Raw genomic sequence first — 288,358 nt, forward strand, 5'->3', positions numbered from 1 at the left:
TTCAATTTCGATAGTTCACACAGCTGAGGTGCATTCAACACAGGTACACATAGATAAAAAGCCTTTTAAAAAGTTGATTGCACTATACGTAACTGTTAACTCAATTATACCATGTGCTAAAGGTTAATCTCAAATGGGACACTGGCAAGGGGTGTCCTCCCCAGCCTGAACACTAGAAAAGTCTAGACTCTCTTGACCCCCCCTCCCACCCATGAATTACGCCAACTGTGCTGCTTGTACACTAGCTGCATACTAGCGTACGGCATGTTGAATAATAAATATAAATATTTATTAGATGCTTGGGTGATGATTGAGACTTCAGGAGTCGTTAGGAACATGCATCTGCTTCAAAAACACCAATAGCAACCCTAAGCTATATAGCATTTTTTTCTGCTCCGGAGACACTTAAGGCTGCTCTAAAGTTCCATTTTTTCTGCTTCAGAATCTGCTCCTAAAAGCAAAATGTCGCTTATATCACTGCCTTACTCAGATTCAGATCAAGCCTTAAGTAAGAGTCGGATCTACTACTCGTAAACAATATTTTGGTGAGCGTGAGTACGAGTGAGTCTGGTTGAAAGAAATTTTTGTGAGCCTTAGTCTGAGTGAGCCCTAGTGCAAAATATATTTCATGAGTGTGTCTCGGCAAGCTCCACAAGTTTTGCTTACCTATGCATGCCAATACGGCTTTATTGTACTCATTACGTTCTACTGACTCCACTGAAATATTTGGTATTCATTTTATTTCAAAACACACCTGCATTAACGTGAACTCTGGGTGCACTGCCAGCTGCTTGGACCTCTCGCTGCACTCTTGAACTGCCATTGTGGCTTGAATGAGGGGAGGGCGTGGGGGCACTACTTCTATGAATACATATATGCCCTTCAACTTTGAGCCTTTCTTTGACAATCGCAGAATGCCTCGCACAATGTCCAAACCATCAATGCCAGCTTAAAGAGCTGGATGGTCTTCATGCCTGAAGGCAATGTTGAAACCTTCAGAAATGAAATTTCGACCATCTGGGGTTCTTCAACTAGTACCTAAACCTAAATACACAGGCCTCAAATATTTGGTTGATCAATAAATGGGCTCAAATGTCATTTATTCAGTGATAGATTCGACGAATACACGGCAAAAAAAATCAAAAGTAGGTTGCCGAAGTGTATAATCATCATCAGCAGCCTTACTACGCCCACTGCAGGGCAAAGGCTTCTTTGATCTAATTGATCCGCCAATCAACCCGTTCTTGTGCTTTCTGCTGCCACGCTATATATGCGAACTTTTTAATCTTATTGCCCCACCTAAGTTTCTCTCTCCCCTTCGTGCCTTCTCTAGGAATCCAGTAAGATACCCTTAATGACCAGCGGTTATCCTGCCTAAGCTCTATGTGTCCAGCCCAAGTCCGTTTCTTATTCTTCATTTCAACTACGGTATCCCTAACCCCTGTTTGTTCCCTGACCCACACTCTCAGAAAAAAGGTTGGTATATTCATCAAGTACTAGCCCATTACTTGTCACAGAATCCACTAACCACCTAGTAAATGAGTATGAGAACTCATAGGAGCGGATCACGAGAACACATGCACAAATAAATCTTCAAGACTTCAACATAGCAGAATTCTACTGTAGCAGCAGCTTGAAGGCTACATATACCCCTGCTTTGGGACTGCACACCGCGTACTGGTTAGTGGTCACAGAGTTTATTAGATAATTGTCATTTTTTATGCATCGTCATGTCCTCTTTTATTTACTTATGTGTGTGCCATTACGTAGCACGAAACTTCTATTCCAAGGTAGTCAATAAAATTAGAGCTTGCCTAAATGTTGCTTAGGATGTCACCATTATGGCAAAATATACTGCGGAATCTACGAAAGATCTGGCAACGTAGGTGGCTTAGCAGTTGTTTAGTTAAAAACACTAAGAAACGCTTCCTGGTTAGTAACGGTTAAAGTTACTAGCTGTACTAGCTGGTGGCTAGTAAAAGTATGCGGCGAAGGTAGTAAACTACTCCGGAAACTAGTAAACACACGCATTTACTAACTGACTACTAATTTTTTTCTAAAAGTGCACTCTGCCCTCTTCTTGTCTCTTAAGTTTACACCTATCATTTTCCTTTCTATCGCTTGCTGCATTATCCTCAATTTAAGCTGAACCCTCTTACAGTAAGCCTCCAGGTTTCTGCTCTGTAGGTAAGTACTGGCAAGATACAGCTGTTATATACCTTCCTCTTGAGGGATAGTGGCAGATTACCATTCATGGCTTGAGAATTCTTGCTGAATGTGATATGCTTCATCCTTATTATTCTAGTTATTTCACTCTCGTGGTTTGGCTCCACGGTTACTACCTGTCCTAAGTAGACATATTTTTTTACAACTTCCATCATCTCTCCACCTATCGCAAACCGCTGTTTTTTTGCCTAGACTATTGCACACTACTTTAGTTACATGCATATAAATTTTCAGACCTACTCTTCTGCTTTTTGTGTCCAGTTCAGTAATGAGCTGTAATTCATCCCCTGAGTTACCCATCAAGGCAATGTCATCAGGGAATTGCAGGTTACTAAGATACTCTCCATTAACTCTTATCCCTAACTCTTCCCAATCTAGCGCCCTGAAAACCGCCTGTAAACAAGCGGTAAATAGCATTGGAGAAATAGTGTCTTCCTTCCTCACATCCTTCTTTGTGGGGATTTTGTTGCTTTCTTTATGGAGAACTATGGTGGCAGTTGATACTCTGTACATTTCTTCCACGATGTTTATATATGCTTCGTCGATCCCCTGATTCCGCAGTGCCTGTATTACTGCTGATGGCTCGACTGAGTCAAACGCCTTCTCGTAGTCAATGAAAGCTATGTATAGAAGTTGGTTGCATTCCGTGCATTTCTCTATTATCTGATTGACAGTATAAGTATGGTCTATTGTGGAGTAGCCTGAGCGACTGTTTGGTTCTTTGGTTGATTGAACTCTGATGGTGCCCTAATTTTATTACTTATTATTTTTATTAATAGTTTGTAGAGAACAGACAGCAAGCTGATCGGCTTGTAATTTTCCAAGTCATTGACGTCGCCTTTCTTATAAATTAAAATGATGTTGGCATTCTTCCAAGATTCTAGTACCCTTCCCATCAAGAGACATTTCGTATATAAGGTGGCCAGTTTTTCTAACCCAATTTGTCTGCCATGTTTCAGCCGGTCCATTGTTACCTTATCCTCACCAGAGGCTTTGCCTTCTTGCATTCCTAATAGGGCTTTCCTTACTTCCCCTGTCATTACTGGTAGAATGTGGAACCTTTCAGAGTTTCTGGGTTATTATATTGATTCTTACGATATCATGATGATTATTTTGGCTTCTGTACAGCTCTCTGTAGAACTGCTTTGCCATCTCAACTATCCCATCTATATTGGCTATGGCATTGCATGCCTTCCTTGTCCCTTAATGCATACTTTCAATTTTTGCCAATGCTCAAGTTTGCCTTCACAGCTTTTAGGCTTCTGCCACTTTTTACAGCCTGCTAATTCTATCCATGTTATATCTCCTGATGTTGGCTACCTTGCGCCTATTGAATTCTAAAGTTCCACAATTATGCTCTACATTATAGGTTGCATTTGAGGCTTTTATGGTTTGTCGTCTCTTAATGAGATTTTTTGTCTCCTGGGATAGTTTGCCAGTGTCCTGTCTAGTGACTGTACTTCCGACTTCCATTGCACACTCTTTAGTGATACTAGTAAGATTATCGTTAATTGTGTCAATGCTAACGTTGGTTATCTAGTTTAGTGCCTCGAATCGATTCGGAAGTGAAACTCTGAATTCCTGTATTTTTCCTCTCACTGCCAGTTCATTAATTGCCCTCTTGCGTATCAGTTTATGCCTTCGCTTTTTGTAGCGTTAGCTACATTGGCCTCGCTGAGCCAATGTCGCGTGGCACTGGTCTGCGCATGCGCAATGATACTCCGCTGCCGCCGCGCGCGGCTCGCCGCCGGTGTGCGCGCAATTTGATGCGCTGCGCAGACGATCAGTGGTGTCACGCACCGGAGCCAGCACCTCCCTCGCACTCGGCCGCTGCCGCGCGCGACTCGCCGCCGCCGGTGTACGCTTTCCAGAGGAGTGCCGTCATAGCCTTGGTAAACATGTGGACGCCGACGCGCGCGCCTTCCCTGTACAGTCGCCATCTGACACTGCGCTGGAGGCGCAGCGTCTCTGACTGGCGTTTGCCACTGTGGTATAGCCATGGAGAAGGAGAGTGCAAATGCTGCAACGGTGCAGTAGAGCGGAGAAGCTTAACTCATCGGTTCCCGAAGTAGTTGCCCGGCAAAATAAATATACATGTTATAACTATCAGTTAAAGCGCACGAAAAACAGGCAGGAAGAGAGGACAAGAGCTTTCTCGCAACTAAACTGTTTATTAGAAAGGGCAGAATATATATACAGGCAATTGAAAAACACGACGCATGCGTGTGCAAGCAAAAAAGTACATCCGTGGCACGTCGAGAACACATGGTAAAAAAAAGACAGATTATCTCGGAACATAATCTAGAAAAACAAACTCTTTATCGTGCAGCAAAACCGAAGGCTGGCTGACGCATTGTTCCCCTCTTTTTCTTATGTGAAAAGCTTCTGTCAACTCACGAGTTAATTTATTTTTATACCGAAAAACCACTTCAGTATCCTGAAAAAGAGGATAACAACCACACTCTCTGCAATGAGCCGCGAGATGCGATGCACCGAAAGATGTCAAAGAAGAATCGCGCTCTCTGAGACGAACATTGACACATCTTCCCGACTGACCGATATACACTTTACCACAGCTAAAAGGAGTCATGTAAACAACGCCCATTACGCAGTCCACGAACTTTTTGCTGTGTTTCATGCGACATTGCGGAAACTCTCTGCGCATGCGTGAACAAATAGCCAAAGGCAAACTACAGTCTGAGAAAAGCACATCGACTTTATATCTATTAGCTAGTTGCTTAAGTTCATGTGAAGTCTTATGAAGGTAAGGAATCACTGATATCCTCCTACCTTTTCTACTCTCTTCACGACGCCCCGAGTGGTTCCCTTCAAATTTAAGTTTCTTAATCATGTTGTTACAAACGGACGTGATGACATCATTGGGATACCCTGCTTGTACTAGTTTCTTTACTTGACTATGAAAGCTCATTTACATTCTGTGTTGACAGGACTTTTTTAGAGCAAAACCCAAACTCGTAGTAACGATACCTCTCTTCACCAGCTTAGAGTGGCTCGACCTGTAAATGAGTATAGGCTTTACGGATCTGGGACAATAATACCAGCAAACATGCTGGGGTTCGAAGACCAAGTTAGGATCAAGAAATTGCAGTTGATTTAGATGCGGCAATTCAAAAGAAAAGTGTAGTTTCTTGCCTGTTTCTTTAAAAATCTTGAAAATATTCACAACATCTCGCATAAAATCTGAGGACGTAGTGAACACAAGAAAATCGTCTACGTATCTGAATACGTGAGCCGGGAGTCCTGAAAAATGATTTTGAAGTGCTACATCAATTTTTCCGAGAAAAAGTTCGCTTAATATTGGAGCTACTGAAGAGCCTATGCATATCCCTGATCTCTGGACAAAAAGATTGCCACTCCAAGCCATAAATGTTGACTTCGGGTAGAAGCTAAGTAACTCTAGAAAACTGAATATAGAAGTTCCACACTTCAGGCTAAAAGACAATTCATCATTATCTTGCACGATGCAGCTTTGAACACTTGCCTTCAGCTCATCTTGAGGTATCGAATAGTACAAGTCCTCAATGTCTATACTGAAAGCCCTACATTTGCTAGAACTATCGGTGCTCAGAAACTGTACCACCTCTTCGGAATTACTGACACGATAAAGATCCGGGATAGCAAGAGTTTCTAAACAGCTTTGCAGGTATCTCGAAGCAACACTTTGCCACGTGTCTCTTTCGGACACAATCGCTCTGAAAGGCATTCCTGCAGCTTGTGTGTTTTGACCGAAAAAAATATATCAAGTTCAGATCGCTTAGCAGATTTGACCTCAGAAGCTAACCACTCAAAATTCATGTCAGAGAGCAAAGAACAAGCATTTTTCTTTACTTTTGAACTCTTGCAATTTGCAGGCACAAAGTTCTTGTCGAGTGCTTTCACGGCCCTCTCCGAAAAGGTTCCCTCATCCATAACAACAAAGAAACCTTCCTTGTCAGCTACAAGAAGTTGTAGTTTGTTATCTGCCAAAAACTTAAGGAAAAAACATAAGAAAAAGAGGGGAACAATGTGTCAGCCAGCCTTCGGTTTTGCTGCGCGATAAAGAGTTTGTTTTTCTAGATTATGTTCCGAGATAATCTGTCTTCTTTTACCATGTGTTCTCGATGTGCCACGGATGTACTTTTTTGCCTGCACACGCATGCGTCGTGTTTTTCAATTGCCTGTATATATATTCTGCCCTTTCTAATAAACAGTTTAGTTGCGAGAAAGCGCTTGTCCTCTCTTCCTGTCTGTTTTTCGTGCGCTTTAACTGATAGTTATACGATGCATATCCAACTAGCCCAACTTTCGATTCTGTTGAAATATACATGTGCCACATAATACGTATACCGTGCGTGTGTCATTGAACAGCTGTAGCTAGGCATGATATCTGGAAAGCTAAGAATAATCAGCTGAACCTTTGCTAACGCTACGTATATCCTGGCATAGCTGAGCTAAGGAACGGCCATTTTTTTATATCTAGCTGAATACAAGCTGCTACCATTCTGTGGTCACTGCATCGGATCTTGCCAACTACTTCTACATGTTGTATAATGCCAGAGTGTGCACACAGAATAGTCTATTTCATTTTTAGTTTCACTGTTAGTACTTCACCACGGCTATTTACGATAAGCCTGTTTTCAGATGAAGGTAAGATCCATAAATCATTATGTTTTGTAAGTTTTACTAATAACGCCCCTCTGGCATTTCTAGAGCCGATGCCATATTTTTTCACTGCATGGTCTCCAGCCTGTTTCTTGCCTACTTTGTCATTAAAGTCGTCCATTGGAATAGTATATTTTGTCTTTACTTCAGTAATGGCTGACTCGACGTGTTCATAGAAGCGTTCAACCGAATAATCATCATGGCTCGATGTAGGCGCGTAGGCCTCTACCATTTTCATATTGTACCTTTCGTTAAACCTAATTATGATATTTTCCACCCTCTAACTGATGCCATAGTATTCCTATATGTCGCCAGCGATATTATTGTGTATAAGAAACCCCACCCCTAGTTCTGTCAACTAATCTACGGTTGCGTAGGAGGTGTTCGTTCTTCAGCTCTGTAAAAGCCTCACTTGTCCTCCTAACTTCGCTGAGTCCTATTAGATTCCATTTAACAACTTATAATTCCTCGAATAGCACAGCAAGTCTAGCCTCACTAGATAGCATTCTAGCGATGAACTTAGCCAAGTTCAGATTCCAGTTGCGGTCTGTCTGGACCCCGAGATGCTTAGCATCCTCCACTGCATCACAGGTCTAACCGCCACCTTGGACAGTTGTTTCGCAGCTGCTGGGGACGGAGGGCCAAGGGTTGATCAGCCTTGCCTCCTATGAACACGCACCGCGTCCTGAAAATCCAAGGGCCCTTGTTCAACACGCTACCAATAAATTTTATCCAGCTTTTTAACTAGCACGTTTAATCTTCATATATACATAACTTCCAATTTTGCGTCCGCCATGACCACGCACATACGTCTCTGTCGCGTGTGTTTTCATCGTTTGGCTTGCCCGTATGGCTATGGAAAATCGTGCAGGACATTGTCCTGCTTACGTTGATGAACTTGTCGGGCCAACACGGGCCAGATACAGGGATAAAAATAGCCCTGTGTGGCGGCGTGGATCCGTACGAGCTGCGGGTTGGTGCTCAAGCCGCCTGCTTCCGATGGTCCTCCACGTCGGCATTATAAATTACTTAAGTACTGTCGACGAATTACGTTTCGCTTGATCAGATGAAAGCGTACAAGTCGCTAGACTCTCACAATTATTTCACTAGCAGATGGGTCCGGTACATGACAGCCAAGAAGTTGTCTTCTCAGCGTGTCGTCGTGCTTAGTCAGGTGAGTTTTAGTGCGCTCCGAATTTCACAGCCGCGACGAAAACGCTGAAATAACCACATAATGATGCACAAATCTGAGCGAAATTGAAGTTTCAAATCGTGTGGGCTGCACGGCGATATCGCCGAGTGGGGATGCGGGACACGAAATGTCAAAGCCTGATAAAAATTTGTGGTGGCTGGGGAACACGGATTTTTCGTGCCGGCTGCATCCGCGTCCATGGCGTCGCAAGCATTGGGTGAAACAGCTTCGCATGAGTTGCCTACACCAGCATTCATCGCCTCCCGTATTTTACGGCATTCAAATCGGCGTTCAACCGTGCAGAACCATAGCCCTATAATGTGTTCGGTGCCCAGTCAGGGTTCGTGTCATCAATAAGGTTAGCGGGCCTTCCTGAAAAGCAAAGCGCGTTTTCTGTGTTCAATGTGGTGCATCACCCTTCGACAAAAATTTACTTCGCGCTAATTGACGAACCAATCCGCGGGGATTCACTGAGCAAAAATCTGAGGAGATCCGGAACATAACTTACCCCTGTTAAGATGTCACGCCCGCATACACGAAAGTTGTTTAGTGCCTTGATGTCCTGATTGATGCGTGCACGCCATGTCCTCCTTCCCCTCTTGGCCAGCTCTTTTGTGTGGTCGCACTGGTGTTTGACCATCCTGGGAAAGCAAAACATTCCCACGTAGAGTTCATCCCGGTGCGATTTGCACTTGCTTCGCGCAAAATACTGCACAAATCGTCGTTGCAACGTACCGCGTTTACGAGATGGGAGTGCAGCAAAGCTTGACTTGGTGTAGTCTGCTGCTATGTGTTCGACCATGGCGGTGCATACCGCGATCATATCCAAGATTTACGTAGTGTGACGTAGATGCAAGTTATATCATATTGTGCTGACACAGCAAGGGGAAGCGCTGTAGCGTCCCCGTCGTCGAGTGTGGTCGACGCGGCATGATCAGCTGTGCGAAAGAGCTCCCTTCTTCTGAGAGCACGATCTGTTAGAGGAAGCGCACCGCATTCTGCGACTCTTTCCGGTTTCCCCAGAAAACTCGTCATTGTGCGTAGTCGACAAAGCACGCACAGCTGCGGAAATATTCCGTGCTTCGGGGACAGTAGTCTGATGAATAAACTATAAAACGCGTCGCACAAAAAATTCAGTTTGTTGGTACGCGTGAGTGGCGTAGAGACAAAGCGTGTTGCTGAGACATTATTATTGTTTGTTCAACTCGGGGACTGGTTCTCCTTTCCTCTCTCTCTCCGCGCCTTTGTTGGTGGTGCAGAGGGAAGAAAAGAAATGTTGGTTTGAATGGATGGACGCTATGAGCGTCCCCTTTATAGCAGGGTGGTGACATGTGTGCCACCTCACACACACAAAAAAACTAAAAGAAATCTTTCGTTTTATGTTGGCCTAGTGTTTCATCTACTTCGATGAAATCGATCTTAATATAAAAGAAAAAGATAAGTTTGTGTTCCATCTCTCTGCCTTTTCAAGTAGAATGACCTCATTTTCTCACTATTTCTGTCCTCTCCACTTTTCCAGTTGCCACATATACTCTAACCGTCTCTAATACTTGCTTCTATCGTGTACGTGTTCAGCTTTCCATGTTTGTTCCAGAAGCCCAAAGCCTCATGTAGGCTTGTGCCAACATGTATACCTGGGTGGATATCGCCGCATTCAATCAGAGCATGTTCCATCGTTCCCTTAACTCCCCCACAGTATGTGCATCGTTTTTCTTCTTCATAAGGCAACCTGACCTCGCTTCGAATAGTAAAGCGCTTCCCCTTGAATTACCATAAAAACTCTCATTTCCGATGGAGGCGGAAATGTTGTAGGCCCGTGTGCTCAGATTTGGGTGCACGTTAAAGATCCCCAGGTGGTCTAAATTTCCGGAGCCATCCACTACGGCGTCTCTCATAATCACATAGTGGTTTTGGGACGTTAAACCCCACATATCAATCAATACCATAAAAACTCTCCCGCTTTATTTTGTTCTTGCCCTTTCAGTAGTTACTGAGAGCCGTTTTCTTTTCCATCGCTGTGATTCAATAAATACTCTCGGACTCTCTGACTTCTCACTTAATGCTCCTTGTCGCCATGTCGCCCACACTGCCAGCCGTATATTCACTGGCGAGCCTTGTACGTAGTTCCTTTTCTCCACTTTGTGCCCACGCTCTTCATATACAAATACCTGAACATTCTCTGCCCGTCTACTCTCCTTCATTTTTTTAAGCCACTCTTTAAATCCCATTTCGCTATGAGCTTCCCTTACTTAAAAGCCTGTCCATCCCATATCACCCTTTACAGCCTCATACGTCTTACTTTGATTTACATCCATTCCTGATTGCACCTCTGACTTTATGCACACCACTGAGTTCCCAAATCTAGGCCCTGGAACCATTGCACCTTTCCACAGACTTCAAATCACTTTGTACCTGTTGTATCCCCATAACGCTCGGCGCTTCATAATTGCAGCATTGCTCTCTTTGCTGCGGATGTTTTTTACCTGTACCTACGTATATATCTCTCTCATTTACCCATTCTCCGAAGAACTTGTACTCGATTACTTTCGGTATTTCTTGGCCCTGTATTGAGACCTTCTGGTCTTCATGATCATTTAATACCATCAATCCACATTTTGCTGCACTAAATCCTAGTCCTATAGAGCCCCGCCTTCCCTTCCGCATATATCTGCCAGCTGCTGTATATTGTCGTGACTGCCCGCAAATAGGACAATATCGTCTGCATAAAATAGTCCCGGAAGCTTCTGCTCAACCATCGCGCCAGCCTGTTTGTGTGACAGATTAAACCCAACGTTGCTACCTTCAAGTGCTTTTTCCATCTTCGCCATGTACATCATGAATAACAGCGGGGATAAAAGACATTCCTGTCTTATCTCTTTGTTAATTTCAACGCTGTCAATGCTACTTATTCCTTCGCATTTGATGCAAACTGTATTTTCTCTGCATATTTATCTCAAAAGCTGTATACAGTCGTCACCTATGCGTATATTTTCTTCAATATATCCCACAAAATTTCCCGATCAACCGTTGCCATACGCCTCAGTGATGTTCAGATAAGCTACGTATATAATGGCCTGTTTTCTATTCATTGATATTTCTATACACTTACTAAAATACGAGCAGGTTATCAGCTAACCGCCTGTCGATTCGGAATCCATTCCGAAGTCCCCCCAAAATATCATATTGCTCTGCCCACGTTTCAATCTTTAATTTTGCTGCCTGCATCACCAACCTGTATAGCACAGATGTAATGGATAGCGGTCTGTACGAGTGAATGTTGTCCTTTTCTCTCTTGCCTTTATAGGTTAGGTTCTTTCTACTTTTCCGCAAATTTTCTGGTATTTCCTTCTCCTGTAAGTACTTCTCTACGGGTTTCAGCAGTGCGTTTTAGTGCTAAGTCCTAGGTAATTCATGAGGTGTACGGGAACCGCATCTAATCCCGGAGTAGTGCGCTTAGCAATTTTTCCTTCGGCCTTCTTCCAACTGAAATTCTCAAGTGCTGTCTCTTCTGCCTTTTCCTCGGTTGCTCTCTTTTTCAGACTTTTACTCACCGATGAAGTCCCCTGGGCGACCTTTTTAAACGAACCTGCTGTTAGCTTTCGGATATAACATAGTGCTTCGTGCCCTTTAAATTTCCTCCTTCACCTGCCATATGTTGCTACATTGTGACAGACTTCTCACCTAGTGCTTTTAGGTGGCTCTAAAATATTCTAGGCACGGATTTCTTCTTTTCGCGAATCTTTGTCATCCAGCGTTCACTTTCACCTTTAATTTTTGCCTCGACCAATTTCTGCGCAACAGTTTTTTTTTCTCTAAATATATTTCCCATATTTGACTTTATCCTGTGGCCGCTTTTCCCTTTTTGCCTGTATGTGCTCCTGTGATGCCTCACGTCGTTTTTCGATGGCTTCCAGGATTTCCCTGTTCCATCAAATTTTTGGCTTTATCTTTCCTTTCCAGCAAATAGTTTGTGATTCCATGGTCTGTGAGTTTGTGATGTCCAACGAATAGGGGGATTGCCATGTCCTGCAACACGCTGGCAACGCTACCTGCTGTGCCATAGTTTTACAGTCCACTGCAGTACCCCCACCCCCCACCCTAGTGAGAGCACGTCCGAAATAAAACACAAGAGAGCGGCCACTGGCTACAGAGGTGACACGGCGCACCTGACCGTCTTTCACTGCGTGTGTGGCGAAATTCAGTCTCTTCGGGAATTCCCGTGTCCATCACTCCCATTTGTGTGGGAGGTAGGTGACGCTGTTGTGGAGGTTTCATGTGGATAAGTGAAAGTTGCTGTCGTGAACCGGTTGATTTTCATGTGCGCTACAGCTCAACTATATCCAGTGACACAACTTCTTGGCCGCCGCGCCTTTCAATGATAATCGTCTTCTTCCATAGCGGATGACTTTGAAGTGTCCATCGTACGATGCTTGTAGTGGTCTTCATACTGCATCGTTACGCAAAAAGACGTGGGTACACGACTCGAGTTTGCTGCTTATATATGTTCTTTCTGCGGGCTTTCATGGAAATGTAGGTTGAACTTTCATCATGATGTAACGTAAGTGGGATGCATAGTCACCAGCAGGAATGTGTGTTTGTTGCCGGTCAGGTGTAAGTGAACTCACTAAGCAGACGCAAGGTTGTGCCGTAGACAAGTTCTGCAGTGCTGCATCCGACGTCCGCTTTGAATGCGGTGCTTATGCCCCTGAGTACGATGGGCAGTGCTTCAACCCAAGAGTGTTTTTCGCTTGCCATGAGTGCGGCCTTCAACTGCCGGTGAAATCTCTAAACCACTCCGTTACACATCTGATGGCAAGCCGTCGTTTTGAACCGCAATGTACCGATGAGCTACGCCTGACTGGTGAATAACGCGGACTCGAATTGGCTTCCTCGGTCAGTTGTTATGAATGATATCACGCCGAAGTGACAGAACCAGTGGCTAACGAAAGCACGAACAACAGTTTTGGCTGTGATGTGAGGAAAGGGAATAGCCTCTGCTAAACGCGTGAAACGATCCACACAAGTTCACAAGCACAAATTGGCCCTGACAGATTGGCAACGGCCCGAAGATTTCGGCGTGTACATGGTCGAATCAAGCATCTGACCCGGGAAACGTCTCCAACGGTTTCACGGTGTGGCGCTGTACCTTAAAGCGCTGGCACGGGAGACACTCACAAATTCACTGTCGAAAATCATGGTCTATGCCGGGCCATAAAAAACGTGCTGTGAGGAGCTCTTTCGTAGCCCGGATTCTAGGGTGTGTCATCTCGTGTAGCAATGTAAATATCTTGCGACAGAGGTGCGCGGGCACAAATGGTCGTGGCTTGCCCGTAGACGTGTCGAAGCACAGGCCAGTACCTGGCGAGGGGAACTACTGCAGGTTTAGTGACGTCGACGTTATTTGTAGGCGGTGCAATTTGTCATCGTGTTAGGCAGCAACCAATTTGTTGAAGTCTGTTTCTGTAAGCGACGTTGTGGCGCAAACTGGGCTACGCGAAATTGCATCGGTGGCAGTGTTGTCGACTTCTTTGATGTGGCAGATGCCTGTAGTAAATTCAGTTATTGTCACGGGCTAAGTAGATGCCTGAGGATGACGACGACGAAGTGCTGAACATGACCATGCTCGGACTGCAGCAGCGTTGTACGCATTATCTCGCCAGTATATTCGCCAGTACGCATTTGCTCGCCAGTGTATACTTTATTCCCCGCAACATTATTGGTGGAAGGTGCGGGGTACCACTCGCTATACAGCCCAACGAGCTAGATCTTCGCAGTGGACGGCGTATTGCAGCTACCACGATGACTGACCAGGCTACTCAATGTCAACAAGATCCGTCAGCCCCGCAGCCGATCGTTGTGGTACAACCTCATGACCAAGGCCCATTCAACGGCACAAGTAGCATCGACGCGTCGATGACTGGCTGGTTCTATATGAGCGCGTCAGCAGCAGCAACCATTGGGATCCGACGCTTATGTTGGCGAACATCATCTTCTACTTGCATGGCACGGCAAAACTCTGGTACGAGACACATCAAGAAGAGTTGACTAGCTGGGACGTCTGTAAGCAGAAATCGCGCTATCTATTTGGGAAACCCATCGGACGTCAAGTAGCCGCAAAGAAAGAGCTTACGACTCGTGCCCATACATCCACAGAGCCGTACATCGCGTACATCCAGGACGTGTTGGCTTTGTGCCGCAGGGTCGACAAGGACATGCTCGACGAGGACAAAGTCGGACACATCCTGAAAGGAATTGCCGATGACGCCTTCAATTTTCTCCTGTGCAAGGACTGCTCGACAGTGGAGTCGGTCATCGAAGCATGTCGTCGTTTCGAACAGGCAAAAAGTAGGCGCATAGTTCACCGATTTGACCGCCTTCCCAACACGGCGGCTACGTCATCTTGCGAAAATTTGCCCACACTACATCAACCACCAGCGCCAGAAAACGTCACCAGAATAGTCCGTCGGGAACTAGAGGCTATGGCTCTCGCTATGTCTAGCGTCAGCGCGCCAGGACTCAACCTCGATACTGTTTCAATGATACAGACCGTGGTTCGCTAAGAGATCGCGAATATGGGCATTTCGCCACCTCATCAAAATGCCCCTGCTACTTCCAGCTCGGTTCCAGTCGTTGCGGCTACCACTCCGAACCACACGTTCGCGCCACGACGAAACCCAGCTGAATGGCGCACTCATGATGATCGGCCCATATGTTTCACGTGCCATCGGATAGGACACATCGCTCGCCATTGCCGCAGCCGTTGGACCTCATCACCTTGACCGAGCTTCTATGATTGGCGGCCTCGCTCTGAACGTACCCCTTATGCCCCGTCCTACCGTGCTGAGACAGGTGCAGAGCATAATCCACAACGTCGGACCAGCCGCTCGCCATCGCCCGTGCGTCGTAAGTCCCGCTCGCCCCAACCCCGCTGTTCTCGGTCTCCCTATGACAGTCGCTCGGAAAACTAGCCGGTGCAGCCCCCGGAGGTGATGCTGCATACACGACTCGGACTGCAAATCCTCTGATTACTCCCGACCAGCGGTGCAACCTTCTTACAATTTTGGTTGATGGTTTACCTGTAACTGTTCTTATTGATACCGGTGCACAAATATCTGTGATGAGCTCAGACCTCCGCCACCGCCTCCAAAAAGTTCTAACGCCTGCGATTGCATTTACCGTTCGTACAGCGGATGGGAGTACTCCTGCTGTGCTTGTAATGTGCACTGCGGGATTAACGATTTCTGAGCATCAAACTTCAGTTCTGTTCGCTGTACTAAAAAATTGCCCTCATCACCTCATCCTTGGACTCGACTTTCTGACTTCACACGCTGCGCTCATTGACTGTTCCAAAGGTCTTCTTCGGCTCGAACTACCATCCTTCTCAGAGACCGTCTCTACCAGCCCACCTGGTCTACGCTCTGTCGATTTCCTCAGACTTCCGCCACAAGCCGCAGTTCAAGTCCAACTCTCACCATATCCTCCAGTAACCGATGGTGATTATGTTGCTGCTCCAATTTCTGACGTGGCCATGACACGCAATGTTGCACTCCCCAACATGGTGGTTACCGTTAAGGACAACCGAACTTCATTTCCCGTCCTCAATTTCGGCTTCTCAGCGCAAGTTATTCCTCACGGCATGTTACTTGCGCATCTGACACCACTGGTCGACCACACAGTTTCCGCCCTAACCACCGATTCGCCACCCAACTTTTCATCAACGTCGCTCTCGTCACGTTCCTGTTCCGACCTTTTCAAGCCAATGCTATCTGACAAGCTCACCTCTGAACAAGTCTCTGCTTTCTGCCGCGTGCTTGCTTCTTATCAGGACATCTTTGACTTCGGCGACCGTAATTTGGGCCAGACATCCGTGGTAACCCATCGCATCGACACCGGTGACGCTCGACCCATTCGCCGACGACCCTACCGTGTGTCAGCCCCGGAGCGTGCAATTATACAACGAGAAGTCAATAAAATGCTTGATAAGGGCATAATCGAACCCTCATCTAGTCCCTTTGTCCTCACCCGTTGTACTTGTTAAAAAGAAGGACAATAGCGGGAGATTCTGTGTTGATTACCGCCATCTCAACCATATTACCAAGAAAGATGTCTATCCCCTACCGCGCATAGATGATGCACTCGATTGCTTGCACGGTGCCAAATATTTCTCTTCAATAGACCTTCGCTCAGGCTACTGGCAGATCGCTGTGGACGACAAAGACAGAGAGAAGACAGCCTTCGTGACTCCTGATGGACTTTATCAGTTCAAGATGATGCCTTTTGAATTATGCAATGCCCCCGCGACATTTGACTGCATGATGGACTCTATCCTTCGAGGCATGAAGTGGACCATCTGCCTCTGCTATCTTGACGACGTTATTGTTTTTCTACTACTTTCGACGACCATCTTACCCGTCTGTTCACAGTGCTTGATGTTTTTCGTCGTGCCAACTTGCAACTTAACTCGTCCAAATGCCGCTTTGGGCAACGCCAAATCTGCGTACTCAGCCATCTTGTTAACGCTGCGGGCGTTCAACTAGACCCAGCGAAAGTCCGAGAAGTTCGCGACTTCCCCACACTCCGCTCAGCCAAGGACGTCCGAAGTTTTCTGGGACTGTGCTCCTATTTCCGTCGTTTTGTCGAGAAGTTTGCTGAAGTAGCCCGTCCTCTAACCTGCCTCCTCAAAACGGATGTCGCATTCACCTGGGGCCAACAGCAAGCAAACGCCTTCTCGTCGCTCGTTGACATTCTCACCAATCCACCAGTCCTAGCACACTTCGACCCATCTGCCACCACGGAGCTTCGTAATGACGCCAGTGGCCACGGCATAGGCGCAGTGCTGGCACAGCGGCAACAAGGCATGTACCGTGTCGTCGCGTATGCAAGCCGACTGTTGTCGCGCTCGGAACAAAATTATGCCATCACAGAACGCGAGTGCTTAGCTCTCGTCTGGGCCATTGCAAAATTCCGACCGTACCTGTATGGCCAACCATTCTCAGTTATTACGGACCACCATGCGCTTTGCTGGCTCTCCTCACTTAAAGACCCTACGGGACGCCTTGGTCGCTGGGCGCTGCGCTTACAAGAGCACACTTTTTCCGTATCCTATAAATTCGGACAGCTTCAAAAGGATGCCGACTGCTTGTCCCGTTACCCAGTCGATCCCCCTGACACGAGGGAAGATGAACAAGAGGCCCTCGTTCTTTCAGTTACCGACTTCACCGACATAGCTGCTGAACAACGCCGCGACCCCTCTTTGCGTGCTATTATCAATGGTCTGCACTCTCCCCACCCTGACCACTCCTTACAACTGTTCGTTCTTCACAACGACATCTTGCACCGCTACAACGCCCGTCCTGATGGTGCTGAGCTTTTACTCGTTGTTCCTGTGCATCTTCGCTCAGACGTTTTAGCCCAGCTGCATGATGCCCCCTCCGCTGGACACCTTGGGGTGTCACGCACGTATGACCGCATTCGCCGCCGATTCTTTTGGCCTGGCCTCCACCGTTCTGTGCGACAGTACGTTGCGGCATGCGACCTCTGCCAGCGCCGCAAGACACCTGCTCTGAGACCTGCTGGTACCCTCCAGCCCATTGAAGTACCAGATGAGCCATTTTTCCGAGTCGGCCTCGATCTTCTAGGACCTTTTCCCGTGTCGGCCACCGGTAATAAGTGGATTGCTATTGCTACCGACTACGCAACGTGGTATGCCGTTACACGCGCCATCCCCACCAGCTGCGCTACTGATGTAGCCGATTTCCTTCTTCATGACATCATTCTGCGTCATGGTGCTCCTCGTCAGTTGATCACCGACCGCGGCAGCTGTTTTCTATCTAAAGTAGTCGACGAACTCCTGCGATGCTGCTCTACCCACCACAAGTTCACTACAGCGTACCAGCCGCAAACCAACGGCCTCACGGAACGCCTCAACCATACCCTGACGAATATGTTAGCGATGTACGTCTCCAAGGATCACAAAGATTGGGACATCCACTTACCTTTCGTTACCTTCGCATACAACAGTTCACGTCATGATACAGCTGGATTTTCACCTTTTTATTTACTGTTTGGTTATGACCCGCCTTTGCCCATGGACACCATGCTCCAATCTGACGCCTCCTCATCGACTGCTTATGCTCATGATGCCCTGGCCCGAGCTGACATCGCCCGCCAAGTCGCCCGAGATCGTTTATGTGCCTCGCAGCTTAACCAAAAGAGTGCTTACGATCGCCGCCACCGCGACGTACAGTACTCTCCGGGGTCACTCGTCTTGCTGTGGTTACCATCACGTCGTGTTGGTCTCTGCGAAAAACTGATGTCCCGTTACGTTGGCCCCTACCGCGTCATACGCAAAGTCACCAGCGTGACCTATGAGATAGCTCCACTCCATACTACGTCAGTACCAGCTTCAGTTCCGACCGATATAGTGCACGTCTCACGGCTTAAACCATACTACTCACGCCTCGAGAATTGATCGCACCGGGACGGTGCTTCTGCCGCCGGCGGGTAATGTCACGGGCTAAGTAGATGCCTGAGGATGACGACGACGAAGTGCTGAACGTGACCGTGCTCGGACTGCAGCAGCGTTGTACGCATTAGCTCGCCAGTATATTCGCCAGTACGCCTTTGCTCGCCAGTGTATACTTTATTCCCCGTAACAATATGTATGACATCTGCCGCATTTCACAGGTAGTATGGGGGGTGCCCCCCTCATTACTCGGTGACCCCAAGGCATACACGAGAGGTTTGTGGTCCGTTAGGACAAAGAACTCGGTACCTTCCAAGTGATGCCAGAAGTGCCGGACTGTCGCGTAGACGGCCAAGAGTTCGCGTGCGAAGGTGCTGTACCTCTGTTCGGGGGCCGTCAGTTTCCAGTAAAAAAAAGTGATTGGTCGCCATACTCCTCTGATGCAGTGTTGAAGTGTGGCACCCACAGCTGCGTCTGATGCGTTGGCCATGACGCACTGTGGAACTTCCGCTTGCGGGTAAGTGAGCAGCGCGGCGTCGGCGCAAGACGTCTCTTGATCTCCTGAAAGGCCACTTGGGCCCCCTCCGTCCAGTGGAGCTCCTTAGTGGCCCCTTCGCGTGTCGATAGCAGGAGGTGAAGATTCTTAAGAATAATATAGTTGCACACTGGGTTATGAAACGACTGAAGTAGTTCACGAGACCAAGGAATTCACGGAGCTTACGTTTTGTGTTGGGTCGTGGGAACTGTTTGACTACCTTAACCTTGTCTGGATGAGGTTTTAATTACACAGTTTGAGATAACGTGACCAAAAAACGCCAGGTCATGCACCTCAAACTCAGACTTGTCCGTGTTCACCAGTATTCCATGCTCTGCCAGGTGCCAAAACAAAGATCGCAGATGCCCCTTACGCTCATCTAGTAAGCTGCTTGCGATGAGTAGATCGTCGAGGTATGCATGACAAAAGTCGAGACCACCAAAAGCACCGTTAATAAAGCACTGGAGTGTCTGTCCGGAGTTTCGCAAGCTGAACGGCATGCGGATGAACTCAAACAGGCTGAATGGTGTTTTTATCACTGTCTTCTATGTCTTCTGGGGATATGGGAATACGATAGTCGGCCCGTACGAGATAGATCTTGTAGAAAAGTGTCGCACCATGCAGGTTGGCCTTGACATCGCAATATGTGGTAATTAATAACGGTCTGGCACGGTTGCTTGGTTGAGGGCTCAATAATCGCCACAGGGCCGCCAGTCTCCTGATGTAGACTTTGACACCATGTGTAGTGGGGATGAACAAGGTCTAGCGGATGGGCGGATTATGCCGAGCTCGAGCACGTGGTCGAACTCCTGTCGGGCTGCTTTAATCTTCTGGAGGGACAGGTGGCGTAGACGTGCGTAAACTGGGGGTGCTTTGGTGGAAATGTGGTGAAAGACATTGTGCTTGACGACACCGCCAGCCCGTGGCGGCCACGTACGATAGCCGTAAACTCGCGTACGATAGCCGTAAAACGGGCCGTTCCCAGTGGTATTACTAGCGTATAGGGCTGAGAGGTAGATGCTTAGATGGCTTTCCGCACAATTCTGCTTGCGAGCTAAGGGATCATGTATGTATACACCGGTTGCGTACATCAACAAGCAGTCCAACGTGACGTAACACGTCCGCTCCGAGGATAGCTATTTTTTACGTCGGCAACCACAAATATCTACCTGAATTTCCTTTTGAAGCCCAGATATAGTGATAGAGGGTCGGGCCCGTACGTCGGTACGTACGGGCCCGACAGCTTGCAACGGCGACGAGCTCGGACTTTCACGATTGGCTGGCGACGCCGGCAGCACGCCCACTTGTGCCCTAGTGCCGAAGAGGAAGCGGGTGCCTTTCTCGCGATCAGCAGGAAGAAGACAGAGGGCGACCTTCCTCTGAGCCTGCGGCACCTTTCACCCTCAGTGCTGGCTCGGTGCGTTTCCCGATTTATAGCGCGGTGGCACACAGTTCCTTGCAATGTCACCGAACTTACCGTAATACCAGCACAGCTGTCGCTGTTGTTCTGCAGCGTGTTGCTTGACTTCCGCTTGACTGTAGTGCCGCGACGGTGTAGGGAACCAGTTCCCCTTTCCTCTCCTTTCCGCACCTTTGTGCGCGGTGCAAAGAAAGACAAAGGAATGTCGATGTAGATGGATCAATATGGCTGTACCCTTTAGATCGGGCAGCGGCTAACGCCACCTAGCCGTAATGCTTAGTGAACAAAAACTTGACTTATCTTTTTTCTTTAAATAGTGAAGTTAAGGACTGGTAATTCACAGTGAAGTATTTCATTTTCACTCGTGCCTTGAATTTATCCACCAATAAGATAACCTCCTTATAGTTATTTGCACCCGCTTAAAGTCTTTTTTGGCCCTCTCTGTCCTTAAACCCCCGTGCTTTGAAAAAGTCTGCGCCATCCTCCTGAACTTTACAGTGAACCCCTTTACGGAACATTGTCAAGTGTCTGGCAGTTTCTTCCGCCTCTCCACACGCACTGCATACTGTGTCTACCCCTTCGTATTTGGTTCGATAAGTCATGGTTCGAAGTACTCCCATCGTGACCTCAAATAGAAGAGAACTACCCCGAGAATTATCATAGATCATTTCCTTGGTGATTTCCTGCTTAAAAGTTCAATTGATCTATAGTGGCGACTTCTTAATAAATCTTATTCTCCACATGTCGGTCTGCGCTTCTTTCGCCTTTTTACCCGATAGTTATTTTTGGTTTGGCCCCTGCTGTTTTTCAAGTGTTTACCCATCAATTTTATGGTTCGCTTCTTCCATTTTGTATTGACATTCCTCATGTACCAGTAACTGAAAACGTTCCTAGCCCAACGCTCCTCCCCCATTCCTCTCAATCACTTCTCAAACTTTATCTAGCGGCTAGCTCCCCTGCCCTCGAATAATATGTCCATCACATTTCACCTTGCACTCTCTGATTTGGTGTATTCCCGTGAGCTCCTAAAGCAAGCCTACCTTTTCCACGTTGCTTAATTTCTAATCTTGCTTGAACCTCTGATCTTATGCACAAGACCGAATTTTCGAACGTCAGACCAAGAACCATGACCCCTTTTCGAATTTTTCTCACAACATAATACCGATTGTAATTCCTCAGTGCCCTATGTTTTATCACTGCTGCATTCCTGTTACCTTTAGCCGTTACATATATTTCGTGTTCCCTTAGGTACTCAACCCCATTGCTTATCCGTATGCCCAGATATTTTTTTTATTTATCCGTTATCTCTAGTGTGATGTGACTTCTGTGTCCTAAGCTCACTACCTTCATTATCATTAAAAATCATGACTGCTGATTTTTCTTTACTGAATCTGAAATCTAAACTATCTCTCCTATTACCGCAGATGTCTATCAATTCCTGCAAACCTTCCTTGTTGTCGACCATTAGCACTATACCATCTGCGTACATCAATGCTGGTAGTGCCTGTTCAATGAGTTATCCTTGTTTGACGAAAGAGAGGCTGAAGCCAAGTCCACTCTCCTCTAATTTGGCCTCTAATCCTTGTAGTTACATCATGAATAACAAGGGGGACAGAGGACACCCCTGCCTAAGCCCCCGTTTTATTTCTGTGGGCTTGGATACCTGTTTTTCCCATTTTATAACTACCTTGTTACTTTTATAGATATCCTTTAAAAGATTAGCGACTCAATTTTCCACACCTAGTGTGTCCAGCATTTCCCACAAATCATCCTAAACCACGCTATCGTACGCTCCCTTGATATCCAAAAATGCTAGCCACAGGGGCCTATGTTCCTTTTCTGCTATCTCGATGCACTGCGTCAATGAGAACAGATTGTCTTCCAACCTCCTGTTTCCAAAACCTATTCTTGAGTTCCCCCAGTACCCCCTCATTTTCTATCCATGCTTGCAGTCTTCCCTTTATAATCGGCATCACCAGCCTGTAAACCACTGATGTCACTGTTATAGAACGGTAGTTGTTTATGTCAGCTTCTCCCCCATTTCCTTTATGGATTATGCTCATGCATGACCGGATTCAACTATGTCAGCTTTCCCCCCCTTTCCTTTATAGATCATGCTCATGCACAGCCGGACACAACTCTCTCCTTCGTGTGGAGTCCGGCCGTGGCCCATGCTGCTAAGTTTCCTTCTATCAGGGACTTCACCATCGATTATTGTTTTGCTTGCGGCTTCTCTCAAAGTCTGTTTAGATTTGGGACTCAATTCCTTTATCAGAATAATTGGGATGCCGTCAGGGCCTGTTTATGTATTACAAGGAGCCCTCTTCTCAGCCCTTTCTCACTATCGTTAAAATGGAACCACAGCGCCACTTCATATATCCTTGTATATTAAGGTGCATGAGGCACTTTCTTGTTGAAAATTTTCTGTGATCTTTGTTCTTATATATTCAATTGCTTCACCCCCTTCTAGCCTAACACCTTGAGCGGTAGTTATAAACCTCTGCTTTAGGCTTGCCTCATTTCTTAGGGATTTTAGATCGTTCCAAAATTTTGCAGCTGCCTTTTTATTCTTTTTATGTACTTCTTCTGCCAGCCACTGAGCCCCCTTTCTTCTAATATTTTCATTGATCTGAAGAGATGCTTCCCTTCTACCGCTTAGAAAGATGTCCCACTTTCTTTCAACATCATCTGCCAGTTCACCCCTCTGTTTAACTTGTCTGTGTTCCCTAGAGGATTCCTGACGTTTTACTAAGGCTCTCTTAAGTTTCTCATCCCACAGACCTCTGGGTTGGCGTCTTGTTTTCCGGGGTGACTTCTCACGTGCCTTAGCAAGCTCTAGCTCAAACAGTCTAATATGTCCACACTGTTTTATTATCATCAGTGATTACTTTCTCATTTCGTTTAGTAGCTATTTCTATTCGAATTTCTGAATAAACATTCTCCTGTAGTTGCTCATCTTGTCTCCTTCCCACTTTCACTGCTCTTCCAAAACGTAGCTTGCTACGTTTGTGATGACTACCAAGACTTCTGGAGCCACATTCATATAGGTGCATTCCCTTGAGTCTATCATACATCATATGTGACATCAGTGCATAATCTATCGTCGACTGCAGCCTTCCTACTTACCATGTTATCTGCACTTCACACTTCTAAGTACTGTTGCAAATGATCAAATCTTGTCTTTCACACATATCCATGATCATTTTGCCTGATGGGTCAGTATACTCTTCTATATCTTCTATGTGCGCATTCATATTTCCTAGTATATTTATCTCGCGCTCTCCTCCTAATTCCTGAATGTCAGTTATTATGCATTCCACCATTGTCTGGTTTTAATCTTCGGCCTTTGCTCCCATCCACAAGTACACCAAACCAAGGAGTGTCATCTGCCCAGCTACTTTCCCTTTTAACCATAGATGTTCCATGCATCCTTGCTTGATTTTTGCCAACACATAGTTTATGTATTAATGCACCGATCCCAACCCCCTTTTCTGCCGAACGTTTCCATTGCAATATTCCCATACGTAGTCCTGATTGCGAGGTGGTGGCTTCACGTCTCGACGATGTGTCTCCACAACCCCATATATCATGAGCTCCTCCTGCCTTAACTGCTCATCTATCTCTTCTCATTTTAACCTATTCTTGCCACCCTGCATGTTAATATACACCATGTCTGATTTAGCTCGGCCCTTGTGCTTACGTCAATTTCTTCTCCCGCGGACCTCATGTAGCTTGAATATTGGTGCCCCTTAGGAAACGTCTTTTGCTACACTGTTCACCTCAGGGCTCTAGGTCCCTCTAAAAAAAAGCTGTGGCTTCACGACCCATTCTATTACCAGCCCTCCTGTCCGTCGCACCACTGTAATGAATGCCATCTCGTGCGAAGGGGCGAGCACCGGGCTCGTACACATCATGGTTCACCTCCATTACGCTCTATCCTAGCGGCCGGCTCATACCCCTTATGAGACAGCATCCACTACCCTCCTTTTAATCCCACAAGACTGCCCCCACATCTCTGGGACTGTGCATATGGTCACATGCACACTCCCAGACGCCTCTCGAAGTTTACGCATCCCAACCTCCAATTGTCTCTGAAGGTTCTGACTCTAGCCCTTCAACACATCATTGAGAGCAGCATGAATAATGACATTTTCGCCCTTCATTGTCCTCTACAACCTCCTGAGCTTTGGCCAGTGCATCCACCATGCGCTTCCTTGTATTGGTCTCCATTCTCACTCTCCGGTCAGGCTGAGCGAGCTCACAATTAGAATTGGGACAGAAATGTTGATTTGATATGTGGGGTTTAACGTCCCAAAACCACTATATGATTATGAGAGACGCCGTAGTGGAGGGCTCCGGAAATTTCGACCACCTGGGGTTCTTTAACGTGCACCCAAATCTGAGCACACGGGCCTACAACATTTCCGCCTCCATCGGAAATGCAGCCGCCGCAGCCGGGATTCGAACCCGCGACCTGCGGGTCCGCAGCCGAGTACCTTAGCCACTAGACCACCACGGCGGGGCTGGGACAGAAATGTGGTACTCTGATATATTTCATTTTAATTTGTTAACACTCCATATCTAATCTAACCATCCGATATACGGGCTCTGTTTTCAAATGTTTATGTTTAGCTAATTAACTTGGTTCACTAGATGAGCTGCAAGCTCATATTAAGAAAGAAGGGGGCATTTATAATGCGCCTCTAAATACTGTGTGTCGAACTTCGAGAATTCAAGCTGGAATAATGTTACACGCACATAAAACCATATATTCTGTGCCTTAATAGTAGGTACATCATTGCACCACTTTTCGTTTCGACAGTTCAGGGAATCATACATTTTTATAACAGTTTTCTAATACACAGTGTTTCCCATCTCTAACTTGCCTTAATAAGGCTAACCTGTGGTGATAAGAATAAAAAAAACACACGAACATATTCACCCGTAAGGTATAAAAGTGAATATGGATGTCTGCAGCTGTGCAACACATAGCCGCAGCCAGCAGCCGAGTGGCCGTGCCGCCAGACAGGGTTGATACGTTCTACAACACTTTCAGAAACGAAACATTCGTTTACTTGTAAGGATGCGTGCGTGCAAACTCATAACTAGCAACATTCGTGAACGAATTTAGGTTTGTTAAGGCGATGCCAGCACAAATTGCATTTACTCGAGAGCAAAAAGCTGCAAAGCTTTGCGCTTGCAATGCGCGCAATGAGGAGCGGCCCAAGTGGCCAAGTAATGGCGACCGCTCTGCAGACAAGTGCAGACGACGCACTTGTCTGCACTCTAAACGGAGCGGAGGCGAACGCGAACGAGCGCATCGATCACTCTCGTAGCGGCGAGCTTGGTCGCTTTTGCTTTGCGGGAACGACAGGCCACTGTGAAATGTCCTTTCTTTCGGCAATTATTGCACAGGGACGCACGAACTGGACCTTCTGAACGAGGATGCGATAAACGCCCGCAGAAAGAACAAGTAGCTGTACCGTCGCCTGAGCTTCCGTCTTGAGCGGCGCGTTTCGTTGTTTGGAATCAGGACGCCGCGGCGCTTTGTGAGCTTTGGTTGCGTCTTGTTCGACTGGCATAAGTCCTTCGGCAATTTTTTTGCAGCTTTTTTTCTTTTCTGGGCGTCTTCCCACTGGCGCGCCTGGGTCCAAGCTTCCTTTAGTGACAACTTAATTATGGCATAACTGCTCCGAGCATAGTTTCATACAATAATACCTTGAGGGGAATCTGGCGCTAGTGTCTACGTGGGCTCCTTCAGCGGTGCGTGTATCCCCACGGAAATGATGGGAAGTACAGGCTTGGGATCTGCTTTGGATGAATTGCGTTCTTCGTATTTGTGACGCTTGTTTGCCGAGTGTAAAACAAAGGGGTATAAAGTTATAATAACAGTACAGTATTACGTGACACACACTTAACGTTTCGTCTGCTATGATGGCAGGTGCGTGTGTTCATAAGGTAGGCTGGGACTCTGCCTCAAACGTTGATTGATTGATTGATTGATTGATTGATTGATTGATTGATATGTGTGGTTCAACGTCCCAAAACCACCATATGATTATGAGAGACGCCGTAGTGGAGGGCTCCGGAAATTTCGACCACCTGGGGTTCTTTAACGTCCACCCAAATCTCAGCACACGGGCCTACAACATTTCCGCCTCCATCGGAAATGCAGCCGCCGCAGCCGGGATTCGATCCCGCGACCTGCGGATCAGCAGCCGAGTACCTTAGCCACTAGACCACCGCGGCGGGGCACTCTGCCCCAAACGTACCTCTCGTTTTGTTGTGAAGTCAAGTCAAAGGAACGTGACAGTGTGTCCACTTTGTCTCACCTTCGTTTTGCACTCGTTTCGAATGAATGAGTCTAGGCAAGGCGCGCTCTTGAAAAAAAAACAAACTTAAACTTGATGGAATATCTTGCACTGGCGTGAGACGCTACATCAATGCGCAGCGGTGAGTGGACGACGCTTCGTTGAAGCCATAAAGTATGACTCGTAAAGCTCCAACGTCGCAGCAAATCAAAAGACGTAGTGGTCTTCAGCCTCTTCGACCAACAAAGGCACTGCTTCAGCGTTTTTCACCACACCCCACTATACTACGCTGCGCAAATAATGAAACCGAACCTGTAGAAAAAGATCTGTAGGCAGTTCGCTAGCTAACAGTATCCAATCCGAAGTCTGTACTTCCCATAAACCCCATAGGGGTACACGCTCGCAGCGCCAGATTCCTGTCTAAGAGAGGAATCTGGCACTGTTATTATTATTTCTGCATTGTATGAAACTCTATGGCTCCGAGAGACGAGATTATCCGAGGCCAGCCACGAACCGGTCACGCACGAGACCCTTTTAGACCTGAGCAGACGGGTAGTTTGAACGCTTCACAAGTCGGCATAATTCTGCATAGTAGGCGTCCACACTTTCGCCTGGTTCCTGAGTGCGCTTGTGAAAGCCAGAAGACTCGTAGAGCTGGTTGGCTAAATGCACGAAGTGCTTGGTAAAAGGCTTAACGGTGGTCTCGAAAGAAAGGAGCTCGTCCGCAGAAAGCGAGAAAGTGCCGAGCAGACCCTATCGCAAAAACCAGTGGCACTGACCCAAGGCCATACCTGATTACTGGACCAGTGTCCAGTGTGGCGCTGACACTGGAACATGCAGTGCCCCGCTGCACGAAGCTCGCTGGCGCTGCACACTGGGACAACAATTATCGGCCAAAATCTGGCTTTTAAATTGTGTTTAGAATTCGTGGTCATGCGCACATCGTAATTAAGGCTGAAACACGCACGCAGTGAAAAAATGGAAAAAAAAATAAAAAAAACTGAGTGAGCCGAAGACGAACCTATTATTTTAACACATCACGTATTCTGAGCCAAACACACTGCCCACTACTCCACACCAGAAACACGGAAGTGACTTTATTTTTCTTCATCTTAAAAGTAATTCAGGTACCCAAAATTTTGAACTTTTTGTTTACATACGCAGTGTTTCATCTCTTCGTGCTCGCGCCAAACTTGCGATTGTTAGCTCATTCTTTGCGGGTTGCCTTGGATCACATCCATCTGGCACGATTTGCCGCAAAGCTTGTTAGCGTATACCTGCAGATGTGTTACGGCAATCGTAGTGACTCGCTATGTGGTTAGTCATACCTATGTATAAAACAGCGTTCATCTGAACTGCTCACTGAGCACTGTAGATTTCGCCCCTCGATAGTTTGGAAGTATTTTTTGTCCTCCTTGTTTACATTCCGCGAACGACAGCCGCAGCAGTTCACTCTAGCCGAAACGACCACAGGGCTTAGGGTCGTACTTCTTGTGCCACGGTTGCTGTGAAGATCGTAGATATTCAGTTAGAAAGAGTCTAATAATTGTTAAATTGTAGTTTTGATCACAACTGACCCATGAATGGTCATATTTTCACCTTCGATTACACAAATCGGAAGCTAAAAACACCAAGATCAGGCATTGCAGTGGATAACTGCTGCCGGGGATATGTGGCTTTCTACGGTACGAGCCGCAACGACTCACTGCTAGAGTAGGTTGGTCTTGATTATCAGACTGATACTATAGTGTCATTTTGTGTTGCGAATTCTCAGTTCTATCGATGCTGTTTCTGAAATACATTGACAAAACTCAATCAAACTTTAAGGAAAGCACACCCTCGCCAAGAGGGGCATCCATGGCTGCGCTGGAACTTTTTTTCCCGAAATTCTTGCATGCCCTGCCTTTGCCCCCCCCCCCCCCCCCAACCTCCAGGAGCAAGCTTGGGTAAAACACAACACATAAGTTTTGTGCTCCCTGCCCCCCTGCAGGAACAAAGTTGTCGTTTGTCCCCCCTCCCAGCCAAATCCTGGCAGTGTCTCTGACCCACGCGATCAACATATGAATGCTTTAGCGTACTCGGATCCATTGCCTAAGGAAACTGAAGCTATGTGTAGCACATAGATGGGAATAGCATCATCTTCAGTCAATTTTACGCTCGACATGTCGCGATTCCATATGAAGTCTTACAGAAAGTGCGCTGAACGCGCCTATTTTCTGCCGATGCGCCGATAAGATTATCAGTGTACTGTAAACACTGTACAGTATGACCAGTGCCTTCCAGCGCGCTTTAAGACACATGCCTACGCTGTACAGTGTGGCCCAGTGCATTTCAGCGTGCTGGGCGACACTGGCCACGCTGTACAGTGTGTCTCAGTGCCTCGCAGCGCGCTGTAGTACCCTGGGACACACTGTACAGCGTTTCCAGCGTCACCCAGTGCGCTGAAACGCACTGGGGGATACTGGAAACACTGTTTTTTTCGATAGGAGAGGACGACTTTCATGGCCCATGAAGTACACAACAGTGAGCGAACCAAGACTTCGACAGAAGCGTGGCAGACTCCGAAGGCCACTGCGTCCCAGTTTTTCACGTTGGCCAAGATGCATCGTTGGTGACGTGGAACGCGTCTGGTTGCCGAAGAGAAATTCTGAGCAGCTTCCTTTCGGGATTCTGTTGCTCGTCAGCCATGCTTTCGTCCGCTTCCTCGGTCAGGAGAACTACTTGGCCACTTCTGACACCATGTTGCGTTTTGAAGGTTGACTGAGACGCGTTGGAGCCTGACACACAAGAGACATGACCGCACTCGTGAGCGTCACAGTACCACTGAACGCCTGGCACGCCAATCCCAGTCCCCGACGCGGGAGGCGCCTCTGAACAGCCCACTTAACATAGGTGACACCCCTCGAGCTTGCAGCCCTGTACGGGGCTTTATCCGCAAAACTAAAATGGTGTTTTTTTTCGTTTAGAAAAGTGATTCCCTCCCCCTCTATTCTAGAAAAATGTCAAAGGTGAAACCGTGCGAAGTCACAAATTTTGTCGCCGATGAGAACGAGTGCAAGTGCGCTGCTCTGATTCGATGGTTTTCTTTCCTCGGTGTTTGTAAACAAACTGGCTCGTGCCGAACGGCCTACCCCAGCAGACTTCCGGTGCGCCACTTCCGGTAATGCTTCTTCAATGATCCCGGCGGTGTTTTCGTGGTGTGTTCGAGTTTGCTGCTCTATTATTTCTGGCGCATTCCTTAGGATGTATTTGGTGCCACGTCTAGCGGCCACATGAGGGGCTCGATGAAGTGCATGGCAGGTGCAGGTGCGGCCACTGCTGTAGGTAACACGGCTCACGTGGCCGACGGGCGCTGCGCAAAATATCCGCCGCGGCGTTCCGATGAGCGCAGCCCGCTCCTCCGTGTTAGCTCTGGCAGGGGCCGCGCCCTGCAGAAGCTTGTCAGCGAACTTAATTGGGCCAGTTGGTTCTGCGTGTCGATGTGAATGCGCTTTGAAGACGCGGACAGAGAATTGACAGCGCACACCTGTGTTTTCCCTTTTCGCGTCTTCAAAGCACACCCACATCGTCGACATGCAGGAGAAGAGTTGCCGGTCCATAGTGAAGTTGTCCAATTCAGCTTTTCGACTAGAACTGGAAACTTTCCTTCTGTCAAGCCCCGGACACGTTTGTGTTTTCGTCTAAGCACACAACCTCAAGATGAAACGCTTATTTTTGCGCCTGTGTCACGCCGGGCACTCTTTATATAGATATCATTGGCGTTCGGAATTGCTCGCGATCCGAAATGTTCATGTGACCGAGAAAATATAAAATGTACTGGTTATGTGATGGCATCAACTGAGACTTGGTCACGTGAACTATTATGGTTTACTCACGAGTAAGCTATTCATGAATCAAACTTTCAAGTTGAACCCACCTAAGCCATGTTTAAACCGAAAGATAAATGAGCTAGAATGCAGCAATATTAATAAGCGGCAGAAAGACAGACGATGAGTCATTTGCTCGCACAGATGAGTGCCCGCTCGCCGGCGTCGCTTTGAAAAAAAGTCAAATGCCACGACAACGGAACGTGGACACCACGACGTACACAGTGCGGAGATTCATGATAAGCATGGCTACTTTGTGTCCCGCGTTGTTTCAAACCGTACGCATCGTTATTATCGTTCAAACTATACGAGAAACACCTTTGCGATACATTTTCAGTGTTCGCTTTCACGTTTTGTTACCCATTCCACGCGTTAGTACACGTATCTACCACGAGTGGGACACGACAGTGACTGATGTGTTCTCGGTAACCGGAACCTTCGACTAATCTAAAGTCTGAGTATCGTCTTTTTGCCATTAGTGTGCACTGAGCTTTAGATTGCCTTTAATTAAGTGGGAAGAACAAGCCTACAGGCTCTTAACGGGTTTCTCTAGTGAACGAAACATAACGTTTTGACTAGCATATAAAATATTTCAGGCTTGCAGACTGCATCCTGGCTTGACAAAGCTGTGCCCGAGTCGCGAGCGCTTCATCGGAATAACTTTATCCGCATAAAATATCGGAACACAAGCAGCCGCGGCCAACAACAAAGGCTGAAACCACGCAAGAACAGCCTAAACCGGATGTTTCCTGGGGTGGTTTTCTGGGGAACGCACAATGTTGCCAGACGACCGGCAGGCTTTTGCGAAACCGCGCGCGCGCAACAATTATTACTCATTCCTTGGTTGCTCGACACGTGCACTGAAAGCACGCAAATAATCATGCTCACCGAACAACGTATGCGCATGCTGTTAATATGCATCTATATTACTGGAGTAGGCGGGAGAAGGGATGCTTCCTGAAATTTTCAAATTTATTAACGCAAATCCGCCACAGTGGTCTAGTGGCTAAGGCACTCGGCTGCTGACACGCAGGTCACGGGGTCGTATATCCGCCGCGGCGGCCGCATTTTCGATGGAGGTGAAAATAATTGAGGCCTGTGTGCTCGGATTTAGGTGCACGGTTAAAGAATCTGAGGTAGTCGAAATGTTCGGAACGTTGCACTACGGTGTCTCTTATGATCATATGGTGGTTTTGGGACGGTGAACTCCAACTATTATTATTATTATTATTATAATTATTATTATTATTATTATTATTACATACAAGCGCACCCGTAAAAACACTCGCATGAACACATGAAGTCTCTTTATACACCACCCTCCACCCCGAAAGAACTTTGTCTGTGCTATTGAACTAATGGATGCGTCTCTGCGTACAGATGCGTTGGTTGCGGGCTGCGTTCTATACACAACTACGCAGTAAAACAAACTGTCTCGATGCATCCGCAGTGCAAGAGGTATATTGATTGATTTGTGGGGTTTAACGTCCCGAAACCACCATATGATTATGAGAGGCGCCGTAGTGGAGGGCTCCGGAAATTTCGACCACCTGGGGTTCTTTAACGTGCACCCAAATCTGAGCACACGGGCCTACAACATTTCCAACCCCATCGGAAATGCAGCCGCCGCAGCCGGGATTCGAACCCGCGACCTGCGGGTCAGCTGCAAGAGGTATAGGTAATCAAGAATGCAGTTCGCTTATTAAAAATATATATGCCTCTTTTATCAGGGTTTCTTGCGTACTGCTTCTGCGTTGGTCGGTGTCAGCTGTAAAGCGCAGTTACATATTTCACAATCTTCAGGATCGACCCTCTCTTGTCAGCACACACACCTGCTGACGGTGTCCCGGTGCGATATAATAAATGGTATGATTCCGCAAAAATAGGCGTGGCGATGGAACGCCGAGACGATAATGTGTTTCCATTTCGACACGTACACGTGGGCTCTTCTATGCATCTTGACGAGCGTCGCGTGCGGCAAATGTTCACGCATGCATTGCTTAACGTAAATGGCAAAGAGTTGAGCCTGTCAAATATATATAATTTCCTTCTCATGTTTAACGTACATCAAGAGGGACGTGTGGATTTCACGGAAGCCAACGTTTGGTACGATCCGCTCCACTCCGATTTTCAAGGTCAGGCCACCAGCGAGATGGGCCGCACAGAATAGTATTCGAAGGCTGAAATAATCAGCGCGCTTCTACAGGCCGACGTTGGAATGTTTTCACTCATTTGGCAAACGAGCGCTGAATAATTGAGACACATTCATGCAACAAGGTGTTTATTCTACAAGAATGTTTCATGTGTATTGCAGCACCGGTACATCAGTCATCGAAGTTTACTTATTTGGCCATCATTCATCTGCTCCAGATCTTGAGGAGTATTCGTACAGTTGCTTTGCGTGCACTCTGACAATGCTGTGTGACGGCGTAGTCTTGCAATGAATTAAGCAGCGCGTACGTATGTCGCATCTAAAAAAAAAGGGGGAACTAAGAACCCAGAACAATAAAGAACTATGTTCCTAAGTCTACAATTAAAATGAAAACGTAATATTCGAGATGATTTATATAAAAGTATATGAGCATGTTCACACTATGTCGTGACGTATATAAAAATAATTATTTCTGGGAGGAGGTTCATCGGTTCATATCTTCAATATGTGTATTAGATCTATGTGGCATAAAAGTAGCTGCACGCACTAATTCGGATGGGCAAGTGACTGTGCCATAGCGCAATCATGAATAGCCTCTCAGAGACCTGACCTGTCAACGTACGCACACATGGCGGATTCTAAGAGTCCTGTTTAGCGATCTCTTGAAGGCATTGCGCTAAGTGAGCAGCCAGCGTAACACCGAAACTTCTCTCACACTCTGCGGCTATTATGGAGCATAAGACAGAGCATACCGACTGAGGCCATGCCTTGTCTTTCATGTCCACAGCAGCCTTGATGTATGTACTTATTGGGTGTCGCGGCCCTTACGCGCAGTGCGTCTCTGTGAAGTAAGTGCTGGTGCATGTGTGATACATCGCCACGAAACGGGAGGTCGGGAACAGCGCTGTGTTTCAGGCATCCATCTTCTTGATGAGAGCCCTGACGAGCTTCTCGAGGTCCTTCTTGCGTTTCTGGCCGGTTTCGAGGACCTCTTCGTGATTGGCCACTTGCTGGGTGTCGTAGTTGCTTACGCACACGTTGCTGATAAGAGACAGGCCGAATACTCGGAGGCCACAGTGTCTTGCCACGATGACCTCGTGTGCCGTACTCATGCCTGCGACAGTAAAGCAACAAGCAAATGTAGCCTGTCTGCACATTGTTTTCTGCGGCACACTCTTCAGAGACCTCAAAAAAAGAAAAAGCTGGCGGTGAAGTTGTGACCTCCTAGCCTCGAGATTCAAGGATGCCATAGGCTCTGTGCCTCGACTATTTACCGTTTACCAATAACTTAACAAGTTCATCATTTGTACGCGTGCGCATTTACTTGTGGAGTTATAGAATAAACCGTATCACACTCTGTGCATCGTCACCTAAAACATAAAAAAAACAGCCGAGAAGCTTTCACAGCATTCAGACACAAAATTGTGCCTAGCAGTAACACGTATCCGTGGTTTACCCACCGAATCCCGCTCGGAATGGAAATAGAAACAAGTAAGTTTGTTAGTACATACAGATTGTCTCTGTTCACAGTTACAAAGGCTCTCAGATCCTCGGGAACACCTTCAAAGGCTTGTGCGGAATTCGGGAGATCAACTAAACAGATTACACGGTTTTGTTTACTCATTTTTTAAAAGAAATTCTTTTTATAAAAGAAGTAACATAAACCAGCAGTCAAGCTAGTTCAAATGTGTTGGTATTAACAAAGGCAAAAAGCTTCAGGACCAAAACTGAAGGTGAGTACAACACTGTAAAATTCACAAAATGATAACCGGCTGGGTCAGCCTTCCAAATCCAACATTTCAGAGTAGGTTGATTCAAAAGTCAGCAATAGGTTGATTGAAAAGATATCAATAAACAATTTAAGTGCAAAAGTGAAGAGAAGTAACATATTTCTTGTAGACGTTTCTTCAGACACCAGGCCCGTATTCGTAACCCCTCCTTTTTTTCTTGAATAATAAAAGACCGTCAACTTCCGTGGCAATGGTGTAGTTATCCCATCGATCACGGCCACCAGTAAAGGGCACCCGAGCTTCGTATACACAAGCAAATTTCATTTCATTTACACTTTTGTTATTATTTTCGTTATTATTTTTAGTTTACTGTTCAATCATAGGCACTGCCGCTCACTTTTTTGCAAGCACTCTAAAGTAACTCAAGGCCGGAGAATCACCTTTAATATATGGGTGTCGTGTACCAGATAATTTTGCTTCTTGAGGTAAAATGCTGAATTCATATTGGATTGAACACTAATGAGTCATACCGTCCAAGAGGAACCAGCATCGACCCCAAATATCATCTGATCGCACCAGATATAAATACAACTCGCTTTTTATGAGCATCTCGAAGGAAATTCCTCCCGAGTGTACATGTCAAGCTTTCGATTCTCATTCAATGCATTCACATCACCACTGGTGATGGTCAATTTTAAAGGCAGTTTACTGAAATATGCGATAGCGCTTTGATTTCGTTCTGCCGATTGACGTCGAGATCAACGATCTCATCATCAAAGAAATTGTGCTTTGGGTATCTGACGTACATAGCAGTGACTTACCACAAGCGTCGGCACCGAGCACACGGAGCATATTTATCTCGGCAACTGACTCGAAGTTTGGTCCTCCAAGCATACAATAAACACCTTCACGGAGGAAAGGCCACAGTGAAAGCTCTTCGTTGGCAATTTTCTTCGCCATTTCCCTAAGGTCTCTGTCATAGGCATTGCTCATGGCCGGAAAGCGAGGTCCCCACCTAGGCAGGAAGAAATATGCGAAAGAAAACTTGCCCGTGACCTAACTGTGAAGTGCCGCATCTACAAGCATAAATGGCGACGTGCACTTTTGTTACATAATATCAAGACGAACCTATGATGAAAGGATTACCGTATAATCGAGCTTTACTGCACGAAGCAATCTTATAAGCGGTGAAAGAACTAATGCATTACAGTTAGTTCTTACACTGCCCCATAGAGAGCACTAGGGGTTTTTGCATACAGACAGCAATTCGTAGAAATTGAGGAGGCGTGTCATATGTACAGCTCAAATTAATAATAAAAAAAGAGAAACCCGAGAGATTCAGTACTTGGTTCATATTGGGGAGAAACTTTTATAACGGCGCGGAAAAGCAATGACAACGTTAAATCTCCTGGCGCACGCACATTTCGAACCGTTCAAGTACTATGATATATTTTCCCAATAAAACTTGCTCGCAAGTCACTGCCCGTCTTGCGTTTCACCACGCTCTGGCCACAGTTCTCCCAATGTGGTATGTTAGCACATATATAGTATCACGCTATTCAGGGCGCGCGTTCGATTCACGGCTACAGTGTCCTCATTTATATAGGAGCGAAATTCTCGTACTCTCCACTGCACAAATACTTTCTCAAATAACATTCACCTTTCGTCGTTGCGACCTTTCAGAGGGTTGTCGCCGCCAAGGCCAGGGAAGTTTATGTGATCCCGAATGATCATGATATCACCAGCCTTGAAATTTGGGTTCACCCCACCAGCAGCATTGGTGACAATAAGAGTCTTTACTCCAAGCAACTTCATCAACCTTACTGGCATAGCACACTGAAAAATGAAAGAAACACAAGATGTACCATGTAAACAGCACAATTACAATGGAAGCTATAGTTATTGAAAGAACTGGGTAGTTTATTTCTATGCTAAGGTGTGCAGCAATTCTTCATGTACTGCAACTGCAAAATACCACAAATATTGCGGCATCTTAAGGGCCAATCAATTGACTCGGACTTTTTTTTTTACACCTCCCAAATAAGCAGGCTGATTCGAAGGCTGAGGTCATCACATTCTGTGTTTATCACAGCACGCCGATGTTCCTGCAGGAGAGAAGGCTGGCAGATACGCAGGCCCAGCTCTGGGACGCTCCCGTGCTCCTTCTGCGTGACGGAGACGGCCACGCGCGTTTAATCTCCGCTTTAGCAGCGACCGTCAGAACGCTCTCGCACACACTTTCACTCGCGCGTAGAACGTGCAGTGGGATGAACATAGGACAAAAACGAAGTAGATGGAAAGAGCACACACTATCATCTGGCAATATTCATTCAATGGCTGCATATATACTCCCCCTCTATTTCCTTAATAGATATATAAAAAGTGCATGTTTAAGCAACCACCAAATGAATAAAGCCAGTTGATATTTTGTGTTCTTTCCGTCGTCTGTTTTGTTTTTTTGTGCAACAAACTCTCACAATGACCACGCACAAGCGGTCATTTTGAGAGTTTTTGGCGACGCGATACTACGGCTACTGATTCAGGAAGTCACCAAAATTGACACTGCAGTCTGACGTCGCGCTAGTGTCAAGTGATGATCTTTGCATACGGGACATTTGTATACTGAATAAAAAAGTACACAACGGTATCTATGAACACAAACGTAGTTTCCCAAAACTTTGCAAGCGACAAATCTGCGTGAGGACAATGTGGGGGATTTGTAACCGCAAACGTCTTGTTCGGGGACTCTTTAGGAAGTCCCTAAACACGCTGTAAATATAATAAGCGGAATGGAGCGCCAGGAAGGTTCGTGGCGCAATACGAGGCCGATGCGCTCTTCGGGGAGGCGGGTACGAGTTGAACCTTGGAAATTCCTCGTATTGTTGGATAACGATGGTTTTAGTTTACACTCACTCATCTTGTAATGTCACTTTTTCACGAAGCGGATATTATATGACATCAGGTGCACATGGTCATGTATACAATAAATTGTGCACATAATATTGATTTGAAGAGTTTGATACGGCTTAATGCACTGCTACTGATAACATCATCTTGTGTACCTTCCATAGTGGGTAACCTTCGTAAGGATGAAATCGTCCTTGCATACAAATGACCGTCTTTCCTTCTAGGTTGCCGAAAACGAGCTTTCCGCTGTGGCCAGGAACTGAAAAGAGAGAGGGAAAAACCATAGTGGTGTAATGGTCACTATAGTGACGTTTATCTACGTCAGGGTTGCCGTTGGTGGCTACAAATTAGCGCTAAATTGCTTACTTTACAAAATCGTCTGATGGCGAAAATTCTGGGTTGGCTCCATGGCTACTTTTAGAATTCGTATTTTTATTTGGTGCATCTAGTAGACATTTATCTCATGAGATGCCGACAAAAACATTGTTTCTTTTTCTGCTGAGTAAGCCGATGAACGCGCATGTTGTCGAAGAGTTTGTGCTCAAATTGTTAAGGAAAACCTTGTGGAGGAGGGTAACTACCCACAAAAGTCGCTGCTTAGAAAGATGCGTCTGCAGTGCCTGTACAGTCAGCATGAGTTTCCTTCCTAAAGTGTTCGTATATGATGGATTCCTCTGCCGTTCCATTCAGTATGTGGAAAGGAAATCGAAATAGAAAGAAAACAAAGCGCTGGCACTTGTGACAGTATTAAAGCGCTTCGAATTCGTTTGATATACAATGTTTCGAAGTAAGGGCACCTCTATAGATGCAATTTCAAAATCAAGACATGCTGAAAGCAATCACCTCTGGTCGAAAGTGCGATACGCGCATTTCAGCTGCAAATGGCAATGATAAATCTTTCTGCTGTGCATCACAGATAATTAACTTGTCAACACTAACGCGATGAGTGGCGAAGGATCACGGTGTACCGGATGTTGTACATATGCTAGTTTTTATTTTGTTGTTTAACGAGAAAGCGTTATTTAGCTAGCTTGGTGGAAATGGCTCTGATCGGGCATCCGCAAAATCCGTGTCCGGAAATTACGTAATCTCTCCCACCAGAACTGATCTACGCCAGTGCCAACAACTGCCATAGCAACCACTTGCAGCCGCGATGGCTCCTCTAGCCGTGGATTTTCAGAGGGGTATATCCCCGCATCGGCAGGGGAAGCCCAGACTCGAAGGAAGCGAGCCATTGTCCGCCTTATCAGTTAGTTTTCAACTTCTGTAGACGCAGTGTCGCAACAGCATGCGTAGCTGTACTGAGTGTGATGTCGACGTTGTTGGCCTATCATCGACATCGGCAGAAGACTCGTCGACGAAGCGTTCCCTTGACGAGAGGCATTCCCAGGGGAAGCACGTGCATGCTGTATGCACCCAAGCCACAAATATATGATAGCTGCTGGGAAAGGCGGACACGAGAAGTTTGCTCGACAAATTAACGTTCTGAGTGTCATATTTGTAAATGATTGTGCGAGACACTTACATGCTTGATGAACTCGTCAATGAACTGGTTGGAAAGCCGTGGCAAGTAGAAAATGCAAGGAATTGAGCTAGTTGGTCTGGTTCATTATATTCCAGCGAGACAAAAACGAAAAAAAAAAAAAACTAGGGCTCACATACGACATTGGACAGCGCTGAACATCAACAAATTCAGCAAATGTGTTACTTGAATAAAAAAGGACGAAGGCGAATGCATTAGCGTGCCGTCTATCCCCGTCCATGACAGTGAATTAGCACTTCTGGACATTGCATGAGCAGCCAAAGGCCTGACGCGTGGGAACTATTTGAAATCTTTTAAGTTTGTAGTTTCTGCAAGCATCTATACCGCAGTTAACTATGAGCATGTGCGCAGGTTGGCCTTTATGTACAAACATATCCCTTGAATAAAAAATTTCATTTGATTGGCACCGCTTTGTTTAGTCGTATGTGTTCCTTAGCTTTTTTTCCTGGGTCTTGTCAAGCTGTAACATAATGGACGTAGAGGAAGACGCTCACAGAGAAATAATCATAGCATAGCCGCAATTCTCGCTGGTATCCGGGCCCGTCGCACTCGGCAAGAGCGAAAGCTTTATATCCAACGAACCGAAAATTCCACAACACACTTCTCTCGCACTACCTCACACTTTAAACAGAAATTGGCAACACCACCTTGCAAGAGGCCTGCCTTACGACCACTTACCCGGGCAGAAACGTTTCGTGTTCTCATCTCGAAAGAATATGCTTAGGGATTCTCTGCAACAATTTTTTTGTTACTATTACACTCTCGTATACTCTCGGTTCTGTCCGAAGTGGCCACCTCCACTTCGGACAGAACATTCGCACGTGTGCTTCCTATATGGAGCAACTTCAGAGGCCTCACAGCCACGCATTACGGAACTCTAATGGTTTTTTTCATTAATGTCACGAATTTCATTATAAGCGTCCGCTCTTGACACGGTGACTTAACCTCGCATACCAAGGCCTGCCAGCTTCCTTTTTTCTTTCCGCCCGGCTATCACACTCATCCGACTCGGAGATCAGCGACGGCACGAATGACGCCACTTCCAACAGGCCTTCCTTATCTCTAGCCGGCGCCCATCACCCCGTACTTATCAGGAGGGACTGGCGAAACGAGACGCTCGGGTGGAGAGTAGGGCCCCTCGAAGTGGCAGACGAAGTCAAGGTCGGAAAAACACCTACGCGCTTGCGGCCGCTTGAACCGGCTCTCCTCCGCTACTGCAGGGGGCTGGCGTAAATGGCCATCTAGTTCAGTCCCGTCGTAATAGAGAACTAGTCGAGCTGATATCTTCGGCCCGATCTCTCAGGGTCAGCCTTTATAATAGAAGCACGAACTGAGTATTTAAATTAGGTACAGAACTGCCAGGATATATATCAAAAAAACGTAGACGTTAGTATAGAACCTTTGTCTGTTTATTCCCCAAGTATTGCAGTAAGTCGGAAATGAAGCACTCCGGAGAAGCTTTGAAAACCGTTGCGCAGTTCGGACGCTGCTTGCAGAACACCAATATGAACATTACTTCCTCAACTACTTGGACATTCCTTCCTTCCCAGGCTGCTACAAATGCGGCGGTTACTGCTTCGGCAGGCACCACCAAGTTCCTTCCAGGCCGCTGAACACTCACAAGGCGCAGCACCGCAGTGGCCGCCAACGAGATATATATGGCGGTCACTACTCTGGAGCCTCGATGATCCCGAGGCTGAAGCCATTGGCACTCGTCTTCTCGGATGTTACATTCTAAGCGTCGGATGCCGCGATGTAGATTAGTTAGTAGGCCTCCGGAATACCTGTCACCCTCTCCTTTTCTGTCCTATTCATTCAACAAGCATTCACTGCAGCCTTCCAAGAGCAAAAAAAAAAGGGAATGCAAACAGTGAACAGCAACAACGACCTTTCGCTTTTAATAATAGGCGCTTATGGTTATACTGCGGTCCTTTTGTTACGCGGCAGCTCAGAATTTTATTTTTCCTTTTCTTGATATCCTTGAAGGTTATCAAGCCAACTTTGCTGCTCCTTCTACAGCAACAGCAGCAGCTGCCGCTGTCGCCGTTCTCATTACTCGTAGTCCGGCACGTCAAGCTTAATCATAAATGTCGCGTCACGTTTAATAGGAACGCCATCAATTTTTTTGGTTCTTGGATGCTCTGCGAGAAGTTGTTCGTGATGAGTAAACATTCATGATGTTGCCAAACGTATATCACTCCGCTGATAAAGATGCATCAGACGGAGACATGGGTGTTGCAGGGGGGGGGGGGGGGGGGGGTGCGAAAAGGGCACTGAACAACCCCACCCCGCACTCCCCCCATCGCAACACGGTTTGCACTCCCGCAAAAAAAAAAAATCCTGCCGACGCCCATAGAAGGAGGTGTGAGCTTGTCACACGTGGCAGAGGACACATTAGTAAGGTATATTATAAGACCAGAGAAGGGTGTAGTGTAATGTACAAGCGAAGTGTACCAACCTGTGCTAACGGGAAGATCTGGAATGTCCTTGTATTGAAACTCCTTACTGCCTCCGATGAGGTCAGCCAGGGAGCCCAAGCCAGAGCCGCATATGATTCCTATCGTTGGTCGGTGCTCGGTCTTGCTCAACAAAAAGGGAACTACCCCACCCCGTCCTCCCCCATCGCAACACGGTTTGCACTCCCACAAAAACAAAAAAAAACAAAAAAAAACAATCCTGCCGACACCCATAGAAGGAGGTGTGATCTTGTCACACGTGGCAGAGGACACATTAGCGAGGTATATTATAAGACTAGAGAAGGGTGTAGGGTAATGTACAAGCGAAGTGTACCAACCTGTGCTAACGGGAAAATCTGGAATGTCCTTGTAATGAAACTCCTTACTGCCTCCGATGAGGTCAGCCAGGGAGCCCAAGCCAGAGCCGCATATGATTCCTATCGTTGGGCGGTGCTCGGTCTTGCTCAGCAGGAAGTTAGCGATACTTTCGATGTGCTCATACGAGTACCTGCACAAAGCAACAAGGGCCCGTACTTGATCTACATCGAAGTGCGACAATTATTTCGCGTACGTACCAAAAGCGCAGATCCTTTTGATATGCTAGTCAGTAAAAATGATCAAGCGTCGAGACATGCACACAAAACTATACACATTCACTGAGAACATGCCTTATTTCGAACCATGGCGTGTAAGTACTATTTAGAATATATGTATGGTATTTAATTGCACATTGCCAAGAATTAAGAGGCAAAGACAAACTATAACTACTAAGAAAAGAATCAAGAAAGGGCGTTGCACTGGTCATAACTCAATAAATATTCACAATACAGCAATGACGACACAAACACACACAAATTGATGTCACGTAGCCAAACCGACGCGGTGGAGTATTATTCAGCATAGGCTGTACTGCATGAATCAGCAAAAACGGCACCCTATAATGTGTCGAGATTTTGTGTTTCAATATTCTGAAAGTGCCGCGAAGATTTAGCGACTGATTTGTTTTACGTCGTTACGAAGGAATAACTGTAACATCATGAGTCATATGCCTCCAGCATGCCCTAAGCAATCAGGCCAGAGTCATTAAAAGTCATTTCTTACTGTTCGTCCTTGGAAGAGCTCATGGCTGAGTTGTGTCGACCGAAACCGTTGGATGACGACTGCGCAGCTCGAAAAAGTGAGCCCGAATAGATAGGACGCGTTTTTATGTACCTCGCGCCGACGGATGATAATACGCTGCATTTTAACAGCTTAACTGCCACCGGCGTAGGAGCACACCATAAATACGAGTCTCAGGTCTACGTGAACCACACAAAGCTCATTTTCGACGCCAAACTGCCCTTTCAGGCTTCGGAGGTGTGTTATAACGTTGACTCAGCGTCAGCGGTAGGACGTACCACATCCTTCACCAGTGCCCCGTAAATCTTTGAAAACGATAAGGATACCGCAGAAGTGCCCTTTTGGTGCTCTCGTCTCTTGTGCTGTGGCCCCTGAGCGTAACATTGAAGCAGGATCTTCATGAGAGACTAGTACTGATTGTGTGCCTTTTTTTTTATGCAAAAGACCTTAAATTATGTTACAGCCTCTTGACGCATTTGTACTACTTCTATTTTGTTCTGTCGACAGTGCTTTCATGCATGCACGATCCACTCGTTGTATTACTATAAACATATATAATAATTATATTATATGTTGTTCGATAATGATGAGGCCAGTATATATATATATATATATATATATATATATATATATATATATATATATATATATATATGTATATATATATATATATATATATATATATATATATATATATATATATATATATATATATATATATGGGATATGGCACAAGGATAAATATATTTCCCAACAGTTTCGGGAGGGGTCCCCCTTCATCAGGGGATGAGTTATATATATATATATATATATATATATATATATATATATATATATATATATATATATATATATATATATATAAGAGAGAGAAGTGTATACCTAAGGGCTCGTATTTCTGTGTTTTAACACAATATTATTGAGATATAACAGACAGTAATGCCAAGGAATGTACAGGGGAAGTTATTAGAACCAATGGAATGTAAATAAGAAGAAAGAAGAAAAGTGGATGAAAAAATTACCAGCTGTTCACAGCTGGTAATTTTTTCATCCACTTTTTTTTCTTCTTATTTACATTCCATTGGTTCTAATAACTTCCCCTGTACATTCCTTGGCATTACTGTCTGTTATATCTCATATATATATATATATATATATATATATATATATATATATATATATATATATATATATATATATATATATATATATATATATATATGAGAAATCAGTTCAATAATTATGCAGTCGAAAAAGAAGAGAAACACGGAACGCAATTTCCACTAACGTTTCAGCAGGAAGAGCCTGCCTTCGTCGACTTTGACAAAGGCAGGCCCTCCTGCCCCGAAACTTTTTTAAAGAATGCATTTCGTATGTTTGTCGCCTGCTTCTTTGAATATATATATATATATATATATATATATATATATATGTGTGTGTGTGTGTGTAACGCTATGAGGAATGGCAGACGTGGCCCGGCTCATACTCCATGTTTATTCTACTGTCACTTCTTCCTCCTCTACTTCTACCAACCATCACTTCATACGTCACACGATTCCCCCTCCCCCCGAAAGAAAGCGTGGATTACGAACAATAAAATGTAAACAAGGAGAGGTTAAAAAGTCACAAATGTCAAAGTTCACATTCGGTTCTGTGCTCGAGGGAATTTCCGTAAACTTTCAGACTTCAGGGGAGAGTGCAGCAGTCCGGTTAACGCAGGAGATCTGGTGGGCGAGGCTGGTGGTTGCGTCCTGGATAACACAAAAATGCTTTGGACGTAGAGATAAGGGTAATCACAGCTGGCATTCTTGTGAAGAACGAACGAGGTTCGAACATCTTGCAGAATCGACAGTTCCAATATTGTAGGCATCGAATTCCTCGTCGTGGGTGATACACAGGCCGTGCAAGCAGCTTGCGTGAGCGTTGATCGAGGTTGATGGGCTGCTGCCTGTGTTCCGGCCGGGTACAAAGGGTGCTTTTGTGGCTTTTCTGGCTTTTGGAGATTTTTTTATAGCGATGTCGCACATGTTTTAATCGAAGGCGCATTTTCAATCTCTGGTGGAGAATGTATACACAACGATGGGCCTTTTCGCATTGTTCTTTGAGCCTTAAGAGTGGTTTCGATGGAGTTTTCTTTCGTCGCTGACAATGTTGAAGTACACGTTGACGTTGTAGTTTCTTGGTTTCGTCGACTTGCGTGTGGTGTGACATTGATCGTGGTGTGCCAGCATTCTTAGCAAGTCCTCCACAGGCTTCTACAACGCCAACCAATGCAGCTGTCTCTGGCGCAAGACAATGTGAGAGGTTTTGTGCACTTGAATCTTCTGTATTTATAAACCGCTCATTGTTGGTGGTTGCCTGAATAGTCCTTGTGTCATCAGAAGTCGCACCTGCGCTTTTGTTTTCAGTGTTGGCGGTGAGGTTGTATGCTGGATTGCCATCGTGTCGATCTTGTGATTGATGAACACTAGACGCTTCTACGAAATACTTTTCTTCACAAGGTGCTGATTGTGAATGCTTCTGTCTTTGTGGAACTGCTGAGCTGAATACCAAGTCAGTTTTCAAAGTACGCATGTGCCACGAAGTATTGAATTCATCTGGGTCATCAACAGTGGATTGCATTCTTTTATGCAGCGGAGAGTTGAGCACTGGCGATATTTGCTCGGATGAGGAGACAGGCGGAAGGTTGGAAAAACGACCGCGTGGTCTTTCCATAAGCATGTGGCTAACTTCACCTGACGGGAATTGTAAATTCATGCTGTGTGCTCGAATGCTTGAAGGCTGCTTATGACTGCGATGACTGAGTTCGAATGCACTGCGAGTGTGTGTTCTAATCGAATCTTCATTAGAGTCTTGAAACCAGATGATCATTTCTTCTTTTATCTTTTGCCAAGACTCGTCGTTGTCGAATATGTGGGTGAGGTAAAATTTAAAAGCCTCACCAGTGACGTAGTCGGTAAAGTTGGTGACCATCTCCCGTTCCGGCCACGATGCAGCGGTAGCGTGGAGCTCGAACAGGTCGAACCAGTCCTGTACAGGTCCATCGTCCGCTGCTCCGGTGTACTTGGGGATGGGAAGGTCGGTCGATGATTCCGTCATGATGCTCGTCGATGTGTACTGCTAGAAGCTGGTTTGGTAGTTCACTTATGGTCAGGGTGTCTTGCGGAGAACCTTGTCGATGATATGCGACTGATGAAAGGGCTGCCAGGTCTTCATCCTGTCGACTTGTGTAACGCTATGAGGAATGGCAGACGTGGCCCGGCTCATACTCCATGTTTATTCTACTGTCACTTCTTCCTCCTCTACTTCTACCAACCATCACTTCATACGTCACACATATATGGGAAAGAAGTGTATCCCTAAGGGCTCGTTTTTACGTGTTTTGACACAATATTAATGACATCTAACAGACAATAATGCCAAGGATTGTATAGAGAAAGTTATTAGAACCAATGTAATTTAAATAAGAAGAAAGAAATGTGGGTGAAAAATTGACTTGCCTTGAGCAGGAATCGAACCTACAACCTTCGAATAACGCCATCGATGCTCTACCGTAATAGCTCAGTGGTAGAGCATCGAACGCGATATTCGAAGGTCGTATGTTCGATTCCTGCCCATGGCAAGTTATTTTTTCACCCACATTTCTTTCTTATTTAAATTACATTGGCTTTAGTAACTTCCCTATACATTCTTTGGCATTATTGTCTGTTAGATCTCTTTATCTATCTATCTATATATATATATATATATATATATATATATATATATATAGTTGCGACCGGGGTTTGCAGCACTGGAGATCTGGGATCAAGATGTCGAAGGTCTCATTGTCGTCGTTCTGTTCTCGCGTTATAACTATCGTCATGTCATACGAACTAGCCCAAGCTGCCACACTTCGTAGAGAGGGTTTATTTACATCATATACATGGCACGGGCTCTCTGGCCCGAAGCTCTACATAGAAAAAGGCTGTCTATTGAACAAGCTCCGTGAGCCACACTAAGCAGCCCACAAGGTCTGAATATACAGTCTCGTCTCCCCAGATCCCTACATCGGGGAATAGGTTCATACGACACTGTCCAATAACATGTCCCGCAGCACACACGAGTGTCATTATGCCGGTACCACCCCCAACAAAGACACATACACAAACAAAACACGTGTATGGTCCCGGCGATGATGCATCCTCCGGCGAATCTTGCTTCGAGCGAGCGGGGTGAAACGTGTTTGTCATCTCACCGCTCGCGCCGACCACCCAAGCTTTGTCGAACGGCAATCGTGGTCTAGGCGCCTCCGAAAGGCCATACCTGCACATCTGGTACTGATTTGAGCGTCGGCGGCTCGTCAGAGACGCACTGCGTGGTGGTCTGACGTCCGTAATCGGCGGAAGCTCGGCAATGTGGCTTTTACCCGTGCACGAAGACGCCACGTGTCGCATCTGTGCGCGGACCTGAAGGACAGCGGTGCTCTGTAGAGTGATTTCAGACACGCAGTGCCCAGCACATGAACACAGTAGGGCGTCTTGGCGCTGCTCCTTATCTCCACAAAACGAGGCGGCTGCCTTTCTTCCGTTCTGGCGGCCGCAGCAAAAGGGTGGCCCGCCAAACGCAACAATCTATATATTAATAAGATCTAACAGACAAGCATGCCAAGGAAAGTATTGGGGAAGTTATTAGACCGAATGGTAATGTAAATGTGTAGAAAGAAAAGTGGGTGAAAAGATAACTTTCCGTGGTCAGGAACCGAACCTGCGAACTTCGAATAACGCCCAATGAAGTGGCTGAGGGGATAGCAGCCGTGGTAGCTCAGTGGTAGAGCATCGAAAGCGTTATTCGAAGGTCGCAAGTTCGGTTCCTGCCCAACGCAAGTTATCTTTTCACCCCCTTTTATGCCTATACCTCGTGATGTAGTACGGTTCTCGCCATAAATTGTGTCCTTGTTTAGGGTCATTTTGCATGTGTAGAGCCGCACGACCACGTTCGAGCCATTTTCATCATCGAAACGCCTCGCTCAACATAAGACTTCCGATCAAGCGTAAATATAACACGCATAAAGAAAACGCCATGACGACAACGGCGGATTAACATTGGAGCTGACGTCCGCGCTTTCTTTCACCATCTGCGGTTCTGGGGCGAATCCAATCGGCTTGCACTATATCCGAATGTTTTCTTCACGATGTCCGGTTGCGGTGAATCCTTCTATAGGCAGCCAGAAGCCGAAACCCAACAAAATGTGTGTGTGAGTACAATGAGTGGGGTGGGGTTTACAAAGGAAGCTCCATTTTAATACGAAATGTAAGAGCTACAGTAGATACGACTGCAAAATATATTGCGTTTGGGTACAGTCATAAAGCTGTGGCGAAGCTACGCATCCTAATATAAAACGAGCAAAAACGCGCCTGTGGATCGTGCCGGACGGTCGGCACATCACGCGGAGGAAAAGGAAAATGAAAATGGGGCGCCGCCTTATCTCGCTCAGACCGTGAACAACAAGATGTGGGGGTACTCTCCAGATTTCAGGGACACAATCTCTACGAGGAGTCTGTTGCGCCCCTCCAGATCTGTGTAAATCTCGAGGAGCGCGAACAATCGCCATTGGAAGCCCGGCGTTTTTATCGCCTCCGCACACACGCTCCCATTTAGCTAATAGAGTGACACGCGCCATTCCTGTCAATAAATGCGCGTGCACTGTACTATACGTTTGCCGCAAAAGGCTCCCCTCTACGATGTAGAACTGTTGTTTCAAGATAAAATGCGCCTTGTAGACAGAGCCAGTCGTGTACACTGCACCTGAAGAAGCTAATCGAGAAGCCACTTATACGGTATCGCTACGTAGCGATGCTGAGTCATCCTTTTCAGGTTTCCACACGATGTGTATCCGATACAGGATGTTGCTTTTTAATGTTTGCAGCACTGCGACTTAATGTTTATTTTGGGGTACTTAAGGTATGATAGTTGTTGGGCTTCATTAATAATACTATTAGTAATCGTTGGGGTTTCACGTCCCACCTTATTATTAAGAGAGACGCCGTAGTGGAGGATTCCGGAAATGTTGATCACCTGCTCTGACGTGCACCATAAACGTGTACGTACACGAGCCTCAAGCATTTACGCCTTTATAGAAAATGTGGCCACCGTGGCCGGGATAATTGTTGGGTTTTGACGTCCCAAAACCACCATATGATTATGAGAGACGCTGTAGTGGAGGGCTCCGGAAATTTCGACCACCCGAGGTTCTTTAACGTGCACCCAAATCTGAGCACACGGGCCTACAACATTTCCGCCTCCATCGGAAATGCGGCCGCCATGACAGGTACTGAAGTTGTCGAGAAAGGAGCGCTGTCAATGGGGCGAGTGTGTATACGGTTGGTATGGATTTAAAACGCTTGTGTTCGTGTGATCAATACTATTTTCGTCTGCTTTGTCGCGCCACTCTAGATACATGTTGAGGAAGGCCAGTATAAGTTGGCTGAGCAACTTTCGAAAAAAAAAAAAAACAAATCTCGGTCGTGAAGGCTTTTCTCTTTATTTGCGTTCGACATTAAGGTGTGTTTTCACAATAAGTTTTTTTCGAATACCGTTTTAAACTACATATGCAAGGTCTGTAAAAAAAGGAAAACGAAAGCAATCCTGTCGAGCTTTTGACCACCTTCTTATTGTGACGACTGCTTTTCGGTTTCACCACAGTAGACCAAACAAGTTGGTACAGAGCAAGCCTGTCATTATTGTGTTCTGATGCAAATGCTCTGGTCGTAGCATGAAACTGTACCTCACTGCGATCTGAAATTCCGTATTTTATGCTTTATGCCTGCAGTATGGGTACTCAGTGGCGTCAAAATAGGAGTCAGCGACCAGCAGCAGCGTTAAGTGACAGAAATGTTGTTGCAGGCAAGTTGTCGCATGAATAGTCAAACGCGTGAAATTCGAAGTCTGGGTTGCCATTTTTCATTGTTCTAATAGTTGCACCAGAGCCAACTCACTGCGGTGCGAGTATATATATATATATGTATATATATATATATATATATATATATTAATATATATGTATATATATATTAATGAGATCTAACAGACAATATTGCCAAGAAAAGTGTGGGGGAAGTTATTAGACGACAAAATTCTAATGTAAATATGGAGAAAAAAAAGAAAAGTGCGTGAAAAGACCCAGGGTGAACGTATGTAAGCAAGCAGCAGAGGGCGGCGATCTTTTCACCCACTTTTCTTTTTTCACATTTTGCATTACAATGAGTCTAATAACTTCCCCTATACATTCCTTGGCAATATTGTCTGTTAAATCTCATTATATATATATATATATATATATATATATATATATATATATATATATATATATATATATATATATATATATATATATATATATATATATATATATATTCCCACCTGCTTCCCACCTGCTTCCCACCTGCTATATTCCCACCTGCTTCCCACCTGCTTCGGGAAGTACGGATGATGTCGGAGCTGCGGTTTCAATAAATAGAAGTCTATCATCAGGCGAAAGGCAAATCATACAGGACCTCATAAGAGACTTCTCAGAGTGTTTCTCCACCTCGTCAAAAGTACGTCGCACGCAGATCGTTAAACACCGAATAATAACTGACGAGCAAACAAGACCTGTTCATCAAAACCCGTACAGAGTTTCACCCAAAGAACGAGAGGTCATAAAGGGTCAAGTGCAAGAGATGCTGGAGGATGATGTCATCCAACCATCCAACAGTCCGTGGGCATCGCCAGTAGTGCTTGTGAGGAAAAAGGACAACACGTTGAGATTCTGCGTTGACTACCGGAAACTGAACAGCGTGACCAAGCGCGACGTATACCCCTTGCCACGTATCGATGATACATTAGATCGCCTACGGCATGCCAGATATTTCTCGTCATTAGATTTAAAAAGCGGGTATTGGCAAATTGAAGTGGATGAAAGAGACCGCGAAAAGACGGCTTTCGTAACTCCGGACGGCTTGTACGAATTTAAAGCACTCCCATTCGGCCTTTGTTGTGCGCCGGCGACATTCCAGCGCATGATGGACAGTGTTCTATCGGGTCTCAAATGGCAGTCATGTTTAGTATACTTGGACGATGTTGTGGTATTTTCTGCAACCTTTGAACAGCATATAGAACGACTACGTTCAGTGCTTCACGCCATCCAGTCGGCCGGCTTGACTATTAAACCGGAAAAGTGTCAGTTTGGATATGAAAAGCTTCGTTTTCTCGGTCATGTGATCAGCGCTGAAGGTGTTGGCCCGGATCCGGACAAAACTGCGGCCGTTGCGCGATTCCCCAAGCCGAGAGACAAGAAGGAGGTGCGTCGATTTCTGGGCTTGTGCGCTTACTACAGACGATTTATAGAAAATTTCTCGAAAATTGCTGAACCTCTGACCAGACTCACAAAAGAGGAAGAATCATTCGTTTGGCATAAGGAACAAGAGAGAGCTTTCGAGGAACTAAAGAACCGTTTACAAGCCCCACCGATCCTCGCACATTTTGATGAAACTGCGGACACGGAAGTCCATACAGACGCAAGTAATCTTGGTCTCGGCGCGGTATTAGCTCAATGGCAAAATGGAGAAGAGAAAGTCATAGCCTATGCCAGTCGCACCCTGTCAAAAGCTGAAAAGAACTATTCTGCAACGGAAAAAGAGTGCTTGGCAGTTATATGGGCGATTAGCAAGTTCAGGCCATATCTCTACGGCAGGCCGTTCCGCGCCGTCAGCGACCACCATTCACTTTGCTGGCTGGCGAGCTTAAAAGACCCGTCGGGACGACTTGCGAGATGGAGCCTCAGGCTCCAAGAATACGATATTACAGTTGTATATAGGTCGGGAAGAAAACACAGCGATGCTGATTGCTTATCACGCTCGCCACTGGACTCTACCTCTTCGGAAGAGGACGACTTTCCGTTCCTTTGTGTTGTGAAGGCTTCAGACATCGCCGAGCAGCAACGATCCGACACAGAACTGCTCCCATTGATAAAATTCCTCGAAGGGCACGACTCCCAAGTTCCACGTGTATTTAGGAGAACATTATCGTCGTTCTGCCTCCGTGGTAATGTACTCTACAAAAGGAACTTCAAAAGCAACAAAGAAAAGTTCTTACTCGTTGTGCCGCAAGTCATGAGACGTGAAATATTACAAGCTTGCCATGATGAACCGTGCTCGGGTCACTTAGGTGTCAGCCGGACATTCGCCAGAATTCATCTGAAATATTACTGGCCCAAGCTGTTAGCATCGGTACAGCATTATGTGAAGACATGCCGCGAATGTCAAAGGCGCAAAACACCACCTCTGAAAACTGCCGGCCTGCTCCAGCCCATAGACCCACCTGAGACTCCTTTTCAGCAAATTGGAATGGATCTTCTCGGGCCGTTTCCAATGTCATCCTCAGGAAAGAGGTGGATTATTGTCGCAACCGACTATTTAACGCGGTACGCAGAAACTGGCTGCCTGGAACGAGGAACGGCTGCGGAAGTTGCCAAGTTCTTCGTTCACAACATAGTTCTGCGACATGGCGCCCCGATGGTAGTTATCACCGATCGCGGAACAGCATTCACATCGGAGTTGATGCAGTGCCTGATGAATATGACTAATACCACTCATAGAAAAAGTACTGCGTATCATCCCCAAACGAACGGGTTGACGGAACGCCTAAACCGCACCATAGCGGATATGTTGTCGATGTACGTGGACATAGAGCATAAGACGTGGGACGAAATCCTACCTTATGCAACGTTCGCCTACAATACGGCAGTACAGGAGACCACCCCGCACCTCCACCAGAATGTCACGTATTGCAAGAGGGTGACACAAACAATAGCTTTATTAAAGGGCGAACTTGTGCCCAGAAAAATAGGTAAATAACTGAGTCCGCTAAAGCGTTCCACACTAGCGTCTCTCTCGAACACCTTTTTCCACAACCCGTCGATCAGGCCACCGTCGCGAGCCCAAGCACGAGGAGCAATGACTCGCGTTGCTACAGCGCGCGCAGGTGCGCTACGTTGTAGACGCTTGCATAGCGTCTCGCTGGTTCTCCTGGTAGTTGTAGACGCTTGCATAGCGTCGCGCTGGTTCTCCTGGTAGAAGGCAGTCTCTGCGGCATTATATATATATATTGCAATGAAGCACATGAATACTATTTGAGAATGCAGAGGGTACTTGTCAGGCCGAAAAGAAAATGACATTCCATTGGCTCAGCGCATAGGAGGAATCCGCCATTACGACGCCAATTGTCTACGGCTATTCTGCTGCATAAACAAGTGTTGCTTCTAAACGTCTTGTTTGTATTTCATAATCCTGCAACTTCGAAACCGTACGTTGCCTCCACTTGCTACGATTTCCAGGGACGAATACAAGCAGGCTGTCACATCGTTTCCAACTGCTCCGACTCCTGACTGTTCCGACCGCTTTAAGCTACGCGACCGGCCTACCTTCAATGGGTGTCACAAATGAGCGCTCATTAAATCGTGCGTCTCAAATTTCTAACGGCTACGTAAACATGAGGCGCCGTTCGGACGATACAAAAGCTGGCGAAATGAAGAAACACGCATCAAAAAACACCGCGCGCGCGCCTCCTCCGTGTCCCTCAAAAGCACCGGCGTCACGCCGACCAACCTCCTCGGATGTAACACCAGCAAACTCTAGAAACATCTCGAAGGAAAGGGGCGTGGTGCTGCAGAGTTTCGTCGTGGGACGCGGACCCTGCGAAACGGATGTCATTTTTTCACCCAGCTTTGGCTATGCGGTGCACCGATGAAAAACCGAAACTTCGAGAACCCAGGGTAAACGTATGTAAGCAAGCAGCGGAGGGCGGCGATCAGGAGATGAAGTGCGAGTTTTCCCCCAGCGTGGGAAGGCTTGTCCTACAGTGACAAATTAGGGGAGCCATTCTCGCGGTGTCCAATTCGTGGACATGTCTAATTCGCCAAAGCGCGTTCAGTTACGCAAAAAAAAAAAAAACGGCAGGCCTGCACGGAAGGCGCCGCACAGTCACAGCGAAAGCTAGAAAAGCGGCCTTTCAGAGCCTTTAAAAAAAACCCATTGGGTAATTACGTCAAGCACACATGTTTGATACTCACTAGGGCATTCATAATAAATGTTTTGAGTAGTAGGCTGACATTCGCTATGCGACGTTTCGTCATTCTTCTGAGAAGCGTAGTATCCGTTAAACACTTGCAAGGAATTTTGTGTCAATTGTTCATGCAGTGGCTGACGACGATGATGAGGAATTATGGCTGAAGTGGGTATGCGCCACAGTTAATAGTTGAGCAAGAACAAAATAATGCAATGGGTTGGAACATTGGACGGCCCACTCGTTACGCTATTCGCATTGTGCGATGACTCTTTGTTCTTTCGCTGTTTTAAAACGCTTTATAAGTCGTACTAAGGCAATAGTTTTCCCGACATGAAGCCTGCCTAAGGCAAGTTTGCCAACAAGTCACAAGCACCGGCGTAGCTGAGTGGTAGAATACTGGGCGGGCACGCAGTGAACCCGGCCTCGAGCACCACTATGTCATTAGTGCTAGGTTTTTTCTTTTTTCTAATTTCTCACGATGTGGTGGCGGACACTGGCGGCGGCGGACAACTGCGCATGACCCCAGTTGTGATCTCATAACAACTTTCGCGTAAAAAGGCTAGTCGGGGCGTCATGGCACGCTTGACCACGTCGGCCCACCGAACCCGCCAGCAAATTCTCAGCGTGGATGAAATGTAGACTTACAGGTAATCAAAGTGGATGATTGGGCCAGTTGGCGATACATGATCTAAGTGTACTACGCGTAAGAAAACACGGACGAGAAAAAGAAAAGTCCTGCGCTTGTTCTTGTCTTTTTCCCATCCGTGTTTTCTACGGCGTAGTACACTTGGATTAAGTCAACTGACGACGCGAGAGTTTCCTGGAAGAGAAACACCGGACACAGCAGAACGACAACCTATGCTGGGTATTGCGTCAGTGTTTCCTTGAAGAGAAGCATTCAAGTTTTGTTCTAAGAACTTTAGACTGAATACGTTTGACGAACATTTTAGTCTATAAGCGGCTTAGATAATACATTAAATTGCATTGGTAGCGCGTGTTTTTTGTGCGCGTTGTTTTGCATGCATTGAAGCACGTTGTGAGTGGTGTCGTATTGTATTTGATAACTGCCGAGTGTGCGCGTTTGTGTGTTATTTGTTCTGCCTTATATGAGAATAATTTTTGGTTTTGTTATCAACTCTCGGGTCCGCCTCGTTCTCTAGACCACAACCGGCATTCGCTGACGCGCCAAAAGAGCCAACACTAAATTGTCCGCGGTTTCATAGTGTATTGGCCGATACGTCAACACTTGGAATTAGCCCGACGATTACCTGCCTTTTAACGGGACTAGTGACAGTGGGACTGACGACAAGGACGTGGAAGACTGGCTTGACGAGTATACGACCAGCTGAGCAACCACAACAAATGGGACGATGCACGCAAGCTAACCGTCGTCTTTATTTAACCAACGTCGCCAGCCTGTGGTATAGCAATCACGAGAGGGACCTTCCCACCTGGTTAGCCTTCTGAACGGCATTCGCGGATTTTTTCGGCCGCCCAGCGCTTCGGAAGCTACGTGCTGAATAATGCTTGCGCGCTCGAGCCCAGCACAGTGGCCTAAACTACACCAGCTACATCGAAGATGTGATCAAGCTTTGCCGGCGTGTCAATCCGGCTACAATGGAAGCCGAGAAGATCAAGCACATCTTGAAAGGTGTTACTTACGACGCATTTCAGATGTTTGTCGCCAAAAGCCCCCAAACGGTAGCAGACGTAATACAACTTTGTGAAAGCTACGATGAGCTCTGGAAACATCGTGAGTCTGCTCATCGTGCCAGTGCGCCATGTGCTACGATATCCGCTTTAATGTCGGCTGGTATTTCGGACGACCATTGTTTTTCGCTTTTTGAGGTCAAGCAGTTTGTACGCGAAGAGGTCGCGCGACAGCTGTCTCTTGTGCCATATACTTTTGAAGGTGCACCATCTACTTTGCCGACGTGCACCAATACAGCGAATCGTTCGGGAGCAGGTATTCGAGTTGCTACCCGCAGGCAATGTGCCAGCTGACTGTTCCGCTGGCGTATGCCAAAGCACTAACCACACCATGACATTTGACTCTCGCGACAACTATACGTCCCCGCACGCCCATATGCCGCACCACCTGAACCTGTGCATCAAGCTGCCCGTCCGTTCTCCCGACCAACACCCCAATTTCAGAACCCATGCATTGACACACTCCGTAAAACCGCCCCATATGTTTTGCTTGTGGTTTTGCTGGTCACGTAGCGCACTTTTGCCGATGGCGTGAGTTTCTCATACGTGACGGCGTGCGGTCAAACGCTTACGACTTCCCACCGAGACCTCAGGCTGCATCTGGCCCGACTGACGCCACGGACGCCATTACAATTCGCCACAACTTCAAGCGCCAGTCACCTTCCCTTCAGCGCCATTCTCTTTTCCCTATGCGACGACGCCCTCCCCCCAGCCTTGAGGTAAACTTTAGACACCGCCGTTCCGGAGGCAAGAACTGTGCAGCTTTCGAAATCTACATGACGTCGTATCTCGCTGTCTCCATCGTAGGTGTACCTGTTTTAGCACTGGTCGACACTGGTGCCACAGTGCCTGTTATGAATAAGCAACTTTGCCGTAGACTCAGAAAAGTAACGACGCCTCTGTACGACTTTGTTTTGATCAGTGCGAGTCGCTGCGTGCTTTCGCTGCGTGAACGGCACGCGTTGTTATTGCAGACCTAATTTATGCCGTTGAGTTTGTGGTGCTGCCAAGGTGTTCCCGTGACATTACACTTGGCTGGGAGTTCCTCTCCAATCAACATGCTGTCATCGATTGGGCCCGGGTCAAAGTTGAGTTCTCGCCGTTATGTGGCTCTGCTGCCGTCGACTCGCCACATTCAGCTGCAGAAATTTTTGTTGCCACCGACACATCAATACCCGCTTTCTCATTTGCGCTAGAACCACTTTCTTGTGACGTCTTCACTGACTCGACTGTTATTTTTATGCCGTCTGAAACTACTGTGTACCGCAAGTGCTTCCCGATCGCGCTCTTCTCACCATTCCTGATGGATCAGGTGCAATTCATTTCTAATCCGTTTCCCTCGCCTTTCGTATTACTGCGTGGAGAGTGCCTAGGCCTTGGCGATGACGTTGATTCCTTGTGTCCACATGTTGTTCCTCATCACTCGACATCAATTCCTACTGACGCCATTGATTGCTCGGCATTATAGTCTGAACCATCATTCACCGATGCACTTTCTCGCTGCATTGATCTCAACCTTACGGCCCAGCTGCGCGTGGAAATCATTGCTTTCCTCGAAATCTTCCGCACAAGCTTTGACTATACGAGCAACCAACTTTGGGCCATGCCTCAACAAGTTTCTCATCAAATTGACACTGGCATTCACGCACCGTTACGTCAGCGTCCATATCGCGGGTCGGCGCCTGAGCGTCGTATCATCGCCGAACAAGTTGATGACATGCCGAAACGTGGCAATATTGAGCCCTCTTATAGCCCGTAGTCCGCCCCAGTTGTTCTAGCAAAAAAAAATGATGGATCAATAGGATTGATTTTGCGTCAGCTACCACCCATTGAATTAGATCAGCCGCAAATATGTTTACAAGCTACTTCGCATAGAAGACGCCATCGACTGCTTACAAGGAGCCCTGTTCTCGTCGCTAGACCTTCGCTCCGGTTATTAGCAGGTTCCGATGGCTGAGGATGACCGCTCCAAAACAGCTTTTGCTACCCCTGATGGCTTATGTCCGTTCAACGTTATGCCGTTCGACCTATGCAATACACCTGCCACTTTCGAACGCATGATTGACAACATCCTCCGTGGACTCAAATGACAGACATGCCTGTGCTACTTTCACGACATTGTGATATTTTCATGTGACGTTTGAACACATCTTCAGCGTCTCGATACAGTGTTCACTTGCCTCAGCTCTGCCAGCCTACAGCTCAACTTAAAGAAGAGCTGCTCTGCCGCTCGGCAACTTCTCATTTTGGGCTATACCGTCTTTAGTGATGGCGTTCTTACGGATAAGACAAAACTGCGTGCAGTTGTCGAGTTCCCTAAGCCGAATACATTGAAATAACTTCACAGCTTCCTCGGCATATCTCGTATTTTTATCGTTTTATTCGGAACTTTGCCTGCATCATATCGCCTTTGACTAAACTTCTCAGCTGCAACCAGGATCTTTCCGGGTGGTCACCGGCATGTGATGAGTCCTGCATTCGCCACACTCCATCGCCTTCTTACATCTCCTCCAATCCTGCGACATTTTTATCTACTTGCCTCAGCTGTAATCCACACGGACGCTAGTGGTGTCAGTCTCGCTACTGTGCTCACCCAACGTAAACCCGGATTTGATGAATACGTCGTCTCCTATGCCAGTCATGCCAATTCATCAAAGCGGAAGCCAACTATTCAGTTACAGAAAAAGAGTGCTCGATCCCGACCGCAGCAGTCGCATTTCTATGGAGGCGAAATGGCAAGATGCTCGTGTACTGTGCGACGTTAGTGCACGTAAAAGCACACCAGATGGTCAAAATTTCCGGAGCCCTCCACTACAACGTCTCTAATTATCATACCATGGTTTTGGGACGTAAAACCCGGCATATTATTATTATATCCACTCTGATTACACGTTGCTCGTAAAACATGCTTGTTGTGGCCGCGGCAGTATCGGATCTCATAGTGTATTACTGCTGGTATCACGGTACTGTGCACTGCACTCGGTGAACCGCATGAGTCAGACTACAGCTCTCAGCACATAATTTTTTTCCGAGTGATGATCGATGTAATTCAATAACATTTGTTGGCAGGTAAACATTGGCGAAGCATTGATTCTAAGGGTTACAGCACATACACGTACTGGAAAAAAAAAGAAAAGACAGAACAAGCAGAGACAGAACAGAGTGGTAACTTTCAAATAACAGTTTTTTAATGAAGGCAGCTTGAGGAGATCCCACCAGTTTTATCACAAGCGCCATAACGTCACCTTCTTCCACGACACCTAGAGATGATCTCCCTGGGATGTGATATAAGCTCACGCTCTCCTTTGAAAGCAAGATGGCTCGTTCTAGCGATCTGTTTGACAAGAGATGATTTCTTGCTGTTCGGTAGAACAGGGTGACGTAATGAAGGGTACAAGATTGTTGGAAGTGGCATTTTTTTCTTCGTTTCTTCTTCACTTGGTGATATTTTATCTTATATTCAAATGGTCCGCGTAGAAAGATACAAGCTACAGAGCAGGAAGGTAAGACGATTTAACGTAATCAATTACATCAATTACTCTAACAGTTACCTTTGCCGGACAGTAATTGGTTACTGCAATTCATAACATTTATTATGATAATTGTAATTGTAGTCGGCAGCTTTTTTTTGGTTACATGTTGAAGTATGGTTTCGGTTACATACGTATGGTTATCTGGCCAAAACAATTCAGAATACACAGGTAAATAATTAAAATGGTAAAACACCCGTGCGTGCGTTAGATTTAGGGGCATGGTAAAAAACCGAGCAAAAGAAAGTTAATCTGGAATTTCCCATTGTGGCACGCATCACAATCGTGTTGTTCTTTGTCACGTAAAAGCACATAAATAATCATTAAAAGGAAGGATATGTTGTGCGAGCCATAGCGACAGCTCAAAATGGTATTTTGCACACCTATGATTCAGAATTCGCGATGTTGTATTTGATAAATATTACGAGTATTTTTCCTCAGTTCGTTTTCACCCGAAGAATGCGTTTTTTAAACGTACTTTTGAATGAAATTTGCCGTTTTTTTTTTTGGACAACTCACTGACTCTAGAGCATCGTTTAAAATTTTTCTTCGGTGAATCCTTAGTTCACTAATAATATTCCTATTGAGACGTACACCACAAGGCAGCAGATCATTCCCTTACACCAGTGGTCTCAAACACGCGACTGGTGGATTCACATGAAATAAAGTTTTGCGACTTTGCTAAATAGTATCAGCATAATTTTTTTCGCATATTGCAATTCATAGCGCTTTGTCGGGGTAAGTGACAGAGACGAGACTCGCCTCACGCATTCTTTTTTTTTTTAACTCATAGGCACCGCATGCGGTCACTGAGTTGAAACACCACCTTGGAACTAAAACACTCCAGAATGGGCGCCCAAGTTTCGAGTCATTCTGAAAACCAGTATCGATATGTTTTTCGAAACCTGACGTCAGCTCCGCTTCAGAAGGGACCATACAGGATATGGCAAACGTGTTACTTCAATTGACATTTTGTTCACACTCTCTCCATCCCCATCGCCCCACGATCCCGCCATTTTTAGTGTGCCGGCCCTTGTGGGAATAAATGTTGCGACTGTGGCCCGCTAACTGGGGCAAGTTTGGTGCTCTTGACCTAAACGCTATATAGTTTTGATTGGCTGATATGTAGGGTTTAATGTCCCTATATGATTATGACAGACGCCGTAGTGGAGGGCTCCGGAAATTTCGACTCCCTGGGGTTCTTTAACGCGCACCAAAATCTGAGCACACGGGCCTACAGCATTTGCGCCTCCACAGAAAATGCAGCCGTCGGAGCCGGGATTTAATCCCGCGACCTGCGGGTCAGCAGCCGAGTACCTTAGGCACTAGACCACTGTGGCGGGGCAACACTATATAGTTGAATTCAGGAGACATATAAAACAGTGTTTCAGAGAAGCCAGCCCGGAGGGCCTAGTGGTTATGGTGCTCGACTGCTGACCCGAAGGTCGTGGTATCGAATCCCGGCCGCATTCACTGCGTTTTCGATGGAGGCCAAAATGCTGGAGGCCCGAGTAATCACATGCTTAAGGGCATGGTAAAGAACCCCAGGTGGTCGGCGTCTACTACGGCGTTCCTCATAGTCATATCGTAGTTTGGGACGTTAAGCGTTTACAGTTATTATTATTATTATTATTATTATTATTATTATTATTATTATTATTATTATTATTATTATTATTATTATTAAAAATCAGCCCAGCAGAGGTGATCTTACCATGACGGAAATAACAAAAAAAATGCGATATCACTGTGCAGAAAAAAAAATCGGCAGATCCCACGTACCTAAAGGAATCGACGTTATGTGGAGGGAAGGTGACAGTGTTGCAATTTTTCTTTTGAGCAACAAGTCATGAAATAACGCTAAATATATGTGCAAGCGTGGTAGGCACAGACATATGCTGAAGAGTTGCAGATGTTTATATAACCAGTTGTTTACACTTGCGCAACGATGCCAACTGGAACATGCGTATTAGCAACACCAGAAGCTGATATGAAGCGATGATGCTCCCGAGGATGATGGCCCTGGACACTGCTACATTAATCAACTTCAGCGCATGGCAACTAGCCCCGATTGACGTTAACCCTATGTGACGGCTGTATCAGAGAACTACATAGGGAATGTTTATAAAATTGGGTAGGCAGCACTTCAACCACTATTGACGTTTCACGAAGATTAGGGTATATTTGAAAAGTAGTTCCGAGACCTGGCGTAGCAATGTCATAAAATGCTTCATGGCCCCGCAGTATGCTTGGGTTCGATTCCAGCTGAGACCCTGACATTTATTCTTTGCATTCGTCAGGTCGACGCTATACTGATGTCGGGTATTTCTGAACGCTAGCACGTTAAGATTGCCTATCTGTGTTCTCGTCATTCCTGGGTATAGATACTAAGTGTCAATCATCTGTGGCACATACCCGCATACTAGCGGCAAATAACCACCCATCGGTATGTGCCACTGTCTGGTGGGAAGTGTTTGACGACGTACGCGACGGGATTGTGACATTATTTATGTCTTGACCAGCGCGCCATATTCGTCAAACCATCTTACCCTCTCATGCTAGTTTTGGTTCCCGCCAAGTTAAGGGAGTGACCACGAGAGCACCCAAACGTAAGTGGATAGATAGATAGATAGATAGATAGATAGATAGATAGATAGATAGATAGATAGATAGATAGATAGATAGATAGATAGATAGATAGATAGATAGATAGATAGATAGATAGATAGATAGATAGATAGATAGATAGATAGATAGATAGATAGATAGATAGATAGATAGATAGATACGCTCAAAGTCACCGAAGTTCGCTAAAAATGCTTCGCATTTAATAATGAGAGCATCTGATATCCCACCACAGAAAACGTGATTGAACTTTAGTTATGGCCTCATGCGGGCCCACTCGATCATAAAACACCGCGGGACAGGCGAGCTCGCTGCGGCGATCCGGTGGGCATGCCACGGCCATCCACTGAACCATACTTGTGCCGGCACAGTGACGCGCGTCGCTTTGTATCGTCTGCCGCAATGTTTTGGCGCGCCGGTTGGCTCAAAGGCTCAAAGGCATCAAAGGCATCAAATCACAGCATGTTCTACACTAACTAAAGGCCAGCTCGCCGCGAAGATAGTATGCTATAGTGCACTCTAAGCAAAGTTCACTTCAGCGCTGTGCAACGCAGACATCGGTGTCCTAAGCAATGTAGAGGTACGTACATATCAACAATCACTGCGCCAGCGCAAGCTTACATCCATGCGGTGGCCATGTTGGCTGTACGCTGATGCTCCGCCAAGCCCACTGCCTGCTTCCAATACAAAGGTGCACGCTGATTGATTGATATGTGGAGTTTATCGTCCGAAAACCACCTTATGATTATGAGAGACGCCGTAGTGGAGGGCTCCGGAAATTTTGATCACCTGGGGTTGTTTAACGTACACCCAAATCTGAGCACACGGGCCTACAGCATTTCCCCTCCATCGGAAATGCAGCCGCCGCAGCCGGGATTTGATCCAGCGACCTGCGGGTCAGCAGCAGCCAAGTACCTTAGCCACCAGACCACCGCGGCGGGGCTAAAGGTGCACGCTATAACGAACAGTAAACTGATTATAAACACGACACAGCGTTACCATTAGTGAATTTGCTTGCTTGTATCGTCAACTTCAGTCGCTACAGCGTGAAGAACGAAGTCTTTTCTGTCATACCAGGCATCCCGCACCTCAATTCCTCGTTTTAGTCACCGAGTCCAGAAGATGGATGCAAATTATTAAATAAAACTAACATTGCTTGAGCTGCCCGGGCATGCGCGGGACCTCGAACGCCCGACGCTCCATGCATGAAGCGCGAGTACGCGGCCCACAGGCATAGGTCGGCAAAACTGGTAGAGCTCGCTCAGACTCGCCCATGAAAATATTTTGCGCTCAAGACTCTCTCAAACTCACACTCACGGAATTTTTTCTGAGCCGGACTTACTGAGACTCACACTCACCAACACATTACTTACCCGGAGTCGCGGACTCTCAGACTCAGGCTCATGACTCGATCTGAGTCTGAGTGAGTGCGAGTGAGTCAACTCATGAGTCCGTTAGCCCAGAATCATCCTTGTCGACCAATAGGCCAATGCTTTTTGACATCAATGTATCACGCAATCAGTGCTCTTCATTGCGACTTTTGAGATAGTGCCTTCGAAATCGAGTTACGGGTGGTTGCAAACCAGAAAGGCCTTTTTTTTTCAAGAGATGAAAACATAAGAAATATTAACGAAGAACTTCCTTGGAAGAGTTGGTGGGGGGGGGGGGGGTATAGGTGCTCTCCAATGTAATTCACGCCTCTGATCAATACATATTGAAATAGTGTATGAAAGTCACTTTTTTTAGAATACGTGCGAGTAGAACTGAGTATAAACGTGAATCCAGGTAAGGCTGATAGTAATGCTGAAGATCAGTAGACAGGTGCACGTGAATGAATGTCTTAATTAGCTGCCTGGTAAACTTGGCTCACTGACTATATTTTGTAAGCACTGAAACCCGGGAAACAGGTTGGACACCTTTCTTTCTTATTTTTTTGTGTTGAGGTTTTTATTATTGTCAGATCTCTCACTCTGACCCCATGTCTCTGGAGTCGCATGCCAGTGCATCTTAAACAATATTTCGTGCCTCGGACATGGTATAAACACCGTGAGAATCTGACGGACAAATGCAGCACAATTAAGATAACTGTGTGTCTATGTCTATGAACCATGCAATTACGCCAGAGCTGTTACGGACGATGCAGCTCGGTCGCCGGATTAACTTTCACCACGCCACAGTTCCCCCCCCCCCCCCCATCTCTCCTCACACACACCGGGAACGGTTAATTACGTATTTGCATGTTTTTTTTAATTATACGTTCATTCGCCATACCCGCTATAGTGAGGCGCTCGTCTGCCGACTCACAGGTCATGGGTGGAGGCGGAAATGTTCTAGGCCCGTGTGCTCGGACTTGGGTGCACGTTGAAGAACCCCAGGTGGTCGAAATTTCCGGAGCCCTCCACTACGGCGTCTCTCATAATTATATGGTGGTTTTGGGACGTTAAACCCCACATATCAATCATCAATCATCACGGGTCATGGGATCGAACCCCGGCGGCAGCGGCCGCATTTTTGGTGGCGGCGAAAATGCTTGAGCCCTGTGTGCTTAGATTTGGGTGCACGTTAAAGAACCCCAGGTGGTCGAAATTTCCGCAGCCCTACACTACGGCGTCTCTCATAATCATATGGTGATTTTGGGACGTTAAACCCCACATATCAATCATCAATCATCACGGGTCATGGGATCGAACCCCGGCGGCAGCGGCCGCATTTTTGGTGGCGGCGAAAATGATTGAGCCCTGTGTGCTTAGATTTGGGTGCACGTTAAAGAACCCCAGGTGGTCGAAATTTCCGCAGCCCTACACTACGGCGTCTCTCATAATTATATGGTGATTTTGGGACGTTAAACCCCACATATCAATCATCAATCATCACGGGTCATGGGATCGAACCCCGGTGGCAGCGGCCGCATTTTTGGTGGCGGCGAAAATGCTTGAGCCCTGTGTGCTTAGATTTGGGTGCACGTTAAAGAACCCCAGGTGGTCGAAATTTCCGCAGCCCTACACTACGGCGTCTCTCATAATCATATGGTGATTTCGGACGCTAAACCCCAGCAATTATCTGAACATTCACTCGCGTATGTGGCAGTAAACCAACATTAAAGCTGAGTCAACGGGGTGGCTTGAAATACTTGCTCTTATTGTGTACGTTCGGCGCACTTGTCGATAGCGTGAGTAACGCAGCCTCTGTGAAACACCACTACTGGGAACTAGACCGTTGCCATATAGCAGTGGCGTTGCCTCCCCCCCCCCCCAAAAAAAAAAAGAAAATACGCTCCTGCTATATAGCCGCCAAGCAAGTTTTGGTCGATCAGTTTCGAATGGTCTAGCGAGGCGCATAAGCATATATAGGCTTCCAACGTGGGCTTTAGTACGTCACCGCAGCGAGGTACATTGACGGATTTTATGGGCCTTTGGTTTTCTCTTTTCAACGCGTTCTTGATATTTGTCGCTTTTACTAACCCCGACGTTTCATGCCGTGCGTGACCAGTCGCTCTAAATTAACAAGATACCTGCCCCCCTCTTCCCTCTTGCCAACTTTATTTTTATTCTGTTCGCAACAGCAACGATCGTCGCGATGCCGAGGTTCACGGGAGATAACTACCATAAAATGCCACGACTGATAACTCGACTGTGATAACGAAAACATCGACAGAAACTTCATGAGAGAGGCCGAATCAAAGCATCCTCAGGGCACGCCGTCGCTGACTCTGACCTTGAACTATAAGACTGGTTTCCCCGCTTTCCTTCTCGTCTGTCGCCAGCGCGATATTCTTTTTCTTTGTGCGTTAGTATGTGTTTCGTTGTTTCACAAAGACTCCGCTTCTTATTCGGTTTTTTTTTTTCCTGCGTGTGTGTAGGTAATGTCAATGTGTGGAATGTCGTTCCACCTGGCAAGCCGGCCTCTTCTGACCTAATTATTTTTTAAATTTTCAGTTGCTGTTCGAAAACATTAAAACGCGCATAGCAGTGAATTAAATGGAACGGTGCTGCTGCATCATGAAACTTTAATGGGCTTAAAGATGAGAAAAGTCACAGTTTTGCCGCGAGGGCGAAGCAATGAATGCGAGAGCAGGAAATCGCAATGTCACACGAAGAGCGAGAATCACCTCGATACTTGCAATGCACAGCTGAAGCACAAAGAAGGACACTCAAAAAGAAAGCACAGGTATACACAGGACAAGCGTGAACTAACAACTGTCTTTGTGTTAGAGCAACGCGTTGCAAGTATCCGTAATGTAGAACCCGACGCCCTGATGCATTTTCCGCGACCGCTCTGCGTCTCCTGCTGCATGCTGGCGTCTAACGCAAGATGCGCCCGGTGTTCTCTATCTCTCTCTAAGTTTTTTCGTTCCACATCACAAGCGGGAACAAAAAGGAGCCATTCTTTCGTCCGCGTGTCAAGGGCAGCTTTAAAATTGAATGAAAACGTAGGAGTATTGCGTGGTAGAAAACACGCCCAAGCTTATCCGAGATCTGCGAGCCGCCAGTGGTTAATGTTGAATATAAATAGCCCACCTTTATTACCCCACCGCACGCATGGTGCGTGGTTGAATAGTCTAACACTGCGCAGCATATATAGCGAGGAGGATTCGCTGGTTTGCGGTATATATGTATATATATATATATATATATATATATATATATATATATATATATATATATATATATATATATATATATATATATATATATATATATATATATATATATATTATAGTGAAATGTAACAGACAATAATGCCAAGTAATGTATAGGGGAAGGTATTAGAACAAATGTAATGTAAATAAGAAGAAAGAAAAGTGGCTGAAAAAATAACCAGCCGTGAGCAGGAATCGAACATACGACCTTCGAATAACGCGTTCTATGCTCTGCGTTCAAGGCTCTGCGAACGCGTAATTCGAAGGTCGTATGTTCGATTCCTGCTGACGGCTGGTTATTTTTTCACCCACTCTTCTTTCTTCTTATTTACATTACATTTGTTCTAATAACTTCCCCTATACATTAAATTAAATACCGCAACATTCACGTGATAATGGCATGTCACACATTCAAAATGTGCTACCTTTGTAGAAACGGTATACAGTTCTCCATAGACTTGGAAGATGATTAACGTAAGATTTCCTTCGATCTTATAATGTGACTGTGAAAGTGGCTCTAGGTATATCGCTCTGTCCTGAGATGAGGACGAAGCTCACACACACACTTTATTAGCCTTTCATGGGCATTCGTAGACATTTCACGACTCTAACGAACGCATGCAGCATTGCTTTACATCATAAGCGAAATATAAAATATTTTAGCCCACACATGCGCTAAAGTAGCGCTTCGTTGCATTTCGTGGCATGATATGCGAGCGCCTCAACATGCCACAAAGTGCTACCACGCCACATAGAAAAAAGATAGGACGAAGAAATGAAAACTTGGTTTAGAAGAGAAACCAGATCTGTTAACGACTGCAGGGTTGTGTGACTGCTGTCTGATATAACAATGCAGGCTACAAACTACAGAATCACCGATTCAGTGCCAATCGCATTTGGGTCAAGGGTAACAAAGAAACAAAAGAGCTCCTCACATCTGGCACCAAGCTGACAACACGTTCCGTAGAAGCCGATGACAAGACGCAAGACCGTCGTCGGCCTGTTTGGTTGAATGAGCGGTCGATTAAGGTAGTCCTTGGGGGGCCAATTTTCTCGCTCCTCGAAGCGGCAACTATATGATGCAGGTAACCGGTTTGTGTGGCCGATGCATGCCAGACAAAACTGTTTTGGACTGAAACGGCGAAGTGAGGAGCAAGCACAACTCTCACATGTTACTTCCTCATCTTCCGCCAATACAGACAGGCGGTTTGAAGGCTCAAGAAAGAAAGCTCGAGCAAGTGCCCAAGATATCAATGAGTAAAAGAATTCTTAAAAAAATAGCGATTCATGGCATAAACGTCGTATAGTATACGTAATACTTGTCAGTGAGAGAATTCTTCACGCTGCATCTTATACTTCAGCAAAGTTGTTCGCCTACACTGCAAGCAAAAACTATCCAAGTTTGGGGTTTTTGTAGCTCATGACCTCTGGAAACTCTCTCGCGTTTAACATTACTACCTCGTGTAGGAGTAAAAGATGGTACATGACATAGTTTTACCACCACCTCTTAGTCAAGTAGTAAAAGGATGTTGAAATTCAGTTTTACCACGTAGGGAGTTTTCTATCAAGTGATTTTTTACCTGCGTTTCAGAGTTTATTACCACGTGACTGCAAGGTGCAGCTGCTTCGGCGGCTTTTGCCCCATACCCCCCTTGTGACGCTCTGAGTGAATCCTGAAGGTACGCGAGGACCACAGATGTTTTTTTTTTTTTTTTTTTTTGCATCGCCGTGCCTCAGGACTGACCTCGAGTCAATGCACTTTTACTGGAACTGGGGGCAGCATAAACACAACAAGCGAGAACAGCATAATGTGAACGAAAAGAAAAAACGGGGGGGGGGGGGGGGGGGGCTCTCAAAAAAGAAAGAAAACCTGCTGTGGAAAGTTGTCCTGCACAGTGGGTATGGGCCACGGTTGTCTATAGACAACCGTGGCCCACACCCACTGTGGAGAATCGGTCAATAACCAAGGTACGTAAATTAAACCCATTTCTTTTTATTTTCTGCTTCTTCTTCGTCCTTGCTTTTTTTACTTTAGCGCGAAGGTGTTGAAGCTTAAAGGCACCTGCATCTAGCCGCTTTTGATGACATTTTCAACGTTGGCAGACTGGAATCCTAGCTCACAAAATAGTACACCGGGTAAACGTTCTGCTCGATGAAGATGGATGGTAGGTGATAGTGAATCATAATTTACTCCTGTTGTGCTTTAGTGCGTTTTAAAGCTAGCTAGGTGTCAAGCGCAAATAGCCGCGGCACTTGCTCTTCACATTGATAGGTGACGAGATCAACGCCCGCTAACGGAGCTTTTTAGTGGCTCAGAAAAACGAAATTGAATGATAGCGTCTTCCCGACGTTCAGTGTAAAAACTTCTTAGCCAAAAAGAACACTTTTAATTGCACCAAAGCGTAACCACACGCGCGCTCATAAAACGAAAGAGAATAGCAACTTTTTCGTCTGAGCTACTTGTCGCAATATTTTCCCACGTGTTTCTTCACTAGCGAAACAGCGAGCGTATACAGCTAGATATAATTGTAAATATCCAGGTTATGTCCACGTGTTGAACACGCCGCACGCCCGCGGAAGACGGAGGCGTTCATTTGAGACGTTCTATATAGAGTGTCAACATCCGTTACGCTACGCCGGCACGTGCGCATCGGTCAGCCGGCATGAGCAGGCGATTTGCTGTGTTTTACCGCCGTCCGTAAGCTACCAAGGTCGCGCTGAAGCGAAACACGGTCAGGGCGGGCAAGGAAAAGCGAAACGGGAATAATCAAATTGTCTTACCCCTCGATACTATTCTCCGATGACTGTCCAGGTACCTTGGCCATTTCGGAAGCGGCGCGTTTCGGACGTGGCAGTACGACGAACACACAGCGGCGGATTTTCAGTCGACACGCGGCTTTCCTCGAGCGATTAAGCGGGAGAGGGCTTCAGGGAAAGGGGCGCCGCCTTCTCGGCCAATCACCATGACCAGCGGCGCAGACTGTTGCCTCACAGTGCAACCTCCGCAGCGGCGGCGGCCGCCAGCTTCGGTGCGCTCTCTCCTCCGCTGCTTATGGTCCCGATGACAATAGATTGCCGCTAGTTGGCCAAACCGCGCCACCCAGCGCGATAAAAATGCGTGTGCCTAACCGAGACTCACCTTTCCTTTTCGCTTTCAAGATAATTCCCACTATCGCCGTCTGTGTCAGCGCCGACGTGAGAACGCGCGGAGGCCGGCGCCAATTTCCTGTCGGCGTTTCCCGCCTGAACACGACGATGCTACAAGTGCAGAGAAGGAGCGCCCAACGACGGCACAACACCACCTTTGCGACAAACGTCATTCGCCTCCCCGTTTTTTCTTTTTCTTTTGGTGGTATATGCTGAAATACATAGAAAAGGAGTGTTGGCTGCCTCGCGGCAAGCGTTTCTGATGTAAGAGGTAGAAGTACTATCAGCGTCAAGTGAAACCCGAACAGCGGCAAGCCTTCGCGAGGGTATAGTGCGTGCCGTCCACCTATCACCGTGGACAGGCACGCGTATATGCGCACAGTTGCCGAGCAGGATGCGCGCTCGTGGTGATAGGTGCACGGCACGCACTATACCCTCGCGAAGGCTTGCCGCTGTTCGCTTGACGCTGATAGTGCATCCAGAAACTGTGGCACACACCCGCGCTGGGGGATTAGCCATTGAGTGGGTAGTTCTCACAAAATAATTTAATTTTGTTAGTTTACGTCTTTTAAAATGATAAGAGTAACGAAAGAAAAAAATAAGTATCAGAAATTGACAAATACAAACTGTGGATACAGAAAATGAAGTGAATAATTTCAACAAAAAAGAAAAGCTATTTGAAAACCAGGAATTTAGAAGTAATGATTGTGAATATTTTCATCTTTTTCTTTTTGGAATCTCGTCATAGATAACGCACATTTTGTTCCCCACGATGATCCAAGTGGAACTACACAAAGAACGCGGCAGACAAAGCGAAGTTTTGCTCATAAAAGCAGTTACTTGCATACTGACAAAAACCACAGAAGGTAGAGGCAAAGTGTACCGATGTAGCATTCAAGCTTATAGAAGGTGCAGCTGAAATAGTGCCCTGCGGTAGTGACATATTCGCACTTGCAGAGTGCAGGCCTGGAATTCTACATTCGCCTTTAGACATAAAGAACACTTTCGGACGTACGTTAAACAATTAACCCCAGGTGGTCGAAATTTACGGAGCCCTCCACTACGGCGTCTCTTCCAATCATATGGTGGTTTTGGGACGTAAAAACCCACATATTATGATTAGCAAGATCACTTTCTGCTGCTTCGTGGCTCTTGCTCCCCAGCACGCACCTTTTAGCCTTCGTAGGAGAGGGCGAGCGAGTAGCATGAATTGCCCGTAGGACTTGTGCACGTCCGGAGAAAAATAGAAGGGTAGGTCAGGGGAGAACAAAAGCTTCATAGCTGAATAAGAACAAGAATCAAATCAGAGTCCAAGATATGCGACGAGATATAAAAAGTGTGAAAGCATCGGACTGGGGGACGCGTCAACGAATGGGCCTTGAACGGTGGATAGCGCTGGGTTATCGTTAAAGGCCTGGCCATACGTGGAGGTCGTGGCGGTGGTTAGAAGAGGAAGAAGGCACCTAATTTCTACAGCCCAGTAGGGAGCATGGCGCAGTGCCTAACCATACATACGCGTTGCAGAGTGCCAGCGCTTGGCTTTGACACGGCGCTACCTCCTCTCCCTATGGAGGGAGATGAGAGCGTAGCCTCACGCCCTCTCTCTCTCTCTCTCTGTTCGGAGAGGGCGTGGCGCCGCGTCTAAAGGCGACGCACTGACAACCTGTAACGCGCGCATGTGTTCAGGCCTTAACTTTAGTCCTTTTCTGTTCTTGCGGTGTTTTCGTGCTTCATACGAAAAACGATGAATTGAATCTTAGCTGATGAAGAATAATAATTTCTGGGATTTCACGTGCCAAATCATGATTTGGTGATGAGGCAAGGCACATGGGAGGGCTCCATAAAGTTAGATCATCTGATGTTCTTTATTGTGCCCTGACTCCACATACTACACGGCCCTCTACAGCACTTCACCCGCATCAAAATGTGGGGTAGGGTGACCAAGGCAGTTGTGAATGAGACATGATATATGAAATCCAAGCAGTACAAAATAGTTGGAAATAAATTCAAGAAATCCATTTATAAGAATCGAAAAATAAGAACCAAAATGAAATTCCAGCTGTGCAGGTTGCTGGTATGCGAGGAACAGAAAGGGAAACGCCGAAGCGCCAAGCAAGGATGTTGAGTGCTCTCGTCTATAGTTGCAGCTGCACTTTCCTATCCGCTGAAATGAGATCGACCATACTTTTTCTCACGACAGAGAACGCACGATGCAAGAAACGCATGGTTCACCGGTCGTACGCCCGAATTTGTGTTCTCCGAGTGATCTCGGGCTTTGGGGATGCACGCACCAGGTTCCTTTTCTTGATAATCACGAGTGTCAGTTTCGAAACTGTTCGCTGTGCGTGATGCGCCTGGGCAGCGCACTGACAACATCACTCTGCAACGGCACTGCACAATGGAAAATAAGTTCTTGTTCCTGGTTTGTTCTCTGTTTTCTTCCTTGAGTTCTCCCTTGATTCTATACTCGTGGTTGCTACTAAATACATTGTTACATGCTGCATTTTTTTGTTCCTTGAGAAATAATTTTTTTTTATAATTATGGTTCAAACGCACCTTTTCTTTGCAAGCTCTATGCTGCTTAGAAACTTTATACGGTTCACTTATTTACACAACAAGGTTTTAGCAACACACCATATTTGTGGCGGATGTTACAGGGCGTCTTGCTGAAAATGGAGCGTCTGATATTTGCGCCCAAAATCCAGTTGCGTGAATTCAATCATACGTGGACGCCTTATACCGCAACCGTTAATCCTATAATCTGTGTAAGTGAGACCCATTTAGTGATAGGGGGCGGGGATATCAGCATAAGAAACTTCGAGTGACGGAGAATAAGAGATTGAGTTGGAGTGTATCGATTGACGAGGCGATAGAAGCGAGTCCTAATGGCAGTAGGGAGTGACAATAATATAATGATTGGTGGGGTTGAAAGTCCCAAAACCACGATTTGATTGTGAGAGGCACCGTAGTAGAAGGCTCCGGAAGTTTTGACCATCCACGGTGTCCTTTACCGTGCACCTTAATCTAAGCGCACGGACCTCTAGAGTTTTTGCTTCCATCGAAAGTGTGGCCGCCACGGCCAGACTTTGACGCCGTGGCCAGCATATAAAGAGAATAGGAAGGCAGGGAGGTTAACCAGAAGGTAGTATCCGGTATATGCACGGGGGTTGGGGAATAGGGGGGTTGAAAAAGAAATAAAGAAAAAAAGAAAGAATTAGGGAAACATCGCCAGTTATAGATCCCACGAAGTATAATCGCAGGATACGGAAGTAGATCGCAGGAAGCCTAGTAGCGCTTGTAAGCCTTCTTCTAAAATGTTAAGTCTGGACGATGGTGTAATAGTCTTCTGATAAATGCTGGTCGTCTAACACAGAAACAAAGAGATTGTATCTGTGTGGTTTCATCAGGACAGTCCCGCGGAACATGTCGAATGGTTTCTTTGTCGCCGCAGCGTTCGCAGGTGGTGGTGTCGGCTATCCCTATTCAGAACGCGTTCGCATGTAAGTCACTAAAGGACTCAAGCTGATGCCGAGCGGAAGAAAATGAGTCAAAGTGCACCAAGGTGAATGCGAGCGGGTGAGAGTTTGAGTGGTGAATTCTCGCTCGTGGGAGTATGTCAAGTCAGTGAGATCTGAGAGACAGGTGAATGCGTGCTTATTTTTTTTCTTAATTGGTAAAGCTGCATGTCCAAGTGGCTTAAATATGTGCGTATGATCTTTAAAATATCTTACTATAAACACAAAATGTGTCTGTCCACTGGAAAGCATGTGAATAGGGCAAATTTTTTGCTGTTATGGGGAGAACCAGTGCACTAGCGTCTATATCTGTTCAATGCAGGAATTTGCGAAAAACTGTCAACGTATACTAATTAGTAATGACTGTCCGTTGCTTAGTTGCTCAATACTCGCTCCCTATACTTAGCAGCGCAGGTCAGCAAACCTTGTGAAACTCACACAGACTCACCCATGAATAATATTTTGCGCTTAGGTCTGACTTAAACTCATGAATTTTTTTTCTCAGCCGGACTCACTCGGGCTCATACTCACCAGAATTTTCTTCGACCAGCCTCACTTGGACTCAAACTCGCCAAAATATCACTCCACCCGACTCACTCAATCTCAGACTCAAGGCTTGATATGTGTCTGAGTGAGTGCGAGTGAGTCGACTGATTAGTCCGTTAAACCAGAATTTCTTAGCCAGCTTCGGCGACTTTGAGCGTATCTATCTATCTATCTATCTATCTATCTATCTATCTATCTATCTATCTATCTATCTATCTATCTATCTATCTATCTATCTATCTATCTATCTATCTATCTATCTATCTATCTATCTATCTATCTATCTATCTATCTATCTATCTATCTATCTATCCGCCTACGACTTTCAGCTATCGTGAACTTACTTACAGCCTTGTCCTGTATTTTTTACTGGTGTTGCGCTGTAAGTTCACGATGGATCCTAGCCAACTGGCCCAACTTACCGTCTGACTTTCAGCTACCCTGGCCGTTTCGATGATGGGATCTATACCAAAATGTTTATGGCATAACATGACTGTATGATGGACATAACTGACTAGTCAACATAAAAATCATGACATGCGTATCATGAATGTCATGACTTACGTGTAAGGGTCTTGCTGCTCTTGCGGTGGTGTCGTTCACATGACTTACTGCAAAGCTGGTATGGTATTACATGACTGCATGGAGAACATAAGTGGCAGGCCTTAATGTAGAAATAATGACATGGGTGTCATGTAAGAACATGACTACATTCAACGCTCATGATGCGCTTCCGGATGTTTAGCTAGCTTCATATATAGGGAAGACAGCCTCAAGTTTACGCAGCGCCGTTCACCGCCCCAGCGGTAAGAGGGCAAAGCTCCGGTCGCTCTGACGGGCCGCGCTTGCTGGGTTTTCCCATTGCGTGCACGGAAAACGTGTTCTTTGGGGCGCTTATATCGCCTTTTGCGTGCTATAGGCGGCGCTCCATCATCATCCTGGAAATCAGGCACGCACTGCGGCTGCATTGTAAGCAGCTGCAAGAATTTAAACATGACGAAGACCTGAAATTTGCCCGTCAAGTTCCACCATTTCCAATGCAAGCAGTGCGAAAAGCAAAGGTGTCAAGAGTGTATTGTGGCAGTTTGCCTTTACTCCGCGGTCGCGTTACTCTGAATATTTTTGTCGTGCACAGTACTACAAACTATGAATTAACTGAAAAAAAAAACGTGATGACTGGACTCATAATAAGCAAAAGTGCGTTTAAACTGAAACTACAGCAAATAGAGGACTGTTGTACATTTCGCGATTGGGAACTGGCTTTCCGAGACAACCATTGGTAGGGCGAAAGCGGTGGAGCTTCCTAGCTTAATACTCTCAAAATACCGTACTGTGAGCCCTTCAAATGTTTCATTCAGCTGATGACTGTAGACTTCTCGTCACCGCTCAGTGTAAACAGATTTACGCTGCGGGTTCACGCTGAGCGTATATACGTACAGGTGTTGCAAGCTACACACACCAATAAGTTAGCATGCTGAGGTGTTGCGATGCTATTATCGAAGTCATGAGTTTATTGAGGAAGGAGAGGCGAGACGGCGGCGATGAGCCCATGCCGAGGACACAGCTTTATTTGGGACGCAGGCGGAGTCGCGGCTGCAGCGCCAAGCCAGGCCAGGAGTTAGGCCGTTCTGAATTCCTCGTGGCTCCCGCATCATGTTCTTGTTCTTTTTGCCCTTCCCTTGTGGCTCACTGTGGGGGATCGGCCAATAATTGAGTGGGCACGAGCCACGTGGATCTCTTCTTTAGTGCGGCAGATGGCCAAGACTGGCACGACGCTACAAGTTCAATTCCCGAGCTGCATTTCCACGGAAGCGAAACGCAGTAACAGTGCGCTCAGATTTTGGTGCGAGAATGGCAGAGAGGGCGTTTTGGTGTTGCATATTTCAAGCGTATGCTGGTATGACGCTAAATGTAAACAGAAGTGACCCTCGGTGTGTGTGCACCCTCTGTCCGTTGTCGTGGCGCCTTACACTTCACATAGACTTAGGTGCACAAAAAAAAAGAAACACTTCATGTGGCCGGAATCAATCTGGAGTCCAACACCACGGCGTGCCTCCTATTGATATGATGGTTTCGGCATGTAAAATATTATATCCTTGCATGCGCCTGAGCTGCGGGCGATATACAGCTGCCGCTAATACAACGAGTTGAAAAAAGAGCCAAGGCATATATAAAATTTTCGATGATTTTGCAAACTTTGACGCAGTTATCAGGGGAAAATGTCGGTCTAACTAAAAACATTCTCCATCCTAGTGAGTAATGTATGATATGATGACGACCAAGCCAGCTGTCAAAACGACCAAATCGACATTCTAATCAGTGGGCACCCCCACCGTGGTGGTCTAGTGGCTAAGGTACTCGGCTGCTGACCCGCAGGTCGCGGGTTCAAATCCCGGCTGCAGCGGCTGCATTTCCGATGGAGGCGGAAATGTTGTAGGCCCGTGTGCTCAGATTCGGGTGCACGTTAAAGAACCCCAGGTGGTCTAAATTTCCGGAGCTCTCCACTACGGCGTCTCTCATAATCATATGGTGGTTTTGGGACGTTAAACCCCACAAATCAATCAATCAATCAGTGGGCACGCTGACAGTGGTCAGGCGTGGATACTATCCGAAATTAAACATGCACTGTAAGAAACATGCATGGTCAAAGTGGACATAAAATACCTTTGTTCTTGTGCGCATCTATATACTTTCAAAGGAGCTGCGAAAAAAATCAAAGGTGTCATTGAACTTACGATCCAACCTTGTTAATATCCGATGAAAACCTCGGCAAATGTGAAACTTTAATGAAACTGAACGCTGCGTATTGCAATGGTACCAGTGACTCAACAAAATAGACGTACTTTAGTTTCTTCACATTGACCTCCTAATAAATTTAAAGCCTCGTGACAAACTGGGCACTCAAGCAATCAAAATCCGAACGCTATATGCAAACGCACGCGAAAGCGTGGTGGTGGTTTGCCGACAGCTACGAGAAGACATGACTGCCGCAGCAAATTCGCGTTTCACCGGTAACATACATATAGAATTTAAATCACTTTTAATGTCATAAAAAGGCGGCTGTTCACTATCGACATGCACATAGCACTCGCTCAAAGACATCGTGTTTGACTTGCTTGGTACCGCAAAGGTTCTCAATGATTCGCTCTCGGTTATGATGAGATTCACAATATGAAAAAGTTTTTACAATCTTTTCAAACCCTCGGAACAAGTGACAGGTGACGCTGCACGTGCAGGGTTACCAGACAACAGCGCGTGCAGAGCGCGTGAGCCTGCTGAGACGGCGCAGACAGAAGGCGGAAGCGGGGTACTGAGCGACCGGGATTTTTCTTGAAAGACGGCGAAACGCGCGTGGCACCGCGCCCCCTGGCCGAGGTTGGGAGGCGTTTAACAAATTTGGTATTACGTCACACGAACGGACGACGAAGGTAAACGACACGTCCAAACACGATAATCATGACATGCGTGTCATGTAAGAGATGACTACATGGTACGCTCATGATGCGCTCGTCGCCGTTTTGCTGGCTTCACATATACCAAATTTGGTATTACGTGACGTGAATGGATGACGAAGGTATTTGACTGGTGCAAACATGATAATCGTGGCATGCGTATATTGTAAGAACATGACTATATACCACGCTCATAATGTGCTCGCGGCCGTTTTGCTATAGCGTCACATACTACTAAATTTGGTATTACGTGGCGTAAAAGGACGACAAAGGTAACTGGCACATCCAAACATGATAGTCATGATATGCGTGTCATGTAAAACATGACCACATGCTACGCTCGTAGCGCGCTCGCGGCCATCTCACTAGCTTCACATACACGAAATTTGGTATTACGTGACGTGAATGGACGACGAACACAAATGCCAGGCGCCAACATGATAATCATCACATTGAAGTCATTTAAGGCATAATTGACATGCCTACACTGCTGGGGCTAATATTTCAAACGTTAGTGGTGCCGTCGTTACGCGACTATAAAGAACATACTTGCATCTTATCCAGACACCTGGGTGCGCATAACCTACTTAAATTCAGTGTGTACTACGTTCGTCCACCTCGTAACGCTGTGAAGATTTTGAAGTGGCATATCAACCTTACTCATTCGTGCTTCGTATATCATTGATTCTCACTGTACGTGGAATCTGCCAATTTTCAACTTTACGTCAATGCTCTTTGACGCCAATATCTCACGTGATTGGGGCTGTTCTTGGCACCTTTTGATATGCTTCCTTTGAATAATAATTAGTGGTTGCAAACCACTAAATGTATTTTTTGAAAGAGATGGAAGCGTAAGATAAATTCATTAAAAACGACTCTAGAAAAGTTGGCAGGGGAAATCATAGCACCCCCACCCCGAGCGCAATTCACGCCTCTGTTCATTGATTGATTGATATGTGGGGTTTAACGTCCCAAAACCACCATATGATTATGAGAGGCGCCGTAGTGGAGGGCTCCGGAAATTTCGACCACCTGGGGTTCTTTAGCGTGATCACAAATCATAAAGCACACGGGCCTACAGCATTCCTGCCTCCATCAGAAATGCAGCCGCCGCAGCCGGGATTTGATCTCGCGACGTGCGGGTCAGCAGCCGAGTATACCCTATAGCCACTAGACCACCGCGGCGGGGCACGCCTCTGTTCAATCGATATTGAAATGGTGTATGAACGATATCGCTTTTGAATACGTGTGGGTAAACATGAGTCTAAACGTTGATTCAGATAAAGCTAATAGTAATAATGAAGATGAGTAGGTAGCATCTGGGATAGACTAAACGATGTAGAACACTCTCAGACCCACTCGAGAAATATACCTTGCGCTTTGGACTCACTCGTACTCACACTCACCAAATTTTTCTTTGGCCGGGCTCACTCGGACTCAACTTACCAAAATATAACTGACCCAGACTCACTAAGACTCAGGCTCACGACTTGATGTGAGTCTTAGTGAGACCGAGTGAGTCGGCTCATAAGTGAGTTCTGTGCTTAGCAGACAGGGAGCGAGTGTATAAAGGAGGAAAACTTCTCGTAAACATTTCTCACTTGCATCAGGCGTCCCTCCGTGAGTCATATACGGTCGCCAAGTGGTGTCAATGCTTTTGTGCTGCCGGCGGGCAGAAGCCTATAGTCTGTGCCACGACATGTACGGGGAAGGAAAACCATGCAACGGCAGCTATAATAGGGTGGTTTGCTCGTACGACCGTCGTGACGGTTTATCATTGCTATATTAGACGTTGCTACTTCTTAGCGGAGTGGATTAGGGAACAAACCGGGGTTACGGATATCGTAGTTGAAATCAAGAAGAGTAAATGGACATGGGCCGGGCATATAGGAAGTAGACGGGATAACCACTGGTCATTAAGGGTAACAAACTGGATTTCTAGAGAAGGCAAGCGGGTTAGGGGGAGACGGAAGGTTAGGTGGGCAGATGAGATTAAGAAGTTTGCGGGCATAAATTGGCAGCAGCAAGCACAGGACCAAGTTGACTGGCGGAACATGGGAGAGGCCTTCTTTCTGCAGTGGACGTATTCAGGCAGATGATGATGATGATGACTTCTGAGAATACGCTTGTAAATGACGATTGACACGATGGTGACACGATGACGCGGTGATTCATTAAAGTAACAGTATGTTCGACAAGGACAGTGCAGTGCAAGGCGAGAGAGGATCAGGCATACAAATGAGTCAGCGGACAGAAAAGCGGAGAGGTAGCAGAGCGTCAGAGCTTTCTCGAGTCCTGCAGCGGACGTAGTGAATAAACTGACAACTACGCGGAACGTGTCTCTGTGCTTGAATCAAGTGCTCGTACGGTGAACGTTCCATCAGATGAGCTGAGAGATGATCATCAAAAAATCCAGGCGTGGCTTCACTATCGCCTACACCAAGGGACAGCGAAGCTGAAGAAAAGCCTCAGCGAGAAAACCTCTTCGCTGTTTTACTTGTCTTCCCTCTCGAATTTCCTCGTCACCCTCCTCCTCGATTCCCTTTCCCGTTTTACTCCATTCCTTTTCGGCTCTCTTTATCTATTGCCTTTATCCTAATTAAGATAGCGCTGACACGCAAACACAAACAAATAAACAAGGAACCACTGACACGAGCGCTGACTTCCAGCAGAAATTTTTATTCAACACACACGTATACATAAAAACGCACGTGCCATCGGGAACTGCATGTGTTGTGTGCATATGCATAACGAATATTAAACAAGCTAGAGAATGGGCCAAAGAATGTGCGTGCTTTTTCGCGCCTCCGCTGGCTTGTTTAATTGGGATACTAAAAGCAGGCTAAGAATCGGTACTGGATATAACTAACTTTCTTTGGAAACCTCACGACATTTATTTCATGTCTTTTGTGAAAATGAGTTGCCCAAGCAGCTGACATTTCTTGGTAATTTACGTTGCCGACAACGAACCAGGTAACTTGCGTATACTTGCGCTAGTGAAGTCAGATGCAACTGTTTACGCAGAACCATCCGCTAGCTTTGAGTCATAAAAGCGCACAGATAGTAAACCGTACGTACAAATGGGGCCGGCCGAGCTGTACGAAGAGAAAATGTATTGGCCCTGCAACACTTTTTCAACATTGTAAGAAAACGCTGCTGATCAGTAGTCGAGGCTCTTAAAAACATGCCAGCCAAATATTATAGTGCAGCATGTGGCTGGAATAAAGAATTAATGTTCAAAGTCGGATACAAATCGTTCTCTATTTTGTCGACAAATGATGCCATAAACCAAAATGAACGCACAGTAAGCCCAATATCCGCGGCCACTTATTCGCTAATTTTAGCACCGTGAGCTGCATGCATAGTTACAGTGGCCGTCGCGGTATGTCGGCACGCACTCGCGCGAGCGATCACGCTAAGTGTAAGCTCCGCGTTCGAGAGAAAAAGAAATCAAGTGCTTAAGGTCACGACACGTGCTGTCGAACGGTTGCTTTTTGTCCGCTTGTCATCCTTCTCCCTGCGTAGCTTTCAGCGCACTTGCTGGAACGAAAGGAGAGAGAATGTGCTAGAAGCGTGCGCCACATTCCGGTAACTCTGCTCTTACTTGAAAGATTATAAAAAAAAATGCGCCAGTCGATTCGTCTGGCAATAAGCTAGTTTAACAAAGCCACCCGAAAATTACTTAAACAAAAGTGTTGCAGGGTCATTTTGATAATATTAACTTTTTTGTCAAAACAAATTTCTGATGAATACTTGAGACTAATTTGCGACTGTAATCAAGAGTCGTCACAAATAGCAGCTAGCAACATGCTTTCACAGCTACTAGATCTAGCTGCGCCATAATTGTGCCCTACACTTGTGACTTCAATTTATTGCTTCGAAAAGCCAGATTATTGGTCAGAGCGATGCGCTAATTAGACGCCTTTTAGAGGTACATCTGGTTACCTTGTTTCAATATGTATCTTTTTATATGTTGCGATTGCACATAGCTAACTAGCTGTGCTGCCGAAACTGCATGTTTGATCCCTGCTGAAGGGGCCTTATTTCGATTAGGATGAAATGCAAATATGCTCGTGAGCTAAGATAAAGGTGCATGCATGTTAAAGAAGTTCAAGTGTTCAAATCAATTCCGGAGTCTCCCCCCTCCCCCCCCCCCCCCCCAAAAGTTCTGCAAACTTTTTTTTGTGCAAATCATCTGATCATGGTTACTGCACGTAAAACGCCAGTATGCATGTTTATTATAAATAAGTATGGCTTCAATAAACACTTTATAGACTGTTTCAGAGTAACGTTTCTTTACATTACACGATAAACAGTGTACATTACGCGTATTTGCGTTTAACGTAAGCACACGTAATGTACAATGCTGTATACACTTTTTCGGGACGTTACGGTGCGCTTGTCACACGGCAACGCGACTGTAAAAGATGCCGTTAAAAGGCACGCTATAATCGGTGACTCGTGTAAAACATGTCCAAGCTAAGGCAACGAATTAGCAACCAACCTGTCGTTTCTATGCCGATGGTCGCGGGAATCATCGACGGAAAGAGTAAACATTTATTTAACGATCAAAAGATCGGCTTGGCCTTGCTGCTTCAGGAAAACGTCGTCAGTCCGCCGTGACTTGAGAGCGAGTGGCAGCGACAACCATGCAGCCGAAGCTGGTCGTCTAGGCAGGTGGTCGCCAAGGCTCTCTTGCAAATTACAGTAATGTAAAGATGGATGAAGGCTGACGAATGCAGAGTCGATTGAGAGGTGTCAATTGCAAACACTTACCATGCCGAACGATCACGAAAATAGAGACGCGCTATTTGAGACAAACACTGCAGGTATGCATATAAAGAAAGCGAATGTTAATTTCAACGGTTGCTGGCAGTCGCTGATATCCACGGGAACTAACGCAACAGCGGGAGCCGTGAATGCTACAACATTCACGTACAGTCGAGTGCATAATTTTAGAGACCACGGGAGCACGTGCAGAGGCGCGTCGCTGCGCCTTCTGGCGGCTGCACGGCTCTGTCCGGGAGCGCGTACTGCGCACGCTCGTCCCATATCACCCGGCATGCCTGCCCTTTCGCTCGTTTCAACGGCGCGCATCTCGAAACGATGCGGACGGTGCAAGGTGTCACTTCTGTAGTCGCTGTGAAGACAATGAAAAAAGCCGAGTGCTAATGTGACGACAGCACATCATTTGCGAGTTTCAGCGTGCTGCACATAGTGCACGTTACTCCTAGGCTATCCGCGGCGTGATCACATTTTGAATGTCGAGTTAGGCAATCAATAAGCTCAGCCAGCAGTGTTGACTTTTGCGGTCTCATTCGCCGAACTAACGTAGTAGTACTCGGTCCAAATATCATGTGTCTATAAACATGCATGAAACCACCAAACGTCCAACAGCTGCACTGTGAAAACAAACTCGGTTTATTAAGGATAAATCCTTTATTAAGGCCGCTGCGGTGGTGCAGTGGCTTCGATGCTCAGCTGCTGACCCGAAAAACGCATCTTCAAGTCTAATCGCGCATGCCGTATTTCAATAGAGGAGAGATACTTGAAACTAGTATACTGAGTGGACGTTAGAGAACCCCGAATGAGCAAACATTCCCAAGACGTTACTTCGGTGGAGCTCCATGTAATATCTTTACAATAAAATTTATTTCTCTCTCTATATCGTGGTTCTGTCACGTCGAGAGCCCACACTTATTATTGGAAGGAGTCGGGCCTCAACCCAAGAGTTTCTAGAATTTGAATTTCAGATATTCATCTGTCGTCTTCTACTACTCTAACTATAAACCCCTATTGAAGTCAACCCATTAATTGGATGCATTATAGTAGATTAAAACAAGTAAGCGTGAATTAATGCGGATTGAAACGTGCAAGAGATGTCGAGTCTTTTGATATTTGGGGGTATCTTTCCTGGATAGCAGTTATAGCTATCGTTTTTTTTTTTCTGGTTTTAAGAACAAACTGTTTATTTATCACGTTTCCTGGCTATTCATTCTAGACGCGCGATATTCAGTGGTTTACTGCATACCACTGCACGCGCGATATTCACACCAAGAAATGGAGCTGGCATAACGTCTCCAAAGCAGAGCACAAAATTCTTCACTGCAAGATGAGCATATCACGCAACTCTGTTTGAGAAAAGCTGAGAAACTGCATGTTTTCTGCGCTGCATCAAGGAAGAAAGCGCATTGCATGGCGTGCTCGAGCCATGCTATTACATTAGAGGCATTTTTGCCGCTATATATATTATCGCTCGGGAGTGCACACGAACGCTATGTATATATCGCTGTTGTGTCTTCGCGACTCTATTGTCAATCTGGGCCCAGAAAGGCGAAGAAGTTGATTACAACCAAAGCATTTTGACGGCGCAGGCTATGGTGCAATAATGTTTGTCTCTGACACTTCTGAATCCTCCGCTCGCAGCATCACACCACTGTGTGACTGAGTCTCGTGGTTTGTGAATCTTCTGTTATGAATCCTTCTGTCATGAATTATGAAGCCTAATTTTTCGAAGCAATGACATCGCAGGATTTCATCGGTTCTCTCACCTGTCGAGGCTTATTTTCGGTTTATCTTAATCACTTTTCGTATACAATTCACCGAAACAGGTGTGTGTGTGTGTGTGTGTGTGTGTGTGTGTGTGTGTGTGTGTGTGTGTGTGTGTGTGTGTGTGTGTGTGTGTGTGTGTGTGTGTGTCTGTGTGTGTGTTGGTGAGGGGGACTCGGGAGAGAGAAGCTGATCAGAGATTTATGCCTCCTTATAGCGTACTACAACGCAGCTATATTAAAAAGGTCCTAATGACAACCAATTGAAATCACCGATGAAAAGGTAAAACCTGAAGGATGAAACCTACAAGAAATGGGTATATCTTCTTGTGGCACGTTGCCGCAAGAAGATAAACCTATTCCTTATGGGTGACCGAAGTACCTTAGCGCATGCTGTTGCGTAGAGTGGAGCCAGATCACTACTGCTGCGCTCCAAGCGTTCTTCGCGTGTGATAATCGCACGCGCTCATTAAAGTGCCAAAAGGCATGCGCCAACGCAGCGAGCGCAAGCGAAATACAAGCAAGGAAGCACATATAGGACGCATACAAAGAAACAGAGATGACGGGACAAAGATGATGCTAAAAATCTACAACTTTAATGCTGATAAGTTATACTTAAATATCACGATGTTGACCAATATAATTCGCAAATGGTACACACCCACACCAAAACCAGTGACGTCTTTATAAGAGTGGGTACCAAAAAAGTGTTGCTGCCTCCCTGGCTGTCACACTCCATGTCACGCCCTTGACATCACTTAAGGCACGCAGGTCCTTGTCACTAATACTTACGCCCGTGCCACTGACGCATCAGTTAACCAACTTAACGATTTGGGAAGCATCCAAGCTCCCTGCTTTGGTATAATAATAATAATAATAATAATAATAATAATAATAATAATAATAATAATAATAATAATAATAATAATAATAATAATAATAATAATAATAATAATAATAATAATAATAATAATAATAATAATAATAATAATAATCCAAACATGGAATAATAATAATCCAAACAGGGTGCGCCTTCAACTAACTTCAACAAGAATACACTTGTAAAGTCTGCTTCGTCAGTCGCAGATAGGCGCCATCTTGTGTTTTCTTACTGATAGGCCGTCCTGTTGGACTAATGTAAGCCTTTCCACGGGCGAAGGGCACTTGAGCCACGCAATAACGCAAAAACGCACTGCATTTTTACTGCCTGGTTCACAATCATGATATGGCTGCAATATGCATCGCCGGTGATTTTGGTAGTGACGCGTACGTAACGTACAAAATAATTGCGTTGGTGCACGACCTAGCGTATATAGCTCATGCTGACCGTGTTCGTTCAAAGGGAACTTTAGCTCTGGGCCAGAACGATTTTGCCAAAAGTGCATGTAAACCGTAAAAGTGCGTTTATGAGTAAACCATTAGACCGGTTCCACATAGTGCAAGTCATTTTCAGAAAGGGAACGTTAGAAACAAAAAAAAATGGGTAGATCACACGTAAAGTGGGAATCGTTGACATCCGAAGCACGAATGAGGAAGGTTGAAGTCACATTAAAATCAACACAGCATTACGAGGCGGGCGTAAATTGTGCTGTGCATGACTTTCACGTCATGATCATCATGCTTGCGCCTAGAATTTGTGCTCATCGTCCATTCGCGTCACGTAATACCAAATTTAATATATGTGAAGCTGGCAAAATGGCCGGGAGTGTGCTATGAGCGTAGCATGTAGTCATTTTTACGTGACACTCATGTTTGAACGTGTCATTTACCTTCTTTGTCTATTTACGTCACGCGATGCCAAATTTGGTATATGTGAAGCTAGCGAAACGGCCGTGAGTGCATCATGAGCGTTGTATGTAGTCATGTTTTTAGATGACATGCATATCATGATTATCATGTTTGCACCAGTCATATGCCTTCGTCATCCACTCATGTCACGCAACCCGACATCTGGTATATGTGAAGCTGGTGAAAAGGCCGCGAGTGCATCATGAGCGTGGCATGACACGCATGTCATGATTTCCACGTGAGGGCCTCTTACTTATGCTGCCATGCAGTCATGTCATACCATACAATGCAGTTCAGTGATGTGTCATGTAAACAAAACCACCACAGGAGCTGCAAGACCATGGCATGTAGATCATGACATTCATGACATACATATCATGATTTTCATGTTATGAATAGTCAGTTATGCTCGACATACAGTCATGTTATGCCATACCAATTATGGTATAAATCCCATTATCCAAACGGCTAGGAGAGCTAAAAGTTATAGGGGGCTAAATAGATAGATAGATAGATAGATAGATAGATAGATAGATAGATAGATAGATAGATAGATAGATAGATAAATAGATAGATAGATAGTTAGATAGATAGATAGATAGATAGATAGATAGATAGATAGATAGATAGATAGATAGATAGATAGATAAATAGATAGATAGATAGATAGATAGATAGATAGATAGATAGATAGATAGATAGATAGATAGATAGATAGATAGATAGATAGATAGATAGATAGATAGATAGATAGATAGATAGATAGATAGATAGATAGATAGATAGATAGATAGATAGATAGATAGATAGATAGATAGATAGATAGACACGCTGAATCTCGCTAAAGTTAGCTAAGAAATGCTTCGCATTTAAAACGAGTGGTCATCCTGATCTCGGAATAAAAATTCCATTGGTTATAAGAAGTTGAAAGAAGGCAGTGTACAGCCGCGGCCACGTATGTGTAGAGCATGTCTTTAGAGCGGACTCTGAAGTGGTGTATGAGGAGCATGCGCGGCCTAGTTGTCAGACTGACCACGCCAGATGCCGATACTTCCTCAAGGTTTCGCCATAGAGTAACATAAAAATCAAGAGCGGTCACTATGGCCCAAAAGCGGCCGCGCTACGCAGCTTTACGCCAGCCGTAGGATGGCAGCGCATCGCTCCCTTTTTTCAAGGAAACACGCTTCCTAGTTCTGTACTACAGTACCTTTTCTAGTGCATTATACGTCCGCGTGTCTTTGTGACTGCGATTGTATGGTGTGATATTGTCGGGCAGGATTTGGCATGAATCGAATGCGAGACAATTGCATTACTTCAACGCGATGGCGACGTTGTCACGCTCCGTGTTAATGAATATTTAGGGCTATGAAGAAGTACGTACAGAAGCCGGGAGACACCATAAAAGATATGAGATAACGTGCCCGGCGTGCGTCGTGGTCTTCGCTTGTTTCGTCTGCCTCTCAGCTTGGCTGCTGCTAGGTACGAAAACCATAAATACTTAATTAGGTGTGTATTGAGTTTGTCATTGAAGCCTTAACCTAACATTTTTGGCATTGTGCTGTTTGTCGCAGGGATCTTTTTTGTGCTCTGCACTTCGCGTACTGTTTTTGTTGATTGCTTCACACAAAAGAAAACTGTTTGAAATGCTTCGCAGCACCTTTGCGAGAAGAAAGAAATTTTGGGGGGAGGGGGGGGGGGGAGCTCAAGAAAGTAAGTCGCCGCTCTCGTTGTGAGGTTGTCTTTGTGTCGCCACATGTATTCCGATTCACTGCATAAGTGAGATTTTGTTAAAAGGGCAGCTATGCTCAGTATCGTTATCTGTGCCGTTTGCAAATTGCTTGAAGCTCGAACGAGTGCAATAAGAGAAGTGGTGAATCTAGAAATATGTTTGTTACCTAAATCTAGAACGTAATCTTTGAGTAAACACCCCAATCTCGTTAATGGCTCGGATCACACCTAAACATGCTTTGTTGTTGCTGCGGCAACTGTTTGTGACTTTTTTCGCAAAAGAGCCATGCAAAGTGTGTAGGAGAAAATTAGTGCGAAGGTAATAAAGAAAATATAGCCGACATTTTTTATATCTTTTCGGTTCACGCCGGAATCAAGTGCAGAGGCAACTACTACCGTGTCGCGTTGTTCACTGTATTTGTAGTTGTGTACGTTTATTGCAGTTTTACTCTTCTGTGGTTCTTCTTATATTGTTGCCTATATGTTTATTTCTTGTGTGTAATTAGTAATCATTATATGGCAGCTGTATTTCTGCACCTTACAGTGCAATGAACCTCTCCTTGTGTCTGTGTTTATAAAACATTAACAAAGTGGGCATTTGCATACCGTGAATATCACTTAAAAATAAAACTTTTCGCTCCTCCAATGATTCTCATGTTTTAATATAAATATGTGCATAGACACACATTGGCATCGTGTACGTGCCGCTCTAGCGGTGCAGCTTACCTGAAGCTGATCGATGCATGCAAATGACGCGTTTAAAAAAATGAAAGTATGTTTTCAGAGACGAGCACGCACGTAGAAGTGGTCTCGGAGGCCGTATATTATTCCTAGTGACTACAAAATGGCCTTCGAGATATGCTTGTCTGTGGTCTTCCATCTCTGAGGCTCCGAAAGTTCGCAACGACCGTTTGGAGCACTGCGAACCTGTCCTCTCTTATTCTATGGTTTCGCCCCGCAGAGCAAAAACCGGCTGCTCGCATGGTCTACACAGACATGGCCACGGCTGTACATTTAGTCGAAAAAAAAACGCATCTTGTGCAATAAACGCCAAAAACTGAAAATTCACCGTGCGTGCATTCATGCTGTTATCGCACAACCATAAAAAAAGATAAAGATTGGGGAGTATATATGACTTAGTCGCGTGTTCTCACTTATGTACAAGCTGAGCTCTTTATATGGACATAATCGTCGGCCGGAAAGTGTAAAGAAGTGGCACGTGCGGCTGAGAGAGGAGAAGGGAGCATAAAGCGATGCTGCACTGCACTTTCTGTAGGCGACTCCTGTTCAGGTAGTATTATGCGCTGAGTTAGGCGTCTTTGTAAACCCGCGGTGCATCAGCGGGTTTGGAGAGGCGAACAAACTTGTTTTTGACGTAATAGATGAGCAAGCGTTGACCCCGGGCGCGTCAGCCGACGATTCCCATTACGATGCAAAGCCATACGACGACTCGGCTCAGCGTCCTGGGTGACTGATAGGGCCCCTCGCAAAACACGACTTGCCCCCGAAGCGGGGAAACTAGTTTGGCGTGAGCTGACCTCAGCAGTCTCAGTGGCTTCAGAGTGAGAAAAAAAAGATGGCAAAAAGCACAATTATTGGCTGGTTATGCGTGGCATGACGATAGTTAGGCATGCTTCTTCCCGACAAAGCCACGAAATTCAGAATATTTGCATACCGCATCACTTGCATGCTCAAGAACCTCCTGATGCGGTATACGAAAGAATCCGAATTTTGCGACCGTGTCGAAGGAAGCATGACTAACTATCATCATGTCCCGTATAACGAGTCATTGTGCTTTCTGCGGACAGCAGTGCAATCGCCAAGTAGAGAATACAGTCAATTATGTAATGCGCTATACATAAAAGTTTTCATTTAGAACACCATGAGGGGTCTTCGGTCTCGTCCCTACCCCGCATGGAAGTCTCGGAAAAAGCGAACTGGCATACACAAAACTACATACAGCGTCATAGTCACATATTGCAACCCTAATTTAACTAAATAACCAGCCATACTTGAATTTCCCGATTTCGCTGGAGCATGTTAGCGCGCTATCTATTCATTGAAGTCCATTTTCTCACGCGTTCCATTTGCTACAAAACCACACCGTTGCCGGCAGAAACCTGCAACTTTATGTCGTAGCATATGCGTAATTGTAAAGCTATGTCATTTTTTATTTTAATCGTTTTATAGAGCCCTTTTAATAAGCCATGTCTCTTAGCTGGTCGACATACTGTGTGCTTATACTTCAGGGGCTAACTGCTGGCGAGAGAATTGGTCGTTACGTTTTTATTTTATACCAAATCGACATGAGCGGTGCCCCTTTCTCAATTCTTTCGCATGCGCTGATTGAGGAGCGTCCATTGAGTCAATCCTAACTTCCACAATGAAGTCGATGATCGTACATCTGTATCTTTCTTTCCGAACCAACATAAACGCATATCTTCTTAAACACAAGTTTCTGGACTTTTCCATGCATCAAAATTCAAAATGAAATGTCACTTTTTAAGAAAAAAGGCCTGCCATCGCATTCTACACCGACCAAAAAATTTGAATCGATGACCTGACATAGAAGATACAAAATAAATATTCTAAGCTGTCTTTTTGCGCTATCGAGCAAGCTGAGTTACATTATAACCTTGCACATATCGGGACACAAATATATGCAGTGTCAGTTGGAGAGCAACGTCATGGCACAAGGTTGACATCGAGATTAGTAATCTCATGGTCTTGCTCATCAGAAACATTCTATAAAGTGAGTAATCATGGGCTTTCATTCGTATTTTTAACTGATCAAGAATATTCGACACGTCAATTCCAGCGCTCATTAGCTCTTGTATGCTCTGTTTAAGCGCCAATGCTTTATTTCACATGACTTCATCTTCCCTTCTATATATGACTTGGGTGACTGATATGGTTCAAGTGCCTTTTTGTCACTGTTCACATATTTGTGTGATGTTATGAGTACATCAGCGGTTGCTGCACTGTACTACTGAGCACGATATGTCAACTTAATTTTGCTCTGACTGCGCTCAATGATTTCTTATATACGAAAGGTCGTGTTTAAACATAGTATGAAGCTTCTAAGGGCGCAGTACTACTCCTTAAGCCCGAAACTGTGTGTGGTGTGTTGTGCCTTGTTCTACTTTTGTTTTTCCTTTCTTTAATTACGAGCTATACGATCATAGGCCTAGTCTGGGAACTATGCGCCACAGGTAGGTACTTTTCTTTTTTAGATGTTCGAATAGAGCATCACCTTGTTTCGGGTTCTTTCGAAAAAGTCGTAACGTTTCAGTGTCCGACAATGAGTTTCGCTCCTCGTGCAACATTTAGATGTCCTGAGAAGTGAATCACTTAGTTTTAAATGCGAAGCATTTATTCGGCTAGTAAACATGTAGTTTTTCTCGAGGTGATTCAGTGTCGTTCAAGATCTTTGGTCATTGTAACTCTAAATATGCGAATTTACTTTGCCTTTCGCGCTATGATCGCTTTGGGAACTGAAAGTTAGATACAACATTGTGCTATTGAAACAAAAAAATAAGTTCGTAAGCTAAATAGTAACTTTTCTTTAATGTCTAAGCAAATAGTCCTGACGTTAAAGGCCAAGTTTTCGGGCCCATTCAACTCCGCTCCATCATGGTGTATGCCAAGAGGTTGTCACGCCCAGGTATCGCAAGTCTTCTGCGATCATAATGGGGCAAGCCTATCTTAATCAATCTTAATTTTGACAATTTTCTTTTGCTTTAAGTCTTCATCATTTCCGTGTCACTCAAAGCAACGTGTGCTTCGAATCTATCGAATACGACGCTTCACTTAAGTGAAGCTTGTCACCACCACTTCTTCTTCATTGTCGTATTTAACGTGCTGCAACAACAAATGCCAAAAATGGTAAAAACTAGAATGCGGCAAGCCCTTTGTCACTATTACTACAACGCGCATATCTATTTGCAATGTACAATGTTCAAATTACCGTACAAGCAAAACAAGAAAAAGACACAGGACAAACGCTGTACCCTGACCAGGTACCACCGAGAACCCACCTGTTTGTGTATCAAAAAAAAAATTGTACCTTGGCCTAATTTCCTGTTTTATACAGGCTGCTATCATGAAATGCCGTCACAGAGATATTATTTTTAAACAGGTAAGTGGTTCTCGTGGGTATTGCAGCAACAAGTTGTCATCAGATAGTTGTCATTTCCAGAAGTTGGGGTTCCATATCGGCCATGCATTTGATCAGGAGCCTATATGCCTTTCAGGAGCTCATGCCTATTTCACCACCTGGTATAGTCAGTGCAGCACTGGTCTGTCTCCCACAGCTCTCTCAAGTGTCCTACTGTTTAACCACTTTTTGTGGTGCGACAAAAGGCACCTACCTGGTGGTTTGCCTCTCCTATCGAGATGAGAACACCTATCAACGACCAGACGCCTGATCAGGAAGCATCACCACTCATAGAACAGGCGGAATCAAGGCGGCCCTTGATTTAGATCCGAGTACAGTGCCATTCATAACTTCCACATTAATCACGAATCCGGCTGCTGGTGCCTTATAAGAGACGAGTGTTTAAAGCGAACAAGTTAACGTCATAGCAACCACCCCTGGAGCAAGTTTTATTGGAAAGTGCAATGCGCGCGCGCGCGTGTGTGTGTGTGTGTGCGTTTAGAAGCAAGTTGCTGATTCGTAGGCGTTGAAACGAACGTCTCTTATAGTTCCGAAATAAGAAACAAGATTGCGTTTTTCAATGGTTGGGTTTAAACACTATTACTCACGCAGTTCTCCAACGCTCCGCCCATTAGACCACGGGCGCATGACTATAGGCCGTACCACATAACATCCTCGCTTGCTCTTCAAGCGTGTCACCACGAATGCTTTGACAGACAGGCGCATGTGACCGGAGTTGATTCTTATCATGACAATGTATTGGTAAAAGTGACAATGTGCGCTGTTCCATCTCGCAATAAAAAATAAAATTTTACTCCTGATCAAAATAGCCTCCGCTGTCACGCCCAATAGTTCTTTCATTCGATGTCAAGCATGCCCAACCCCCAAAATATAGTTTCAGCGGGTCAATAAATGCTGTTGTTAAAAGGCTGATTTCTGCGAAACCAAGTCATTACGATGTGTCGCTGCATTGTTTGCGTGGCTATCAGATTAATAAACGAAAACGGTCATCGCGGTCCTGTATCAGACATTTTAAGCACCTTGACTTCACTATATTTTTCACTCTGAATGTGTAGTGGCGAATTTTCAATATTTTAAGCGCTAGATTATTATTATTATTATTATTATTATTATTATTATTATTATTATTATTATTATTATTATTATTATTATTATTATTATTATTATTATTATTATTATTATTATTTGGCCATTGTGACCTGTATGATAACTCTGTCATGATGCCGCATGTGTTCAAAATTCACTATGCTCGCCCCATAAGAAGGAGTAACTTATTTTCCCTTAGGTTCTTTCGATCTTTTGATGTTTTTTTTGTGTGACAAAACAACGAGAAAAATAAAAAAAAGAGCGAGAAGTAAAACGTTGAGTGCAGAATAAGCGAAAACGAATGCATTGCAGTAAAGCCGTTCGACTCACAATAAAATTAAAAGACGGTGCGCTTCTCGTCATGTGCACCACTAGGCTTGCGATAAAAACAACGTTGTGTTCCAGTCATCTGTTTAGAAAAACACATGGGCATCCCAGTTACTTTTGCACCATAACGCTGTTTTACACGCTGAAGCAGTAAATTAACCGGAACGCCCATCCATTTCGTCGCACTTTGTGAATGATGACCTCGAAACTGGTGTCAGCTTGAAAATTTGAACAGAATGAAATACGCCTAGCGAACTCGTTTACTGCACTTAGAAAATTGAATTAGTACCATGCAATGAATAATTACAATGTTCATTGTTGGATCTTATAGCCAATAAGTACCAGCCTTTATGATACTAAAGTTTATGGACGTCGACCACACCCATTAGTCCACTTTGAAAGAATTTTTTTTTTACTCAGAAAATCGCGTTTAAGAATGGCTATAGTATTACATAAAACATATGGTATATTTGCCAGGCGCTCACGACAAAAATAATAAATAAATGTGTGCGCGAAGATGCCGAGTCGTACGCGAATCTGCACATGTTTTGACAAAACTAACGAATACGCTTCGCTAATGCCAATATCAAGGTCAAGGCACTTTTCTTTGTAAAAGTGATGATTCAGCCAGTAAGCATGGTCTGAGCGTATAACTGCAGCAGTTCTAGATAGATATGTGGGGTTTAACGTCCCAAAACCACTATTTGATTATGAGAGACGCCGTAGTGGAGGGCTCCGGAAATTTCGACCACCTGGGGTTCTTTAACGTGCACCCAAATCTGAGCAGACGGGCCTACAACATTTCCGCCTCCATCGGAAATGCAGCCGCCGCAGCCGGGATTTGAACCCGCGACCTGCGGGTCAGCAGCCGAGTACCTTAGCCACTAGACCACCACGGCGGGGCAACTGCAGCAGTTCTAAAAGATGAGGCTCTTTTTGTTTTCCTTTTTCATTTATTGACGGGTTATATTGTCCCACCGTGACTAACAAAATGAATTGAATGTCATTAACTCAGTTATGAACTGGCGAAGCTGCGTGAGAAATCAACACGGTCTGTTTCTCTGCGAGAATCACATCGATAGCGCTGAGAACCTATCAAGTGTATTTTCTGGCAAGGACACAATAACCACGAGAAGCGAACCGAGGCAGTTGAGATCTCTGACGCATCTTTATCAAGTTGCCCTCTCGAGCTGACTTAGTCCCGCCCTTTTCCAAGCGAAAAGGGTCTCCGCTGACGCGTCAGGAGCCAGACATGAGCACACACCCCTGCAGGAACTTGAGCCTTTGATAAGTAGATGTGGTACGATGCTCAGCTGTGCTGATAATGCGGTCGCCGCTTATCGGTGCCAGTACTCCCGTCCCCACTGGTCCTGTCCTCAATAAACGCTATCCAGACGCCGTAATCGGATCGACAATGACGACTGCGGTTCCGCGCTGGGCGATAGCGAGAGATAGGGACCGGCATCGTTTACGCGCGTCGCACTCAGAACGACACCTTGGAACGTGTCACCGCCTATGGCCCGCGTGCCTTCGTTTGTGCCCGTCTGCGAGCCAAGTGTCCGCGAATACGTAGCGAAATGTGTGAAGGTCGCGGTAGAAAACACTTGACATGTCTCCTCAGGGACAACCGTACTTTCCTGGTATCGTATCGTGTGGGACATTATTTCTTTTGCTTTTTCGATGAGTTCCAGGACCTTGTGCGCCTCACCACCTCACAAACGTCTCCAAACAAGAAGGTGCAGTTTTGTTATTCAATGGGTGATTGCGGTTCAGGTATACAGCACACCTGCATGAAGGAAAAACGAGTCAGATACAAACATCACCCGACGTATCCACCTACGAATACGTGAATTCCTGCATATTGTCAAAACTAACTGATAAGATTTTTTGTGTATCTAAGAGACCAGTTTTATCTGATACCGAGGGCGCCTTCCTATTAATTTCTATTCCATAACGTGTACGAACACGTAAAACATAATCTTTTTTTTTGCATTCCTCGGCCGTCACGATAGAGTAGGAATCCTCTCAACTACATAACGTCGTCGTGTGCTGCGGTGGGGTTGCACTCGACATGAAACAGAAGTACATACACGTATATTCTGTTCCTGTTATGGTGGCTGGGATGCAGCTCGCACCTCCCACACTGCGTCGCTGAAGGCACCACAGTGCTGTCCTGGCTTTTACTGATTCATTCATTTTGAATATATATATATATATATATATATATATATATATATATATATATATATATATATATATATATATATATATATATATATATATATATATATATACATATATATATATATATATATATGCATAGCGTGTGTCATCGGTGGCCCACAGCACATTTAACAACGACACAAACATCAGGTTGCCAATTTCATTGATCCTGGGAACATAATGCGGCCGCCGCGGCTGCAACTGCATCTCGCGACCTGCGGGTCGGCAGTCGGTTACCACAACCACAAGACCGCCACGGCGGGTTAATGAGCTTATGTATAAAGTGAAGTATAAGCTTGTATAGAATTCAGCCTTTTATAGAAACCTTTATTCACATTTTCTTTGTTTGCCGTAACAGCACGTGCCCACATCCGTACGAAAGGACTCGTATCAGTCTCTCGATAACATAATTTGGTAGATATGTGGTGTTTAACGTCCCAAAACCACCATATGATTGTGAGAGACGCCGCAGAGGAGGGCTTCGGAAATTTCGACCACCTGGGGTTCTTTAACGTGCACCCAAATCTGAGCACACGGGCCTACAACATTTCCGCCTCCCTCGGAAATGCAGCCGCCGCAGCCGGGATTTGATCCCGCGACTTGCGGGTCAGCAGCCGAGTACCTTAGCCACTAGACCACAGCGGCGGGGCTCTCGGTAACATCGTACTGCGATTTAATTACAGTGGTGATATATTCCACCCGATCAACAGACATACAGCGTCACTCTTCCGTTTTGATGCCACTGACGCTCGGACAATGGAAACTCTCGGTTGGTATGGAGTACACAAAAGGCCATTCGTAATTTCCACATTACTCCTGCATTGGCCGTCATTTCTATCATTTCTCATTCGTGTCAGTTTTCGTCACTTCTTCTGATGTCCTTGTGTCATCGTCATCGCAGGAATAGGCAGCTTGATTCGATAGATAAGAGAAAAGTGGAAACTGAATTCGGTCAGTGGGAAACACGTTCCTGCATGAACCGGTGAATACGAGAGGCCTACGTAGTTTGTGCAAGGTGTCGCATTATCCTTACACTAGGTTACGGAAGTTTGCTAAAAGAAGCCTGTGAAAAAATATTTCTTCAGGTAAAAAATTGCGTTGAGTAATCCGCGCATGTATTTTGGTGTGCGCGTAGAGTATGCTAGTGATATATAATATGTATATTCCTCACTCGGTAAAATTTCAACATGCGCTAAGTGAAAGGAACATCAAAAACATCTAGTATGAAAATGCAATATCATAACTGCTTTTCATTATAAATACTGTACCTCATTCGTTATTGCAAAATGTACTAAAGGCGTGGTACAAACGAGCGATACTGGCGCTCACGGTTAAAGACAAAGTGAGGGCACCATGTGAATGCTGTTGCGACCGGCCTTTGCAGGCAACGCCACGTGTCGCCTTTCCGCGCTGGCCCCAACGACAGCCGTGCTCCGTCGAGTAATTGCAACCATGCACCGCTCAGTAGATGAAAAACAGCGAGCGCTTTCGCGCTGCTCCTAATCTCCACAAATTGCGGCGGCCGCCTTTCTTCCGTCCCGGCGGCCGTGGCAAAGAGTGGCTCGCCGAACGCAACAATACAAATAAATATGTGTTTATAATAAGTAATAGTAGCACGTGGAACATCGTTATTAGGAAGCGAGATCATTTTTGTTAGCATGGACGTCAAATGAATGTATTGTTAAATAACGCGACTCATGGGGGAAGTAAAGGAATCGATTCACTGCACGAATAAACGTTCAGCATGAGATTGCCAGACTTCATACTTCCACGGCGTGGCTATTGTAAGCAGAAGACTCCGGTTGCGTCTTCGACTGGAGTGTACCACTAAGACCGATAAAATCACTTGCTGTAGTACTGACGGCATCGGCGACTTTTTCCGCAGCAACATGGGCTGAAAGTACATCGGGTTCGTAGTAACTCGTAAATTCTTCCCGTCCAGGAGCATTATCTCCGTAGAGCACAGGTGGATCCGATTGTGGGTCGGCTATCTCGGTTTCGTCCTCGTCCTCTGGCAAGGGAACTGGTCCCGTTTCGGGGGGTTCCGGCTTTTTCTCAGGCTTGGGCAAAGTTGGAGGTTTCGGCGCGGAAGGAGGCCTAGGCACTGTTTCGGGGGGCTCCGGCTTTCTCTCAGGCTTGGGCAGAGTTGGAGGTTTGGGTACGGAAGGAGGCCTAGGCACTTTTTCGGGGGGCTCTGGCTTTCTCTCGGGCTTGGGCAAAGTTGGAGGTTTCGGCACGGAAGGAGGCCTAGGCACTGTTTCGGGGGCTTCCGGCTTTCTCTCAGGCTTGGGTAGAGTTGGGGGTTTTGGCACGGAAGGAGGACCAGGCACTCTTTCGGGGGGCTCCGGCTTTCTCTCAGGCTTGGGTGGGGTTGGCGGTTTCGGCACGGAAGGAGGCCTAGGCACTGGCTTCGGCAGAGTCGGAGGTTTCGGTAAGGAAGGAGGCCTAGGCACTGGCTTCGGCACTGGCAGTGGTTTGGGAACCGGCAATGGTTGCGGCGGTGGTCTGACTGTCGGTGGTCGCGGCTGCTTTCTCGGGGGCGGCACGGGTCGCTTTGGGGTCGCTGGTGTGACGGGAGGAGAAGGCGTCGGTAACGGCGACTTTGGTGGCTGCCGGGGAGGTGAAGGCACCTTAGGAGGAAACTGAGGCTTCCGAGTAGGTGGCAGCTCAGGCTTCGGAAGACTTGGCGGCTTCGGAGACGGAGAGGGCGACGGAAGCGTCCCGGGGCGACCAGGTAGGGGAGGCAGAGGCGGGTAACCGGGAGGAGGTGGTGGAAGTGGAGGAAGATATAGCAATGGTACGAAGGATGTTGGACTGTGGTATATCTCAAACTGGTATCTGGCGTTGTCAAAGCCAAGGACCGGGTGCCTTTGTATCACATAGGGCACAGACAGAGAAAATGGTGGCATAGGGTGGTAAGATAAAGGCACGTGGAAAGGTGTGGCGAAAGGTCCATATACGGGGCTCGGTATGAGCACGAGTGATTCGTGCGTTGGTGTTCCAGTTGAAAAAGGCAGAAAATCTACAGGGTGGTAATTAGGCCCTGTATCGAGAGGCGTGCTCCCTGATGCTTGTAGCACGGCAGAGCTCGGGATCAGGAGCTTCGGTGGCGCGGCTGTTATATCGACGCTGACATGTCTTGTGTTCGCCTAGAACCACGAAATGAAGAAAATGTAATAAACAGGTAGAACGCAATAAAAAGTGCCACAGAAGAGTGGTAAGGGAAAACAAACAGTGTACCTTGTTAACGGTACTGAACAAAACCAAAGTAGCTCTGTTAAGTATTGGATTGTATGTTGCGTACTTGAGAAACCGGGGGACACTGGCATTTAGTTGCAAAGCACCCCCCCTCCCTCCATATTTACTTCCATGCTGCAACTACTGCTATCGTCACCAAAGTGCATATTACTCTTGTAATATAATGTAGCGTTCGTTACTTTTTAAACAGGTCACGCAGAGGCTCTTCCCGGTGTCAATCATTAAACAACATCCTTATAGTAATGCTTCTTTCAAGCGCAATTAATAGGAAAATACACATGTTGGAAAGCATTGGAAATGGTGGGTCAAGTTAAACAAGAATTCTCTAAGATAATTGAAACTTTGATTTTTATTTCATCACAAAACGCTCATCTCTTTATAGTTTAAAAATGATCTCATTATTCAATACTAATTCAACAACATATACCATACGATGCGTTACACTTTGTGTCTTTAAACTTTAGGAAAATAAAAGCAGCAAGAGAAAAGTGTAGAAGTGCATTAAAATCCAGTTAGGATAGCTATACTCATGCATTGATAGATAACTGCCTATTTGCAGCAAAACAAGTATATTTTTTCTCTTCGTACTCTTAAAAAGTCTGCCTCATCTAATGCACTATAATCGACGGTTATTTATGTGTCAGTACCCAGCATATAGAAACCTGGATGTATGGAACAAACAAACAGTACATTCTAAAGGTCAGGCGCTTTTCTTTGCCAAATTATTCGGGATACTCTGTAATAATGGCAAATTTCAATAGCGGGTCAGGGATTTTCTTTCTATCAATGTGGGATTATACATGACACCGGCAGGTTTAACACTTCATACCCATGAGATGCTTCTCAAATGACCAGGAGCGCGTCTTGCGCCGTCCTTGCCATCCACTCGTGTAGCGCCAGCAGGAAGCGGTTCTGCAGCAGGTCCCACGCCTATTACCAGGCCTACCAATAGGAGCTGCAGTTAAGACGTACGATAGGATTATTAAACAGCCGTGCGAAGCACTCGCATCCGCTTTTACTTTCCACGTCTGTGCGACGCACGCAGCTTGCTTTTGGTGCATCGAACATTGCCCAACGCCTCAGCACATGAGCGTGCGTGTATGCTTATTTAGTGTGCCTGAGCTTGCCAACGCATCCGTATTAACGCTCTGGTGTTATATAGCTCGACCTCGATGTCGTCGGCAGAGAGGAAAAGAGGTGTGAGGTTATGCTCAATGCGTTATAAGTTCCGTTTTACTAGCTCTACGCTTGTGAAGCTGTTCAAAATTAGGCCAAACCTTCTAACACTTCATGCTCAGGATCAAAGCAATGAGGAAAAAGTCAAGGAAGGGTGCACGTTAAAGAACCCCAGGTGGTCGAAATTTCCGGAGCCCTCCACTATGGTGTCTCTCATATTCATATGGTGGTTTTGGGAGTTAAACCCCACAAATCAATCAAAAGTCAAGGAAAGCGTTTTAGTTTGAAGCACGCCTAATGCAAAGATCACGTCAGACACTATTTAGTGGATAGGTCACTTCCTATCGCGCATTGTTGGAGTCTTCTTGAAGAAGGAGGAAGGGAAAGAGAGGGAAATGCAAGTATATTGGCCAGTGCATACGTACCAGCTTGCTATGCAGCGTTGTGAATAAAGATAAAAGTAATGAAAACTGATAGGGGCAGAAACAGGCGTAGCAGGAAGAAAAACGCCAGGCCTGCGTGGAAGGCGCAGCACAGTCACAGCGAGAGCTAGAAGAGCGGCCTTTCAGAGCCTTTTATACATAGGCGTATCAGCCTGAGGGGGGGGGGGGGGCAAGGGCGCTCTACTGAGGAAAGTTAAGGGCTGAGCCCCCTCCCCCCCCCCCTCACACTTTCGGCAGTAGTCACTCTTAGCTGCACGATGGGGAAACTAACAAGAAAGGCAATGTTTCTCATCACAACAGTAATCACTCAGTTATGTTCTTACGGGAGAATGACAGTGTTACGAGGCTATGCTACAGCATAGTAAAATTTTGCCAACGTCACCGCTGTAATGATTTTTTCTTGTAGGCTCTTTGTGGAGCGGGTCGCCTATGCGACGCTTTCGCGTCTTGTGCTGTAGTATTGCAGAGGAGGCAAGCACTGAACAGGGCCCCTACGTTATTACACCACCACTTGTTCAAGCTTTTCTTCTGCTGTGACTTGTTGATGCAGTTACGAGTGGGAACGAGCAAACTTTTTAAAGACCAGTCAAACCATTTTCTTCCTCTAGAAAATGATTTTCTTCGAAAAAGACATGTCATTACCGCTGTTCTGTCGAAGCTGTTGCGAGCCGATGAGTGTGACGAATCGTTTTTGATGTTCAAGTTTTTCCGTACTGAAACGCCGAAAATTGTTTCCGCTTTAGACTCTCATAAACCTCATCAGCCTTGCTTACGGTAATTTGAAGCCATAGCGGTAGCTTGTAAAGTGGTCATGAATATAGCAGTGTACTTGATCTCAGTAGGAAGCTCAGCTTTAAAGCTTGCCCCAAAACTTGACCCCACCGGACCAGGGAGAAGGTGAAGGACCGTGGTTTTTAGCACTATATAGGCTTAGTTCAGAGTCGGGCTAGTTGGTTTTCACTCAACTTTTGTTGTCTTTTACACCTCAAAATACATCTCGGGCAGTAAGCAAACGCACACGTGCGGCGCTGCTTATTTCTCTCTATTCCTCTTTCTCTCAGCAAGTATGAGCGCACAGAAATGTATCCGTGCACAAACTATTAAACACCGTTATGCTGCAAGTGGAAATATTTTATTATGCTCATAATCTATCTCGCCAGCTGCTATAAGCAGCCGCTGCTTATGTGATTGGCAGCTAGCCTACTTGAATTTCATTTAAAAGGAGATGCTATCCGGCTTCATGACGCCATGTAACTAGCAGGCGATTTTGTGGCACACAGAAAATTTAAAATGCCGATGGACCAATGGCAAACGATATGCCGTATCTAAAACAATTTATTCTTCTATTTTTTTACGTGGTCGTTCATAAGAGGTCATTACGCAATGGATCATTTTCGCGTCATTTGTTGCCATCGCGTAACAAGCTGGTGCTGTGTGCATGACAAAGACTGTTTACGCAAATCACAGACATCTAACGACCATTTTGAAAGGAAGCAACGAGGGATAGTTAAACGTTATAATCACCTTAATTTTGTTTCTTCAAACGAATTTTTTTGTTTACATCGTTTGTATTGGCGTGTTTATGCAGGTGCCTGGGGGCCCCTTAAAAAATGCTAATACAAATACAATAAGTGTAAACATTGTAGTACGCCCCTTACACCACAAATTATACATTTTGAAAAAAAAAGGTTAAGTTCATAATATCAAGTGAATAACAGTTATATAAAAATAGTAATATTAATAATAATTGCGCGCTCTAAAAACAGCGTTCAGAATATTAGCTAACGGGGCAAATTATAATGCACACAAGCCTGAATATATGCAAAAAAGTGTATACTTTATAAATATGAAAAAATATAACAGCAATCATTCGTTGAAAAATCATGGCTGATTCCCCTGTCATGGGAATCGGTATGCAACACGAAAATATACGCGCGTTACAGAGGTAATTGAATTTTTATTGCGCATTGATAAAAGAGGGTTTTGTCACCATGTGCTGAATCAACCTTTCAGATGTCAAGTTCCTGCCGCAAACGTCACGCACTGGGTTAAAAAACAAAAGTCACTATTTCGCCGTAATGACGAAGCAAGGAGTGTGATAGTAACGAATTGAACTGTTACACATTTATGCGAAGTAAGAATAGCAGCTCACTTCTTTAGAAAACGTGGCCGCTCCAGTGACCGAAGTGACCGTCAGGCTGTCTAGGGTGTCAATGAAAACGCTACAATGAGAGCACGGCACGTTCATTGGTATGAACTTGCTGCTTATTAGTATCCAAAACTTTTAATGCTCGACCGCACTCACCACCAATGTCTTTTGCAAACTGATGCTGAGTTAAGAAAGAAAAAATATCGAAGAGAGACACTGTGTATTATACAGCTCTCTTTCAACGCATACATATAGTATATCTTTAGGTGCTTATAAAACCATCAATCAGATATCTATTTTTTTCCTTCCTGCAAATATTCAATTGTATTTCTTATATATCACCACTCTTTTCTTACCTCAATCTCTTACAATCAGACATATATCAAGACTCGAAGCATCTCCAAATTGACAGTTCATACAGAATTTGTGAGGCGGAAAAGGCAAAAGCTGATGCAGCGCAGTGAGAGTTAACTTAAAGGAATTACAAATCTCGCGGTATCTGACGCAATATCTACGTTTTTCAGTGGCTGCAGTGGTCTGCGGTTTGCCACGGTCCGATTGGCTTTGCCTGTGCACGTCTATACACTTTAACAGGGCGCTTGATTGGGCTGGTTGGTGCTGCATGGTAGACGAAGAAAGTGCTTAACAGCGCAAACGACAGGAGGGGATAGAAGTGACGAGACCAGCGCTCTGTTCTCGTCTCTTCTATCCCCTCCTGTCGTTTGCGCTGTTAAGCACTTTCTACGTCTATATACGCCACCTGCATATGAATGAGTCCACGGCTCTCCTCCCGCTCTTTGCGAAACCATGGAAGCGCAGGCGAGTTTGAAAGCGAGCGGGGGGTAATTAACTCCGCGATCAATTCGTCGCACACCTTGTGGCACATGTACTGTGAGCCACCACTTGCCCGCTGCGCACACAGTAGTTTACTCTTGCCGCAGTCCTGTATACGAAAAAGAACGGACTTACTTCCTCGACGCATTCGTGAAATGTGCTGGTAAGCACTCAGTGTATAGTTCCTCAGCTACGTTGCATGTTCACTTCGAGTACATTATCTAATTGCAGGGGATGACTAAATAAAAAAAGGCGCCCCTAACATCATGGCAGAAAAGTGCACGACACGAGAAAGTGGACGCACATACACAGTGCTTTATATGTTCACTGTCTAGTTTTTTTTTTTTTGCTGTGTTGTACCATGATTTCCACAAACCATTAAGCCAGAATAAGAACTTTTGTGCACCTCGCCACGGTGATTTGTGGCTATGGCGCTCGACTTCTGACTCCAAAGATGGCGGGATCTGATGCCGACAGCACCGGCCACATTTTTGATGGAAGCAAGAATGATTGAGGCCCGTTTCCTCAAATTTAGGCGCACGTTAAGAAAACCCAAGTGGTCGAACTTTCCGGAGCCCTTCACTACGGCGTTCCTCATAATCATATCATGTTTTTGGCACGTTCAACACTGACAAATATTCTTATTAGAACCATTGTGCCTAGACAGTCCATCTACACTCATTCGGCTTAGAGACGTGATTGTTCATGAGCCGCTTATCTCTTAGCGCCTCACCTGGTGCCATGCCTGAACGAGTGCTTCAAAGTATAAAAAAAACAATCAGCCCATTTTTTTGTGATAGCTGTGATCACGCGGTCCCAAGTCAAAAATAAATAAAAAAAGCTATTTTCATGTTGCCGGTAGCTATTCTAACACATCGCTTAATTGCTGTGCACTTTATCACGGTTCTTCAATGTTTGACGATGCCGTTGTGAGAGTGGAAGCTTGAGTGAGTTGACGGAGGTTCGTTCTATTCGTCTTTGTACTCACAGCGAATGCTACTTAGACCCTTTATTGGCTGTGCATATTCTTAGCACATGTTCAACTGTGAGCAACGTCTATATTTTGCACAATTCATAATGGTGACAAATTAACCCTGTCTGTTTTCTTGTTTCTTTTCTTCTTTTTTTCTTTTATTTTCTTTATTTTTTTGTATGAACACAACCCGGCCCACCATATTACACGCCATAGGGGAGTAAAGACATTATATAAAAAAAAAGACAGCGCAAAAACTGACGGGACGAAGCTATACGTATAAGAGAACCCAAGCGTCCTGTCTGTTTGCGCGCTGTCTTTTTTTTTATTTTTAATGTATCACCAACTAGCCCAACTTTCAGCTTTGTTTGAAAAAAGGCTGGGTCTGTGGCATTGCTAATAATGATATTGTCACAGATAAGTAGGTAAGAGCCACCCACTATGGCGTGAACTCAGTTAAAAGTGGAGGAAGAAAAAAACATTGCTTTCTGGTATGGATCTGGGGAAGACGTCAACTCCTAGATGTCTGTGTTATTTCGCTCATGGCAATGTGTAGAGTTTAACGTACCAAACCACGATATGGTTATGAGAGACGTCCTTGTAGAGGGCTCCGGAAATTTCGACTACCTTGGGTTCTTTACCGTAAACCCAAGTCTAAGTGCACGGGCCTATCATTTTCACCTACACCGAAAATCCTGGCGCGCCACAGCCCGAATTCAATCCTGGGACCAGCGGGTCAGCAGCTGAGTGCTTTAGTTACTAGACCACCACGGCGGGGTGCTGTTGCATTGCTGTGGGACTGGAATTTAGAATTCCAAGACCGTAAGCACACACCATCGACACCACACGCGTTTTTATCTGTAACTCTTCCTCCGTCACACCATGCTGAGACCTGAAATATTGTCTTTTTTTGCTGTTTTAATAGTGCTCGGTTGGCTGTATAAGCCTCATGTATATGGATGAAAACGAAGCCATTGGCGATGCTCTCACTAAAAATTCAGTAACTGAAAGAGAAAACTAGCCTCGCGATTGGTGACTCAAAGTCACAAAGATGCCTGATTGATTCTTTTTTTTCAAATTTAGTTCTTTCACTACATGTTTTAGGTGTCCATGAAAACACCTTTCCATTTGCACGTATAGAAGTTTGAAGGATATGACCGATGAAGGTGAAAGAGCTGCGAAAAGTACTCGAGCATATGCCAGTCAAAGTAGCTATATTACTTTGTGCTATCAAAGGTGACGAATTAACAGTTGCACGCCATTTTAGATCCAATGTAGGATTTGCAGAACTTGATAAGCTCAAAAACAATATATATCTTCGGTTCACCATGTTTACATGATTAAATTTCTGAACACCCCTTCGCATTTCTTCTATGACTCATAGAAGAAATGCGACGGGGTTGTAGTAGCAAACGGTGGTAACAAGTATATAACACAAATGGTAGCACCAAATCTACCTGATATTCTTCTGTCACTTTATTTTGATGTGCGAAAGCGCAAGCAAAGAAAACAAAAAAAGGAAAGGGAACACAAAACACACGACAATTAAGCGCCGTCGTGTTTTCCTTTTACCCAATATCTTTTGCACGCTTTTTTGGAGAAAATGAAGCATTGAAAGTTCAACGAAATCCTAGCTTTGCGTCCCTGTTTAGAATATTTCCTGCATTTTCATTGGAAGGAATGTGTTAGTTGTGAATCGTGAATGATTTTTCATGTTCCAAGCCGTGCGTTGTTTTTCTTGTTTTTTAGTGTGTTTAACGAAAAACACTTAACGGGGAGATATTTCTATTTAAATATTTTGAAATGTTGCGTATATGACATTTTTATAGTTTCAGAAGCTTCCGAAGGATCCGTACGAAAGTATGCTGGTAATATATGGGAAATATATGGATTACATAAGAAAAATCGCATACGCAAAGTTTCAGTTGGGATGCGATATGTGGACCACCAACGTGAGCTACGGGTATACATAAGAGGTCTTGTAGTGGCGCTTAAGCCAGGTGGTTAGCGTCCGAGCGTTAAGTATACAGCTACAGTTCAAGCAATGCTATAATTAGTCATCTCGTAATGGGGGACTGAGGAATAATTTTCACCACGAAAGGTTTACCATGCACCTAAATATAAGTATACGGCTGTTTTAACATTTAGTCTCCACCCGAATGAGGCCGCTATGGCTGGAAAGCTGCAGCGGCTGATACAGCATAAGTAAATACAGGCAGTGTATTTATTATTTATTACATTTCCAAGTGTATAGCTACATAACAGTGGCGATCCGGGCAACAAAACCACGCCGCATGTTACTACACAAAGCTATCAGGTACACCACATATGTCTGCGGCACGGGAAGTTCATAATTGTAACCAGTAGATCACATCCACAAAACCAGCGCTACAGACGGCACGGCAAGTTGTACTTACATACATGTATACAACCACCTTTGGGCAACGCGTAATGCTATGAATAATCTTATGAAAGAACAAAAGATGTAATTTAATACGTCGAAATTTTAGAGGAGCTTGTTTAGGTACGTATGGATAAGCTTGATGCACGGTGAACAGATGGGCAAAAGTGCTGACTTATTCTCGACGGGTTCAGTGAGTTTGGAATTAAGGTTCCATGTTGCGCACTAAACTGTGTGAGATTTTAGCAGAAAAAAAAAGCAAAATAAGAGGTGGGAAGCTCCCCGATGTAATTACTAATTATATTGTTATATCCACACATATGTACACACAAATAACACACATATATGTTATATGCATATATATATATATATATATATATATATATATATATATATATATATATATATATATATATTTATTTATATATATCACACACGCGCACATCGGTGTATTGGAAGAGTGAGACGCTCCCCTGCACTTTGATTGATTTGTGGGGTTTAACGTCCCAAAACCACCATATGATTATGAGAGACGCCGTAGTGGAGGGCTCCGGAAATTTCGACCACCTGGGGTTCTTTAACGTGCACCCAAATCTGAGCACACGGGCCTCAACATTTCCGCCTCCATCGGAAATGCAGCCGCCGCAGCCGGGATTTGAACCCGCGACCTACGGGTCAGCAGCCGAGTACCTTAGCCACTAGACCACCGCAGCGGGGCCCTCCCCTGCACTTTCTGGTATGAAATCCTGACTGCGCCCTTGCGCTATAGGTCCAATGAAGGCATAACGCTGAAAGCATATGGACAGAACGTACGCTCTCTTCCTTGATGCCTGCGTTTTCAGTGTGATAGCTTTATAGAAGGTAACAAACCAACTAGCCCAGAAATATGTTCTCTTACACTAGGTGTTATGAGTGCCTACTTTTTGGTATAAAACTAATCGAGTGTGAATTTGGCACATTGACACACGCACACCCACACATACATAGAAACCAAGCGCATACATTTTTTCTAGGTGTGAGTAGTATCATAAAATATATGCCACTCACGATCTAACAGTATGAAAAGAGGTCGTAGCCAGCATTTTTTTCGGAAGGGGGGATCCGACTGCCTCTATGTATGTATGTATGTATGTATGTATGTATGTATGTATGTATGTATGTATGTATGTATGTATGTATGTATGTATGTATGTATGTATGTATGTATGTATGTATGTATGTATGTATGTATGTATGTATGTATGTATGTACGTACGTATGTATGTATGTATGTATGTATGTATGTATGCATGCATGTATGTATGTATGCATGCATGTATGCATGTATGTATGTATGCATGCATGTATGTATGTATGTACGTACGTACGTACGTACGTACGTATGTATGTATGTATGTATGTATGTATGTATGTATGTATGTATGTACACGCATAAAATCTAAACTTTTCGGTGGTGGGGGTACCTTTAAAGCCCTTAGAACTCCTCGTGGGTACACCACTGAAAGAGAGTAACGCAACAGGCACACGATCATCAAGCTTTCCTTTCTGTACAAAAAGTTGTTGCATAACATCTCTCGATTGTTTTTTTTTCTATTTGTGCTTGGTGAATAACTGTCCGTCGCGGTGCCTCGTAATCACATCGTGGTTTTGGCACGTATAATCCCCGATATTATTGCACACTGGGAATGGATGTCACTGCCACTTGAGATCAAACTATATGGTCGTTACAAGCTGCTGAGAGGTGTGAGGCACGCTTCCTCTTTTTGATTGTTGTTGTGCTGGCGCAGGCGCTTGTTCACACAGGACTTGTCAGGGCTTATAAGCAAAAAATTTAGATCAGGAAAACAACGCCAGTAGCGCGAATAACAAAAGTGTTTCACGATTTACACAATAACGTGCGGCACTTTACTTAATCGCTTTCTCTCATGGCCACATTTACCCTCACGGTGCCTCTCTCTATTTGTTCTCTTTTATTCCCCTAACCTCTTTCCCCAAGGCAGGGTAGCAAACCGGACGTGCCGAGCCTTTCATTTCTTCTCTTCCTCCTCCTAAGGCGCAAGATCATCCAAATTTTTGGGTAGCGGGTAGCAAAAAAAAAACTGCACACACGTTAGAATATTTTCTTAAAACGCAGTGACAAAGCTTGATTGATTGATTGATATGTGCGGTTTAACGTCCCAAAACCACCATATAGTAACGGGTGCAAGAGAGGAAAAGTCAAAAACTACTCTATTATGGGCTAACTTGTGCCCTGAAAATTATGTGCGAAAAGATGGACGAGTCCGCTAGAGCGTTCCAAAAACAAAAACTGTTCCTCTGCCCACGCACCTTCTTCTTCTTCGCAGCTCCAACCCACACTGGCTCGTGCCTGTGAACAAGAGGCATGAGTCGTGTGGCCCCAAGCAAGAGTGCGCACAAGACTGTGGACGCTGATTCTTCTTAATGTCGGATATTGTAAACAGTCTCTGTGGCAATATGATTATGAGAGACGCCGTAGTGGAGGGCTCCGGAAATTTTGACCGCCTGGGGTTCTTTAAGCAGTGACAAAGCTTGAACGTATGACATTATCGTAACATTATTAAAGCTATTCGTGTTATTTTTCCCTCTGAAAGCTGAATTTCCTTTTTTTTTTCAGAAGTCTCGGACACCGAGGCCAGCACAAGCGCATGATATCCTGCATCCTTGAGGCAATGGGGCTTTTATATATGGATAATATATGGCAAACCAATACCACTTAGATAAATTTTCAAGGCCTCTGAGAGTCCTCCTTTCTCAAACTTCTATGCGCAGCCTACATCACCGAAATAAGCTAATCTAGCAGGTTTTTACCTACGACAACGATGCATATCTAAATGCATATATTTTTAAATTTATATAATCTAAGGTGAAGCTTCTAGTGAAAGATATCAATTTGTGATTCGACGGCTGTGCGTTCGCACTGATATGCTCTATCTGCGCTGTTCGCAAGAATGTTGCATGTGAAGCCTGAGCGAGGTAGGCGGTTAAGGAGCACCAAAATCTAAGCACCATAGACTTTCTTGATTTTCGCCTTCAATGAAACTCGCAAGTCCTGACTGGAAATCAAAACCTTAACCAGGATCTTAGCTGCGCGACAACTTACGTGCCAATGAGAATGGTGAAAAACTGTCGCAACGCTTCTGATGGCAGACTTTCTGCTTCGCCATAGAAGAATGTTGACACATTTAAAGCCCGTGTACCAATGAGTACTTCTCACGTATTTAAAAATAATTTACATCTTACTAGTATTGGTGGGTCAAACATCAATTTCTTCATATCCAGCCCTAATGTTACAGGTATACATTTGGTGACGTAGCTGCTATTGCTAGCCATAGAACTGTTTTCCACAACTATAGTAACTGGTTCAGATGATTGGTGTTGATCAGCTCGTAACTATGCTAGAAACTCCCAAGGAGTAGACTTGTAGTTTCATGCCTTTTGAAACAATAACAATTTTAAGCGTGTAGCACTTCAGGGGCCCACTGGTCGTCCGTGGATTGTGTGAGCACGCTCACAATTAAGTTTGCAATGCGGATTTAAAGCAAGGTTCGGAGTGCGCTAAACAAGGTTGAAATAAACGTACAAGGTCTAGAACTGTACAATTATGAGAAATAACCATAAAACAATTGAAGTAATTGTGTTAAAATTGCTAAAAACGCCTAAGCAATATGTGGCTAACCCCCGCCCCACCTCGGCCAAGCGTGCGATCGCTCCTCCCACCGCCGATTCTCTGGCGCTACATGTCAAGGGGGAAGCAATCTGTCGGAAATTGCTGCAGACGGAACGTAGTATCTCGACTGCCGGAAGCCGATCAAGCGCAGCAAAAAGCAGCGCGCATGTCGCACAACGAGTTGGCGAATCTCCAGAACAATATTGCATTCGTACTTGGGAAATCATACATGCATACCTCAAACACTCACCTCATGGATGGTTTGGTCAACAGAGAAATGGGAGCTCTACCAACGGGAATTGCTGGTGTCGGTGCTACGTACATACCCGGGTTGCACAGTAGCGTTGCTGTGTTTAGCGCAGGATTTATAACTACAACAATTGCTACGCAAGTTTGTTTTTTTTTTCGGATACTATATTCTCCGTGCGTTCTTTGGAATCTACATACTTGAACGAAATCACCTCTAAAGCCAAGCATTTAAGCTTAAGTCACCACCATCGAAGGCCCGCATGAGTTCAATAGCGTGTCCGTATTATTGATATATGCAGGTGAGCCAACTTCTCGTCCTATCTCATCAGCATAACGTCACCCAAGCGGGCTGAGGCTTTATTGGACTAATCCTGTGAGCACATGAGTCCACGAAAGTGGAACGGTTACTCCAAACACAAATATCAAAGAGCTGGTAAACTTGTAAAAGCTTGTTATAATCATAGGTGGCAAGACAAGCGCGTGCCTGCACCGTCCATGCTCATAAAAAGTCAGGAAGCGAAAACATGGACGCAGGAAGGAGGTCAGGACACCACAAACGCCTTCTAACAGCTCAAGAAGCGTACGATGGCGGAAAAGAAAGGAGACACGAAATAATCTTAACTGCGCATGCCCATGCAATACGCAAATCTGGCACACGTGCGGGGTTACGTGCAAGATATCTGCTAAGGTATAGTTCCCTTTATCCTACATAATCGACGCTTGACTCACGCACCGGCTACCACCATTATCGATATGCCATGTCTCAATCCTCAGACGCGTTCCTTCATTCCTATGTCGGTACAAAACTGTGCCTTGATTGATATGTGAAGTTTAACGTCCCAAAAGCACCATATAATTACGAGAGACGCCGTAGTGGAGGGCTCCGGAAATTTCGACAACCTGGGGTTCTTAAACGTGCACCCAAATCTGAGCACACGGGCCTACAGCATCAAAACTGTGCATTCATCGAAATGTGGCGTGCACTTACACTCTCGGCAATGTAAAGAAAATTTAGAAGATGAGCCTCCGGTTAGCAATCTCTGTGGTGTTTCTAACTTACTGCCGGTGTCCGTGTTTGCACCACCTGTCTTTTTATAATTAATACGTACTGTAGTGTACAAGAACAGTCGAGCACACTATGATATGTACCAACTATCTCAGCTCTCCATTAGTCCAAGCGTCCATATATTGGGAAATGTAGTCGGTTGCTGGTGTATTTGATGATGTCACCCATTACATGCGCACGCAAATAACGCGCGTCTACATGCGCGCGCGTGTGTGTGTGTGTATGTGTGTGTGTGTGTGTGTGTGTGTGTGTGTGTGTGTGTGTGTGTGTGTGTGTGTGTGTGTGTGTGTGTGTGTGTGTGTGTGTGTGTGTGTGTGTGTGTGTGTGTGTGTCGTTTGCTCCGAAGAAACATCCAGCTCTCGCCAAATGTCCTCCTCTTTGCATTGCCATCGTTTCTTCCCCCCATTTTTGGGGGGCTGATTTCAAATATGCATAAGATGCGCGCGACAGCAAAGCGATGTCATGTGGCTGCTGGCCCTCAGTAAGCACTTCTTGGCGGCGTTCGATGAACGGAACAAGAGTCGCTATTTGCAAGACGCTGTGCCCCCAGAGAGAGTTGCAAACGCGCTTTCAGAACGAACACATACACGAAGTTTTAGCTGAAGAGTGCATGGAAGTATGTATATGGGGTGCATTGCGACGTGTTCTGCAGATCGACGCACCCGCATTTCAGGTATGCCTGAAAGTCGGCGCGCATATATGTGCAGTGTCATGAATCTCGGCTGTCAGTGCGGTAAGGTTCACTTTTTTATGCTACATAACGCGCTTTCTCCCCAAAACATGGCCCCTTGCGGAGTGACACCTTACGCATAATGCACCCTTTTATGTCCGCTTCACCGCGCACACCTCCTCCTCGTCATGAATAAGCGACTCTTCGCGGGGTACTTTTTCGGAAATCGCGCCTTCGGGTCATCGTACTCATTCACTGGCAGTGGTGCTCTTCGCATACCATCACCACTGTCACCGGTGTTATGTGAAAAAAATAAAAACACGTATAAGAGAAGTTCCGCAAGACACTTCTTTGGGCTACCGGCCGTAGTTCAACGTTAAATCTGAGTGAAAGGGAAATACTGTGTCAGTGAAAAGTAAAAACCTGTACTAGCGTAACACTATAATTTTTAAAATGATTTACACCTACGATGTAGTATAGAAATAAGTGTGTTAAAGAGTATCAAAAGTAACGAAACATACACATCAACTGCCGAAAAAAAAACTTTTTTTTTTTGCAAAGCTCAGTAATGAACGCACAGAGCAACAGCTGATCATGAGCTTCTTATTAACTGACTCTGCGCACATGCTCAGCTGTTATAGTTTCTCACAGTGCCTTCAAATGACTTCCGCACTTTCGCGAAGCCATCACGATAATAATAATAATAATAATAATAATAATAATAATAATAACATTGGGGGTCGTACGTCTCGAAACCACGATATGATTATGAGGGATGCCGTAATGAAGGTCACCGCAAACTTTGACCATCTGGTGCTCTTTAACGTGCACTGACATCGCACAGTACACGGGCCTCAACCATTCCGCCTTCAACGAAATGCGACTGCCGCGGCCGGGGTCGAACCCGCTACCTTCGGGTCAGCAGCCGAGCACAGGGGCAATGAAAGTCACGGAAGATGCTCACCACGGTCATGCATCATTATAGACCACGGACCATGGGATGTACACGGACCCAACAACCCGCCACGGTCGTCTAGTAGTTATGGTAATCGACATCTGACCCAGAGGTCGCGGAATCGAATCCCGGCATGCGGTGGCCGCATTTTCGATGAAGGCGAAAATGCTTCAAGAATATGTGCTTAGAATTAAGCCAGCGATAAAGAACACTAGGTGATCGAAAATTTCCGGTGTCCTCAACTACGGTGCTTCTCATAATCATATCGTGGCTTTTAGACGTAAAAACTTAACGATTATCGTTACAAATCCGACAGGGAGAAAACCAGGCTCTTACAAAGTAAGCAATGCATGACACCGGATGTATAGCATGCGTATTCCGCATGACACCAAATAATGCTGACGTGAACTATTTGGTGTTGAAGAATGAATGATTCGGTGCAGGGCGACAAATAATACAAAATAGCGACCATAGGGTAAAAAGAGAGGGGAAGAGGACAGCTCTATTTTTTTTTCTTTTTTTACACGTTTCGACGTTTCTTCATAATCAAGATCAAACTGCAACAAGTTAGAAATATCTAAGATCACGTCTACTCCATACTGGGTCACTGTTCTCGTTAATGCGCTTTTTCATATAAGATAATGGTCACCAGCCCGTAATATAATCCACGCGCTGCCGCATGAAGCACCATTCTTCGCGATTCGCCCTCCCCATGGCATATTCAGTGAGACATTATGCACTAGCATAGCATAGCTATACCTCTAAAAGGTTCTCCACAATGCTAGAGACACTCAGGTGGAACAATTGCTGACTATGTATAGACCACCTTTTACAACATCACCACCACTCCCCACCTAACAAACGAAACTAATAAATAAATCCCCGAAAAGTGGGGAACTTCATTTTTACGGCTAAAAAACAAATGATGTCTAGTCGTTCTTACCTTGAAATATATGTTAAACCTCATGGCTCATAGGACAATAAAGTGATACGTTGACTACTAGGCAATGAACACCAGGGCCAAACTTGCGCAACTAAAGTCAGACAAGGCAGGTTCGCTACTGAGCACTTAAACTGCGTTGTGAAAATCAGTCCGCAGCGCGTCCTGCAGCAGTGCCTCTTATAGAATTCTCCAAGCCGCACCCTTTCGTTGGGAGAGAGAAATACCAGTGGCAACGCACGCTACCGGGGGAGGATTCAGGGGAGAAGCGCAAAAGTAAATCAAGACAGACACGTAGAATGTCGAGAGCGACGCACTGTCGTTTCCAAGGCGCCGCACAGCGCGGCCAGGAACTGCGCACCGGAGAGGTGTGCGAACTGTGCGTTCACTACCCTTTCCTAAATACTCAGCGGCGAGTGGTCCGGCCACAACACAGGGGTAAAGGGGGGAAGCCCCGAGTTGTCGGGACATCTCTGATGACCTTCTCTCCACTGATTCGGGACCATCCAGTTTACCGGTGGTTCCACTGGCGTGGGCCCGATGCATCGCCGAGGGGGACGAATCGTGCCATTCGGAGAGGAAGCGAGTGAAGTGTGCGGGCCAGAAAGAAGACAAGAAAGCAAACTCCGCAGGACAGAACCACATGAAACAGCCCTTGATGCGTCGTCTTGATCTGTCGGCTCTCGTATTTAAATTTTGTTGAGCCTTTCCTTTCTCCCTGTTTTTAAGTAAGTCTGGCAGAGACCCCGTGACAAGCGCACGCAAAAAATGACCTTCGGTTCAACACTCTCTCTTCGAAGTAATCCTAAGCCGCAGCGCATGTGAATAAAGCACGCTGCGGTCATCTTAGTCTCGTTTTTTTTTTCTCTTAAACTTTGTCCCGCAGCTTGTACATCTGTAAACAAGCCCCTGTATTCAGGGGCGACGCCAGTAATGTTTGATCGACACGGCCGCCATCCAATCTGTGACTTCGCGGTACGCAGGGCAATGCCATTGTTACGGATATACTTCGGTGGGTTTCTCTATCACTCACCTGCACCTTACAAAGCCCATCCTTCGACTAGATTCGGAAATATTTCAATAAGGCCATTCACTTTCGCTAGCTATAGTATTCTATACCTGCGTCGTTAGTGTGCTTTCGAAGGATTTTCGTGTTCTTTTTCAAAACATGTATTTGAAATAAGAACAAAGGACGTATTTTCAGAAATCCTTAAGTACAAATTGTGAAGAAAAAGAAACAGCCCTAAACGGTCTAAAGAATCGATATCAAGTGAGACACTCCACTTTAATTCACTGCAACGCCTCTAGGATGACATGAGGTGCGTTTTATATTGAGACGCACTCCACGTTTTCATCTATTTGTGCGTTTGTGTTTCACCGAATAACAGTGAAGGTTGTGACTCCTGCGTATCTATGGCCTTACCGCACCAGCCACAGAATATATAGCTTAGCGCTCGCAACTCTTTTCTCTCATGTAGCGTGTACCACACACGTGCGCGCTCATGTTGATTTTAGCTTGCGCTAAGTTGTCTCTGCATTCCATTCCTCAAATACCCCCCGATCCCCCCCCCCCCCAAAGTCCGTATCAGAACCGTGGCACCGGCAGTGCCCGTTGTTTGACTTTCATTGAATCTGACGCATGCAGCCCATTAGCTTTCATATATGTATCACCAGAGCCTCTCCCCTGAAGCGCTAGAAGCGACTTCGAACGTACAGACCGCAAGGGCCTCAGTGTATTTCCCGGTGTGAGCAATTCACGCCGAAAGGTGTCTTTCAATTTCGCGTTTTTTCCTACTTTCATCTCTTAACTGCGCAATTAGTGATTTCGTTAATCCTATCCGTGGACCATCCGAATGTATAAGGTGCGTAGTATTGCGACTGCGTGGCCTGTGCATTTCTTCTGACGCGTGAGCATAAACAAACAAGAAAGAATGTTAAGCAAATTTTGACGGAAGCGTGTGTCTTTGCTAATTTGTGCGCCATCAGGTAAGATATACAGCCAATCTTAAGCCTGGGAAGTTAAACCCCACATATCAATCAATCAATTAATTAATCAATCAATCAATCAATCAGCCAATCTTTAGCCTGTACGTGGCACATGTATTGCGAACGGTGACGCGAATCCCTCGCCTGTACACGAGAAGAGTGTGAAAACGCCTTCGGAGATGAGCGCGCTTATCGGCCGAGGGTTACTTATTCCGACACTGGTACATCCACGTCCAGCAACATTTGCCAATCTCACATTATTGGCGGCATTTCGCCTGGTTCATGGTCGTTCGTGTACATCGTTTTGGGAGGCGCTGTAAAGTCGATATAAACAAAGAGAATCAAATGACAGAAACGTCCAAATTTACTGTTCCTTTTTCTTTCGTGCACTGTGAGCGTCCCTTTACTGTAGATCAGGGGTCCCGAACATGCTACCCGCGCACCTTTTGCTAGCGGCCCACGGCTTCATACTCAATAAAGTTTTGGGCCTTCACTAAATAGTGTTCGCATTATTTTCTCGCCTGTTGCAATCAGTAGTGCTTTAGAAGTGTTTGAATGTAAGCTCACCGGTAAAGATCCGTTCATTAAAAAACAGTGCTATTTTAAACACAGACGAGGAAACATCACACGAGGACGGGCGCTGGCTGCCAACAAATCTTTTATTGTGCGTCCTCAAATATAGCTTATAGAAGATTTGGTTGCCTACGTTTTGCGTAGAACCGAAACTGGGTAGAACCCGGAGACCTTAGGCTTCGTCAGAACGGCTGCCAGTAAGGCTTCAACTCACGAAAGTGATCGGATTACTTTAGATTGTGTCGACGCATGCCATGAAGCTGTAACGGTGTTCATTGAATCAAAATTTTAAGCTTTGTCTCGTACCTATGCGTCAAAGACATCAAGCTGCTGCTGGCAGATGAAGAAGGTGGCTTCACCGTCCCTCAATTTAGGCTGTATCAGCAATTGACGCAAAAGGCCTTTTTCCACAACTTCAAAACGCCTGAAGCGTTCCGTCCCGAAAAAGCCCATCAGCTCACAATTTAAGTTCGCGAAGGAGCAGGTCTCTCGGAGCTAGCGGGCCTGATTAGGAGCTCAAACGTGCTTTGCTTGTCCGCTTTTTTCGCGGCAAAGACACATAAGGCACCCTTTTCAAGGTTATTGTCTCGCAAGCAGGAACTTGGCAGCGTTGTCTCGGGTCCTTTCTGCAAAAGTGCCTTTTATAGTTGGGAGTATAAATTTGCCGGTTGTAGTCCTCAACTCGACTGAGGTGTCCCGTGTGAAGCATTGTTCCCTGGAAATGTATGCATTCTCAGTGAACATACACAATCACTATTATTCCCAACCTAAAGACGATTTCTGGTCACTGTGGTTCACGAAGCCACGCGTCGTCTGCTTTAGGGAGACCAGCGCTGAATAAGTGGCGCGCCGAAAAAAAACCACAGCTTTGCTGCAAAGGCGAAGCAATGAACGTGATAGCAACAATTCGGAAGGTCATATGCGGAATGGCAAGCAGATCGGAACGTGCTCCACGTTTCTCACGCGTACAAAGGACGTACGAAACGTACTCACAGGTACAGATTAATGCGAATAAGTGTCTCAGTTGTTACTTCGCGGTCTGAAAAGCGCGCATTTTTCGCAAACGGAGACTGCAACGATCGCAGTGACCTTCGTGTGCCCGGTTAATAGAACAGAATTGTTCCGCTGAAAGCTCAATGCCAGCTAAGACGTACGATCCTCCCCACCGCGAGATAAGCAAGTGAGCGTCCACCCCCTTCCTCTCCGTGGGGCAAAGTACGCGTTGGAGATGAGATCGCGTGCTGTAGCGTCGTGACGATGTGGTGATGCGCGCTCATTGTGCCATCTTGCTGGTAATGCTGAAAACACGATAGTTCTCCCTCCCCCACCGAGATGCCCGTCACCAGAGGTAAGTGGAAGATATAAATAGCTCGCCGTTTGAACGTTAAAGGACGTGCTCCTTCGTGGCTCAGTGGTTAACACCTCGAACTCACGATCCAGATGCTGCGTGCTTGATTCCGCGCGTCGGAGTGTTGTGGATTATTTTTCTTACTTAAGTTGTCATATACAGAGAAATACGTATGCATATACGGTGAGTGACGGTGACACCGATGACGAAATCGACGCCGGCAGCAAAATTCAGCCGAGAGTGTCCATATATTTGTTATCGCAAGCAGCACCTGGTGGAGAGTCGCGACATAACTCAGCCACTCGCGTCCAGACGACCAGCTACAGTGTACCTGGAGGAGAGCACGAGCGTGTGCCGCTTCCGCGCTTCATTTTGTCAAGGCTACTCTCACATCTAGAGCACTCGAAAACGAAAAGAATGGAGGCGGAAATGTTTTAGACCCGTGTGCTCAGATTTGGGTACACGTTAAAACACCCCAGGTGGTCGAAATTTCCGGAGCCCTCTACTATACAGCGTCTCTTATAATCATATGGTGCTTTTTGGACGTTAAACCCCACGTATCAATTAATCAAAACGGAGAGAAACTGTGCAGAGCGGACTGCATCGAGGGGTCAGTGCTGTGCAGTGATGGCGACTCCCTCGTCATCATTTTCTGGTTACGTGCCAGATTTTGTGCTAAGCTAGTGCCAGCTGATATGCCCCCATTGATAAGACCATGTGGCCACGATACCACACTGCCCACTTCTGTAGTAAAGAAACAACAACAAAACAAAAAAACAGATGAAGAAGTATAGCTGCGACAACATTTTTTTTTATGGCGACATATGCACGCCCTGTCCACGGTATGTATGCACGTGGACGTCGATCAAGCAAACTACCGTGACAGCGTAGCACGGGTGCTATCGCACTCATAAGCGTTTTGGCGCGGGAAAGATTTCCGACCACGGCGGCCGCATTTAAATGGGGGCGAAGTACAAGTAACAACCGTGACCCAAGATATATATATATATATATATATATATATATATATATATATATATATATATATATATATATATATATATATATATATATATATATATATATATATATATATATATATATATATATATATATATATATATATATATATATATATATATATATATATATATATATATATATATATATATGGGGGGGGGGAAAGAAGTGTATACTTAAGGCTCGCTTTTCCGTGTTTTGACACAATATTAATGAAATCTAACAGACCATAATGCCAAAGAAAGTATAGGGGAAGTTGTTAGACCGAACTGTAAGGTAAATGTGAAGAAAGAAAAGTGGGTGAAAAGATGACTTGCCGTGGGTAGGAACCTAACCTGCGACCTTCGAATAACGCGTTCAATGCTCTACCACTGAGCTACCACGGCGGCCACCCCCCAGCCACTTTATTAGGTATATATGTGAATTTAGACATGAGAGTGTCTGTCAGTGCCATCAGTTACCTGTAGCCGTGGTGGCGAGTGTGGCACACTCTTTATGAGCCTGCGTGGCGTTACGTAGCACGCGAACTGATTACGAGCTCGCAGCTGACGAATAGTCCTTCGTGTACAACCTAAGGCACCAAGTCTGCCAGTACAAGACCCTCGTTAAGTGTATAATTAAGGGCTCGTTTTTCTATGTTTTGACACAATGTTAATGAAATCTAACAGACAATAATGCCAAGAAAAGTATAGAGGAAGTTATTAAATTATATATATATATATATATATATATATATATATATATATATAATATATATATATATATATATATATATATATATATATATATATATATATATATATATATATATATATATATATATATATATATATATATATATATATATATATATATATATATATATATATATATCCTCATCATCATCATCAGCCTGACTACGTCCACTGCAGGACAAAGGCCTCTTCCATGTTCCGCCAGTTAACCCGGTCCTGTGCTTGCTGCTCCCAATTTATACCCGCAAACTTCTTAATCTCATCTGCCCACCTAACCTTCTGTCTCCGCCTAACCCGCTTGCCTTCTCTGGGAATCCAGTTAGTTACCCTTGACGACCAGCGGTTATCCTGTCTACGCGCTACATGCCCAGCCCATGTCCATTTCTTCTTCTTGATTTCAGCTATGATATCCTTAACCCCCGTTTGTTCCCTAATCCACTCTGCTCTCTTCTTGTCTCATAAGTTTACACCTACGATTTTTCTTTCCATTGCTCGCTGCGTCGTCCTCAATTTAAGCTGAACCCTCTTTGTACGTCTCCAGGTTTCTGCTCCGTAGCTAAGTACCAGCAAGATACAGCTGTTATATATTTTTCTCTTGAGGGATAGTGGCAATTTACCTGTCATAATTTGAGAGTGCTTGCCAAATGTGCTCCACCCCATTCTTATTCTTCTAGTTACTTCAATCTCGTGGTTCGGCTCCGCGGTTATGACCTGCCCTAAGTAGACATAGTCTTTTACAACTTGAAGTGCACTATTACCTATCTCGAAGCGCTGCTCTTTTTCGAGGTTGTTGTACATTACTTTCGTTTTCTGCAGATTCATTTTAAGACCCACCTTTCTGCTCTCCTTGTCTAACTCCGTAATCATGAGTTGCAATTCGTCCCCTGAGTTACTCAGCAATGCAATGTCATCGGCGAAGCGCAGGTTACTAAGGTACTCTCCATTAACTCTTATCCCAAGCTGTTCCCATCCTAGCCTTCTGAAAACCTCCTGTAAGCACGCGGTAAATAGCATTGGGGAGATTGTGTCCCTCTGCCTTACACCCTTCTTGATTGGTATTCTGTTGCTTTCTTTATGAAGCACTATAGTAGCAGTTGATCCCCTGTAGATTTCTTCCAGGATGTTTATATATACTTCATCTACGCCCTGATTCCGCAGTGTCTGTATGACGGCTGATATTTCTACTGAATCAAACGCCCTCTCATAATCTATGAAGGCTATGTATGGTGGTTGGTTATATTCTGAGCATTTCTCTATTACCTGATTGATAGTATGAATGTGGTCGATTGTTGAGTAGCCTGTTCGAAATCCTGCTTGTTCCTTTGGTTGATTGAATTCTAATGTTTTCTTTACTCTGTTAGCAATCACCTTTGTAAATAGCTTGTATACTACAGAGAGCAAGCTGATCGGTTTGTAATTCTTCAAGTCCTTGTCATCTATTTTCTTATGTATTAAGATGATGTTAGCGTTCTTCCAAGACTCTGGTACCCTTCCCGTCAGGAGACACCTCGTAAACAGGGTGGCTAGTTTTTCTAACACAATCTGTCCTCCATCTTTCAGCAGATCTGATGTTACCTGATCCTCACCAGCAGCTTTGCCTCTTTGCATGCTCTCCAAAGCTTTTCTGACTTCTTCTATCATTACTGGTGGGGTGTCATCTGGGTTACTGCTAGTTCTTATAGTATTAAAGTCGTGGTTGTCCCTGCTACTGTACAGATCTCTGTAAAACTCCTCCACTATTTTAACTATCCTATCCATATTGGTAGTTATTTTGCCCTCTTTGTCCCTTAGTGCATACATCCGATTTTTGCCTATCCCAAGTTTCCTCTTCACTGCTTTGACGCTTCCTCCGTTTTTCAGAGCGTGTTCAATTCTCTCTATGTTATACCTTCTTACATCGGATACCTTACGCCTATTAATCAACTTCGAAAGCTCTGCCAGTTCTATTTTGTCTGTTGTACTTGAGACTTTCATGATTTGGCGCTTCTTAACGAGATTCTTCGTTTCCTGGGACAGCTTGCCAGTGTCCTGTCTAACTACCCTGCCTCCAACTTCCACTGCACACTCCGTAATGATACTCGTCAGATTAATATTCATCGTATCTATGCTAAGGTTGGTTTCCTCACTAAGAGCCGAGTACCTGTTCTGAAGCGAGACTCTGAATTCCTGTACTTTCCCTCTCAGTGCTAGCTCATTGATTGGCTTCTTGCGTATTAGTTTCTGTCGTTCCTTTCTCAAGTCTAGGCGAATTCGAGACCGTACCATTCTATGGTCACTGCATCGTACCTTGCCAATAGATTTTTACACGTGAAAAGCCCAATAACAATGTCTGGCATCCTCTCTTGTGGCTGTGTTTTTCGGGCTTGAAAATAAATTACAACAATGTGGCGAAATCTTGTGGCTTTTGTCTTGTTATGTAGTCAGCTTTTTTTTTTTCATGTCAGTCACATTCTTTAGCAACTTAGACCATCGAAAAGCTACGCGTGCGGCTATTTTCTTGAGCATGTCTTCCCTCTACTTCTTCTGGAGTTCCTCTAATGAAACCTGTTAACACAGCTGCAGCCAAAGCTTCGAGCAGAGACCGCACTTTGGGGTATCAGTGAGCACTTCGTAGTAATTACTCACGAGTCTGCCTGCTGGCGCATTTAGACAACATGCCCCGCTGCAGTGGTCTAGTGGCTAAGGTACTCGGCTGCTGACCCGCAGGTCGATCAAATCCCGTCTGCAGCGGCCGCGTTTCCGATGGAAGCGGAAATGCTGTAGGCCCGTGTGCTCAGATTTGGGTGCACGTTAAAGAACCCCAGGTGGTCAAAATTTCCGGAGCTCTCCACTACGGTGTCTCTCATAATCATATGGCGGTTTTGGGACGTAAAATCCCACATATCAATCAATTGGGACAATATGAACACACTTGCAGCTTTTCTATGTCCTCCAGAAGTTCGGCCCATTGGGCAATGGTATCTGCATTACCAGGCGACTTGGCTAAGTGATGGTGACGGCTGCTAATGGTGACTGTCATGTCTTCTGCGACGACAACGCATTTCTCCACAAATAGCGCTAATTTTTTTTCTTTGAGCCCTAGAAACACCACAAGACGTCTTGTCTCGCCATTCTCAACAACTTTCCGCCAGCATGCAAAATAACGTTTTCTATGTCTTGAAGCGAAATGACGCCACTAGTTGACGGCATGTCGAGACTTATTTCACTGTATTCGAGCTCAGTGCTCGGAGATAGTCTATTCTTTTTCGCCGATGATACTCCGGAAAATACCCCACTTTTATCGGGCAGCTTTCGCTTCTTTGTCGCGGGCCCCGCGACAAAAGTAAGCGGGAAATTCGGGGATGTTCTTGGAACGCATCCTTCGACGAGGTCCCACTTTTCTCTTGCGATTTGTACCTTCTTACCATATGACGTGAGTGAAAGTCTTCAGGATGTCCTTCTCATGAAAGTGCATATCACACACACGTGAGGTGCTGAGGCAGTTTCTTATCCGCACGAGGAATAGCTTGGTCCCATAACTTTCGCTGCTCAGGTACACATGGGCACAAAAGAAATGTCGTGGTGTCTCTTATTTCCTGTAGCTATCTACGGCCGAGAACGCAACATCCGGGCATGATGAAAACACGCAACACATACAAAGGAGAACAGTGCGTTCTGAAGCACAATAATTTTAACGCAGAAAGAAGCCTCCACAGATATCGACGCACTGCAACATGCACAGCGATGGAGGTTACGGGAGTGACACGAGCGAGCTAGGTGTTCTGTGAGCGAGCATGCAGTGAGTGAATCTGGATGCGACAGTAGCGCCATATTTGTCGCCGGCAGCGGCGGCGCCGCGCAACATCGCTCAGTTTTGCAACTTACCTAGTCTAGAAACGTTGCTCTCGCCTGCGGGAGCGGCTGAGAAGGGCGCGCTTTGGCCGCCAGGGCACCGCGGAAACTCCTGCGCTGGTTCCCTATGGGGACCAGTGCCTCCAATTTCATGAACTTGCTACGCTTTTACCATTTTACCAAGGTCGTCAAGTACAATGAACAAGTGTTTGTGCAAAAAAAAAAAGGAGTGACCGGCTCCCGTATCGCCCCTATCTTAAGGGAGTTGCTACTCGGCTCACTTCGTCGATGTTGACTCTACAAAACTTTTCCGCTACGTGGACGATGTTTTGGTTTCCTCAAGCACAATTTCAAAAGACACCCTCGCATATGTACAGCGAATTTTCAGCGCCTTCCAGACGATCTTCCGAGGCTTCTCCTTCAAGAAAGAAACAACGTTCGATGGCTGCATCCGTTTTCTCGATATCGAGCTCCATCTTAGCAAGACCTTAGCAACTTGTGAGCGTATACGCGCTGCGCTCAAAGAAGCAGCTATTGCAATTTTCCTCGGCCCATTCAAGAATTGTCAAGCGAGTGATAGCCCTTAAGAATGGTCTCCCCCGCTCCTGCTACCATAAAGTCAATCACAGTTTCTTTTTTTTTTTCAAGCAAATGGAGCGCGTCAGAACAAACGGTTGTCCAGAACCTCTTCTCTCGCCCTTGGCAGAAGTTTTCGTCCTCAAGTCACCCAGGATAAAGGTCCGTCCTGCACTTTGCACGTCGAAGCTAGCGGTCATCCCATCCGCACATGGGGCCTGCACAAAATCAAGAAGGATATGCAGGTCTTGTTTTCGTCCCGCCCCCCCCAAAAAAAACAAACAAACACAAACAAACAAACTAGTCTTCGTGCAAGTGCGTGAACGGCAGCCACTGTGACAACGAACCCCTGCATGAAGAGCCACGTTTCACCCCTGGTCGAAAGAAATTCCCACCACTTGTGGCAGGGCACACGTTAGTCAAACCAACGTTTATTGGGGTCAAACCGGGCACTACCTCAACGACTGCCTGCGGGAAAACGTGAAGAACGTGGGGATCAAGCTTAGCAGTAATCTGGCGATTCACTGTGTCGAATGCGAGTGCGCACCTCCATCTCAACACTAAGGTAGAGTTAGTATATATATGCTACCTAAACGTAGCATATACAGTAACTCTACATCAAGGTATAGTGTACAAATACAAAGATGATCGCGCTCGAGAAATTCTCGAGACTTTCGAAATGACGTACAAAGGCTCCATGTATGTCAGCGCCCCATCACTTATCCTTTCTGACAAGGAATACAGGTTCCTACAGCAATCTTAAGAATGTACCCACCTGACTTTATCACCAGTACCACGTGCAAATGCCACTAATTGTCTTTCTAACCCTAGCTGTCCCCCCTCTTCTTTCGTAAGCTGTGTATTTGTGTACGCGCAATAAAAGCTTTCTTGTCAGTCAACGCCCATCCTCATGGTATGTTTCTTGGTCTGGGTTTAAACTATTGCAGTGTTTTTACCGATGTAATAGCACTTCGTTCGGGTAAACTATAAACAGATGCGTGACTAGCCTCAGGCATTTATTTTTTTATGTGTGTGTGTGGGAGGGGGGGGCACTCCATGCTGTCAGAAGGAGTTGAAACATCACCGTGGAACGAAAGCTCTATATTTCACTATCACCATCAAGATTGAAGGAATTGTGGAAACTAGCATCTATATTTGTTTCCGAAACCTGACGTCAAATCTTTTCAGAATTTACCAGTATATGCGATATGAAAAAGGAGTTCTTTCAAATTGCAAAGTTGAGTGATACTTGGTTAAAACTTTATCTCACCCAACCCCCTTACGCCCATCCCGAAGTCACGAAGCCACTACAGCGGGCCCCCATTGCGTGTTTCACAATTCTACATGCTGTCGAAGATTGATCTCAAATGCATACCTAGCTTGCACGAGAAATCAGAATGAATATTTCGCAAATTAACAAATTAGCTCAGTAAAGTCAAGTGTTGTACGCAGTCTAACTACTTGACGGCACATATGGCTATGTATGAAAGGTAACAGATGATTTCTAATATATTCATTTGAAAGAAATGCTGAAAGCGACACAAATTTCTACATTAGCGTTCTATTTTCGGCGAAATTATGAGCGCCAGCGTATGAAAAGAAAAGATGTTAAAAAGGGCAAACAAACAGCAGTGAAAATTTACAAGTTTTTCTTAATATTGGCGCTATGGTTTCAAAACAGCCAACAGATGTATGTTCATAGTGGCTAAATAAGTGCAATGTGTTCGAAAAAGCATATAATTAGAATGTTGATAAACCAATTCTTAAAACATAATTTTTATCAAAGTTTTGTTAATTTTAGGCTCACATAAAACTCCGCTTAGTGTTGAAACGATTTATATTTAGAATATACATATATTGGGACGCATTGTAATTGGCACATGTCATTGCCATTGCGCACGTTAATTGTATGCGCATACCTTTCAGCGAGACAAAAAAGAAAGGCAGGGAGGTCAACAAGCTTTGGCTTGGTTGGCTTCCTTCACTTAGAGGGGGAAAAGGGGGAATAATAGAAATAATATAGAAGAAAGAAGAAGAGTAAAAAATCAGATTTGGGCGCACGTTAAAGAACCCCCGGTGGTCGAAATTTCCGGAGCCCTCTACTACGGCGTCTCTCATAATCTTATGGCGGTTTTGGGACGTTAAACCCCACAAATCAATCAATCAGAAGAGTAAAAAAGCAATAGATGAACAGTTAAATTAAAACTACACTACATGAACAAGCGCTGTTAGTTGACAGGCACTCGTGAAGTCCGGTGGTCTTCAAGAAGCACAAGAGGGCTTTCGTGGCCTTGCGAATATGCGAAACCGCAGGCCAAGTTCTCACGATCCTCTCTCAGTGGTCTTGAATCCAGGTGATGGAGCTTGGCATCGATACGACGTCGTTGAGTCTGGTTTAATGGGACGAGGCACAGAATGTGCTCAAGTGCCTCCTCGCCAGCGCGAATGTTGCATTTCAATGAGACACGAATACGCATTAGTAAATGCCACGCCCAACCACATGCTGCACAGCAATGTTGCATCGCATCGTGAGAGGCCGGGTGGGAAACAAAGCCGTAAATTTCGGTCGATCGAATAGAGGCGCGCGTTTGAAGAAGCCTGCATATTCCATTGCGTATTTTATTCCAGCGTGATATGGCAAGCAAGTGATTGCAGTCGCCATGTGGCGTCCGTTTTCAGGAGTGGTAGGGGTACCCGCAGGCCTTGGTCATGAGCCGATCGTGCCGCTTAATCCGTGTGGTCTTTGCGGACAATTCCGCAATGACTCGGCAACAAGATAAATTTAATATTATACCTCGAGCGATTGGTGGTAATTGTGCATTATCTCATACGCCGATTGTTTGTGTAATCCATGCCCTAAAGCAAATCATAGTGTTTGTAAGGCAAAAGATGACCCATTGATTAGGTGGCTGCTGAAGGATGTACTTGACTGCACCTTGAAACACTTCGGGTTATGCTGATTGATTGATATGTGGGGTTTAACGCCCCAAAACCACCATATGATTATGAGAGACACCGTAGTGGAGGGCTCCAGAAATTTCGACCACCTGGGGTTCTTTAACGTGCACCCAAAATCTGAGTACACGGGCCTGCAACATTTCCGCCTCCATCGGAAATGCAGCCGCCGCAGCCGGGATTCGAACCCGCGACGTGCGGGTCAGCAGCCGAGTACCTTAGCCACTAGACCACCGCGGCGGGGCACTTCGACTTATGATGCTGTCGACGTCGTGATGGGAGAAAACCAGAGGCTATAAATAGCCTCACTCCTAATAAAGGTGGCTCCCTGTAGTAGGTCTCATGTCCGTACGCATCAGTGGCGACGAGGTGGTCGAACCATTAGTTGCACTGCGACCACGCCTGCGCATGCGGGGCCAATGAGGAGGCGGACATCTGGGTGGCCTAATTACCTTTGCGTTTGGAAGCATACTTCGAGTTTTCCCGTGTCACGGACGAGAAGCGAAGGGGAATTTCGGTCACGTCGTTGAGCACAAAGACGGTACATTCATTGGCTTCGCGCTGCGCGCCGCTGAAGATACAGGACCTGAAGTACGATGGTGTTGTGAAGTCACTGGGTGCGTGATTTATTCCGGCATGCAATGAAACCGCAGAATCGTACAAGTTCTTCACAAGGAACCAGCTCGCAGGAGAATCTGCAAATAAATTTATAGTGGAAATACGCAAGACTGCAATCAGGTGTAATTTCGGTAAGGGGTACGCGCTACGGACATTGGGTAAGTCCGAATCACTGTTGGACCAGTATACTGGTCAAAATGAAGGAAACAGCTAGCCCGTCAAACGGGTATTTGCAATGTGTGCGGCCTATCAGAAAACTATAATAAACGCGTATATGCCTCAGACATTCGATATAGTAAGAGAAATAACTTTATTAGGTCCACAACAGACGCGAGTTAACTCAGCGTTTCCTGGCTAGGCCCACTCGGGGATGGCCAGGTTAAACCTGACCACCCTCGCGCGGGCTCTCTGGATTGCCAGAATTTTAAAGGTGAAAGCTTGGTCTATAATCAGCTTGGTAATTTCCGCTTGTTGGAAAGGGGAACCGGCAAAAGCACAGCCCCACAAGACATGCTCGAAGTACGCATAACTGCCACACAAGGGGCAATCTGGGCTTGAGCAATGTTCGGGGTATATTGTGTGCAGTGCCGCAGGGCTCGGGTAGGCTCTTTTTTGGAGCAGACTGATAGTAACAGCTTGGGCTCTGCACAGCGAGGAGTGTGGCAGGGGCAGCACTCTTCTTGAGAGATAATGGTGCTTGCATATCTCGTTGCACGTGCAGAGAGGCTCGGATCACCCAGGAGATGACATGTTACCGGGCACATGGTCAGTCAAACTTCGTGCAGCCGAGTCCGCCTCCTCGTTCGGATTGATCTAAGCACCCTCACTGGTTCAAAGGTGTGCAGGAAACTATACCAATGAGCGATTTTTGAGGTCTTTAGATTTTTTAAGGATCTGTAGGACGTGGGGAGCCACCATACCCGTTTGAAATGGCTTGATAGCAGCCTTAAAGTCTGAATAATCTGTGTCATGTACACCGTCCACCAATTCAGGAGCTATGGCAACCTGCTCTGCAACGCTGGAGCTAGAAGTTCGCATGGTAGCGCAGCTGATTACTTCGGAATCACAGTCAACAATCACTGACGAGAACACTTGCTTTTGAGCGTACGAAGCGGCATCTACGAAGCAGGCTCATTCATTGTCCAAGCGGGCACTGGCGAGCAGAGCGTTACCCCTTGCTCGTCTTCGTGCTGCGTTGTAGGTTGGATGCATATTGCGTGGCATCCGTTGTATGAAAATCTCTGAACTTACTTCGTTGGGCAGCTTCACAGCATCAAGACCGACGACCACGAAAAAGGAATAAGGAACTTAGTCTGCGGATTGATTCATTGATATGTGGGGTTTAACGTCCCAAAACTACCATATGATTATGATGGAGGGCTCCGGAAATTTCGACCACCTGGGGTTCTTTAACGTGCACCCAAATTTGAGCACACGGGCTTACAGCATTTGCGCAGCGAAGCCGCAGCCGGCTTTCATGCTTCGACCCTTTTGATGAGGCTCTTCGTCTTCTGGGATAGCTTGCCAGTGTCCTGTCTAAGTACCGTACCTCCAACTTTTCCTGCACACTCCGTAATGATATACTCGTCAGATTATCATTCATTGCGTCAACGCTAAGACTGGTTTCATTGATAAGAGCTGAGTACCTGGTCTGAAGCGAGACTTTGAATTCCTGTACTTTCCCTCTGCGTGCTAGCTCATTTATTGCCTTCTTGCGTATCAGTTTTTGTCGTTCCTTCTTCAAATATAGGCAAATGAGAGACCGTACCATTCTATGGTCACTGCATCGTACCTTGCCAACCACATGCACATCCACGAGGTCTGGGTGTGTACTCAGTGTAAAGTCTATTTCGTTCTTACTTTCGCCATTAGGGCTTCTCCATGTCCACTTACGGTTCCCTCGTTTTCGATAGAAGGTATATAAGATCTGTAAATTACTGCGTTCTGCGAATTCTACTAATAGCTTCCCTCTGGCATTCCTAGTACTGTTGCCTTAATATCCTACTGACTGGTCCCCAGACTGCTTCTTCCGTACCTTGACATTGAAGTCGCCCATCAGATGTTAAACCCCATCACTTGATCCCTAACAACTATGCTTTTACTATTGTTCAGAACATCTCAATCAAAGTTAACTTCAGAGAACTTACATCCTTGCTTGATCTGGCGCTAATGGTTATTATTACACGCACATTCAGTTGAAGCCGACTACGTTCCCGTTAAAGAACAGAGAAAATGTCTTCCAGACGGACTTGTATTTCACGGTGGATGTTCAGAGAGTGATACCAAACAGTCTTTCATGTGTTGTTGTAGCTCTCAGGTACATGATTAGCCATCTCAGTGATGAAAAAAGCGTTCTGCTTCAGCTGTGCCTACCGGGGCAGAGTTGCCGAAATCTTTAGAAGATGGTGCAGGTTTGGGAAGAATACCTCTGGGCAATTGGCAACCGCTTGCATTGCATACATGCTCAGCGTTTCTCGCTGCTCTCGCTTCCATTCCGCAGCCCATACTGCTAACTCCCCTTGCAATGCTGAACTTGAGATAATGTTCGAGTATACACGCCAGTAAACTTCTCGGCAGTGGGAAGAGTGGCTGATTCGGGAATGTTCTGTGGCAGAAGTGAAGAAAGCATCTTCAAGATGTGCCGATGTCTTTTAAAGCGCTTATTGAAGTTGTGTATTAAATATTACAGAAAAAACCAGAAATACTGAAGGCCTAAAGTGCTCTTCTAAGCCAGCCCCTGGCACGTTACTTCGATGAAGCTGCCTGCCTGTGACAAGCGGCATTCTCATTTTCGTCAGTTGTCAAATGTGGACTGGGAGCAGCATCGCTTTTCGAGAATTAGTCATAAAGCATTATACCGTACGGCGTTTTGGCACGACCATCAAGTCTCATAAAAGGGCGCTTATTGACCCAGTGCACGAACTACCAAGCAATACGTGTAGGCGGCGTATTTCCAGGGGGTTCATTCGTATTGCTAAGCAACAAGTAGCAATGTTCGGGCAGTGACCCTGAATGCGAGAAACCAGAACTTAAGCGATGATACATGTCGGCTATAGTAAAGTTCCGCCTTAAACACTAGCGCACGTTTTTCGCCTGGCGGAAAGATTCGCGGGTATACATTTCCTCCGCTTCCCTTCAGGTGCCGGTAAGGTCGGGCTAGCCCAGTATCTTACTCTTCGCGCGAGATGTCTCGCGTTTGTGATTGCACCCATAAGGAAGGCGGGTAGTTTCTGTGGCGTTGTGATGAAATACCACATACGTGAATGAACGCGAAGGAGGTGATGACAGTAGTGAAATTCCAGCGACTCACATCAGAATGCACGAAACAGACAACCAACAGACATGGAGGGTGCACAGTAGAGCGTACGTGAACTCGTGTTGGATGCGCTGGCAGTTTTCGTCGGAGTTCACGCATTCTGAGAAACAGATCATGGTGCACTATGCTCTGAGCAAATCCAGAGTTCATTCCTTCATCATTGGTGAACCGATCACTGAAGATTTTGTGTGGTTCGAGGCTACTCCTGTTCACGCTGGTGTAAGTACTGGAAACATGAATGCACGTATGCTGCGTGGTGAAATATTCTGTACAGTTCTGAATCTGTTCAGCTAAAGAGAAACGTCGGCTGCACGCTTGAAAACAATGGAAGACAACTTACCGCAACGCTATCGTTTCAGGGAGCCGAGTGAAGATAGCTGCGAAAAAAAAAAACGAGAACATACCATGTTTTTTGCCCGTATATATAGGTGTTTTAGCGCATATTCGCATGCAGCGACCAAGTTTTATGTTAGTAGTTATAGTCCGGTCGCAAGTGCACTTTTGATTGAGACCAAGTGAACATTCCTCAGCAATTATTACCTTGGCCTCGCAGATTTCGCTATAAAACCTCTACCATTGGAGTATTTCATTAATATCCATAGTCACAGTGCAACTGAAAGTCTGCCCGAAAAATGACGTGTGGAAAATGGTGTTGCAAACATGCAGCATATATTACAAAAAATTGCTCATTGCGTATCGCAAGCATGCTTAGATGCACGCAATAAAGTAAAAAATGAATAAAAGCTACCGCTGCGTCAGGACGGCTTGACATGTAAAAAATAATATAAAAATCATTCCCACAGGAATGAAGTCGCAGACATCAACAGTCAGATATTCGCTCAGCAAAGTAGGCAAAACAAGAACGTAATTATGAATGTACAAAAACATGCTGCGTTTACCTCTCATTCTTCGTAGTAAGCGGTTGATTTATATGTGGGGTTTAACGTCCCAAAACCACCATATGATTATGAGAGATGCCTCGTAGTAAGCGGAACCCTACTTGACCTGTCAAACGCATTTCGCCCCGATAAGGACTACACCATCTACGCTTAACAAAGATTAACGATGTCTTGTTCGATCGAATGGGTAATCGCAATAATGCGGTTTCAAAGACTAGACCATTCAATGGTGCGGCGAGAGGCCGTTGCTCCAAATGGTCACTGTACCGGTCGTTTACTGTATTTAGAGTACTTCTTACAGTACTGCCCTGCCACCGTAGTCTAGTTGCTAAGGCACTCGGCATGCTAACCCGCAAGTTTCGGGATCTAATCCCGGCTGCAGCGGCTGCATTTTCGATGGAGGCGAAAATGCTGTAGGCTCAGGTTTGGGTGCTCAGATTTGGGTGCATGTTAAAGAATCCCAGGTTGTCTAAACTTCTGGATCTTTACACTACAGCGTCTCTCATGACCATATGGTGGTTTTCGGATGCTTAACCCCACATATCAATGAATCATTCTTACAGTACGTTTACCTACTCTTTACACACCAAACGCATGGGGAGAGCGAGCGTCTCATGACTTGATATACATATGCACCATCTGTTTAAACTACTGCCGATAGTGACATCACAGAGAAAAACTGATGCCTGTGCCCGCCATCCCGTCGGGTCTGTGTGAACCCCACAAAAAAAAAAAAAAAAATTGTGGCTGCGCCCCTGGTATGAGGACTCCACCTTTACTTCTGATTGCCCAATCTCATCCTTACCCTGCAAATAAAACCATTCATCCTTCATTCAACCGTAACAATAGGTATATTTGTTGCCTTCTTGGCGAATGATGATGCCGCGAAATTTCTCAAGGTGGATATACTGACCTGGCAAAACCATGTATGAAATAAATTACTAATAGTTTTGTTATTTGGTCAGTAATGTAATCGAATTGTCACACACGTACTCTCTGCCAATCAAAGTAATCGAGCTTAAGACCGCAGGTATATTGTCTCTCATTGTTTCCCAGGTAATATTTTTGAATGGTAAAAAACATACTGGTGTTTATATTGTTATGTTGAAATAACACTAATTCAGTCGTAAACAACAGCACGGTTCACGCGCGAACGTAAACTTCTTCAACTGCATTCTCGAGGCCTTTTTAAAATCTGTCCCAGTATACACTGAGAATGTTGAAATCTATCAACATTATATTTTATGCCAGCCACGTTGTTTTACTATGCTCATAGACTGGTCACCCCGACGAATGTTTGCCATGATCGGCCTTCACTCGGCTGCTGACGGTGGCCCGAACCACGCCGCCGACCAAGTGCCAACGTAACCGGCAACCCAGGGCCGACCCTTTTCGAATGTCTGGGGGGCCAGTGAAGTCGGCAGCCGACTACATGAGCCATCCATCGTGGGCAGTCAGCCAAGGTTGCTTGGGGTACTGCTTTTCGACAGTTGTGACCGCCGTACATGAAGCCGTAGACGCTGCCATTCTCGTGTTGGAATTATAGGCTTCCTTCGCTGAGGCACGCAATAGGTGACCAGTAAAAGAGCGAGGGATTGTGGGATGCACCATCTGCTACCGCCTTCCAGTTCAAGAAGTGTAGACGACGGCGAACCGCTTCGCCGCAAGCCTCAGATTATTCGGGATTGGCGTGTTCGGTCACCCGTTTATCTTCGTCCTGATAAATCATGGTCGGTTGTTCAGCCGTTGGCTGCTCCAACTCAAGCGTGAAAGTCAAACGTCGTGTATCGATTCCCATGGAACTAAGGAAGAAAAATGAGGTGGGCCGCGGCCGTGAAGAGAGCCACAGCGACAGGTAGCCTTTGAGTACGGAACGTTGAAGCCAGAGTGTGCGAAAACCATTTTATCTCAGATACGTGTGTATTCCACACTAAAGAAAAAAAGCTTACGCATGAATTTGCTGCAAATATTATATTGAGAAATAAATTGTCGCGCAAGCGCCTAGCAAATATATTATGGGGACACGCGGGTGAAATCGACTTGCCAGATGAAATGAGCGCCAGCCGTTGCACTCATATATATGACAAAAAGCACAAAAGCTTCACTCGAGAGTATGATTACACGAAGCGCTGGACGAGTCCATTTGCGTTATCTTGGTCAAACTTTGCGCAGGACGGCATCCAAAGGAAGAAGTGCGTTAAAAAAGCGGAAGGTTTCGATTATTCGGCGCCGTCTATGTCTCAATGTATCGTTTATGTGTCACGGTGCCGCGCACCATGGTCAAGTTCAGCGTTTAAATAAGCATCTGACTTCGACTAAGAAATACATCCTATAGGGCGCTGAAGGCTAGAAAAAAAAAAGATATCTCAACGCACTCAATAAGTGCTGCGCTTAATGCCGATCGACCGATGATGTCAGCCGAAGCAGCAATCCCGAAATGAACTCTTAGCACACTGCCACGCTCATCCCCATCCCCTGAGATCTTTAAAATGGTGATTTTTTATCAGCAGTAATGTATCATACAATAAAAACTGTTTTCTGTATCGACTGATCCGTTAGCCAAACTGACAGTACCACCGCACAGCATAAAATCATTGCAGATCAATAGTGCTATAAAAAAGTTTTTTTTGCCATTAATTGCTTTCGTTGCTTGTCATCGTCACAGTCACGGTTAGCAAAAACAAAAACCAACTTCTGAAGTACTGACATTGCACGGAGAGGTGATTTTTCCAACGGAGCTGTACAAAAATGCGCGCGTGCCGCTGCTAACCCACGGGGTGCGTCGAACCGGAAGCCGTCATATCGCACAGTTCCCTGCGATTGCCCATTTTACAGGTCAACTATAGCACAGTGCTGAAGGAAAACAGCGAAGGTACGGCGCCAACCATTTTCGAAGAAGTGGTCACGGGCTTCGAAAACGACCGCTTTCGACCTCAAGCGATATAAAATAAACTCGCAACCATCAAGACCAACTCTCACTGTAGGCTCCTGACATATTGCACCATCTGTAAAGGGCAACCGCTGCATAATAATCCACATTCAGAACTCCAGCCGGCTATCAACAACGCGGCCATACGAGTGTTGATGCAGACGACACGAGATGCTGGCGTGTCTGTGTAGTACCACAACACACCTGCAAAAGCACGTGACTTTCACCACACTTTATGCCCTGAGCTCGCATTGAGAGGGCAATGTGAGCTTTATTTTTTTAGCGTAGTTCACAATGAACACATGGAAAAGCAGATCGATCTGCTTGTGAGCAGACGACCATAATAGTGAAATCCCAGCTATCCGAGGCCTTCGCTGAGCCGCCATTTCGCTTGGACAGCAACAGCAAACAGCCTGCACCATTTTCGTCTCCGGTGCCATCGTCTGGAAGCTGTCTATTTTGCCAGCTATGTTAACATTAGAATAGGACTTAAGATGATTGCCGCCCAATTATCTTTAGCCGTCTACGGTGAGTGCTGGAGGAACACATTCAGTAACCGCGGCCACCCGCTTCCAAGGGTACAGCCACCTCGCATCGTCATCATCACATTCTCCATCGTCATGAACTACAGCACAAAATGCACATAATGCCTTACAGATGTGTAGCGGGTACCTCAATCACTACCTTGCTTTTCAACAGAATGATCGAAAGGCATAGCAGCATAATGGGTGTTTTCTTTCTTCCTGAAACTTACTGTGAACGTATAGAGTGGTACCTTCCATGTGCTGTGCCAGCGCCTCCTCTATTTCTTTCAGTGCCCGGGCGAACGCTCTCTTCAGGCCGTAGAGCGCGCGCTCTGCCTTAACTCGCCGCTGCCGCATGATGGCGATTCGCGAGTAGACTGCGCGATAACAAGGTAGTTATAAAGTGGGAAAAACAGGTATCCAAGCCCACAGAGGTGAAACGGGGGCTTAGGCAGGGGTGTTCTTTGTCACACAAAGTGGTTCTAAAACAGAAAGAAAGAGAAAAGTGAGCCCCTTAACTGTCTGCTTCAGCGAGCGACACCTCAACAGTAGCTCACAAGGGATGGGGGGTGAGGAGTGATTAAAAGGATAGGAATTAAGGTGTAGAGAGAGAGAGAGAAAGAGGCGTGAGGTGGTAAGCCAGAGAGCGACGACATATCGAGGGGATAGGAGAGATAGGAAAGATGCAAACATGGTCACAGGAGTCCGAGGACAGGGCACCACTTGCGAGAGCTCTTGTCGGCGTCAGTAGGTGGCGTAGAGCAAGTGCAGTCGGTCATAGCTACACTATCGTCGGAGGTCGGCGTCAGGAGATGACATAGGGCGAGCCCAGTCAACCAGAGCTACGCTGACGTCGGAGATCGCGACGGCACAACCGGTCGGCACGGAATCCAGCGAGCGAGTCACCCTTGTTATTCATGACGTACCTACAAGGATTAGAGGCCAAATTAGAGGGAAGTGGACTTGGCTTCAACCTCTTTTTCGTCCAACAAGGAAAACTCATTGATCAGGCACTACCAGCATTATTGTACGCAGATGATATAGTGCTAATGGCCGACAACAAGGAAGATTTGCAGAGATTGATGGACATCTGCAGTAAGGAGGGAGATAGGTTAGGTTTCAGATTCAGTAAAGAAAAATCAGCAGTCATGATTTTTGATGATAATGACGGTTGTGAGCTTGGGATACAAGAAGTCGCGCTAGAGGTAACAGATAAATACAAATATCTGGGCGTATAGATAAGCAATTGGAACGAGTACCTAAGGAAACACGACATATACATGAACACTAAAGGTAAAAGAAATGCAGAAGTGATGAAAAATAGGGCACTGTAGAATTACAATAGGTACGATGTTGTGAGAGGAATATGGAAAGGGGTCATGGTTCCTGGTCCGACGTTCGGCAATGCGGTCTTGTGCATGAGATCAGAAGTTCAAGCAAGATTAGAAATTAAGCAACGTGGAATAGGTAGGCTTGCCTTAGGAGCTCACGGTAAAACACCAAATCAGGGAGTACAAGGTGATATGGGATGGACATCATTTGAGGGCAGGGAAGCTAGCAGCAAGATAAAATTTGACGAGTGATTGTGAGAAATGGGGGAGGAGCGTTGGGCTAGGAAGGTTTTCAGCTACTTGTACATGAAGAATGACGATACAAAATGGAGGAAGCGAACTAGGAAATTGACTTGTAGATACTTAGAAAACAGCAGGGAGCGAAACGAGAAAGAACTATCGGTTAAGAAGAAAATGAAGGAAACGGAGACTGACATGTGGAGAAATGGCATGATTAAGAAGTCCGCACTAGAGATCTATCGAACTTTTGAGCAGGAAATTGCCAAGGAAAGAATCTATGATAATACTCGGGGTAGTTCTCTACTGTTTGAGGAAAGGACGGGAGTATTGGGAACCAAGACATATCGGGCCAAATACGAAGAGGTAGACGCGGTATGCAGTGCATGCGAAGAGGAGGAAACTGCGGAACACTTGATAATGTTCTGTAAAGCCTTCACCCTATAGTTCAGGATGATGGCGCAATGTTCTTCAAAGCACTGGGGTTTAGGGACAGGGAGGGCAAAATAGACTTTAAGCGGGTAGAATTAACTAGAAGAAGGTTATCTGATTGGTGGCTAAAGTCAATGCACGAGTGAAAATTAAATCCTTCACTTCAAAGTACCAGTCCTCAACTTCGCTATTTAAAGAAAAAAAAAGATAAATTCTGTGGTTAGTTAATTAAGTATTACGGCTAGGTGGCGTTAGCCGCCGCCCGATCTAAACAGTAGAGCCTTATCCATCCATCCATTCATCCACGGGTAGACTAGTTCAGTTCAGACTGGCACGGTGGATGAACGAGTTTTTGAGCGCTCCCGATCGACTGTGCAGATAAGTGGTTTTGCATGATTGGAGCTTGCTTTTATAATTAATAAAGCAGCAGTTAAAACCTTTGTAGCACTTATTACATTGTATGGCTTTTTAGGGGGTCAGTCACCAGGTATCTACTAGTTTGTACGTGTGTTCTTTTTCTTTCACCACCCCCGGGGGGGGGGGGGAGGTGCACGTACACCAAACACGCAAATTCTTGTAGTAAAGCTTAGACTTTCTTTTTTCGTAGGGCAGGGTTCATCGTACGCCGTGTCTTCCAATTATCGAGTGGCATAATTCATAAGGACAATTGCTGTCAGAAAGACATGATTAAAAAGGCTGTGAACTGTTCAGGATGCGGGGTGGCTTTGAAAATGGACCCAAGTGCAGACGTGAATGAAGAGGAGGCTGACGCCAAGTGTAGGCAGTGTGAGGTTGAGGAAAAAAAAAATGCGAAAATGAGGTTGCCCAGAGTGAACTGCTGATGGGAATCACCGAGCTGGAGACTGCGTTGGCGACAGGGCAGGAAAAAACGAGGGCTATGGGAGAAAGGCTCAAGTCAGCCGAGGAGGCACTAGTGAAGGTGAACAAAGGAGCGGCTGACGGAGGGAAGGGTAGGGCACCGGCAACCAGAACAGCGGAGAAGAAAGAGCAAGCAAGTTCGGAAAAAACAGGTTCAGCCGGTTCGATGGTCGCAAGACCCAGCTTCAGAGAAGTAGTGGTGAGGCTGGGAGGGGACATAGCAGTCGCGTCACAGGCGGAAGTGACGCATCTCAGGGACATGGAACAATCTCCTAACAATGCAGATTTCGCGTAGGAATATTGTAATAGAACAGAAGGCAGCAGAAAGGGGGATGGTATTGGGGGCATTCGTTCATAAAAGTAGACTGGCAAAGGGTCAAGCAGGAGTGCAAGGAACATTTATGGCTAAAAGGGAAAGTAGCAGGGCAAATGACGCTCCTGGGTTTTGTATACTTGTGGACAGGGGCAAAAGCCAGAGAGGAAAATCCACAAATGGTGCAGTGCATAGGAAATGACATTGACGAACTAGGAGAAGAGTGTGAGGTAATTAGATAACGATATGTGAATGCGCACATAGAAGATATGGATGGATATACTGACCCAACAGGCAGAATGCTAATGGATATGTGTGAAAGGATTGATTTAATCATTTGCAACAGTACTGAGAAGTGTGAAGGGCAGAAAACATAGGAGGTGGGAAGGCTGCTGTCGTCGATAAATTACGCAATAATGTCACGTAGGATGTATGATCGGCTAAGGGTGATGAACATAGATGAATATGGGTCCGGAAGCTTAGGTAGTGATCACAAACGTATTAAGCTGGGTTTTGGAAGAGAAATAGAATTGGAAAGGCAGCATTACGAGCAACCACACGGTAATATTTATTAAGAAAGGAAAATAGAAATAGCAACTTAGAAGATTGAGAAAATAATCACCGAGGATAATAAAACAGGGTGGACGTACACAAATCTAACTCGATTGTTTGAGTTAGAGCTTGCTAAGGTATGAGTCAAATCAACCGGGAAAAGCAGACACAAAGCCAAGAGTTGGTGGGATGAGGAAGTTAAGGGAGCCATAGCAAGACGTCAGGAAGTCTCCAGGGATTACAGGTATGCTAAACAGAAGGGTGAACCAGAAGATGATCTCAAAGAAAAATGGGATAACGTTTTGAGCTGCAGAAGTACAGTGTACTAGAAGGGGGCAGTGGAGTGAACGAGGGGGCCGCGCCGCATCTCGGCTGATTCTCCGGCGGGTGACAGTAGCGGCGGCGCTGTTGTTCAATGGTACCGAAGATCTCGGGAGCGTCTGCATTGGGAGCGTGTGTGCCGTAGCCTGCGAAAGCGTCTAATTGCTCGTTTTTAGCACGTTTAATGCGTTTCTGAGCCTTTATCAGTAGATGCACCTGCTACGCACCACGGTGCACGAGTGAATATGCAGGCACGCTGAAATTGCGTCAATACATTCACTGTTTAAAGAGCCTGCTGACCCAGAAAAAAAATGTTGATCGAAATTTGCACGGATCCGCCTAGCTTCTCACTCAATCAGCGCTTTGAGCTGCGTTACATCATAAGTGGCTACTGGCGAACTACAAAGAGAGGGAGAAGTATCACTACTGCTATTAAATGATACACCCGTTTTGTCGGCAGTCTCTACGATATGCAGAGCAGAGTGTTCCTTATATGAGCCTACATGCACTCTATCGTTTCACGAGAAACCCGAGTATAAGTAACGCTGTTACGACATTTATATCAGTGATGACTCAATTTTATCATGCCAGTTTTGCGAAAGATAATTATATTTGCTTTCCGAAAGGCTTATTACATATTGAACATATTAAAAAAGCACACAAGCATATAAAAAGTGCCAATTGTATATATAGCCTGTCTGCTAATCTGCGTAAACTCATTCTAACCAGTTCTCTTTTAATGACTACTTAAATTGTGCTGCTTTCAAATTATCTATCGGCGTAACGCCATTGCAAGCCAGCAAATTTATGACGATGTTTTGTAGTATAAGTATAGTTCTATTATTAAGTCTCAAAAGTGTAGGCAGGCAGTGGTGCATCTTGTTTTGAGAAAATTTATTTTCTATATGCACACACTAAACACACACACACACAATATATATATATATATATATATATATATATATATATATATATGTATGTGTGTGTGTGTGTGTCTTTACGTTTTATACATCGTCCAATTTTTTGTTCTACCATCTTGCTCTCATGACCTCATCCTGGGTTGGGATTTCTTATCACGTCATGAAGCTATCATCGATTGATCACGTGCAGAAGTGTCCCTTGTGCCAAAATGTGAATTTCCACCGCCCGATCGTTCTCCTCTGCTTTGCAAACTCATCGCTGACGACGTCATCACCTTGCCTCCGGAAGCTTCAGTCCCTATTGTGTGTGGCGCCATCGACGCCACGGTGGTGTTTACACCATCTCTGGTTTTTACTGAACACAAGGGCATCGTTCTCCCATTTGCCGTTCTTACGATTGCGTCTCGTTCAACTGTAATGCTGGTTACTGACCACTGCAACTACCCCATTGGCTTACTCCATGGTGAAACCTTAGCATACATACAACCTGTCAACAATATCGATGATATTATTCTTCCCGATGAAACCCCATGTCACATTGCCGCAATAACTCATGCGCCTGAGCCATCAAGCTCGTCAGGCTTCGACAATGCTATTGACGCAGACCTTCCCCCCTCGCATCGCCAACTTGTTGTTCTCCTTAACAAGTTTCGCTCTTCTTTCGACTTTCAAGAACCTGCTTTGGGCCGCACCACGACTATCACTCGTACTATTGACACCAGCTCACACTTGCCTCTGCGACAGCGTCCTTACCGCATTTCTGCCAAAGAGTGCCGCATCATTATGGAGCAAATAGATGACATGCTTAAACATAGAGTCATACAGCCTTCTCAAAGCACTTGGTCACCACCTCCGGTTTTGGTAAAGAAAAAAAAATAACACCGTTCGATTTTGCGTGGCCTATCACCGCTTAAACAAGATTACGAAGAAAGATGATGACTATTTGCTACTACAAATAGACGATTTACTGTTTATAAGACGCCGAGTACTTTACATCCTTGGATCTGCGTTCTGGGTATTGGCAGGTGCCGATCGCTGAATGCGATCGCCCTAAAACAGCCTTTTTAATGCCGGATGGCCTATATGAGTTCATAGTCATGCCATTTGGGCTCTGCAACGTGCCTGCGACATTTGAGCCCATGATCGATACCATGCTGCGTGCCCACAAGTGGAAGACTCGCTTGTGTTACCTGGACGACATCGTAGTCTTTTCAGGTGATTTCCCGACACATCTTGGTCATCTCCACGAGATTCTGACGAGTCTAACTACTGCAGGCCTACAATATAACACCAAGAAGTGCCACTTCACAGCACGAAAACTAACCATCTTGGGACATGTCATCACAAGAGACGATGTTCTTCTGGATCCCGATAAGCTTTGAGCTGTCGCTGACTTCCCAATGCCCACATCACTGAAAGCCCTAAGAAGTTTCGTTGGTTTCTGCTCCTACTCTCGTCCATTCGTGCGCAACTTCGCGTCCATGATCATACCTCTGACGAGTCTGCTTTCCAACAGCAGAAGTATATCTGCATGGTCACTTGCATGTGATGATGCACTTCGCCAGCTGCGCTGCCAGCTGACCTCACCCCCTATTCTTCGTCACTACGACCCCACTGCTGCCACAGAAATTTACACTAATGCAAGTGGCGTGGATCTTGGTGCAGTTTAGGCACAAGAGAAAGGCACCCAAGTCGAATACGTAGTCGCTTATGCAAGTCGCGCTCCCAAGTATGCTGAATTAAATTACTCCATGACAGAAAAGGAGTGTTTGGCCTTAATCTGGGCGTTGACGAAGTTTCACCCGTACCTTTACGACCGTCTTTTCAACATGGTCACAGACCTCCCTGCTCTATGTTGACTGTCCACCTTGAAAGACCCGTTCGGACGCCTGGGGCGTTGGGCACTTCGATTGCAAAAATACGACATCCGTGTGGTATATCGTTCTGGTCGCAAGCATGCGGATGCCGATGCGCTTTCCCGATCGCCACTTACACCAGATAAGACTTCTCTGTCACCCCTTTTCACCAACTTGTCACCACTCGACACCACTGACATGCTTTCGGAGCAGCGTAAAGACCCATACCTTGCCTTGTTGCTTTACTACCTTACCGGTCCGTAAGAGCGCTACGCCGACAAGCAGACCACTTTTCCATGTGAGACAACATTCTGTACCGCCGCAACTACATGCCTGGTGGTCCGAAGTGGCTCCTTGCTGTCCCTAGTCATATGCGCTCTGACATCTGCATGAATTTTCATGCTGATCCCCAAAGTGCTCACGCAGGTGTCCTGAAAACCTACAAAAGGCTGCGCCAACGATATTACTGGTAAGGATGGTATGGCTTTATGTAGAAATACGTTCAGTCTTGAACTGCTTGCCAACAGAACAAGACACCTCCATGGCACCTTACTGGCATGTTACAGCCGCTCCCGTGCCCGGCTCACCCATTCGACCGTGTGGGTATTGACATCTATGGCCCTCTCCCATATAGTGACTCTGGAAACCGGTAGATTATTGTTGGCGTCGATCATCTGACACGCTACACTGAGACTGCAGCTCTACCGGCAGCGACCGCCCACGAAGTTGCACTCTTCATTCTACACAGCTTCATTTTATGCCATGGTGCTCCACGGGAGTTACTCAGTGACAGGGATGAAGTATTCCTGTCGTAGGTCATCCAAGCTATCCTCGCTGAATGCAACATCATCCACTGGAAATCTACCGCATACCATCCACAGAGAAATGGTCTCACTGATCGGTTAAACCGCACACTTAGCGACATGCTGAGGATGTACAACTCCTCTGACCACACTAACTGGGACGCTGTATTACCTTTTGTTACCTTCGCTTATAACACTGAGACGCAAGCAACTACCGGTTTTTCCCTGTTCTTTCTGTTGTAGGGCTGCGAACCTTCCCACCCACTGGACACTATACTCCCGCACCGCCCTGATGCATCTGAGTGCTCTCCGCTTTCTGAAGTCGCCAGATTCGCTGAAGACTGCCGTGTGTTGGCCTCGTCTCTGACAAGTGAGGCTCAAGGTCTACAAAAGACTCGAAATGACAACCTTCCTCACATAGCTCCTACGTTTCGTGCTGGCTCCCTTGTGTGGCTTTGGGTGCCCCCGCACGTTCCTGTCCTTTCTCCTAAACTTCTGACCCGGTACAATGGTCTGTACCGCGTCATTGACAGATTTGCCAGATTTGCGCCGCCGATTTGCGCCGCCAGATTTGCGCCGCCGAGGATGCGAGACCGTACACGTCGACCGTCTCAAGCCCTACTATGACCCCTCATTGTGCCTACTCCCTGATTTGCCAGGATGGCTACTCTTCACCCCGGCGGTATTGTAATGGAGCATACGCACCAACGCGTATGCGCCTTCCGAAAGGAACGAAAAGCCCCGTGCTCTGATTGCACGAGAACCTGTGCTGCCTTTGCCAGACTTGCCGTACGGCCATTTTCCGTTGCGACTTCTCTGGTCGAATAAACATTATCACAACAGCTTTACTTTAGCCATTTAAACGACCAACACTACGTGACCAACTAGTTGACACAGTGCTACGAATGCCGTGCTCGTCAACAGAGTGATTCCGCCTGAATTTTGGAAAAAGAATGCTTCAAAGTGTTGAATGTGAATGTTTAAATAAGGTCGAGGATGTTGAAGCGGTAATTTTTGAACATGAACATGAAATTACGATGATTACAAAGACATGGCTTCATGAAGACATATTTGACAGTGAGATAACTCTGAAATCTTATAACATAGTTAGGCAAGACCGAAATAGTAGAGGTGGGGGGTCGCATTGCTGATTCGTAACAATATCGAGTTTACTGTCCTTCCTGTTCCTTGTGACATAGAGGCTGTGTGGATTAGGGCGGTTTTTAAAAATTGCGTAATCCACATAGGTGGTTTATATAGGCCACCAAATTAACCAGTCCAAGTTCTTTCTCGTCTTCGGTGCTTTATGAACAGCAATATGCAACATAGTGATAATATTATACTTTTGGGTGACTTCAACCTGCCAGGCATAAACTGGAATGACTACTCTCCCAGAGCAACAGAAATTTCGAATAGTGAAGCACTCCTTGAACTGGCTTTCTGCTATGGTTTAAGCCAGGTAGTGAACGACTATACAAGAGTCAGTACGCGTACCTCATCCATCCTCGACCTTGTTTTAGTGTCTAATCAATTGTTACCCACACTTCGGGACTGCGAAATTTGTGATGGTATCTCTTATCACAAACTGGTAGTGCTGCCTTTGACTGTTTCGCCCACTTCTGTCAATCATCCCTCAAAATATGTTTTTAACTTTGTTAGAGCAGATGACGTTGGGGTTCTGGAATTGTTAGAAGACTCCTATGAGTGTTTCTGTGACTACTATAAGCATAATCAGAGCCCAGATTATCTCTGGAAATACTTTTCTAATTTGGTAATTTCTTGTATTGAACGCTTTATACTAAAGCAACTTAAGAAGACTAGTGAAAGAAGTCTTTGGATAACAAGAGAAATAATTCACCGAAAAAGGCAATGGAAATGAAGCCGTAAGAACAATAAAATTAATCCTAGTGTACTAAACCAATCAGCCATTCGTAATCTTAAAAAGGATCTTAAATTACTTTTTAAAAAATCTAAACAAAGGTTTTTTGGCATCACACTCCCAAAAATCTTAAGGGAGGCACCTGATATATTTTGAAGATTTGTTAACCCATCAACGAAAGCTCGCTCAATGACTCAGGTTGCACAGTTCCCCACCGCTGTGAGTTTTAATGACTACTTTGCTTCAGTGTTTAATGATGATAATGACATTTTGCCGAACATTCTTCCACCATTTCACAGGCCACCTATAACTGACTTAGTAATTACCGAACAGGGTGTCTTCAACCTCTTGCTCAAATTGAACTTTAAAAAAAAGCCCTGGGCTCGATGCTATCCCTAATGAATTTCTGCACAGATACGGTGAATGGAATTCCAAATATCTTGCATTAATTTTTAGGTCTTCCCTTCTCCAGGGATCCTTACCCAAAGAGTGGAAAATAGCTAAAGTGATCCCAATTCCTAAATGCGGTAGTTCAGACAATGTAGCAAATTATCAGCCTGTTTCAATTATCAGTACTTGCTCAAAACTGCTTGAACATATCATTTCAAAACATCTATTGAACTATATGAGTGAGCATAATACTTTATCTAACTGCCAACATGGGTTTCGACAGGGTTTGTCTACAACATCCCAGCTCATCGAAAAATATTGACTGACTTTTCAAAAAATATTAACTCACATGCACAGACGGATATGATTTTCGTGGACTTTGCGAAAGCTTTCAACAAAGTGCCTCACAGTAAATTACTTAGGAAAATTAATGTTACCTTCTAAAATATTACCATCACAAAGTAGTTTTCATCCTATTTTCAATCTCGTCAGCAATTTGTGGAAATCAATGGCACTAAGTCTCCTGTTTCCGCTGTCAAGTCGGGAGTACCCGAAGGCAGTGTCCTGGGCCCACTTCTGTTCCTTTTATTTATAAATGACCTTCCGAATGAAATTGGCATTTCTATTAGGCTATTTGCAGACAACTGCACCAGATACAATAAAGTCGACACAATAAGTGACCAGATAAAATTACTCGAAATTTTACAGAAAATAAGAAATGGTGTGATGAATGGCAGATGGTGCTGAACCCCCTGAAAACAGTAGTTATGACAGTCACTAGGAAGAAAAATTACTTAAATTATACTTATTATATTGATAATCACAAACTAAAAAGAGTTAAACAACATAAGTACCTTGGTTTAAATTTTACAACTAATCTTCACTGGAATCATCACATAAATTATGTGTGCGCATAAGCCACTAGGGCCCTATTGAGTCTTAAGCACCATTTGCTGTTTGCGACACAAGAAACTAAATGGTTCGCTTACAAAACACTTAATAGACTAATTGATTATGCAAAAATTGTCTGGTATCCATTCACGATTACAAACATATCAAAAATGAAAAAAAGTTCAGCGTTTAAGCAGTCCAGTTTATAATAATTAAATATCGATGGACAGATTCCCCATCTCAGATGTGTGCACTAGCGGAGCTACCCACGATTCAAGCTAGGACAAAACACGAGAGACATAAGTATCTTTACCGCATTATTAATAACTGTGTTCATATAAGGTATGCTGAATATTTCGATATTTTTCGTACTGAAACTTCTAGACATCGCCATTCAATGTTTATTCGTGCACCTGCTGTTTCCACCGATTGTTTTAAGTATAGCTTTTTCCCAAGAGCTATCAATGAATGGAATTCGTTGAGCGATGAAGCCATTTCAAGCTCATCTATAGATATGTTTTTAAAACACCTAGCACATATCTTTGTTTGTAATTAATAATGCTCTATTTGTCTCTGCATGCTCTAGTGCATTCAAAGATTAAGTTCTTGGTTGCATCATTGGTTGTGTTTTTTTGATGACCTTATTCTTGTTGTTTAACTTGTTACTTCTGATTATATTTGTTAACTATGTTCTGTTCTTGGAAGGATCGCTATTTTTTTCATGTACTTTTTTGCACTCCTGTAATAGCCCTATGTAAGGGCTGACAGTATCCATAAATAAATAAATAAATAAACATATCTCACGAAGTTCTACCTATTGTCCCGCAATGACGATTACGAAGCAAACTCACTGATACTACATAAAAAGTTTTGTTGGGCGAACTTGTGCCTCGGTTACAGAAAGACTCGAGATAATAATAATAATAATAATATCTGGAATTTAATGTGCCAAAACCACCATATGGTTATTAGAGTCGTGTAGTAGAGGGCTTCGGAAATTTGGACCATCTGGTGTTCTTTAACATTTGCTGACATCGCACAACACACAGACCTCTACCATTTCGCCTCCATCGAAATGTGACGGTGGCGGCCATGTTCAAACCCACGACCTATGGATCAGCAGCTGAGCAATTGAACCACTGCTTGACCACGGCGGACAAAAAAAAAAAAAACTGACTCGAGGTACAAGTAATACTTGCCATACAACAATAACTGCAAGCATAAACATTGGTTTTCAGTAATCTAAAGGTTGGCGAAATGCACCGTTTTTAATACGCAAGTAGTTGAACCTTCCAGTTTGATCCTACATGTTCCCATAAGCTCCCAAATAACTTTACTCCCATCCTGCGCATGTTCTTAACAGAATATGAGACAGTCGTGAAGGTTCCCAAACATTGCACTGCAGCCTGCACCGAGTGGTGCTAGCAGTTTTTGCAGTTGAAATGACCACATGAAATAAAGAACTAAACGTGCTGCTTGATGCTGTACAATTTCACCTTTATATATTTCTACTCTGCTCTCAGAGAAGATTATTGAAAAATTACCTATGCACCAAGGCCCAAATGAATACAACCATGTACATTGGACACAGTGTAGTATGGATGAGCTCCTAACAGCTAATACTTTTATATGCTAATACTTTTAAATCCCCTGTGTGCTTTTACTGCACACAGGGGAATTCAGACACTATTGCTGCTACAGGTCATGAAGTACAAAACAGCTGGTTGTAATGAAAAAAAAAAAAAAGATCAGCTCACTCACACACTTGAAAATTCGTAATGAAACTAGAATAAGCAATTTATATTTTCCTAGCTAATTATGTGGCTCTGAGCTTGAGCCAACTTAATCGGGCACTGCAAGTGTTATTGATACAATGTAGCACTAGTAGTAAATGCAAAGCACTACCATACTAAGCTTATAAAGATGAGTGCAGCATCAGAGACATAAAATTAAAATGGTTAACAGCTCACCTAGCCATCAACAAGCACAGCAAGGCTGATTACTGAGCCCCCGAGTTCATAGCAGATAGGTGGCGTGTCTGTCCATCCACCAAACAAATCCATTCTTGCAGAGCATTCTGCTACAGCTCATTGTCCAAAAGGAGGCTGACAGGAAGCTGCAGCTGTTGTGATATACAGTCTAGCCCGCTTATAATGAACCTGAGCGTGACGCAACATCAATTCACTGTATCCCTAAGTTCGTAGTAAATGAAACACAGCTTTTAAAAAAAGTTGCGAGTGATAACACAAACTTTTTGTGCCCCAAAAAGTCCATGATGCACGTATTTCGAATAGCAGAAGTGATAAGGGTGGTCTCGAGTTCATTTAAAACGGCAGGGTGCTCGTTCGCCGAGGTCCGTAGCATAGGCTGCATGAGACGCTGGCTTCAAAGTTTTGTCGTTCTCGCAATCCGATTCCTCCAAATCACTCTCGCCACGTACTTAATTCACAATGCCCCAATCTGTGCACGGCTCCGCAGTGTCGGTATCATCATCGGCCGTAACTACACCATCACAACAGATGTCCCACCTGCTCTCCCAGGTCGGAGTTGACGATGCGCTGCCACAAATCGTCGTCGCAGTTTGGAAACTTCAGGCTCGGCATCGGACCCAACGTCGACAAAGTCGGCCTCGCGAAAACAGTTTCGCGCCCACGAAATATTCACCATCTCCACAGCTGAATACCGGGACGCCCGAAGCGGCAAGTTGGCTGCCAGGTGGTCAACAGCTATGAGCAAGCCCTCCGCAACGCAGCACCTAACGCGCGGATTACGCTCAAGCCAAGTGGTCACACTTTTGACGTTTTGTTGAACGGCACGAAAGAGCGTGCTAGTCCTCCCGTCGGCCATCATGACCACACACGCACACCAAGCGCGAGCAAGACGCGCACGCGACACACATGCCAGAGCGCATGGAAGAGCTCTGGGCCTGTTTCCAGTCAGCAAACGAAACTAATTCGAGCCAGCGTGGCCGGAGCGGTGGAGACGGGCGAAGGGGTTGTGATCAAGAGAGGTGAGCAAACTTGCGAGAGAAGGGCAAGGAGTTGCGATAAAGAGAGGGGAGGATGCGGCTGGGAGGGCGACCTTGAAAACCAAAACACACGGGAAGGATGGAGGCAAGTTGGGTAGCTTGCTTGAAAGGTCCGCGAAACTCGCACGTAAAAAATCTTGAAAAGAGTGCATGGCCGCCTGAATTGGTGCACGCGGCGGTGTTTAAAGAATCGGCGGCCGAGGTAAAAAAATCGTTTCGTTGCGCCGGCGGGTTTGCGAGGCCTCACAAACTTCGATACTTCGCGATTCATTCCACGCAAATTAACAGCCATTGTCACACTTCTGCACGCGCGCGGAAGGCACGTGGAAGTCGAGTGCGAAGTGAGCGAGAAGAAGTCCTAAACACAAAACGAATCGCAAATTATCAGAGTCGGTGGGGTAGCGTACGCGCGTGCACTAGACGCAGACTATCGGATACAGTAGGTGGCCGACGATGTTGGCAAATGGTCTGGTCACTCCAGACCGGCAACTCCAACGACAGTACCAGCGATCAAAAACAGGGCAGATGGCCGGCCGGTCTTTGAAAGATCGGTGGCAGTGCGAAAACACGGGCCTCGTCTGTCGATGCGGGGTGCTCAGAGTAGCAGGGGGACAAAGGACGGAGGGGTGCGTAACAAGAAGTGGTCGGGGAGAGCGGCAACTAGAGGGGCGCGGAGGCAGGGTCGGTGTTTAACGATAAGAATGTATGGGCACCTCGCCGATGCCTGATTGGTGGTCGAAATTGGTTTCCCAGGAAGTCGGCAGACCGCTGACTTTATTCGCTGTAAACGATCACCGGCGCTCGAAGACGTTCTTTGTAAGTGCAATTTTGTGCCATTGAACCAATGTATATTTTCACAGTAACGCGGATATTGTTCGTTTTAAGCGAAAGTTCGTTTTAAGTGGGGCCGTTATATGTTGGCTCGACTGTACTGCAACCAACAACACCATGTCATTAATATCATACCAGAACATGCACATGCATACAGCTTTGTGGCAAGAAATGAAATCAATCATACCGTGAGTGAGCACAAAGTTTACTAGTTCACAAGGATTAAAAAAAAAAGTTTGACAGACTCATGCAACCTTTCAAAATCACAAGATAATTTTTATTAAAGTAGTTTCGGCACCAAACTTTCTTCTCTAGTAAGCCATACTCTTCTCTCACTCAAGAGACTCCATCTTTCACCATTCCAAGGCCAACTGCAGATGGATAATAAAACTTCTTGAAACAGTACTGATGCTTCCCTCATGATAGCACTTCTGAAGTGTGCAACTCTTTGGAACTATAGTGCTCAAGTAATGTTTCTGAACTTTCAAAGACACAAAAACACTTCTAACAGGTATAAGTATGCAGATAATCAGGCCTATATGGGTGAAGTTCCAGCCTGAAATAGTTATATCATGTGTAATCGTCAGAGCACTGATACACTGAATATTGCAAATAAGTTCCATGGAAGCCCACAAGCTGGAGGAAGCACAAGCTTTAGAGTACATATTTCTCAATAAGTTTCTTCTCCCCAAGCACTCCACTAGCCCCCGGTTTGCTCCAAGTGATAAAGTCCGTGCCAAAAAGATGGTGGTCGAGTTAAAATCCTCGAACAGGACAAGCTTTTCTTCAACTGCGAAACCTTCTTCCAGAGAAATCAATATGGGTTTCCTGCATAGCTTTGAGCTACAAAGTTTACTACACTGTAATAGGTTGCATCACAATTTTTTTTCCTTTTGTGAACTTTTGTGAACTTTGTAGGTTTCGACAAAACTAATTCCTCATACCCTACTCTTGTAAAGCTTGAATATGAGCCACTATATTGTAAGGACGTATTCTACTTAACTCTATGCCATTTTTGTTATCCACAACTCATGGCTGGCTGATCAGACTGATAATGTCGGCAGACTGTCACTCTCACAGCCAACACACACTTGAAAGCAGAAAAATGCATTAGCATCAGTAAATATGTCACTACAATATAGAAACCCATATTCTTCCTTTGTGGAGTTCTTTGGAAACCTACTGGTAGGTTTTTAATAATCAGTGCACCTGCAACAGTTTCACATAATAGACCTAACAAACCCGGATAGACCTATATAATTTGAACTTGGCTTGCAAAACACCTGCTATATGTGTCCTGCCTCTCCACTACTAACACACACAAAATTTCAGCCTGCTAAGACTTCGACATCTGCAACAATCAGTGCAGACACTTAATGGCCATTTGGACACATTTAGAGCCACTATTCTTCGTGGAACCCTTTTGCTGCGTTCTTTCACACTACTAAGTCATTTGCTGTAAAATAATTGAGCAACTGCAACAATATCTTAATGCTTTCCTACATACAAGGTTTACTGTGTGTGCCTATTCAGACCAACTAAAATGAAACCTTCATTTTCTAGGTACGGTTACTGATTATCGCGGGGGTTTCAGGTCCCAGGACAATGATGTGATTATGAGAGACACAAGTATGGTTGCATTGTGAAGGATATACAGAACAAAGTCCCAAGGTCAGAAGGCTGTACCAGGACCCTCTGTATATAATTATTAGATATAAATTTCGAAATAAGCATAAAAATATCAAAATATCTAAGCTAAAAAAAGATACAATAGTTATAAGGGAAAATTGCTACAATAGCAGAATACATTGACAATAAAAAGATTTTAAATACACAAGACTGTTTTCTAATTGTACAAATATTGGATAAATAAGTACGAATTCAAAGTTACAGTCAAAACATGCAACGAAAGCACCATGAACAGCAACAGTGCATTTCAGAAAATGTACATATTTTATAAATTATAAGAAGAAGAAGAAAGCCCCAGAAGAACACAGTACAGGCTATAAATAATCCTACATTTACTGGTTTATGAAATGAGATTTAAGTGTTTTTTTTACATGCAGTAAGAGATAATGATGTTTTGAAGAGGTGAGGATGATAATTTCACATTTTCATAGACTGTTGTCTTTCTACCATAATTAGTAATTGCTTTAGGCAGCAAGAAGTTATTTATCTGAGAAGAATGAGAAAAGTTATCATTGTTCAAGGAGCCCAAAAAAATAAAGTTGCGGGTGAGATCTTTATTAATTAACCTTAAAAGCATGGTAATTAAATTGAGTGCAAATAAATCATTAGTTGTGAGCACTTTATTCTCCATGTGCATGATACTAATATCATTGTAAATTAAAGTTAGATATATTGCGCAGAGTTTGGCTTTTGTATAGGTTGAGCAGATGACAAATGACACAGATACGTGTTGCCACAAGCAGCAATACCGTTATGTGGCTGTGAATGAATCCGTGATAAAGTAAAAGGAGAGCAGAAGTATAAAGAGACACACAAGTATAGCAAGCTAAAATGCTGCCTACAGAAGATACCAGCCAGCATTTGCACTCTGTCTGTCATGTTAACCTTTTTTGCAGTTCGCACAGATTTTCTTGTAAGCACCTTTTGGGCTCTTTCATAGTGCCTTGCTGCCCACATCATGCGATCTGGTCGGTCCATCCACTTGAGACGTTCCTCCTTCAACGCCAATGCACCTTCTTGAATTTGCCCTTCCTGCAACATAAAAGGGCACTTACATGCAAGCGTGCAGGTACACTGCACAGCATGTAAAGAAATTCTAACGCTCCAACCATAACTCATGCCTCTATTTGTTTCAATCGCAAGCTTGAACCATGTAGCATGTTGTCTTCGTTTAATAAAAGAATGCTCTTTGTCTCTTTCCCACCGCTTCCTGGGTGCTGACTGCTGCTGGGTTGCCATTTCTATGACCAGCTAGACCACTAGGTATGTGCAACTAGGGATGTGAACATTCTTGGCAAAAAGAAAACAGTTCGAGCATACCTGAATCAACAGGAGTATAAAAAGTTATGAAGCAGTAACACAAGCAGGTCAGAAGTGAACAAAACTACACACACAGCGCACATTACAGGGACAGTAAAGAAAAACAATGACTTCTTTTAGATTCACAAAGTTCACTCTGAGAACTCTAATGCCCTATGTTTCACTATCATAAGTTGATGTTTAACTACCGTAAGTTGTTTCACTATCATTTCGTATCATAAGTTGTCACTCGTGGAATTTCGTGCTGAAACTTCTACGAGTGACATCAAAAATTTCAAAATGTATTTTTCATATTCATTGGCTAGATGAATTTTTCTAACACTTCGTATGCTAGGTCTATAGCGGCACCGATGACAATGTACTTCGTTTTTGTCGCTTAGAAGCTACATTGGACCCAGCAGATGCCTTCGAAACAAAATCTATGAGGCCACAGTGTTTGGGGCGGGAAGTTCAAGGTGGTGCCTCTACTTGCATTTTCATTTTGTGCGTTTTCTTGCTTACCATGCTTCATGTCGCTGTAAGAGCGGTGGTTTCAGGATTGTGAAACTGTACTTTACTAATACGCGAAAAACCATTTTGCTCTTTAGTGTTCCTTTAAAAAGGGCCTGCGACACTTTTGGGACAGCCTTATTTAGCACTGCAACACATATAGCGATTGTTATTGAGATGAATGCAACAGAAACTATGGAAATTGGTGCATGGAAAGTGAAGCTACGAGTCCTCAAAGTTCAAAACTCGAGCTGACGACGGCGAGAAACATTTTCTTTCGCATTTCGCTCACCTGCTGACGTCGAAGACTGCTTTCAATCAGAGCGCGGGTCTCATAAAGACATACCGGAAATGTCACCTTTTGATGGCCTTTCCACAATACCTTGCTACCGCTCTCTTGGATGGTATAGTAAGAATGGTTACTACAAACCACGTGCGCCGGGTAGCAGACGCTCCCACGGTCAAACTGTGTAAGATACACAAATACGATTTGGGTGGGGATGCTTCTCGGCTTGCTTGCAAGACGCATTCTACGGCAACGCCAGCACCTACCACTTGTTGCATTTTTGGCTCACTAAAACGCGGCATGTGTTTTCACAATTAGTTACTGGTGTACTGGAGCCTCATTCAGAGGCTAAGTGTTGTCTTCATTGTTCTGAAAATACATCATTTATAAACAGGAATTATTTCTTTCTGAGGAAGTGTAAAAAAGTTTTTGCTATTTTTTAGTGCTCACTCGTATAGTCTAGCTACCACCACATGAACATTGCACGCCGTTTCTGGTGTTAAGCCAATAAAAAACGAACGGTCCTTGTTGTCCCATCACATGATATGACATCACTTCCCATAACAAAAATAGTCGTTGTGTGTCGCTATAGTCCGAAATCAAGGTAGTTTGTCCTGTGAAGTAAAAGTATAACAGCATCGATTTCGGTGTTGCCATTTGTGCGATGATATCGACGTGCACCAGAATAACCGATGAAAAATACTCCCATCTACTAACACACACTTCAACACACTAGCGTTCGTACACTAGCTCAATATTTAGAGATCAGAGTCGTGATTTATAAAAGAAGGGGTGCCTGAACTTACACCCCACAAATATTTTTACAGGAAGTTCTAGATAAAAATACCACAAGGAATTTGTGCCTTTCAATAGAATTGCCCCTACTGGGTTGCAACCAATAGTAACAAGTATTTGAAAGAATGAGATCAAAAGGTGCTAAGTAGAGAACTGATTCAACGAAATATTGTGGTTAAATAGCATTGAAATCATGGTTAAAAAGCTAATCACACACTAACATACTCATGAGTTGACTCAATCTAAGTCAGATTGAGCCATGATTCTGAGTAATACATATATTGGTTAGCTAGAGTCTGAGTGAGTCCAGCTGAAAAAAATATTAGCGAGTCCAAATGAGCCTTCTTAAAGAAAATTTTGTGAGTCCTAGAGAGCCCTAAGGGGAAACTACATATATCATGAGTGATTTCGCGAGAGCTTCACATTTTTTGCCTACCTATGCACATCGCACTCTTCTTTTTTTTTTTTTACCTTATACACAAGTTGTTATTTTAAAACAGCCAAATCCAGAAAGTGAAGCTGGACTGAATTTGATGGTAACATAAAGCAGCAAGCATGCTTATCTGTCAGTCATAAAAAAATAAGTTGATTCCTGTTTTTAATGTAGACTCAAAGCAGTAGTTTCAAAAAACAAATGTGCCAAGAGTTGCATCTGCACGAATTGATGTGAGCCAGATCCCTCAAAGGATCTGGCTCACATCATGATGATGTGAGCCAGATCCATCATGATGTGAGCCAGATCACATCATGATGATGATATATGGTGTTTTTTTGGCGCAAGGGCCATTTGATGCCCAAAGAGCGCCAGTTCATGGGACAAAGAATGTGGACAATGATTGTGATTAGTGGCTGTATAAGGGCCATAAAATTTCTCGCAATAAGGCGGGTAAAAACATACAAGTAATAAAATCATGACCATGCCGTGAAAGGTGTGTGTGATGTGAATAGGTGACAAAAGTTAGTGATAATGAAAAACGATGGTGGACATGTATGGCATTAGCACAAGTACCTCACTCGTTCATACCCTTGCGTCCAAGGGCCGCGAGGCAAGTGCTTTCCTGTGTAGCCACCGCAGCAAAAACCTCTCTGGAGAGGTTGTGCTACGGAATGCCTGGGTATATGATATGAAAACTATTAATTTATTTTAAAAATGCTAACAATGATTTATGACCAAAAAGCGGTTCCCTGCCAACGAACATTGCAGGGTGTAGAGGTATATGTTGTCGGTAGGATAATGGAAAGTGTTGTCTTCTTAGAGTGTCTAACTGTTTACATTGAATTAAAACGTGAAGAACTGTTAATGCCTCACCACATTTATCACACAATGGTGGATCACCACCGGACAAAAGATGTGTGTGTGTCGTGTATGTGTGTCCTATCCTGAGTCTTGTTAGTGTTACCTCTGTTAGACGTGATTTTGATACTGGTGGCCAATGGCCAAGGTGTGGCTTGATAACGTGTAGTTTGTTTTGTGTGTGTGTATCCCACTTGCTCTGCCAGTAGTCCCTGAGGTTTCGTTTGAGAGACGGCTTAAGATCAAGGGCCGGGATTGATATGGATGTAATGGCGGTGCTCTCATGGACGGATGCAGCGAGCTGATCCGCCCTCACGTTGCCTTAGATCTCACGGTGCCCTGGCACCCAGCACACTACAACATGTTGTTTGAGTGTGTAGAGTGTGCACAAAATGGAGTAAAGTGAGACAAGGACCGGGTTTTTTTGTTTTTTAAGACTGTGCAGAGCTGTTACCACACTGAGGGAGTCTGTATAAATTACTGCTTTTTGTATTTGTAATTGTTTAATGTGTTTAGCTGCCACAAGTATCGCGTAAGCTTCCGCTGTGAAGATACTTGTGCGTGGATGTAGAGGGCCAGCATCCGAAAAGGATGGGCCGACAGCAGCGTAGGACACAGAGGAGTTAGTCTTGGAGGCATCTGTGAAGTACTCAGGACGTGTGTATTTGTGTTGAAGTTCCAAAAAGTATGTTCGGATATGGGCAATAGGTGCATGTTTTGTAACTTCTAGGAAAGACACATCGCAGTCTATAGTCTGCCACTGCCATGGTGGTGGGTATGCTACAGGAGCCATTAAACTGTGTTCAAGTGACACTGCAGTTTCTTCAGCTAGACACTTCAGGCGAACTGAGAAGGGCTGCCTCATCGAAGGCCTGTTTTGAAACAGAGTTGAGCTCGACAAATCATTAATTGTAGAGTATGAGGGGTGCTTCTTGTCTGCTTTCACCTTAAGGAAATAAACAAAGGACATGTAAGTTCTCTGCAGATGAAGCGACCACTCATTTGACTCAACATAAAGGCTTTCTACGGGGCTGGTGCAAAAAGCACCCGTAGAAATGCGGATACCCAAATGGTGCACGAGGTCCAGCATCTTCAAGGCACTTTGAGTAGCAGACTGATAGACAACGGCCCCATAATCTAAGCGGGTGCGAATGAGGCTTCTATAGAGGTTCATGAGGCATTGCTTATCACTACCCCACGTAGTACGTGACAACACTTTTATAACATTCATGGCTTTTAAACATTTTGTTTTTAAATACTTGATGTACGGTACGAAGGTCAACTTGTTGTCCAAGAATAAGCCTAAGAATTTATGCTCGGCTTTGACGGACAGACGTTGCCCGTTCAGTCGAATTTCAGGTTCCGAGTGCATGCCTCTCTTTCGAGAGAACAAGACACACGTGCTTTTTTGTGGGTTAAGTCGAAATCCGTTTTCATCTGCCCATTTGGAGACCTTATTTAAACCCAGCTGAACCTGCCGCTCACACATGACCAAGTTGCATGACTTGAAGCCAAGCTGAACGTCGTCGACATATGTACAATAGAACATATTGCGGGGAATGAACAAGTGCAAGGAATTCATTTTGATAATAAAAAGTGTGCAACTAAGCACGCCACCTTGTGGCACGCCTGTTTCCTGGACAAATGTTTGGGAGAGCACACTGCCCAGACGGACACGGAATGTCCGGTTTGACAGGTAACTTTCGATTATATGAAACATTCTTCCGCAAACACCAAGGTGGGACAGGTCTCTTAGAATTCCGAAACGCCATGTTGTATCATACGCCTTTTCGATATCGAGGAACACAGAGAGAAAATATTGTTTATGGACGAAGGCGTCTCTGATCTGTGCCTCGATACGAACAAGGTGGTCTGTGGTGGATCTACTTTCTCGAAACCCGCACTGAAATGGGTCGAGCAAATTGTTTGTTTCAAGAATATGTACAAGTCGGCAGTTTATCATTTTTTCGAATACTTTGCACAAGCAGCTTGTAAGTGCAATAGGCCTATAACTTGAAGCTAAAGAAGGGTCCTTGCCCTCTTTCAAAATGGGAATAATAATAGCCTCTTTCCAGGAGGTAGGGATAGTGCCAGAAAACCAGATAGCATTGTACAAACAAAGTAGGGTTTTTCGTGTTTCGGCTGGTAGGTTTTTTAACAATTCATACACCACACGGTCAGAACCTGGGGCAGAAGTACTGCAGGAATTTAGAGATGTTCGGAGCTCCGCTAGACTGAAAGCTTGGTTGTATGCCTCGTATCTAGTGGATTTGTGTTCGAGTTTCTGCTTTTCTATTCTTGTTCTGTATTTTTGGAAAGTGTCTGTATAGTGGGACGAGCTGGATACCCGTACAAAATGTGCCCCGAGGAAGTTTGCCTGATCTTCCAAGGTATCACCTTGAGTGTTTACGAGTGGAAGTGTGTGTACTTGTTTCCCTGCTATCCTACCGACCATGTTCCAGACTTTGGCCTCTTGTGTGTAAGAATTGATCCCTGACAAAAACTTCTGCCAGCTTTCTCTTCTGGCCTGCCGACGCGTTCTCCTAGCTTGAGACTTTATTTTCTTGAAGGTGTCAAGATTTTCCGCTGTCGGTGATTTCCGAAGCAGCCTCCAAGCTCTGTTTCGCTGTTTGCGCGCGTTTCGGCATTCAGAGTTCCACCATGGCACACGCCGTTTTCCAGGGTGTCAATTTGTTTGTGGGATGCATTTTGTTGCAGCATCAATCAAAAACGCTGTGAAGAAGTTGACAGCAACATCAATGTTCAAAGTACATATGTCATTCCAACCTAGACGAGCGATGGTATAAAACTGTTCCCAGTCGGCTCTGTTTATGAGCCACTTGGGAACACGTGGTGGACACTCAGTTATTGTATTTGTGCTCAAAACTATGGGGAAGTGGTCACTTCCGTACAGATTACTGGCGACTTTCCACTGGAGTAGAGACACAAGGGATGGAGATACTATGCTTAGGTCTATGGAGGAGTAGGTGTTATTGGCGAGGTTATAATAGGTTGGTTCTTTTCGATTTAGGAGACACGCGCTCGACGAGAGAAGGAACTGTTCGATCAGTCGACCTCGCGCATCATACCGAGAGTCACCCCATAGCCTGCTATGCGCATTAAAGTCTCCAAGGAGAACATAAGGTTCCGGAAGTTCATCAGTTAAAGAGTGTAAATCACGTTTTTGCAGCTGATAGCTAGGAGGAATGTATATAGTGCAGATTGTGATCAGTTTATCAAAAAGAACCGCTCGAACAGCCAGTGCCTCAAGGGATGTTTGGAGTTGTAAGTGTGTGCATGCAATTCCTTGATTCATTATGATGGCAACACCTCCGGATGATGTCAAGGCATCATCACGGTCCTTTCGAAAAATAATGTATTTACGAAGAAAATTTGTGTGTTTTGAATTAAGGTGTGTTTCTTGTACACACAGCACTTTTGGTGAGTGTTCGTGTAAGAGTTCTTGGATGTCGTCAAGGTTTCTGAGAAGGCCCCTGACGTTCCATTGTATAATTTGAGTGTTCATGGTGAATGTAAAATAATGCTGTGTGTACGAAAAGCTTGTGGCTGTTTAGACGGGGAGTTTGAGTTCACTTAACAGGGCCGTCACCAGGCCCTGTTATTTGCTTTTTTTGTTTTCTTGGCGCGCTCCAAGGAGCCACCCCGCTCTTTCGGCACCAAGGGTGCCGACGTATCCATTGCCTCCTCGGAGGCACTGGATGCCTGCACGTGCGGGCTGTTAGTTCGGATTTTGGGCCTTGCCTGGTGAGGGGAGGCTTTGAGACCCGAAGACTCTGGAGTCTCCGGTCTCTGTTTAGGAGTAGGCGGTGTAGCCTGGGCTACAGCCGCCTTGGGGGCAGGTGCCACGACCGCCGGCTCGGTATGCGCGGGCCGAAGGAGTGGCGAGGGCTGGTGCGGCGGTGCCCCCTGACGCGCCGCATCAGCGTATGTAGGTCCATAGAATGGAGCAACTCTTTGCCGTGCTTCCTTAAACGTAATGTTCTCCTTCACCTTCAATGTAATTATTTCTTTTTCTTTTTTCCAGTATGTGCAGGAGCGTGAGTATGCGGCATGGTTTCCTTCGCAATTTGCACAGTGTGGCGGTTGTTTGCAGTTCTCAGACACGTGGCCTAGTACTCCACGTTGTGCACAAGTCTGGCGACCACGACAGGTTTTAGAGCCGTGGCCATACCTCTGGCATTGGAAGCAACGACGAGGGTTTGGTATATACGGCCTGATAGATGTCTTTGTGTACCCTGTTTGAATGGAATCTGGTAGTTTACTGGATGCAAATGTGAGTATTAGGTGTTTTGTCGGTGTTTCCTTATTATCTCTCCTGATGATGATTCTCTGTACATTAGTGACATTTTGGCTGTTCCACCGCTCCAAAAGTTCAGTCTCAGTCAAGTCAAGTAAGTCCATGTCAGATACCACTCCGCGAGTTGTGTTCATTGATCTATGTGGTGTTATGGTTATTGGTATGCCACCAAAATCTGAAAGACGGTCTAGCTTTTTAAATTGTTCTTTGTCACGGATTTCGAGGAGAAGGTCTCCACTAGCCATTTTGGTTACCTTGTATCCTGTGCCAAGAGTTTCGGTAAGACATCTAGAAACTAGGAAAGGAGAGAGGGTCCTGGCTTGCTTTTCAGTTTTTTCACAGTAAATGACGTGGAAATGGGGAAAAGTTTCTGTTGGCTGGTTGAAGAAATTCATGTCGTCGGTGCGTACCCGCTTTAGGCCGGTACGATCAGACAGAAGAGGGAATGCTCCATGCATGCCGGTCTTATTTTTGTTCAGCAGCGTTGGCGGCCACCCACCACGGAGCCCAACAAGGGGACGCTGCAAGTCTGCAGGTGCTGAAAGCTTGCAGTCGTCAGCCGTACAACACTGCCATAACCCAATGCGCCTAGACCAAGGTAGGCTATTTGCACAGGGTTAACCCTTGCCGCCAGGAAAAATGGAAGTAAATAGAAGAGAGTAGAAGACAGGACAGATAGATAGTGAGAGATAAAGACGAAGATGTAGGCAGAGAGAGATAGGAAAAGGCGACTGCCGATTTCCCCTGGGTGGGTCAGCCCAGGGGTGCCGTCTACGTGAAGCCGGGGCCAAAGGGGTGTGTTGCCTTTTCCGGGGGGCCTTAACGGTCCAATCACCCAGCGTCGGCTCAACCCGCAGGATCCCCTTTTCCCCGGACACGGCAAAGCCACGCACGGCTAGGCGTGGGAGGGAGTAGAAACTCCCCCGTTAGCTCGGGTCCGTGGTGTCGCTACACACCAAACGCCTACTTGCGCAGGCGCCCCTGCGGGGTCAAAGGAACCATGACAGCGAAAATTTTGTTCAGGACTTTTTTACAGTAACTTGTAGTTTTGTATCTGGTAACCCCAAAATTGAATCATAAATGTTCTACAGTATTGTATAATTAATGCTAGCTTCATTAATTCAGAACAATTTTGCATCAGCTTGAAATGCCTGCCTACAGACCATAAGAAACTAGTGCCTTACAGCAGGAGAGCCCCTGAGACCGCATGCACTCAAGCTTCGGTGACAATGAATGTGCCGTTTTCAAATTGGTGGACTCGTGGGCGGTGAAGAACGAAATGATGTGGGTGCTTTTAACCCCTGAGGAAAAAAAAAGCATTCCTGGCGGAAGCAGCTAAAACCACTTAGAGTGCAGCCTGATAACAGAGCGAGAAGGGTAACTAACAATAGTCCTCGCCGGGCCCCAGTTGAGGTATTGTGCGCACCCTGCAAATGTTCTTTGACGTCGACAATACTAGCCTTACTTGTAGAACGTCATGCAGGGCCTTTGCTTACATCAAATTAGAGCTATGTCAATTGAGGCTGAAAACTCAGATTAGCACTGAACCTTACTTTAAAACCGAATCGAAACATCTTATAAGGAACGCTGGTCACTCGTGATCTAAGCATCTGGGACATAAGCATCTCGAGTTTCCAAATTTGGTGTCAGGTGTCCTTTAGGCCACTGCTGCCTGAACACCTTGCAATACAAACAACCAACATGACTACATTCAATCTGTTTCACATGTGACCCAGTTGGTTTGCCATTGTGACGCTGCTGCAAGACGGTAGTGTTTGAAATGGAAGACAACCGAAATGAAAGCACTGGGTGCCAGTTTATTCTATAGGTGATCCTAAACAGCACAGGATAAAACCAGCTAAGAAAAAATATATGATCTATTAAAGTTTAACATGCCAAACCACGATATGATTATGAGAGACGCTACAGTGGAAGACTCTTGAAATTTCAACCACCTCGGGTTCTCTAACGGGGCCCTGCAACATAATGTTTTCATCCCTACTTCTTGAATCGTGGAATGCACCAATATCGTTGCACAAGTAGCAATGCCAAAAACAAAGTGCTGTTATAATTTTATTCCTCGAGAAACCACAGAGTTTTCGGACTACTACAGTGACCATACGTCGGCGAACTCACTCATGATTCGACTTCCTTTGTCTCACTAAGACTGAAATCGAACCGTGAGCCTGAGCCTGAGTGAGCCCAAGTGAGTAATATTTTCCTGAGTGTGAGTGCGAGTGAGTCCAGTTGAAATTTTTTGTGAGCGCAAGTCCGAGTGAGTTCAACCCAAACCTGTGCGCCGCTACCGAAATTGCCGGCTTTTGGCAGCGGCGTGTCAACGGCGTGGGGTTCATCAGATCGGCGGCGTGGCGTGAGTAGAGCGAGGGGGGGGGTCTAGGATCGCGATTTAAGAGTTGGTGAAGATAGCAACTCGAACTTGAACTCTGAAAAAATAAAATCTGTTTCCCCGAAAAGGTGAAGCAGTTAAAGTGACAGCAGCATGTCTTAATGGTTATTTATAAATACTGCTCTTTTAGTTTTTGAGGCATAGCAGGTGTAAATACTAATGTTCAGCACTTTTAAAAATACAATTTAATGCAATTCTCTTTTTCCAATTGTTCAGAATCGAGTCTACGCAGGTACTTATAAACTTATTCAAAAAATGCATGTTTCGCAGAAAAGCATACAATAACTAAATAAAACTAAAACAATTCTTAACTGATCCAACGGGCTTAGCGTTTAGAGAATCAAACCCACTGAGTATAGCGTGCAGAATATGCAACGAAGGATATGGGTGTTAGAACACTGGAACCAGTGTGAACCATCTTATTTATGCAGGATGATGACAGGACTGCAAGTGCGCTTATGTTCAAGCGCGGCTGCAGCGATGAAACATGCGCATTTGAAGTGTACACAAGAAACGATGGTTATAGCGGCAAAATATAAACCTCAATTCTTTTTTAATAGATTCTCACATAGCTATGTCATGTGTGTGGTCAAATCGTAAAAACAACCAACCCTAATTCAAGTGTGGCCAAAATCTTATGCATTGTCAGCCCGCATCCTTCTGCCTAGTTGCTTAATGTGCGTCAGAGATACCAATGTTTTCGAAGATCTTGTACTGTTCAGAAATACTGTGCCATTTTAAATTTTTTGGGAGCGTTACACCAACGTACTCAAACTTTGTGACACCTACTGGACTTACACTGTGATCAGTATAAGTAAAATGAAGGGGCCCTTTCATATTTGAAAAGCTCGGGACTAGAGTGTTTTTACAGTTATTCTAGACAATTTCCATGGTTCACTCCTGTTCCAGAATGACAAAAAAACAGTAATTAGTGCATCTTGATCTTGAGTATTAGACATGACTTTACAGATGATGCAGTTGTCTGCATACTTTTCAAGTTTAATTTGGATGTTCCTGATAATCTCGGCTACGTCATTTATACATATAATAAACAAAAGTGGCTCAAGAAATGAGCCTCAGGGCACCCCTTATGTGATCTACATGTCAGATGACTTCGCGTAGTTAAACGTAACAGATTTTCAGCGCGATTGCAACAAATTTGCTATCCAATCAACCAGCTTGTTGTCGCCAAAATTGTAAAGAAGCTAGAAGTTTGGCAGGGCAAACCATGTCAAAATCCTTAAAATAGTGAATAAATATGGCATAAATCTGTCTTCGGTCATTAAGGGAAGCAACAATGTCGTGGGTGAATTGAAGCAACTGTGTAGCCATTGGGAAAATAGGTTGTGTGCATTTAGGTATTCTACATAGTATCCGTTGATTATATGCTCCATAAGTGGGGAGCTGGTATAGAAGGCAAAGATATTTGCCTATAATTTACTATTTGCTTGTTTCCGGAATTAAGAGCATGACATTTTCTTATTTTCGCAGTTGAAAAATTGTTGCAGAGATTTACTTTTTAAAATATTACAGTAAGATAATTAGCATACTTCCTGAGTACCACTCTAGAAATATATTTGGCATACTATCTGGGCCAGAGCGTATCGTAACCTCATAATTACTATTAGGTTATGTGCTTCAGAGGAGCTCAGTTCCTGATAAGGAAGAGCAAATCGTTTGTTGCACATGGAAAATGAAGGAGTGATGCCATTATCGGTAGAAAAAAAAACAGATATGAAGTAACTATTAAAAACATTTGCTATGGCTTCCTGATTAGAGGAGGATTAGCCATCAAGAATAAACAATGAGGGCATAGACAATGCAGGAGTAATCGACCTCTAGAACCTGGATGACGATAGATTGATATGTGGGACGTAACGTCTTAAAACCACTATATTGTTACGTGATTTAAGGTGAATGAAACAGGGCATAGTGGGACATACCCAAGAAAGGTGCCTGAGACTGAGAGTGAAGAAGTGGACGTTGTCGGTCAGCTGCGCTGAGGCTGTAGACTGACTACTGTTATTTTCCACGCAACATTTTGATGGAGATGCTGGGTACTCTTCTGACAACGGAGCTACGCAGTGGACGCCTCCTTAAATCTGCTACCATGGCTCCGGGTGAGGATACGGCTTCCCCACCTACCTCAGACAACAGCAACCCGGTACGTCGCCCTAACGCAACCCCGTGATCCCGGTACCTTTACTGGAGAGGAAAACGCGAATGTGGACAAGTGGCTCAGTATGTACGAGCGCGTTAGCAAGCAATATGGCTGGGACCCAACCGTTATGCTTGCGAATGTCATTTTCTATCTTGACAAGACCCCTCGCATCTGGTTTGAGACCCATGAGCACGAAATCACAAGCTGGGAAATGTTTAAACAGCAGCTCCGCGACCTCTTTGGCAACCCGTTCGGTCAACAGCTTGATGCCCGAAAGCAATTGGCCGTATGTACACAGACGTCCACTGAGCCCTACTTGACTTATATTCAAGACGTCTTAGCGTTGTGTCGAAGGGCGGATCCCAACATGACTGAGGCCGACAAGATTTCGCAAGTTTTAAAAGGAATCGCCGACGATGTGTTCAGCCTGCTTGTATTTACCAACGTAACGACCATCGACGCCGTGATCAAAGAGTGCCGCCGTCTCGAGCAGGCGAAGAGTCGACGCATTTTGCAGCAGTTTCAGCGCCTACCCAACACCGCGGCAACGTCGTCTTGCGAAGCCACTCCTTGTCATCCGTCTACGACCGAAGACGTGACCCGCATCGTCCGACGTGAACTCGAGGCCGCTTACCCGGCTGCCAAGAAACCGACGTTGCCAGACGCCTCAACGGCCACTGTCGCCTTGATCCAGGCTGTTGTCCGCCAGGAATTCGCTAACCTTGGTATCCTGTCCACTGCACCTACCCTGGATAATACTGGTCCCTCGATAGCAGACATCACCGCCCATACTCTATTCGAACCAGGAACCCGTCTGAATGGCGAACAGCTGATGATAAGCCAATCTGCTTCCGCTGTGGTCGCGCAGGACACATCGCTCGTTACTGCCGCAGCTAATGGCCATCTATGTCTTCTGGCTCGTACCCCGCTTACAGAAACTCATTCCACCCACCAAACCACCGTTATCCGACCCGCACTGAGTCTACAGCATTTACTGCCCCTGCAGACTACGGCCACCCTGTCCCGTCGTCGCCACCGCCTCAAAGCCGCCCTTCTCGTTCAAATACGCGTCGCCGCTCTCCCTCGCCATCGTTTAACCGCCGCATGTCCCCGGAAAACTAGGCTGCGCAGCTTCTGGAGGTGAAGCTGCCCTGTCGACCTTACCCAAAAATCCTCTGTTGCCCTTACGTTTGAACCGGAACACCCTGGAAGTATATGTTGATGGCACACCTGTTGAAGCTTTGATAGATACGGGCGCTCACGTCTGTATTATGAGTTCGCGTTTTCGTGGTCGCATGAAGAAGGTCCTTACACCCCCCTTGACCAGTGTCGTAAGAGTTGCAGATGGCGCAACAGTCCCTGTCGTCGGTATGTGCACAGCTCAACTTACCGTAGCCGGTCATCAAGTGGTCGTCCTTTTTACCGTGCTTGCAACATGTCCCCACGACCTCATACTAGGCCTTGATTTTCTTGCCGCCAATTCTGCTCTGATTGATTGCTCCACTGGTGTGCTCCGCCTAGAGCTGCCACAAATCAGTGACGCCCCGTACCAACCTACATGCCGATTACAATGCAGTGACTTTGTTCACCTGCCCTCCAAAACTATGACGTATGTCGATTTTCTGTGCTCACCAGCTGTGCCCGACGGTGACTATTACGCTACGCCTCTCACCGACGTACTCCTTGCGCACAATGTTGCAGTGCCCTATACGGTGCTCAGCATCACGGATAACAAAACTTGTCTACCACTTGTAAATTTCGACTACATGAATCATGTGCTTCCACAAGGCATTTCCGTGGCCCACCTGTGTCCGTTGCTCGATTCACAAATTGAAGTGCTTGCCTTAGACACCCTTGTTTCACCGCAGCGCACATCACTCGCAACACATTTGGGCAGCCGTCAAATTGTAGACATGATCACCACTGATCTTCCGCCTCCGCAAGTTGAAGCCCTACAACATCTTCTCGAGGCCTACCAGGATATTTTCGATTTTGGCGACCGACCTCTAGGGCAGACGTCCTTTGTCCAGCATCGCATACACACAGGTGATGCCAACCCTGTTCACCGCCGTCCCTACAGAGTGTCTGCTTTTGAGCGGAGCATAATTCAGAAGGAGGTGAACAAGATGCTAGCGAAGGACATTAATGAACCATCCTCCAGTCCCTGGGCATCCCCGGTGGTATTAGTTAAAAAGAAGGACGGATCGTGGCGATTTTGTGTGGACTATCGCCACCTTAACAACATCACCAAGAAATACGCATACCCTCTACCCCGCATTGGCGACGCCCTTGATTGCCTCCATGGTGCCGCCTACTTTTCTTCCATCGATCTTCGTTCTGGTTATTGGCAGATTGCTGTGGACCCCATGGACCGAGAGAAGACGGCTTTTGTAACACCCGATGGCCTCTACCAATTCAAAGTCATGCCTTTCGGCCTATGTAATGCCCCCGCCACCTTTGAATGAATGATGGACTCCCTGCTCCATGGATTCAAGTGGTCTACGTGTCTTTGTTATCTGGATGACGTGATCGTGTTTGCTCCCACTTTTGAAGCCGACCTTGAGAGACTGTCGAAAATTCTTGATGTCTTCCGTCTCGCCGGCCTTCAGCTGAATTCATCCAAGTGCCGGTTTGGTCGCCGTCGCATTACAATACTTGGATATATTGTTGACGCTTACGGCGTACAGCCTGACCCAGAAAAAATTCGAGCTGTGAAGGACTTTCCTGTGCCAAAAACTGCCAAAGATGTCCGCAGCTTTGTGGGGCTCTGCTCCTATTTTCGGCGGTTCATCAAGAACTTCGCGGAAATCGCTCGGCCCCTAACAGATTTACTCAAACCAGATGAGACGTTTACCTGGGGTCCCTCGCAAGCAGCAGCATTCTCCGACCTGACCACTTTGCTCACTTCTCCTGTGCTGGCTCACTTCGACCCTACGGCACCGACCGAAGTCCGCACCAATGCCAGCGGTTACGGAATAGGCGCTGTGTTGGCTCAGCGACAACGTGGGCAGCATCGCGTGATAGCTTATGCCAGCAGGCTGCTGTCCCCCTCGGAGCGTAATTATTCCATCACAGAGCGCGAATGCCTAGCGCTGGTGTGGGCAGTCGCGAAATTTCGTCCTTACTTATACGGCCGACCATTTATAGTTCTTACCGACCACCACGCTCTTTGCTGGCTCGCCTCCCTCAAAGATCCCACAGGTCGTCTCGCCCGCTTGGCACTCCGCCTCCAGGAGTATTCTTACACCGTAGTGTATAAATCAGGAAAACTGCACAAAGATGTGGATTGTCTGTCACGCTACCCTGTGGCCGACTGCGATCCGACGAGCACTGATTCTGTGGGTTGCGTCCTTTCCGTCTCCCAGCTGCTTCATCTCGGGGACGAGCAGCGTCGCGATCCGGATATCAGCCGCCTAATACAACAGCTCGAATCTTCACCGCAAGACGCTTCTCTTCGCATGTTTACCTTAAAAGACCGCACCTTATATCGGCGTAATTTATCGCCCAATGGTCACGACCTACTTCTGGTAATACCAAACCACCTGCGCTCCACAGTCCTACGCGAGCTCCATGACGTGCCAACCGCCGGTCACCTTGGTGTCTGTCTCTCGCACATATGACCGTGTGCGCCGCCGCTTCTACTGGCCTGGCCTTTCGCGCTCTGTACGTCGTTATGTCAACGCTTGTGAAATTTGCCAGCGTCGCAAAAAGCCGTCGGGACTCTCTTCTGGATATCTTCAGCCCATCGACATCCCATCGGAGCCATTCTTCCGTGTTGGTTTAGACCTTCTCGGTTCCTTCCCAACATCCGCCTGCGGAAACAAGTGGGTCGCGGTGGCTACGGATTACGCGACCCGTTACGCAGTTACGCGAGCCATGCCAACAAGCTGTGCTACAGACGTAGCTGATTTTCTACTATGCGATCTCATTTTAGTGCATGGAGCCCCTCGTCAACTGCTGACAGACCGAGGCCGTATCTTCCTTTCGAAAGTGGTTGACGATATCCTGCGTTCCTGCTCCACCCAACATAAGCTCACGACATCAAACCATCCCCAGACAAACGGGCTTACAGAACGTTTAAACCGCACCCTGACAGACATGCTATCGAAATACGTCTCGGCCGACCACCGTGATTGGGACCTTGAACTACCCTACGTGACGTTCGCATACAATTCCTCCCGGCATGACACTGCTGGGTACTCGCCATTTTACCTTCTGTTTGGACGCGAACAAACATTGCCGTTGGATACCTTCCTACCAGCCGCTGCGCCGTCTACTTCTGAATATGCACGCGACGCTATTACCCGAGCTGACCATGCTCGTCAGCTAGCCCGCAGCAGATTGATGGCGCCCCAAGACTCATAGGAGCATCGTTATGACGAGCGGCATCGCAACGAACACTTTCCAACAGGTTCCCTCGTTCTTCTTTGGTCCCCTACGCGACATGCAGGCCTTTCAGAAAAACTTCTCTCTCATTTCACAGGCCCATACCGCGTGCTTAGACAAGTGACCGACACTACATATGAAATTGTCCCTGATAATCCATCAACGTCTTCTGCTCTGCTGTCAAGGGATATCGTCCACATATCAAGGCTCAAGCATACTGCTCCTGCTGTGGCCCCGTAAACTCGCCGGGTCGGCGCTTTTGCCGCCGGGGGTCGTGTTACGTGATTTAAGCTGAATGAAACAGGGCATAGTGGGACATACCCAAGAAAGTGTGAGAGTGAAGAAGTGGACGTTGTCGGTCAGCTGCGCTGAGGCTGTAGACTGACTACTGTTATTTTCCACGTAACAAAATCATTATGCGAGACACCATAGTGGAGGGCTCTGGAAATAACGACCACCTGGGGTTCTTTAACGTGCACCCAAATCTGAGCGCACGTGCCTACAGAACCTTCGCTTCCTTCGAAAATGCAGCCATTGCAGCCAGAATTCGATCTCGCGACTTGCGAGTCAGCAGCCAAGTACCTTAGCCACTGGACCATCGCGGCGGGGCCAGAGCCTGAATGGATTTCTTTCGTAAGTGTAGCAAAGACATTGCTGAAGTAGTAGTTCTTAGCCTCTTGATTTCAGCTTCTAGTTACTTTTCCATGCATTAACTCAAGAAGCATTGTCATTACACTTGGAATGACGATTCTTACGTAAGCACTTTATTCGAAGAGTGAGATGGATTATATCTTTATGGTAGCATGGTGTATGTGGTTCCATTTGACACATTTGTGTGGCACATACTTGATACGCATTATCACAAAACTTTTAAGGGAGTGTATCTACATTGCAAAATTTGCTACAACATTAAAGTTCCTCAAAAGATGAGGCTAATGTGTCCACTACGGAAGTGTCATCCTTGACTCATCAACTTTAAAAAAATTCAAAACAGTTTCTATCTCAGGTCTTTGAGTAGAACAGGCTAAGTTTTAGGCGACTTAAACAGCATTGTGCTCAGAAAAATCCTTCAACGGCTTCACATTTCACACTGTGGGATAGGAGCTCGCAGCACCACGATGAACCTAGGCTGCAGCTAACTCTTTTCCATCTCATGTCGCGAAACTGTAAAACGCTAGTGTATACGGCTGCTCCCGGAAAAAAAAAGCAGGGTTCGTACAGTGATATCATAGCGTGTAGAAGGGTAAACGAACCGTTCACTGATTCCTGTTGAAATAGCAAGCGTGCTACCACGTGCTTGCACTCGCGACTGCACCCTTATATTCAAAGTTCACAGATGTGGATGGAGCCACGCAGCCTCCTACCTGTGTATCCCTTCATACTGCTTCGTCCAGCAAAGAACAGACGGGCCTCCTTTTCGGTTTAGGAGCAATCGACAGTAGGAATCGCACGTGGAGTGATGTTATCGCATGCAAACTTTGTGCAATGAAGATTGGCAGTGTGTTTCATCTATGCTTCAGCAGTGCTCCTTGCTATAGTGCTCATGAGATGTGGAAACATCATACAGTGTGCATACAAAAGTAATTTGTTTGGGCTTTATACTGAACATGAAAGGCATGATGAAAGCATGTCGAGAGTGTCCACATAATTCATCTCGCAATAAAAAAATATATAAAAGCCATCGAAAGGCCTTTGTTATGGAGAGCGGCGCTGTCTTTGCTGTAAAGAATTCATTCGTTGGTAAAATGAAATAATTCAAAGCCTTTTCCTTTGGTTTCAATCTCGATTTCAATCTACACTCTCTTTACAACAATTCTTAGAGCTTTTAACTGAATAAGGACGTGCACACAAACAAGAAATCTAGAACAAGAAAAAGCGCACAAGTTTTTTAGTGTCGATGTGCGTGCCCCTATTCAGTTAAAAGGTAAACCAATAGAAATTAACACAATTATCCGTGCTACTACAATTCTTACAGGCTCTTCGACATTTATGTCTCCATAAAGCATGTGTGAAATGTCAGCACTAAGCATTGAGCCTATCAGTATTTGGAACGTCATGGCTACACTCTTCTTATTTCTACTTGCACAATCGAAAACTCACAAAATGTCACGAAATCACAAGTTCATCGTGCATGATAAACCTGTGAAATGCGAGTAAGAATGGGGGTGGCGGGTGGCGAATGCATTGCAATGCAGGGCAAAAAAACTATTTAAAACTGATATTTTTTCTATATGGACCATTCTAGAGTATGCGCCCTAATCATGTTACGTGAACCACTGTGCTGGCATTAGGAAAGGCACCTAAAGAACGAAAAATGCCAAGAGAGAATAACACGCTCGACTGTGTATCTTCAGAAGCTGTTTTAGGGTCCTTACATAGGCAGCGCATACAAACACGAAAACAAGAGCAGCCAAGACACTGAAAATTCCACTCTCAGGAATCTTAAAGCTGCAGAAAAGACGGTGAAGTGACGTATTTTATGCCCAGATTCTGCGCTCAGGTAGAAATGAGACAAACGGCGGCGCGCCGCAAGTTATTGTGCGGCAGTGGCTGCGGCATGATTTCCATCGAAACTTCGGCAGCACCGCAAACGACATGGGCAAGAACGGGCGGCGGCGATGGCTCACAGCTCTAGTTCGACCCAAGAAAATTTTGCCGAGTCTGACTCTGAGTGAGTATAAAGAGCAATATATTTCTTGAGTGAGTTTGAGTGAGTCTCACTTTCTGTTGCTGACCTGTGAGAGTGACACATGATGGCTATTTTCGTGATCGGAAGTGACGCTTCCCCACGTGGGAGTGACGACAAAGACCGTGCATTTCCATTGGTTCAACGTAACTAGTCTCGCATAATATTCATACGGTTCCAGGTAGGCTGTAATATTGTGTCCTAAAATTGTAAAAGTGCCCTCTATACTTCCTTAGATAAAAAAGGATATCTGTTTCGAAAGGTGAAAGTGTGGAAACATTTGTAAAGTAACGCTAGAAGCACTGCAGAACGGCCACCGCGAGGTGGGTTGTCCAGTATGTCTTTGTCATAAACGTGCAATTATTTGAAACAGCCTTGACGTTAGTGGGAGAGTGAAGTGCGAAAGGGAATATTTCTTCTTGTTGTCAGCTGGGGTTCTGAAGTTTGAAAGCGAATAACTTTGTTACTGTGTACCAATTTTGATCATTCTTTTTGCATTCATTTTGGTATTCGGCCCTACACAAACTTTAGTGCTGCAGAATGCAGAAGAAAGTGTGTCGCAGGGCCCTTCAATGTGCACCTAAATCTAAAGCACCAAGGCACCTAGCATTTTCATATACACCGAAAATCCCTCTATCATTGTTGGGTTATTTTATGAAGACAGCACTAGACATCAGCTTCTTTGTTCTGACATGTGTAAAGAACTTAAAAATGAACATGTAAATAAATGATATTGACATATTTTCACTTTGCATTTGAAATTTCATTTCCATTTTATTGTTTATTGACTTTTCATGTACTACAACCAAATAAATTTTTTTTTGGTAAGGAAGGGAAATATTTTGACGTTATTGAGAGGTGTAAGGAACAATCGGATAAGATATCACTTTAAAGAGGTCCTGAACTGCATTTAGAAGTAGTCCTGTATCGGTGTTAATGGTTAATGACCTGGTTTTGAAGTTCATTGCCACGCGAATCTTTTGTCCCTAAAATTTCAAGAATCTGTCAAGAACAACCGGAGATTTCTCTCAAGCTTTCTCCTCTCGCCCAGACGGTAGCCCCAAAAGCCACACAGGGAGAGATGGCACAGTGGAAAGTAGTATAGTTCTGCCAGCAAGTCCCATGACCTTCAGTGTGCGCGACAAAACACGATTGACCGTTCCTGCTGCGATTCCAGTGTGCAAGCATGCCTCATTTTGTAATATTAGCAGACTATGGAGCATCAGCATCCGGCAGCACTCCATGAGAAAGAGCGCATCTGATACAAACGCGGCTCTTGGTGTATGCCTGCTTTTAGCCAATTTCGTCGTGCTATCTACTGTTGGACATAAAAACAGCAAATGCAGGTGGCTCAGCTGAGAGAGTACAGGCCTCAGTATCAAGCAGAGGGAGATGCGAGTCGGAAAGAGCCGTTTTTTTTTTTCAAAATTACATATTCTTCGTTTTTATTTGCTGTCAAAAGTGTAGCTTTTCTTATTTCATGACAAAACAACTGAAGCTTGTAACTAAACTCAAAGTAGGTTATAACTGCTTTCAAAGAGCACAGGATGGCTACCAAAAACTGAAAAAAGTTCATTGTCTAGAGTCTTCTGGAAATTCTAAACTGGCTACTTGCCTTTGCATTCTGCATTAAGAGTTCACATGCTCAAAATAACGATGATTGGCAAGCTCTCGTGATGAAAGAACTCATTTTAAAAGACATATCTTTTCCGCATACATGAGCTTTGACTTATACTTTTAAAATGCGTTTTTCTCAAGATCTATTTTTTTTTGGCAACTTCTTGAATTTAGACATGTTTTTGGTACTTCTGATAGCCAGATTAGAAGAAATTTTGCCCACATATTCCTTAACATGTGAAGGGTGCAAGTATCTCATTTAAAACTTGATATCGCTTGATTGATGATTGATATGTGGGGTTTAACGTCCCAAAACCACCATATGATTATGAGAGACGCCGTAGTGAAGGGCTCCGGAAATTTCGACCACCTGGGATTCTTTAACGTGCACCCAAATCTGAGCACATGGGCCTACAACATTTCCGCCTCCATCGGAAATGCAGCCGCCGCAGCCGGGATTCGAACCCGCGACCTGCGGGTCAGTAGCGGAGTACCTTAGCCACTAGACCACCGCGGCGGGGCAACTTGATATCGCTTGCATGATTATTTCGAACATAAAGCAAGCATATGATTGATATGTGGGGTTTAACGTCCCTAAACCACCATATGATTATGAAACACCGTAATGGAGGGCTCCGAAAATTTCGACCACCTGGGGTTGTTTCATGTGCACCACATCTGAGTACACGAGCCTACAGCATTTTCACCTCCATCGAAAATGTATCCGCTGCAGCCGGGATTTGATCTCACGACCTGCGGGTCAGCAGCTGAGTACCCAAGCCACTAGACCACCGTGGCGGGGCAAACATAAAGCGAGCAATTAGTGTGGGCTGAGGATTCTAAGAATTTTAAGAAGTTTTTGAGTCAATTAAAAGGTCTTATACACACTTCCATGATAGTTATTAGCATTATACAGTTAATGTGAAGCAATATGAGCCACTAACAGCTTAGAACCATAAATGTTTACAGGCATAAAACGTGTGTCCAAAGTAAACCATACGAGGTCTTTTAGAAAATGATCCGACCTTTGTAGAAGAAAAAAAAACTGGCATAATTGGAGCGTAGAAAACCTAATCCCCTTCAAAGCAGTCCCTTTGGGACTCCACACACTTCTCCCAGCAATGCTGCCATTGGTGGAATCATTCTGAGAAGACCTCTTTCGGAATGGAGTATAGCTCAGCTGTCATTGCAGCCATAATGTCCTCCCTTGTCTGAAATGGCTCTCCTTTTGATGTCCTCTTCAGTTTAGGAAACAGCCAGAAGTCACAGGGGGTCATATTAGGAAAGTAAGGAGCCTGTTGAACTACGAGAGTCTGACTTTTCGCCAAAAAAGTAAGAATCAAGTGTGAGAAATGTGTAGGAGCATTGTCATTATGGATGCGCCAGTTTCCTGTTGACCAAAACTAAGGTCTCGTGCGCCACACAGCACTACGTTGGTGATGGAGGACCTCCCTGCAGTACTCTTTGGTGATCGTTTGACCCTGGGCTGTGTTCTTGCGGTGTACCACACCGCGGGAGTCAAAGAAAGCACTCAGCATCCCTTTGACATTGCTGTGCACTTGGCGGGCCATCTTTGGTCTTGGTGACGTGGAATGCTTTCACTGTGATGACTGGAATTTGGTTTCCGGGTCGTACACGTACACCCAAGACTCGTCACTAGTTATAATGGTGTTCATGAAGTTAGGGTCACTGTTTGTGAAATCCAGCATGATCTGTGAGACTTCAAGACAAAATGAAGTTGCTTTTGCTCTACCGTGAGCAGTTTCGGCACTAATTCCACTGCAACTCCCTTCATGGCCAAATCTTCGGTCATAATAGAATGTGCTGATGCCCACCTCTTATGCAATTTGCCGTATAGTCATACGACTGTCCCACACGACCACAGCATTCATTTCGGCAATGACCTGGTCATTTCGGAATGCTGATGGCCGATTGAAGCGTGGCTCGCTCTCCGCTGATGTGCAGCTGTCTTCAAACCAGTTGTAACACTCCTTGATCTGTGTGCGTCTCATAGCTGATTGATTGTTTAATATGTGGGGTTTAACATCCTAAAACCATCATATAATTATGAGAGACGCTGTAGTGGAGGGCTCCGGAAATTTTGACCACCTGAGGTTCTTTATTGTGCACCTAAATATGAGCACAAGGGCCTACAGTATTTTCGCCTCAATCGAAAATGCAGCCCCCGCAGCAGGGATTCGATCCCGTGACCTGCAGGTGCTACTGATAACGTCATCCTCGAAAGCAGTCTTGATCTTCCAAATGGTTTCCCCTTGACTATCGCCCCGTTTCTGGCAAAATTTGATGCAGTGGCGCTGCTCCAGTCGCTTCGCCATTATCCTTGCCATGAAAAACCGACAAGAGCACTGCGCACTACCTCACTCAAACGCTGTGTCTCAGCGAATGATGCTATTGGTAGGCGGGAAAAAATCATGTATACGCACGAAGGTTCAAGGTCCGCTGATACAGGCGCGCTTGTTTCAAATCCATCAGGTGCTCCCAAAAAACAGTAAATAAATAAAATAATCGAATACTTTGCTAACAGACCTCGTACCTTACAAATTTTTCTGCCATAAAACGAAAACTGTGCAACTTACTGTAAAACTAATTACATATTTGAAATCAGCATAAAAGCACACACACACACACACACACACACTCACACTCACACACACACATATATATATATATAAATATATATATATAGCAAGAAATTTTATTGCCCTAGGCTACAGATCAACAAAACTTTTTTTTCGAATCGCATCTCCCCTTAAAGTCAGGGGAGCTTGACCCCCTCTCCGTTAAATAGGGGCTCCCCCTCCACCTCTGGACATGAAGGAAGAAACATTTCGAAGGTACAACTCTGCTCCTTGAGGTGACCAGATACTAATGTGATATTGCCAGAGTGCCAATTCATGAGCCTGGTTGTGTCTTGTGCCAGAAAAGGGAACTGCCACCGTTTCGGTTAACGAGCGAAGCAGTTGCATGCGTTTCGTTGCAGTCACGAAGCAACAATGCGCCCGAGAGTGAAAACGTCTTTATTCATGAAGGCATGGAGGAAAACGACTTGGGAGGAACCCCCTAGTTTAGGGTCTCTAGGACTCCAGGGATGAGTGAAGTGCGTTCGGCCGCGCTCTGCATCGGCTGATAGCACTTTTTTTTTTTTTCATGGTTGCGGCTTTGCTTTGCAAGGCACCACCAACTGAAATGTCTTTGTCGCAGTATGTTATGCCTGTATTTTATGTGACATTATTGGAAAGCCTGCGGACGCCCATTCTAACGGGAGTTTCACTTTCTAAACATTTCTTCCTCCGTGCTCCTGGGCAAGCCAACAGTAGCTCTGCGGCACCAGTACAATGAGCGTTGAAGTGGACTTTTTTTATGTAGTGCTTTGTGAGTAAAAATTATAACCCTCAAATTTTTCAAATAACGATTAAATCATGATTATCTGTTTCATGATGCATCAGTAACACTGGAAAAAAAAAAAAGACCAACATACTGTACTAGAGCAGAATGAATTTCCCTGAGACATTGCACACCACGGATCCCCACGCTGTTTGGCTAAGCTTCTTGGCACAGCATAGCGTTTCACGAGGAACTGTTATGTTGCTGCCATCAGCCTAAGCAGTTTCACGTAGCGCCACAGGATGGCACCTTTTATCACTCCTATAATCATTGAAATACACTTGCTGCTGGCTGCATAGGCCAGTCGACATTTGAACTGAGCCTCGTCTGTGTGCTGCCTCGAGAGAACATGACAGCTGGCGACGAGAGATAAAATCTGCAAGTTGGGCGTAGCAGAAAACACCTGCGCCTGGAATCAACAATAATGTCGTCCGTGGGCAGACTGGAAGCATATGACGCAAGCACAAGTTAGTGGCCTGAATATCACGAGCATGTTTCGCTTTACTTCGCGGAGAACGATGTGGTTGAAAAAAAAAAAGGAGTATTCCCGTCAAGCTGCGTATCAGCAACGTACTCGTTCCTACGGAATCTGCTGTCGCCTACAAAACTGAGTGATGCGACACTTGCAGATATTTTCACGGCCCTTGGCGCACACTTCAAGCCCAAAGTTTCGGAAGTGGTTGCAAGTTTCAAGTTTTTTCTAGAAAAAGGCATGAAGGCGAGGCCGTCAGTGACTACATAGCTGCACTTAACAAGCTAGTAGACGATTGCAACTTTGGCGCAATGCGCGAGCGAATGATGTGTGACCAGATTGTCTGCGGAATTAACAATGCCGGAATGCAGACTCGCCTTTTGGAAAGTGCAGATTTAAACCTGGAAACGACAAAAAATCTTGTCACGGCGATAGAAACCGCAAGAAAAGACTCGCACATGCTTGGTGCCCCGTCTGTTTCTGCAGATATGGTACAGTCAGCAAACTTCGTAGAGCAGCTGACAAGGAAGATAACGGAGGTGATGTGCACCCGGTACAGTGATTGATATGTGGAGTTTAACGTCCCAAAACCACTATATGATTATGAGAGACGCCGTAGTGGAGGGCTCCGGAAATTTCGACCACCTGGGGTTCTTTAACGTGCACCCAAATCTGAGCACACGGGTCTACAACATTTCCACCTCCATCGGAAATGCAGCCGCCGTAACCGGGATTTGAACCCGCGACCTGCGGGTCAGCAGCCGAGTACCTTAGCCACTAGACCACCTTGGCGGGGCATCCCAGTACAGTGGCAGACATCAGACGACGCGCTGCCGACACCGCGACGCTACCTGCTTCAAGTGCGGTCAGAAGGGCCACCTCACCGTTATTCGCAGACAGCTGCGAATAATGGAAGGAATGGGACAGGTTTCCGCTCCATGCACAACATGAACGACCTTCCCGAAACAGAGCCGAGACATGGTGAAAAATACACCTTGTGGTCTCTTCGTGCCACCGAACCGGAACCCATGAAAATTGAAGCTCGTGTCAATAACGTGCTGCTAGTGATAGAACTTGACACCGGTGCCAGTGTTTCGATAATAAGCGACGTGAAATGCTCTGTTCCCAGGAGAGCCGTTGAAGCATATCGACGGGCGGCTCAAAAGCTATTCTGGAGAGCTGTCAGCAGTATTGGGGAAAATGTCAGCCACAGTAAATGTGGGCGCACAGGAGGCAACTTTCCCGTTATTAGTTCTGAGAGGAGCGTGCTCGACACTTTTCGGAAGGGACTGGATGGAAGAGTTCGGTATTACCATCTTGAAGCCGTTTGACGTGAAAACAATCAGCACAGTTGAAGGCCTGGTCGGACAATTCAGAGATGTTTTTTTCAGAAAACCTTGGTACAATGAAGGGAGTTTTGGCCACGATATCACTGCAAGAAGGAGCCAGACCAAAAGTCTTCAAGGTGCGACCAGTGCGGTTTGCACTTGTTGACAGGTATGTCGAAGAGTTGCAGCGATTACAGCACGATTGCATCCTACGCTCTGTGAAGACGTCCAAGTGGGCCGCGCCAGTAGTTCCAGTGGTGAAGCAAGAAGGTAGACTACGCGTGTGTGGTGATTTTAAGGTCACTATCAACCCTGTCTCGGTGACTGAATGTTATCCGATTCCCAGGATCGAAGAGCTGTTCGCCAAACTGTGTGGCCGAAAGAAGTTGCTAAATTGGATTTGAAGGACGCTTACCAGCAAATAAAGCTCATGCGCAGTCGCAGGACCTAGTTACTACCAACACAGTGAAGGGCTTGTTTCAATTTACGAGGCTTCCGTTTGGTGTCGTTTCAGTGCCCACGTTGTTCTAGCGGGAATCGGACAACTTGCTGAGCGACCTTCCTCACGTCGTTGTCTACTTTGACGATATCCTGGTGACAGGAAACACTGACAAGGACTACTGGAGAAACGTGAGCCAAGTTCTCAAGCGCCTCCAAGATGCCGGCTTGCGCCTGAAGCTATCAAAATGCGAATTTATGAAAGACCGCGTTGAGTACTTAGGAGACGTCATCACCGCTGAAGGCCTGCATACCAGCCCCAGGAACGTAGAAGCCATCCTCTCGGCACCAAAGCCACCAGACGTGAAAACTCTGCAACGTTTTATGGGGTTGATCAACTTCTACTGGAAGTTCATCCCTCGCTTGCCAGCGGTACTTAATCCACTGAATGGTCTATTGGTACCAGGTACACCATGGACCTAGGCACCACTTCAGGAGGAAGCCTTCCGTGAAAGTAAGCAGCTCTTGGCATCTGCGAAGACATTGGCGCACTCTGACCAAAAGAAAACTACAGTGCTTATAACTGATGCGCCGCCATATGGTCTTGGCGCAGTTCTAGCCCAGCCGGAAGCATGGGGAGAAGAGCGGCCAATCGCTTTCGCATCCACAAGCTTGGCCACAGCTGTACGAAACTACAGCCAGCTCGATAAAGAAGCCTTAGCAGTTGTGTTCAGAGTAGTATGTTTCAAGCAGTACCTTTGGGGACGGCGATTCGAAATAGCAGCCAATCACAAGCCACTTTTGGGGCTTCTGGTGGCAAATAAGCCGATCCCAAAGTCTTGCTCACCTCGATTACTCTGCTGGGCACTCTTCTCAGACTGTGATTATGTGTTGAAAAAGAGACCTGGTGGTCACATTCCACACGTCGATGCCCTGAGCCGACTTCCGCTTCCAACAGCTGATTTTCAAATTGAGAACCCGCCGGAGATTGTTATGCTCTAAGGGTCTTACCCCAGAGTGCTGCCAGCGCAAGCTATTGCAGCCGCTACGAGCAAAAACCAGCTGCTGTCACGTCTTCACAAAGCTCTTTAAGCTGGTAGGGGAGTTTTCCTGGAAGCTCCTTGAAAAGAATACGCCACTCGCCTTCAAAAAATGAATGTGCAGAGTGATTGCATTCTGCTAAGAAGCAGGGTGGTTGTGCTTGCGTCTATGCAGGTTGACGTGTTGCGACTGCTACATGAAGGGCATCCAGGAGTGGCGAAAATGAAAGCAGTGGCCCGTAGCCATGTTTGGTGGCCAGCCATAGATGATGATGTCACAACAGCTGTGCAGGCATGCTGCACCTGCCAAGAAAATCAGCGATTACCGAGACGGGTGCCAATCAAGCCATGGCCATTCCCGGAGAGACCGTGGTCCCGGATTCATGTAGACTATGCTGGACCACTAAGGAATGCTTACTTGTTCACAGCGGTTGACGCATACTCGAAGTGGATAAAAGTGTTCCCCGTATCCAGCCCATCAACTGCAGCCACTACTAGTTGCCTGCGAAAAATGTTCGCTATTCACGGACTCCCTGATGTAGTCATATCCGACAATGGTCCAGCGTTGGTGAGTGAAAATACAAGATCTTGCGTAAAAACGGCATCCGACAAATTCTTGTACCACCTTATCACCCAGCCTCCAATGGAGCAGTGGAGCGTGCAGTACAGACCATTAAACAGAAGCTGAAGAAAGCGCAGCCAGAGGATGATTTGCACGTACAGATAGCGATAATTTCCCTCACATACCGGACCACTCCGCATGAAGTAACAGGTTGTACTCCCACTGAACTTCTCATGGGCTGGAAGTTAAAAACGGCAATGAATTTACTTTGGCCTGACTTACAGACCACGGTGATGTCTCAACAGATCTCTCAAAGTCTCCGGGTCAACAGAGGATCGGCAGGAGTCGTAGCCACACCACCAGAAACGACTGTTTTCGCTCGTAATTTTCGTCCAGGTCCTGCCTGGGTACTGGCAACGATAAAGGCGGACAAAGGGTATGCGGCAGTGTTAAGACTACCAGATGGCTGCCAATGGAAACGGCAGCCATCTGGTATCGCATCATGATCATGTGTGAGCGGTGCCGTGGCAGCTTGAGCTGCCAGAGTACTCTGGCCGCTCACACACAGACCCTCCAGATGCTACAAGCGTGCAAGCAGCTGTGCCTCTGGATGCTGCAGGTGCTGCCACGTCCTACGCACCAACAGAGAACACTGGTGCTACTGCCACTACGGGGGTATCATCTTGGGAATTCGAGGACACATGTGTCACCAGCGATCTGAGTGGTTGTGCCAGTGCGCCGGTAGATGCCCCGAAGCCAGAGGCCCTTTCTCAGACTCCACTTTGCCGCAGCTCGCGAGTGCGGAAACCTGTTATGCATTATGTGCCCCAGCAGTCGAGCTGAACTCTCTGCTTGCCCATTGTAGCACTTGTTGTTCTTGTTATTTTTTTTGTTCTTTCGCTTCTTGTGCTTCTTTTTGTGAAAGAGGGAAGGAATGTTATGTTGCTGCCATCAGCCTAAGCAGTTTCACATAACGCCACAGAATGGCGCCTTTTATCGTTCTTATAATTATTGAAATAAACTTGCTGCTGGCTGCATAGGCCAGTCGGCATTTGAACTGAGCCTCGTCTGTGTGCTGCCTCAGGAGAACATGACAGGAGCGTGAGCTTAAAGGTATAAATGCTCGTAAATTTGTGAAAGTTCACCTTGTTTTTTTACGTTGCCAGCCAAATTTTAATCGTTAGTAGTGCATTAGAGGTCTCGTGTAATATAAAAAACACCGATATTTCACCTACTTTTTTCCGGCAAGTTGGCATGAAACCATATACCATTGCTATGCCAGAGGTCCTCAGTTCAGTGAACCAATGTTATTTGTGTTGAGCTCGCAGCTCTTTACTAATTTACATCCCCAGTTATTTTTGAAAAATAATTTCCAGAATGCCAATTTTTGGTTCTGCTTGATTGAATTGGCACATTAATTAAGGCCTGAAATAATCTCTGAGTCTGGTGCGTGCATGCGTGTGTTTATGTGTGTGTGTGTGCATGTGTGTGTGTGTGCACGTCACAATCTGTGAGGGCTACTCCTCCAATCAAGGTATACTTGAAGCTCTTGTACAAAGGGAAAGTGCCTGAGAAAATGGCAACTTCGAGCGCTGCTTCTAAATTGTTTGGCCATGCCGACTCCAAGATTTGGCTTAGCTGTAGTACATGGTAGTGTCTGCTTTCTGAAAAATGTGCCTTTTCACCAAGCCTAAGGGGTGGTTCATGGTTCCCTTAAGGTTTTGTGCTAACAATGCTCATGAAAGCAAACACAACTCGTGCATATTTGAGAAGGTGGAACATGTGGCTGCCAGGGGGAGCTCCTATCCTGACTAAGCTGACAATCGAAGGTTCATTTCTGGGGGACTCACGTATAGTTACAACACTTCAGAGCTGGCTGTGCCTTGGGAGCCTTCTTTGGAAACAACGTTACATAAATTTGACGAGCGATTACACGAGAATGACCAGGTGACAGGTCACACAAATGTCCTGTTTTGTGCTCATAGCATCATTTGTCACTGTCGCCTGAATTTTCGCACTTATGAAAAGGCCAAACCCCATAAACGTGAAAATGACTAGGACAGTGACGAGCGACGCTATGAGTAACGAAACAGGACATGTCGCCTTGTAGTTGTCACACGATCATTTGGTTTTTCAGATTTGGAAACTGTCGCCCATCTATACTGCACAAAAAAACTTGAGCAATGAGAGCAAAATGCAGCTGTACGCTCTCACCTCCAGCAACTTGAAAGCACGCATCCAGGTCTTGTTGTCTCCAGGACCGCTTTGCAAGCATCTAATATTTCCAGCCATTGCACCCAAAAAGTCTGCAATGCACGAAAATGCTCTCCACGCTACGGCAGGATCCATGCCAGCCTCTTGTCCTTCAGCAACTACAGGAAGATAAGCGTCGCCTAAGCACTTGTGTAATCAATCAGTGACATTACTTCATTTCTAAGTTATACTGCTGAGGATGCATACATAAACCGGAATTAATGTAGACATTATGTGCTAACAGCTGCTGAAAAATTTACAAAACTTGTACATTTGTAAGCAATTTAAATATATACCAACATAACATACATTCATAAAGCCACAATTCAAACAAAACCATGAAGTGAAATCAAAATGATACCATCGTATCAGCAGATATGCAGTGAAAAAACAAATCTTTGCAAGTTTAAGCTTTAAGCCAATAATTTGAAAAGTTACTATAGTGGAAATAACCTGCCTTTTAAAGCATAGATTTGCAGTCAATGTTTAAAGATTGAAACAAGAAATATTTGTTATTCCTTTTTCTTCATTTTTTCTTGTTTCAAGCCACCACGAGGCAGTTTTTCTTCTGTTACCTATACACATCTGAACATTATGAGCTGTTTTTAACACCTTGTTACGCATTATGTCAAGTGATTGGTTTTGAAGACTGGGTGAGGCACTTCCCCGTTTGGGCCATTTATGGTGACATCGGCAACACCGAACATTTATTTGGCTGTGCCCGCAGTTTGACAGTGAAATAACAGAGATGGTACACAGCTGTCGGAAAGGTCATCACAAGTATGGGTCATTTCAAGGTGTAATTTTTTCTGAAGGGCCAACAGCGACAAGGAGGAGCGTGCAATCGATCCTGATGGCTTTCATGCGAGACACTGAGCTGAGGGACATTTGCTGATGGACCCATATAATTTAAAAAATGTTCAGGCGGAACAATTGCTGGCCATTTAGGCCAGGCTAACCCCGCCTGTTGCAACATCACAACCATCACCAACACCAACACCACCTAGTTCTTGGTCTAGTTGGTTAATAGCTCCTCTGGTTTTGCGTTTGTTTTACTTTATTGATTGATATGTGGTTTCTACATCCCAAAACCGCCATACGATTATGAGAGACACCATAGTGAAGGGCTTCGGAAATTCTGACCACCTGGGGGTTCTTTAACGTGCTCTCAAATCTGAGCACACGGGCCTACAGCATTTCTGCCTCCATCAAAATTGCAGCCGCCGCAGCCAGGATTCGATCCCGTGACCTGTGAGTCAGTAGCCAAGCATCTTAGCCATTAGACCACCGCGGCAGGGTGATTTGTTTTAGTATATGCAACAGTGGCTTAAGATATGAGTACTGCCAGTGTCGCTGTCAGAATACCATAAATCAAGGGTCGGCAACCTTTTGGGGTGGAGGTCCGTGTTATGGCAAAGCCGAGTTGCATAAAGCCGACAGGGCGGGAGCCAGACAGAATCAATTAGGTGGGTCGGGGCCTTTGAAGGAAAAAAAAAGGGGTGAACTGACAATAATGTACAAAACCAGAATAAATACTATGTTTGTTTTCTGCATGCATGTCACAAGAAGCCTAGGTTACAAGTACAGCTGTGTGAATGCAAAATTTTGTGTGCCAAGCGAATTCGAATACTGAACCTTGACTGCAGATCGAACAGAATATTTTTCCAATATTTCTTAAATGACTCCAGAATGTTTTTCGAATACTTTGAAGCAAAATTGCAATAAAAAAATTGGAGAGGATTCCTGAGCATACTCCTATGAGATAGCGACATGAATGTGTATCTTTGGGCTAGATTGATGAAGCATTCGTGGGATGGTGTTGTCTTATCAGGAATGATGCAATGAAGAAACTGAATTGTATTGATGTACAGTAGACTCCCTTTAAGACGAACTTCAAGGAACCACGATCATTTGTTCGTCTTATCAGGAGTCCCCCCCCCCCTCCTCCTCGAAACCTAATGCTGGCATGTTAAGCATGCCTAAATATGTTGCTTCAAAACACTGAATGAAAAATGAACTTACAATGGGGAGAAAAAGAACAAGAAAAAGCATTTGTTTGGCTCAACTTGATAAACAATATGCTTTCAACTGGAGTATTTAGGCTAATTTATGGAGTACTCGATTTCACTAGTTCATAATAAATATGCTCATTAATGAATTGCTACTACAATTTAACGTTAAAAATGTAGCACGACCCTGTTTTCAGAATAAGAAAAAGATAAAAACACAGAGACAAGCACAATTTTTTTTCAAAGAATGGAAAATTAATTTTTCTGGCTGTTTACCTTTTGAGAGGCTGTTTACCTTTTGAGAGGCCTCCATTGCATACCGCTACCTTGAGAAAGCCAATAAATTCCAAGTTGCTCATGAAAGTCGGCAAGCTTTTTTTTTTTAGGTTAGAATATCTTCTTATTTTCAGCCTGCAGTAACATTTCCTAAACGACATGCAGCTGAAGACCTCCGTTTACACTACTCACCATCACAGGCCTGGGGCACGCAAACAAGACACATCGCAGCTACATTAAGTGTGCAAAATGATCTTCCTTCGGCAGGCTCTTTTATAGGAAAATGGTGCATCAAAATTTGCAGAACTTCACTGGAAACACATGCGATGCGCACGGAATTTATGCAAAACAACAAAAACTGACCAGAACATGTGCTCAGAATCGTTGTGGGATGACGTTAATGCATCTGACTCTTCTGATAGGAGTGATAGTGCCACATACTATGTGGTTTCCGTTTCATGTGATTATAATGTACCGATTATCTACAGCAAAAATGCGATTCGGCCTAGTTGGAGCATATACATTTTGAAACTTTTTGCGCAAGCACACAGGGACACAGAAAGGAAGACAAACGTGCGCCCACGTCTTCCTTTTTGTGTCGCTGTGTGCTTGCTCAAAAAGTTTCAAGACAGATAATCTTCGTTCACGTTTTCACTTTCATTTGGCTTGTGTTCACCCCCCTTCTTCAGCGTTTTCCAGTCTAGACAACCTCTTGTGTAGTTCTGTCCTCTACTGTACTCCTGTTTGGGAACTGAAGAACGCGAGGAGAATACGAAAAGATGAATGCTTTTTGTTGCATTCTTTGTTGATAAAGCCGGCCCTTTCTCCACCAACAGGCTAGGGGTGAGGAAGATATCAGCTTCATGTGCTAACCTTTTTTTTTTTTCACTTATTTTGCTTTCTCAGTCCTCGTCGCAATTAGCTTTCAATATGCTTTAAGCCTTGGTGTCAGCAAGTTCTCCCATTATTTACCCCCATTTTGTTTTCTCTTGTTCGCTTGAATGCCCCCATCAAGACTATAATGTTTGCTACGCACAGAATCCCCGTCGATGTCAGTCGCTACGAGAGTTCGTCTTAACAGAAGAGGCCTGTTACGCGGTTCGTCTTAAGCAGATTTTTTTGCATTGAGTCTATGGAAAATCAAACAAACACTCCCGTGTTGTTCATCTTAAGCTATAAGCTATAATTCGTCTTAACAGAGTTCGTCTTAAAGGTTCATAGTAGATGATTTGGTGCAACCAAAGTGTTACTGACAACACTTTACATGTGAAAGGCAAATATTTTATTTCTACAGCCTCTCCTCATCTTTCAAGTTCTGTGGAAGCCTTACAGATGGGGCAGACAAGGGTGTGCTCTTTTCGAGTTGAAGTTACAAATATGCCTAGTAGAATATCTGAAATTGAGGATCCTAAAAATCTTGTGCATCTGGTTTTTCATAGTTCCTGCCCAAATTTCAGGTACGAAATGCTGTATGATTTCTAGGCTTGAGCGAATATTAAAATTTGCTTCAATTCGAATTTAAGTTATTGAATATTTCGAAGTATTCGATAGGAACGAACAGCTCTATATAAATCCCCATGTAACTGCCTGTAAGGGTAACTTTTCTGCAGTGTAGCAATGCTAAGCCGTGAAAGCACCTGTACAGAATAAATTTACTCTGTCGCGAAGCTTCCCTTTAAATTCAAAGGGGCTGTGCAACACATTTTAAGCATGGTCAGCAAATGCTGTCGATCAGTAGCCGAGGCTACCGAGGACACGTGAGCGAAGTATTATAGCGCAGCACCCCCCCCCCCCCCCCCCCTCGCCTGACCTACAATTCACAATAAATTCTCAAAATCAGATAAAAACTGCTCTCTTCTCTCGACAAATGACACCACAATGTCAAAAATCGCTCGTCACAGCCTTTGTACCAGCCATTGGCAGATTTGAGAATGGGGCGCTCGGTCATTACTGGGGCGCCACGGGTGGCCGCGACTTGTTCACGGGTGGCCGTGGCTTGTTCACGCGTGGATGCGCGATCACACTGAAAAACCGCATATTCAAAAAAAAAAAAAAAAAAAGAAAAGGGAAAGACTGCTCAGGGTCACGACGCGCACGTCACATAATTTCTTTCTCCATGCCATCTCTCCCGGCTCTGCTTCAAGCGCTTCCGTCCGGATAAGAAGAGAGAATGCATTCACAGCATGTGGAAAATCGCAAACCTCCACTCATACTGTACAGATTCTTAAAGTTTTGGCGGTGGTTAATTTGTGAGGCAATAAGCTTCTTTAGTGAATCCATTCCATGGCTACTTGAAAAGCTTTTGAGAAACCCTTTAAATGAACATGTGATCCACAAACCGATTGATAATTTTTCTAAGCTTAAAAGGTTGTTTTGCTGACTAATACACATAGGTTATCACTTGCATCCTGCTGAAAGTCAAATCCCACTACTTATCAAAGTTGTTTCGACTTCCTTTGAACGGCAAAAAAAAAAAAAGAAAGCAGTTGCATAGAGGCCTTATTTCAATTTTACAAAAATATTGTGCAAGTTAGTTAAGTCATAATACATATGCCCATTTTTCTTTGTACATAATATATTGTATTCGAACTCGATTCGAAATTATTAGACCAAAATTTCTACTCGCTTCGAACCTCAAATTCACTATTCGCACAAGCCTAATGATTTTTATGTTGAAATCAGCATTTTTTAATGTCGATACATTAATAGAAAAAGAAAGGGTTCGACGAATTAGTAACATTCGGACGAATAAGAAAAACTGCAAGAAGCATTAAAGACTGTAGCAGAGCCTAAAAGCAGCTTTGCCACAATACTATAAAAGTCTGATGAAGTGAAGCATAAAAAAAAAAATCTGAATGGGCTACTGTCCATTTTTAATTCATTGTATTTGTCTTTGGGAAGTTCAAATAGTTCGAATAGTGAAATTCTGGAGCAAGCCAAATTGAATAGCAAAGACTATTAAAAAATTCGAATATTTGCACACCCCTAGTTACAAGCAACCAACAAAACTTCGTCAATATGACTTTTGGTGCCAAACAATCTTAGCTAGCCAGAGAAAGGAAGTGAAGATGTCATCTGACTAAGTGTGAAATGGGGGACAATGCCAACTGGAAGCAATCTTTCTCTTTTTTGTCTAACCTTATTTACGAACAACACTGTCATCAGATAGGAACTGATGAGGAGTGGGTGGGAGGGTTCTGATGTCATGCCAGGGGCATGCGGCCCGCAGGCTGCAGGTTGCTGACCCCTGTCATAAATGATTTAATTGTGTATCTGCAGTGACTCACAGCTTTAAAGCATTGCAATAAATTACTCAGTTCATGCAGAGAGCTCAAATCAGTCTTTAAATTACCTTTAGGACTCGATCTACCGGCCAAATGTGTTTGCACAAAATTGTCAAAACTGTTTCAGGGTCCCTTTAAATGGAACAAGTGTTTCTGACAAGATTGGTTTCGTTCTTGCATTCTGCACCCCTGTTCAGCTCTCAGTAAATGGAACTCCTGTTAAATAGAACGAATTTTCCTGGACCCTTCAGGTTCCATTTAATGAGAGTCTACTGTACAGATGAGATATGGTACGAAAATATAGGGAACATGATGAAGCATCAACATGTTGAAATTTCCAAGCAAGTAAGGTAAGTCAGGCAATCCACAATAAATGAAAAAAGTGCAGTAAAATCTACCAGCATACCTTGCAAAAGAAGGAACATTTTAAGCTTGTTTGAGTTGGCATAAAGATAAAAATGTTTTTAGCTAACTTTTCAGAAGTATCTGGATTCCCGCACAAGCTTGCAAATGTGAAGTTGCTTTACAGAAGCAAAAAAGTGTGACCCATGGAGCAATGTTTATACAACAGTAGCTGTAATATAACAGTTATCACATGAGCAGTGCATATTGTAGGAAAAAAGCAGTGTCCGAAGTGCGTGGTGCCTCATAGTGGCTTGATCTTCATGTCACAGAAGTAAAATGTTGTTTTACAAGTGCATCTGCAAGTTGCATGTGTCTACTAAGGAAACTCATACCTGTTGTTTACATGAGACAGATTACTTGAGTTTAGGGATATATATATATATATATATATATATATATATATATATATATATATATATATATATATATATATTTGCAATAGATTTTGCTACAAATTTAGCCTTCACTTCATTTTGCAACAGTTCCTTTGTTGTACAGTAATGACCCATGTGTCATTGAGGCTTGCAGTCTCAGATATTCCTCCACTGGTCAAAACTAAACTGCTGAGAGTACCTGCCACCACTACACAACTAAGAATTAACGAAATAAATGGATCCATATTGTCTTTTTCTCTTTGAACACAGAACAAAGGCAGAGGCTGAAGGGTGCATCGCCTGAAAGTGGCTCCGCTCATGAAACAATTCAGTAAGTAGGGCATAAGCAGCATTGAATAGCTCACGAACTCAAAGTGAAATGAAAGCTAATGTCATCAAACAGATCATTCCAAGAACAAATTAAACTCATGTTCATGTGCAACTTATTTGACAAGCATGTGGTCTATGGCACTGCCTTCTGTGCGGAGGATTTTGCTATATACCATGTCACACATTGCCGAATAAAAATTGTACACAATCAAGTTCACAAGTTAAAAAAAAAAAAAGAAAACCTTACGGTTTACCTGAATCCAACGCAGCCATTACGCTTGCCTCAAGACCATAAGCAATAGCTGCATTCATAAAAGGGGTGATACGCACATCCGACTTTTCAACCAGAGTTCTTTTAATGATGGCATTCATGACACGAAAAAAAGTATCCCTGCAAGAAAAGCCAGTAAAGTAAAACTACTCGTGTTTTAATAATAAGGCACATGTTTGTACTTTTTTTAGCTCGCCATTTTTCAGCTCGCGGTCTATTTAGCCACCATAGATGGCTAAATAGACAGCCAAGTCGACAGAGGCCATCTTAAGTCCCATTCCAATTCTCACGAAGCTGGCAAAATAGACAGCTTTGAGGAGGCAGCATCGAAGACAAAAACAATGCAGGCTGCTCTGCTGTCCGAACAAGATGGTGGCTCAGCCAATTGCTTGAATAGCTCTGATCTCTTGACGCTTCTCCAGATGCTCAATGTCAGTGATGTTCAATTTTTCTTAGATTTGAACACGAAATAGGCTGAAAAAATAACAGTTACATTTGTTTATTTTAGCTTTCTCTTCTCGACGTGAGGTAGCATCTCTTCATGTAGAAGCTGTTTAAACGTGTTCAATTTCTCGGACAACATGGGCTCGATGCTGTCTTCTAAGCTGCCAGCGCAGACTGTCTACGATGCTGTCTAGAATTATAACACAGCCAATATTGTCACTTTTCGATCCCCACCCTTACCTGTACATCGTGCCATCTATATAAGAACCTCAGCGTTAAACACAATTTTGTAAGGACTCAAGCTTTTAATTTACCTGCACTACCACTGAACATTGGTCATTTGAATTATCTTTCAGAAGCCCCCATCACAATCTCTGACCGTAACCATTTTCGAGAACTAGGCAGATATTTTACTATTGCGTAATGACTTCACTAAGCCTGTATAATAGTTTTTAACATTTCCTGTGCTTTATTTTTGTTGCATATTACGTTGTTCTCCCCTCACTTAATGTATCTTTATAGAACCCCTGTGATATATTGTAAATAAATAAACAAACAAATAAATAAACAAACTTAGAGCATGCCTTCAATTTTTTCTTAAGATTTTTGCTATGACTAATGTGCAGCAACAATATATGTCGCTTTCAGACTGTCATATGTTATAAAGGTTAAAGATGAGTATCATGCCAATTTCTACTGTGTTTTCTTGGTTTATCAATTTTTAAATAAATATATCTAAGTGCCTGCACATTGTAAGGGGAAGTGGAGTACATGCAGACAACAACAATATTGGAAGCTTTAGGTTTATGTAATACTAGCAATACTTGCACTCAGTGTATGATGAGACTGCCAAGAGAAGAGGTGGAAATAAGTGAAAGGAAGAAAAAAAAAAAATGGGAACATTAAGCTTCACCTTTAAGAGTTGAACACAACAGCGATATCCTGTTCCTATTGCGCACTTGAAACACTTGGAGCATGAATTTTTTTCGAACTTGCTATGCACCCACTACGTGGCCTTAAAGAAATAGGTGCAGTGTGCCACGCGTAGAGGGATACCGGCTTTAATACATGAAGTCATCATGATAATCACAGGTTCTCATGCCTGATGGCAATGCACGCTTGTACCACGTATTATTACACAGTATTTAATGCTGTATTACAGTTAAAGCTGGATATAACGAAATTGATAAAGTCTTACAAAAATTCGTTATAAAGAGAATTTCGTTATATGCAGGTTCTGTGCGAAAATTCTGAAAATAAATGCCCAAATTGAACAAGAGGGGTACTTAAGAAGAGCTAACTCAAAACACTTATTTTACAGTAAAAAAACTGCGTTATTATTGCGATAGCAATTACATGGACACACTCGCGAGTTCTTTCGTCGCCGCGATGTTCAGTAACAAGTCCGAACTGATGAAATGCCCCCTCCCCCCCACATCGTAACTTTCACCAGCGCGTAAAAGCGCGCAAGCGCTGCTGAAGCACAGATCAAATCAGTCGGCCCATTTCTATCACCTAGAAAGTGCATAGCGTGAAACAATAGGGGGAGGCGGGGGTGGGTGAATCGATTGAGAAGCATTAATGAACTTGAATTACAAGGGCGGTCGAGATCGCTGACACACTTGCTATCTCGGCGAGTATCAGTGCGGTTTCAACGCGAATGAACTGTGTGAAAAGAGCACTTCTCTCTGGGAGAGGCCGTTTTGCTCACACCAGCATTTTGTAATAGTTCCACAATATCCGATCCAAAAGAGTTTGGGGCAGCTTTACTTCATATACCTTCAAAAATATTTTACTATCGCGTTCATTGCATTGCCTTCAATGCCACGTCGTGTTGCCAGAACTATCAGCTAATTGCGAAAGTTACCAGCCTGCAAACTCGCGGCGCGGCGCCAGATGGAAGCGCGTGACTAGTCGACCTCCGAAGAGCCTTCGTCACCGTGGTTTTGGAGAGTTTCCGTCAACGTTTCATCTGACATCCCCTCGATGACGACGACACGGTTGTCCGAAATTAAGAAAAGTCACAGTTTCGTCGCAAGGGCAAAGCAATTGAAGACTGCAATAGCAACAACTTTGAATGTAACGCTAAGAACGGCAAGCAGGTCAAAACGTGCAACGCGCTGCTCACGCACAAATGACGCACGAAAAAAATTCACAGGACGAGAGCAAACTAACAACGTTTACCACTCAACACACTGTTTAAACAAAAACAAGGCACGAAACGTAATCACAGGTACAAACATGACTGCGAACTAACAAGTGCCCCAGTTGTTACTTCGCTGTTTTTGAAAAGTGCACTCTTTTCACAAACGGCGCCTGTCCAGCGAGCGAAGTAATCTTTATGCGCCCGGCACCGAAACGCAATCACTTCGGTCAAAGTCGCTATTTTCCCCACCGAAGGATAAGCGCGCGCGCACAGGCATCTAAACTCCTCCCCCTCCTCTATTCGCGGGGCAAAGTACGCGTGGGAGATAAGCGTGCGTCAGCTTTTTTTTTTTCTTGAGTATACGTACATATACGGTGAATGACGGCTGCGACGGCAATAAATCAGCCGATTCTCCGCATAAACGCTATGGCAATAAAAAAAAGCAAAGCTGAACGTCGTCAGGGGCCACACCATTCACACGCAGTGAAATGATTCACGTCCGCACGGCGTCGAAAACGAAGAGAGAACGACACGGACACAGACACGGATACCGCGGAAAACTATTTGGTAAAGCGCCCTCCATATCCCATTTAACCACTGATATCCTGTCAACGTAGAAATAAGACCCATACGTCTACGTCTATCAATAACATCTAGTCGACATCGCCATAAGGTGCCATCCTTACAGTCTCAAGACCTTATAAATTATTAACGCCATATGCACTTCTCTTCTAGACAAAAACTAGACGTAGCAAATGATGTCGCATATACGTGCTCACAACATCAAAAGCATTGCAGAACTTTCTGTCTTTCAATACCACTTCAGTTGACGTTTAGAATGTTAAGTATATACTCTCACATAGTATCTAGAAAGTGCTCTAACATAAATAGACATGTAATGTTCGAGCGTGCATAATGCACACACTTACATGCGCGAGGAGATTATATGCACGCGAACCACCGTAAAATTAACATGCGTGGTGTTAGAGCTGCTGTATATGATAGTGCAAAATCATGCAAACCGGAAGTATTTTCAAATAAGCACTTTATGGCCTGAGCTGTCGTCGCTTGGCATAACGCAAGCAAAACCACATAAAAAAAAGAAAAGGTGAAGTGGAGAAATAGACAGACATGGAAAAGGGAGAAATGGGAAGACAAATGAAAGGGCAATATAAATAGATTAAAAAAATAGACGAGAAATGAAGACAGAAAAGACTGCAAAACAAAAAAAAAGACAGGAGGAACGAAGCTCAAGAGAAAAAAAAAGGAGACTTCCCAGCTTCGTACTTTCTTTGGGCTTGCCGCGTGTGCTAGAGACCTGTGTTCTCACTGCAGTCTGGCTCTTAGTTGGTGTGCTATACTTATAAAAAGCATCAACACCTTGAGGCCGGCCCTAAATTTGTCGTCTGAAAGCAATCCGGTAAGCCTCACCGTGCCGCGGTGGTCTAGTGGCTAAGGTACTATGCTGCTGACCCGCAGATCGCGGGTTTGAATCCCGGCTGCGGCGGCTGCATTTTCAATGGAGGGCGAAAATGCTGTAGGCCCGTGTGATCAGATTCGGGTGCACGTTGACCCCATGTGGTCGGAATTTCCGGAGCCCTCCGCTATGGCATCTATCCTAATCACGTGGTGGTTTTGGGATGTTAAACCCTATACATATTAATCAATCCAAGCAGCCTCCTGCCTTTGACTCTTTTTATAAAGTACAGCTGAAGGGCAATGGGCAAGATTGCCATGAAACCGCAGGTGCAGCACATCAACTACATGCGGTAAGTGTGCCAAGTGCATGAAAAGCCTTTTATCTACTAAATAACAATGCATATGTATATCCATTGAATGTCTAAGCGCAACGTACCAGCAATTTTAATCGGCCGAGCTTTTCATAGTTGCGGGTACATCTAATCTTTGTAATTTGGATTCGTATGGATATCTAAAAGACGTTTACAATGTCCATGGGAAACATACCATGGATGTCTACACAATATTTGTGGTTCACTGGGATGCAGCGCAGCCCCACATATGTGACGCTATACAATTAAAGTGCGGCACTGCCAATGCGCAAAAGTAGTTTTCGTTTTTATTTTGGTTTGGAGTGGGGGGAGAGAACACACTTGTGCATGCGCGTGCGGCGGAGACAACGTCAGCAACGCTGGCTCGTGGGGTGCAGGCCCGCCCTGATTGACCCGAGCAACAGGCTTTTCTGGTGATAAAACCCTTAACACGTGTTCATAGGTAGTACCTAGACATAGAAATTGTTCATGGAGCAAGCGAGGGGAAAGCTTCCCCAGATCCAAGTTACCCGAATAGATTCTGTGAGAAAAGAAAGGCTTGTCAGGCCTGCCCGCCTGCCTCGCCCTCACCCACGCACAATATCGAGCGCTTGCTTTCGCCTGGTGCTCCGAGCGCGCCGCGCTGCTTCGCGCATTGTCGGGGCAGCCACGGAAGATGCATGCTCGCAGTGCCGTACGAATTCTTTCGCGAGTGGGGGGCAAACCTACCTCCTTCATCAGCTATATATATATATATATATATATATATATATATATATATATATATATATATATATATATATATATATATATATATATATATATATATATATATATTGTCACAATGTAGGAACAGCAGCAGTTGAATACCGGACAACTCACTTTAATTGTACCAGAACACTGGAAACTGATCGGATGAGAACCTTGTCTTTCTCTCTCGCTGCGTGTGCTCTTCGTTGTTTTCTTGGTGCTTCATATTCAACGCGGCATTTGCCCCCCTCCAGAGAGCAGCGTCCCAATGCTTTTTTACAAAAGACGGTGCCGTAGACGTATGGTGCAAATCAGTCCAAAAAATAGGGCTTTATTCGCACAACCTGCACGATTTCTGGTTTTTGCTGGCGAGTCGTCGAGGGGCTGTCAGGAACGACCCCGTAATTAACGTCACTTAGGCATTGTAAAACTGTGTAGGGGCCAAAATACCTCTGCAGCAATTTTTCATGCAGTCCCCGGCGGTGGATAGGACTCCATACCCAGACTTTTTCACCGGACCGATAGACGACATGTCGGTGTCGAAGATTATAATGTTGGGCGTCGTAATTTTGCTGCTGGTTGATTCAAACGCGTGCAAGCTGTCTTGCTTCTGCTCGTTCGGTAAAAGATGCAGCGCCCAAATCAATGCCATTGCAGTCGTGCAGTATCATGGCGTCAAGCATCGTCGTCACGACCATGAAGGAGACTGAATGGCGTTCTTCGTGCAGTTTCTTGCTGCGCTGTATTATAGGCGAACGTGATGTACGGTAGAATATCGTCCCAGTTCTTGTGATCCATGTCAACATACATACTCAACATGTCGGCAATAGTCTTGTTGAGGCATTCTGTTAAGCTGTTGGTTTGTGGATGACAGGAAGTAGTTTTCCGATGGGCTGTTCCTCTGAGCTCAAGCACTATTTTCAGGAGACCGGCCGTGAAAGCGGTACCTCGATCCGTTATTATGATTGTCGGAGCACCGTGCCTCAAGACGATATTTTTTATGAAGAATCATGCGGTTTCGATGGCGATGCCACTTGACAAAGCCTTTGTTTTCGCGTAGCGCGTAAGATAATCAGTGGCAACTATTACCCACTTGTTGCGAGCATGGGAAGTCAGATATGGTCCGAGGAGATCCATTCCAATTTGGGCAAAAGGTACCGTGGGCGCTTGAATTGGTTGTAATAGTCCAGCTGGCTTTAACGGTGGTGATTTTCGTCGTTGGCCATCGAGGCACGTGCGCACGTAATGTTTCACAATAGCTGAAAGTCTTGACCAGTAGTATTTCTGTTGAATTCTGGCCAATGTGCGTGTGTATCCAAAATGACCGGACGTTGACTCATCGTGGCAAGCACTAAGAATCTCCTCAAGGATTGACGTCAGAACAAGTAGGTGGGTACTTCCTCTGGGAGAAAAGTTTTTCTTATAAAGAACACCACTACGTAAGCAGAATGACGGCAGGCTCTTTGCAAATCTTCTAGAAACGGTTGTTGTCCGGCCATTACAAAATTTCACAAGGGGAAGCAAGTCGCTGTCTTCCTTCTGCTTGCACTAAATCGTAGTGGTGTCGACAACTCCTACAAATGCCATGTTATCATCTGCGTCATCGTCATGCTTTATCGGTGACCTTGATAAACAATCGGTGTCGGTGTGCAGCCGTTCGGACTTATACACGACCGTCATATCAAACTCTTGAAGGCGTAAGCTCCACTGTGCGAGCCGACCAGACGGGTCTTTCAAGTTGGTCAGCCAGCAGAGGGAATGTTGGTCGCTGACTACGTGGAAGGAACCACCGTAGAGGTATGGACGAAACTTCATAACCACCCATACGACAGCAAGACACTCTTTTTCTGTTGTGGAGTAGTTGGACTTGGCACAAGAAAGCGTCCTACTAGCATATGCGATCACACGCTCGGCTGAGTCTTGCCACTGGACAAGTACAGCGCCCAAACCCACGTTGCTGACATCTGTGTGAACAATAGTAGGAGCATCCTCATTAAAGTGAGCAAGCACAGGCGGTGTCTGCAGGCGTTGTTGGATATCGTAAAATGCCGCTTGTTGATCGTCGCCCCATGTGAACGAAACGTCTTCTCTTGTGAGTCGTGTTAACGGCGAGGCTATGTGTGAAAAATTGGAAATAAACCTTCGGTATTATACGCATAGGCCAAAGAAACGCCCGACTTCTTTCTTATCTGTTGGCACAAGAAATTTTCTGATGGCCACAATCTTATCTGGATCAGGTCTAACACCTTCATGGCTCACCACATGGCCTAAAGATTGGAGCTTCTTGAGCCAAAATGACACTTCTCTGGTTTCAGTGTCAGGCCGGCAGACCTTATTGCCCTGAATACCGATAGCAGCCTGCTCAGGTGTTCCTCAAATGTTTTTGAAAAAACAGTAACGTCATCCAGATAGACCAGACATGTCTGCCACTTAAGGCCTGACAGAGCGATATTCATTAATCTCTGAAATGTTGCGGGGGCTGAGCACAATCCGAAGGGCAAGACTTTAAATTCATAAAGCCCGTCAGGCATTACAAAAGCCATTTTTCCTCTATCTCGCTTGTCGACCTCAATTGGCCAATACCCACTTTTGAGCTCCATTGACGAGAAGTAGCGTGCATACCTCAGCCTGTATAGTGAATCATCGACGCGCGGTAATGGGTACACGTCTTTTTTTTGTCACATGGTTCAGCTTGCGGTAGTCGACACAAAATCGCAAGCTTCCGTCTTTCTTTTTAACCAGCACTACCGGCGATGCCCAAGGGCTTTTTGCCGGCTGTATGACGTCATCATTAAGCATTTTTTTCACTGGTTCTTGGATTGCTTCACGCTCTTTCAGTGCTACGAGGTATGGGTTCTGTCGTATTGGCCTTGCGGTCTCTTCCGTTATTATCCGGTGTTTCGTCAGTGCCGTTTGACTGACCCCCGAGGTCGATGAAAAACAGTCTTTGAACTGATGCAGGAGATCTACTAGACGCTGTCTCTGCGTTGGTGATAAATCCGTGCTTACGTCAATAGGTGGTGGGGCTGACGTGGCTTGCGGCTTGTTCTGTTGTACTACACAGCACTCGCGGATTTCGGAGATCTCGTCGAAGTAGGCAACTGTGGTGCCTTGTATAATGTGTCGTCGCTCGCTGGTAAAATTCATCAACAGAACCTCAGCTTGACCGCACACAACATTGACGATACTCCTGGCAATTGCTACACCGCAAGAGAGTAGAAGCGTCAATACTTGTTCAGCGATTCCTTATCCAGTATGCTGCGCGCTGCACGTGACCGAAACAAGGCGGCACGATAACGGAGGTAGGTTACATCGTCAATGGCTCACAGATTTTCGGTGTAGCCCTGCGCTTTGATTCGCTGAAAAGGTCAGCACACCATCCAGTATATAGATGATGGCACCATTTTTACGCAAGAAATCCATCTCTAGGATTGCCTGTTTGCAACACTCGGAAAGAATAACAAAATTTGCGACGAAGGATGCATCCTCCTATCTTTATTCTTGCGGTGCACTTTCCGGTAGGTGTGAGTAGCTGCCCTCCAGCTCCTCTAATCTGCGGTCCTGTCCATTCCATTCTAACCTTCCTGAGCTTTTCTACTAGACTCTCACTCATTATTCAGAAGTCCGCACCAGTGTCGACCAATGCCATGACGTCATGTCCGTCAATCGCAATTGCAACATCTGCAGTAACAACCCCATCTTTCACCGAATCATTGAAAATGTGTGTCTCTTCACTCGGCAGTATTGGGGTATTTTCAGCACTTCGACGATTCGCGACCTTCCCCCCTCAGGTCGCTGCTTTTAGTTTACCCGGCGTGGACTAGATCTTCCTCTTGGCATGTCAGTGGTGCTCCGTCTAGAGGATGGAGAATAACGCCCAGAAGAGGGTGAGTGCGACCGAAACCCAGGAGGAACATCTCGCGGGGTCATGACACTCGTGTCGACGTCAGGTGTTTCGTTAAAATGCCGCCGAGGAATAGAGGAAGGAAACCCTGCGATGCGATACGGGCAATACCAAACGATATGGCTTGCTTCCCCACAATGAAAGCACAGGGGCCTACGGTCAGGAGTACGCCAGATGTAAGTATTGCGAAGTGATGGCCACCTCGGCGTTGAAGTTTCTCTGTAGTACCAAGGCGCTGTCAGCAAATGTTGCTGATGCTACTGATGCGGTGTCGGCACGTTCGCTAGCTCTGGGCGGCCTATGTCTGCATAGCTTGTCCCGGGGGTGCTCGTGCTCGGCTCGGGAGGCGAGAGCGCTTGCCTGATCTCCTGGTGCACAACTTCTGTTACTGAGGCAACTGCGCAGTCATTCAGTTTGGCGATGAGCTTCTTGACCTCTTCTTGTAGTTGGCGCAAAGAACCTTTGTCGGGTGTCGTAACTGTGGTCGTGGCTGCCGCGCTGATCGGCGCACCGTGGGTTGGGCAGTCATACTGCCGGTAGCATAGATGCAGTGCGCGTTCGATGGATGTCGTCTCCTTGGAGAATTCATCAACACTTCTAGGCGGGTTTCGTACGAGACCAGCGAACAGCTGCCATTTAACGCCCCGCATGAGGTGGCTAACCTTTTTGGCTTAGGGCATATTGGGATCTGCTCGACGAAACAGTCACGCCATGTCCTCAACAAACATCGTAACGGATTCATTTGGTTTCTGAATCTGTGACTCGAGGAGACGCTGTGCGATTTCTCGTCTTTCAGTGCTCGCGAACGTATCGAGGAACTTCTGCCGGAACTCGTCCCAAGACGACCATACGCGACTCGTAAACCATATTCGAGCTCCGTCTTCAAGTGGAAAATACACATAGCCCAACTTCTGTGTGGTGTTCCACCCGTTAACATTCGCTGTGTGCTCGAATTCACTTGACATTTAACATTCGCTGTGTGCTCGAAGCTGGTACACCTATGCATGCTCGTAACAAAATGCGGAGCCGAATTTCTAGATTGTCGGTGGGGAAAATTCGTTATATCAAGGTTGTCTCCCGCTGTTACTTTGTTACATAGAGGTCACAAATACATGCGCTTCTATGGAGCAATGGCGAGAAATAGAAAAACTTCATCATTTCGGAGAATTCTTTATATGGAGGTTCATTATAAACAGGTTTAACTGTATGACGCATGTATATGGGGCGCATGTGCTTGTAAAACATAAAAGTTACTTTCACTGCATTACCAAGCAGAGGAAGTTATTTTCATTACATTCACAAGCAGATGTGTGGCTGTGTGGTAGAGCACCAGCTTGCCACGCAAACGTCCAGAGTTCAATCCCCAGTCAGGCCCAGAATTTTTTATTATTTATTTTAATCTTTCTGAATTTTTCGGTCATGCACAAGATAGTTTTTCGCTCCCAATCAATCACCCCGATGCCGAAATTTCTACCGTAAGAAACTGAAATATAGGTCGAATTGGAAAAAAAAAATAATGAAAAGTCCACTCTCGTTTTATATACCGGTCATTAGCAGAAAAAAAATGTGGAAGTCACGCAAAAATGGGCAACTGAAATTGAAAGATTTCCATCGCGAGCATCAGCAGCGACACCGTTGGGTAAAGCTAGGCAAGGCCTACAGTGTCCTAGCAGCGCAACTTTGCCTCGGTTATCTGGTGTAAGTCTGCTGTCTTTTTTTTCCTGTTTCCTTCAGAAATGAGTGGTAGTCAACGGCAGTTTATGATAGGCTTTAAGAAAAACGAGTATGCCAAAGTGCACGGCAACCTGGCAGCACAGCTAGAATTCAGTGCGTCGGAGAAAAGCGTGCGATACTGGAGGAGCCAAAAGCAGCGCATCACGTCCTGCAGCAACCAAAAAAAAATTCCGTTTCATTGACGGACTGCAGCACACCCTGAACTGGAAATGTTACTCGCCAGATTCGTTCAGGAGCTGCATTCAAGGTCACTGCCCATAACAGCGGAGTGCATCCGCGTGAAAGCTCTCGAGATAGCGTGCGACTCTGGGCTCACGAGGGTGCAATTCAAGAGATCACCATCGTGGGTGCGCAGGTTTATAAAGCAAAAAGGCTTTGCACTGAAGCGGCGTACTTCAGTCTTTCAGCAAATTCTGCTTCAGTAACGCATCTTATAGAACAAAAGACGATGCACTCTGGGACGTTACTAGTGAAAAACAGATGTCGACGGACTCAAGTTCAGACTAGTCTTAATGACAGCACTTTGTCGCCTTGTGGCGTTAACCTACATAAGATTAGTGTCCAAATAAAAAGAAATGTTACCACAGTACAGCTAGTTGTACTGTGTATTTACCAACGTAAGTGTGCGCTGCGATACTTTGCGATTTTTAAAAATTTCTTTTTCGGAGATTCAAAGCTTGGGGGGGGGGGGGGGGGGTCAACCTATATTTTGGGTTTTACGGTATGAAACTAGCTCTTTAATGCTACCACGTTATTATTACTAACGGCTTGTTCATCACAATAAACAAACAATGTTTGAGTCAACACAGTAGTATTTCTATAAAAAGAAATAAATACAATAGACTCCTTTTAAGACGAACTTAACGGGACCATGATAATTTGTTCATCTTATCAGGAGTTAGTCTTATCAGAGGTGCCCCCAAACACCAAATGCTAACACGCCAAGCGTGCTCAAATATGTTGCTTGAAGACACTGAGTGAAGTATACTTATAATGGGTAGAAAATGAACAAAAAAAAAGCTTTGTTTGGTTCAGCTTGATAAAAACAATGCTTTAAAGTAGAGTATTTAGACAATTTGAATGAGTACTAGATTTTTCGAGTTCATAATAAATATGCTCATGAATAAATTGCTATCACCATTTAACAATAAAACTGAAGCACGACTCTATTTTGACAATTAAAAATATATAAAAAGAGACATGCACAATTTTCCTTCAAATATAATGGAAATATTATTCTTCTCGCTGTTCACCTGCTTAGAGGCTGTTTTAGTGGCTTTGCTATCAATTTTGGGCACTCCTCCATTGCATACCGCTACTGTGACACAGCCAATATATACTAAGTTTTTAATGAAAGTCTGCAAGCTTTTCTTCGAGCTTCCGATATTTTCTTATTTTCAGCCCACAGTGAATGACACGCAGCTGAAGATCTACGTTTAAGCTACTCACGATCACAAGTCTCGGGCGCACAAAAAAGACACGATGGAACTAGTGTGCAAAATGACCTTCCTTTCTCATGCACTTTTATAATGAAAATGGAGCATCATAATTTACTGCATTCCACTACGAATAGATATGATGCCCAAAGGTCCTATGAAAAACAATGCAAACAGACCAAAACATGTGCTCAGGCGCCATCTGACTCCTCTGATGGGAGCGCTAGTGCCGCATATGTGGTTTCCAATTCATGTGCTTATAACGTGCAGACAACCTTTGTTCCTGTTTTCACTTTCATCTGGCTTCTTTTCCCCTCTTCCCTTGCATTTTCTCCTCTAGCTAAGCTCTTGTGTTCTCCTGGTCTTTACTGCACTCCTGTTGGAGAACAGAATAGCACGAGGAAAATATGAAAGGACGAACACTTTTTCTTGCTTTCTTTGCTAATGAAGCCGACCCTTTCTCCACTTAGAGGTGAGGGAGATATACTCGCTTTACGCGCTGACCTTTCTTTTCCACTTATCTCACTTTCTCCTTCCATGTCGCAATTTACTTCCGACGTGCTTCGAGTTTTTGTGCCAGGAAGTGTTTTTGTCCTTTCTTTTGTTCACCTGAATGCCTGCATCAAAACTATATTCTTCGTCGTGCAGAATCCCCATCGCTGTGGGTTGCTGAGAGAGTTCTCCTTAGCTGAAGGGGTTCGTTACACGGTTCCTCTTAAGCAGGTTTTTTTAGTATTGAGTCTATGGGAAACTCTTGTGTAGTTTGTCTTTAGCGAAATTCCTCTTAACAGAGTTCGTCTTAACGGGAATTTACTTTAACACTTAGAAAAGAGATGCAGTAAATGAATTGACACAATACCATTAAGCCTGTTACAGTCATTAGTTATACTATAGCAAATAAATTAATATAAAAATAATTTTGATAAACAGGTAAGTACAGTATAAATTATTAACATCTTAGCATAAACACAAGGCATCAGAATAATTCCAACTGAAATCATCTTGTCTGAAGGGCCACATTGCAGATGCGAGTGTCACTGTATAAAAAGCTACAGACTAAATGCATTTACTTTGGTCTATTTAATAAACATCGACATTATCAGACAAGCATCTCTATATTCTGATTAAATATCAACTTGTATGCTAACTAGCACTGAAGTGGCATTTATATTTTTCACAAGTTACCCAGGCTCACTTGTAGAAAAACATTTATCAAAAAGTGATTACTGTTTAGAGTGACCTTTACATATGAGGACAAAACTGTGATTACTTTTTGAGTGTACTTTGCCTTGACTGTGGTCAAAAACCTTGAAGGCAGCAGATGCTCAAAAATATATATTTGTTGTAAAGGACACCATAAATGTATGTTGCTGCCTAAAAAATTTTCATTTACAAAACATGCAACAAAACTCAGTAGGTAACCTAAAAAGTTAGACCTAAATGTAGGTGCAAAATAATTAGCATAGTAGAAACAAAACTCCATTACAGCAGACTTAGAACGAAATTTCCAAGTGAGTAGTGGTGAAATCTTACAACAAGAGCCGTTCCATCGGTAAGTGTGTAATCCCGCAAGGCTTGCAATGTTCCACAATACAGAATCCTTGAAACTCCGCCCTGAAAGAAAAGGAATGAATGGTGCTACAGCATAAAATGGGGCTTTCAAACAGCATTAAGGTATAAATGCACCAAACATAACGATCAACAATCAATAGATCTTTCTGGGTGAAAATACGCACAAGGTTTGTAGATTAAATTCACCTTATTGGCTAGTTTATTATGACAATATTAAGACATAACTTGAAATTGACATGTGTTTCACAGTAGACATACAAAGCTTGAAGATTAAATAATGACATGTCCCTGCTAGAAAAGTTCATCAACACCCAATTTCAAACAGCAATGCTGATAACGGAGGTTTATTTAGTTTCACACATTTATGCAAATTCAGCGATTTCTGACAGTAGTACAAAGCGTGAATAGATGACACCTGAGTGGTACATATGCTTTATTCTGATACAAGATGCCTCAATTTTAAACTGCAACAATCCTTCACTGACCAAAAATGACTGCACCTATGTTTTTGATGCAATTAGTGTGTATTGCTGTTCATAAACATGCACTTCATATTAAAACAACTTTCACAGAAGAACACATGTATTGCAGTCATGGCCTGCAAATGGTGTCATCTTAGCTCGCTAGGCATTTCTCGAGGCCTCTTCTTTGCCAGCGACTAGTCAAGATTGTGTATGTCAGCCTTGCTTCCTCTTCTACTTTGTCTATATTCCGAAAAAAGCGCTTCGCCTTTAAAGACGTTGTATAATAAACACTGATTTCATGCCATGTGGGCATTGAAATAGTTTGGTGCACAAACACACACACACACACAAAATAAAGCCTCTTGCATCACTGTTCACTTTTACAGCACCATGATTTGCCGCATACTGGGGGTCGCAAATGGAGCATATGAGCAGACCATCTTTAACACAGGACCAGTCGATGGCTGCAAAGCAAGAATTCAGCTGTAAAAATGTGCTAATAAAGGATGCTGAATCAGAAAATCCCTTTGAGGCAAGTAGGGACATTGTCACAGAATACACTCCAATGTCAATGTGTTGAAAGTAACAGTAGAACAAAAAACAATAGACTAACTCCTGCATTGTGAACATGCATAAACAAAGCTTGCTCAAATTTCGAAGCACATGAGCCACATAATGTCTTTTGATATCAATATATTTTCTTCAGATATAAAAGCCTTTAACAATCAATTTGTTTTAGTGAATCAACTCACAGAAGGCGCACTCGGCACATGTAAAAGTGTTGAAACCAGTGTGCAATGCTTCACTATTCGCTCTTAATAATTATCCAGCATGGTAACCAGAATATTTCGTGCTGTCGGTGGGAGCTGGGCGAATGAAATAGGTGTTTGTGTTGAACCTGCTTTGCGAATAAATTGGCATTTCTGTTTTATTTCCATTTTATTGTACCCCTCAGGGCCAGAGGCCTTACAGAGAGGAAGTGGTAACAATGCTTTGACACAAAATCTTGTCTTTACCTTTTTTCTTTTGTCCATGTTTGTGTGCCAATTATCTTTTAAAGGGGCTATATGACACGGTCGCCCATCATAACGTGCTTTCTGGCAAAATATAGAAGAGTGACTATTGTGCCTCCACATGTCAGAAAAATGGACCGTAAAAAAATGTTTAATTGCAAAATGAGCTTTAAAAGTCACCGGCTACAAACCCTGCCCATTGCTAGCAACGTCAATTTTATCATGGCGCCATGTGATTCGTGCAAGGGAACAGTCATCTTACACCTAAGTTTCAGCTGCTGCAAACAGTTCACTTTTCAATGCCAAATTGAAGAAAACTCAACGAACTCCACTGCATGTGCAGCTGACCATGAAACAACATTGTTGGCTGGAATACAGTTGCTTGCAAAACAAGCCACTTGTTAAGTCACCAGTCGCGAGCGCGTCACTTGTCAAACTCTTGGGCCGCTCGTGTGTTTATAAAAATGTTCGCTATAAATTAGTTCTTGACCAAATGCCCTGAAATTTTTCCAGCTTGTTTGCCAACAACCAAGGATCAAACCACACAAGTTATATAAGTCTTTCCAACACATTGCTGTAGCATTTTGTCTTCCAGCAAGGATAAAGCACTCATTAGTGGGGCTAATAGCACTGGTTACCACGCAGTCTGATTTTAGTATTTCAGTCACTTAGCACTACACCTTATAAGCACCTGGTGAGACAGCTTATTTGCTATGGAAGTCTCGCATAGCAGAAAAACTCATGTTCCTGCAAGTTGGTAATGATTTATATAGCATGCACAACACCAGACGGACATACTGCCAAACATAGCTGGTATGTTGCTATGGGACAATCAACCAAAAAATAAACCAATCAAACTTCATGGTGAAACTTCATTGAAAAAATGCTAGGTAAGCTTATCGGTGATTTCATTTACATCAAACTGAGTATTACGACAAAAATTTTTAACTAGAAGCTAAACATTGACATATTCATCTCTCTGATTGGGATAATTAATTTGGACTTGAAAAAAAGGCTTTTTTTCAGCTTTATGAAAGTTAATTTTATAACTACAACATCCTTCAGTTATCATACATGGCCTACAGCTTATCCACATGTTTTCTCACTACAGAACCGAACAAGACCACTATTCTACAAAACTCTTCCAAATAACAGTCAAGCCCCTTTATAACAGACACTGATATCAGAGACAATTGGGTATAAGAGACACCAGTGTGCCTACAGTAAAATACCGGTCGATAAGAAAATGCATACATGACACCCTGCTTATCAGAGACATCTCACAAAAAAGAAAAGAATTGCCACCCGGAGCATGCCTCTTATAATGAAGTTCAACTGTATTAAAAGATAAACGAGATTCACCATTACATAAGCTGTGAACACATCTCCGTAATCTGGTAAAATATAGTGAACAGTATTCCAAATAAAATTCAGTTATTAAATCACTCTTGCAACATATGCTGCAAAAATGACTGAACTTACTGAATGTCATTATATACTGATGAGGATGTAGCATACAAAGTAAGCAAAACTTAAGAGTTGAAGAGCCCCTTAAGCACCTCCAATATTTTTTTTTTCGAACATTTCACATAAACACAAGCATTGTGTGCAGAATGCTGTCATGATAAACGATGCCACACATGGCCGCGCTATAAGCCGCTGGTCCGCCACAAATTCCGAGAAACAATCCATCCTCCTCTCTGGGATCGCTGGCCACAGCACAACGTCGAGAAGTTGAATCTCTGATGCGTTACACAAATCATGCTGTGACTGGTCAAGCAAGAACCTACGCCTTCCAGTTATTCTTCAAGCAGCTGTTCGTGCTCCTTGTTGTTTGTCGTGTTGCCCACGTGTGCCATCTCCGTGCAGCACTTGTTCTCCTTGCCATGCACAGACCTCATGTCACGCACCTACATGCCACGCGAAATAAGGGGTGCATCGCAAGAGCGCAAAGTGGCTTTGGGAGAGAATACTAACGGAGCATAGAGAAGGAAAGAACGATTGCCACATTTTGATAATGAAGCGCGTCTAACTCCACTATTAAGGCATCATTTTGAGAAATTCTCATGGCTTCGTGTCCATTTTAAACTCGTGCACAACTTCCCCACTACACCTAGTTTCGACCTCTGAATGATTTAAAGGCCCTTTAACATTCTAAAGAAGCAAAATAATATTCTCATACCAACGTCACTGCAGGTCAAAACCATGTCTGTGCTGCAGACCCATACGCCTGGAGGACCATTTTTTTGCATCTGACAGAAAGGTACAGAAAGTTTATAACACCATTAAGAAAATCAAACTCAGTCACTTCAAAGCCTAACCGAGTCCCAAGACAAGCTGTAGTTCATCTTTTTATAAATTTCCTTGCGGAGCAAGATGACTTGTTGCCACTGCTATTCTAAGAAAGCTGCAAACAAAAAACACAAAAATACACATATGTCCTAGATTTAAGAAGCCTTGAAACAATGTAAAAAAATCGTAATACATAAAAAGAATACTGTCAATACCTCGAGCGTCTCTTCATTCGATCATAGATAGAAACTAAAGGACTAGTGGCAAACATAAAGCGAGATTAAAGGACACCATAACATTTCAAAAATGTATGCCTCAACTTGCTTGAACAAAAGGTTTTGCTGGGGTTAAGTAATTAAATAATGAAGTAGGCACTGTGCAATTGATCTTGCAAAACTGTGTTACCGTTTTACATGTCCTTAGCATATGAAGAACTGCTGCAATGAATTGTAGCAATCTGGAATGTTGGACAAGTTGGTTGACATCCATTTTTCTGGAAGTAAAACAGGAAAGGAAGCACACGGGACGAAGAAATTTCTGTGTCTTTATTCTGTGCACTTGTACCCTTGCAATAAGAAATGATGCTTCCCTTCCTGATGTGGTGCTGAAAATTGCTGCAGGCATAGCTTGGGTGGTTCGTTGAGTCTTAGTGAAGGCTACAACAGGAGCCAATATGGTAGGTATTTGATAATTCAGAGCAAGCCAGTTGCTGTAACACTGGAAAGATTAGCAGACTGCTGCCTTGCATATATAGATCCCTTGTGACAGGCATTACATATAGCTGTGTACCGATTCGACAGATATCAAGCTTAAATCTTGTAGGATAACTGCCAAATGGGCATGTTGGTAAAGTTTCATGATGAAAAAAAGAGTAACTTGCATGAAGGCATAGAAAAAAAACATGAAACAGAGTGCTTTCGTCCCGTGTTTTTTTTTTTTTTTTTTAATGAAAGTTCCCTTGTTTCGTGATGAAGTTGAACTATTACAGCTTCTGTGTTTGGTATGGTTGCTGTATGGGTGCACAACCTGCCAGTGGTTCTCTCTTTTAACCCTCAACACTCCAAAACTTCTACCCACCTTCTGTCTCTTGTAGTGCAAAACTAAAGAAATTAAAGCTCAAGTGAAAGAAAATGACTCACTCCTTTAGAGATGACTCATTATGCAATAAGAAAATACAGGCATTATTCAACCACGGAAGAACTTGTGCACTGTCTGACCACTAATTACTATGGTCATGTTGTCTTGTCAGTACCACAAAGGGTCGATTAAAATTAGGCATTTCATGAAATTGATTATTATGCAAATGAACACTATCTAGAATGCACATGTGAGCTTAAAGACAATCAATGAACTCATGAAGCTGACTTAAGTACAGTGATGCTTAATGAAGTATAGTTAGGAATTTCATGAAATTGGTTATTATGCAAACAATATGAACACTACCTAGAATGCACATGTGAGCTTGAAAACAATCAATGAATTCATGAAGCTGACTTTAGTACAGTGATGGTTAATGAAGTATAATAAAGAAAGAAACAAAGCCCCTATCACTGTTACACAATTTGGTGTCCAAGAAAGCTATTGCACCTCTTCAGGCACAGGCACGAAGTATGATGAACTGTCTGTAGAAGTCTGAATTTTGCATAACATTCTAAGATGCTATATATCACATTTCAAAAAAAAAAAGAAAATTAAGAAATAGATTATTTTTGGTGTTTCAATAATTTTTCTTAATTTGCATATATTTAAATATTTAATTATTCTGCAGTCAGTCATGTTCAATTTTTTCACATAAAGATGGAAATCTGAGGCCCAAAATGCATACAGTTAGTTCTTGGTTCTACTCATTTTGAGAAAATAAAAAAAAATACTTATAAAGTTGGTCCTGGAACACGGCAGGTCGAGTGACCCGTGGAACATCATGGTGCTTTCACTAAAATAATCAGCTGCAGATCTATGCAGCACATTGAGGTTAAATAAAGATGCATTGGCTATGCAGAAGGTTCAATTGATCTTATGCACAATGTATCTTGCCCTTCCTTTCTCACTGGTCCGAGAAACTGGCAAAAGCAAGTTGCCCACATATGTGGAGGCTGCGCCTGAAAGAGTTAGGGGTTACTGGTTTAACACAGTGTTAACCCTTTCCCAACTGAAGTAGCCTGAACTCGTCCACACAGTTTACGCTGCTCCCACCAGAAAAGCTGTGCTCATCCGTTCTGAGACAAGCATTTGGGTGCACTGTAGTTAAGCTAACCAAATTAATTTTGTGGAGTTCTCTTTAGCTTCCACAGATGGTAAGTATTTTAAAAAAATGCACTCAAAGCATGCATTTGGCCAAGAGAGGGCTTGATTCTGGTAGCCGGAAACAAAAAAAGGTGTCCTTCTCATTGCATGAGTGGCACACGCATGCTGGCAACACCTCTGTTCAGGCAATAAAAAAAAAAATGCTTGTTTGTCAAAATTTTGTGAAATAAATGATTTCAGTTCACCTGCAAGTGTGGCAGTGACAAAGCAGCATATTTTCTCTAAATCATCACATTCAGTCAGCGCCCGCGTTGACGCATCTGCAGTGAATACAGACAGACAAAACTGCCACTGGCACGTCTTAAGCTATTCTTTCATGGGCTCACTTGCCCCAATGTAACATGTTTTTCAAAATTCAAACTGACATTTTCTGCGCTGGAGACTAGCGAAGTTGGGGATCTGTTCAATCGTCGAATGCAGTGAAGCCAATCATCTGCATATTTTCCAAAAAATATAACTTGCGAATACAGCCACCTTTAGACAGTTTTTCTCAATGTTTTAGACATGCAGAATCAAACGAAAAAACAGTCTTTTTGAATTGTTTTTAACTAAAAAACTCGGGAAAAGGTGAAATAAGTGTGACCAGACTATGCACAACAGTAAGCATAAAGGAATTGTGTACTTGGGAGGTGATGTTGAACAGATTCTCCAAGTTGGTAGATTGACCATCGATCTGGCAACGGAAGCAGCGTAAATGCCCGGCACACTCATGAAAGCTCTTCCACAAGGTTCTAGAAGATAGTCTCCACCCTGCAAAGTCAAATATACATTAACAGTATTTTGCAGTTTTTAAGAAGTGCATTTAAGATTTTGGTAATCTAAAAAATTGTGCATATATTGCGAGCTTGTGGTAACAGTGAGGCAATGTCACAGCACTGATGGCTTCATAATGAGGACAATAGTAAGAAAACAATAGTAACAGCAAGCACTTTACTGTGCTCCAGTAATACAACAGTGCAACCTCTTGCATGAGCTCTTCTTGAAGGCAACATGATGTCACATGGCCTTCCAAAATGTTAGCAGCCACCAGGAAAGAATAGGGAAAACTAGTGTGCTTTTGAGTTTACAAAGAACTTCTTTTTTCAGTAACCAGGTAGTGCTGGGGCTTGTTGGTCCTTCAAGATTGTTTTTAAACGATATACCATACTCTTTCAATGGATATACTAAGGAAGGCGAATGGGTCAAGAGACCCATTTTCTTTGTTGGACACAACCATATGAAGCCAACTTGATGATTCCAAGGAAAACATAGGGTATGCTACTTGTAGTCTTTAATTGAAGTGTAGCGATTGTGTGAAAAAAGAAAACGAATTAAACTGGATGAAGAGACAGCCAACGAAGACCAACCAAAAAGGTTGTGGCCCGGGCTACATACATATGTGGAGGACTGTGGTATTATTGACAATTGTTTACACATTCTATTTCTGCCTTTATGGCCTAAAAGAAAATGGCAAGCATGCACATGCTCTTTGTTCTTAAATCGTAGCAATGCAATTTAACACATATGCTGCTCTTTGCAAACCACTAGTTTGCACAAAACAAGTGTGCATGCATTTGGGACCTGATGGGTATAAAGCATATTGTTATTGTGACCTAATGCCTTCTAGCTTGAAATCCACCAGGAATCTACTGTGAAGAGCCTGATATCAGGCAAGATGCATCACATAAAAAATTGAAAAATCAGCAGTGCTGTACACCAAATCTAGCACTCTCATTGTTTAGCTTGAAAGTGTATACATTTTAGTATGGAGAGCCTATGATTGCTTTAAAATAAAATGAAAAGGTTAGTCGTGAGAGATGAGTTTAATAGTTAAGAATGATCCTGTTGCAGCTCTTTTCAGTTTATCACTGGGCTTAATACTAAAATAAATAATCTGAAAATAAAGAATCAAAGTAAAAAAAAAGGCCCCAGTGTTGCTAAGCTTATGTTCCCTTCAGTGGGCCAAAATAAATAGGATGCACGCGTGAACTCAATGTAACTGCGCTCTTGAGAGGTATATGAGAGAAAAGAAAAGAATGGAGAAAAAATAGTTACACTAAAAAAGCCCTAACAGCGAAATTTTGGTTTGAACAGTGTTGTAAAGTCAACAGTAGACATCTTACATCATGATGCAGTATCAAGATCCGACTTTTTTGGAGTACGTCAGAGGTTACAACCTGAAAGAAAATATAGCAATATAAATGTGACTAGGATTAAAATATCGCTTCTGGAGTAAGTCAAAGCAATTTGAAATACTGTCAAACTTATGATAACAAAGAGGTGTGGCCAAGCAAGCTCGAAAAAGAGGGTGTGGTAGAGGCATCTGCCACGCTCCATTTTTGCAAACTTGTCACTGAAGCTGAAATTCTACAGCTTGTTCATCTACAATATAACCAGTTTCCATCAGTTAACTGCCATTATTTCAGTGCCAGTTCTCCAAAAATGGAATCTTGGAAGCTCCTACACAAAGCAGCCCAGATGACAAGGGTCAAAGATGCAAAAGATGCAAAAGCAACACCAGCTAATCAGACAGCGAAAGGAGCAGTGCTAAAGATCCCTATACGGCTTGTTGCTGAGCTAGTTGGTTTCATACTTGAGAAAAATTGGTGAGGTGAAAAAAAAGGCCTGCGCAGAAGGCGCAGCACAGACACAGCGAAAGCTAGAAGAGTGACCTTTCAGAGCCTTTTCGAAACATTCATGGGTAACTACTGCAAGCACACTTGCTTGATACCCCCTAGGTCATTATTAATAAATTTATTAGGGTAGTAGGCCAGCATTCGCTATGCTATTTTTGTCGTCATTCTTCTGAGAAGTGTGGTATCCGCTAAACACTTGCAAGGAATATCGTGCCAATTGTTCATGCAGTGGCTGACCACAATGAGGACATATGGCTAAAGTGGGTATGTGCCACAGTTAATAGGGGAAAAAAAAGCTTTTGTGATGGGATGGAACACTGGACGGCCCACTCGTTACATTATTCGCATTGTGCGACGACTGGTTGTTCTTTCGCTGTTTTTAAAACGCTTTATAAGTCATATTAACGCGATTGCTTTCTCGACATCAAGCCTGCCTAGGGCAAGTTTGACAGCAAGTCACGAGCACCGGTGTAGCTCAGTGGTCAATAACGAAAAACAAAACAGGTCTAGCTCAGTAGTAAGATATCAAAATGGCTACCGCGCTAACGTTTCCCATGTGTGTAGCTACACTCAACGTACGTGGCTTGAGGAATGTAAGGCGTCAGTGGCAGTTGCGCCACGTGCTTCAGCAGTACAACATTGATGTACTTGCAGTGCAAGAGACTAAGATTTCTGCTGCTCGTGACGCCGATCTTGCACTGGAAGTTTTCCGTGATTACAATTTATACATCAGCCCAGCACGTGGTGCCTCCGCTGGATGCTTTTTATTAATCAGAAAGCACTTGAATCATATTTTGACGTCACTACATGTTGATGGGGAAGGACGCCTCATTTGTTGCGACTTATCTTTTCATTCCCATAATTGGAGGTTTATCTGTGTCTATGCTCCCTCCAAAGTGAATGAAAGGAATTCTTTTTTCCTTTCTTTAACTTCGCTACTAAACACTGACAGAACTTTGGTAGTTTTTGGAGACTTTAATTGTGTTTGTGACGCTAGAGATCATTCATATATAACAAATCGTTATGATGCAAGTGCAGCCTTATTGCAGAAACTATTGAATGACCACAATTTAATAGATGTGGGAGCACATGCACCTTTTTCGGTGAGGTTCACGCACTTTCAAGGCATCTCTCATGCTCGGCTTGACCGTGTATATGTATCTCTAAGCTTATGGTCTCACATTCATAATTATGCTGTAAAGCCCATATTTTTTACAGACCATTGCTTGGTCACTGTGTCTTGGGGTCCTAAAAATTTTCGTAAAACCCCTCTAAACTGGGACCTATGGAAGCTTAACGTACAGTTGTTGCGCGAAGATTGTTTTGTTAAAATAGTAAAAGAATCGGTACAAGAGGTAACACAGTGTCGACAGCTACCAATTTTCGCTCAATGGAAAAGGTTCAAAGAAAGAGTAAAGTATCAGGCAAATAGTATTTCATGCAAAATAGCGCGAAGAAAAAAAGCTGAAAAGCGCTATCTTTATGAATTACTTCATAAGCTCCATACTTTTGAAAGTGAACAGCCGGGATTGTACGGGGACGAGATAAATGTGATTCGAGCACAGATACAAAAACATGATACAGATTTATACAGAGGAGCTAAGATTCGTTCCCGTGTTACCCATTTTACTGAAGAGGAACCCACTAAAAAATCCCTCGGGGATGAAAAGAGATATGCACTTTCTAAACAGATACTGCAAATTGAGTCGCGGGGTTCCCTTTGCACAGAGACATGTGAAATAAGAGCCGCATTTGAAGATTATTACAAATGTTTGTTCACCGCGGCTGAGCTTCAGGAGAATTTTGAGGAAGAAGCTAACCACTTCATTGCCCTTGTGCCTAAGTTACAAGATGATGATAGACTCCCTGTAGAGGGGCCAATAACCAGAGAGGAAATTAGATTTGCAATAACAACGTTGCAGAAAAACAAAACTCCTGGCCCAGATGGCCTCAGTGGCGAATTTTACATAGCTTTTCAGGAACTTCTGATACCTTTCCTTGAGCCACTTTTTAAAGAGGCTTATGACCGTGGTGAACTTCCTCCTTCTTTCTATCAGAGCCATACAACATTAATCCCAAAAAGTGCTGATCCTAACGCATTAAAGGGAGTTAACGAATACAGGCCTATATCATTATGTAACGTTGACTACAAAATATTTGCTAAATTGTTGACAAATCGGCTACAGACAGTGATTACTAAATGTGTAGGTGACCACCAAACATGTGGAATTTGTGGTCGCTCTATACAGACAAACATTCATATTGCACGTTCAGTTCCTGAGTGTATAGATGGTAGCATGGACCAAGTAGCCCTCCTTCAAATAGGCCTTGCAAAAGCATTTGATAAGGTACAGCATGCTTTTTTGTTCCGGCTCCTAAGACACCTACAGTTGGGTGATGTACTATACAATGGTATCTCACTTTGTTATAAGAAGTGCACAACTAGGCTAATTGTAAATCGCACACTTTCCATTATAATAGAGTTAAATTCATCTGTACGGCAGGGATGTCCGCTGTCACCTTTGCTTTTTGCAATTTATCTAGAACCATTATGTTTAAGTGTGCTTCTAAAGTCCAGCATAAGAGGCTACCGATATGATGCTGAGGAAGTTAAAGTTCTAGCTTATGCAGATGACATTGCCTTCTTTTGCGCTGATAAACCCAGCGTTCAAGAAGCAGTCAACACTACTTTACGTTTCTGTGAAGTCGCTGGCGCCAGCATAAATTTTGATAAAAGTAGTGGATTCTGGCTAGGCATGTGGGCTACAACTCCTTCGGTCTTCGCAAATATTCATTGGAATGCGGCTCCTATGAAATACCTTGGTGTGCCTCTCGATAACTATCGTAACAGCGGCCCACACCGGACCGCTGCGATAACTACGATCCGCCGAAAGGTGGCAACATGGCACGGACGGGAGCTTTCCATTTTTGCCAGAGCGAAAGCGTGCAATATATTCCTTGTATCGAAGCTTATTTATATTCTGCAGGTGTTGCATTGCTCTCGGGTACACATTCAAGCCTTTCATAGAATATTTGCCTGCTTTATTTGGAGCTCTTCCTGGGAACCCATGAAAAGAGACAATCTTTTTCTTCCACTCGAAAAGGGTGGCCTCGGCCTTGTGCATTTGTTTGTGCGACAGTTGGTGTTGCGATTTTTCTACCTCAAGGATCTGTGCCACCCATTTCTATTAGCGGTTCTTCGTAACCGTCTATGTTACCACCTTCCTTTTATTCATGTCACAACAAGCGTTGCTAAAGAATTGCCGTTGCGGGGATTCCTAAAAGAAATTGTTGATACTGTCAGTTTTTTGAAAGCCAGGTTTACCTTAGAGTATTTGTATACTATTGACAGAACAAATTTAACCGCTGCACTTGTGAATAATCTTTTCCCCGAACCTGTTTATTGAAAGCCATATTCGCTTCTGTCTGGTCATGATGTATTATTTCGTGTACGTAGAATGTGTATATCTCTTTCAGCGAAAACATTTTTCTTTAAACTGCACACTTCCACGCTGCCAGTGAAAACGTGGCTGAATGAAAAATCAATATACGTACCCTGGACAGTGAATTGTAGACTCTGTAACCAACCTGAGACTATAGAGCATTGTTTTATTCATTGTCGTGATGCATTTTACTTTTGGGACATTCTAAAAAGAACGTTAAGAAAAGAACTTCCAATCACAGCCCATGGTATTAGGTTCCTTCCGTTCAAAAAGAGTCTGACTGATAGTACTCCTTACGACCTGTTTATGTTGTTAGGACTTTATTCAATATGGAAAAGTCGCATGATCGATAGACACGCCGAGCCACCACGATCGACGAGATCTGTCTTCCGAGAAGCAGCTGCTCAAGTGCGCAGTGTTGTCGAGACTTTTGACCCCGTTCCGGAGTGGCTTCCCGTTCTTGACGCTTGTGTGTGTTTGCCTGACTTCTGATGAAGTATGTTCTGTGTACTTTACTGGTGATAATGTCATTCAATAAAGAAAAAAAAAAAGGTCTAACTCAGTGGTAAAATACTGGGCTGGCACCCAGTGGACCCGGGTTCGAGCCCCACTGTCTTTCGCGCGAGGTGGTTACGGACATGGGCGGCGAACAACTGCGCGAGTCCTGAGTTGTGATCTCATAACAGCTTCCGCTGTAAAATGACGGGGACGAAGGAACGACGCGAACTGACAAACACGCGCCAGTTAGTGTTTTCCTTCGTTCCCGTCTTTTTTTTTTTTTTTTTTTTTGAGCCTTACCAATTTTTCTCAACTAGGGCTCCCCTTTCTTTTTTAACGATAAGTCCTCGGAGTGCGACCAGCAGTATGCGGCGTTTGACTTGAAGCTCTGTAATGGCTCAGGAATTCATTTTAAAAGATCAGAATAGTGCACAATAGTGTCGACGTCAAGCAATTCTCAACTTACTGCAAATCCATTTTCAGCACACAAGTATCTTGTTGCTACCAGAAGTCCATTCAAGGTAGCGGCTCCGCTGCCGATGTTCTTTTCAGTGTCCTCGACGGTAAGGATCTTGGCGGATTTAGGAATTATATTCCGAGCTTGGAGAATCCGCAGCTCTGAAATGGATTCAAGTGAAGCATGACACTTACAAATCGATGGAAGCAGTTACAGATCGAGTACACGCCGGATGTTTGACATCACCTGCTTCAATTTCAGAAGCCCACTTAGGCGAAGAGCAGCACACAACTATGCAGTCAAAGCTAGACATGGCGCTTTTATGACACCGGAGGCAAAAATAAATATTAATTGCTCTCGAAGAAACAGCCCGCGAAACAAATGTTGGGCGCTCTAAGCTATACTGAAAGTTCCCTCGCAAAGTTGCAATGTTATTGTATCTGTCAACCAGTGATGCCAACCCGTGGAGTCATTGTATCCCTAAATTGACCCTTGAAAAATCCCTACATTGCAAGAAAAATTCTTAGAGCATATTTTGTTGTTATTTAGACTAATTGACTTTTAAAAACAGTATTAAGATAGTGTGCTCTGTGGCCTAGTTCATTAACCGTTGTTAAAAGTAAAAATCGTGATGAATCATTTTTAAAGTATTTGTGTGGTTTACTGGAATGGGGTAGTGTGCCGTCTCCCGCCTGAGACGTGGCTCTGTTTGCGATGACGGCCTCGTCAACAAAACACTCCGTTCTATGGTGGCGCCACCACTTGCTGAATCTCGGAGTCGTTGATTGTGCACGGATAATATACGGCCTTCAAGATTGGCTCGGCTTTCTTGTAGGCCATGTTTAACTAGCACGATTGGGTGCAGGAGTGCTTCGTCTATCTCCGCTGCCAGTTCGTTCCTTTTTTTTTTCTTTATTTCTAATGAACACCACATTTTCATAATACAACACATCACCTTAAAATTGTTTTTAAAAACATCCACCAGTACCCGGCAGACGTAGGCGTTTAAAAGCACTTTACGTTTGAGAGTTCATCAAATGGAAAAAGCCAATCATTTTCTTCGGCTTTTTCAATGTACACCTGGCGCATTAGTACCATACTCTCAATGAAGTTCTCTCATGAAGACTGTATCTTAATATACTCGTAGCGTACTGCCGTTCGGGTTTTCCATAAATTGTGCAAAACCAGCAACACGAACATGTCATGAGGCACTCTATCATCATTTGATGCTGCGAGAAAGCAGATTCCGTAAGGTGTTACTGGTAGCTCTTTTTTTTTTTTTAAGTGCGTCGCAAAACCTCCCACAAAAACATTGCATCAGAACAGTCCAACAAAATGAGCTCTATAGTCTCTGGTTTCCTGCATCTTAAACAGTTTACTGACCATGCTACAAAGAAGCCCTTTTCCTGTAGCCATGGTTTGACCGGTAGTGTCTCACTGTGTAGTTGAAGAAAAAAGCATTTAATAGAAGCACGCATAGGCAGCTAGCCGCTTTATGCTTTTTAAAACATTTGCCCCTATTTTCACAGAGTACTTCGACCTATAGATTGGCACGTACATAGTTACGTCCACTACATCTTCTTACAACTGCTTACGTTGGACAGTACTCAGATACTCCAGAAAAAAACGGGTGAGCAAAAATAGAAAAGCCATCACTACCTCACGCAGGAAACCCCTAATTCTGCTCCCTTTCGCCGCTCGTGATGAAACAATATAATTGGGCAAATTTTCGCGCAGGCGTTCCTGACTTATGGTAAGTAAGAATGCGTTCCTTTGATCGCGTAAGAAGAGAAAGCGTGAAACGACTTGTTTCAAGAAAAGATGAGCTAAATCTAGGCCGCCTCGCTTAACCGACCTGAAAAAAATTCGTACGCCTCGTACGTTCCTACGTAGATCCCATATGAAGACGGCGAACGCTCTGTGCAATTTTTGTACGCTAACTCTGTATGCTCAAAGGGCCTGTAGCACAAACCAGATTTTAGCGACAAGAAAGAGGTTACACACTGTTGCTCTTGCGAACATTGAAAGGTCCATACCACCAAACTTCTTTGTTTTTTCCTTGACTATCTCGCATTCACTAGTCCAGTAATCTTTATAGTGTCTCGTAAATGCTGTAGTGGGACCCCGAGGTACCTCATAGGCTCAGAATGCCACTTCCTACCTTCGATTTCAGGGGGTTTGTTTTCCCACTCTCCATACAAGATACCTACTGACTTGCCCCAGTTAATCACAATACCTGTCATTTTACAGAAATCTTTTGCCACTACGGTCGCTTTGGTGACACTTTCCTTGCCAGCACAAAACACCCCAGACAACACTCGACGACCTGAGGTCGTCCTCATATGGTACAAACGTCCTCGGCAGTTTCAGGACGTCCTCATTTGGTCCTCTAGTCGACACTTGCAGGATTATCCCCAAAATGCCCCTTTGAGACCTTTTTAAGGACGAAGAATTGTCCTGATATCGTCTGCTCGAGGACGTTTTGAGGATATGCATGTTTCGTAGGTGCATGCAGCTTTCGCAATTCGTGTTTGGTTAATTTTCTGGCTGTTAACGAATAAGTCCACGGGATTTCGTATGCCTACTTTCGAGTCATAATAGTAAAGTACTTCTCGATCATTAAAATGAGATAGTTACACGAGGAAGCACTTCAAGCCAACACGAGAAAGACGTGTTCTTTTATTTATTATTTATTTATTTACTTTGTAAGTGATCGTAGGCCAAACTTTCTGCCTGCACGTTTTCGTTGGTCGTGATCTACCGCCGACGTGCATACGGAATTATATCGCACTGACTGTGGTCTGACCCGTTTCCCCAATGAACGCACGTGCGGCAGACCAAGTTTGGTGCGAGTATAAACGGTGTCGGCTCCAAAATGAATGCAGGCGTGAAAACTGTGAATAGCGAGCACGTTATTCTCGAGTGTCCAGTGTTGCAATGCCGCACGGTCCCATCGAGCAGACGACAACTGACCATGCTGACGACTGGGCTGGCCTAGGTTATCGTGAATAGAGCAGCATTGGAACTAGAACGCTGTGGGAAAACGAATGGGCGACTGAAGTTGTGGTGGTGCTAACAAAAAAAAAAGCAGTACCTTAATGCGGTCACCATGCGCAGTCAAGGTGCTTTTAAATCTGGATGTCTACGACACTGTTTACCCATTTTAAAGTGACGCAACTATCATCATCATCATTATGGGCCTGCAGTAAGTCAAGTCGAGTCATTGGTCGAGTCAACATTCCAATACAACACTTCTCGCCATAGAGGAAGCTTCTCGCAGAAGCCCTCAAAGAATCGTAAGCATGCCAGGTGAGTGTCTTCTGTTAAATTTTCATATTGAAGTTGTAAGCCGCAAAGGTAAATAAATAAAAAAAGAGAGGACAGTTGATTTTCAGCCTCGCGCTGTATATCTTTACTGCTTATTCATGTATGTATGTACAAACCAACTGACTAGCCTAACAACGTGTTCTGGTGGTGGGTGTTCTTTGGTCTAGCCACCATTCTACTGTGCTCTGTGCTGTTCAAGATGGCTGAGAGCGCGGATCGCAAATTTCGGCGTGAAATTAATCGGCGCGTCAATGCTAGTTTTCAGCTTATTGACAGTGAGGCCGATGTCATAAATGACATCGGCCTCACTGTCAATAAGCTGAAAATTACTGTCAATAACTGCAAATTACATTTCAAAGCTTCACTTATGTTTCTGCAGTGACTAGATCCAATATCAGTGAAGTGCCTGCGTTCGACTCCAGTTCACCAGCAGGCATTAGGCCATCACAAAGAGCCCCTTCACCGAGAATGGCATCACCTGAGGGTCAAAATGTTTACAGAGGTTCATACAGCAACAACTGCAGACCTCTGGGTAAGTGATACAAAAGCTGCCTTCCATGGGTGTCACTTTACGTGTGAAGTCTACCTTCATATTTATTGTGTGTTATGTATGCAAGTTGTTATTTTACTTTAGGCACCAAGTTTTCCATATGCTAAGCAATATGTTTAGTCTAAAGCTATGGTAGAGCTAAATGGCATGGATGCTTCTTTTCAGTTTTGGAGCAACTTACTAACTGTAGTTGGTGTGTCAAGTGTAAATGTAGTTCCAGCCTTCTAAACTCTGGAACAACTAAAGCTTTGCATCACTTTGCAACTAAAGCTTTGCAGCAAGTGTTGATGGAAAGATGGTGGGAGCTTCGCGTAACTGGCCAAAATAACTGTCCCATCACTCTGATTCTTGTCCCTTTTCTTTTTTATGCAGACAATCTTGAAGGGCCACCATTTCAGCAGCATTACAGCAGTCAGCAAGGGGCTTCATGTAAGACGGTATTTTTGATAAAATGCTCAGGGGCTGTTTTTAGAATTGTGCAGCTTAAAAGGCTCATCTATGCTTCTGCAGGGACTGCACCCAATAATTGCCACGAGCCTGGCTTAGGCTTTCCCTCAACATCATCTATGCCTGCTCAGAGAGCAGGATATAATGAGGGGCAAAATGTCATCAGGAATTCTCCTACCAGTAGACACACACCTTCCAATTCCCCTAGCACTAGAAGCATACCTTTTGGTAAGTAACATTAGAGCTTCCTTAGATCGGCACCTATTGTGATGCAGACTACCTTTATATTCATTGTTTGGGGAATACAAAGTGTTTTTGCCTGTACGTTATAAAGGTTTGCAAGTGCTAAGCAACACGTTTCGTCTGATAGCTGCACCAGTGGTAAACAACATAGGGTGCTTATTTGCAATTTCGGAACAATGTACCAAATGTAGTTGCTTTATCAAGTGTAAATGCCTGTTGTCTCAGAAAAATTGAAGCTAAGGTGCCAGTAATTAAAGCTTTAATACATAAACAACTGTTATCACCTTTTTGGTGTACAGAACATGCCTCTTGATCGCAGTGGAAATGAGAAAACTGCGTGTCACTTCGATGGCAATGAGCACGCTTTTACCCCATAATCAAAAAAAAAATATTTTTTTTTCAGTAGACAGAAATGACAGTGGCATCACTTTGTAGCAAAAACAATGGCAACTGTCACTTGTAGGAACTGTCACTTACAGAGCATGCAGACAACCTTGAAAGGCAAGTGTTGCAGCAACATAACAGTAGTCAGCAAGGCCCTTCATGTAAGAATACTTTCGATGAAATGTTCAGAGCTAGTTTTTAGAAGTGCATCTTAAAACCTTCATCTATGCTTCTGTAGGGACTGCACACAATAATACCCATGGGTCTTCATTAGGCTTCCCCTCTAGCAATAGAAGCTCACCTCCTGGTAAGTAACATTAAAGCTTTCTTACCCGGGTGCCACTTCAGAGGTGAAGACAATCTTTGTATTTATTGTCTAGGGAATACAGTTTTTTTTCTCTTTAGATTAAAATCTTTGCAAGTGCTAAGCAAAACGTTTTGTCTTATAGCTGTGCCAGTCGTAAGCAGCATAATTGCTTATTTGCAATTTCGGAACAATGTACTAACTGTAGTTGCTTTATCAAGTGTAAATACCTGATGTCTCAGAAAAATTGAAGCGAAGGTGCCACAATTAATACTTTTAATTCATAAACAACTGTTGTCGCCTATTTAGTGTAGAGAACATGCCTCTTGATCACAGTGGAAATGAGGACTGTGTGTCACTTTGATGGCGATGAGCACGCTTTTACCCCATAAATGAAGAGTTATATTTTAAACATTTTTTTTTTGCTTTCGTTGGGAAAGTGATAGTGGCATCACTTTGCTGCAAAAACTATGGCAACTGTTATATGTATGGTCTGGTCACACATTGTTTCAGTGCTTAAAACATTAAAGTATCTGTTTCTGCTTATTCTATTTTTCACAAATTCACTTAATAACCTAACTTTCAACAATTTTTCTGAACTTATTCCAAGTTTTTGTTGAAAACTAGGTTGTAAATATATGGGTACACTGAATCACAGCACGCAATGAAGGTGCTTCATCTCAGTGTCAACTCTGCATGCGTATTCAGGTCCTAAAAAGGCATCACTGAGCATGCTAACAAAATAACTGAAGCCATGTAGGCACAAATTTCTAAAACCGACAATAATGTGCAGAGAAGCCATAAACAACTGTGTGCTTGTTTTGCTGTGTTTAGTAGCACTTCTCATTTTCAATGTTATCTCAGCTTTTGCCATTTTATATGTTGCAATTCAGCGCTATTACTTCATGAACACGTCTTTACAGAATACGTGCGTCAACTCATGCGAATTTCGCAAACTATCCTGATGAGGCTAGAGCAGCTGGGACGACAGGTTGATGCCATGCAGCAGCACCTTTTCAACACAACAGTGAGGCTTCAAGATGAGACAAATGATGATGTGGTTTTGACACCGGTCAAGGATATTGACCAATTTCTAAGTCTTGAGGGGAGACTTGCTGCTGATGGCAACATTAAGCTAAAGCTTGTACGTCATTCATTATATTTTTCTATAATTTTTTTTTCTAGTCACTGCATTAAGCTACTCTTCTAAAAAAAATAATGACCTCAAAACTTTACAGATACAGCAGCTTGCTGGCCTTGGTGGCTCAACTTTTGGGGCAGCAGCCAGGAGGATGCTGGAGCTTCTGCTAAGCCTTGAGGTTGCTGTGCAGTTCAGCTGGGCAGGCCAAAAAGGCAAAAGGAAGTTTGTGGATCTAGGTGTCACAGATGTCATTTGCAGTGAGTAATTTGTTTCACAACACCATGTGCTGCAAGAGCCGTGTTTGAGTACAGACATTTCTAAGTCTGTTATCCACATTATCTTTCATTTGAAGTCAATAGCAAAAGAACAATCTTTTCATGAAAGCATTAAATTTTTTAGGATGCTTGCTAATTAAAATTATGTGCTTAAACGTGGAAAATTTTTAGCATGAAATATCTGTTGTCAGTAAGAAACCCTGCAGCTTCTTCAAGCACACTAGTATACTTGCATGGCACACATACGCAAGCATTCACTACTTGCAGAAGTTATTATCAGGTAGCACTACTAGGCATTCTTAACTGTAGTGGAAATCTTATGTACAGATGAAAACTAACAGATGGAAGCTCATAGTGATCACTGAGGATCTCTAAACAGGAATAAGTACCTAAGACAAGCTGGTCAACATTTTCATACATGGACGTATTTTCGTCAAAGGCGCCTCATCATTCTTTGCATGCTAGGTTTCAAAAAAGTTACAATGATGTCTTCTTCGTGGTGTTCTTCTTGTAATGCAACACATAGTGTCAATGTCAGTACTCTTGAAATTAACATGGGGAAGGATGGCAAGGACCTTTAATGATGATGTGCCCACCTATCAAAATGTCGATCATGCTGACTAGAGGTACTTCTTCAAACAACCTATGTAGCATTATATTAATGTATTATGTTTGTGTAATTCCTGTTTTATGAACTTTGTACTTTTTCAGAGGCCGTGAGGCGAAATTTTCCGGAAACAAAAAAAAATGACATCGAGTGTGTGATTAAAGTGTGGCTTCGGCATGCTGGGGAAAAGCTCCAGAAGCAGCGCTTAAGAACTTCTCGCACTCACCATGAGGGTGAGTTTTATTATCTGTGCTGTTGAAGCTATCATAACATATGATACTTTTGCTGTTATAGTTTAAATAATTTTCTTGCCTTACTCGAATTTTGATGTGTATGCAAGCATGAACTATATAAATCATTTTCACCATTATATAATGGCTAGTTCGTACCTGCACATTATGGTAATATAATTTTCATTTTATGCTTTCAAATCTGGCATGCTGTTATTGTCTTAATATTCTTATTGATACTCTAAATTCACTTGTGCTTCAAGATATGCTGCTTTCTATTACTACAGAATGTCTTCAAAGTGTCGCGTTGTCAAGCCCATCGGATGAAGACCTCTGAAGGCACAGGGCAAGAAGTCTCATCTAGTGAAAACTGCCAAGTTTCATTCCTGAAAATAAACATGTTTTCTGTGCATTGCTGTTTTTATTGCTATACTTGAAGAAATTGTTACTGAAACCTCACAGGCAGTGCTTTAAAGAGTGTGCATGTTCAGGCACTTTTGATTGATCAGTTGTCATTTCAGCGCTCCAAAAGAAGAATTAGAGCAACTTTTCGTAAGGTCTGATGAGTGCCTAGGTCTTGTATGCTTCGTCCTCAAAAAGTACTAGACTCATCATAATGTGCTCTTTTCTGGATGCCCTGAGGACGATCTGAGGCCGGACAAACGGACTGGTTTAGGACCACTTGAGGTTCATTTGAGGGCTTCCTCAGGTCATACTTTCGTACGGTGTAGGTCATCCTCAGGACAACCTCAGGTTGTCGGAGCGTTGTCTGGGACCACTACGTCATCCGCGTACGCTAGTAGCTTCGCTTCACTCATGCCAAAACTGTATCCTACTATTTCATTGCACGACAGTACTTCCCCCCCCCCCCCCCCCCCCCAAAAAAAAAAAAAGGCTGTATAACGCGAATAGCAGGGGCGACAAACAACATTCTTGCCTCAAAAAAGATTTTACAGAAATGCTTTCCGATATTGATTTGTTTACTATGATCTTAGATATTACTTTATCGTAACATATCCTCACACCCTCCGTCAAGATGATTGATTGATTGATATGTGGGGTTTAACGTCCCAAAACCACTATATGATTATGAGAGACGCCGTAGTGGAGGGCTCCGGAAATTTAGACCACCTGGGGTTCTTTAACGTGCACCCAAATCTGAGCACACGGGCCTACAACATTTCCGCCTCCATCGGAAATGCAGCCGCCGCAGCCGGGATTCGAACCCGCGCCCTGCGGGTCAGCAGCCGAGTACCTTAGCCACTAGACCACCGCGGCGGGGCTCCGTCAAGATCGATCCGACACTCACGTGCTCCAGTATAGTAAAAAGAATTCGATGTGTCACCCTATCGAAAGCCTTCTCAAGATCCAACTGCAATATTGTGACTTTTTCTGAGAGATGATCACAACACTCAAGGACTGTTCTTGCCCCATGTATGTTGGTCATGATTGATAGTCCTTTTATTCCGCACGTCTGATGTGGCCCTACTAGAGTCTTTATAACGGACTGCAGTCGCCATCCGAGAACCTTCGTATAGACTGCAGTCCGTATTTGTAAGACTGATCAGGCGATATGCCCGTACTGAAAGTAGTGCCTGAGGGTCGTCGCTCTTCTGTATCAAGATAACATGACTTTTGAAAGAGGCTGGCAGATATTGTTTCTCATGTGCCTCTTTGAATACGCCGTGAAGGATAAACGATATGTCGTCCTTGAAAGCCTTATAAAAAGCTGCGTCCAGACCATCTGGGCCTAGGGTTTTGCCTGCAGCTAACTTGCTGATTGCACTTTCAATTTCTCCAACACTACTGGGTTGTTCCGGGTTAAGCTTTACATCATCATCTAACATTGTAGCATACTTAAATATATACTTTCAAATCCTTCATCACGCTTCTTTACTTCCTAAAAGTTCTTGGTGATGTTCTTGAAAAGCACGCTGAATATTGTCGTCGTCCTGCGTTATTTCGTTGCGATATGTGATCGCTTTTATCTCATTCCGTACTGCGTATTTTTTTTCGTCCGAAAACGCCCTTTTTGTCGGTTCTCCGCATCATAATATTTCTGCGCGCGCACGTATAACCGCACCGCTGTATTCGTCTTGCTCAGTGCTTTGAAAAAGGGCTTTAATTTCTTTTATTTTTTCCAGTAAATACCTGGTTAAGCACTTTTTATGACTAAATAAAAATCAAGCTGACAATCAAGCTGACAATCAAGCTTTTCTTTCTTTTCTATTCTTTTCTTTCTGCAGTTTAGATTATCTTTCTAACGCAAATAAATTTGTCTCCTGTGTAAAGCATAACCATACTTCTTCAAGACTTTTGTGCTCTTTCTCGAAGCTCCCGAATACTCTGTTTAATTTTGTCCACAAAACCATCATCGTCAAGCAGCTTATTGTTCAGCTTCCTTAAACTTTGGTTTAGGGGGCCTAATGCAACCATAAATAAACAGTGATCTCTACTGCCAGTTAGTTCCTGCGACGTTCTCTTGCGTTCTTAGCACTGGCGAATCTTTGCGACTATATTCGATTAGAATGAGCTGTATGCAAAAAGGGGGAAAACATTACTTTATTGACGTGTTTTTAAATGAACTATTTCTGGTTGCGTGCAATGAATATCTGGACTCAGGCTCTTCTCACGCTGATCAATAGGGCTAATCATAACGAAGTTCTTGTTTGCCTTAGGCAAGGTAACAAAAGGAGCAGTCAAACTTGTGGGGGTGCTGACACCCCCTGTAAAGTTGTTCGCGCCGCGTGGTGCATGTGTCTCGCAGTGAAGCCGTGTTTCAAGTGTGACAACCGCCAGATGTTAAATGGCGTTGTGTTCGCGTTGAGTACCACTAGAGTGTACTAGAATAGGTTGAGTGGCGCGATCGCCGGGCGCCGCCTACGCTTCCTGGCGAAGCCCGAACTGCGGAAAGTTTGCGTGGGGGCGCTGCGATCGAAGCGACTTGGAAATTTCCTCCGCATCCGCCGCCGGGCCATTGCAATTTGCAGCGAAGGCGACGGGGACTGCGTGTTGCGCGAAATGTTTTGCAACTCAGTGCCGTTTACTCGTGTGTGAAAACGGTGTAGCCATGCCAAAAGGCAGGCATCGGCATTGTTATGCGCCAGGCTGTCGCACCGGTTACTCGGGCGTTAAAGCGGAGAAGCAGCTTTCATTGTTCAGCGTGCCGAAAGATGAAGCTCGTCGGGCGCTCTGGGAGAAGAACTTACATCGGAGCGACAAACTCCTGGATAGCAAATGCGCAGTGTGTGAGCTCCACTTCGATAAGCGGTACATTCAGCGGGACTACGTGCACATTGTGAACGGAAAGGAGGTGAGGATTGAGCGCGGAACACCAGCACTAACGAGTGACGCAGTGCCTACGGTATTGCCAAATGCGCCAAAGTACTTGAGCTCGACAGCTCCTCCCAAGCGAGCACCTCGCAAACGGGAGACACCAGCCAAGCTTGATGATACAAAGCGCAAAAGGAAGAAAGTTGAAAGCCCATGCAGCACTGCGGCTGTGGAAGAGCCGTTCGAAAGCGACGGATTTGATTCCCCAGTGCTTGGCGCTGACAATTTGTGTAATCTGAGTACTCCGTCTGCATATTGGTCGTCCCATCGGTTTACAAACTTTGAAGGTACGGTATATGCCCTTGGAGAGCTTGTAGAGTCCACTGGGACCGTAAACTCGGACCGCTCGGTCCTCTTCAGTGTAAGCAAGGACCAAGAAGTCTCATTCAGGACATTCCTCGCTGGGAAATTGATCACTGAAGGACGTGTCGAGACTGTAAGGGAAGCTGAGGGAGTTCTTCTTCGAGCCTCAGGCTTACTGAAATGCCCTGGTGCCATGTCTACATCGGCGATCATCGCAGAGGAGCTAACAAAGAGCCTCCTGAAAAAAAAAAAAAACAGCCGTCATTGGCGGCGCTTTCTACAGCCGGAGATGCGCAGTAACGACAGTGACAGAAGGTAAGGGCGAAACTAATCTTTCACTTGTGTACATGTAGTATATTTGCACATAAGGCAACATGGTAAACTGAAAAAGTGTGAGATATTTTGCCCGAGCTCCTGAGACGTACCAGAAATTGTTTTGAAGGCTGATAGCTTCGTGAACTTACTTTACCTCAGGAGCAGTGACATATATTTGGTGCTGATGAATTATGTTTATTTGCAGAGCGGTGTACTAGAGAAGTCATTTAGCAAACCCAACAAAATAACACTACCATGCTTTTCAGGAGCTCCTTGCCTGTCTTGTCGGTACCTTCGAAAGGCTCTTCTCACAAGAATGTCTTGGCTCAAGTGCCATCGCCGAAAGCAAGTGAGGACAGCTGCCCAGAGGCTGAGGTCAACCTTGCGAAAGCACAGGCGCCTTTCTAAAAAGGTGCTGAGCCTGAAAGGTAGAATTGAGGGCATGCGAGCCAAAAACGCGCGGCTTTAAAAGAAGAGACACTGGAAGAGAAGATCTCTACGTTGCCCCCAAAGCAGCAGGAAAATGTGCGGCACTGTTTCAGAGCATCAAAGCGAAAGAGCACAAATGGCATGCGTTTCACTAATGAATGGATGCTCGAATGCATTCTCATGAAGATGAGAAGTCCGAAGCTCTATAGACATCTGAGAGGACACAACATTCTCGTGCTTTCGGGCGATACTACTCTGCGGAAGTACACCGCCTCGTACAGGAGTGGCTTCGGTTTCAACAGAAAGGTTCTAGAAACTTTGAAGACGAAAACAGACACAATGGACACCTTCAGCCGTCGTGGCGGCATCCTGGTGGACGAAATGAAGTTGTCTGAGCACCTTTCAATTGACAAGACTGGTAGAATCGGAGGCTTTGTCGACCTGGGGCCCTTTATACCACGGGCAGATGCGAACCTTCCTTGCGACCATGGTATGGTTGTTATGTTCGTGCCATTTGCAGGCAAATTTTCTCAGGTTTTGGGGGTGTTTGCTGCGCACGGAAATGTTGAGGGCGACCTTCTCTGCAAGATATTCATCGAAACAACGATCCTAGCAGAACAGGCAGGACTCTTTGTCGACTTCATAACCTGCGACGGAGCTTCGTGGAATAGACGAATGTGGACATCGATGGGCATCCAGGGAACCTCAAGCAAAATAACGTGCAAGGTGAAGCATCCTGTGGACTCCAAGAGGAACCTTCATTTCCTGTCAGACTTTCCTCATCTAGTGAAGTGCCTCTGCAACTCCCTCTTGAAAGGTGGTTTCAGCACACCAAATGGGCGGGTATAAATGTTTTATTACATTCTTGCTTAACATTTTATATTAAGTCAACTGGCTAATCATGCCCTTTTATATTGATGCAGGTGTCAGTGTATTTTGTGGCCGAGGCTTTCAACCTGGACAAAGACAGCATCACCTTGAAGGCTATGCCAGGGCTGACTACAAGCCACCTTCAGCCCAATGACTTCGAGAAGATGAGAGTGTCCCTTGCCTTCCAGCTATTCGGAGACTTTGTGCTGCGTGGTCTACACCACTACAAGAACACCCTTGAGTCACGTTATGGAAAGGGTGCAGTCATTCTTCAGGTACTTAAATATATTGTATCTGCTGTATTCTTTGGGCAAAAGACAAGAGTGCGTTAATGGCCATCACTGTTGAACCCAGCTCTAATGAAGTTTTTTTGCATTTACAGGCTGATAAACCAACTCATCAAACTGATGACCTCCAGATTCAAGTCCGAGGCTCTTTGGCCGCACTCAAGTGGTAGTTCTGCGCTCTCCAGTTTTCTAGACTACATTGACAAGTGGGAGCAGCATGTCGGCAAGGGCGTCGGGTTTCTTAGCAAGCAGACAGCTACTGGCCTGAGGGTTACGCTGTCCAGTGTGCTTTCTTACTGGACTATGGTACCACAGAACTAAGCTACAGGTATTTGATGACGAGTAACCTAAGCTAAGATCCACTCGAGAACTTGTTTAGAGTTGTGCGGCAGTCGTCGGGCTGTAATGACCATCCGACCCCAGAGCAGTTCTTAATTGCTGTCAACTGCCTGAGCTACTATAGCCTAGCTAAGCCAGTGCACGGTGCGAGCGTTACACCATTGGTGCTTACATCACTGCTCGACACTGGAGATGCACACTCGGCAGATGCAACAAGCCTGCAGCAAACAATTGATGACCACATCGCTCAAGGAGATCTTGACGTGATAGAAAGCGCTGCCTGCCATTACAGTATTGCTGCCCCAACTGAGCATTACAGCCTTGTGGGAAAAAAAAGCGACTCTCGCCTAGCATATTACATGGCTGGATATGTTGCTAGAAAGTGTGTGCAGAAGTCAGGATGCACTGCTTGTCGTACTTCACAGCTTGTTCCAGCTTCACAAGGGAAGGAACATGAGTGTTCGGCCTTTACGAACTTTTGCGACAAAGGTGGTTTGTTGTACCCGTCTAAGGAGCTGTTTGACTTCGTTAGCTATTTAGAAGACACATTTACAGACTGCTTCAGCACTAATGAACTGCGCAGTGATAGCATTTTAGATGTGCTGCATCTGGTCAGGGTTGAAGGGAGACCCCTTGGCTGTGCTCAACATGCAAAAGCAGTGAAGTCTCATGTGGTAAAATTTTATGTTGTCACTCGATTGCAATTTTTGGTTAAAGGAATCAATAGAGCTAAGGAAGAACGGCGCAGGAGGCTGCAGCACCTAAAGCTCCGTAGGTGCGTGTAGGATTCCCGTACAGCTGAGTGCTCCACTCGTCCTGTTACATACCTGTAACAGTTTTCTTTGTACATAGTATTTACAGTGATTATTTTGTACTTTGAAGTTTATCTGTGTACATAGCCAGTGTAACAATGATACTTCTTTGTATATATGTAAAGCAATAAGTTTCAAGCATCTTTATTTTTATTTTGTTTTCCTTTAAAATGTATCTTTATGCATAGTGTGTGTGACTGATATTTCTTTGTATATAGCAGCCGGTTTTAAACATCTTTATTTTTTATTTTGTCGTGTCTGTAAACACATTTAATATGCTGTTGACAGGTGGAAAAAAACCGCGTTGGTTTATGCCTGGCTTTATCCTTTGGCTAAATTACAGCTGCTTGTTTCTACACATTGAACGAACTTTGTATATTTGCTGCTGATCCAATAAAAAGCTAAGGGATGCAGACATCGCTGTTGTCCTTTTAATATGGGTGTAAGAAAAAGCAGTTTTCTATTAGCATCGTTATTTAAAGCATCCCTTCCCGTAGCCGAGGCGTTGTGACAAAAGCACACGTGTAGCTTTCGCTCACGACATTCATTCCAATTTGAACTGCTATTTAGAGCTTCGCTTTACTGCGGCCATGCACAATGAGACGGACAGCACGCGGACTTGACAGTTTCTCTCAATTGGTGAAAAGACTAAAAAAAAGCGGAATCGCGAAGAACCTACGCAAGGGGCACATTCGCGCGTCACTGTAGCAGACGCTCAGAGCCGCGAAACCAGTGCAGCAACATTTAGGGGCAATATTATGAGGCGAAAGCCTGATTATCGTGTGGAAACACCATTTTTAATGCTACTCTGACAGTATAAATCTATAGCCGTACACCGGTAAGAAACTGGCCGTCGCACGTGTCGCCAAAGGCGCAGAAGCCCGGCAACGCACGACCGCGCGAGCGATGCGCGACCAAGCCGGATTGCTCGTAGCGCCCTCTATCGCAACCGCGTACGGAGCTTCAGGAAAACAGCGGCGGTCGCGCCACTCAACCTATTCTAGTACACTCTAGTACCACTGTTGGTAGAGTGGTAGCACCGGCGGCGACCCCTGGTGGAAAGCAGGCCTTGGTGGTGGGCGAGAGTTGAGCGAGTCTACTGCGCGTGGCGGCTTCCGCGAACGGTTGTCTCTAGCGTGGGTCCTCGGCGCGTGGCACCGCGGGCCCTGCGCGCCGGGGGGGGGGGGGGGGCGTGGTAAATCAAGCGTTGGCGACGCCGCCTTGGGTATGTTATTGTGCCTTTTGTGTGCTCTTGTGTTACGTTGTTTGAGTGTTTGGTAATTTTGTGTAATGATGACTTAGCGTGTTGATAACGATTAATGTATCGTTCGGCGGACGATATCGTCGTATAAATTAGTTAAATAAATGTATGTATGTTATTTGGTTCGTACCGACCACGTCTGCTGTGTCCGTTTACTTCAAGAGCGTGGCGTGGCGCGTGCTCGCCAATTCTAGATCCCACAAACTATAGTACCTATAGTTCACTGCTGATGCGACTGTATTATGGTGTGCGGACGGGCAACTGGCTTGTGTTTGAGGGTGCGTACGTGCATGCGCGCGTGTTTTACCTCATAGTCCTTCTGCTATAAACGCGCCAGACTCTACGATGTGGTATTCGTCCTTCTAGATGAATATAAAGCGCTGTACGTTTTTTGTCGGCCGTACGATGTTTCTTTTTTTTAATATATCCCGCGGGACATATTACTTTCATAAATGTCCGTATTACGTTCATAAATGAAAACTATGCATATTCAGAGTAAATTTTGTTACACAAGGACACCTTCACGTCTTTATTTTTTTGTAATTTGGCGTTGTTCTTTTATTGGTTCGTATTTCGTAAAATATTATTAATTGCGTGGTCGAAGGAAAAAAAACAACTTTTGTCGTCTCTTTGAAAAAATTGTCATGTATCTAGGGAGCAAAGGAGATGGTCGCATTTATTTTCAAAATGTCTTTATTCCCGGGTAATGTACGTACGATATATAAAAGTATAAAAGTACACGTTTTGTGGGCAACTTAGGTGGACCTCTTTAGCTTAATGTGCTTTACTGGTTCTCGTTTGCAAGAGCACTATCGATTCAGGGATTTCACGAAGAAGCGAAGACGCAGCAACACATAAAATTTGAGGACTCGAAGCGTGAACTCCTTATTGTGTGCGCCGGAGCCGAGCTTGGGTAGCTCCGTTCCTTCGAGAAAGCTCGTGAAGTCAGCCATGCTTGCGGCCGTAACTTTGCGTGTGCTGAAGAATACCGCGAACGAATCTTCGAGCACGCCTACCAGACTCGCCAGGCAGCCTGAGGGATATACCAAGCCGCCCATGTCAAACTGTTGGATGAACTGATTTCTGCTGTATATTAGTCCGTGTGTTTTGGATGTAAACAAGCATTCAGCGCAAATTTTGCAGTTGCTTTTTTGGAGAGTCCTGCGGGCCACATACCCTGCGATGTAATGGGTAAGACGGCTGGAAATGTTGGAGGTCACGTAGCCTTCGTGGTCTTTCGGTGGAAGTCCAGAATCGCTTCCGCGTCAGTGATGTTGCCATCGTCGACAACCTTATCAAGAGAGTCTATGACACGTTACCTGGGAACCTCTTATGTTCTGCAGTTACCTAACAGCGAACTAACGACCTCAGGACGGCAGTTACCTGCCTTTGGTGGTTTAGCCAAGTCGTAAAGTGCAAGTGCATTTAAAGTTAAAATTAAAAAAAAATTGCGTTGGGCTTGGGTGGTCATTAGTGCCATTCGACTGTCCCACAATACCAAACAAACTTTTCAGTTTGTCTTGGCCTAATCTCGAAGTCATGATGTACTTCAAGTTGCACTTTGAGCTGAGGCACTGTACGATATCAAGTGTGGACTGCAGGGTTACGCGGAAACCTTTTGCTGTGCTTTTACTTAAGAAGCCGATTTAATTGACATGCATCTCCCAGGTATTCAATAAATCGAGAAATTGATTTGGAAAATTCGTGTTAGCCGAATTAGGTTTTAAGGCTCTCCTTGGCGTACGTGATGCCGTTATCTCGATGAGCCTAGACATCTTCAAAATAAATGCCTCAGTTTCTTAAGCAGAGCCATACGCCTACTGAACCTGATTTCGGTAAAAAAATAAGCCTTTGAGTACTTCTTTGCCGAAAAGGCATAGAGCCGGCCCAACTCTCATTTTCTCAAACGCGTTGGGAAAAGGTGGTTAATGAGTGGCAGTATAGCTCATTCACACCGAAGGCGTCGCGGTGATTTCCGAAGCGGCGAGGCGGCGAGGCGGCGATTGCGTGAACCTGTTCAGACCGCATGCCTCCTTCGTCTGGCCGCGCGGCCGAAGAGGCGGGCATCTTTTGATTTTGCACACGTGTCGTTATGACGCTTCTCCCAAACGTACACCGGCGCCACTATAGAGTTTCTCAAAATTAACTAGAGGGCACTCTGGCACTGAGATCGTTCAGTGACCATGGGAATGATTGGTAGTACACACATTTGCCTAGTCTTCGTACTTGCGGGCGGCGAATCATACTTGCGGCTTCGTTTATTGCTGTGTTTTGATTTTGTTTTGAAAGAAAGATTCAACTCTTTTGAACTTCGTGACCCAATTTGGAAAGGTAATTTCAAAAAAATAGAGTGGTGAAGCGCAATCGCTGAACATTTGCTGATTTTTGTTTCGTGAGAAAACAGCTCCAGGCCACGCGAATACACACGGAGCCAAAAACAGGCCAGAAGTACGAAGTTTAGACAAATGTGTGTGACTAGAATATGTGGTAGTGTGTTCAGGTATACCCTCTCTCGCCATGCATTGCGTGAAGCGTCGCACGTGGACAAAAAAAAAAAACGGGTTTCAAGGCGGCGCTGCCGTAGCATGGGCTGGCAGGATTGCCAGCTCTGCGCCACTCTGCCTTCTCGGGTGCTGTTCAGTGACATGTTGCTTGTGTTCGCAACCGCTTAACGAAAGTTTTTCTAGCAATGTTTTTGCTGGCCACACGACAGTGAGGCAATGCCAAGTCATCGGCGGCAACAACACTGCTTTGCACCTAGGTGCGAAACACGGTATACCATTGGAAAAAAAAGTGAGCAGCCGTCGCTTTTCGCTACACCCAAAGACGAAGCACGGAATGTTTGGGAACAGAATTTACATTGAAAGAATGGGACCTTGAACGAAAGCTGCTCTGTATGTGAGCTACACTTCGAGCCTTCATGTGTCCTCGAAGACTACGTGCACGTTATAAACGGTGGAAAAGTTCCCGTACCACGTAGGAGACCAGAGCTAACGCCGAACGCTGTGCCGATGTTACTTCCTAACGCTCCAAGCTACTTATCGAAGAAAGCGCCGCATCCAAGACCTCTGAGATAGCAGAAGGACTCGGTGGTCGAATCTACCATCTCCAAGAAAACTGCAGCACCCTGTCTTGACGCTGAGGCCACTGGTTCATGTACATCGATGGACCTTCCTGCTGACTACAAACCCGAGGTGGCGAACACTACAGGGACTACAGCTTCGCCGGAACTCTTACTCAAGCTTTGTTCACCTTGAATTTATACGAGCTCGATCACACCGCATCTCGTGTCAAAGAGAGCGGTAGTTTACGTGCTGTCACGACTTCCTTTTTTTCGTGAAAGTATCAACCAGTCTCGAGAAGCAAAACGAAAAAAAAAGAAAGCTGCACGCGAAAATCAGTCGGTGTTCATAAGGTGCCACCGCGGTGAAGTGATCGTGAACTGATAATTCCACGGAATGGCGACAAATTTGATCAGTGTTACAGCTCACTGCAGTATGCGTGCTCGTAAATAAAGGGTTTCTTCTTACTGTCTGACAGTGGTACCAAGTGGCATTTCCTTCTGACTGTACAGTGGAATATTCCGGCCACAGCAGCAGTATTCGGCGGGCGCGTAATCGTTTAAGGACCCAAGATTGTCAAAACTATTCCGAAGTCTTCAACTACGGCGTGCCTCTCAATCAAATGGCAGTTTTGTCACTTTAGCAACACAATTAAAATTGCATGACGCAACTATTGACAAGAACGGTGCCGCGCACGTAACGAAGGAAGTCGAAGCTGTCGCAGTGTGCAGTTACTCGATATAGCAGTAATGTAACAAGAAACTTTCGGGTTTATAGATGCTCCTTCGATACTTCAATCTTCCTAATTTTTTATTCGTTCACCAATCGAGCTTTAAAAACTGCAGGCAATTTACCCAGGGATGACTGCTTCACCGTCGTTTGTTAATACCTGCATTTAAACCGTGTTTTGCGGCTTTTACGTTTTATGTTGAATGCAGTACAAACAAACCCATTCGAAAGCTTTTTCGTGGACGTGTCAGCAATTACGTATGTAAGCGCATATCACAGGATCGAATCCCGGCCGTGGCGCCTGCATTTTCAGCGGAGGTGCAAATACTGAAATGCGTGTACCTAGATTTAGGTGCACGTACGTTAAAGCACCCCAGGTGGTCGAATTTCCGGAGCACTCCTCTATGGCGTCTCTCATAATCGTATGGTGGTTTTGGGACGTTAAACCCCTGCTATTACTAATATCAAAGCACAGAAGTGCATAAAAGGCAAAGCGTGAGATGACAGCCCATGCTAAGGTGGCGCCATCTCGTGGCTGTCAATACCAAATACGTCAGCCATGGCTTCTCCCTGGACACACTACCCCATATTCTAGTACAATATAGTTCTACCCATCATTCCCCTGCTCACTGAAGCGCCGCGAGTTGCAGCTCCCATAGACTCTAGCGCCAGAGTTCCCTCTAGTGTATATTAAGAAACTCTATGCGCGCCACCACCGCACCTCCGCTGCATGGCGTTCTGATTTGCTGCGGCAAAGCAGCGAGCTCCGGCCGGCGGCAAAAAATTGCTCTGAGAGCAAAAAAAAAAAAAAAGCGGATAAGATTTCAACCGAGAAAGACGCGTGTTTTTGCGCTCCCGTCTTTACTGCGATCTTCGCTCCGCGCTCTTAGCGCAAGCCTTTGTAAGGGTTACATATGGCGCTTCAGTGAGGCAACCGGAAAAAAAAACACAGCAGGATGCCGTCGTGGCAGCCTTGGCATCAGCTTATGTGCCAACACAGCAGCAGCAGGCACAATCCAAGCCAGCACGCTCCAAGAAAATCCAGCCGCAGAAAGTCAGCAGCCATCAAACTGCCGCCCTCTTCCCGGCTTCGAGCAAAGCGGAGGCGCACACCGGAGCTTCCTCGTCTCCTGCCATCTGCGAGGGATACCCCGCTGCGTGGGATACCCCCTGGCATCAACACCTCTTCATCTCCTTCAACTATACTGTGGCCGCCGAGCAAACGGCGTCCGCCTCCAGTGAGCGCGGCGTGCCCCCAAGCACGCCTCCGCATTCTGACGGTCCCTACGTTGTTGGCGACCTTCTTCCGAGTGGATGTGCGGCCACCATCGTCTTTCGGCCTGTCGGGAAGAAGGCTAACTTCCTGACTGCATTGAGGGATGCGATTTCCGCCTTCCAGCCTTTCCGCTTCCTTCCTTTCGGGGTTCCCAGCCACCCAGAGAGTGCGGGTCAATTTCCAGCGCAACCTTGTTGCTGCCGACACCTACCCTACCGCCGATATGACTGCCCTACTTCAGGTTGGAACGATCTGCGCGACCAAGGTTCGAGCCAAACAACTTGACCTGAACACCTGTGTTGCCATGGTCTTTGGAGTGGACCCAACGATCCCCTTCGAGGACCTCGCCGACAACCTTGCTTTACCTGTGCCCCTCATGTCCGGTGTACGCAGAGGCAACTGCCTCACCCTCACCTTCGCTGGGACTACAGTACCGCCGGATATACTGCTTTACAAGCAAAGGCGCTCTGTTCGACCCCGTCAGCCCCGGCCCCTGCAGTGCTCCCGTTGCGGCCGATTCGGGAACGCAACCACCACCTGCTATAGGGACGAACGGTGCCTGCGCTGCGGCATCAAGCACGCCTCGGGATCGTGTGCAGCACACCCTCGTTGCATAAACTGCAGCGGGAAACACCCTGTAACCGAGCCCCGCTGTCCAGCCTGGCAGCTTCATCGCAGGCCCACGGTTATCATGGCCTCAACCGACGGCACCGTGACTCACCACCAAGCCCTGCAGCACGCTATATAGGACCCCTGGCAGCAACGACTCCATCATCAAGGGACGCTCCTTCCGAGATGCGCTCGCCGGTACCGGCGACATCACCTCGGAGGCCGCCCCTCGTCCTACAGTTAACGAGTGTGCCCATCGTCCCCACTACAACGACGATGGTCCCGCCCTCATCCACAGCTCAGCCGGCCCCTACCACCGTCCAAAGCGCTCGACGGCGACGCAGACACCGCACGCTTTTTCACAACCGCCGGTTCCTGTCACCATCACCAGAAGCACGACGACTGGGCCCGCTACTTCGACCTCGCAGCAACTTGACAACCAAACTAGGAACGACACCCTCACTAGTCTCGCTACGGGACTTCGAGTGGCACTCAGGGCCCTACCAGTTGGCTCCCGCGAGCGCAATCTCGCTGTTGTGCCCCTGCTCGCCTTCGAGGCCATGGCCGAACGGTTTGGCAACACCCTGAACGAACCTGTTGCATTTCGTGAGTTCTACTCTGGCCCGTGTTAAAATGTGCACATCACTGTACCGCTGACCTTCTTGGTGGTAGTCCCAGTCGACTGCGTGTGGCATACCTGTCTTCTTCTTGCGCGCGTGCGCTTATTTCTTCCATTTTTTTCCTCATTCAGAGCCACTTGGTTCGTGCGACACTCGCCGCAACCCACCCCTCCTCGGAGTCACACGTGACTTTGTTTACGTATGCGGCTCCGATACAAAGAAGTGTGGCAGCTTGGGCTAGTTGGTATGGCATGACGATAGTTATAGCGCGATAACAAAACGACGACACAGAGACAAGAAGGACATGACTGACTTCTTTCCACTTGTCCAGTGGTTCTTTTTTTCCTTTCGTTTATTTCTCTCCTTTCACGGGTGCATCGCTTCACTGAAGTGGTTCTAAGAGAGGGAAAGGAAGAGAAAAGTGAGCCCCGTAACTGTCTGCATCAGGGTGCGACACCTCAACAGTAGCTCACAAGGGATGGGGGTGAGGAGAGATTAAAAGTATAGGAATAAAGGTGTAGAGAGAGAGAGAGAAAGAGAGATGCGCTAAGCCAGCGAGCGAGGACATATCGAGGGGATAGGAGAGATAGGAAAGATGAAAACACGGTCACAGGAGTCCGAGGACGGGGCACCACTTGCAAGAGCTCTTGTCGGCGTCAGGAGATGACGTAGGGAAAGTCCAGTAGGTCAGAGGTACGCTGTCGTCGGAGGTCGGCGTCAGGAAATGACGTAGGGCCAGCCCAGACGGCCAGAGCTATGCTGACGTCGGAGATCGCGAGGGCACAACCGGTCGGCACGGAATCCAGCGAGCGAGACGCATCGCTTCACCCCCCAGCTTCTCGGCGGTCCTTCGGTGGATCGCGTGTGCCGCGATTGGTTTCTTACGCGCGCGTGCGTGATGCGATCGATCGATTGCTTTTCACTACCATTCTGTTACCCCTTCCTTCTGTCTCCTTAATTCGTATTCCCACATTCCCTGCGCAGAACTGTGGAGGTGCCCTCCATCGAGAGAGGCAGTAACAAAACTGCGTTTTTTTTTCTTCCTTTTCCCCTTTTCAAAGCCACTGTTACAAATTGTGTAGGAGACGAGGAGCGACGTTATCATCATCGGGGATTGGACCGGTGTTCGGATCAAAGAAGAGGTAGACGGATGGGCTTCGCCATGGGCACGGCGGCTTGTCCTTTCCTCAACATTTTGGTGCCGAAACCCGGGAGGAAGGACCATCGGAGGTGAGATGGAGCGGCCTTCACGAATTTCGGTCGCAGTCGCAGCCTCGAGGACTTTTGTGAAGCCGCCATTGGTTGAAGCTCATGTGCGAAGCCAAACCGTTCCCGAGAACAAGATCAAGAAGCATGACACCTCGACATTGCTTGAGACTTCGTGCTGTGAAGCGTTTGTGACGGACACCATGTTGACTGCGACTTCATCTTGTGGCGTGACCGGCAAGTGATCTGTCACGTTTCCGACACTGGATTGGATAATGGAGGCCCTGTTCGCAAGGCGGAATGAAGTGCGCTAGGCCGTCACAGAACACATCGCCAACATTGAACATCTAATACACGTGGAGCGTCCGTCAGTAAGTGAGTTACGATATATTAATCGAATTTTGATTGAGCATTACAAGCTTCCTAAAGAAATTGACAAGGAAGTAGAAGACGCAGTCTATATTGATCGTTTGGAAACTGAGACGGGTGAAGCAGAGCTTTATGAACACCGAATCATTCTAGCCAAGGTCCGAGTGGAGTATAAGATCTCGGACGTATTAAATACTAGACAAGCTCGCATGGAGGCCATGGGGCAAATGATTTGGACAGAAGTACAAGCTGATGTGCACTCTTCGTCTGTGGCGCCACCACCTTGCCTCTGCTTTTTCAGCAGCAATCTTCTTCTACAGAAGCTAGAAGACTCACGACGAATTGCTGAACGCGCTGGAAGCCGAAAAGTCACCAATTTCACCACTGCAACGAGCATTCAAGCACGCACAGAACCGCTACTTTCAGAGAACTGGCCCACACCGTTAAAACTACCGTCAGCGTACACTATGAATGAAGCATAGGACACGACAGTTACGACAACTCAAGTGCATATGGTGGAGGGACAAAGTTCTACTAATGAAAAGCGGGAAGCTTTTGAAGCTCTAAACGGGCGATCAAGGGATATCAAGAATGGGTACAAGCCAAGGCCAGCAGATTCAAATGTTGCACACTCCTCGCAGCCACGCGTAGAAAGGTTTGACAGAAGCAAAGCAAGACGCATTCAAGCGAAAAGAAGCAAGAGAAAAGCGGCGAGGGCAGAGGAGCCTGCTCCCTGTATTAGTCTTACGAGTAAGCTACAAACATCAAGGGGGAGAATAATGCGAACCGTATAAAAGCTACCTCGCTACCAATTAAATATATTAAGACAGGGCCAAACCGGTGAATGGAGCAATCAAGTCCGGCATGGAGGAAGATGGATGATGCTTCCAACGTGAATACAGCCAAGGCAAGAAATTCAAAGGCAAAACTTCTCAAAATAAGCCACACCAGAAGCTTGCAGAAGAAACCGTGTTTCTGCCAACGAAATCTGATCATCGAGAGCGCAAGTTCACCGAAGGCGACGCGTTCGAAGGCACGTATATGGAAGAAGCGTCGGAAGTACCGTTGCAACAGCCGCTTCGTTTTCTTCCTCTTTCGCCGCCTGAAGAGGAGGTTGTTCCCGCTTTCCGCGTTGCCGCCTCGCCGCTTTGGCCGCCCCATCTTCGGTGTGAACCAGCTGTGATGGTTAAGGGACGTTCATCACTATGTTTGCTTATAGCGGACGAGAAAAGGATTAACATGAACTTTTTATTTCATGGCATGGGTGGAACGGCTGACGGCGCACGGATACGCTACCGTGTGCAGCGCCGTTGAGTCGGATGTCGCGGCCAACCCAGCAGTCAGGGTCGCAACTCCGGATGTCCAGGATCAGGCCACAGCTCCCGAGGACCACACCCGGTAGATCTCGTCCACGAACCTGCTCCCGGCCACTGCACCCAGACAGGAGCCGTTCGGCAGGTCTCGGCCTTGGACCTTGAACAGACACACCGGAGCTCGACCTGGCCGCCCCGTACGGGTCTCACGTCCGGCTCAGGAACGCTGCCAGGAACTCGTCCTCTCGAGCGGCGCACCGCTTCTTCTGCCTTCGTGGCCTCGACCCTCGAGCTCTCTTTTCCGCACGTTCCTTCTTCTTGGCCAGGGCACCGCCAGGTACCCTCGGGTGCACACTGCAGCTCATGAGCTCGTGGCCCACGTCCTAGTCTGGCGCGTCGCTCGGTACGGCTCGGCACCGCTCGGCGATTCTCGATTTAGCCAGAACTCCCCTGGCACCTGGATCCTCGGCCACCCTGGACCTTGCACGGCTCCGTGGTCCGTGCACACACCCGCGTCTCGCCCGGCAGAACGTCTCGCTCGTCTCTTGCCGATGTGCGACGCTGTGGTGACACCGGCACTTGTTGGCATGGGTGCGGCCACGGAGCAGTCAACCCGCATCGGAGACGCGATGCTCCATGCGGGGCATGGCCAACCCGTCCAGCGAAGAGCGTGCGCCGAGACGCGATGCTCGACGCAACCGTGACCATTAGCCAGGCCACGTTCATCGCTGTGTCGAACGGCTGGCCGTGGAGACGCCTCGCCGAGATCCGCGATGCCCTCGGCAAGGAAGAGAACAGCAGGCCAGGCCGCGCCCCGAGATGCAGTACTCGTGCCGGCAATGCCGCCCCAGCTGGTAGTTGGACGACAGTAGCGTAGACGGCCGCGTTCCCTGGCCGGAACCTGGATCACCTGCGTCCGACGCTTCGGCCCGCTGTCTCCCGTCTGCCACTGCTTCGGCTCGTCCCCAGCCACAAAGCCCACTGCCACGTGATGGTCGCCCGTGGCCCAATCGTGGCACGCCACCTCTATGGGCCACCACAGGTCATCAGCTGATTCGCTGACACTCACGCGCACATTACACGCGCCTTGCCCCGCACTTCCGTCGTTGTCGTTTTCTTCACTCATCACACCAGCCTTTATTGTTACATTCTCACTGTCCTTCCTCCATGCTTCCCTTGAAACCCCGGCACAAAAATGCGTTGCGCACGTTCTTCATCAAGTGCATGAAATCGAAAAAAAAGTAGAGGGCCCGGCTGTCATCCACTGGGTGCAGACACTTGTAACGGACGTCTGCTGTGGAACCTGCATGTTTCGTTAAGTACAATGAAATAAAACATTCAAGTTGCGCGACACTGAAACGCTGCACAACACAAATGGCACTCATCGGCATGGAACTGAAATCTTGTTCGCCTGAATACCTGTGGCTCCCACCCGCTGTGAAGGATTGGCCGAAAATTGAGTGATTTTAGAGAATGTTATTGTAAAGGAGGTTAGAGAACATAAACAGAAATTGGTCTGTCAGCTAGGAGAACAAACGTTCCTGCCCTTGTTTTCTTTAAAAGAATGTGAAATGGCATTACGTACGTTTACAATTGCTTTTATGTTGGACAAAAATATTTCTGTTGCTGTGTCAGGGTAATACAGTAGGAGACAAGTGACGCATTTCTTATTGCAAAGATCATCCACATACTCCAATTCCAGCTCGCCACGTCACTTGTAAGCCCGTCTACTCGAAATCCTGCTTCCTCACACAAGAGCGTGGCTTGCACCATGCATGATTTTCGCCAGGACAGGTGCCTTCACGTTGTTTTTGGAAGCAAAAACTCCCAAAATTTGAACCCAGTTTCCTGTAAGAACAATATACAATACGCATGCCACTTTTCCTCTTCTCTTGTGTTCATGCGTGGTAACTGGAAACATTAGGTGGATATACTTGAATAATGGATTCATGCGATTAATTTTGATTTCGGTATAATGCACCTGTGAAAGGCTGAAATAAGACGACTAAACCATGGTCCACAATGTCGCTGGAGTTCTTTTCACCGAATTCCGCTTGGTCAGCAAACCCTTCAATAAGGCCTATAGATGTGGTTGAACCAAGGGAAAAGAAAAACAATAGAATTTTCATTGTAATTTCACTTTTATCACAAATAATTATAAACCACGGGTAAATAAAACAATTTGAGCATTCGTAAAAGAATGTCTTACCTGAGGATTTAACGTCGATGTGCTCACTGAGCTTCATCCCATCAAATACTATTACACCACGTCGGCTGAAATCGTCCACTGTTTTTTTTTTCAGTGCTCTGAAAACAGCTGGATTAAAATCAGAGCCACTCTTGAAATGATATAAGGCCTTTTTTATGCTACTTTTCCGTGGAAGCACTAGGATTTCGTGTCTTGTCAAGTGCTCGCACAATTTGGGGCTCCTCATGCGCATCAGTACGCACTCAAGCAACCAGTCTCTATCGTATCTCATCCCTTTTTTCGATTCCAGGTGCGATGCTTCAAAGCACGCTTTAAAACCAGCTTGCTGTTTCTGTGGGAGACCTTTGATTCTGTTTGCGAGTGCTTCTTCTGTTAGCTGCTCATTCTTCATTTTCATTTGGCTGAGGCTGATGTTCACTTTTTTCAAGCGAGAGCACATCCGCCTTATTGTCCATCGAATAGCAGTGTTGTTCTTGCTGGCGACTTTCTGATGCCGTCTTCTGGACAGCTGATTCAGCACCAACTTGCGTTGGTATTTGCAGTAAATGCATGGGCTGTGTGAACTGTCGACAAAAAGAGAGCACTTTTCCGAAAAAAATGTCCCGTTGAATGATGCACATTTTCCGGCCACAGGATGTATTGCTAGACCAGGGCACAGATTCAACTCGGCGACTTGTTCAAGCAATGCCTCGGCTTCTTCTGGCGTAGTAACCCTTTTTTGAAACGACATCTTTCCTTTCAAGCGTACTTCATCGATAACGACACCTTAATCTACTGAATGCAGCGCTTCAATTTTAACCAGTTTTTTTCAAGGCTAATCTGCTTACTGTGTCCTCGGCCACATCGAGTTCACATTCTCCATATATATAAAGAAATTAGGACTCATTGATAGTTCCACTTTTGTCCACGCTTGCGGCGTCTTGAGATCAGCAAATAGAAGGAGCTCACCTGGAGTTTCCCTCGTTGCATTATTACCTGGCGCCGACATGATTTCCATTGTGCCTGTAGTATCCGGTGTCGCCTTACGTCACCTCTTTGCTGGTGCTTGCTCAGCCTTGTCTTCATTTTTTTTCTTCGCTCACTCATTTTTCGACGTGCAGGTTGGTGCTTCGAGAAATAACGATGGAACAGCGTTCTTACTCAAAACCGGCAGCCCCTGTGGGATTTCCAATATTTCGCCATTGACTGTCGTCTTGTATGATCTCTCTATGTAGCGTGGCTCAAAGTGCCGCTCACATATTGTGCACGCTTCATTAAGCTCCTTGTCAGTTCTCTGAATAAGCCGCGACTACTCCTCACGACGTTCGGGGTCCTTGGGCACACGAAAAAAAGACCATTTTTCTTGGAAGACCGGTAGCCGCTTGTACAGCCTGGAACAAAAGAGGTCGTGTCCCTACTCTCCCTCTTCTGCTTCTTCATGTTTTCTGTTTCGTGACCTCACACACACGTTGAAAATGCACTTCAATCGGAGGAACAAATGTAACGTAGAGTCATGCGACAGAAAACGGTGGCAGCCACGGATACACCACTGCGCGTCATGCAGACAGCTGCTATGGATGAAGCCGACGACCGCAAAAAAAAAAAAAAAAAACCCGCATCACTCAGCAATTGTCTTTCCCTTTTAGTACCGTTGTCTTCAGAGTTCATTTAATAGTTTCTACTAACAAATACTCCTTTTTATTGTGTTATGCAAACACAAGGCCAACATGCGCAAAAAACGAGATTTTTTACCGTCTGCATTATGAGCAGACGACGCTCAGCACAGGCAGTTAAAGCAGACAATTAGAAACGCAGTGCCGTGCACGTAAGTTCTTATTCTTTCGTTTACTTATGTTTTCCAGTGTGTTAAAAACTTAAAAGCCCTTGCTATACGCCCCATTTCGAGCTCTTCTTTCCGCTACACAACGACAAAATATGGCCTACACTCTTAGAAAAAAGGTAGTACTACTTGCTAACTTTGGGGTAGTAACGGTTTGTCACATATATTACAACCCTGGTAGTAAGCGCAGTTAGTAACGGCGAGGGTGGAAACAGTTACCACGTTTGCTGTTACTACCAGCATTTAGTAACTGTTACTACGCTAGCCATTACCACCTATGGGTAGTAACTTTTAAAAGTTTGAAAAAAGTAGCAACCGATACTACCCTGTTCATTTATTTTGGCATAGTTTCTTTAATTGCTAATGTGGGTAATGTCTCATTACTACACAACTACGGTAATTTGGCGTGGTGTGCAATGAGTTCGATGAATACACAGACCTAAAAAGTTCGCTATCTTTTTTTTTCTTTATTGCCTTGCATATCCAGACTGTTCACACTTTACATATTTGTATATTGGTCAAAATACAAGTGCGTCACAAAATACACCCACAGAATTCATTAAGGTACTCTCTTAGCTGACTATTGATCAGTATTTGGGCATTCGTAGCAATCGCTCAATGTCCAATCCAGTCTGGTACATCCTCTTGGCCCTTCAGAACTTCAAGAAAATGGCACACAGATTCGCAAAAATATTGGCTCACCAATAGCACTTCTACATCCGCGTTTTCAAAGGCACATCGGGTTTTCCATATACTGTGCAGGCCCAGAAGCATGATTAGATCTTAAGGTACACCTTTCTCGTTTTTAACCGAAAGAAAACGGATGCCGTGTGGATTTAACGGTAATACTTTTTCAGGTTCTTTGCAATATGTCCCAGAAAAAGACCCGCTCCAGCAATCTATAAACACGTGTTCAATTGTTTCCGGTTAATTACACAAGTGGCAATTTGTGCTCCACGTCACGAATATTTCCTTATCCTGCAACCATGTTTTAACTGGTAAGGTACCAGTATGTAATTTAAAAAAAGTTTGACCGCTGGCGCTGTAAGCATTCTTTTAACACGTTTCAGAACATCCTGTCCTGGGCCTGCACAATATAGCTGACGGTACAATGGTACAGCCAGTAAACATCGACAAGGTCTCTATACAATTTTTTACGTGGTACTTCAGCCAGATACTCTAACGGAAATCACACTCACAAAAAGTGGAAAGACGAAACAACTTCCTTTAAATACCCTCGTATTGGTCCTTGCATATTTGATGATGATATGAGAAATCCCGACACCACTCTAGATAACCTTAGTTGTATAACTGTTCTCAAAAAAGGGTCATCTACATCACGCAGAAAAAGGAAACGATTGACAAGTTGCCTTATGTACAAATGAACTAATCCGAGCCCGCCATCTCTAGCTTTTCTGAAGAGGTTTGTGCGGCTAGATCTTTCCCATACAGAGCTCCAAATGAAAATTGGAAATACTCTGTGTATTTTTGTACAGTTATTCTACTGCAGTGCAAAACCTGCACTACGTACCACAGCTTTCTCACCAGAAACAAGTTGGACGTTGTGGCCCGTGCGAATATCGAAATACCCCAACCTTTTCATTTTCTACATCATTGCGCAATGCCCGTGTTTCTTTTTTTCAATACGGTTCACTGTCGTGATACAACTCCAGCGGCACTCCTAAATACTTCACTGGTGTTTCCTGCCATTTAATGTTTAGAAATATTTTTGGCGTGACGACCCATTCTCTATGCCAGAATCCAAGGCATTTATCCCAGTTCACGGCACTACCACTCGCCTGGCAAAAAGTTTTCACGGCATTTACAGCATGCGTTATACTTTCATAATTTGTACAGAAAACTGCAATGTTGTCTGCGTATGCAAGGAGGCCAACCTCAGCTTCGTGCAATTTGAAGCCGGTTATTGCAGTGTTATTAATTACACTTAAACAGAAAGGTTCAATAAAGATAGCAAAAAGCAGGGGTGATAGTGGCCACCCCTGTCTCACTGACCGCAGCACAGGTACACGCTCACCCGCAGTTTTATTTATTACTAATCTCGTCGTGCATCCTGTGTAAGCAATGCGCACTACGTCGCTAATCAAACTTCCTACGTTAATGTGCTCAAGTAATGAAAGGAACAAGTCGTGCGGCACGCGAACAAATGTCTTTTCCACGTCAATTTGAAGCAGTGCAACATTGAGATTCACAGCGTCACAACTTTCTAGGAATGATCGTGCTATGTTTATGTTGGTCATCATTATTTTTCTTCTCTTTATGCCACAAGTTTGGTGGGACCCAACCAGTTTTGTCATAACTGTCTGGAGTCTTCTGGCCAATATTTTCATCAATATTTTATAGTCAACATTAGTTAGGCTAATTGGTCTATATGCAGTAACACTTTTTAACTTCGCGGGATCTTTTGTTTTAGGTATTAAGACCATGTAGGCTGACAAGAACGATGGTGGAAGTTGTTTACATTTAAAAGCCACGTTAAATACCTCCCTCAAAATAGGTGAAATTACGTGTTTGAATTCCTTGTATACTGCAGCACCCCGGCCATCAGGCCCTGGAGACTCACCATTGCTTATCTTATTTATTTATTTATTTTCAAATACTGCAGCCCTGTTATGGGGCTATCGCAGGAGTGGGTACACAGCAAGAAATGATAAAAAGGTACAAAACAAAACAGCTGAATTCACAAGTACACTGGCGGATCACAGAAATACAAAAATTTTACAAACAGAGTTATACAAACAATGAAAGGTTTGCAGCACACCGTCTTTTAATGCCTTCAAAAATTCATCATTCTGCAAAGACCGAATGTGACCTGGTATGAGGTTCCACATTTCAATACATCGAGGAAAAAAGGTGTATTTGAAGAAATCAGTACGAGGATGAAACACAGATACATTAAGTGCGTGGCTGTTTCTGGTGGATGATGGTTTGGCAGGTGTTATGTAGTTGTTGTGTGGTAAATATTGCGGTGAATTAAATAAAGAGTGAAAAAGTTTGAGAGACTCGATGTCTCGTCTTTTAGAAAGTGATGATAGACCAAGCTGCGCTAGATGGCATGATGGTGAAAAATTACGATCATAGCGTCTGTAAATGAATCGAATAGCTTCTTTCTGGATGGATTCAACGCGTTTTATGTCAGTGATTTTATAAGGGTACCATACAGTGGCTCCATACTCAAGGATCGGTCGTACGAGGGTTTTGTATGTAAGCAGTTTTGTTTCCCTTGGGGCTAAACGTAGTGAGCGGTTAAGGTATCCAAGTTTCTTCAGAGCCTTGTTGCATGTTGTATCGATGTGACTAGACCAAGATAAGTTAGTAGTGAAAAGGAGACCAAGGTACTTATATTGTGAGACCCGCTGCACTACATAGTTATTAAAAGAATAATCAAACACAGATGGGGTTTTCTGTCTACTGAAACACATAGCAGCTGTCTTTTGAAAGTTAATGCTCATCTGCCAATTTTGGCACCACCTGCAAAAGTTTAAGAACGATGTATGGAGTGTATGAGGATAATCCGGTGAATTTATTACATGATATAAAACGCAGTAGTCAGCGTAAAGACGAATTTTAGTGGAAACTGTGTCGGGTAGGTCATTTATATATAACAGAAAAAGTAATGGCCCTAGCACGGATCCCCTGGGCACTCCGGAAGATACATGTGCTTTAGATGAATGGAAGGTGTTAAATGATACGTATTGACTACGACTTGAAATGAAACTTCTAATCCACTGAACAAGCGATTGGTTTTTTAGTAAGATATTGAGTTTATATAGAAGTTTTGAATGGATGACAGTATCGACGGCTTTAGAAAAGTCTGTGAATAATGCGTCCACCTGAAGACCTAAGTCAAGAGCTATAGACATGTCATGAGTGAATTCTGTCAGCTGAGTTATGGTACTAAATACACGCCGGAAACCATGTTGTGCATTGGACAGAATATTGTTAGTTTCGAGAAAATTGATGATGTGTTTGAAGACAATATGTTCCAGTAGTTTGCATGAGTGAGAGGTTAATGATATAGGCCTGTAATTTAATACAGATTGCCTACTACCTGATTTGTGGAGTGGAAGGACTTGTGAAATTTTCCACGATGATGGAACAGTTGATGTTGATAATGATTTGTTGAAAATTACTGACAGGTATTGGCTTGTTCATAAAGAATAGCGATGAAGAAAAATATTATTAACATTGTCCGGGCTAGAAGACTTTTTTGAATCAACATTTAAAATCAAATTTAAAACACCTTCTGTAGACACAGAGACATCATCAATAGAAATAAGCGAGGCATGAAGTGGAGTGCTAGAAGAAATTTCGTGATTATCCTGAGCAAAGACAGACGTAAAGTATTCGTTAAATGCATTGGCAATGATCTGCGGCTGGCTAGTAGGAGTTTCATTAAGGACGAATGTACTAGTAGAGCATTCCTTTGGCGAGATTGAGCTCCAAAATTTTCGGGGAATATTCTTAACCATATTTGGCAAGGTAAACGAGAAAAAGAAGTCTTTAGCAGCATTTATTTTCCTACGAAGTTCCTCCTTCACTGTATTGAATTCAGCTCTACGCAGGGCATTGCCATTACGACTTGCATGCCTTAGTCTTGATAGTCGACGCTTTAAATGCAGTATTTCTCTCGTTATCCATGGAAGTTCAGTATTTTTCTTTTTAGTTTTTAGTGTGTTTCAATACATTCTATAACAAGGTTTTCAAAATAAGACACCAAACTGTTGACATCACCAGTATAGCTAAGTTATTTAAAAATGTCAAGCTCGCTGCTTAAGGTGTCAATTATAGACACATCGTCAGCCAGGCTATAATCGCGAAAAGTTGTATATTCATAGCGGCGTTTCTGAACTGTGCAATTAAGAGAGATTAGTACACCTCTATGATCAGAAATACTATTAATGACCTGAGCTGTAAACCCCCTTGTATACAGTAAAGCACTGAGAAAAACGCAGTCCAGTATAACATTGTCCCTTGTGGCATCAGTGACAACTTGTTTAAGACCTAAGTTTAGTGAAAATTAATCACCTTTCTACAAATTCATGAATTGGTGCCCAAAGTGGAGAGCGATGGCCATGAAATGACAGGCACATTAAAGTCTCCCATGCAAATTAGGTTACCTGAAGAAAAGCCTTTTTGTTGTATAAAACTACTGAGTGCTGTGAACTGATCTAGTGATGAACCTGGGGGACGATAAAATACACCGACAATTATAGGAGAGTTCGCGATATGAACCTTGCACCAGACGGTTTCAATATCTGCAGGTGACTTTAATACAGAAAAACTTAAATCAGACCTCAAGAAGATGGCAACGCCGCCACCTCGGCCATGCAATCGATCAGTACGAACAACATTGAACCCTAGTGGAGTAATTTCAGAATCATATATGTCGCCATGAAGCCAGGTTTCCGTGATGCCAATAATGTGAGGACAATAGGTAGCAAGCAAGTGTACAAAGTAAGGAAGTTTATTAGTGAGACTTCTGGCATTTATATTGAGAATACACACCTTATCATGATTCGGTCATTTCGTAAGATTGGGGCGTTTAGAAGACTGTTTGGTGGATTTTACTAATGAGTTGGAAATACAATCCCAGTCATACCGCGCAATATCTACATATACATGATCGTACCTTAATTGCACAGTGAAACCGTCATTCCTAAAGGATGCAGTGGCGTCCCATAGTTTTTGGCGAATAATCCGTATGTGTTCAGAGAAGTCCTCCGTTATACGCATGTTAGAACCCTTCAGCTTAAAGCCATTCTTCAGCACCTTAATCTTTTCGCGGAAGTCAAGAAGTTTAAGAATGACCGGGCGAGGTTTACTACCAAAGTATCTACCGATCCTGTGGAATCGTTCGATCTGCGGAAATTCAACTTTAAGTATGTCTGAAAAAAACTTCGACAGACTGGCCTTTAAAGAATCGCAATTGCTTTTTCAACTTCTCGCTCTGTTATAGGCAATTCTAAAATTTTCTTCCTTCTATCATCAAGTCTTGCCATTAATGAAATGAAATCACAATTAAAACGATCTGCGTGTACATTGGTTGGTATGAATAACTCTTTGTAATATTCGAAAAAAAAAGAAACGCACCGGCAATTGCATCTTTCGTATGGTACTTTGTTCCTTTACATTCTCTATTTCTCTTACTTCACTTTTACAGGCATGTCTATTTTCAGCTCCAAGAGCTCGTTTTGTTGGCATTTCTCCCGCTACCAAGTTTTCTGCTCGAGCTCGAATCAATGCTCCGCGATAACGTTCTTGGTCTATCACAACTCTAGCTCCTGTTTAGTTCTTTTTTTTACACTACAGTATGAAGTACACGTGGGGTATGTATAGCCCCTACTTTGCAGATGCATATCTAGCACAGGGAAGCACTTGTCTTTCTGGATGAACTATAGCAAATGTGAATCTGGAGCACTGTATCATACTACCCGACTACGTGTGTTTGGGGACGTAGCACAAGATTTTAATCAGCTTTACTTGTAAAAGATAAAAAATATCTGTCATATCTCTTTATTATAAAAGAGCCACATAAAGGCATTATATCCTAAACAAGGTACCATACTTATTAACATAATCTAAGTGCATTTGAATGCTTCACACAGCATATCAGCGGTTAAAAGGTAATAATCGTTTTTGGGGTTTGACGTGCCAAAACAACAATACTATCTGGAGACAGGCCACAGTGCAATAATTGTGACCGTCCTCCGGAGTAATTGTGACCATCTTGTTATTTTGATCCGCCATCCTTGTTAATTTTCGGTAATTTACTAAGCTTGTTGTAATTGTCTATTACAACGCGTCTAGCACTTGCTTATGGTTTGTTAACTTGTGCTTCTTCGTTTCGACAATATCAGAATGACGTTTACGTATCTCGGTTGCGTAATACAAAACAAATTTTTTTCTTTATCTATGGATATCTCCTGCGTCATCTTTCCATTTAATGATGATTCGTCGAGACGATTCCTCTAATAAACTGCAGAATCAGAATCAACACTGCTTTGGAATAAATAGTCAGCAGCCGGGTATCAAAAAGTTAGTAATGAAGCAAGAAAGGTAGTAATGGATGCAATTACTACCTCTTTCATTCCAGTTACTAACTGTTTACTAACATATGTAGTAAACAGGTCGCAAAAAGTTGGTAACGGTTTCAGCTAGTAACTGTTTACTAACGTAGGTAGTAAAGAGGTTGAAAAAAGGTAGTAATGGTTCAAGAAAGGTAGTAAGCACTGCAGTTACTACCTGTTTGCTTGCAGTTGCTATCTTTTTACTAACTTTCTTTAAGAGTGTACATGTAGACTCACCCCCGTATTCACAAACGCTCCTCGACTTGACTTCCACCCTTCACTTGACAGAGTTGAGCACTGCGCCACCGCTCGCCTGAAATTGACGCTGTGCTACTGAAGAATCGCAGCAGATTATCGCTGATATGCAGTGACACGACGTGCCTAAAGACGGTGCTCCCATCGGCTTTCTCAAGTGAAGGTGAAGCGTTGAGTGAAGGGACGTTCTAGAATACGGGGGTTAGTCACACAAAGGCCACAATCGAGCTCTGTGGGTGGACAAATTTAAAAAGCTCTTTTTTAATTGTCGGAAGTTAGTCGTCTAATAGTATGAAATCAAGCGACGAACAAACATATGTGAAATGATGATGCTTTTCGGCTTAAACCAGCAATAGGCACCGCTTAACAAACTCAAATTTCGCGCCTTAGGCACACCGTTCGATTGCAGCGTATCTGGTGGCGTCATCGCAAAAGTGACCGCGCTGCTCCCATTGCTTTCCGCTGAAGACGGCACACTACCCCATTCCAGTATACCATAGTAATTGTTAACACTTTCTGTGGAGTTGCACATACACCAGAACCATCATCCTCCTAGATTTCCCTTGGATTCGCTCGCAGGATTTCAAGCTGGACGGTTGTGCCCTCGCGATCTCCGACTTCAGCGTAGCTCCCGCCGACTGGTTCGCCCTCCGCGGTCTCCTGAAGCCGTGCAGCTCTCGCATTGTGGCACCCTGCCCTTGGACTGCTTCGACCGGATCCCCACTTTCCTATCTCCTTCTTTTTTTCCTCTCGTTGGCTGGTGGCTTCTTCTCCGTCTATTTTCCTTCTATTCTTTTTATCCCTCCTTCCTTCTCCCTATATCTTTTATTCCCCATATCCCATTCCTCTGCTGACCTGTTGAGGTGTCCTCGTAAGGAGAGACAGTTACGGGTCGGCACCTTTCTTTTCTTTTCTTCTGTTATAACCACTTATATATATATAGATTTCCCTTGCCTGCCGTATGAGAACGAAACGCCCGTCATCTATGGCGGCGCTATACGTAGGGGTAAGGGGCTCTGTACTTGACCTTGGAAATCGGCAAGTTTGGCGTTTGTTACTAATTTTGGAGGCTATGCCTTGTAATGAAGGAGTTGCTTGTTCAATGACGGCGTGACTTACATAGGGTTAACTATAATTACGTTGACGCCTTTTAAATTTTTTTACGTTATCTTTGTTGCATACAAGCTCCAAAAAACGTAAAAAACTTATTTGAAGGCACTCCTACTTAGGTGGCGCCACCCCCCTAGTTCCGACAACGGCCGCTTTTCAAGTGACCACTGATAATCCGGCAGGCAAGAGAAACCTAGGAGGCTATGCCAGAACTACAGTGTAGTAGAAGAGGGCAAAGGGCTTACTCCACCGCTCCTTTGACGCAGTTGGTGTCGCATAAGAGAGGTGGCGCCACCGGCATCTTCGATGGAAGCTTCACCTGCAGAAGCTGCTCGCCGCTGGCCGCTCGTACAAGTTGCGACGCGCGTTTCTTCGATATGTATATTAAACTTGCTTGTATTGACTTCCCTTTGGCTGTACTAAGAGCGTATGTTGCTCTCGGTTCACCATTATTTCCTTTTTTTTCTTTGCGATAGATTTGCCAAAAGTCAGTCCGATGGCAGCTTTTGCAGATATGCTTTTCCGCGACGCAGTTAATGCTTTTTTTTTCTTGGATGCGGGGGAGCTTGAGTTCTTTGCACATTTTGATAAGCACTACATTTGTTCAGGCCACATCGTATTTTCCTCAATATAACACCTCGCCAAGCCCAAAAGGACGGTGCACCCCTCAAAATATACGGTTTCATACAGTGACCAGCCGTGTACTTCGATCTAGGTGCACGGTAAAGAACCCCAGATGGTCGAAATTTCCAGAGCCCTCCACTACGGCATCTCTCATAATCCTGTCGTGGTTTTGGGACGTTAAACCCCAAATAATATTAATATTACAGTGACCAGATATACGGTTACATGCTGCGTAAACCAAAAATAATTTTGTAGCAAGATTGTGCCCTGCCTTCCACCAGATAGTTAGAAAACAGTGCACGCTCGCTTCCTAGCCGAGCTTTAACATGCAGGCGTGCTGGCTGAATTTGTGCCTTTGCTATGATGAAATAAAATTGCAGCTGAAATATATTTTGTTCTAATTTGGTTGTTGCACATGGCACAGTAGTTTTCTCGGGGTTTTTAATAACTCTAATTACGCAGTTACACATCTGTTAGGCCTATCTACAAGCTTCTGTTCCTGACATGAAGCTCTTATTTTCAAAACTGAAGCACAATATTCAACCACTGATTTACACACACTTTATTCACTTCATGTGCAACGGCTAAGCTTCAGCTGCTTGGCCCTCTGCCGCTTTCCTCCTTTGTCACTGTTCAGTCCTTTTACAAAAAATGAAGACGCGTGACAACGTAAAAACTAATTACTTTCGCTGTAAGAGTACCTGCATGTACACTGCAACCAATTTTGATGGAAAGTTTGTGTTGAACAACTCCCAGCATGTCCATAATGCTGTCAGAGTGCAGCTCGCTCTGGCAGAAACAATCTGTGAAGATATCTTCGAGCTTTTTGAAAAAGCCGTATAGCTGACTAGAGGGATGGAGGAGGCCTGCTTGGTCAGAATAGTTGGTTAGCCGACCAAGATGCAAACTTTCACCAGGTGAGGTCATGGTGAGCAGCTTGACAAAATCTTGGCATTTTGTTCTATCATTAAAATCGCCTTTTCGTGCAGCATAGCCCGAAATATCGTAAATGAGCCTGGAGTCGCTTCTGACCACGCGCTGGTTATGGTCATTTGAAGCCTGTGGGCCAGCTTTATGCTGGTGTGCCATGATTTTTTTTTGTTTTCTCTTCAGCTGCAGTGGTAGCAGCAGTTTGACTACACTCCTCTCTATCAGTTGGTAGACAAGTGCTGCTGCGACAACAGCTGCTGCGCAAGAGCTGGCCAGCACTTTCAGCCGCCATGCTCACCCAGAGTTCCATTGATGGCGATGCCAGTGCCGCCGCCTGGGCGAAGAGAGAAACACACACTGGCGACGTTTGTGGAGCCAACCCACCGCATACACTCCACCGGGGAGTAAGCCCACTGCCCTCTTCTAGTACACTGTAGCCAGAACACAACGAGCTCAGTGCTTGATGCCATATTGAATATATTGAAAAGCGTGTGGCGCCATCTGTTGCAAGCGCGGCGAAGCAACACTCTTAACTGCCACGTGAGCAGAAGCTCTGCAACTCAAACACGAAACTTCACAACCCGAGTCTGGCTGTAAGTATGTTTCGCGCTGTTCCTCTGCTGAAATTTTGTGCTGATATCGTGTGAAACGTGGAGCAGACTTTCCTCGACAGTCCGGAATGTCTGCAGCACGTGAATTGCAGATTCTGGAAGCAACTTCATCAGGTACATATTATCCGAGTGAAAGAAACATGAACAGCGGAGCGTTAACTGCGACGCGTCTTGGCTGCGACAAAGAAGAATTTGTGCTGTAAGCCTGCGTCAACGTAGCGCTAGAATCTGGCTCCAACTTACGCTCATGCACCGCATTGCCAGTCATGCCGGGCACTCAAAACACACACGCGGTGCATAAGTGCCAGCCAGTGCAAGATTTTAAAATGCTGCGGTGACGCCGGCCGAAAGCACTTGTAGATTCGCCTATAGGGCAGTCAAGGCAGGTTACAGTTCGACCGAGTCGACAGCCATGATTTCCGCGCCGTTCACGTCTCGTTGCATTGGGACAGTAGGCCGTTACAGTTGTACTAAACATGCGTGGTGCGTGCATCTACGCGTGAGTCGTAATACGTATATTCTAATATTGACATGTGGCCTGCGAAAGAGTACGGCAATAGTTTTGTGCCGCGCACTAGATGCATACTGCACGCAAATGGCCGCTGCAAAGTGGAGCAGCTGGAGTCGCGCTTGAATGAACACAATAAGCATACTTACTCGTACACTTTACTGGGCTCGCAGTTTTTCCTGTGGATTGCGATTATATTCTAAGGCGGTGGAGCTCAGCGTTTGTCGTTGTGGACGGAAATCTGTGCAATCGCAAAACAACTCACCCGCACGATTCCCGCAATGCGCTGTGAGCTTCACGGCTAGTGCTCAGCAATCTCTTTCTCTTGCGCTGGTTGTTGTCGCATCATATGACAGCGCAGTGGTACCAAGATGACATTTTATAAGCGGGTGCAGCGTGAACAGGCGTGTTTTCGCTTTTTAAACTCCAAGAGCCTCTCCTTGCCATGCTAACGAGGCACGCTTTTGGCAGTTCCAAACGAATTATGGCGTCTCTGGGAGCGAGGGTATACCACCGAAGGCGCCTGGGTGCGAGATAGGCGTGCTCTCGTCTATAAAGTGCTTGCAAATGGCAGCTGTTGCCACCGAGACGGATTTCGAATTCGCTTTGCACACACTTTGAAGACATAGATGTGATCCTTCGGTTAACCGCAAGTCTGCGGCACCTTTCTTGTACTTGCAATTTGACAGCTGGTGCTCTATTCTTAATTTTCTACATTTGCAATCCCTGTTGCAATATTTTAGATGATGTAAGTGGGTGCTCTATATTACTGGCTGAAAGCTACACCTTTCCTCTGCTCTTTCGATCAGTTCCAAGTTTGGCCAAATATATTCGTCACTTTTACGCTTTCCCGCAATGGGCATGACGGAAAGACTGGAACACCTGAACAGACTCCTTGATCGCACCATTGGCGAAATATTGAACCCTACCCCCTTACCAAATCTTCAGCCTTATTTCGATCTCTCTCTTATAATATTCCTAGAAATTTCACATGGATACATTGCTTGGTGAAGGCACGCAGTCAGCGTAATCTTGACACATGCTTATGTGCACTAGAAGACAAAATTTATCTTTGTTTCACAGTGGAGCAGTCACTCAGGGAGCTCATTATATGCGCGTGCTTAACTCTTATGAATATATATCTTAATTTTCCGCAATATCTAGACAATTACAATCTCACATTACAAAACTGTTATCCCCTTCACACAACTCACAAGAACACCTAGGCTACATTAAATTAAAAAAAAAACAAGGCATAGCCTAAACTATCACGTTTTACAGCCTTTCTATAGTTGAAAGAGAGCGGTCACTTAGTAATGCCTTTAATCAGGCCGTGAAATGTCCCATTTTCACAGCCTTATGAAAATATCTAGATTCAACAAAAAGACGCCCCAGACAACAGTCGACATCTTATGCTCGTCCTCAAAAAGCACAAACGTCCTCGTCGGATTGGCGGCATCCTGAAAATATTTCCAGAACATCGTTTGTGGGATTATCCTTAGAATGTTCTCATACGGATGTGTTTAGGACAGCAACCCGCTTTGCTGTTTATGAATGAAAATTGCAGGATTTGTGCAATGAAACAGCGTTGGACCACAAATGTAATATAAAAATACATCTGGTGATATCGCAAAAGCATGATTGCTGATGCACACGTTTTGCCTTATTTCTAATGAATACATATATGACTTCGGTACGCAATGCTTGCATGTTTATTCGGATTGTTTAAAACGCACTATTTCGGGGGACAATATCCCTCGTGAAGTTAAAACTTGTCGACATATATTTGAATTTCTCAGATTTCCGACTGCTGGAAATATTGCGACTTGGGGTTCGGACAAAAAAAAAAGTGGACCTCTAGTGGCTGTAGCAGTCCCCACACGTGTCTTCCGATTCCTTCCTGCTTCTGCACTTCAATGGCGGCAGGCGGAGAGGCGGCACGTGGGAAGGCGCACCCAGACATGGACATTGGTGAGTTCCATTCAGTTTCTTGAGAGCGTTGCAGTTGTCGTTTTGTGCACTCGTTATCGCAGAAAGCAATGAATGACTATTCCGCAGCGAACGAAAATACCGCATCGATGCGTGTGTTCATCTCTGAGCATAAACAATGACCTCGCAGAGCCAGCGTGTAGCTATCAAAGCCTGACCGACTCCACAAAAATGTAATGTTCTCTGCTCGACGCAACATCTACTGGTTGTGCCCTATTGCAAGGTTACGCAACTTGGCACAATAAATAGATGGCGCGTAGCCCGGAGCTGCAGTGTTGCAGACTTAGTAAGTGGTCCGATCAGTGGTGGTTCGCGTGGTGAGGACGTTAACTGGTCGCCACCAGCCTTTTTGTTGCAGCATGATCAGCGCCGACTCAGCAGTGATGGGCAGATTATGACCAGCCGTCTAAGTTGATGCATCGTGTCCCATGACGACAAAACCAGTGGGCTTGATTTCTGGCATAGATTACAAGCGTCAGTGCCATGGTAGAATCGTGGTGCTCGCACTCCGTGGTCACGACACTGCTGTCAGTTTTACGGAGCCACTCTCGTTTCTTGTCTCTACCGTCATCTGCTAGGATACTCTTGCAAACTCCAGGTAGAGCCCATAACGTCAGAGAGCTGGCAGGAGGGAAGCTTTGCCATTTTGGGACGGCGGCTAACTGCCTTAATGTACACGTTTGCCTAACGAGCTCTGCCTATGTTTGAATATCGTGATTTACCACTAGCCAAGTGTCCTAGGGCAATCTTTGGTCGCATCTGGAATCCGAAAAACCGAGAACCTTTTATTGCAAGTTATTTTCGAAACCGAACTACAAAATGCAAATGCGTTTTTGTAGCGCTTTCTCGAAGAAATGTTTGACTGCTTAATGGTGTGTCAGCTACTGTGAAGCTGCACATGCAGCATGGTTTATGATGCATTTGCCAAAACTTGGCCTATATATCAGTAGCCACGCAGGCTATTTCATCTCAAATTTTGTCATGTAAGACACATATACTGCAGAAATAATTTGTTTCCTGACTTTCTATAACACTGTCCGCACTGGTCATAAGAGTGGCTCCACGCTGTGCTTGCGAAATATTTATAGTATGTCTAACTATTGTCCTCACAAAAGTATTTTGATATTCTTTTAGGATTGGCGGAAGTACACTTTGATTATTCTTATCAATGAAGACTACTGAGTGCCTCGTGCCCCTCATCATTTGAAGGACTTTATGTTGGCTTGATGGCCGTGCATCAGAATAAAGGATTTCAGAAACTGGATGTTTTTTTGCTTGCTTCAGTGGGTGGCGCTGCCACGCACCCTGCATGGGCATCGCCTGCATAGCCACTGATGCGTTTCTATACTATTAATACACGACCGTGCCATAAAAGTAAATTGCAAAATACAGCAATTTTGCATACAACCTATTCTGGTGGAAAGCGTAGTTGGTACGCAAAATGTCCCAGAAATATCCTGATGGGTAACCCATTCGGTATGCAGGGTGTCCTCATGGACCAATTTGAGTATATTTCAGTCCCCAATAAATGCGGAAGTAGTGCCAGAAATGCTCTGGTGAACCTTTTGTGGGTCTTTAGAAAACGTGCTGAGGTCGGACAATAGAATATTTCTTGGGCTCCATCCGGACTAGTTGAGCATGATCTCGGGACGTTCAAACGTCCTCACGAAAATGTTTTAACAACGCACTGAAGATGTGTTTCTGTTGTCTGGGGACGAATCTCTGAATGAAGTATAAAAATGCCTTGGTCTAGGAATAAATCCCTAGGATTGGCATCACTGCTGTCAACACCACCACCCGGGGTGCTTTTCTGGACATTGTCGAATTCCGCCATGTTGCGAATTCCACCATCCATCGGTGCTAATCAACCAAGTGAGCTGCTACGACCTCTCTGATTTGCTTAAATAGCCACCATTGCCAAATTTGACAATATAGCGGAATTAGACAGTGTCCAGAATAGCACTTCAGGTGACGCGTACTTTTTGCGTTGGCTTTTGGCTGCGACCTGGCTTGGGTCACACAGGCTGGGCTAGGGTGGCGGCTAGCTGATTCGACATGGTTTTCTTTCGCACTCTTCTTTTTTGTGTGCGAAAGGTTAGCATTACGACAATGAAAATACAACTTGTAAACGAAGGCTACGGCGCGGGTAGGGCTGCGCAAAGAGGCTCTGAAGTTGTATCGCGATACGATACAAGATACTCAGGCAAGAAGTATTTGAAGTACAGATTCGAGAAAATGCGGCGAAAATTGCATCCGATATGATACTTGCCAATTATATCTTAAGGTACTTCTATACCGATACATTCACATAATTGTTATTATAGACCCCAACAATATAGTAGCGCACGTGTATGCAAAAAACGACTTGAATATTTCTGAAATGTGCCCCATTTCATTTCAATGAAATGTTTGCTGGTATTTAAAAAAGTCACAGTTTCGTTAAAAGGGCGAAGCAATGAACGCGATAGCAACATATTCGAATGTTTTACGAATCAAGGCTAAAATTGTTAGGAGCAATATTATTTGTAGTAAACAAGCGCTTGCTAAGTTTCCTGCAGCGTGGCCACAATAGATGACCGCATTAAGGCTTGTGCGTAGTGACGGCGTTTATATACGACGTGAGGCTGGCAGTTAACTCATTTAGATCTTATCTCACGTAACTTTACAAAACGCTGGTGTAAGAGAACGCGGCCGCTCCAGGTAGACTTTCGGCACCGTTTTTTTCGTGTTGAGAGAGCAGCCCGTAGAACTTACCGCCTGCTGTGGGAGTACATGTGTTCCCAAGACGCGCGATGATCATTGCCGCGATAGGAATTTTCAAGAAAAATATCTTCCTGGCGACCCGATGCAATGATGGGATCTTGTTCCTAACTGCACCACAGTCAAGCCTATACCGGACTTCAGCCTGTGAGTGCGATTTTCAACGTCTTACGGTGTTCACAAAATATTACACGAGACCCGCATCGCGAACCCAAACAAGCCGGCGATGCGTTGGGCGGAACACCGCCCAGCTCTACAGCGGATTGCGAGCGTCTCTGCGAGCGTCGTAGCCGACAAAAGGAACCTATCACCCCCTAGCTCCATGGACGGCACAATGAATACGCAGACCAGCCAAGACACCGCGACATTCGAGACAGTCGATGAGGAAGAGCACAACGCACACTCATGGATCACTATAGCCAAGCGAGAGAGCAAACACCGACAACCGCAGTCTCAAATCACACCAAAGCAAGAACAGCCCAGAATGCCATCTAAGCCCGCTCTAAGCCGGCCTAAAACACGTCTACCTAGACTGCCAACGCTACCTGCCGAGGACTACAAGATCGCAATCAGACTCCACGGCAGATTAAATCTCGGCAAGGTTATTCCGAAGACGCTACTTCAAGCCGTAGCCCAAGAAGCAAAGTTACCAAGTGAGAAGTCTGGAATGAAGCTCCGTGTTGATGAAAATTAAAACGTTCTAATAATAAGCACCTCATCAGAGAACATGGCCACAACACTAGGAAAAATCACTAAAACTGCAGTATGCGCAGCAACCTACCACATCAGCTCATATGGTAGTGCGCCTGATAATTTCTGCAAATGTGTGGTCCATGGAATAGGCCAAGATACCACACCAGAAGACTTCCTAAAAGAAGTCAAAGTATCGGGCTACGAGGTCCTAACGTGCAGACGCCTCGTTGACTCCGGCGCAATGCTGCTCACATTTTGTGGCAAGCGGGTCCCATTCTTCGTCAACGTGTACGGGCAGGCTCATCGCTGCTACCTCTACCATAGCCGGTGGATGAAAGTGCGCATGGGTACGACCCGCTGCGTGCTCCAAAAGCGGCGGGACAGGTCTAGTTCCCGAACCGCCGCTGCGGCACCACCATGGGGAGGGGGGAGGGGAATCGCATGCACGGCGCGCTTGCGGTAGTTACGATTGAGCGCATGCACCTTTGTGTGACCAGTCAAATCTTGTTTTAATATCCGTCTGGCGTGTGCGCACGAGGTAATTACCAAACTTGATTTTAGATACCTGCAGCCCTTGCAAATTGTTGGTATTGTCTTACCCGAGATGGAACCTTGCACACCGATCAGTTTTCGCGAAAGCAAGAATTGTGAGCACATTTTACTGAGATCATGCGAGATCACAGCTAACAGATCTCGAAGAGTTACACCTTTCAATAGCATCTAAATTAATTATATTAACTAAGTATGTCGCTTCACAAAACGTTGCTTCAGATTTAATATGTTTATTTAGAATATGGCAACTGCAGTGGCCTCAGCCACTGCAGTTGCCACTTTTCCTTTAACACAAAATAAGATACACCTCTCACTTCCTTCAAGCACGTCTATAGTATTCATACAACACAGTATCAGATGCAACAGCCACGAAAAATACTTAGCATGTGTGCGATCAGTGGACTCGAGCCTCTTTGAAATTTCAGCGACTGTAACTTCAACGCCGGCAATTGATCGAGCAGTTCTCAAGTGAATAATGTGAAAACTGTGAGACGAAAAGAGCGATGAAATGGTGCCAAATGCGAACACAACTGCTTGCGTTCCTGCGCTTTTGAATGTTTTCGTCTCTTTCCGTCCCGACGTTCTTATGATAATTCAACTATTTCAACAGTGAACACATAATCAGAACAAGATGCGTGAAATTATTTTATTTATTCTCCTTTTAGGGCTGATACTGGCATTCTTATTATTTTTTTACTTCTCTACAGTTTTGCAGAATAAAACGACTTGACAATTGCTCCAGCTTGTGCGCGCAACTTTTGGCTTCTGTGTCTATAGACAATAAAAGCATCCGTTCGGTCTTTTCATGTTAGCCTCTCCAAGAGCACTGGCGAATGCTGACAGCACTCCAAGGCGCTTGTCTTCTGGCAGTCTCCGTCATGCGGTTCTGTCATCCATTACTGTTTATTTGTTATACTATGTATCGTCGACAAATTGGCACCTATGCTCGCTCAAACGAAGTCACGTCACGTGCACTCGACTGCCCTGCAGCAGCCGTGGTTTTGCGATGTGTAAGCATAATAAAATCATGGTTGTCATTTGACCCGGCCATGTATAAATATATATATATATATATATATATATATATATATATATATATATATATATATACATACATACATACATACAAACCGCAGACATTAGAAAGGTGAAAGGGAGAAAGGGGAAAGAGATGGAGCGGGAAGTGGAAGGAAGAGTGGAAGGTGGCGCCCGGGGGGAGTCCACCTTATGTTCTTTTTCTCCGTTTTCTTTTTTTCTTTTTTGTTTTTTTTTCTATTTTTTCTGTCTTTTTTCCCTCTTTCCTTTGATTTGAGATTGTATAAAGCTGAGCACCAACAAACTGTACCTTCAATCCTGATGAAGGCCAGACTTTAGGTCGAAACGTCGAAATAAAGCACGTTGTGACCACTCACGGAGGAACTACTTGACTATATATATTGTAACGCGGACTGACAGAGCGAGGAAGAAGAAGAGATCGGACGCTCTCGAGCGATGGTGATTCGGCAGTGATGGTAGAGCGCTGACATTTTTCACTGTAAATAAACCCATCACACCCGTAACAGCTTTGGTGGAGCGGTGCTGGGTAACTTGCCATCCTGGACGCCGCAGCAGAAGTTTTTCAAAGAAGCAGACGCTTAGCTGGCCTACCCCCGGACAACATCAGCATGAACAACGACACAGCAATCCCATTGACGTACTATGCTGCTGCATCCACTAGTGCCACCGACACGGCACAATGTGGCCGTCGACCTCGACAACCAGACTACTGGGCACCTGAGCCATGAATGTTCTCAGGTAAAACTGACGAATACGTGGACGCTTGGCTAAAACACTTCGACAGAGTGAGCCGCTACTACGAATGGGGCGCACCGGCAAAGCTCGTGAACGTAGTATTTTTCCTTGCCGGGACAGCCTTGCTTTGGTTTGAGAACCATGAACATGTCCTCCCCACTTGGGATATATTTGTTAAGGAACTGAAGGCCTGCTTTGGGGACACGAGTTCCATGAAAAAGAAAGCTGAGCAAACGCTGTCACGTAGGGCTCAGTTGCCCGGCGAGACGTGCACAACCTACATTGAAGAAGTATTGAAGCTTTGTGGGATCGTCAACGCAAATATGTCTGACGAAGACAAAGTCAGTCATTTGTTAAAAGGGATCGCCCAGGACGTGTAAAATTTTTTTGGAAACAAAAAAAAAAACTTGAACACTCCTTCGATTTTCAGGCAGCAATGTCGCGCATTCGAGGCGTTGAAGACCCGGAGAATTTTACCCAAGTTCGGGTGCTTGGACAATGTTCCCACATTCGCAAGAATTGGACATCGCCACCTGCGAAGACATTCCCTTCCTCGTACGTCGGGTAGTTCGAGAAGAGCTCGTACGACTTCAAGCAGGTGACGTTCACCACCAATGCTCGTTCGCCGCGTGCCCTGAACCACCTCCCTACTGGATGCGAGAGCACCACGTCGAAAACCGACCATGCACAGAAACTGCAGATTTTACCCCGCGGCTTCCGTTTTCCCCGACGGGTCGCAGCCACCACCGGATGTCATCATCTCGACGTGCCGCTGCGGACCTCCGACCATCGTCAACCAGGCCTCTACCAAAAGATTACTATGCGTCATCACAAAATGTTCCTGCTGAGCACGACCCGTCTCCGCGTACTTCTGCCACCTCTGCTCCTGCTAATGTAAGCCGACAAGTCCCCGTTTGCTACACATGTGGTCTCCCAGGGCATATTTCGCGCTTCTGTCCCAGGCGGCCGCCTGCACCGCCACGTTTTTCGACGCACCCGCCTCGTATGCACGAAACCTGGACCTCTCACCCGTTCAACCGCCGTCCCCGACAGCAATGGCCTAACGAATTCCACAGCGAGTCCCCCACCTCCGAGCGAAGCCTGACGCCGCCTCCGACACGGTCCCGCCGGTCGCCGTCTCCGCGTCGTCGGTCACCTTCCCCGCATCAGCTGGGAAACTAACTGGTGCGACCGATGGAGGTGCGGTCGCGGGACGGTCAGTTTCACCGATTCCTCCTTCTGCTGTGATGTTGATGAACAAAGTGCGTGTGTGTATAGACGGTGTAGATACTCTTGCTCTTGTAGACACTGGTGCTGCTGTTTCGGTTATGAGCCTTCGTTTAAACATCGTTTCTTGGGTCACAAAGTTATGTTCGAGTGGAATCGCAAAGAAACTTTTCGTCGAGTTGGAGGCGAAGCGTTATGCCTTGTTGGTGTTTGTTCAGTTGTACTCACGATTGGTGGTCAAAATTTCCGAGTTCAATTCACTGCACTGGCTCGCGCAACTCATGACGTCAATTTAGGGATAGACCTCCTTCATGAATGTGGCGCTACGCTTGACTGTGGAACTGGAGAGATTCTTCTAAAAAGTACGTTGCCCGCTGCAATAGTTGACGATTTTCTGACTCTGCCCATCGATGCGCTTTCGTTGTCTGAAGATGTGACGATCCCTGGTCGGACAGCAGTGTTTGTACCCGTATGCTCTTCTCATGTCTGCTCAGGACCCTGCACTGGACTTGTGGAGCCTGATCATGCAAACGCCATCAAGAAGAATGTGCTGGTCCCACGGTCTGTCCTTACAGCCATCGACGGACATGCTTGCTTGTGGGCGCTCAACGCAGCCTCAGAGCCTGTTGTTCTGCCAGCCGGATTCAAACTGGTAACGTTCAAGGAGCAGGCCACAATTGACGTCAGAATGGTCTCAGAGTCTCCAGCCATCAGTCACACTGCGCCCAACTACTCAGCCGAGATTAAACGTATGATCAATAAGTCGTTGCCTTCTTCCGAGCAGAATGTCCTTGACGAGGTGCTTACACGCTACGCGGGAGTCTTTGATTTTGCTCAAAACAAGCGTTGTTTCATTTTGCTCGAATACCGTATGCACCACCGCATCAACACGGGAGATGCTACACCGATACGCCAGAAACCCTATCGCGTATCCCCGTCAGAGAGGCAAGTGATCGCCGATCGGGTCAACGACATGCTGCAGAAAGGCGTTATTCAAGAGTCCAGCAGTCCCTGGGCAGCTCCTGTTATATATTGGTAAAAAAAGACAACTCTTGGCGATTTTGTGTAGACTACCGCCGTCTCAACGCCGTCACAAAGAAAGACGTGTATCCGCTACCACGCATCCATGATGCTGTTGATTGTCTGCACTTGGCCGCATACTTTTCGTCCGTCGACCTAAGGTCTGGATACTGGCAAATACCAATGCATCCGTCTGACAAAGAGAAGACTGCTTTTGTCACGCCTGATAGGTTATTCGAATTCAACGTTATGCCGTTTGGCTTATGCAATGCCCCAGCTACCTTCGAGCGATTCATGGACTCCATCCTTCGCGGCCTCAAATGGGAGATATGTATGTGTTATCTTGATGATGTAATTATTTTTGGCAAGACATTCCACGAGCACAACCATCGGCTTAGCGTTGTTCTAGATTGCGTCAAGCAAGCTGGTCTCGTTTTAAACGCAAAGAAGTGTCATTTTGGTGAGCGTCAAGCCCTTGTAGTTGGATATCTAGTCGACAGGGATGGTATACGACCAGACCCGCACAAAATCAGTGCTGTCCGAGACTTCAAGCAACCGATGTCTGTGAAGGATCTCCGTAGCTTCGTGGGCCTGTGTTCTTATTTTCGTCGGTTTATTAAAGGCTTCGCCCAGCTGGCTCATCTCCTGACAGAGTTGCTCCGCAAAAACGTCCTATTCCGATGGACCGTTGAGTGTGAGGCTGCTTTCAAGCAGCTGAAGTATTTGCTTACTTCCGGGCCCCTCTTGCGCCATTTCGACCCGGAGGCACTCACGGAACTGCATACAGATGCTAGTGGTATCGGTGTTGGTGCCGTGCTAGTTCAATATCACGACAGCCGCTAGCACGTCGTGGCGTACGCAAGTCGTACTTTGACTAAGGCGGAGAGGAATTATACGGTCGCCGAACTGGAATGTCTTGCAGTTGTTTTCGCCGTCCAAAAGTTCAGACCTTATTTGTATGGCCGGCAGTTCAAGATCGTCACAGATCATCATTCGCTTTGTTGGCTTGTCGGACTACGTGATCCAGCTGGTTCGGTTGGCTCGCTGGGCCTTACGGCTTCAAGAATATAATTATTCTGTGACTTACAAGAGCGGTCGATGTCACGCTGATGCCGACTGCTTATCTCGTCTTCCATCTCCGGCTGTGGATGCTGATGATGATGATTTCGACAACTACCTGGCCGCAATCTCATCCAACTTCCCAAATTTGGACGTCTTCCGTCACGAGCAACAGCGTGACCCTTCGCTGAAACCAATGATTGATGTGGCTCGTAGCTCTAAACGCGCCATGCCATTCGTGATTCATGACGCCCTAATATATCACAAGAATTACTCCAGCCATAGCTCCACACTACTCCTCGTCGTGCCAGGATGCCTGCGTCTTGCGGTATTCCAAGCCATGCACGATGACATCACGTCTGGGCACCTTGGATTTGCCCGAACGCTTCACCGTATCCGACAACGTTTTTACTGGCCTCGACTCTGGAAGACCACCAAGCACTACGTCGCAAGTTGTGATGTCTGCCAACGCCACAAACAACCTACCACACCATTGACCGGCCCACTGCAGCCGGTTAAGCCACCGACATCACCATTCGAAAAAGTCGGCATAGATTTACTGGGCCCTTTCCCCAAATCTACCACCGGCCGCCACTGGATTATTGTGTGCGTAGATTACCTGACGCGGTATACTGAAACGATGGCGGTTGCTTCAGCCACTTCATCTGATGTGTCATGGTTTCTTCTACACTCGATCATACTTCGTCACGGGGCCCCTCGTGTGGTGATAAGTGATTGCGGCCGACAGTTTACCACTGACGTTGTCGAAGAGTTGCTACGGCTTTGTGGGTGTCAGAATCACCATTCCACGCCATACCACCCTCAGACTAACGGCCTCACTAAGCGCACCAATCGTACCATCAACATGCTTTCAATGTACGTCGCAGCGGATCACAAGAACTGGGATGCCGTATTACCTTTTGTTACATACGCCTTTAATACCGCGAAACACAAAGTCACGGGTTATACGCCTTTCTTTCTTCTCTATGCTCGTCATCCCCAAAGTTTTCTTGACACCATACTTCCTTTTTCGACGAACGAAAACGCCAGTGTCACGCAGGCTTTGTGTCGCACCGAAGAAGCTCGCCAACTTGCTCGGCTCCGAACTCTTTCCGCCCACGCTCGCGCGAAAGACCGTTACGACGCAAAACACCCGCCCGTGACTTTCGCTACAGGTGATTTGGTCTGGCTGTGGACGCCCGTTCGAAAGAAGGGACTTTGCCAGAAGTTTCTTTCTAAGTACTCAGGACCATTCTGTTGTGTTTTGGGTTGTCAGTTTCGGTTTCAAAATGACATGTGAGGATGCCAGGGGGCGCTGCTCTGGCATCCAGGATTTCAAGGCGACTGTAAAATAAAACCAGTGTGCGTTGGGTAACCGTGGAGTGCGGTTGTTGTTCTTTTCTTCGGCGCTTCGCGCCAACCCGCGTGTTCGGGCTGGTCGGCGTCCCCGCCGGCCGGCCGGCGGGGACGCCGACCAGCCTTCTTCTACTTCTTCAGCCTTCTTCTGCTTTGTCGGGACCAGCCAGCCCCCAACACAGCAATGGCGACGAGGACCTGTAAGAACCCATTTCGTTCTCCGTGTTCGTCTTTTTCTTGCTTGTAACGGACCTACCCTGATAACCTAGACGCTCTTTGTTCCCACCAAGGTGGCTGCTGCGTGCTGCGTCGCTTCATTTCTTTTTCATTCAGCCACGCCGCCTCTGCCTTCGTCTTCAAACAGTGTACTGGCGGCATTTTCTTCTCGTCAGCACCTCTCCATTCTTCTTGCTTGAAATGGCGTCTCCTATTCCACCTCCCCTATTTCTTCATTCGCCCGGAGACCCGCCACTTCCGTGGGCGGACTGGAAATTGGTGTTTCAGGCCTACGCAGACGTGGCCGGGGAGGACGCCAGCAAGCCCGAGCTCGCAAGGACCTGCTGCTAAACGCGTTGGGCCCTGCCGGGTTAAAGCTCTTCTAAACTTTGGACGCCACTAACGCGTCGCCGACGCCAGCGTCGGGCGATGCCTTCAAGAATGCTGTTGCTCTTTTCGATGAGCATTTTAAAGATGTCTCGTGCGATTATCTCGCACGCGTAAAATTCCAAGAAAGGCGACAATTGCCTAGCGAGCCAGTCGCCGAGTTCATTACTTCTCTTCGAACGCTCGCCGCGTCGTGCGGCTTCGGCGCGCTCGAGGACGATATGATCCACCATCAGCTTTTCACCGGGGTAGCCTCGCAAAACGTCCGCTGCCACATGCTTCAAAAAAGCTCCTCGATTTTATTATCCGAAGCCCTCTCGATTGCGCGAGAGGACGAGCTTATTCGCTTCCAGTTGGAGCAATTCGCTCCGCATTCAGTGCAGCAACTTTCTGCTGCGGGGGGCCAAGGCGGCGGCTCTTTGTTTCACGGGACGCGTCAACATGGCGGCCCTTCATCTTCGTCTCGGCGCGGCGGCCAACATGGACGCCCGCCTCCACAGTGCTTCCGTGGCGGCCAACATGGCGGCCTCTCTGCGTCGCGGAGGCGAGGAAGCCGGCAATATGGCGACCCCATTCCGCCAAATTCTGGTTTTCAGGAAGAGCACCGAGCTCCTAACTGGCGTTCACAATTTTCTTCTTCAAGCGCAACCGCGCATTGCTTTCGTTGCGGATCGGCTCGGCATTTAGCCAATTTTGCGCAGTGTCCCGCGAGAAACCGCACTTGTCTTGCGTGCGGAAAAATTGGATATTTTCAGTCCGTATGCAATTCCCGTCCAGCATATCTTCCTGAACCAGTTTCTTCGTCCGTTCTTTCGAGCACGGCACAGACCAATACGGTCACTGTTTTAAATGTGGATGGCCTCCACACTACGCCCGAGCCCAGCATCGTAGCTTCAGTGGGCCATGTGCCCTTGTCATTTTTCGTTGACAGTGGTGCCTCAGTCTCTTTAATCAGTGCCGCTGACTTTCATAGTCATTTTTCCAACATTAGGCTTTTGCCTTCACACGTCGTTCTAAAAACATATTCTAAAGAAACGATTGATAATTTAGGTCATTTTACAGCTCAGGTCTCCTATCGCAGTCGCACTGCTTCCATTACTTTTTATGTAACAGCCAATGGCAGCTCGCTTTTGGGACGTGATGCCATCAGGGCTTTGTCCATCAACATCGTCGGTGCGTCTATGACGTGTGCTCAAGTCGACGTCCAAGATGATCTTCTGGTCAACGCGCCTTCTGAATTCCGCCACCTGTTCACCCGTGAACTGGGTTGTGTGCGCGGTTTTGTGCATAAAGTGATGCGTCGACCAGGTGTGTGCCCTGTGCGTGCCAAGCTGCGCCACATTCCTCTTCTTCTCCGTGAGCAAGTCTCTGCGGAACTGTCTCGCCTTCAAGCCAGCGGAATCATCGAGCCTGTCTCTGCTTCCGACTGGGTTTCTCCACTGGTCGTCATCAAGAAAAAAGATGGATCCCTTCGACTATGCGTCGACTTACGAGAACCGAACAAGGCGATCGTCGTAGACGGTTTTCCACTTCCTCACATTGAAGAACTGCTTCATCAGCTCTCCAGAGCGGTATGTTTCTCCAAGCGGGACCTCGCGTCCGCTTATCACCAAGTTGAACTTTCTGAGTGCAGTAGAGTCTTAACCACATTTGTATCGCACGAAGGCTTGTTTCGGTTTCGCCGCGTGTGTTTCGGGCTTGCATATGCCCCTGCAGTGTTTCAGAAAATGATGTCAATTATTCTTAAGGGTTGTAATGGCGCCCTTTGTTACTTGGATTACATTTTGGTGTGGGGACGTACTCGCGAACAGCACGATGCTAACTTGCATACTTTTCTCAACCGCATCAGTGAATGTGGTATGAAACTTAATAACAAGTGCATTTTTTCTGTGAATGAGTTACAATTTCTAGAACATAATGTCAGTTCCCGTGGCTTGACACCTCTGGAGTCTAAAGTTCAGGCCATTGTCAATGCCCCACGGCCTACTGATGCCAAAACCTTGCAATCTTTTTTAGGTCTCTTTGGTTATTATGCCAAGTTTGTCCCTCACTATGCTGATGTTGTTGAACCACTGCGTACTCTACTTCGTCAAGCACAGCCTTTTAACTGGTCAGCTGAAACTGAGCAGAGCTTCATTTGAGTTAAGACAATACTGGCCTCAAAGCTAGCTGTTAGTATTTTCAATGAGAAGCTTCCCATCGTCATCACGACGGATGAGTCCGATGTTGGACTGGGAGCAGTGTTTCAACAACTAAGAGGTGATCAGCTGATCACTATCACTTTTGCATCTCGTACATTGACCCCTGCTGAACGAAGATATACAGTAGGAGAGCGTGAAGCTCTCGCGTGTCTTTTTGCCTGTGAGAAATGGCATGTTTACTTGTGGGGCCGGCACTTCACATTACGTACAGATCACCAAGCACTAGTTGCTCTTCTTTCTGCAGGATCCGAAGGCCGCCGCCCCATTCGCATTTCCCGTTGGTGTGCCAAACTCATGTATTATAATTTCAGTGTTTAATATTGTAAAGGTTCTAGTAATGTGGTTGCTGATGCACTGTCACGACTTCCTCTTCAGATGCCGGTTACTGAAGAGCGGGATGAGGAAGTTGTTTCATTAGTTACTTCCTGCATTACTAAAACTGAGCTTCAGGCAGCTACAGCTACAGATTCCACTTTGTCTCAAGTTCTCAAATATTTACGTGAAGAATGGCCTTCCAAATGTGCTCTTGCTTCTGAATTCTTGCCTTACTGCGCAGTCCGACAGGAACTGTCTTGTGTCGAGGACTTGCTTTTCCGCGATGAACGCGTGATTCCCCCTGCGTCTTTCCGTAACAAGCTAATACAGCTTGCCCATGAGGCCCATCCAGGCATTGTCCGCACCAAACAGAATCTCCGAGACAGGTACTGGTGGCCAGCCTTAGACAAGCAGGTCGAGCATGCAGTTTACAACTGCCATATATGTCAGGCAGCTGACAAGTCTGCCAAACCTGCATTTTCTCCGTTGCAGCCAGTCCAGTGGCCTGATCGGCCTTGGCAGCAACTCGGCATGGACATCATCGGTCTTTTGCATAATGTTCCGCAAAATGCCCGGTTCATTGTTTCTCTCATCGACTACCATTCCAAATGGCCAGAGCTTTGTTTCACACATATGGTTACTTCTGAGGTCATCATTGAGTTTCAGTCTTCAATCTTCAGCCGGGAAGGTTTTCCTGATGCCATAGTTGCGGACAATGGTCCACAGTTTCAGTCCCAACATTTCGAGGCTTTTCTTTCACAACGAGGAATTCAGCACTTGAGGTCATCAGTTTTCTATCCCCAATCAAATGGGCAAATCGAGCGCTTTAATCGCGTTCTGAAGGAACATATCCAGATCGCCCAATTAGAGCACTGTCCCCTCAAGCAAGTCTTGACTGAATGTTTAGCTTCGTACAGGTTCACACCACAAGGCACCACTGGAGTGTCTCCTGCTCAACTTCTCCACGGTAGGCAACCACGAGTTGCTCTCGACATAGTCTCTTTGCCTCGTAACATAGCAGTGTCTTCTCCTGATCAAATCCGTACCAGGGTTTTCTTTTCATCAACAAGCAATGAAAAAGTATGTCGACAACCGTCGAGGTGCAAAGCAGTCCAAAGTTCGCACTGGCGATCTAGTCAAGGTTCGTGTGCCAGGCATGCGCCCCAAGTATCGGGGTCCTTACAAAGTCTTGGGCCAGGTTAGCCCCACTTCTTTTCGCTTAAGTGATGGTAGCATCTGGAATGCTTCGCGCCTTGTTATTTTTCATACGGATTCGCCTTCAACACCTAAAAGTCTTCCCCATCACGTTCCGTTCACGCCTTTCAACTACGCATCAGACTGTTACATGTGGCCGCCATGTACAGGCATTTCTTCTTCAAGGGGGGAGGAGTTACCAGTCGGTGTCGCTGGTTCAAGTACACCAAGTCTTACGGTTCACTCAAACTTTCAAATACGGCTGAGACCGTTGAACCGGACTCCGGCCCGAAAAATTCTCCCGAAGCTCATGCTGCGAGCTCTGATGAGACCGCGAATTTTAACGCTCGTTCAGAGCCTTCACAGTCTTCCACTGCTCTTGATGTGTCACATCAGAGCACAAGTGACCAAGGTGCAGACACACCTGATTCTACACCCAAAAGGGCCCGCCCTAAGCGGAAGCGGCAGAAGCCGCGTTGGTTCGAAGACTACGTGATGTAGAACTCTTGTTCCGAACAGTTGTGTACATTTTTTTTGTTTGTCAGTGCATTTTCAGGACTCGTAGTGTGTGAATTCGGTGTGCCGTACTCTGAATTTTCATGTGTTCTAATGTACATACCTTGTATAATACGTTGGTGTCGATCATGTATAGATATAAACAGTGTATAGGTGAACTTCTTTCGAGGAGGGGATGATTGTTGTGTTTTGGGTTGTCAGTTTCGGTTTCGGAATGACATGTGAGGATGCCAGGGGGCGCCGCTCTGGCATCCAGGATTTCAAGGCGACTGTAAAATAAAACCAGTGTGCGTTGGGTAACCGTGGAGTGCAGTTGTTCTTTTCTTCGGCGCTTCGCGCAAACCCGCGTGTTTGGGCTGGTCGGCGTCCCCGCCGCCCGCGTACGTCTCCGTCGGCCGTCTTCTTCTTCTGCTTCGTCGGGACCAGCCAGCCCCCAACACAGCACATTCGTCATTACTCAGTGCCTAAGTGACATCACGCTGTTGCGAAAGTGACAGCTCAGAACCGGCGTTCGCGCAAGACGCAAATTGTGCACATTGCCCGATTGAAGCCCTACAACAACCAATCGCTTCTACTCGCTCGGGGAGCTTCGTCTGGCCCGGAGGGAATCGTAACGCAGACTGAAAGAGCGAGGAAGAAGAAGAGATCGGACGCTATCAAGCTATGGTGATTCGGCAGTGACGGTGGAGCGCTGACATCTTTTTCAGTGTAAATAAACCCATCACATCCGTAACAATATTATTGGAAAGGTGCTATTTTCCCGCACAAGTCAAGAAGATAAACTCTAGCGTTTGCCGAATGGTGGCCGTTGTGCGGGACTTGGCCAACCGAGAGGAGCTCCTCCTCCCACCTGACTTGAAGCCCTGGTCTGCAGTAGTAATGTTGTTTGATAAAAGCGTGGAACCACCCCAGGCTTCATAACGTGAGGGTATAGTTTAAAACATGTCCACTAATAAATGGGTCTCAACCACAGCCCCTTCATCAAGACAGGGGGCAAATACAGACACGTAATTGGTATACTTCGTTACCTCGCATAATGATGATACAATGATGCATTATGACTTACAGTTTGGCTTTTGCCTTTGAGTCGCAAGAAAACCTGTCAAAATTTTTTTTCGAACTGGTTGAAACGAGGTGGCCGGACAACGGTTATCAATATTGCTGCAGATGAATCTATGGCACAGAAAATGATGCCGAAGATCTTTAGAGGAGGTACAAAATTACGTCATTGAAGACTAAAGGTTTGAAGACTCATCGTTCCCGAGCTTAGATAAGTCCTTATGCCTCTGAAAATTTCGCGTGCTACCATTTCGTTTGAAGGCCGTTTGGAACGGTGACCAAGCTCTCCACCCGCTCAATATCACCCCTTATTGCACCCAGTAAACTATTACGAGTTTTCATATTTCACCTATCTATGTCACAGTCGAATCATATGTATTGCATAGAATGCATATGAGACGGCATTTCTTTGATCCCTATCCGTGAAGTTTCATAATGATGCATCTGCTGTTTTGCGAACGCAAACAATCTATGTAAATATATTTAATAACTTTGTTAGTGCCCGTGGGTCACATGGGATATATCCAGGATAGTTGTGTGACACCAAGTTACTTCTGCGAATCATTAAACACAATTAGGCTTCGAAATTTTAGGTCAGACACATATTAAACTACACGCCAATATCGATGCAGGTTAGTATTCCAAGTTTACTCTCGCGACCTCTAGTCATTTGAATGTGCAGATTTATTCCTAATAGCGCCTGGCCGACACTGACTATACCAGACAAATGGTGAATCTAGAAGGACAATTGCGGTGAAGTGTTTGGGAGCTCTTTACAGTTGACGCTTTAAAAGGTAACATTAATCTATCCGTCTTAGTGGGTGCTCACCGGGGAATAAATGTTCATAATCATCGTCGTCATTACCTTTGGCTAGTTCCTCGCGTGCGAACGTGCCAAGGGCTCACGAAGGAGAAGAAGCAGAAGAGCAAACGGTCTTGGATCGTACGCTCGTTTCTACTACCGCTGCCTGTCCAGCCGATCCACAAAACCACTGCTCCCTCCGTAAGTCCAGCAGACGTGAGACACAACCTCATCTCATCGACGACGAACTGAACAAGGCGTTCCGAAGAGGCTGCGTCTTCGACCAGCAAGCCACAAACGACTGGGCCTGCTGTCCGGTGGTTGACAGGCAATGCGCGTGCGCCCGATGGTCGGCCGTGAGGCTGGCACCATGTGTGCTGTTCCCAGGGAGGATGACCGGCGCCCACTGTTCGACCCCAGGTGGAGGCGGAGCTGTTCTGCATCCATGGGCAGCAAGCTTAATGAGTCCACAAGACGAAGCTTCGTGTTCATCCAGGCCCTATACGAAAAAGGTAATGCTCGCACCGTGGAACGCACCACGAAAGAAACGCTGTTTGAAGGCTTCAGCGTCTTCGGGGCAGCGGGCGGCGCCAGCAAGGCCTCCACCAGGCCTGTTTTCGAAGAGCGCCCTGGAGCGGTCGGCGTCACGATGAAGGAACTGCACCAGCGTGTCGACAGGTATCGATCCGTGGGTCTTATTTGCACGGTCGTGGCTGATTACCTCGAGGTGCTCCACGGGGTGATTCGGCGCTTGCTCTCCTCCATTGGATTGTCGGTCTTTGCGAGAGACAATTCGGCTGGGGGCGTCTTCAGCCTGAACAGCCACGGAACATGCACCGGCAACGTTGTTCGCCTCCTCGACAATTGGTGCCTCCTGTTCAACCCCATGGACAAGACCGAGTATGGCTACTTCCACCGACAGCTTTTTTTCCGAAGTCTCGTAGCGTCCAAGCAGGATCAGAACTTCATGTTCGTTAAGGCCCTTGACTAAATTAAGGGCAATGCGTACGCCATCAAGCCAACCACCAAGGAGATGTTGACGACGCTTTTTGGTGGTTTCTACTTCTCCGGGGCAGCGGGCGGTGCCATCAAAGCCCCCACCAAGCCTGTCTTACAAAAGCGCCCCGGAGTGGTCTGCGTCATGATAAAAGAACTTCACCAGTGGATCGACAGGTTTCCATCCATGGGTCAGGCTTGCGCGTTCGCGGCTGACTACCTCGAGGTGCATCAAGGGGTGGTTCGGTGCTTGCTCTCCTCCATTGGGTCGGTGGTCTTTGCGAGGAATGTTTCGGCTGGGGGCCTCTTCAATCCGGAGAGGCACATGACTTGCATCGGCTATGGTGTTCGCTTCGCAGACAACCGGTGCACAATGCCCGAGACCGAAACCGAATACTTCTACGGACAGCTTGGTTACCGAAGTCTCAAGGCCAATAGAGATCAGAGCTTCATGATCATCAAGACCCTACAGGAAACTAAGGGCAACGCGTACGCCTTCATACGCACTATCAAGTAGATGTTGACGACGCGTTTTAAAGGTTTCGGGTGCTTCGGTGCAGCGAGCGATGCAGGCAGAATGTTGAGGGTGCCGCTACATCAAGCTCTCGTTCAACTAGTGTGTTGGATTGACTGCGGACGACAAAAAATCAGTTCAACGAGAAGGCACGGTAGCGTTTTGATTATGTTTACGCACTGATTTATTGTACGAGCAGAGTAGGGGTGACGAAAGGAATGTTGGGAAGAACCTATATTTGCCAGACTTCCGGAGTGCTCGGAGCTGCGTTGCCGACTCCTGCGAAGATTGGGAGAGGTCGGCTGGTTTCCCGGAGTTGGAAGAAGCCCTGGATACTGTGGGCGCAACTTCAGTTCCTTACTATGCGTGACATATGTCCAGGGAACTTCGACTGTGGCCTTGCGCTCAAATGTGTCTGCAGCTGCTTTTGGTGCAAGTGCACGCTGGGATCACTGTGCTCGAGCAGGCGTTTGAAGTATTAGAGCAGGACTTGTTCGCCCAGCTCGATAAGCTTCTTGGTGAAAAGTGCAACTTTTCGTTTTCCTTCGGCGCCTATTCTGTTTCCGGGGTGTGCCCTTTAGTAGTGTTAGGGGACATCGTCCCCCCGTTTAGAATTTTTAGCACTATAAATACTCGTATGTTCATTAATAAAAAGAAAGTGAATGGCAGCTTGGTGGTGTTTGTGTGCAGTCATTTGCTCGCCCCAGTGGCAGTCATCATAGTTCACGCTTCCGCGTTATTGTGTAACTTTCGAGTACTAAATATACTCATTCTTCACATGTGATCGTTGGGACAACAAGGGTAAAATGATGTGGTGCAGGTCAATTTAAATATTTTTGAATGCCGTGGCATAGCAAGACAGAATGCGATTGCTTACAGGATCGATCAAACGTTCCCAGGCTATATACTATCTCATTATAGCGCCGTCTCCTGGGAACTTTTGACGCACTATGTGCGTCAGCAAGTGGTTGCACTGCGTACATAATTCCACGGAATATCACGCTAAGCACACTCGCATCTTGCGTGTTCAGATGTTTGGCGTGGTCGAACATAATCAGCACTGTGTGTTGAGAGTCATGACGGAAAGTATTTAGTTCTCGCGGGTGTAAAAAACTGTTGGCTAACTTTGGTATCGCGAAATCTTTCATAATACAGACCTCATACTCGCACTTACGTTCGCGCAAGACCGTTTTATAATCACGGTTCGTATTGTTATCTATACGTTGACGCTACTTGCGGCTCGGCGCACGATTGAGACTTGAGTGGCCACCGCTAACTTCGACACGTGTGCGCCGCACGGGCGCCAGTGCGAGGATATTCAGCGTCTTGCGATCACGGAGCAGCCTCTATGAAATAGTTGATCTATGACGCATTTCTCCGAGGGGGATAATAGGTGCTGTTTAGGACGCCTAGGAACAATCACGCTGAGTTTACACCCTACCAAAGTTTTCCAACACATTGGCAAGTATTTGTATATCCAAAAAATGTCTGTGTAACTAAAAAGAAAAACAAACAAACAAGGTAACATGGTGTAAATGTTTTCAAAGGCACCTTCGTCACTGTGCGCGTTCTGTGGAGAATTCCAAACAATAGATAACTTCATTTTGACCTGCAGGTGGCTTGCTACAGTACGAAAAACTTTATAGAAGTACCTTTACGTGGTAATGGAATGGATTTATCTGTGCCTTTATTTTATCTTATGAAGCCTATATTTCTGGGTTTTCCAATGCGAAGGTATTCGCGGCTTTTAGGGACTATAATAATTAGGCAAATTGGTTGTTTAACTACTCATTGATATTATCCTAAAATGTCTGCAACATTATATGTGTATACAAATAAGGACATTGGTGTGGTTTTCGAACGGTAAACCACACATATCATTATTATTAACGAGTAACTTAAAAGATGATGATGGCTAGAGTTTTCTGTGCTCGACGGAAATTACCAAGCCGCAACGCATACCATTAATTTACTCGTTGCACGGAGAACCTCAGGCACGACAACCCTATGCGTTATTTTCACACCTGCTTACCAAAAAAGGTAAGCATCGGAGCAGTGGTTTCATTGCTTGCCGTTTGGGGCCACTTGTCCGATCATTAAGAGCGGTGTGGGTGCGCCCCAGCATTCGTTGCAACTCAGTTGTTGCGACAGGATCATGACGAGATCCAACGTGAGATCCTTGAGGCCATGTATATAGACAGGGAGGCAGATAGATCTGTAAGGGTGAACTCAATTGCCTTCTTGGAAGGGTGCATGCACAGTTTGCATTAAAGCCAGTATGGTGACGTTACTATCAGTTTAATTTTCTTGTTGTTTTTTATTTTATGTGTCGCGTGTCCAGTGTAAAATTTTCGGTTGAAATCTAGCGATCGTCTGGTGCGCATATTGCTCTGTTCTTGTTTGGTTCCGCTATATTATATACAGTGTCGTCCATTCTTGGTACAAACTCCACACCATGTGTCCACGCTCCGCGGCACGCCAGCGCACACGATGCGGCCGCGCATCGAAGCTTATCGGCGCAGGCGCACCGGCATTGCCTGATCTCTTGTGACGCGCTGGTGCGCCGTGCCGCTTTGCTTTGAAGCATGCCTAAAGATCACCATGCCAATAGCGATTGGGCGCGCCGCACAGCCATTGCGGGAAAGCTCGCGTCAGTTACTCCAGCGTGAGGTGACGCGCCCCACGGAGCACGGCCACTCGGTGCCGTGTTCGCTTAAGTCAAAACAACTAGCCTCAATTTCTGGTTTAACTGTAAGCATGAGTTTCTGGTATTACATCAGACTACATGCGTCTCTGGTCATGCACCGGACTCGTGATGCCCATTTGAACGAACAAAAATGAAGTGGTACAGTAAGGAGTAGCAACGCGAATTCTCACTAATTTATGAACGCGTAGCTTAACGCTCAAGTGTCAGGTGAAACACTATGATATGCCATGAAGCTGAGTGGAGCAGATCAAGCAGGACCGTGACACATCGTGTGTGGTGTCTCGAGAAAATGCATGCAGCTGTAGATGATAGCTGCTTTCCTGTTTCAGTCGCCCCGCATCAATCGAAACTTCGTCAATAAATCATTATATTATTCGAAAGGTACCATTTTCCCGCACAAGTCAAGAAGATAAACTCTAGCGCTTGCCGAATGGGGCCGTTGTGCGGGACTTGGCCCACCGAGAGGAGCTCCTCCTCCCACCTGACTTGAAGCCCTGGTCTGCAGGTGTAATTTTCTTTGATAAGCGTGGAACTGCCCCAGGCTTCATAACGCGTGGTGTTAGGAATTGGCTGTGTCGCGATGGTAGCGGTGGCGAAGAGCGGCGAGCAGTCGAGGGGACTTCACTGAAGCCTTAGCCCGAAGGCGAAGCAGGAAGGCAATTCGTTTTGAAAACAGCAACAAGAAGGGGCGTTTACTGTAGCAGGTTGTCGTTTTTACAAAGCCGGCCAGCACGACAACGTCGGCTGGGGCAAGTTCTCTCAAACATGGGGCCTGCACGGTCTTAAATAACGTCTGTGGTCCATTCGTTCAGACCAGTTCCCGGACTCGGAGGAGGAGACGCAACCATACCCGGGACTGCGAGGTGGTTCGGCGGAGAAAGCGACGTTATCTCCGGAACAGCACGGTTCTTCTCCACGGAAGGCGGCACTGGGAGGGGAGAGACAGTTCGTCGGAACAGCGCTCGATCTCGCGAGACGTGCTCCCGAACTAGGAAAATGTCTGTGGCATAACAGTGGGTATAGTTCAAAACAAGCCCACTAATAATTGGGGCTCAACCACAGCCCCTTCATCAAGACAGTGGGCAAATACAGACTCGTAATTGGTATACTTCGTTACCTCGCATAAAGATGATACAATGATGCATTATGACTTACAGTTAGGCTTTTGCCTTTGAGTCGCCAAGAAAACCTGTCAAAATTTTTTCGAACTAATTGAAACGAGGTGGCCGGACAACACTTATCAATATTGCTGCCGATGAATCTATGGCACAGAGAATGATGCCGAAGAACTTTAGAAGAGGTACACAATTACGTCATTCAAGAGTAGAGGTTTGAAGACTCATCGTTCCCGAGCTTAGATTAATCTTTATGCCTTTGAAAATGTCGCGTGCTACCATTTCGTTTGAAGGCCGTTTGGAACGGTGACCAAGCTCTCCACCCGCTCAATATCACCCCTTATTACACCCAGTAAACTATTACGAGTTTTCATATTTCACCTATCTATGTCACAATCGTATCATATGTATTGCATATAGAATGCATATGAGAAGGCATTTATTTGATCCCTATCCGTGAAGTTTCATAATGATGCATCTGCTGTTTTGCGAACGCGGACAATCTATGCAAGTATATTTAATAACTCTCTTAGCGCCCATGGGTCACTTGGCATATATTCAGGATAGTTGTGCGACACCAAGTTACTTCTGCGAATCATTAAACACATTTAGGCTTCGAAATTTTAGGTCAGACACACATTAAACTACACGCCAATATCGATGCAGGTTAGTATTCCACGTTTACTCTCACTACCTCTAGTCGTTTGTCTGTGCAGATTTATTCCTAATTGCGCCTGGCCGACACCGACTACCGGACAAATGGTGAATCTAGAAGGACCATTGCGGAAGTGTTTGGGAGCTCTTTACAGTTGACGCTTTAAAAGGTAACATTAATCTATCCGTCTTAGTGGGTGCTCACCGGGGATTAAATGTTCATATTCATCATCATCATTACCTTTGGCCATTCCCTCGCGTGCGAACGTGCCAAGGGCTCGCGAAGGAGAAAAAGCAGAAGAGCAAACGGTCTTGGATCGAACGCTCGTTTCTACTATCGCTGCCTGTCCAGCCGATCCACAAAACCACTGCTCCCTCTGTAAGTCCAGCAGACGTGAGGCACAACCTCATCTCATCGACGACGAACTGAACGAAGGCGTTCGAAAGAGACTGCGTCTTCGACCAGCAAGCCAAAAACGACTGGGCCTGCTGTCCGGTGGTTGACCGGCAATGCGCGTGCACCCGATGGTCGGCCGTGAGGCTGGCACCATGTGTGCTGTTCCCAGGGAGGATGACCGGCGCCTAGTGTTTGACCCCAGGTGGAGGTGGAGCTGTTCTGCCTCCATGGGCAGCAAGCTTTATGAGTCCTCAAGACGAAGCTTCGTGTTCATCCAGGCCCTATACGAAAAAGGTAATGCTCGCGCCGTCGAACGCACCACGAAAGAAACGCTGTTTGAAGGCTTCAGCGTCTTCGGGGCAGCGGGCGGCGCCTGCAAGGCCTCCACCAGGCCTGTTTTCGGGGAGCGCCCTGGAGCGGTCGGCGTCACGATGAAGGAACTGCACCAGCGTGTCGACAGGTATCGATCCGTGGGTCTCGTTTGCACGGTCGTGGCTGATTACCTCGAGGTGCTCCACGGGGTGATTCGGCGCTTGCTCTCCTCCATTGGGTTGTCGGTCTTTGCGAGAGACAGTTCGTCTGGGGGCGTCTTCAGCCTGAACAGCCACGGAACATGCACCGGCAACGTTGTTCGCCTTCTCGACAACTGGTGCCTCCTGTTCAACCCCATGGGCAAGACCGAGTACGGCCACTTCCACCGACAGCTTTTTTTCCGAAGTCTCGTAGCGTCCAAGCAGGATCAGAACTTAATGTTCGTCAAGGCCCTTGACGAAATTAAGGGCAATGCGTACACCATCGAGCGCACCACAAAGGAGATGTTGACGACGCTTCTTGGTGGTTTCTACTTCTCCGGGGCAGCGGGCGGTGCCCACCATTCCACCACCATGCCTGTCTTGAAGGATCGCCCCGGAGGGGTCTGCGTCACGATGAGGGAACTGCACCAGCGTGTCGACAGGTATCGATCCATGCATCATAATTGCACGGTCGTGGCTGACTATCTTGAGCTGCACCACGGGGTGGTTCGGCGCTTGCTTTTCTCCATTGGGTCGGCGGTCTTTGCAAGGAATGTTTCGGCTGGGGGCCTCTTCAGCCCGGAGAGGCAATTGACATGCATCGGCTATGGTGTTCGCTTCGCAGACAACCAGTGCACCACGCCCGAGACCAAGTTCGACTACTTCTACGGACAGCTTCGTTACCGAAGTGTCAAGGCCAATCGGGTTCGGAGCTTAGTGATCGTTAAGACCATTCAGGAAACTAAGGGCGACGCGTACGCCTTCAAGCGCACTATCAAAGAAATGTTGACGACGCTTTTTGAAGGTTTCGGGTGCTTCGGAACAGCGGCCTATGCAAGCAGAAGGTTGAGGGTGCAGCTACATTAAGCTTTTGTTCAACTAGTATGTTGGATTGGCTCCGGACGACAAAACATCAGTTCAACGAGAGCGCTGTATGCGTTTTCATTGTTTACGCACTGATTTTTTTCTACGAGGAGAATAGAGCTGATGAAAGAAATGTTCGGAAGAACCTCCTTTCGCCAGCCTTCCGGAGTGCTCGGAGCTGCGTTGTGGACTCCTCCGAAGATTGCGCGGAGTCGGCTGGTTTCCCGGAGTCTGAAGAAGCTCTGGATACTGTGGGCGCAACTTCGGTTTCTAACTATCCGTGACAACTGTCCAGGGAACTTTGACTGTGGCGTTGCGCTCAAGTGGATCTGCAGCTGCTTTTAGCGCAAATACACTCTGGGATCGCTGTGCTCGAGCAGGTGTTGGAGATGGCAGAGCAATACGTCTTCGCCCAGCTCGATAAGCTTCTTGGCGAGAAGTGCAACTTGACGTTGTCCTGCGGCGCCTAGCCCGTTTCCGAAGTGTGCCCTTTGGAGTTGTTTGTGGACATCGTCATCCAAGTCAGAATTTATAGCGCTATAACTATTCGTTTGTTCAATAATAAAAAGAAAGCGAATGGCAGCTTGGTAGTGTTTGTGTTCAATCATTCGGTCGCCCTAGTGGCAGTCGTCATTGTTCACGCTTCCGCGTTATTGTGTAAAATTTTTTGCCAGACCTCTGAGTACTAAACATACCCAATCTTCACATGTGATTGTTAGGACAGCCAGTTTAGGATTGTGGTGCAGGTATATTTAAATATTTTTGTAAGTCGTAGCATAGCAAGACGGAATGCGATATCATATATGCTGTATACAGGATCCGTAAAATGTTCCCAGGCTATATACTATCCAATTATGGCGCCGTGGCTTGGAAAGGTTATACGCAACCTGTACGTCGGCAAGTGTTTGCACTGCGTAAATAATTCCATGGAATGTCTCGCTAAGCACACTCGCATCTTGCTCGTTCAGATGTTTGTCGTAGTCGAACATAAGCAGCACTGCGTGTTTTGAGTAGGAAAGTATATAGTTCACGCGGGTGTGAAAAACTGTTGGCTAACTGTGGTATCGCATCGTTCATAATACAGACCTCATGTTCTCGCTCACGTTTGCGCGAGGCTCTCTTATAATCATGGTTCGTATTCTAATCTACACGTTGACACTACTTGCGTCTCGGCGCGAGGCTGAGACTTAAGTGCCCACCGCTAACCTCGCCACTTGTGCGCCGCACCTGCGCCAGTGCGAGGATATTCAACGTCTTGCGATCACGCAGCGGCCTCTATGAAATCGCTCATCTATGACGCATTTCTCTGAGGGGGATAATAGGTGCAGTTTAGGACACCTTGGAAGAATCATGCTGAGTTTATACCCTACGAAAGTTTTCAAACACATTCGTTTGTATTTTGATATCCGAAAAAAAAAGTCGGTAAGACTAGAAAGGAAAAATTTGGCAGATCTCACGTTCCTGGGACACGACTTTATACGAAGCATGCGGGGGGAAGGTGACTTTGTCGCAGATTTTTTTTTGTTGAGCGACACGTTATGAAATGACGCTAAATATATTGCCACTAGTACAAGTTCTGAAACTATTATTTCCACAGATGCTAGCATGCTTGTATGTGCCGCTGTTCAGAAGAGGACCAAGATGCGCGTGCAGAGAAAAACAATAGTCGTACTGCTGTTGTTCAAATCAGTTTGACGTCCTTGTGTGCCATTATCAGCAGGTTACAGTTACGTTGTAACGTGACACTGGTGGAGGTGCGGGGTAATAGTCTATGCACTGTTACCACGAGGAAGATCTCGGTCCCAACATTGACGCCTTAGTAGAAACAGCCAACCTTCGACGCAGTCGGCGGCAACTAGGCCTACCACCCCAGTTCAGCCCTCTTCCGGAATGCTCCAGAACCATGGCATATGCGACAACTGCAAGCCAGACTGAACAGACCGCGACTCCGCCAGCACCATGGCTACCAGCCTCTCGAACGCCAAAGCCCTTCCATGGGGAGCCCTACGAAGACGTTGAAGACTGGCTGGACCAATACGATCGAGTCGCCGTCGCCAACGAGTGGGACGAGCACTGGAAACTGCGGTATGTCTATTTCTACCTGGAGGATTCGGCGCGTATTTGGTTCGAGAATCACGAGGGCGCCCTGACAACCTGGCCGGTGTTTTGCACTCAGCTGCGGAACACGTATGGTAGCGCTGACCGGAAAGAACAAGCCGAACGTCTCCTCAATTCTCGAAATCAACGACTCAATGAAAGCGTGGCCATGTTCGTTGAGGAGATGTCTCGTCTGTTCCGTCGAGCGGATTCTGCAATGACGGAAGACAAAAAGGTGCGCATTCTGATGCGGGGTGTCAAGGAGCAGCTGTTTGCAGGACTTGTACGAAACCCACCAGCTACCGTGGCAGAATTCCTCCGTGAAGCGACGACAATGGAGCGAATGCTGAGACAGCGGTCTTCGCAGTATGAGCGGTCCGACAACCTTGCATGTCTGTCAGCACCCTTGGTAACACCCGATGTCACGAGCGTGAGAGACCTTGCTGAGCTAGTCCGTAGCATTGTACGCGACGAGCTGCAAAAGCTTCACGCAGTGCCTTTACAGCCTCAAGTGGCTGCTCTGACAGACGTCGTCCGTGAAGAGGTGCGGCAGCTGGTACGACCATTAGCGCCACCTCCAACTGAAGCTCCTCTGCTAACGTATGCGGAAGCTGTACGTACTCCTGCACCGGCAGCCAGCTATTTCTCCCGACCGACTAGCCTGCAGACGCCACAGCACTTCTCGGGCGGGCCACGCTATGAAAACCAACGACTGACTTGCCTGCAGATGCCGCAGTACTTCTCGGGCCCATCACACTATGAGAATCCGCGACCCAATTTGCGGAAATCTAGCGTGTGGCGCGCTTCCGACAATCGGCCACTATGCTACCACTGTGGTGAGCCAGGTCACTTGTACCGGGAGTGCTCGTACAGACAGATGGGCCTACCTGGATTTCGGCCAGACGCTTGTCGGCCCAGGGACGGCGAACGACCCCGCGCCATCGCAGATTACTTGGCAAGTCTACCGTCTCCGAATCTTCAGCGACGCCAATCACGCTCTCCGTCTCCTCGACGCTCTACGTCCGCGAATCAATACTCCACTTTCGCCGATGTTGTTGCGGGACGATCCGCTAGGTCCCTAAGTCCACGCCGGGGAAACTAGAATCAGCGGCCTCCGGGGGTGGGACCGCTGTTAAGCTATCGTCAAAACAGCCTCCTCCGACCCTTCCACCGACCTTTGACGATTCCTTTCAGCCGACACCTCACATCGCTGACGAACCCGTTTCTGCTGAAATTGCCGTTCGTGTCGACAACCATCCAGTGACTGCTCTGGTCGACACCGGCGCCGACTACACAGTTATTAGCGTTGAACTTGTGGCTGAACTCAGGAAAGTCACCACTCCTTGGGGGCATGGACCAAACCTTCGGACAGCCGGTGGTCATCTCTTGACACCAATCGGGAGATGCACCGCAAGGCTGCAAATCTGTGAGTCGACGTTCGTTGCTTCTTTCGTTGTGCTTCCCGAATGCTCCCGGAAAGTAATCCTTGGCATGGATTTCCTTCGTGAGCACGGCGCTGTTATAAATCTTCGAGACTGCCTCGTAACGTTTGCTGACGACTATGGCCCGAAGCCTAGAGATACCAATCCGCAGAAGACTGCGCTTCGCATTGTCGACGACACCGTCACACTTCCGCCACGCACCAGTATGTTCGTTACAGTACAGGGCGACATATATCATGACAGTAGTGGTATCGCTGAAGCCAACCTTTCGGTGCTCTTGTCTCAGCAAATCTGTGTTGCCCGCGGCATAATTCAATTTAAACGTGGGATGACTGAGTTGTTGGTCACCAATTTTAGTGGATCATACCAACATTTGGCCAAGCGAACAACTATCGCTCATTTCGAATCCATTGACGATGAAGCGTGTGCGACGATAGCCCCAATTTCTGCAGCCGTTGAAAGTGACACCGCGGTAGCCGATGCAGTCGATGTCAATCCGAAGCTGTCATGTGCACAGAAACAGCAAATCCGCTGCATCCTCCGCATGTTTAGCGACTGTTTCGCGTCTACATCCAAGATAAAACAAACGCTAACCGTAAAGCACCGCATTGTCACTGACCATTCTGAGCGACCCATACGTCAACACGCCTACCGAGTATCACAAAAGGAACAAGAGGCTATACGTTCTCAAGTGAAGCAGATGCTCGAAGATGGCGTAATTCAACCCTCGAACAGTCCATGGTCGTCCCCCGTCGTACTGGTAAAAAAGAAGGACGGCACTCTCCGATTTTGCGTCGATTACCGCAAACTCAACAAAGTCACAAAGAAAGACGTTTATCCGCTTCCGCGCATCGACGACTCACTAGACCGCCTCCGACGCGCCCGATACTTCTCCTCTATGGATTTACGCAGTGGCTACTGGCAGATCGAAGTTGATGAACGCGACCGAGAGACAACAGCATTCATACCGCCTGATGGTCTGTACGAATTCAAGGTGCTGCCCTTCGGTCTGTGTTCTGCCCCTGCGACATTCCAGAGGATGATGGATACAGTGCTCTTCGGTCTCAAGTGGGAAGCATGCCTTGTTTACTTAGACGACGTCGTTGTCTTCTCCCAAACGTTTGAGCAGCATTTGCAGTGACTTAGATCCGTGTTTGCTGCAATTCGCACGGCAGGCCTATCACTGAAACCAGAAAAATGTCATTTTGGCTACAACGAATTAAAGTTCCTCGGTCACCTTGTTAGCCCTAATGGTGTTCGGCCGGACCCATACAAAACATTGGCTGTCGCAGATTTTCCACCACCTACCAACAAACGTGATGTGCGTCAATTTTTAGGCCTCTGCGCATACTACAGACGCTTTGTGCAAAATTTCGCAAACATTGCCGAACCCCTCACTCGTCTGACAAAAGACAACGTTCCCTTCGTGTGGGGCCTTGAGCAAACACGCGCTTTCTCCGAGCTCCAGCAGCGTCTCCAATCTGAGCCCTTACTCGGACACTACGACGAATATGCCGACACTGAACTACACACAGACGCCAGTAACATCGGCCTTGGTGCAGTCCTCGTCCAGTGGCAAGGCGGCGTCGAACGCCCTATTGCTTATGCGAGTCGGATTTTATCATCTGCGGAGGCGAATTACACAACAACTGAAAAGGAGTGCCTAGCTGTTGTCTGGGCAATAGCTAAATTCAGATCGTACCTGTATGGTCGCCCGTTCAGAGTTGTTACCGATCATCATGCGCTCTGCTGGTTGGCGAACCTTAAAGACCCTTCCGGACGTCTGGCCAGGTGGAGTTTAAGCCTTCAGGAGTTCGATTTGACAGTCGTGTACAAGTCTGGCCGGAAGCATACTGACGCGGACTGCCTTTCCCGAGCTCTTCTTAAGACAGTGTCAGGTGATCACGA

General features: G+C 45.4%; 5 protein-coding genes across 12 annotated transcripts; 3 read left to right on the forward strand and 2 right to left on the reverse strand.

Annotated features, from left to right (window-relative positions):
- Positions 1-33,307: 33,307 nt before the first annotated feature.
- LOC119176382 (purine nucleoside phosphorylase) lies at positions 33,308-69,207 on the reverse strand. Of its 4 annotated transcripts, none has more exons than XM_037427638.2 (6): positions 68,955-69,207; positions 41,804-41,973; positions 37,622-37,725; positions 36,220-36,395; positions 35,381-35,574; positions 33,308-33,943 (listed from the first exon to the last, which is right to left on the reverse strand). In XM_037427638.2, the coding sequence occupies exons 1-6, from the start codon at positions 68,996-68,998 to the stop codon at positions 33,741-33,743; spliced, it is 891 nt and encodes a 296-aa protein (XP_037283535.2). In that variant the 5' UTR covers positions 68,999-69,207; the 3' UTR covers positions 33,308-33,740. The 4 variants fall into 4 exon arrangements, with proteins under 4 accessions (XP_037283535.2, XP_075733668.1, XP_037283536.2 ...); XM_075877553.1 differs by lacking the exon at positions 68,955-69,207 and adding an exon at positions 67,109-67,182; XM_037427639.2 differs by lacking the exon at positions 68,955-69,207 and adding an exon at positions 42,567-42,701.
- Positions 69,208-96,288: 27,081 nt separating this feature from the next.
- Positions 96,289-216,657, reverse strand: LOC119185371 (uncharacterized). 3 transcript variants are annotated; one of them, XM_075877554.1, is made up of 11 exons: positions 216,467-216,657; positions 216,230-216,381; positions 211,310-211,363; positions 209,830-209,957; positions 206,794-206,863; positions 203,096-203,176; positions 189,363-189,499; positions 182,392-182,549; positions 152,059-152,205; positions 98,798-98,923; positions 96,289-97,859 (listed from the first exon to the last, which is right to left on the reverse strand). In XM_075877554.1, the coding sequence occupies exons 6-11, from the start codon at positions 203,110-203,112 to the stop codon at positions 96,471-96,473; spliced, it is 1,974 nt and encodes a 657-aa protein (XP_075733669.1). In that variant the 5' UTR covers positions 203,113-203,176; positions 206,794-206,863; positions 209,830-209,957; positions 211,310-211,363; positions 216,230-216,381; positions 216,467-216,657; the 3' UTR covers positions 96,289-96,470. The 3 variants fall into 3 exon arrangements, with proteins under 3 accessions (XP_075733669.1, XP_075733670.1, XP_075733671.1); XM_075877555.1 differs by lacking the exon at positions 189,363-189,499; XM_075877556.1 differs by lacking the exon at positions 189,363-189,499 and having other exon boundaries at positions 203,096-204,062; positions 216,467-216,655.
- Positions 216,658-219,434: 2,777 nt separating this feature from the next.
- Positions 219,435-224,140, forward strand: LOC142775725 (uncharacterized). 3 transcript variants are annotated; one of them, XM_075877557.1, is made up of 10 exons: positions 219,435-219,529; positions 219,927-220,079; positions 220,470-220,526; positions 220,608-220,772; positions 221,267-221,332; positions 221,410-221,478; positions 222,399-222,619; positions 222,714-222,873; positions 223,603-223,731; positions 224,016-224,140. In XM_075877557.1, the coding sequence occupies exons 1-10, from the start codon at positions 219,523-219,525 to the stop codon at positions 224,063-224,065; spliced, it is 1,077 nt and encodes a 358-aa protein (XP_075733672.1). In that variant the 5' UTR covers positions 219,435-219,522; the 3' UTR covers positions 224,066-224,140. The 3 variants fall into 3 exon arrangements, with proteins under 3 accessions (XP_075733672.1, XP_075733673.1, XP_075733674.1); XM_075877558.1 differs by lacking the exon at positions 221,267-221,332; XM_075877559.1 differs by lacking the exons at positions 221,267-221,332; positions 221,410-221,478.
- Positions 224,141-226,684: 2,544 nt separating this feature from the next.
- On the forward strand, positions 226,685-228,178 carry LOC142776968 (uncharacterized). The gene is made up of 2 exons (XM_075881282.1): positions 226,685-227,679; positions 227,946-228,178. Exons 1-2 carry the CDS (start codon positions 226,799-226,801, stop codon positions 228,085-228,087), a joined length of 1,023 nt encoding a protein of 340 aa, XP_075737397.1. The 5' UTR covers positions 226,685-226,798; the 3' UTR covers positions 228,088-228,178.
- Positions 228,148-229,199, forward strand: LOC142775099 (uncharacterized; the record flags this gene model as incomplete). The annotated part of the gene is made up of 1 exon (XM_075876424.1): positions 228,148-229,199. A coding segment is annotated over one exon (810 nt), but the record flags the coding sequence as incomplete, so codon positions are not given.
- Positions 229,200-288,358: the final 59,159 nt, after the last annotated feature.

The sequence above is a fragment of the Rhipicephalus microplus genome, chromosome X (assembly GCF_043290135.1).
Source record: "Rhipicephalus microplus isolate Deutch F79 chromosome X, USDA_Rmic, whole genome shotgun sequence".
In the NCBI taxonomy this organism is placed as follows: Eukaryota; Metazoa; Arthropoda; class Arachnida; order Ixodida; family Ixodidae; genus Rhipicephalus; species Rhipicephalus microplus.

Bases quoted from the DNA above. Each gene is read 5' to 3' on its own strand.
- LOC119176382 (XM_075877552.1), bottom strand. From the start codon at position 41,699: ATGGGTGTCGGCAGGATTGTTTTTTTTTGTTTTTTTTTGTTTTTGTGG. The intron at 37,726-41,467 runs GTTGGTACACTT...CTCTCTTTTCAG, and splicing joins AGATCTTCCCGTTAGCACAG to TTCCTGGCCACAGCGGAAAG. The intron at 33,944-35,380 runs GTAAGTCACTGC...TTACTGTCGCAG, and splicing joins GCTCGGTGCCGACGCTTGTG to GCATGAGTACGGCACACGAG.
- LOC119185371 (XM_075877554.1), bottom strand. The intron at 152,206-182,391 runs GTGAGAGCGTAC...TTTATGTTGCAG, and splicing joins GTGCTTTCAAGTTGCTGGAG to GAAGGGCAAATTCAAGAAGG. The intron at 98,924-152,058 runs GTTAACATGACA...TCTTAACTGCAG, and splicing joins CTGTGCGAACTGCAAAAAAG to CTCCTATTGGTAGGCCTGGT.
- LOC142775725 (XM_075877557.1), top strand. The intron at 221,333-221,409 runs GTAAGAATACTT...ATGCTTCTGTAG, and splicing joins TAGTCAGCAAGGCCCTTCAT to GGACTGCACACAATAATACC. The intron at 223,732-224,015 runs GTGAGTTTTATT...CTATTACTACAG, and splicing joins TTCTCGCACTCACCATGAGG to AATGTCTTCAAAGTGTCGCG.
- LOC142776968 (XM_075881282.1), top strand. From the start codon at position 226,799: ATGCCAAAAGGCAGGCATCGGCATTGTTATGCGCCAGGCTGTCGCACC. The intron at 227,680-227,945 runs GTAAGGGCGAAA...CATGCTTTTCAG, and splicing joins AGTAACGACAGTGACAGAAG to GAGCTCCTTGCCTGTCTTGT.